Source organism: Mycena indigotica (genome assembly GCF_014461135.1).
Source record: "Mycena indigotica strain 171206Taipei chromosome Unknown Mind.scaff0017, whole genome shotgun sequence".
NCBI lineage: Eukaryota > Fungi > Basidiomycota > Agaricomycetes > Agaricales > Mycenaceae > Mycena > Mycena indigotica.
In genome coordinates, this window is record NW_023503016.1 from 15570 (window position 1) to 288639 (window position 273070).

The window sequence follows — 273070 nt, forward strand, 5'->3', positions numbered from 1 at the left end:
TGCCTCGCCTTTCTGAATCCTCCATTCTAATGTAATTACAATTAGTTACAACCGGAGGGCATTGCATACAAACATCCGAATCGTCTCAGCCAATGCCCATCTTTCCGCGCTGAGGACGTTTCAGACGAGGCGGCTTCAAGTCCCCGGTTGCGGTAGGGCGGTCGAACGGGTGCCAGTGGTGCGCGCGCCAAACGGGATAACTTTCGCGAGCTTGTCGAGGACCGCGAGTGGACCAAATAGGGCGGAGCGGGGCATTCGGGGAGAGTATGCAGGCCTGAGCAGGGCTCAAACGGTGAGACGCGGGACCCTGCGCAGACAGATCCGCCCATAGATCGTTCATAGATCGACTATGTGGTGAAAAGTCAGTGGAGCGGGGGTAGGAGGAGCGGGACAGACGCACCGGTGGGTACCGGTGGATAGAGTTGAGGGAGAGAAAGGAAGGATGCTGGGCTCGGGGAGACGACGGCCAAAGAACGGCATAAACGCCCGACTCCGGCCTCTTTTCCGGCCGGGCCCGGGGCTCGCCGGCGACATGGCCAGACACCCGCTTCCTACCTTACGTGCCGCGGACGCGTATCTAGGCGCATCTCGTTCAACCTCGGGCGCTGCATTCCTCGTCATCCACGAAGTAGCCCACTGTCGTCAGTCCCACCTCATAACCACGACCTTCTTCGCTCGCGGGCTTAATACTGGTCGCTTATTATTTCTCGGGCAGCGTTTTAGCTCGAGGGCGGCGCGGAAGAGGATGCTGGGAAAAGAGGGAGTGGGCTGGACAGATGTCGTTCCCGGAAAGCGATATGAACAGCGCAGACAAGGATTCGCTTGTCGATTGGCTCTGGAGAGGGGAAGGAGGTATGTAGCTTTTGTTTGTGTTGTTGCCGCAAGACAACCGGGTGCAAAACTACCAAGAACAGTTATGAGCAGCTGGCCAGCGACACGAAGAACACATGCACGATTAGAGCCGATGGCCACATCTGGTTGAGGCCGGCTTCTGCATCCTCCAGAACTCTTTGATTCCTCGGCTTCCGTGATTGCTCGTGTATTGTCCGTCATGAATTCGGACAGAGTGAAAGATATCGCAAGGCCACGCACCATGCTGCTGCTTCTCGATGACGCGGCACTCCTCCACACCCTTTGGCTTATTCGGTGTTGTGGCGGACCATGCAGGCGGTTGTCGTCCAACAGGAAGCTTCGGCAAGCCAGCAGAAGCACCTCTTGCTCCGGAATTTAGAGAATAAAGTGGTCTGGGGCCGTAGTAGGCACTGGAGGAGGGTTCCAGAAATATCTACGACGAGTAGATGCCAGAAAAGACAAGCAGCAAAAAGGCTTTAACGCACTAAAACGACTACCAACTCTTCACCCCACCGAGCCCCAAAGTGCCCTATATAGCCCAACGGTTATCGAGCGTCGAGAAGCCGTCGCCCCATCGCATACACCAGAAACGCTGCTAGTCTGGACGAAAAAGAAGTTAGCGGAACACCGTGTGGCCGGCTACAACGCACCAGAGCTCTCGGCGCGCGAGTTTATGACGAGCCCATGTGCTTGAGCGAAGCGAAGCGCGGGTTCTCAAGGCCGGGAAGGCGAGGCGGTCGCCCGTGGCGGAGGAGCGGAAGAAGAACCGATGCTTGTCACGTCGATCTTTCCTTCGTCTTGCCCACCACCACCAGTCATTCCTGGCCTTTTTCTTCTTGACCACCACCACGACGACCTGCTCCGACGTCACGCTTGCCCTCCGCCGAACCGCTCCATACACCAATGTCCCGGAAGATGAAGCTAGGACAGGTGGAATCGCTAGGGTGACGGACCATAGAAAGAGCTACAACGCAGAGCCGCTCACAGGCAACTGGTGCGCAAAGCGACTCCACCCTCTCGTCCTCCATATCTGACGGCCCACCTTCTTCTCTAGACCCACGCGAGCGCCTCGTTTCAAAGTCGGCTCATCCCGGGTCCCATTCTGGTCGAAGTACGGATGGTGCGCCAAACAACTGTCTTTGCTCGTTCTCCGCGGCTGATAGGGCCTTTCGTTAGATAGAAATCCCACCAGCACCACTCTCTGCTCCACGCTTAACTTTACCCACACACCCCAGCCCTGCCGTTTCCCCCAGCTCGGTCGCCACTGGCCAGCGAAAGCATCCACATTTGACGACATTTGCACCCAACCTCCCCGCCCTTCCTCCCGCCCCTCTTGTCTTTTGCCGCGAGCGACGACGACGCCGACCCGCCAGACTTCATGACCCGTTCGCCGCTTCACCCAGCTCCACCTACCGTTCCCCCCGCGAAAGCAGTCACTTGACGACATCCGCACCAAACTCCTCCCGCCTCTCATCCTTTTCCACATGCGACAACGCAGCGCATACCGCCGCTAAACCGCGTCTATGTCGTCTGCCGCCACATACTCTCCTCACACATCTTTCGTCAGCATGTGGCGCCATATCGGCGCCCTCGCTCCCTCTACACCTTACGAGTCCATTCAGCGCTCTATTCTCATCCCCGTCTCAACGCGCAACGTCAGCGCGAAGGCTTGGGGCTGAGTTGCGGAAGAGACGAATGCGCTCGACATCCATGCCAAGGAAGACGATTCCGACAATCCTGAAGCTAATCGCTGCTCCTGTGCCCACGAAACACGAAAACCCGCCTTAAGTCAACGCGGACGACTGGATTTCCTCGAAAGCCTGCTCTCGCGGCGGCCTATTTTCCCTCAGCCTGAGCATCTCCCGACTCCACTTCCCAGCCACACCACCGACCCCAAATCTCCCCTTCGCCACGCTCAAAGAGCCTATCGCTCTTCCTCTCACTCTATCTCCACCCCATCCCCCACCTCCCCCTTTACTCGCGCCAGCGCTCGCCATACCCCTTCGGCCACCCTTCCCAAAACGGCAAAGTCACGTGCGCCCTCCGCCGAAAACGCCTGCGAAGTATCTCGACGCGCGCGCGCCGTATGGCTCTATCGCGTGTATGCGGTGCTGCCCCGCGTCGACTGCCTTCTATATAATTGCTGTGGCCGGGCTATGCGCCGCGGATGGCGGTCGTTGGCGCGCTTTTCGTCGGGCTTCATTTGCATGGCGCGGAGGTGGATTTGGGGGCGGCGGCGGGGAATGGTGTGGGCGGGTGGTGTCTGGTCTGGTAGAGAGGAGAGTGGTTGTGTCGCGGGGGTGATGTGGAGCGCCGGAGGGGCGGAGATGCCTAAGTTCTCGCTCCGCGTTTGGCACTTGGAGGAAACGGGCTTCCGCGCAAGTCTGAGTCTTTGTCGTTATTCTGTGGCGGCGGAAGACTGCAGTGCTATCTGCTCTCCCGTTGCTCTTTCCAGCTCTCTTCCCCTTTCTTTTCGGCGCGCCCTGCGGCAACGAGTATATATCCGTTTCTCTTCCTCTCTCGAATATATCACAATGCATACCTACTTTAGTTGTCTGTCGCGTACGATACGAGAACATTATCATTTGGTACTGACAACTTGGATACATGACCTATAAACCTTTCGGGCATGTGTTCTCGCCGGCCATAAGCTCTGTCATCCACATATCCCGTTGCTCGATTCAGACCAGGATGTCCTGCCTCAGGCAATTGAAGACTGGGAGCCGTGTGCCAATTGTCTTTCGTTTCGCCTGGTCGCAACGGCGTTGGCAGGCGCGGCTTGAAATCGCACGACGGCGGGGGGCTTCTTGGGACGAAAACGAACAGCGAGCGTGCATGAACTTGAAGGCGCGCCGCGGCCAGTATTACGCTTGCCCTTTGCCCACACCTCCGACTTGGCATGGCATAGCCCGAAATTCTGAGCGACGACCCGCTTTCGAGCACATTCTGCAAGGCACATAATAAGTACTTCGCACTAACACGCTTCAGATACTTGCCTTGTACTTGCATTATCGAATCCTTGTAGTCGGCGGTCCGTTCTCTCCTTCGCGTGGCAGACGAGCGGGTACCAATATTGATGCGCATGTCGTCGCTCTTTTGGAACGGGACCAGACGCTGGCGGGGACATCAACGTCGAATCAGCAAGAATGCTTGGATATGGTCAGCTCCGTATATCTCTACTCGTTGAGATCGCTCACCTGTTCTCAGACCGTCTCTGCGCGGATTCACCACCCGCCCGCCTCCGATCCATCCAAACAAAAGATTTGTCGTCGATGGGCTTGCTTCGCATGTTTCCTTGTTCTAGTGAGGATAGCGAGAGTCCTCCCGGTCGACAAGCAGCTTCTCCTTGTTCGGAGGCTACGCTCGGCTTCATGCAATTGAAGCTTTGGAGCAGGTCAGGGTGCGGCCAACGTGTTGCGTGTTTTATTTTGTAGCAAAGGGAGACGACGATGGTGTATGTAGTACTAGTAAGCAAAGGCCGATAAGTACGATCTACGGGGCAGCACTCAGGCTCACCTGCACAGTGCCAAGTGACAACTTGAATACTTAGAGAACGGTATGACACTGGCAATGGACAAGGACCTTTTGAGGAACAGTTAGTGGGGAAGCTATACGAGCAGTATCCGGCTAACTGTCACCATTGACCAGTCGGCATATGCCCAAGAAAGAAAAAGCTGGCGCGCTCGCAGTATCCCAGCCAGTAACGACAGCGACAAACGACAACGACGCGCGTGAGCCATGAAAAGGGCGTTGGAGCCTGTGGCAGAGCCGAGGAGAGAGGCGGAACACGCCCGGCAAGCTTGAGAGAGCGCAGAGGCAGGCTCGCCGGGGGCGAAACGGGCAGGCGAGACGCGATAGCCATGGTGGTCGAGTCCAAAAGCAGCGTGGGAGAACGACCGGCGTGATCGGGCGTGTGACCCGGACCCGCCCAGAGCCCGCGCTAGAAGACACAGACGCTAGGACGTCGGCCACTTCTGTTCACGCATAAGCCACACTCGCATCTAGCTCAGGCCTCGCTACAATCGTCGCCCGAAAGCAGGGCACATTGTGTATCGCGGACCGCAAAAGCGCGGAGGAGGTCGGTATCGCGGTAGAGTACAGGCATTGCTATCGCATAGAGTCGGCGACAAATGAACACGAGGCCGTGCTGCCAGGTTGGCGGGCCACGGAGTGGGTACAAGGAAGGCCTCGTCCATGACTTTGAGGTGCAGGTCGTTGGGTAGGGTAAGGAAGCAGGTTGGAGAGGGTGACCGCGCGACATGGGCGGGTGGTGGTGGTTTTTGATAGAAGCACGCGTTGAGATAGGCAAAGGGATCAGGTAGAACATGTTATGCCGTCTTCGTCAATAGATATTGCATGGGACTTGATCTGGGATTAGAGAGATTGTCCACGACAGCGATGGGCACAGCGACACACCTTGTCTTATTCTCAAAATCATACTCCCTCTCAGAACGAATGTCGTGCGACCGAAGCCTTCTTTCACCACTTCTAGCGTTAATCGAATGCAAAGAGCATCTTTTCCACGTCAACAGCTGAATGGCCCAGTCAGCTAGCTAATGGACGCGGTAGATTATCGAGCTACGCACCCGCAGCTCAACGCGCCTTGTCTCTCGCTGGGCCGTGTCTTTTGGCGTTCGACCCTTGAGGATGAATTCGGTTCCTGCGCGTTGTCCAGCCGACCAGCGATGGGTCCAAGATTCTATTGTCGGTTCTCGGAGACGGTATAAAGGCCTTGGAGGAGACGAGAATTTCAGGCAGGCGGTGCGGAGGAGCATCCTCGGTTTGGCGAGCAGAAAGTGTCGCGTCGTTCCAGAAGCAAAAGGGAAGCGCGCTCGAGCTCAAAGCGCACGAGTGTAGAGTAGTTGCACCTGCGAGCATACGCATAAGCCCCGCTAGAAGAAAACGAAAAAGACAGCATCGCGCACCGTCTCCCTTCCCCCAGACGTGAAATCCCCTCTCCATTCGCCATCCGAAAGCTAATCCACGCGCGCATCCACCATTAGTCCCAGCAGCGCCGCCGTAGGTCTTCCAACAGCACATTGTAGTCAAACGCTGGACGCAACGGTGAGCAAAAGCAGAGAAGGAAGCTTCTCGAAAAACGCACCTCACAATTTGCTCACAACCCGCCAGTCAGTTTCCTTCCGCATAGCTTCATCGTCGTGAGGCCAACGGCGGCCGTGCGATAGCGCGCAGGGCGGATGTCAACGGCGGCGGGCATCGTCGATGGTGGTGGTAGAAAAGAGAGAAGGCGAGATCGGCCCGACGCCACGTCACACGTGATAGCGCCGATCTTTACTCTGCACCACGACGAGCCGCCGCCGCCGCCACCTAGTCCTCCCTCCTCGTACGCCCTGTCTCGCTGTGCGGGACAGGACTTCGCTCCTCGAGAAGATAAGCGCACTAATAGCCCCGCGTAAGTGCTCCGAGTCCGCTTAGACACTTTTGTGCTCAAGCCGTTTCTATCTACAGGACACCTTTCGATATATTTGCTGGCGTGCGGGATGAGCGCATAGATTGTCGTAAGAGAGTCGGGAAGGGGGGACACATGCATATGGACCACCAAAGGCGCGTCAAAGGCATTTTTGTCCCTCTCTTAAGTCGCTGACCTTCTTCCTCAGGCTCTTCAGCCCTGTTGACATGCTCTAACATCTCTCAGCCCTTGAATCCGACGACAATCCAGCCGAGCAGGCGGGTCGATGCCGCGGCAGGGCGAGAAGGTGTGTTATTTCAGTCTCTTCACGCCGGTTTCGTGATGCAACTTTTCCAGCCTTCCAGTCCCGACTCCCACTCCGCTGCTCTACGCGTCTCCGAGCACTTCTTGCTGCTGGCCTGCAAGCTGTTGGCACGGCTGTTGCACTGAGTCTGTCGAGCAGTGGCCAAGAGAAACAATGCCCTGCCGGGGGATTCGTTTCATCACACGCCTTCAAAGTTATCCCTCTCAAACGCCGTAGACGATTATAAATACGCAGACATGGGGCATGCACGAGGTGCGTACCCACGGAAACTGGTCTCTTCCCACTCTCATCGATGGCCCTCGTCAAAAAGTGCCCCGATACATGGACGGAGAATGGCGTACAATCCACCTTCGACATCACCTTCTCATCGACCTCTTCGCTCACGGGGACCACAGACGTATGCGGCTGGGGCTGGCGATTCGCCTGGGACTGCTCCGATGGACCAGTCACCGTCTACTTCGACCCGCACCTGATAGCGAATGCCAAGTACGGGCGGGTATCGTGCGCTCTCTCTACCACGGGGCTAAGAACAGAGATATACGATATTGGCACCTTTTCTGTCACGCTACCGCTTCTCCCCACCGAGCTACCTCCATCCACAGCTGGATGGCCCATCGGCAGATGTTCCCGGACCCATGTAAAAGCTCTGAGAAGGAAGTTCGACTCGGAGTCGTCTAGGTCGCGCCCATCTGAAACCCCTCCGGCTGTCTTAACCGTCACCATTTCCTTTGAAGCAGCACACGGCTTTGCTCCTCCCCAACCGCTCACCATCCGAACCCGCCTCCCGTTCTCCGAAGAGCCGCTCCCCGCCCGCATTCGCGCCTGCCTCGCCGACACAATCCACGGCGGAGAACTCATCGACGTCAAATTCTGGCTTTACTCCCGTGTGGCGACTGGATACGTGTATCATCCGCGCCCGCTCTACGGGAACCTCAAGCTTATGCGCGGAACATCGAAGCAGTTTGACCAAGGTAAGTCTGCGTGCTGCTTATATTCGACGCTGACCTGCTGCCGACAGATATCGACGACTTGCTTAGCGGTTTTGCAGAGTCGGGCCAGACGGACATCGCCACGGACAAGCCGCCCCAGGCTGCGTTCGAGGAGTACGACTACATGTCTGACAGCGACATGGATGAAGACGAGGCGATCGACGGGGATATGATTGTCGACGAAGAAGGTGGGTGGATACCCATTACGTCCTCTTCGCATGTCTCACCTCGTTCAGGCCCCGAAACGCCCGAGGCACAGTCCGCGGCAGGTCCCAGCACACAGATAATCCAGGCTGTAAACGACTCAGAAACTATTATTGGTCGTCGCGGCTACCGCATTGTGATCAAAGGCCACGCATATAATACGTGCGTGGCTCATCGCTGCCGTTTTATCTATCAAAACTGACCGCTTCTGAAAGGTGGAAGGCCTTGCTTTCCTACCTCTACACCGGCGACATCCACTTCTGCAAGATCAAGGCGGGTAAAGGTCATTCTCCCCCTGCCAAACGCGACGACGGTGCCCCAGAATGCTCCCCGAAATCCATGTATAAGCTCGCGGAAAAGGCGCGTTTTTGTTTCAACTTGCCCTCGAAGTCGCTGAAGTTTGAGCACTATGCAGCATGGCCTCGAGGACCTCAAAGCCCGCGCGCTCGAGTCGATCCGCTCTCAGATGTCGGCGGACACCATCGTACACGAGGCGTTCTCCAACTTCACGGCTATGTATGTCCAGCGTCCCTGATTGCTTATTCTAACGCGTCCGCGCAGGTTCGAAGAGGTCAAAGCCATGCAGGTCGGCTTCCTGCGCAAAAATCTACGTGACGCGGCGGTCCGTGAGGGCCTGACGGGCATGTTGCTCCATCTGTGTGACGGCCGCGGATCGTCTGCCTCCGCTGCCGTGCTGCAGGACGTTATTTACGGTCCGAACGGTGGGCTCTCCCTCGAATACGCGTAGCGTGGAGCGGGCGAAAGAGATTGGTGACAAGGAATGATGCAAAAGAGCGAGATAGAAAGAGATGAATGAAGTCCAATAGTAACTGGGCAAATGTGTTCAGCGCAAAATGTATACATCGCATAAGTAGACGACTCCCGCTAGCGATTGCCGCGACTATCTGTCCCCGCAGTCGGAAATGACCGCGCCAAATTTGTCGGTGGGTACGTGGGTACGTGGGTGTCGCTGCTGTTATTGCGACAGTGCAACCTTGCCGTCCTGCACTCGGTTCTTGCCAACTTCTTCTAGACGTCGACGTGGAGACTACGGCTTTCGACGCAGCAGAGCATATGCAGTTGCGGCAACAAACGCCGAGCATGACACGGGAGAGAACGAGGTCGGCATTTTTGCTGTTTTGACCAGCGAGATGGCGATGAGTGGCGCAAAGGACTAGAATTGGGCGAGAGGGGGTTATCGTGAAGGGAGGCGGCAGGTCAATAGTCTGCGCGGATCAACGTCTTCGATGCGTCTGTGTTGCGGGAAAGGAGGAAGAGGAATAGTGAGAGCGAATAAGACAGGCGTAAAGGACCCGCTGGAAGGTAAGATTTCTGGGATAGCATGCTAACAGGCGACACACTCTTTTCCAGCTTCGTGTCCCAGCTTCCTTTCTCCCTCCACGCTTTCCTTCCTTCCACATCGCCCCGTTCCAGTTCGCTGCAGTCTCTGCTTCGGATGGGATGGACCGTCAGCGTTAGCAAGTGCGATCCATACAAAGAGACTCCGACAGCGCCAATGAAGCCAACGAAACTTCAAGTTGGGGCCCCGGCGTCCGTGGAGTCGAGCACTTGAAAGGATAGCGGACCAACAGGGAGGCGGCGAGGCGTTCAGGCGACAGAGGGATTGGTATGGACATCGTGAAGCAGCTTGAATGCGCTAGGCTGTAATAAGCGTGAGCAAAAGCGCAGATGCCGGAAACACTCAAGACGCACCTCGGTCTTGCCCATGGAATCCCCTTCTTCAAGTTCACTGCCATCCCGAAGTCTATCTACCGGTCCCTACCTACTCTCCTTCACACGATTGCCGCAGAAGGTCATTCATTCAAGAGCAAACTAGTCCCGCGCGTAGCAGTCAGCGAAAGCGGCTAATAGTGAGGTTGTTGGGAAACGCTCCCGACGCCGAGCCGGTCGCAGGAGACATAGTTGCAAGAGGCATAGCGGGCTTGTGGGAGGCCGCCTCATCCGCGCAGCAACAGCCTGAAACGACAGTGCTTGGTAAGTTCTGCTTGTCGATAGCGTTGAAGAACATGGGTGTCGAGGACAATGGGGGTTGTAGCGAGACGAAGTGGTGGTACGGGAGAGATTCGAAAGGCGTATGAAAGTTCTCGAGCGAATCTGCAGACATATAGAGGTGAGTGAACGCGAGAAGGACAGATAACCCATTGACGCACGGGTCCACCCGCTGCCCCACCTCCCGCAACGGCTCGACACCATCTCCGCATCTCTTCCCCAGCTCTTTCCCTCCTCCGCTCCGCCACCACCGTAACCCATGCTCGTCCCTTGGAAAAGAATCGCGTTATCGAGGCGGGCGAAGACCGACACGTGGCGGCTTTCGCGCGTGACTGCCGGTGTCTTGAGGCTTAAGGATGCCGTCTCGAGCCTCTTTATGTCGATGACAAGGCGGCCGCACAGGTAGGGGGCCCGCGCTTTCCGGCTGGTCATGGTGTGGATGCAAGATCGGCAGGTCACATGCCCTCGGGCCGATCGCCGCTCCTCTCTTTTCGACCACGACATACGCTGTGCTTACTCTTTCGCGCTGGGGCTCCCGGCGGCACTCAGGCTTCGAATGCAGCTCGTCATGGGGACCCATCTATGGTGTGTCTCCCGAGTTTCTATCTGTGCTTCCGCTCAATGTCCCGCCCTAGTAGCGTCGCCCTGCTTTAAAACGACGGACCGCCGCAGTTTCTTAAGAGGAATGGGCATACTGCGACGTGTCGAGGCCCGTGCTCGGCGTGTTCGACGTCTGCAGGCTTCCCGGTGCGTTGGCGAGGCTGACTGCGTGGACCCGACTGCCAACTTTCCTGGGCTAGATGTTCTTAGCGCGCGATGACGCCTGCCTCCAGTGCTTGTAGGCAAAGGATACGAACCGAGATGGGCGGTAGCATAGGGGAAGATTGAGGAAAGATGGACCTGGTTCGCTAGGTGCGCGATAGTGTGCCTGTTTGTCGACTCCGTTTTCTGACTTTTGCCCTGTCAAGTTTCCGACTGTCGCTCGAGTTACTGCGGAACTACAAAGCCCAGGATTTCCTTCTGCGTTGTCTTTGAAGCTGGTTTCGTGTGCTCGTCAGCGACAACAGCGACAAGACAAATGACAGCCAGGCAAGCTGGCGGCGGAACCAGGCCCGGAAGCGGCGCGGGTGGAGGAAAGCCCTTGGAACGGGGCCGCGCTGTGCGTGCGCTTCCTCACTGTCAACAGTAGCCGGCTGATTCACGCATTCCAGGCGTGTCTCGTTTTCCTGAGGCGGAGAACTTGAAAGTTGAAGCAGGTCATCTTCGGTGCCGGTGCGTCTTTGGCCTACTGCGACGAGTATGGAGGGGCTGACTTTGTGGCTTCCGGGTGAAAAGAATGCAGGCGCGGAGGGGATCGCGTTGACCACCACGCCTGAAGTTTCAACACCATTGTCCCTTACCAGACACTCCTTCCGCGACTCTCTCTCGAATCAAAACTCCACGTCTCGGGGCCAGCTCAGGCTCTTCGTCGCCTAATCCTAAATGACTCTGAGGTTGCGCCGCAACACGAGGATGACTTTTGCGAGGAGTCTTTGCGGGCGGGAGGGTGGCGGCGCTGTCCTCTGCCACGACGATGAGGACAGTGTGTTGACGGAGGAGGAGAATGCTGGGCAACATGTGGCGCTCAAGGGCATTGGCTTCGCTGGAGATCTACACCTCCGACTTGCTGACAAGTTGCTGTCGCGAGTGTTACTGTGCGAGTGCGGCTCGCTGTCCTCCACTATCCATTCCTCATACTTCTCCTCACCCTAGTGCTGGTATTCGCTGTCTGGCCCAGAGGAGGGGTGTCATGCTTCTGGGACTGTTCAAGACGACCCAGTGGGAGAGCGTGTTGTGGTGCGCCCGGTCACTGGTGAATATGGACCCGGAAGTTGGAATGTATTGGCTAAGACGATATACTCGTTCTCGTCGAGGAATCGGCGCTTCGCGTACCGTCTGACGCTTGACGTGTGCGTATGGCGGCCCGGGGGGTCGGTAGCCTCACGACTGGAACTGGCGAGGCGCCGTCATCGAGCAGGCCTAGGCGGCGGAGGTCCGACTTGTGCGCGCCTCGGCGGACATGACAACAAGTAGTCGCGTCTAGTGGTTGCACGATGGTCTTTTAGTTTTATGGCAGCATGAGATACGGTTGGTATTTCTAATTAGAAGTGTAGGGAATGCATGGGGAAGAGCCGCAAAGTCACCAATGAGGGGACAGCATTTCAAGTCTCGTAGAAGCAGCAGCCTGACTCCACGAACGACTGGAGTAGCAAGATCTGCTGCTTAAAGAGATATGGGGAGACGAGAAGACGTCGTAGAAAGAGTATATCGGAGCGAGACCTCGCACATGGGCGTGGCCAAACGGCGTGGGCCTGCGCCAACGGGCGTGCACGCCCGTGATGGCGTGGGCGTGGCGTGGGCGGGCGTGGGACCCTCCGCGGAGGCTATGTCCCGTACTATGGCGGCGACCGCGACGCCTCGACGACCGTTATCACCTGTCCGCATCACCGTGGAGGCTTCAATCAAAACACATCAAAATGTGCTGATCGTCGTCAACCACGGTGCCAAGATGTCTTGGCCAAGCTGTCTCGGTGAGCTCAAGGGTGCGTTGGCCCCGCCAAGAGTTACTGGCCGCGGCCGTGGTCGATGCTGCACCCGCGCCCGCCCCTGCGCCAGCCTCCAGGCCGGACAGTGGCCGCCGCAGCTTACTCTCCCGCCCGGGCTATGGCTCGGTCTCTTTCCCGGCGCACCGGCGACACGTTCCCGCTGGTGCTCCTCGTCGTCGTCAGCTGCGCCATTGGCTTTCAAGTTCGACTCTGCGTCGGTCGCGGGTCGGGTCCGGCACGGTCCGGCCGGCGTATGGTCGGTGGCCACCAGCTCGCACGGTTCGTAGATCTCGCCGCCGATGTGATGGGAGGCCGGCGTCGGGCCGTAGTCGGATCATGTCACGTAGAGTCACAGATCATCATTCCATTAGCTAGCTACCACACGCGGCTCGACCCAGCTACCACATTGTGGTGACGAGAGCGGCATCCGAAGCCAAGAAGTATCAGCGGCAGAGCAGAGTAGAGAAGCTGGCAAACAGAAGAGAACGAGACGAAAAAGGAAGATACACGAAGTCATCACCGACACCCAGTTTAGATTGGGCAGCACAAGTCAGAGGACTTAGAATCCGCCGAGAAGAGACTCCAGACGAAGACTCAGAAACCGCGACAACAGCGCCTACCTCTTCAGCATCTCAGCAGTCTAGACAGACAACAATCACGCCACCCACATCACCGGCACCAATACCACAGAACACGAACACCACCATACAAACAACCCAGCAGAATACCATCAGCACGGCCACGATGTCAGAAGCTAATACAGTGCCCGCGTTCTACGGGGACGAAAGGGACGAGAAAAACAACGTCAATTCCGAGGAGTTCATACGGAAGTTCCGAATCCGAAGCAGAGATCTCAAAAGAGACACGGACAGCGAGCGACTAGACGCTGTAGGGGACCACTTTCCCCACACGCACGCCAGCGGCGAAATGGTGGACGGAACGACAGAAGAACAACCCCATTACGAAGTTCGTAGACTTTACAAAGGAATTCTTGGCGCAATTTCCAACGGATGAAGAAGCCGAACCAACCAAGCAGGAGTACCAAGAAAAGCTCGTCGGGCTGAAACTCACACTAAGCGAGTTGGGTGGAACAGTCGAGGTAGCGGGCCAAGACGTAGCAACGCACATCAAATACGCCCAAAAACTGCTGGAATTGGCAAGGAAAGCGGGTGTAGAAAAGACATCAAGCTACATATACCAAGTCCGGGATGCGATACCGGAACCGCTCCGGAAAAACCTGCCACGAGAGCCGAACAATTGGATCGACTTCACGAAAGCGATCAAGGACGTCGACAGAGCGAAGCTGCGAGAAGATGTAAAGGAGGCGAAGGAAAAGCAGCAGAAAGACAAGGATAGAGACGACAAAATAGCAGAACTCCAGAGAAGAGCAACGGCCCCAGCAACCCCAATATCCAAGATGGCGGCGAGACTGGTCACAACAAGCCTAAACACGCCAAGCAAGCCGGCGGGGGACATCTTCGGAGCAAGTGGAGGTGGGAAAGGAAACTTGTTCAACCCGAACCAGAGGGGTGACGCGCTATCGGAGGGGGGTTTACGCAAGCTAAAGGAGATGGTGGCGAAGATGAAGCCGCCCACGGACGATGAAAACGGAAGAAAGTACTACCAAACGTTGATCGAGCTGTGGAACCGGCAATACGGCGGCGAAAGGAGACCGGCCCTAGAAGAAATAGGGTATCCCCTTAGCCCGGGAACAGCAGAGCTCTGCTCAGGCGAGTGCTTCCAATGTGGGCAAGTGACCATCCCATCCCATCGAGCGAACGACGAGAATTGCAAGGCGGAACCGATACCGCGAAACGAGCGAGCCTTCAGAGCGATATGTAGCAGACACTTAGGACGAGTGCGATCGTCCGCCAGTCAAAACATTGCGGGGGTCAATTACTTGGAATATACCATCGAAGAGTTCAACAAAGCGCAAGAAAGGGAGGGTTTTGGCGGAGGGCTGGCTATGTGAAAGGCCAACAGTCAGCCCGGGAAACGCGGCCAAAGAAATGCCTCGGTCCCGTCGCCGTACCAATAACATGTATTCCAGCAAACAAACGAATCAACATTATTGACATGTACGGGACGGCAACGAAAGGGAAAGAAGGATGCGAACCATTTGAGCACGCAGCGCTACTAAGAGGTATACGGGGAGAAGTCAGAGTTAGAATGCTGTTCGACGGTGGAGCGTTAGTGGGGGCATTGGATAAGAGGATATGGGAGAACAACCGCCAACAACTAGGAGCAGGAGCCCCATCGAACACGGTGCTCAGGATGGCGAGCGGCCAGCTGATACCATCGGTGTGTAGGTGGTCGGGAATAGCAATCGTAGAAGGCGTGCGAGCACCCATATCGCTGGAGGTATTCGACAGCGGCGGAGGATGGGAAGTCTTGTTTGGGAAACCATTACAAGCACTATTCGGCGTGGTTCACGACTATCGAAAGGACACGATCGAAATAGAAGTCGAAGGGGCAACGGCGAGGCTGGAGAATCAAGCAGCAACGCGAAGGGTCAAGACGGCAAGGGTAGAGAGAAAAACAGAGCCGAACGAGGAGGAAAACAGGCAAGCAAGCGATAATATATTCAAAGTGGATAATGCACTACAGGTACAGGAAACAGATTCCGAAAGCGAAGAGGAGGAACCAGGAGAAATGGAGGAAATAGAGTGGATGGATTGGGAGGATGGAGAAGAAGGAGAGAGAACCGAAGGGGAAGAGGGAACAGAGGCAGAAATGGCAAGGAATATCGCAAGGGAGGCAATGGAAGCGCTAGGCATGAATGAGGAGGAAGACATAGCGGAAACGCAAGCGGTACACACCGTGGAACTCGACAAGAACAAGAACAACCCCAACCAACTCCAGGCCCCACCAAACGTCTTCACGCGCAAAACAGACCCGTTTAAGCCGGAACGGGTGGAGCGAATATTGAAAGCGGTTGAGATCGGCAAGGATGTAACGGAAGAGGAAAAAAGAGAGGTCGAGAAACTCGTCACAGAGTTTGCAGACATCTTCCGCGCTGGCCGTGAGCGAGGTGGAAGCGGTGGAAGGAGCAGAGTACGCGCCACACATACCAAAGGACCATCAGTTCAGCACAAAGATTCACCAAAAACCCTTATCGCAACCACAGGCGCAATACTTGAGGGAGCAAGTGAAGGTTCTGGAGGAAGCGGGCATAATCAGACCAATACATCCGAGGGACGTCAAGTGCGTCTCACCGATAAAATTGGCACAGAAGGAGCATGACGGAGGGGGCATGACAATGGAGGAACTCCAGCATACACTGAACGACGAATGCATCAAGGCGGGACTACCACCGGTTTACGATCTGCCACCAAGAACGGAGAAAACGGATCAAGAGCCCGAGGGCAAGAAACAGCCTAAATGGCGAATTTGCCAGAACTTCCACGAACTCAACGAACTACTCAAGGTGGTCCCAATGCCGCAGGGTGATATACGTGAGAAGCAGAGGCGATTATCGGGGCATAGGTACGTCTCAGTGTTTGACTTCGCATCAGGATTTTTCGCAGTGCAAATCGCGGAAGATGTACAGCCGTACATTGTGATGTTTGTACCGGGACAAGGCTACTACGCGTACATGCGCATGCCGTTCGGACTGACAGATGCCCCAACAGAATTCGCGCATATGGCGGCAACGAAGTTGTCAGACTTACTTGTCAAAAGGATAATGGAGCTATTCGTCGACGACAGTGGCTCGGCAGCCAACAGTTTCAACGAGATGATGGAAAAACTGAGGCTAATATTCACCAGGATACGCGAGGAGAAGTTGTCGCTATCAGCCGCCAAAACTAAACTGTTTATGACAGAGGCGATATTCGCGCGGGAGCGAGGGTAGGACCGAACGGAGTGTCGCCGGACCCAGCGAAACTTACGGCCATCGTGCGGTGGGAGAAGCCGGAGGATGCGGCCAACTTGAGCGCGTTCTTAGGACTAACTGGGTACTTCAGAGACCTAATCAAAAACTACGCTAAGTTGGAAAAACCGCTACGGGACTTATTGGCTAAAGTGAAGATACCGACAGGTGCCAGGAAACCAGTGTATCAAGCGGCAATGAAAGCCTTCAAACTCGCACCAGTCTGGACGGAACAACACACGAAGGCATTCATTAACCTGAAGGACACGCTATTGCGAGAGCCAGTCTTGCGAGCACCGAACTACGAGACGGTGGACGAACACCCGTTTATAGTCACAACGGATGGGAGTAAGGAGGCATTTGCGGGAATGCTATCACAGAGGATGGCAACAACGCTACCGGGTGGGAAGGAGGTGATAAGGCGACACCCGATAGCATTCGCATCAAAGAGGACCTCGTCATCTGAAGAGAGATATCAGCCACACCTTCTCGAATTCGCAGCGCTAAAATTTTCGCTAGATAAGTTCTCCGACATAATCTGGGGGCAACCAATCAAATTAGAAACGGATTGCCAGGCGTTGCGCGACATAATGGTCAACGAAAAGCTTAACGTCACTCACACGCGCTGGAGGGACGGCATCATGGGGTACAACATCGTTGGGGCGGAACACATCAAAGGGAAGAACAACGTCGTAGCCCGACGCGCTGTCAAGGGCGGACGAAGGAAAACCAAAAGGGAATGAGGACGGAAGCGAATGGACAGTGTCCCCGGACTGGGAAACGCGCTCCGGGATCATAAACGATGTCTTCACGGTGAGTGCTACAGATGGGAACTACCTGATAATGCCAGTACCAGAAGGGACGGCGGCGTTAAGGGAGCGATTCCGGAAGGAACCGGTATACCTGGAGGTAATCGACGCCATAATGGAGTTGGATCTCGGGACGAGCGAACGGGAGCGCAAGCGAGCAAGGCACCGCGCGTCGCAGTACTTCGTAGAGGAAGGAAAGCTTTGGAGGTTGGGTGGAGCAACGGGAGGCAGAGCAAGGCCAAAGCGGGAATGCATTACTAGGGAAGAGGCCAAGAGGGAGGCAGCGATGGCGCACGCAAAAGGGGGCCACTTCCATCGCGACCACATCAAAATCGTGCTCATGGATAAATTTCACAGCCCGAAGTTGGACGAATCGATTGTAGCCGCAATACGGGAATGTCCCGAATGCAAGAACTTTGGTCCAACCGCAATACACGCGCTGCTGAAGCCAATAGTCCGGCGGCACCCATTCGAACTCATTGCCGCGGATTACATGACACTCCCACTCAGCGCGGACGGATTCAAGACGACGGGCTTGTATATAGACGTGGCCTCTCAGCACGTATGGGGAGAGATCTACAAGGGGGCAGGAACAGGCGGAAACACGGTGGAAGTACTCGATAACCTGTTCAGGGACTACATGCCGGGCGGAGGCGTTGATGGTCGATAACGGGTCGCACTTCCGTTAACAAGGCAGTCAAGGCAACGTGCGATAAATGGGGGACACGATTCATACCAGTACCGAAGTACTCGCCTTGGGTCAACGGGTTAGTAGAGGGCACCAACAAACTACTTATCTTCGTGTTGGCCAGGCTATGCGCGCCGAAGTTGGGAGAGGACGGATGGAGGAACACAAGGGCAGAGGATCTGCCGGCGACATGGCCAAAGCATTTCAGGCAAGCGTTGCACATACTAAACCAAAGAATACTGCCGTCGATTAGATTCACCCCCAAGGAAATCCTGTTCGCGAGAGCGGTCAACACGGTCCCAACCCCCGAACTAGTGGCAACAACAAGGACCACGGAAGCGGAGATACACACCCACATGCAATACGCGGACCAGCAACGGCTGGATGCCTACGATAACAGGTTACAGCACGTGAATAAGCGCAAAGCGCTGTTCGACAAAGCAGTGATGAGGTCTAGAGCGGGAGAGGTAAATTTTGAGCCGGGTGACCTTGTGCAGGTGTACGACACAGCAAGAATGAAGACGCTGAGCGCGGACCGCAAGATCCAGGGACCGTGGAGCGACCCACACAGAATCAAAACACGAAGGGTCAATTCTTACGAGTTGGAGACGCTGGACGGCGTGGCGGCATCGGGACACTACAGCGCGAGAAGACTGCGGAGATTCACACCAAGGGAGGGAACGGAGCTGAAGACAGAACAACGCGAGTTCATGAAGAAACTAAGGAAGGAACAAGCGACACTAGGCTACAAACGAAACGAACAGGGTGGCGAAGGATAGAGAAGGCGAGATGGCCGAGCGTAAAAGGGTGGCGGACATAGAGGCCGAACTGAAACGCATAGAGGGAGCTCAGGCGTCGAGGACGCCGCCATTTTAAAAGGGGGCACCTGTGATGGGAGGCCGGCGTCGGGCCGTAGTCGGATCATGTCACGTAGAGTCACAGATCATCATTCCATTAGCTAGCTACCACACGCGGCTCGACCCAGCTACCACACCGACTGACGATGGTGTGGTGTGAAGCCTTTCAGCTCCTTTAAAACTCTGTAACAACTCGGTATATAGAAGCCCACGCCCGTTTGTCCGGTGTGCCAAGCGGGACAAACGGGCGTGCCAAGCCGACCAATGGGCGTGGCACGCCTGATGGACGGGCGTGGGCTTTGATCGTCAGCCAAACAAATCCCACGCCCACGCCCATCCACGCCCGTTGGCGCAGGCCCACGCCCATCGGGCACGCCCGAAAGTGACCTCTCTATAGGAGCAAACAATATTAGGGATAGTGGTACAGTACATCCGATTGGGTCCAAGCGAGGGGTATGGATTTCGGGAGCCTCCCAGGCTGTAGCAGGCCCGGGAGCATTTGCAGAAGCGTTTTTGTGGATGGCTCATGTCATTATCTCCCACCAGCTTGGCCGGGCTGGGAAAAGTGGTGTACGCGTGTCGATTCGGAAACAAGGGGATTCGCCGGGGCCCACCCAGTCATCGGGGGAAGGAATAGTAGATTATGTCGGGGGTGTCGGGATTAATGGCGGGATGACGGGTGCTTGGCAGCGCGTACTGGGTCAATCCAAAAAAACTACCGCCAGTTGGAGGCGGTGCACTTGCGCGTGCGGAGCTGGGTCAGCTCGTGCTATGATGCATCGTGAGCAGAGATATATAAGTTATGTGTGATGGCGCAAGAAACTAACTGTGGAGTCGGTGACTGAGACGCAGAGCCCCGACAGCTTTTCCTCGATGGCCGTCGAGGTCTGGCCAGCACTTGCCAAGGAAACTGCGTGGGACATCTGTAGCCCAGTCTGAAGTCGTTTATGAATGCCTGTTTCGGCTGTTAATGGTGGAGACTGACCATAAAGGCCCATGAAGCCGCCTCCATGTCTCGATCAAGGTCGCGGAGAGACGCCTGATTCTTGCGCAGGTGAATCAAGCTTCGAACGCGGCCTTGATCAGCGATGCGCTCGAGGCAGCGATGCAAGCGTTGGAGAACACTACAAATGAGACTTCGCACATGGGCGTGGCCAAACGGCGTGGGCCTGCGCCAACGGGCGTGCACGCCCGTGATGGCGTGGGCGTGGCGTGGGCGGGCGTGGGACACTTTCGGCGCCTTACTGGCACCGAGTGAGCTATTGCCATGGCTCAAATGCCTATTTAATAGGTTTCCATGGTCCGAATGCACGCTTCGACTGGGATTTACATCCATCAACCATGTTTGATCGTCGCCTTCCACAATGCCAAGACGTCTTGGCAAGCCATTCAACGCCTCTCCGCCACCTCCACGGCTTGTGCCAGCCTTGCATGAGTTACGGCGAGCATGGAACACCCACCATTTCTAGGGGCCCCGGTCAACCTTCCCATATCGGCGAGTCCGACGGCGACGGCCCGGAGCGTTAACCCGGGACCAGTCACGCCATGATCCGACGTTGAGCGCACGAACCGCAGAGCGCGAGCGCGGCCGTGGCTCACTCACTCGAGTTGGTCGTGCACTGCCGTCGTCCTCGGTGGACACCACTTGTTTGTACGTTAGTCTCGGCGCGCCGACCGGAGTGAAGGTGCTTCGCGGACCGGCCGGTGACCGGCAGTGTGGACGCGGCCTAAGTCAGCGTGAGTAGTGAGGATGGTCCGGGGATTCGGGGGACTCCAAAGGTCTAGGAATAAGGCATAAGAGTTGGGGACTTGGGGTTATATGCAAGCCCACGCCCGTTTGTCGGGCGTGCCAAGACGACAAACGGGCGTGCCAAGACGACCAATGGGCGTGGCACGCCTGATGGGCGGGCGTGGGCTTTGATCGTCAGCCAAATCCCACGCCCACGCCCATCCACGCCCGTTGGCGCAGGCCCACGCCCATCGGGCACGCCCGAAAGTGAGCTCTCCACTACAAATAAGTCGTTGTTAGGATCAACTAAAAAAAGTAAGCGTGATACTGACTCCTCGAAGCGCACGATATGTGCGATAACGGAATCCGAAAGCGGCGGCGGGCTCGGTCCGATGGAGCGATACATGGCATCGACCATCTCAGCGGCTTTGAACGCCAGCGCACGCGCCTGCAATCTACTTTCATTGGCGCGCTGGCTGAGTTGAGTGGTATGATGAGGCGAGTATACTTCTTTACTCACATCACTCAAATTCCACAGGCCAACAACGATTGCGAGGGAGCACTTGAGTGGTGGACAGCCCTCGACAGCGTCCTTCATTACCTCTAGAGAGGTATGAAAGTTGTCGATAGTTGCTGCCAGCGGGGATGACAGTTCGTCTAAAGAACGCGCCGACGCGCCAGCTGGCAGTCGACGGCGCCAGACCCTCATTGCGTTAGAGGAAGTCAGAGGAAAGGATGCCTCTACTTATACCGCTACTCCATCCATGAGGCGGTGGGCAGAGATCTGGTACAGGCTCCCATTCGTGGGTTGAGGCGCGATGTAGATGGCGTCCCGCTGCAAACAGCGTCAATCTCCGTCTCTGCACATTCGGGTTCAGCATCACCATCAAGAACTTGATCAAGAACTTGCCGACAAGTGCCACTGGCACGGTCGTGTGGGTACCCGCACTCAACGCGGCAATGAAGGCTGGGCATCGTCAGTCCGCTCAGAAGATAGCACGCAGAAAATAACGGAACGACATACCCTTCGCCGCTTCGTTCGTTGAACGGCAGATTGACAAACTCGGTCGATAGCTTGCGCCGTTTCGTGGCAATCCATAATACATAACCCGAAAATAGCTGACTTACAACAAGGAAGCGGATGGGGGAACCATGGACATTGGACAAGACTGTTGAGAGCAGCTTCTGCTGTTTTTGCATACAGATCGTCCTTGGGAAGCACTTGGATCCCACAGACCGTCAATACCATGATAGCTTTTGCCATCCTGGAAAATTGTTGGTGAGAATCATGATAGCAACCTTTGAAAACGACTCACTGGCGGATGTGCTCCAGGGGTTCACCTGGATCGCCGAGAAGATGGCGCAGGAGCCTGGCATGACACGCTGCGCCACGTGTAAGCTTTTCATTTAAGCCACGGAGTGCGGCCATACCGAGTTTCTCTCCTGCATCAACAATGAGCGGATGAGATAGGAGTTAGCAGCTATATCACACACTGTACTCGATGAATGCTAGGCAACTGTTAGCCGGTGGCCACAGACGGAAACATATCGCGCACCGAATGGATGAGTCGATGCCTCGAACCTATCGGAGTGGTCGATCGTTTCTCAAGAAGATCGATGTTGTCTTCGAGGGAAGAAAGAACGAAGACAGACATCCCAGTAACGTTCAAGTTGAGGTGGATGATATCGGCGCCTGCGGCGCGTTTGATATGAGAATAAGTTGTCTCCTCGGTAACATGCTCTCTGCGTTCCCGACTGAGCCGCCCAAACGCTTCCCATTCGAAGCTGGACGGCATATTGCCTAGGAGGAATGGTTTATGTGGCGCCAGATGCAAAGGAAGGAAGCCCCGCCTTCTCTGGCGGAGTAGCACACAGTAGTAGGCATTGGGCTGATCCCAGCCCTGGGCACGGGCACGGGCAAGGGTGCGGGTCCTGACATGGTTCGAGCCCACGAACGCGCACTCTGGCGGGAAGCGGTCATTCGTCACGGTCGGAAGAACGACCGAGTCGGAGGGAGGGCATACCGCCACAAATCGCGAGCGCATCAACGAGCGGTGTGGCGTGAGGGAAAGAAACTGTCGTTTGGGAGGAGGGAGATCGTGGCAAGAGAGGAGGAAGAGTATTTGACATTGGAGATGTAGTTCCTGTGGCCAATAAGACGTGCGTTATGCGCTTCATTGTACACAAGGGGAACATGTATGAGGACATGCGTGGCGCAAGCGACTACGCTTCGCAAGCTCTCGTCGGACGGCAGGTCGCGTATCGTTTGAGAGACCAGAGGGTCGATGAACATCGCCTTTTCGCAAGTCTTGTCAGGTTTTCGAACGAGTCTGCACCGAGAGAAAAGGTCAGTGAACGCGACAAGTGCCAGTGGAGATGGTCGTTGACGCACCATTTACCAGCTATTGCACATCGCGCCCCAGCTCAACGTGCCCTCTCTTCCGTGCCCTCTCTTCCCCTCCGTCACCCAGTATCACATTTGGTCCGCCAGCACCGACTTCCAACCTTGTCCTGTAAAACGTCGCGCCTGAGCAGCAGCGGCAGACCAGATGAATGGACACACGTGGCGACGTTCGCGCGTCCCAGCCAGAGACATGGGGCGTCAAGACGCCGTCGCAGGTGTCCCTATGTCGATTACAAGGCGGTCGAGCGAGCAGGGAGGAGCGATCTTGCGGCTCATCGTGGTGCGGAGTCAAGATCGGCGTGGTCACATGTCCTCGGGCCGATCACCGCTTCTCTTTTCTTCACCACGACGACCAGCATGCGACATACCTTTCTGTCACGCTGTGGCTTTACCGGCGCCGTTAGTGATAAGTTGCTTTGCTGCGTGAGGGCAGCAGAGCCACGCGACTCCGAGGCAAGGCTCATTACCGCGCACCCCCCTCCGCTAGCTATTCACCACTCTCGTCTTCTCCCGCCCCCCGCTGGAAGACATGCCCCGTTTGACTCCATGCCCCGTATGTTCCGGCTTGCTGCCTGCTCAGGCGTTGCTGACGCATTTTCGCAGCCCATTCTTGAAGACGGCTTGCCGCAAATGACAACTTGAAGAGTCGGAGGATATGGCTAGAGTCACAGAACCGGGAAGAAACTGTGTACAAGATGAAAAGCGGGGGAAAAGCGGTGTGTTACAGTACGCAAACCCTCGCCGACACAGTCTTACCTTCCAAACAGACATTACCTGCAAATGGCAACGGCGCCTTTTTTCATTCCCTCTGCAGCCGGCACTGGCGTCCTTCTTGCCTCTCGGACGCGCTCGCCTACGCCGTCCGTATCCGCGGGCTCACCGCCCGGCCTTTCGATTAGGTCGTCGCAAAGCAGCCTCCAGCCGACTCCTTTATGCCCCGCTCTGCTCTCCACCACCCACATCTCCCTTGAAGGTCACCACCAGCGACTACCACATGCCGGCGACACTCCCTCCCTCGCCTCCATCCCCATCCCCACCTCCCTCCATTCCCATCTCCCTTACCCGCACACGCCATCCTAACCGCCTTCTTGCCTCCTTCCCCAAATCGGCCAGGTCACGTGCCACGCCGGGCGTCCGGCCGGCGCCGACAGTCCTCCTCCATCCTCGACGAGCGCGACAGGTATCGCTCTGCCCAGCACATATCTTGTCCCAATCCGCGTCAACTTCTTTCCGCTTATATCTATAAGGCTTGGCCATCCGGGACAGTGGGCGGGAAGCCCGTCGTTGGCAGACATACTTCGGCGCGGCGCGGACGTTAGAAGACGGAGGGTGGCGTGCGCGCGTGCGGTGCAACCCTAGCGTATCGCGCAGGAAATTCAGGAGATTGAGGGTGTCCTGGTGGGTATTGGAAGAAGCTGCTGCAGCGAGGCGGCGGCGAGGCTTGCATGGTCGTCGTCGCCGGTCTTGTCCTTTCTACGACAGAGTCAAACGCCTGCACTCATTACTCTCCCTGACGACCGGTAGTACATGCCTGTGCTCTTTACGCACTTACTCTTCCTACTACTGCTTACCGAACTTTTGCTTTAGATCGCGTTCCGGATGCCTAAATATGTACGACACTTTATCTTTCCGAATCAAGAACAATTGAAATGGTTACAATCGACATATCGACAGCGCTTCAGCCTGCATATTCCTTCGCCTCGCCGACAGTACCTCGTCAGCATTTTGTAATCTCTGAGCCTCACAAGCAACATACTTTCCACCATGGCGCGTTCCCTCGTGCCCCCCGGGCTCGCGCAAGACAAATTTCGCCGCCCATCGACCTCTATTTTTGTCTTGATCATAAACTCATCAACGCGTTCTGCCCAAGCCTGTCAGGCGCTCAAGCGCCGGAACAGGCTGTGCGCCGCTGTGGGAAGCACTAACTTGGCTCTTTCTCCCACCACCGCGACTGAGATCTTATGTCTGTCGGAGGCAGCAACCGAGCTCACGGAGCATTGCAAGACACCGAGCGAGCTATTGCTGTTGCGTTCCCCAAATCTAAAGAGCCCGGCGCCGCAAGTTCCAGCAGCACCCTAACCGAAGACCAGTCCATGATTGGTTCGGTGGACCTCAGCAGCGCACGATACTTCATCTTCGGGACATGGACTACGGTCAGTCTCTACTGACTCTCCACCCTGTACCGGCACTGAGATACACCGTAGGAACACCTCCAAGCGAGCCGCCTCATCGGTAAATGGCGCTTCCCGGATGGCCCCGACTCCGCCGGCGGGATGCTGTACGTCTCGCCGGCGGACGCCCGGCACGGCGCCCGGCTGCAAAATCGGCTTGCACATGCGCTCGACGTCGGGAACGAGGTGTTGGCTATATTCCTGGACCGACAGTCACGAGAGCTCTACGGGTGTGCCAGGTGCGGTGGCTGCTTTTCCTCCCACGGCACCGACGAGGAAATGACGCTTGGATCTGACGCAAATCGGGCAGGATCACAGGTATCCATCCACACTTCTCTGTGGCTAGCGGGACTGTAACGGAGGCATGCAGCCATGGCCCAGGGCTCACCAGGGCGGCAACACAGATAGAAAAAGCATCCGCCGGCGGGCCTTCTCATGCGCCGGAGCTGCGCTGCTACACTGAACCATTTGATTCGGAGCAAAAGGCAAAGACACGGTGCGCACTTACAAGCCGTACGACATTCATGTCAATATCTGAGCACACACAGAGAGTTGATGAGCTTCGAGCCTCGGATAGTGCCGCGCTCCGCAAGCCCCACCGACCGCGTCGAAGAGCCCGCATGGTCGCCAATGACCATCATTCTGGACTTGGCGTGGATCACGACGCGGACTATGCCCGTGCGCAAAGTGCAGCAACTACACAGCCTGAGGTTCTGGGAGCACGACTCGGACCCGGGCCTGCACCTCCGGAAAGCGTACGACGGGCAACAGCTCCCGCCCGCTATTGGCGCGGCAGTGCTGGATGCATGGAGTCGCTATCGCGCCGCTGGGGAGCCAGACGAGGTGGAGGCTGTCGGCGTGCAAATGCCTTGGAGCGAGGCTAATGGTCTCAACACCAGTCCATGGGTTCTCCAGGCCTCGAACCTCCCGGGGGACGCAACACTGGATTTGATGCAGCGCCTTTTCATGTCCGAGCCCGGGCCGGGGGTGCGCTCCCTGACACTCCTGCCCACGGTGCCGCATTCCGCCCTGGTCTACTACAACTCCGAGGCGGAGATGCAAGCCGCCGCACGATATAATGGCGCTCGTTTGCGCCCAGAAGATGCGCAGTTGCAGAGGGGAATATTGGATGGAATAACAGTTCTTGTGGGCCGCATACTAGGATGTACATGGCGTAAATGAACAGGATGGCCTGGCAGAAACCCGGGACGAGGATCTCGCAAAATGCCAGCGGCGAGAGAGTGCCGCCAAGACAAGCCCGGAGCCGCTACCACCAGTGGCCTTCCCAACCTGTCAGTTCGTCGATACGAGACATTGTTGTCACAGAACACTATAACCTGAAGAAATGCCGACAGAAAAGAGTAGAGTAAGTAATACGATTCCGTGGGAGAAGGACCAGAAGACGCACCGCATCCACCGAAAGGTGCCGTTTCTTATTCTTCCCTTCCCCACCACCTTGCAAATAATGTTGTCGGCCTCGGGCACCAGCTGACGGCAGTAACAACGAGCAATCGTTTCTCGAGCGCCACTAGCTGAAGCATGAGCTGAGAGGCAAGCAGCGTAATGTATTCCCCCGCCGTCCGCCCGCAGGCCCTCCGGCGGTCCCGGGCCTCCGCCCGCCGCCCATGGTTGCCGCGCCAAGAACGCACACAATGAAATACACCGGCCATGAGAGTTCGGTAAGAAGACGTCATTGTTATCTTCCAGCATGAGGTGCGATGGCTTTCAGCACCCCGCGCCGCGTCCGGAGAGAATCATGCCGGCCCTTCGGCCGGCGCGGGCACGTGACTCGCAAATTCGGGACGGAGCCCGGGCAGACGACTTCAGCCGTGTATTTGAAGGGCTGCTGACGCAGACGGCGCTGAGGAAGTGGTGTAGAAATGAGGAGATGGAGGTGCTGAGCGAGCGATATCGGATTTGGGTGCTGACTCCGGCAAGTGCCAAGGAGAGAATATACATTCTCGAGTCGGTATACGAATTCGATGTCGGTCGGAGACCGGGAAACGGGGCCGGTGTGGAGCGTCCAAAGTAGATGGCTATGTCCTTGGGCTACAGAGGCTTTGGCAGTTTCCCGGCGGATGAGGAGCAGCAGCAAGTTGGCAGCAAGCTCCGCGACTGGTTCAAATACCCCTCCTCATATGAACGAGTGGGCGGGCATATGCGAGCCGCATTCGCATGGCGGCCCTACGATGGTAGTGGCGGTCACCAGCGTGGAGGAGATGGAAGGGCTGCCGATGCCGTCTGGCGGCGAGAGCTAGCAGCAGCAAAGTGAGAAGGAGTATAAGGGCGGGTAGGTACCGCGACACACCGTTATCCCGCTGTACTCTCACGTATTCCACCCCCACTGCGGGAATAAGGCCCCCCCGTTTATTACAAGCCACCATCTTGAAGACTGAGCGAGTGAGGTGTCAACGCCGTTAGTGAGAGGCAGGCGGGACTGACCAGGCTAGCCGGCAACTATGGTCTAGTCGTCCAGCGTGACGCTGCCAACGAATAGGGCGGCAAGAGGAGGGAGAGCCGCGTTCGTCAGCGGATGGTGGCTGTCGACCATGCGAGTAAGCACGACAACCGAATTGAAAAGTCAAGACCGATGACGCACTCTTATCCGAGCCCGCAGTCCCCATTCTGAGTGCTCCGCCTTCCGCACGATCCATTCTGACACTTTCTTCCCTCCCAACTCTGCGCCGCAAGCATACTCGTGCTGAGCGGGACAATCAGCAAAGCGGCGACACGAAGCGCGCCCAAAAGACGCACTTTGGGCCCGACAAGACATTCTTCGCAGCTTCAAGACGACACGTGCGCGTCCAGTGCCCAAGCGGGTAAGACGGGGGAGTCGATATCGTCGTGGTCGTGGTGGAAAAGAGAGAAGGAAGATCGGCCCGGCGAGCATGTGACCCGCCGACACCGATCTTGGCTCCGCACCACCACCAGCGCTCCTTCCTCGCGCAAGCGCAGCGGCTACTCCTGCGCTTCACCGCCTCGTCGACCATGCGGATGCACTCAACACAACGCCCGACTCCTCCAGCCTGCGATGGCCGCCCGCGAAAGGCGGCTTACCTTTGCCGTCTGTCTTCGTCTCAGAGGACGACCGTGAACGTGTTCTGGCGAGCCAGAAACGGTACTAGATGGCTAGAAGGGTGTGTAGGAACGCGCTGAGACGGCACGGAAGGTGGGGGCCGTGGGGTTGGGCACCGGTGCGTGTCTTCGTTTTCCTCTTCAAGTTTTTTCTCACTATCACCACGAATACAGAGTGTGTCGAGGGCTGGCTGGTCTCCGCTCCTACCCATCCTCAAGTCCACCAACGCGGCCATCCGCGCCGCCAGAAACCGCGTAATCGTCGTTGTGTCGGTTCTCCAGCTGGAGGAGACAGGCACAAAGTGCGTGATTTGGCTTGTCTTTCGTATCAGTGCTCACTCTCTGTCCACAGTTCGCCGACTATCACCCTTCTCCCGACCGCGCTTTGCTCGTCAAGTGGCTCGCGGCGTCTCACGCTGTTGGCCGGATGACCCTCTATAACGCAGGCTGGGTGGAGATGACGAGGAGCTAGTGGGGTAGCCACAAACAAAGGGAGACCCAAAAGTGTGTCATCCGGCTTCCTTTCGTGTTTGCGCTGACCCATATTGTAGCGCTTCCCGCCCGACATATCCCCTTCGTTCTGCCGACGCGCTCATTCCTCGTCTCTCTCAACCAATATGCACAACGAGGATCCATTCCAGGAGGAAAACGGAACGGCCTTGGGGGAAACGCGAGCTTTTAGTGAACGTAGTGCGTCCTCGTTACTCTCCTCTTCACCGTCACGTTGACGCTGCTTAGCACACTCCCAGTCAGTGTCACTCCCATCCGACACCCTTATTCGTTCTCAAACGGACCCCAGAGCCCTCGAAAACGATAACAATCTACCGCGCACACAGCTGCGCACCCCCACTACCCCCGTTCCTCCCTATCCACGGACCTCCACGTCGTTAGGATTCCTCACTATATCACGTGCGCGACCTCCATGTCGTTAGGATTCCTCAATGACCAAAGCAATGCCCAAACAAGCATGCCGCTCAGCAAGCATTGCTTCCTCCCTCGCTCTACCCCCTGCCTCCACCTCCGTCACATTGCCCGCGCTATTCACCACGCCCACGATCTCCGCCCCAAAAGCCAAGGTCACGTGCCGCTCGGCCGGCGAGGGTATTCGATGCTATCTTCAACGCCGTGCCATCTATCGCTTGGGCTAGCGCAGCCCCTGCTGGATAACGATAGTCTCTTGCGAACCCATCCAGACCGCCGCCGGATCTGAGGCGGAGGGCCGTCCTTGTCCCCTTTTCCTTCGACCTCATCAGTGCGGCGAGGGAGATGGTTTGTGGGAGGAGGCGCGGTGTTCGTGTGGGCGGTGTATTAATACGAGCATGGGCTATCTCTCGGGACAGTCTTCGAAGCCTATGCCTGCGGTACATCTCTCCTTGTCTACGAAACCAATGTGGGTGAGTCTGGGCCTTTGCGGGTCATAACTGACTTTCTTCAATTCTTTCGACAGGATTTACGATATCCCTCCTCCTAGCTCGCCTCAGGCCTTCCTCCGATTATGATAAGTTAGTCGCTCCTCAGCCTTTCGTTACGGTTACTCTGACCACACTTCAAATTGTATACAGACTTAAACGGGTGCCAGTGTTGGCCGTGATTCATCGGCGGGTTCTGGATATAGCGAGCGTGTTTTGTGTCGGAAGTATGGCCCAGTATTCGAGTCAAACTATTGATTTTCAATTAATCTACCAACTTAAAACGCAAGGATTGCCGTGTAACAGGCTCGAGAAGCTGCAAGCATATTATTCGTCACCCTCTGCCAGCAGTTTTCGGGACTCCCATATTTTCCGCGTTGGAAGACCATTCGGCATCCGAACCTCGACACCGAACGTCTTCTGCAGGTGCTGCAAGTCCTGCATGTCCTGGTCCGAAATGCCATACGGCGCGAACTCGACCCCAAGGCGCGCGAGCGTCAACTTCCCCCCTACACCATCGGAGCGCATATTCGCCGCGCGCATTGCAATTCCGTCCAGAAACGGCCGAATGTTGACTGGGGCCGGCGCAGAGGCGGGTACAACGAGGGTCAGCGACTCGAGGTTGGAGAGGATGCCCAGCTCGGCCAGGGTCGCGGCGCACCTCCGCCCCTCGTCGCTGCTCATGGAGAACGCCGTCACCGACAGACGTTCGACTGCATGCACGACATGTGAGTTGACAAGGGTAAAGAAAGCCTTGAAGCTGCCTGTTTCGACCAGCGAGAGGGAGGTGACGCGCGCAGCGGAGCGCTGGATGAAGGGGTCGATCGAGAGCCTGACGCTGTAATCATCGAGGTTCGACAGGTGGAGTGCGGTGAGGGCGGGCAAGAGAAGGTGGTCGAGGATGGGCGAGCTGCCGCCTGCTTCAGCCACCAGCGACAAGGTCGTCAGGTTGGGCATCAGGACTATGGCGAGTTTTGGTCCCGCCAGGCCTTCTCCATGGATTCTAGGGAGCGACAGCTCCTCTAACGCCGTCATCCTGCCAATGAGCTGGAGCACTGGACCAAGTTCAGCTGTACACCGGAGTACGAGCTTCCGCAACTGATGTGCAGGGAATGAAAGTGCCATGAAGCTCAAGCGAGGAATGCCGATGCATAGCTCTCTGAGAAGTGGCGCATGTATCGTCATGAAGCTTGGGAGTTCATCTGGAAACATGGAGCCCCAGACATTGAAGGACAAGCTGGTCAGACGTGGGAAGTCGATTTGTGAAACGTCTGGCTTGGTCGTCCAGGTTGACGGCCATTTCCCGCAGGACAAGGAGGCTTCCGTCCACTGAGAAGCAGAGTCGAACAGGCACTCCGGGAGCCTGAGATCGCGTGCGATGTTGTCTTCCGGAGTCGAAAACACGATGGGTAGTTTTTGTGCACGTCGCAAGAAGAGCTCGGAGAGACGATTGCGCTTGTCGCCATTGATGGAGTAGGAAATACGTCTCCACAGACGCGGGTCCGCGATGGCAGTGTGTCGCCATTGTTGACAAACGGCGGTAATTCGCACCAGCGTGCGATTAACAGCGAGGGCAGGCGAGGAGGACACCGCGGCTGCAAAGATATGGCATAGCACTTCGACGGGAAGAGTGTTTACTGGATAAGCGACGGTGGATAGGCGGTCTTGGATCACCTGGCGACGATCTTCCAGCTGTCGCAGTTGTGTTTTGAGGCGCTCGATGTCGTTCTCTACGCGTTCTGCCTCTTCTCTGAGATGAGAGATGGAAGCAGCATCGAGAGGAGAGTGGTGGCGACTCAGACGAGGACCACGGAGCAGCGCGAGAGCCTGAGCGACTTCCTGGTCGTAGTCATCCGACATAGAGAGGACTCCTAAGGAGGGTGATGCATTGAAGAAATTCGTTAATGGATAAACACATGCTAGGACATGACTTACGATCGAGAATCAAGGACCCTATTCCAGAACTGTTCGCGATGGATGCGATATAGTAGTAGCAACAGACTTGCGCTCCTAATGGTGGTGGTTATTGTCCAAGTGCCGTGATCTTCACGTCACGCCGCTGTGACGTGGCGTCGGGCCGATCTCCGCTTCTCTCCTTTCTACCACGACCAGCAACGAGGCCCACCCTGTGCGCCATAGCCCAGCCGCCGGCCGCGGTGCTGACGCGAAAGTAGATGAAGAAGGAAGCTGGCTGGCCCAGGCCCAGGCCCAGGTACCGAGGGAAGGTTCCCTCTCTTCTCGCGCTGACTGTCCCGTCCAGCATTTGGCTCTCGTGTGCTCTTCAGCAGTCGACTACGGCTCTGGTTGGATGGGTGGTGGATGGGCGCGGGGATGGGACTTCTGAGGGGGAATGAGGTCATGTTTGGGGGAAGGACGAAGGTGCGTGAATCAGGTTTTCTTCCGCTTCTCGCTGAGCTTACTCGTATGCTTGTCGGTGCAGCTGCTCGATATTCGCTCGCGGTGAGCGTGCTTCCCGACAAGGCTCGCCTCCGAATGTCTGCCAAAACCTTCACCTGTGAAGAGCCCCCAACCACGGCTGTTCCGGTGCGTCAAAAGGTGCCATCCCGTTCTGTTATGTGGTCACTAGCAGAGCCAGGCGCAATCTGTTACTCGGCATATTATCACGACCTTCTACACGCTCTCAATTGCCCACCACTCGTTAACCGCTCAGCCCTACGATATGAGCTTGTAAATTCGTTCCCACCGTGACCTGCCACTTCGACACCCACCGTCCCGCCGTCCCGCCGTCCTTAACGCCCGCATCACCACCCGAACGCCGAACCAAACTGTACGGAGCATGCAAGGCCTGCATTGGCTGGCAGCGGCAGCGTGCCAGCGAAGGAGGGTCAAGAGGTACACCCGCTTGCTCGCCGATTTGTGTGGTGGTGTGCTGACCAGCTTCGCAGTTTCCGTCAACGGTGCGGCAGCTGTCCATCTTGTCGAACTACACCAAGTCCTTCTCGGCTTGGAGCACACCCAGATGGGAGTGGGGACATACGAAGAGATAGTATGAGAGCGGGACAGCCCAGCAAGGTGTGCTATCCGTTCGATGCTCGTCGCTTGCGTTGTTGCTAATTGTGTTTACAGTCATTTGGGCTCTACGACTCGTCTCTTCTTCAAGTTCCACTCCTTTTCCACATGCCACGCTTAACCGCAGGCTCGTCAACTTCATCCTATTGCGTTCTCGTTTTGGAGATGGATCGCTCGCTGGGCCTCCTTCCGCTGGATATGGTTCTTAAACATTGCATTTCGTGGGCGGGTCTGTTGGTGGAGACTGAGCAGGAGCCAAATATCGGGCTGACGAGTGAGGGTGCGAACATTTCAGACTTCCCTTACTAACTCTGCTCGAGATCTCTCGTTTTACATCTTCGCTGTTCCTACTAATGATGAATATAATATCCTCTTTTCCGCATCCATCTTCTCCGCTGCTGCTCGTCTCCTCGGGATTCTGCCATTCCCATCTTTTCCCGTTTCCCATCCACCTCTTTGGCGCCATCTCCCCACATTGAGGGTCGTTCTGAGTCGGCACAATACATATGTGTTACATTACAGTTCTCCTCTCTCAACAGCAGCGCCACTTCAATCTCCCTCATTCACGCGAGGTCGATGACCACACCACCTCCACACATGCCCTTCGATGTTTCCCGCACGGTCGTCCGAGCGGCACCAGAAACAGTCATGTCGCTTCCCCGTGCTTCGGAGTTGCGCAGTCGCTAGCGAGCATGGTCAAGGAGGGGGCTCGATATCCGTCAAACGAGGCGGGGAACGCAGGCATATGTGCCTTCGGTTGTTGCGGGGTCGTTGACAAGAGAGAGATAACAAGCCATCTCTGCGAGAGTCGGCGGGACAATAGCATAGGTGTTCGCGTCCAGACTTGGCTCTCTAGAATGTCCTCCAACGCGAGATACCGTCCTGTTGGCAGGTCAGCCTCGCACGAACAAGCCCGCGATGATTGTGGTCAAGGCAAACGACGCGAGTTCGTTCGCCACAGCCTTCCGGTGAACAGCACCCAGTCGAAGCCAGATATAGCCTCGTTGACAAGTACCAGGTGGCCTTTCGCTAGCGAGACAATAAGCGGCGCAATGCGAGGCGAGAGGAAGTCGAAGCGGGAGAACGCCTGGAGCGTGCAGCAAGATGGACAGGGTATGAGGCAATCACTGCCGTCGAATTAGAATGTTCTTGCTTTTGTGGGCCGAACGAGAAGCTGTGAAGACAAGTTCAGCGCCTTGCATTGCGTCTTCGCAAAAGAGTACATACTTTCCGAGGTAGTTGTTCTGAATGACTGTTCCACAAAGAACAGCCCAATGTCGGCTTCTCCGTTGTCCATCGTCCTCATTTCAGTTGTCGAAAGGATCAGAGGATATGTCGTCATGGAAAACGTATGAGGTTTGGATAAGTCGGGGCGGAGCGCTGGCGGACAAAAGAGCCAGATATGTCCGTCAACACTGGCATGCGGCAGACGTAGACGCGCGAGATTGACGCCGCAATGGCAGCAGGGCGCGAATTCGTCTGCTCGACAACGTCAGCGAGATAGATACGCGCAAGATAAGCACACTTGCATCTTCACCACGGTGTGGTAAGAATTTAGCGTTTATTCTGATGCCGGTTCGTCTTGATTAGGCCGACGAGACAACAGTGTCGGCGTAGTTGAATGTTCGCTCAGGCTGTCCCGCCGACGTGCTATCAGCCTGTCAAGGCAATCTTGCGATTGGGGCTGGCCGAACGGGAACGCGAAGATAAGCCCAAAGAATGCTTCGTCGTTCGAGCACCCCCGACGTCTATGTCCATTCTCTCCCTCCGCCGATCTTGGCCATTGCGGACGCTGCCATAGCACTAGTGACAAGTGAAGATGTCGGGAGTCGCTGCTGGGGGTTCGACAATCTCGCGCTGGCGCGGGAGCAAGCGACAGGCGGCTTTATTGAGGCGGCGTGGTCGTTAAGAGAGAATGCCGTTTTGCCCGATCCGGCGCCGGGGGACACGTGACACCGGCGATAGAGCCCGACCGACCGCAGAACCAGGATATAGAGGTCGTAGCTGTCCGCCAAGGTCAGCGCATGGGCCCAGACCGTGCTGAAGCATGATACGGACGATGAACAGCCATAGTCAGGCGGTGAATGCTTGATTTCGAGCTCACAGAGGAGGGAAACGGCGCTGGCCGGCGCAGGCGACAGCAATGTCAGTGTCGATTAAGTGGAAAGCGCAATAGAAGTCGAGCTGGATGGATGGGCTTTCTTCCCAAAGCCCTCTCCCATCAGTCACGCAGCACAGCGTGCAGAAATCCCTCTTTCCTGGCTGCAGCAGCGGGGGGACTTATTGCGAGCGTGTTGCTGGCCCGCACGCCTACAGGCCACAGCAACTCGCCGAAAAGACTGGCCAAGATGGAAGAGGAGCGGGGCGGTGCGCCGCTTGTCGCCTTCTTTCCTCTCCAAGTCGCGTGTGAGTTGCGGAGCGCGGACTTGTTAACAGTGTTAGCTGTGTAAGTTAGTGTTCGAAAACACTCACAAAATGTCTCCAGAGAACTCTGTCCTTCGGCCCTCGCGCTCGACACGGGCCACAAGTTGCCCATGACAATGTCTTCCCCTCCACCACTCGTCCCAGGGGCCAGAACACTCGTTATCTTTCCGCAGCCGTTCCAGACGTGGGCTGTGTTTGAGCGGTGCTGAGAATGTGTTGATGAGTGTTCTCAGTTCTGTAGGTTCTGAAGCGGTGAAGCCAAGGCGCACTGTGTTTTTGGCAGCAAAAAAAACTTTTTCGCTCAGGCCTACGGGAAGGAACCGGGCTCCGAGTAATGACCGAGATAGCCGGAGACTGGTATGGGAGTGAGACGAGTGAGATTGCGTTATAGCTTGAAGCCTATGCGCCGCGCAAGTGTGGGACGGTTCGACAGCCTGAGCATAACGAGGAATGGTGCTTAGCGAGGCATAATAAGTAATGAATAAGCACAGAAGGAGACGATAACACACTATCTTCCTCGCAAACGGTTGCCCATTAGCCCTTCCCCATGACAGAGCCCCAGTAGGACATCGAGAACCAGGCCAACGCTGCGCGGGACGGTTAGCGACAGCGCACGGGAGAAACACGAAGGTGTTCACCAGCTGCACCTTCAATAGGCGCCGTACAGGCTACCTGGAAAGCCACAACCGCGCCGGGCAAGCGAGAGTGCACAAGGAGACTGCATGCTCGTCATCGTAGTGCAGAAGAGAGAAGCGGCGATCGGCCCGAGGCCATGTGACCTCGCCGATCTTTCCTCCGCACCACGATGAGCCGCAAACGGCGCGCGCTCCTCCCTTGCGCGGCCGCCCTGGAATCGACATGGCGACCCTTAAGACGACCGCTTGGTGCCTCAACCCGCTGAGAGGGATGTGCAGACCACGCCACGTGCGTCTTTTCTCTCACTCTTCACCCCCGCTCAAGCGCGACTCATTCCTCAGGACTACCTTGGACATTCGTGCTGGCGGACCGGAAGGGGCTTAGGATGGGCCGAAGGGAGTGGAAGAGTGCGTTGAGCTGGCGCGGAAGGCGGAATGGTTGACCAACAGTGCGTCAATGGCTATCTTACATTTTCGCATTCACTGACCACTATTGCGTGTGCAGACTCTGTCGAGAGCTGTTATATAGGATATTACAGACCAAAGAATGCCGCTGCTTGCACCTTCCTTACACCGGCTGACCCCCAACCCGCATGTGCCAGTGCTTGCTTCCAAGCTTTCTTGTGTCGACTTCTCCGAGGACGGCGGTAGTATCAGCTTACTCTGCTTACATACCCTCTCCACATGCACAACACAATCCCCTTTACCCCACAAACTACCGCCACATACTCCTCCATATTCGACAAGTTCACCAGTGCCGCCCCGGCCGCGCATTCACCAATTCTCCGGACTCGAAAACGCCGCTTTTGGCTTGAGGTTCGGGCGCTAACTAGTATTCAGGCAGTCGTACTTTCGCGGGCGGATATTCCTGCTGAAATTAAAGTTAGAAGGAGCACAGTATGGAGGGTGAACGAATGACGGCGCGATGGGATGGGTAGGTGGCCGGTCGTCTGGAGGCCCGCTTGTATGGGTTATGTGCCCACCCATCTGAAGGAAATGGAACAGGTCGAGCGATTGACTCAAAGTGCGTTAACCTTGTTCTCGTTCTTGTCTAATATTCTGAACGCGTACAGTGTTTCCGGCATTTCGAGCACCATTGCTGTCGACGAACCTATATGAGAGGGTGCAGATCAGAGAATGTGCCGAGGCTGCTGCATAGAATACTGTCATTGTGTTCGCATGCGGCGTCTGTTGTGCTGCCTGGAATGAAGCGTCGGACCAAAACGAAGGAACGATGATCTCTTGGTGATGGAGAGGCGCGTGACGATACGGTGACCGGGTATCTTCCCGACTCCTACGATGCACCCCCTAGCTGTCGCTCACACGCAAGAGCTCAGAAATCTCTCGGCCTCACACCGAGTGAGACTTCAGACCAACTCACTGACTACCGCTGATTGTTCTTAGGCCATTACACTTGCCGCTTGCGAACCCGGTTGCTCCGATTTCGACTATCGCCGGTTCGAAGGCATTTGGTCCAGGGCAGACAGTAAACTGCGTGACCTTCTGTTCCCCGTTTTCTTCGCCATACTGGATCCAACTCGAATCCCGTCAGCCGCCGAAATAGAGACTCTATCTCCCGTGGCAAAGTCCCAGATTCGGCATGTGCTCTGGACTTTTAGGCTCCTCTTCCTGCGCACCAGGGAGCTCCCCAGCGGGGTCTTTGACCTGTCCATTTTCGTGGTCGGCTGGGTGGACTTCCTGTACACCTTTCATGACTTCCTGTGGCTAACGGAAGGGCTTGTTGGTGTCAGTACAACGCTTCTACCGACCAAGACAGCGCTGTTAGTGTCGCTGGCACATTTCACCGGCCATTTGGAGGTCGCCAAATACAACTTCGACACAGAGCTTACACCGAAGGATGACAAAGGGCCATCCGAAAAGATGCAGGACATGCCTGGCTATTTCCGTCTCCTCGTACTAATATGGGAGTTCGTCGTAGGTCAACCTGGGCCGGAGCTGGATTCGAGCCTGTTAAATGACTTCATATTGATGCTCCCGCTGCAACTTGACCGCCCTCAGCTCAACGAGATCTTGGATGTGTGCGGGAATGGAATCCAAGGATTTATTGGGCTGATCCAAAGGCACCTCGCGGGGCAAAAATATTTCGCCGCCCTTGGGGTGGGCGGCTCGGAAGCGGCTGGTAGGCGGCTCTGCGGAAAATGAGTAGACAATATCTTTGTCATTACTTGACATGATAACGACATGCCTGCGCCGTTCGATAGCCCCCGACGAGCCCTTTCGAACGCGCTATCAAGCGGCTCGAATGGTGGCTTCGTCGTCGAGCAATGGTCTTAGACTTTTTGGGTGGGCGGCTCGGACGCGGCGGTAGGCGGCTTTTTGCCTGGTTTTCGCCGCCCTCTTTTTGCGGTGGGCGGCTCGTGGCAGTGCTGCGGCGGCTGTGGGCGGCTCTTGCACAATTGAGCGCGGCTCTTGTGTGACAGAGGGCGGCTCCCACCCAAACCAGGTGGGCGGCGATGAACACGGCCGCCCACCCCAGTAAGCGGCAGCTGCGGCCCCACTCTCTTCCATTGACCTCACTCCTCGTCACCACAAGGCCGTCGCCTTCGTCGCTGGCCACTTCTCCGGGTCGTGAACGCATGTTGCGTTGCCCGCGCCGTCGTCGTCGTCGCCATCAACGTTCGCCGGCGGCGTCGACAATGACACCGCGGGCCTCGTCCGCGTCTGACAGATGACTCGGATGAGTCATCACTGCATATGCATCTTACCTCCGCTCCACTCCACCACCATCCCGACATGCCCCCGGCCACGGCCCCCCCTGTGACTTCAAGAACCCAACATCGGTGCCCTCACACAAACCCAAAGCACATGGCCGCCCGCCGCTGCCTCACTGCGCAGCTTCAAGTTGGTACGCGGCTTGACGAGCGGCTCGGCTGCTCCCCGTGTAACTCGCCGGTCGAGGACGGACCCGCATTCTCAAGTTCAACCATCCCGGGCCACGAGCATCGCCGCGGCGCCGCTCACTCGCTCACGCAGCGTCGACTCCACCCTGTGCAGCCTGTTCACTGGCCATGAGGAGCCCATTGTCTTCTCAGGGTGAGTGGCGGTGCGCGGCGACTGGACATATGCTCCGGTGCGCGGCCCAGTGAGCGGCTCGGCAACTATACTTACTAAGTTGCACAGCAGTACTAGCGCCACGGGCACTGCGCCTGCACCGTCTTCCCAACAACGCCGCGCTCCTCTGGCAGCCTAGTACCCTCCATCATCGTTGACCCGGTCTCGGTGGCCCACCATCTTCCGCGGCGACTGTCGGATGACGACGACGCCGGCCCGGGTGCTCAAGTTGCACAACCTGCAGCTTGCCCGGCCTCCAGCACTACGAGTATGGCTTCCGCGCCGCGCCTTCAGCGCTACTCGGCTCTCTGCAGTGGTGAGCGTCTTATTCGCGGCTCGCGAAGCGGCTTTTTGGAGTGAGCGGCCGTGCACAGGCGGCGACAGTTTCTCGATGTCCCTCAGCCGCGACGACTAAGCTAACACGGAACCGCCCGCCGCCGCCGTAGCTTGGTGAGCGGCGCCTACTCGGTTGGGGACTCGGAGCGGCATAGCTATTCACACAGAATGCCTGGGTGTCGAGTATCGCCGCACATGCCAGGCTGATGTCTTCACAGGACTTGAGCAGCATATCCAACGACAACCCTGGTGCCCTCAAGTCGTGGAGCCCGCTGCCGGCCCGCCCGCAGTACTATGGCCGCCGCGCCGCGCTACCTTCATATCCAATTCCGCAGCAACTCGTCCTCACTTTTGGTAGGGCATCGTGGTTTCCAGAGCACCAGTGACCACCGCGCTCTTCACTGCGCTCGTCCCCACTGCTGGTTGGGCTACGGGCTGCTCAGGCTGCTCCTTCCACGGCGCTCCAACCAATGACCATCGTCTTTGGCCCACGACTCCTAGTTAGGCCAGCCGCGACGAAGGTGCCTGTGAACGTGAAGCTGGGACGGGATGGAACTGTGTATATGGATGATCAGTGGCTTGGTACGGGGGCGCGGTGAGCGGCGTGATGTCGTGTGCGGCGGTGTGCGTTGAGCAACGGTTGCTGTGCTCGCCGAATGCCCGGTTCACGGTAATGACACAGCATGTACCGGGGTCTGGCGGTCACGTCGATGACCTGAAATAGCAACTGTGAAACAAAGCCTACAGATTTTAAGAGAAAGGTCTTCGCTGTTGTGTAGGATCTATAAAACGCTATCTATCCTTCTAAAATTTTCAGATTAATAAAAAAAAAATTGGCCGCTCGCCCTTGCGCGGCTCGGTACAGCGGCGCCGCAGGAAGCCAGGGGCCACGAAAACGTGCAGTATTACACTGTAGCGTCATTGGGTACCCTACCCGCTCACAGGCATCCATGTTTAGCGCAGTTTGGATGTCCCGTAGTGATGGAGAGAGGTGGTGAAGACTTTGTGTTGGAGGGCAGCTAACACATTAATTTGTTGAATTCTCCAGCCTTACTGAGCATATTGCTTCAGGAAGAGGCATATATAACAATATTGTACATCAGTCATATCAATTCCTGGGCTACATACCAAGAGTAAACAATCCCTAAAAATATTATCATTACTTAGAATGGAAATAGCAGCGCAATGGCTACAAATTATGTGTTGGGGTCTTCACTACAGTGTACAGAACACTAAAGACTATGTAATGTAACAAAAATCCCCAAACCTTAAAATTGAGTACTTCGCCGCCCACCCCTGGGCGGCGCTCTGAGCGGCGCGTTGACATGGCCGCCGCGGCCCTGAAGCCAATGGCGACGACGCCAGCCGTCAGCGTGAGTGTTTGTCACGCAGATATATCATCGAGCGCCCAACCATGGCACCCACCGCCAACTTTCGGAGTCTTTGTGAAGTTGCTCGACGACGGTGGGCGGCGAAGTGCATGATTACGTCAGATCATGTACTTCGCCGCCCACCCCGCCGCCCACCCACTGGTGTGACTGCCGCGGCAGCGTGACAGAGGTGGGCGGCGATGGGGCTAGGTGACGCGGCGGTGGGCGGCTGGTGGGCGGCGGAGGGCGGCGAAATATATCTGCCCCACCTCGCGCTGATGGACTCTCTCCGATCCCAATCTCGACTGTACTTTTCCTACTGCTCTCGGCCACTCAAGCTGCTTCTCCTTGTCAGCGACCTATGCAGGAGTGCACGCCCTGACGGGCTCAAGCTCTTCGGGCAGGGCCTGACATCGCATCGTGCCTTCTTGAAGGAACTGCTGCACCTGCTTGCACACACGCTCGATCTTCTGCCGGACGCTTCTCGACCTGACCACCCAGGACACGGCTACTGGCGCTCCACCCTCCGATTCGCCATCTCTATCGTGTATATTATGGTTTCAACGAGTCGCCGCGCGCTGCGCAAGGCACTAAGGTGCAATATTCTCCCCCAAATTCTTCACACAGCACAGTTCCTGCCGGACGAACACCTTCTGGTTTGTCTGACCGACCTACTCAAAACGCAGCTGCCAAGCAACCTCTGCTACATATCAATTCTACCACTGGTCACCCACTCCATCAAGGCCATCGTCGGCACTCCTTTGGACAACACACCTGATTCAGGACTCAATGAACTTTGGGACAATTTCAAGGCAAATGCTGCTTACCTAGAAAGCATTTTCATTGCCTTTCAACACAAGCCTCTCTCTCGTCGACTGTCTGCCTGCGACAATCCACCTGTAGGCCCACTTTCCCGATCATGCACATGTACTTACCAGTTCCAAATAAAATATTCCAGTGCGGCCGCATAGACAATCGGGAAATCTTTCGCCGCTGCTCTTCCTGTCGTGTCCGGATCTACTGCTCCCTCGCCTGCCAGAAAAGTGACTGGCGCGAAGGTCAACACCGCAGTACATGCCCCGCGACCCAGGCCGAGTACACGCGTCACGGTGCGTAATTTCCTTCTTCTTTTTCCTTCAGTTGCATCTGATCTTGCTCCAGGCCTGCGGACTGCGTTTTCGCGGCGGCAGCTCTCCTTCTTCCGGATGATACTGCACAAGTTTTACATCGACCACTCCGTGGTCCTGCACTGCTACAGTGCCATGGAACGCTTGTCTGCTATCCAGCAGCAGGCCACCGCCGGCGCCGACCCGCGCCCTGTAATCACCACAACAGTCAGCTTTGTGTGGGGCAAGCCAGAGCTCGAAGATATGGTGATCAGCTCCGCACTTACTCCTGCCAACTACGCCGCACTCCGAGCGGCCGTTCCCAACGCAGACGACTGGGTCAACCGCGCGCGACGGAGTAATGGCCGTTTGGTTCTTCATATTGTCAAAATCACAAACAAGTACAGCTTGGTGTTTCCGCTCCACATGAACATGTCATTCCTGGAGGATGCGGTGCTGCGCCTGGCTCGCACGATATATGGGGCCGGGCCATCGGAGCCCAAGCCGGACAACATACTGGAGCTATCTCAGCGGTTTATGACCTCCAAATTTCCTCCAAACCTGTCTGTAATTCACTAGTCTGCAACTGTGTATTTCCCTACGACGAAAAAGTCCCGTTGATAAAGCTTTCCGAGGCCAAAATTTCCCGCTCCAATTACTTCGGCGTAAATCCTGGCCGCCCACAGGCATGTTATCCTCATTGCGCTCTCCGTTGAACGCTGGACAATGGAGCACCTCCAAGACAGATATGCCCACAGATTGTCCGTTAATACCGCGACTGCGACAATCTACGTGAAGGAAATTAGGATTTAGTACTGTAAAAGCTATTTACATTCACAAATAGGCTTACCTGCGCTGCGGGTATGATACCGCTCTGAGAACTCAGATCTCCTCGAAGACACATTGCCTTTGCAGCTTCCCCTCCCTATATCCGCGCCGAAATACCCCAACGGATCTGCGCTGTCGAGTCGGCGAGTCTCGTGGAGCGGCCTGGGCGTGCCAGTGCAAGGTGGGCCGGTAACGAAGTCAACGCGCATTGTCGTAAAATCGTAGTGCTTACACAGCTTCGGTGTATAAGGGCGTCATGCATCATTGACCTCTAGCACTGGCACACTGGCAGGATAGTCGCCATAGAAAACGAGAGCAGGGCTCAAGCATCAGACTGCGGCGCTAAGAGTACCATAACCCATCCATATACACCCCTCCACAACTACATCCCCTCCTTTCCGTGCCCCAGCAAATTTCCACCTTTGCGACCACGCCCACGCCGAAGTCCACTCGCACGCAAAAACGTGTCGAGCAGAGGCCTTCCACCCCACTAGCACGGGCCAAAAGAAATGGACACCATATATAGGTATCGTAGCAGCACGAGATCGGGTCGATAGCGCCACAGGATGCGCCATTAAAGAGTAGTATCGTGTCGTCAAATCGAGTGACGGGTCACGCGTGACGGCACGTGCCATGCCGGGAAAGGGAGAGGATGGCGGCGCGCTGGGCATACGGAGACAATATTGGATAATGGGTTGGAAGACCCGGCTGATTTAAAGGTCTTGCGGACATGGGGAGGCCGCCGACATGGAAGCTCGTCGAAGACACGACCGTGAAGCGCAAAGCAGCATATGATCTTGCGGCGGCGTTCCAATTCGAGCGGCAATGCAAACCAGGAGCTCCAGCATCTTCACGGACGAGAAAGCGAAGGTAAGACGTCGGTCGCAAGTGGTGCCATCGACATTGGAGAATTCGGGAAAGGACCACGTATTGGGTGAAGGAAACGGGTGGTACATGCTCGATAGGATTAAGGAGGTGTGCAGAGAGAGAAGGAACGGGGAATATAGCAGCTAGATGGATTGCGGAAAGCATTAGAAACATGTCCTATGTAGAAATGGTGCTCGACGCACGTTTTGAAGTCGTGCATATCCCGCGCGCCAGTCCTAGTCTTCCCATATCCTGTCTGCGGCATTCTCGACGAATGTGTGCGGAGGACCTCAAGCGAGTGTCTGCCAGGCCGACTCAGTAAATGCACAGAAAAAACTTGAGTAGTGGTTACATACCTTCAATGATGCCCTCCTCGTCCTGCGAGAGCAAAATGCCCTGGGAGGCTCTCGTTCGGCGCCACCCCAGACGCAGTCGCTCATACCAGCGATTGTAAGGGAAGACGATCTGGAAGGAAGGGGTCAGTGCAAAAGTACACGAAAAGTAGGACATACCCGCTTGTATAACTTATAGCTGCCTACGGTTCCGGTATGTGCTGTTCAGCGCTGAAGGAGAATCCTGCGATTCTCGTGTCCGTTTGCCCGTGAAGCTACACAAGACAAGTCAGCAACTCAAAGCGCCGAAAAGACGGGAGAGCGCACCTTCCTGCTAACCAGCCATAGCGGCGGCTTCTACCTCGTCAAGCCCTCGCTTCCCCGACGCACGCTCCTTGGCACGGTCGCACGGGCTGGGCCTCGGTCTCCCAATGGCTGGGACGATTCTCGAAGTCGGGCACAACGGCGGCCGCGGAGAGTGCTCGGCCCAAACCAGATGACTCGCGCGCTCGCCGATGAGGTGGCCCAGCGGAGGAGAAGCCGTTATGTGGGTCGTCGTGGTGGAGGGAGGAGAAGAAAATCCGAGATCACATGCTCACATGCTCGGACCGATCTTCCTTTCCTCTCCACCACGACCACTTCCCCCTCGCGCGCCAAACACCCTCGGGAGGCTATCCATGGCTTGTTTGTTTGCTAATAGCGAGGTGCGTGGCCGAGAGTAGTGCATCTTCTCGTGCTGACCTGCTTGCTCGTTCTTGCCCAGACGAATCCTGTCGCCGTTCTCGCTTCTCCCACCATACAGCCAACTGACTCGTTCTCAAGGCGCCTGATGCCTCTCGGTCCTGCGGTTTTTCAAGCCTGCCCCCGTACTTGTCGCCTGAACGAACACACAATCGAGGCGGAGTAGCCCGGTGCTCGACATTGCCGCATGCGGAGTAGTGCAGTGGAGAATGTTGGGGAGGCGGCGCAACGTTTGGGGGAGAAGCTGTCCCGCCTGGCGCCAGTATACCAGGTGCGTGAACTTAGACGCTTCTGCTTGATGTCGTCTCTGACATAGGCTCTTCGTCAGCACAGGGTATACTTGAGCAGGCCGTTGCCTGCTCGATGATGCTGAAATCGCATCCTCCAACGGCACTAGCGTATGCTCTCGCAACTTAAAGAGCTCAGCCGCGTCTGCAGTATGGGACGGTCATTTATCGGTGTCTATGGCGCGTATCTCCAGTTGCCGCTCAAAATCGGTCGCTTGGCACAAAACCACCAGTCTCATTCGCTTTTCCTGGACACGGGCCCATGTCAGCGTCAAGCTCTAGAGCGCATGTGAATCGACTTCGGCTGGCCCGATGGCTCTGTTTACTGGATGGATGAACTTTATAAGGTGCGATACATGCTTACTTCTTGTCCTTCTTCCGCTGTCTAAAGCTTCTTCTTGAAGACTTCTTCTAGAATCTAGCTCTCAAAACGGCCAAACAGGTTATCGCTTCCCCATCCGGTTGATATCCCAATCATTCGCCTCCCTCTCTTTTACGTCGACACCTGCGCCATCTAGTGCTGGTGCGAAGGCAGGAATGGCGGCTCTGCGGACTAACGATTCGAGGTTAAGTTGTGGGACAAGTCACGACATATCTGCATAACAGAAGCTCCGAGTTGCTCTCGTTCCCATGGGCCTCGCAATCTGGTGGTATATAACGCGGAGTGCCCTCTGACGCGTCTCCTCAAGCACGGGGAGGTCGCGCTCGAGACGCGGATCGCGGTGGTGGAGAAGAACCAAAGACGGAGATCACACGTCGGCCCCAGATCATCATCCTTCTTTTCCACAACGACAAACAACGACGGGAACCAACTCTTTCTCCTCACTCCCCCGGGCCATTGCGCGACAATACTTGTCCACGCCTGCGCACTCGGCCTCTGGCAGACATGCTTGCTGCTTACCGCTCTTGTCTGTCCCGCCAGCTGCCAAACCCTTCGCTGACGTGTTTTCGTAGACGGCATGGCTCTTGACTGCGGGGACCCGCCATGGCGAATGTGAATAGCTGTTGGGGTATCGAGTGCGAGAGTAAAACCTGGCTACAGGTGAGTCGCAGCACCTACCTGGACGTTGACGTGTCAGGTGAGTTGTGCCGCCCTCTTTTGCCCATCGTATCTGAGAGCGGAAGACCCTCGTCGGACATGTCTCTGTCGATAGAATCTGCGCGGTCAGCGAGGATAAGAGGCAGCGCGCGCGCATGGGCGGTGTATGTCAACGAGAATGGATAGCGGATTAGAATTTAGACAGCGAGCCGCGTTTGTCGTTCGGCAGAAGGCATATTGTGTGGGGTCTGTGGACCACGGCGCGTGAGTTTCTGCGCCCAGACCAATCGTTTCGCTCATATTTTTCAAGGGTTAGATATTCTTGCATGTGTTCATACCGCAGAACAAAGAGCGGCCCTTATATATGCAACAATATTGATCAACGAACTGCAATGAACTCGTCTGTCGTTAAATACCGTGTTACAAGCTGAGGGCGTCAAGTATTGCGCCGCTCTCCAGTACACAAAGTCTACTTGGATTCAAAATTCGCCACGTTAGCGTCAGACGGCTCCACAATAGGGCCCCGCTCGACCAGCGCCAACCGATACCGATACACCTCCAGGATGCCTTCCACCGTGAGAGGCCTATTCTTGCTGCGGCAATACGCCGTGCCCAGCGCGATGGTCTTGTCGACGTCTATAAGGCCCTGTCTTCAAGGGGTCAGAACGAGCTCGGCGCAAGCAGCCCAAAGAACTCACTCCTCTGCCTCGTCCCACCGCTTGTCCGTGCCGCGCACGCGCGAGCCAAACACCCTCAGCCGCTCCCACATGCCCTTCGCCAGCTTGTTGCGGTCCATCCCCGGCGTGATGAGATATCCGAGTAGCGCGGGGTTGAGCAAGGCTTGCTTTACTGCAGAGAGCGCGGGCGGCGAGCGCTCGTCGAGGTAGCGCAGCGCGATGCCGTGCGGGCGAAGGAAGGCGTTGAGGGTCTCCATAGGTTGCGTGTGAGATGTCGTCTGTCTTTAATTAGACCACCAGCAGCGGTAAACGGGGAGGAAGTCGTGAGGCGAATGTCCTCGGCATTGACAGCCGCCTTTCAAAGTCCCCCGTGCTCATCTTCCCATACCTTCACCAACCCAAGATCACCTCGTGACACCTCCTCCACACGCAATACCTCTGAAGTGACATGAAAGGAGCGCCGCAGAGGAAGCTTGTGTGCTTTTGGTTGTCGGAAGTAGGATTGGGGATGAGAAGCAAGGCCGGGGGAGCACATTGCAGTACACGGATGGACGGATTCCAGACTCCAATGAAGCAGAGGGTGTAAAGATAACAATGGTAGATTTTAACGATGAGTAGAATGGAGATGACGAGAACAGCAGAGGGCATGGAAATGGGTAACAGCAGAGCAGGTGGAGGGAGAATACGATATAGTATAGTATCGGTAGTGGGATTGGAAGCAATTGGAGCCTCATCTAAAACCGCTTCAAGGACGACGACATACTCACTTGATCAATCAGCGCCCCCTCCGCAACCAGCTCCCCTCCTTTCCGTGCCCCAGTAGATTTCCAGCTTCGCGACCACGCTCGCGATCAAGTCCACTCGCGAATGAAAATGCATCGGGCGGAGCCCTTACACCCCAGTACCATGGGCCAAAGTAGATAGACACCATGTGTGGGTATGGCGGCAGCCTTAGATCCAGTCGATAGAGCCGCAGGATGCGCCATTGAAGAGGAGTACAACAGTTTCGGGGATGGGATGGGAAGGTCCAGCGGGCGGTGGCGAGACAGCCGTCGAAGACACAACCGTGAACAACTTGAAGAGCAGGGGCTGGTCTCGCGGCCTCTCTCTCTCCTCGTCATTTCAAGGTAAAGCAAACGAGAAGCCCAACAGTTTTGTGGTCATGTTTGGCGGGCGAGACATTTGCGAGAGAAGGAAGAAGAAAAATGGATCTTGAATACGCGGAACATCGTCAGCCCCAGCGTGAAGAACACATTAGATAACGCACATTCCAAGCCCACGATTTTCTATATCCAAGGCCCCGCCCTCCCTTGCTCCGTGTTGGTGATCGCCTTGATCTGAAGGTAATTGCAGTCGAAAGTGGTGCCATGCAGAATTCGGGGAAAGGGCCACTGAGCGGGGGGTATTGGGTGAGGGGAGGGGGTGGTGCGTGCTCGATAGTTGCCTGGAAGTGTGTGTGTGGAGAATAAACGGGGAATGGAGCAGCTGGATGGATTGCGGAAAGTATTAGCAACGAGTCTCATGTAGAAATGGTGCTCGACGCACGTTTTAGGCACATGTATATCCCGCGCGGCAGCTCCCAGTGTTCCCACATCCTTGCTGCACGACTGCCAGGGCCACACATCGTTGCGGCATTGTGCGCTGCAGGCACCGGCCTTCCTCCTATCGTTTGCAAATGGCAACGGAAGCGGGGGACTGCAGCCAGTCGAAGGTTAATCGCAGCGAGCGAGAGCCTGGGGGGTATAAAATCGAAGGAGAGTCGATGGATGATGAAGCTTGGAGGAATACTAGTAGCTGCACGATTCGCAGCACGAAGTTAGTGACCACACAAATGACGCGCTTCATGAATAACGCACCTGTTTGCGCCCCCCCAATCCTTCTCTCTATGTCCTTCCACTCATTCTTCACCTGCTCCTCCATCGTCTGCGCCTTGATAGAGGATTTCCGTCTAGTCTAGCTGAAGTAAAGTAACAAGTCAGAAAAGTGGTCTTTGTGGCAGGAAAAGACAAGACGCACGCAGCAAACACAAACCGGATAGCATCGCATGACTCCCCCCGCCGTCCTGAGGCTTGGCATGGTCGAGCAGAGGCACATGAATAGAAGGTGGTCGTGCGGGGAAGAGAGTGTCACACATCATTATTTCTCTCTCAAACGTCAATGTGGCGATACTGCAAGCGCTCGACAGCCTTATACTTATACGGCGCCTCTCCCATGCTGGCTATCAAGACATGCTGTTCCTTCTCGCCACCGTCTTTGCCCACCTCCGCAGCACGAAAGATGAATGTAGCGACATAAACGACTGCCGCCGACTATTCGACATCATCTGGAGCTGCTTGGTTACTATCTTCCTGTGTATCTGGGTGTCTGTGCACCCCAATGTCCCGCCACCGACACCTGCGCGCCCTGGAAAGGGGGCCAGAGTATGGAACCGCGTGAAGTGGAGTCTGCTTGACGGCAATAGACCGTTACTGCACCGATTCAAGCTCATGGTCGTCGCTCTCATTGCGCCGGAGCTCATCATTGGACTGGCCGGGAAGCAGGCAATAATGGCCCATGCTTTTGCTCACGGTGCGTTACTCACGCGCGAAAGCGCATCAACTAACTGTTGGCAGAATACGACGTCTCTTTCACGCACGGGTTCTTCATTGTCATGGGCGGCTTCGTCGACGCCAATGGCCACCCCATCGTCACCAAAAAGCAAATTATGACTGGAAATGTACTGCGAGAAATCAAAGCGGTGCCCGAATCGGAAATCGAGGACAAAAGTAAGGGTGATGCCTTCTCGAAAGGCCTCGCATTTTGTCAAGGCCTCTGGTTTATCGCCCAATGCGTCGCACGGCGGGCCCAGCATCTTCCCCTCGCCGAGCTCGAAGTTGCGACGCTAGCATTTGCTACGATCAACGCTCTCACCTGGGCACTGTGGCTGCCGAAACCACTCGATGTGCGGACCCCGTTCAAGCTGTCTGTGACATCTGTCCCCGCCGGCGAGAGACGCTTATTCCCATATTCCCGTGGCGGCCCAACACCTTTCGAGCGATTTGAGCTGATATTCACAAATTTATACGCGCTGTACGAGTACGACCCTCTATCCAACGTGGCCGTGCCGACTTTCTGGTGTGCAGCCTACGAGGACTTTCAAATCTTCTCTACTGTGCTATCAATGGGCATGGCTGTATGCGCTCAACTTCTGTGTGGCTCGCTCTTTGGCGCAATCCACTGCATTGCGTGGGCCACGGCCTTCCCCTCCATCGCTGAGATGTGGCTGTGGCGCGCAGCAGCGCTCGTCCTTGTCGCGGCACCCCTCATTCTCATCTTTTATGCAGGCCTGGAAATTCAGACAACCCTCATCTCAGATGCTCATTGGCAGGTTGCACTCATTATAGTCGCCAGCACCTACTCGCTTGCTCGCATTATCCTCCTTGTTTTACCCTTATCCACCCTACGTTCCCTGCCTGCTGCAGCCTTCAGAGACGTTGATTGGAGTGTCTACATCCCTCACTTGTGAGCAGAGTAGAAATATATTCTGCAACAGAATACTGCCCAAATAAAATATTTCTCGGAGTTCCTGTCACTCATCCATGCTCTCGCGGCAGGCCCAGTTGCTATAGCGTCGAATTTGAAAGGTACTGCACGAGAGTCAGAATGGGCTCCAAAATCGCGACGGGAGTCCGGCAGGTAAACCAGCGACGCAAACAATTGGTAGGGGAAAATGGTAGTCAAAATGTAACCAGTCTCGGACTCCGACTTCGAAAAATGCATATCAGCTGCACCAGCAGCCTGCAGACACACGACTTCACCGAACCACACCATTTGCTCCCCAAATCGAGAATTGGAGCGGCAAGAGAACGGTGAATATCTTAACAGATGTGGTGCCGCTCATCGGACATAGAGCGAGGACAAGGGATGTGTATTGAAGCGACATTGTAACTATTGTGAATGTACCACCTGAGTGGATTGTTGTGGAGGTGGTAATGGATTTCGGCCCCAGCTTCAAATGGAGGAGGAACGTAATAGCGGTAAGGGATAGGTCGAGTTGCGGTGGATGAAAGGCCTAATGAGCCGGTGAGGAGACAAATAAGACGCATTTCACGCACCCGCTCAGCCCTTAGATTTGGCCCAATGCTTTTGAGAAAGCCTCGGACCCCCCTGCTCTCTGTTTACGACAAGATGAAGGCTGTGTATGCAGTCTGACGACTGAAGTTAGCATAGCAAATGAGACGAAGATGGAGAGAAACGCACCGTTGGCCACACATACGCGCTAACAGGAAGCATCCTCCGCTTCAGACCACACAGAGCTACCTCCCGCCATATTTCGACATTTTTCCCTCCTCGATTAGTCAAGCGACATTCTACGGGTAGACGCTCTGTCTCCCGTTACTGCGGTATTGCGTGGTCCATAGAGCGTAGAGAGTTGCTAAAGATGGTGTTGTGGCGAAGGGTAGCATGTTATTGGCCTCAGATGGATGGGGGACTGGTCTGCGAAACGTCGTCAGCAAGCAGGGACAGAGGAGAGGCTTGCGGACGCACCTTGGCCCCGTTGACCCATTTACCCGTCCACATCCTACCGTGAAACAGCTGCCGTACCGCATGGCTGCCGTCGAGCAAGAGTCTGGCAAGAAACAGGCGGTTAGTAGTAAAGTGAAAAAGGCAAAGGTGCTGACGTGCCTGGCCGCGGACGCTGTTACCCAGCGTGTCTTCCTTCTTCGCGTCAGCTACATCCAAAGCAGGACGTGCGTTGTTGAGCCAGCACGCTTCGCTGGCGCCTGTTGGAGGTAGAGGAAAGAGGGAAGAGAGAAGATCGTCATCTTCCGCGTCACACCGGAGTCCCAGCCGAAGATCTTGACTTTTACTTTCGTCTGCGACAACTGGCCCGAGCGCCGGTACATTCTTGGCTGTTGCCCATGGCTCTGGTGCCACCAGCCGTCGAACCTACTCCTCGCCAAAGACGCGTGAAATCCTCATGGTTGCCATCCCTGGTCCAGTGTCTATATGTCTTGTCAACGACTCAATGGCTCCGCAATGCTTTTCCTCTTGGCTCTCACATCTTCCGTGGTCGCGCCTCCCGCTTATTGCTCCCAGCTCGCGGAAGCACAACTTCCAGCGCTCCCTAACTGCAGCGACACGCGCACCCTCTTCGACATCATCCAAGGCTGCCTCACAACGTTGTTCGCCTGCGTGTGGGTGGCCGTCCATCCAAACATTCCACCTCCGCCACCCGCCGCGCTTCACGGACGACCTGGGCTCTGGGCTACAGTCAAATGGCACGTTCTGGATAACACTGGACCCCTGCAACGCCGTCTTACCCTCATGGCTGTCGCGCTCGTCGCCCCGGAGCTCATCTTTGGCTTTTGCGCTGCGGCAGCGCTTAATGGCCCATCATTTCGCAAAACGTGCGTGCAATTAATTACTCTTGTCTTTTTCTGCTGATAACTAGCTACAAACTTCTGCAGAGTATGATATCTCGCTCACTCACGGCTTCTTCATTGTCATGGGCGGTTTCGTCGACTCCACTGGGCATCCTATTGTCACCCACGCGCAGCTCAAATCGCCCTCTGTTCTCGCAGAAATCAAAGCCGTCTCACGCTCGACGATCGAAGACAAGAGCAAAGGCGACCTGTTTTCGAAAGGGATTGCGCTTTGCCAGGCGATATGGTTTGTTGCCCAATGCCTCTCCCGCCGCTCGGAACATATTGCGATCTCCCAACTCGAAATCTCCACACTCGCGTTTGCAGCGGTCACCGTATGCACTCGACTTGTTTGGTGGGGGAAGCCTCTTGGGGTTAAAGAGCCCGTCCGTCTCAGCACAGCGGCGCCTGTTGTACAGCCAAAATCACAGAATTTGGTTGCAGAAAACGTTGTACAACCACTCATTGCTCATCTCGAGGACTTGGGAAGGAATGCACTCGAAAATCCCCCGCCCCAGCAAAACTCAAACGTCAAAATTGAAAACGACGTCTTGAGTCATGTCCTGCACGCAATACTCGGTGGTCAGATTGACTACGACCCCAGCCTGTCGTACCACGTCCCCACATTCTGGTGTGCAGCGGACGACGAATGGCCGCTCAGTTATCAGGCCACATGCGCCATCCTCGAGTTGTTGTGCGGCTCTTTCTTTGGTGCGCTCCATTGTGCCGCCTGGTCGTCACAATTCCCTAGCACGGCCGAGCTCAAACTGTGGCGCCTGTCCGCCTTCTCAATTGCTGTCATCCCCGGCGTCCCCAGCATTGTTCTGCTGCTCATCATCCCGGTCAAGTTGAACTACGGGGACGCGCTCCCTAACTGGGTGAATGAAATCCTCGCAGTGTTCGCATTTCTCTCCATGCCCCCCTTTCTTGCCGGCATCCTCCTCTACTGCTTTGCCCGGATTTTGCTCCTGGTTCTGATGCTTACAACACTGCGCGCATTACCCACGTCTGCGTTTGCGCAGATTAATTGGGGCGTGTATATACCACATTTGTAGCATTGAACTTGACTCGGAAGAATACACACTGGCATAGACTGAAGAACTAGAGAGTGGCGGTCATATAGGCGCCCAAAGCCGGGGAGGAATCTGATTATCTGAATCAAGATTGGCGCGTGACACTTCTTCTTCCGCTCCCCCACCACGGCTAGCTACTTTGTCCTCCCGCCCTTTGCAACCCGTCCTTCCTCTCCCCCACACATCCGCCCTCGTCATACGCAAGCCCTCGGAACCATTTAGTGTGTTGGACAACCAGCAACACGATGGCTTACTGACTGCCCGCTTGTCCAGGCCAGCGGTCGCCTCCTGGCTCATGTGACGTGGCGCCAGTGCCACAAAAGTCGATAACGGGGTACTTCGAGAAGAATGGGGCCTGTACCATTGAGCGGGATGAGCAGATAATGGTCTTCTTGGTGCGTCAAAACACGACCTTTTCCTCCCCCATTCTTCGTCTGACGTGTTCTTGCCGCAGATGTCCCCCGCCACTCTCCTCTGCCGCCTCAACCCGCTCGACACCGCTCCCTCAGCTCGTTTCTGAGCGGCATATCGCTTCCTCGCCCCGCCAGCTGTTGGACGACAACGAATATCGACAACGGAGCCAGAGATATATGTAGCAGGACTCGGACTGAAAGCCCGTCGCAAGCTGACTGTATGGTGCGTGGCCTTCTTTCGCATTGGCCATACCACTCATGTCCGTTCTGTAGGAAGCGCGAGACATCCTTTCGTCACGCAAGTAGTCAAGACTCAAGTGGAATTGAGATGACGGCGTCAATCGTCCTCGCAGGTCCTTTCGTCTCGCCAGCAATATCTATGCTTCCAGGCAAGCCTAAGATACCAGCATCGGGACCGTATCAAGAACTGAAGGGTGTCAACGAGTGGCAAGGGTGCGAGCCAAGAATCGAATGGTGTCGATGCCGCCGATATGCCAGAGCGCATGAATGGCTGGGGTCGGAGGAAATGTCTGGACGGCGGCAGGTGTGTTATTCGTCCACATTCATGGTCGTCGTGCTCATTCTGGTAGCTCCCGCGCAATGCCGCCCCGACTCCGTCTTCATACATCGTTTCCTTTTGCGCCAAACTGTCTCCCGACTACGACCATACCGCCTCATCTTCGCTGTCGCAAACACGACTCCCCGCACGCCATCACCACTTCTTTCGCCCCGAATATTGCACCAACAACCTCTCGCTCGACTACATTTGCCCCCGACTTAAGAGAAGACAATCATCGTCAACGGGAGACACCGATAGCTCGCCCGCGTTATCCTCCGACATCTATACACCTCCCCAAGTGCCCTCCCTTCCTGTTCGAAGCCTCCGCGCATGCACCGCCGACACCAGCGACCCTTCTTCCGGATGTCACACTCGTCACGTCACACTCAGGCCCCGACTTTGCAGCGCTGCCCATGCCCCACATACGCGTATATCCAGTGTATCCGGTGGTGCAGTACCGCTATGTTGTGCCACTCAATTCTTTCCGGGCGACGATGTGCCCGGGAAGGCCCTCGTCGACACCGTTTTCTCCGACGTCGCTTCAAAGACTGTCAAAGTCTTTTTCGCCAGACCTGGGCAATACGCGGTGGATATTGTTGTGCGCGGGCACGCAATCTTCTGCCTTTCGATGTCGTGGGGAAGAATTCTGCCTCCCGCCATTCCTTGGGCCTTGCGTTGGCCCGGTCATCGTCACCCGCCTTGCAAAAGTTGCCAGCGGCCAAGGGCGTTCAGCCTGTTTGCCAATCAAGGATTGTGGGCGATATGACGGTATGCTTCTCGCGGTTTTGGAGAGTTGCAGCAGATGTCATGCTGGCGATGGCGTTGGATTGGCTAGCATGCTATGGCTGACATTGGCTGTTGGGCCGGTTTTTGCTACCTTCGATGCCGTTTGTGCTCTCAATACTTTCTGTCCTTTACTATGCGCTTTTGGTGTACCGACTGGCATGTATCTGAGCCGTATTCAGCTGCATATGTATGTAAGATTGCAACTCAGATTCCATTCCATACCCTGGGTCAAAAACCACTGCAATCAAACAAATCTCAGGACTAAGAAGAGTGGCCCGCGTAGATCCAAGTCCGCTGTCCACCAGCAGGAACACGAGCGCCCGGCGCCAGTTCCCTCTCCTCTACCGGAGGCGCACGCTCGCCCAGTTGAATCTAAAATCATTCCCATCAGTCAACTCTCGCAAGAACCACAACATAAAACACGCACCCAGCCGGCGCGGTCACGCAGCCCGTATTCTTCTTGCTGCTCGCCTGCTCGCCGTTCGCTCACCCGAATCAACATCGCCGCCGGTCGTTGACTCCGGATCCCTTCGGGCTGCGTTAGTGGCAAGCACTGTGCCGCCGCCGCATCACATGCCGAGCGAGATCATGATTCGTTTCCCCTTGCAACGACCGTGTTCGACACTGAATATAATATGAGGATTGCATGAACAATATGCGGGAGATAATCACCTACCCTACGGGCCTGCCGACAGAAGCCTTTGCTCTACACGTTCGCGACGATTCGAGGGTTGCTGGAGTGGAATTCCGTTCCCGTCGTTCACAAACTACTAAAGAAGCACCTCCAGTATGGGCGAAACATGTACAGCCCTGGTGTGTTCTGCAAAGCCAGGTTGTGTGGGCATAAGACGAGCGCCAGCGTGACGCGCTGTAAGTGGATGAACACGACTGAAGAACCGGGATTGAGCCTGAGGGCATGGGGGAATAGATGGAGCGTTGCTCGACCAACTTATCGTGGTTCTCTACGCATACTGTAAGCGTGAAACGACACTGTCGGAAAGAGTATTGCTGGGGGCTGTGATGCCAATAGAAAGGCAAGCAGTATCGCAAACAGCTTGACGAGCGGGAGTATATAGTATGTCGATTAAAACACGCAGGAAATGTGGAGCTAAAATAGATAAGTACAAGAGAGATGAAAGAGTGGTAAGCTTTACTCGCCTCGATATCTCGTCAAGCCACAATAAACTCCCTCCCTCCTACATAGTCCGGCGAGCGAAGATTGGTGCGCAGGTCTGAGCTGGTGTGTGATGCACTGCTTCACGGAGAAGCATTGACGCACATCCATGCTCTCAGGCCGCAGGCTTTCGCCAGATCGAAACACTGTCTGGCCAGTCAAGCGGGGCAAATCATTCTTCAAAGCACTTAGAACGCACGCTGTTCTCCCAGGATCCGCCGTCCCAGCGGCTTCCCGAGCCGTCCAAACGAGTTGGCGTCTCCGCTTGCCAGTCGTAGCGCAAATGTCTGCTGTCGTTGTCGAAGACGGGGATGCCGCAGCGGTCACGGTGTGGAAGGGTGAACGCGGGTGGCGATCGTGCCCGCGGAGCAGAGCTGTTACTAGCGAGGCAGGCTGGAAGGATATGCGTGAGCAGAGACTCCCAATTAGTATTGGCGCGCACCCATGCTCTCAGGCTGAAGATTTCCGTGACGGAACTGTTTGGCCAGTCAAGCAGGGAATAAACATCGAAGGCACTTGAAAGCACACGCTGCTCTCTCCCAGTGTCCGCCCCAGCGGCTTCCCAATCCCTCCACACGAGTTGGCGTCTGCGCTTGCCAGTCGTAGCGCGAATGACTGCTCTTGTAAATCTCGTTGTCGAAGACGGGGATGTCGCAGCGGTGTGGAAGGGTGAATGCGGGCGGCCATTGTGCCCGCGGGAAGTGAACAAGCTGGAAGCGTATGGGTGAGCAGAGACATTCAATGGGCAGCGCTCAGAATACACACTTCGACACCCAAGATTTCGCCTCTGCACTTGTGCCGTCACCCATGTCTCTCTCTCTCGGTACTCTAGAGTTGGCCTGCAGGCCTCTTTGGCGATGCGTGGATCGTGAAAGGCCGGCTCGTGGGCATTCTGAGCCACGGCATTGACCGAGGGTGGTGGAGATGAAGAGAGAGTGATGACGTGTGACACGCGACGATCTTCGTTGACAACAACTTCCACCAGACCGCAGAAAAGTCTCTTCCCGTTCTTGTTCTAATCTTGGGCAGCTCTGCACTTGGGTGCCTCGAGTCCTCCGTAAGTCATGTTCCAACCTTTGCTCTGTTCACCGCTTGACCGTCAAGATTGCTTCAGCTTTTTTGTCATGTCTGGCCGCGATCCTGTCCAGGCGCTCTCGTTCTTCCGTGCCCCTCGCCGACCAGAACCTCCTCTTGATGGTGCAATCATCTCTCAACTCAGAGACGAGGCAGAGCAGGTCAAAAAGACGATTCATAAACTGAAAACCCAGCTACAAATCCTCGAGGACCGTCTCGAAGCGCTCCAAGACGACCTATCTACTGTCGTCTACCCAATCAACACTCTCCCTGCCGAAATACTCTGCCACATCTTTGCGGCAGCAGTATCGTCTTCACATTCCCTCGACGTTAACCGCATGCTACTACGAATTACCGCTGTCTGCCAACGCTGGCGGCGGACTGCTGTCGCGGACCCGCACCTTTGGACGCGCACCTCCTACTCAATCAACGGGGGCAAGCGACACACTCTCTCCGAGCACTTCTTGCGGCGCGCACAAGGACTGCCGATTGCGTTCTCGATTCCCGAAGACAACGCGGACAACCTCCCTCGATGCATATTTGACTCTGCTTCTCAATGGGTGGAAGCATCCCTGTCCTGCATCAAGTGGCCTTTCAACTGGGCGGCTCCCGATTCAGACACGCCAAATGCACACCTCGACTTTCCGCTGCTGACCAAGTTCGTGTTTGATGTTTGGAGCATGATCGAAACCGGCGAGAACCCCGTATTCATGAATGCCCCCAGTCTCCGAGAGCTGTCCATCAGCATTCCCAGCCTGGTCTTGCCGCTTTCATTCCCCACCCATCAACTGCAAAAACTGACCATCCTTCGTCCAGCCACGTATACTGAAATCCTCACTCTCCTCACTTATCTGGAAGCGCTGGAGGAGCTGTCGCTCCCTTCACTCTTCGAAGAAGCAGACCTACCAGCCTCTAACTTACTCCTGCCCTGCTTGTCAACTTTGTCGCTGGTGGTCGACGACAGCACTTCCATTTTCGACCACCTCCTCTTGCCTGCCCTAACAACTCTCTGCCTCTCCGACCTCGATGATTTCATCATCGAGTCCTCTATCGACCCCGGTGTCCTGCGTTCCGCTGCGACTGTGACCTCGCTGTCTCTCCTCACGCCGACCAGCTACGCCGCCTTCCATGCTCTCCTCACCTCACACACGGTCCACCCAGTCAAACATCTGACCGTGACCGCATTTCCCATGAGCCGCGACGAGGAACAGAAGTGCTCCACGTCTCTGGCCGAGCTGAGCCTCCTCTCCAACCTCGAATCGTTCGCCCTCGTCATCCCCGCCTCCACGCCAGCCCCGGTCAACATCCGTCCGTTCCTGGACGGAATCGCCATGCGTGCAGCCGCGGCGGACATGTCTTCCGACCCTGTTCAGCGCAAACTGAAGCTCGCGCGCTTTGTCGTCGAGTTTGCGCCATGTGGTATTCCGGACGCGGACATCCGCGACTTGCAGCACCTGCAGAGAACGTTTGGCGTCGAAGTTGTGATGCCAAATGGCCATCCAACACGGAAATCCTGGGAGTGCAAGAAGCTGAAAGACTGGGGTGTTGACCAATAATATGCTTGAGTTGTTGTACAACATTAGATATATAAAGATGCTTCAATTCTTGGTCCATAAACAGAGAAAAATGTAGTGATAAAGGAAAAGAGACTAGCAAAAAACTTGGATAGAGTATCGTTGGATTGGTTCTAAACCGGTGGCACCAGACGTGAAGGCCGACGATGGTGAGACAGCATGCTCAAGCAGACATTCTCCATCATCTCCATAACCCCTGATCTTCATGATGGAACACCCTTTCGAGCCTGGATACTGCTATGCAGCGCGAAGCCTACATGCCCGTTGTTGTTTCCCAGAAGATGTGCTCGATAAAGACCCCCCGCTTTGACAGCGGAAGCCATAGCTGCTGTACCGGGAGAGATACATCGAGATCTTTGGCGTGTCGGTCGGCTGCCCAGAAAACGTGCTCGACGAAAGGCGCATCGGCAAACGTTGGAGAACGGACCCGCCGATGACGGTCAAAATGCGCCAGGGAAAAGATTAGACGTGAGGGGTATGATGTTTGGCAGAAGGAGACACTGCTTGTACACCTTAACGCAATGTTTTCGCCCTGCTGCAAGATGGTCTGTTGCGTGGCCGACTTGAGTGACCAGGCGGCAAAAAACGACATCTGCGCATGTCTGGCTTTGAAGACAGAGGAAGGGCATGAGGACGAGGGGGTATTGATTGAACTCGACGGGAAGCAGCCTGAGATACACTCGATTGAGCGTCGCAATCGTCGAGATGTATTGAGAGTAAATCGACGGCCTTCCGGCGGCGGAGGCCGGCGTGGCACGTGATCTGGCCGTTTTGGGAAGGATGGCCGAAAGCTGACGCGGATGGCGGAGGTGGCAAGCGCGGGCAATGGGGATGGAGGCGGAGGTGGAGGAGGTGAATAGGAAGAGGAGGAATGGGAGATTGGTGAGTTGCATGTTCGTTTGCTTGTTCGTTTGGCCTTGGATTCGAGTCATAATCGGCCAGGCAGTCATCCACCTCGAGGTCGGCGGGGAAGAGCAAATGCTTTACGCGGGTGCAGATGAGGGGAGTTTTGCATTTGTAGTTGGCATGGGTTCAGCGCTGAAAAGACTCCTCGCTTTCAGCCTTCCTTGTCCGCGACGACCCAATCTAACACCTATAGTGCCCGCTTATCCCCTCTAGTTAGAGGGGCAAGGGGGGGGGGGGTTCTCCCTCTAACTAGAGGGGTTTAACGCGATTGCCTATGCTTTCTTAAACTTCCTTGTGAGTGTTAGTGGACATCCTGCTCAGCGGAGGCCCAAGTCCTCAGAGGTTAGTGGACTCATCATGAGTGTTGGTGACACCACACTCGCAGCTATCTTCCTCAGCCATCAAACCTCTTTCCAGCTGTGATCCCGACACTACCCGACCCCCCGCCCACTGTCCCGATCTGATGGCGCATCAAAAGATCAAAGTTGTGCGCTTCATTTAGATAAGCCTAGATGTATCAATAAAAATTGAATATCTAAAATATTAAGGAAGATATAAGACTTTTGATCTAATGATCTGCGATCATAAAATCAAAATTGTAAAGAAGGTAATTCTAGCCAGTAATGTAAAGAAATCAAGTTGAAATTCATTCTCTCTAATAAAATATAGGCTTATGATGTATGTAATATGTTCACTGAAGTTAGTGGACAACATATGTATATAGATAGGTATATAGGAAGTTTCTGGACATATATCCATACTATAGGTTATTATGACTATTCATATACCATATTGAAGCCCTTTCATAATGATTTCATTGAGCAGTTATCTACTAACTTTTCTAGACACAGGCTACAAGTTGGTAGACAGATGTCATATATAGTAGTAGGTAGGGTAGGTTCATATATGCTACTAAATGATCCGGATATTAGATACTAAATTTAACGAGGTATAATGAGATTATAGATTCTATAATGCCTTTCCCTCTCTAAAATACCATAGAAATAGCTACTGCCACTACTATGAGTATGCTTTCTTGAGTCTATAACTAACTCTATCACGCAGGCACTATATGTAGTAGCAGTTCATGAGATGTAGCATATCATAATATCTTCACTGAAGGTGTCCACTAACTTCCTAGATACAGAAGTTAGTGGACACCCCGTCTATATTAATCAGTAGGTATAGGTTATGTACTCTACTAGATATCTTGGATATCATGTACAAGATGATATATGATGATGTACTATCCCCACTGTATCATAGTGGCCCAACTTGGCTAGTGTGTCCACTAACTTCCAGGGTACAGAAGTTAGTGGACACTCAACTCAGTATATTAATCAGTATGTACAGAGATACCCTAGCAGATACCTTGAATATCATGTACATGATGATATATGATGGTGTACTATCCCCACTGTATCATAGTAGCCCAACTTGGCTACTGTGTCCACTAACTTCCAGGGTACAGAAGTTAGTGGACACTCAGTATATTAATTGGTCTATACTGGGGTATGTACCTGGCCAGATACTTGGTGTATAGGATAGTATATGGTTGTGTACTACGCTACTGTATCATAGTATCCCAACTGGAGGTGTCTACTAACTTCCTAGGTATGGTGTCCACTAACTTCTATACCTAGGAAGTTAGTGGACACCTCAGTATATTAATTGGTGTGTGGAGGGGTGTGAACTTTACCACATACCTTGGTATACAATTGGTGTACAGGATGGTATATGGCTGTATACTACCCCACTGTATTATAGTATCCCAACTGGAGGTGTCCACTAACTTTAGTACCTAGTGTCCACTAACTTCCATACCCTAGAAGTTAGTGGACACCCAGTCTATATCAATTAGTATGTATAGGGTGTGTACTCTACCAAATATCTGGAATATGATGTACGGGATGATATATGGCGGTATACTCTCCCCACTGTATCATATGGCCCAACCCAGCTAGTGTGTCCACTAACTTCTATACCCCGGAAGTTAGTGGACACCGGCTGTATGCTTCAGGCTATATACATCTATTAAATCCTGTGAGTTTCTCCTGAGGATAAATATAGTATTGCTCACAATAACTTTTGAAAGTCAGTAGAACCAATTAGCAGTGCATAAATAATTCTGTAAAGCTCAAGATGTACTCTCAGGTTGGAAGTCCTAAGTGTATCATATACATCTAAGTCAATTGTGATTTTGTTGAGAAACCGGGCGCATGATTTTATTTGGAATTAGATTTGACCCAGTATTGCTCCTGTTATTGACCCATTGATGTGCAACGACATTTTTGTTAGTGGACACCAAACTATTATTGGTGCATAAATAATGGTCTTAGAGCTCATCTAAACTCTCAAAACAGATGTACTAGGTATACTACACACATCTATTTTGATTCTGACTTTGTCAAGAAAATAGATACATGATTTTACCTTGGTTCAGAACTTGAATTGCAAAGGCATATTGCGTTCACACTAATTTTCACATATCTCTCGGAATCGCTTACAAATTGATACACATCATCGGGCATGTATTCGAATCAATATGCTGCAAACCCCATACGATTTGACCTAGTATTGCTTCTGTTATTAACCAATTGATGTGCAACGACATTTTTGTTAGTGGACGCCAAACTATTATTGGTGCATAAATAATGGTCTTAGAGCTCATCTAAACTCTCAAAACAGATGTACTAGGTATACTACATACATCTATTTCGATTCTGACTTTGTCAAGAAAATAGATACATGATTTTACCTTGGTTCAGAACTTGAATTGTAAAGGCATATTGCGTTCACACTAATTTTCACATATCTCTCGGAATCGCTTACAAATTGATACACATCATCGGGCATGTATTCGAATCAATATGCTGCAAACCCCATACGATTTGACCTAGTATTGCTTCTGTTATTAACCAATTGATGTGCAACGACATTTTTGTTAGTGGACGCCAAACTATTATTGGTGCATAAATAATGGTCTTAGAGCTCATCTAAACTCTCAAAACAGATGTACTAGGTATACTACATACATCTATTTCGATTCTGACTTTGTCAAGAAAATAGATACATGATTTTACCTTGGTTCAGAACTTGAATTGTAAAGGCATATTGCGTTCACACTAATTTTCACATATCTCTCGGAATCGCTTACAAATTGATACACATCATCGGGCATGTATTCGAATCAATATGCTGCAAACCCCATATGATTTGACCCAGTATTGCTTTTGTTATTAACCAATTGATGTGCAACGACATTTTTGTTAGTGGACGCCAACCTATTGGCACATGAATAATGTCTCAGAGTCCATCTGAACTTCCAGAATAAGTATCTGGGGTATAGTACACATACACCCATGGATATACCACCAGGCCTATGTATTTTAAGGTATTATTGCTTCTGTTATTACACAATTAATATGCAATAACTTTTAGAGAGTTGGTAGACATTATCCAGGCTTAGAGGGTTTAACCGATTCTCTAGCCATATTGAAACAGGCAAGCACAATAACATAGTATGGTATATATTCCCTGGAAGAAACTCACAGGATTCCATAGATGCTCATAGCCTGTAGGATAGAGCTGTAGGTCAGAGTCAACTCATAGAATTTCAGGGTAGGTTCTGTCTGGGTCAGGGTCAGAATACATCAATGTCTAAACCTAGCCAAACCTGAACCCTTATATGGTCAACTGACTGGGTGTAATGTCTATTAACTCTGAGGAGAGATCCACTAACTTTGGTACCCAGAAGGTTAGTGGACATATTTCCAGTTGGGCCACCATAATACAGTGGCATAGTGTACCACTATATACTATCCCATACATGGTATCCAAGGTATTTGGTAGGGTACACCCCCCTCCTATACACACTGATTGATAGACTGGTGTCCACTAACTTCCGTACCCTGGAAGTTAGTGGACACAAGATACTGAAGTTAGTGGACATACTACTCAAGTTTTATGATACAGTAGGGTAGTGTACTATGATATACTATCCCATACATGATATTCAAGATATCTTGTAGGGTATACACCCTGTACATACTAATTAATATACTAGGTGTCCACTAACTTCTGGGGTATGTAAGTTAGTGGACACACTACTCAAGTTAGGCCATAGTGAGGTAGGACACTATCATAGGCTATCCTGTACATGATATCTAAGATATCTGGTAGGGTACATACCCTCTGTACACACTAATTAATATAGGCTGGTGTCCACTAACTTCCGTACCCTGGAAGTTAGTGGACACTAGGTACCAAGTTAGTGGACACACTACTCAAGTTAGACCACCATGATACAGTGGGGTAGTGTACTACTATATACTATCCCGTACATGATATCCAAGATATTTAGTAGGGTATACATCCTGTACATACCAATTAATATACTAGGTGTCCACTAACTTCCGGGGTATGGAAGTTAGTGGACACACTACTCAAGTTAGGTCATAGTAAGGTAGGACACCATCATAGGCTATCCTGTACATGATATCTAAGATATCTGGTAGGGTACATACCCTCTGTACACACTAATTAATATAGGCTGGTGTCCACTAACTTTTGTACCCTGGAAGTTAGTGGACACTAGATACCAAGTTAGTGGACACACTAGTCAAGTTAGACCACCATGATACGGTGGGGTAGTGTACCACTATATACTATTCCGTACATGATATCCAAGATATCTAGTAGGGTACACACCCTCATACACACTGATTGGTATAGACCGAATACAGAAGTTAGTGGACAGGGGCTTAGTAGACACCTCTGGTTGGGATAACATAATATACCACATATTGTGCACTACTACCACGTATTGTGCATATATGATAGAGTAAGTAGTTATGGACTCAGGAAAGTATACTTGTAGTTGTGGTGGTAGCTAGTTCTATAATGCCCTTTTATCCCCTCTCATTAGAGTGGAAGGGCATTATAGGATCTGTAACATCATTACCTCTTTAAATTTGGCATCTGGATCATGTGGTAGGGTATATAGACCTACCTACTACTATGGTATCTGTACATACTGACAAATATAGGTAAGATGTCCCTCTCGCTCTGCGCCTAGGACAGTTAGTAGATAACTGCTCAATGAAATCATTATGAAAGGGCTTCAATATGGTATATGAATAGTCATAATAACCTATAGTATGGATATATGTCCAGAAACTTCCTATATACCTATCTATATACATATGTTGTCCACTAACTTCAGTGAACATATTACATACATCATAAGCCTATATTTTATTAGAGAGAATGAATTTCAACTTGATTTCTTTACATTACTGGCTAGAATTACCTTCTTTACAATTTTGATTTTATGATCGCAGATCATTAGATCAAAAGTCTTATATCTTCCTTAATATTTTAGATATTCAATTTTTATTGATACATCTAGGCTTATCTAAATGAAGCGCACAACTTTGATCTTTTGATGCGCCATCAGATCGGGACAGTGGGCGGGGGGTCGGGTAGTGTCGGGATCACAGCTGGAAAGAGGTTTGATGGCTGAGGAAGATAGCTGCGAGTGTGGTGTCACCAACACTCATGATGAGTCCACTAACCTCTGAGGACTTGGGCCTCCGCTGAGCAGGATGTCCACTAACACTCACAAGGAAGTTTAAGAAAGCATAGGCAATCGCGTTAAACCCCTCTAGTTAGAGGGAGAACCCCCCCCCCCCTTGCCCCTCTAACTAGAGGGGATAAGCGGGCACTATAGGTGTGTGGAGAAGAGCCGATGCGTCTGGCGGAACGGTTGAGACGACACAGTATTTGTCGTGCCAGAGTTGCTGTGCTGGCTTTTCCGGAGAGCGAATGTAAGACGACGAAAAGCTTGAGCGAATCATAAGAGTACTGCGCGCCAAGAGTTAGGACAACGCACCAATCCTCAGGCTCTCAAGCATCTTGCCATATCTTCTCCTCGACCTCCTTCTTCTTCAGCCCTTCTCTCCGTGTACTATACTCTCCAGCAGCAGGATAGTTGTCATAACCTCCATTGGGGTCGTGTTTTTGAGCTGGAGAGAGGCTGGCTTGGTCGATGACATGGGAGTGCAGAGGAAAGAACGGATGGTGGTGATGTCACACCCAGATCCCGCTTCCGTTTCGCCAACGACAAAACACTGCTAACTCGTATCCTGTTAGGTTAGGCCCTAAGACAACGGCCGTTGCCTCTCACAACCTGAAGCTGGATGCCGCTGGATGGAGGAAGAGATGCCACAACGACAAGGCTGCCCATCATGCAGCATACCTCGACACTCCCTTCCGAACTCTGGCTGGAGATATTTAATCGCCTTCCCAGGGAGTCCCTACCCGCCATCTTCATGACCAATCGGACGTTTGCTGCGCTGGCACGACCCTTGCGCTTCTCCCACTTTAACTTCGTGCCGTATAAAACAGATCCTTTGCGGGGAAAACTTGAAATGCTGGAATACCACATACCGACCCCAGCCGAGCCAGAAAGGCTCGAGTTCTGGTGCTCCAAACATATCTCCCCCCTCGTTCGCTCCTGTCGGATCCGGCCTTGGCTACCATGGATGTTGCGCTTAGCCGACACGACAGACGACGACCGCAATGCCGCCTCCTGGCTAATGACAACCATCTTTTCCAAAATCGAGCGCTTCGAGCAGTTAGAGTCTCTCGAGCTCGTTGATTTACCGCTCACGGACCTCGAATTTCGGAAAATCTTCTGTTTACCCAGGCTCCGGACACTCCAGATCGAGCATATGTGCCAGTGGGGGCCATTACCAACTGAGACGGCGGTCTCCCGGGCCCTCCTGCTTGCTCAGCTCCGGAACTTCTCGTTAACCAGTAACTACAGCTATCCCAACGGCGGCGATGACCTTGTCCCATATCTACCATTGCTCAATCCCTCTACGCTTCGTCAACTGTCACTTCGCTGTACTTTACCTGCTGGGGACACGACCCTCGACTCCATCGCCACATTTCCTCAACTCACGCATCTCTCTATTACTGCCATGAATGATACTTGCTTCAGCGCTCTACTCCGCAAATGCCCGAACATCCAAGAACTCCACATTATTGGCGACGTGGACGCTGCTCAAGCTGCGGACGTGGTCAATGGGTTTGGGGCGACGCTGGCTTGTGTCAAAAAGCTCTCCACAGTGTCTCGTCATTTGATGGAGGCCTTTATTCGGCGCGCCACGCAGCTCCGCATTCTCTTGTGCAGATACTCGTACTCGCGGAGAACAGAGAGCGAACCATTCTTCTCCTTCATTTCATCACGCCGCCTTCAAAGTGCATCCTTATTACTTCTAGATGTGCATGTTGAGCACTTGAGCTCGTCCAGCCTGCGGGCCTCCAACTGCTCACAAACGCCTTTCCTGCTTTGAAGCATCTGGCATTACGTGCCATGCCACATATGGATGAAGTCACACCAGACGGACACAGTGTAGTATGTCGCCTTGTGTCCCCTTGCTGAGCAGAAACACTTGATCCACGCAGGCTATAGCTTATCTCGAAGAACTGGCCTCCATCCCTGCTACGCTTCTCACGCCGACGCTGCAGACCCTTTCCTTGACCTGGCTATCAAGTCGCCGTGGCTGTCTTCCTGGCCTCACCGTGCAAAAGCTTCGCACCATTCGCCAGTCCATCACGCAACGGTATCCGACACTCAACGTGCTTGGTGTTGACGCGGGCTCTTTTGCGCTCAGATGGGAGCGAAATCGGAATTGGGGTCGCCAGGAGGAATACGGCACAGATCAAGATGACGGTGAGTTGCCCCGCAAGTTATCTGTTCTCCGCGTCTAATGTTACTGGTGGTTGAAAAACTTGAAGGCCTACATCTTAGGCATATTCGTGATCGTCTCGACAATATGTGGGAGGATATTGAGGTGGCAGAAGAGTTGAAAGGCAGGGAAAGCACTTAACTTGCCAAAGGTATCATATGGCAGGTCAGTCTTCAATGGCGGTACGGCTCGGAGCAGTAGGAGTACTGCCAGTACTTATACCTATTGCGATGACGTGTGTTGGCACGAAAATATATAGCGAAGTACACGTCAGATTTCAAGATGAAGTACAGAGTAACAGAATAGTTTTGGGAACATTGACAGCGTGCCAGCTAGGGACGACTAACTCTATGATCTTTGCTTTGCTAGCCCCTTCTCAAGGGAATAAATTACCTTTGGACCAATGCCAAAGCCACTAAAAGCGATCAGGATACAAACGACTGCGAAGATTGGCTCTACTTACAGCACAAATCGCGCAATGAAAAGGTGCCACCATGTATTCAAGTTGGTGACCGCACTCCATATGCAAGTAAGTTGAAGTAACGAAACTTATTGCGCAGGTGAAGAAGATGGTTCGTTTGCGTCCAAGCGCCTTGTTTAATGGATCCGTTAGCCAACAGCTGATGAGGGCACAGCACAAGTAAGGCGCCGAGTTAACAAGGCCAACGAGCCATGAGTCGTGTTCTATAACAAGTGGTCAACGCGAGGAAGATGAAACAATAATGTCACCAACGACTGTTACTACCAATACCAAACTGTTGTGGGTAAAGTATCTGGACCACGAGTTAGATGTTTAGATTGAAATGCAAGCTAGCTGATACCTGAGCACCATTCTAAGAGGTTTGATGAGCCAGTGGCGCGGACATGAGAAGTACGACACGCACAATGACAGACTCGTCCATTCCTTGGACAGCTGCAGCGAGGGAAGACATAATGACCATCTAAAAGAACTGTCTTCAGCACTCTATAACCAAGCGAGGTGACGATAATTGTTGTTCACGTAGTACAGGCGCCAAGTTTGACTATACTTGTGGGCAGTTTCTCGCCGAATATGGTATTTGTCCTCTTCTTCGAGCATGTCTACGTTCTTAAATGCTAGGCAGATGGTTAGTGATGTTCACAGAGAAGCTATGACCACATGCCTTCCGGGTCCTGCGCAACCAACGCGCCTTTCCTCAGCTCGGGCAGTATGTCCTCCAGTCCCTGCTCCCCCGCAAACATCTCGACATCGCTGAGTAGTCGTTCTCGCGGTATCCCCCGAAGCGGATTGTCGAGTTTGCGGTTTGCAGACCTGTGAATGCGTTATGGACAATAAGAAACAACAGCGAGCGAAACATACGTGAGGGTTTGAAGGGATGGGTCTCCAGGTGAAGTTGTTGGGGAAGCGACAGTCTTCAGACGTGAGACTTCTTTTGCAGCTGCCATCGTGTACGAGAAGGAGTGTGGAGCTTGTACACCTTGAAGCGCCTTGTTTTATGGAGAGGCTCGCATTTCACCTGGGTCCGCGGGCCAACTCCACGATAAGAGTCAGCAGAAGGCGTTGCGGGTGGGGCTGCTATGGCTTGAAGAGTGACGAGAAAGTATCCGTGAGTGGCGGCATTTAGATTCAGACTCGATGTACTAGTACTGGTCAAGAATTTGGTTGACCGTCACACCTCCATCCGCTTGATCCCAACCTCCATCTGGGGCAGAAGTCATGAACTCCTCCATGCGATTATGTGGCCCCCCAGCCCACTCCACCTGCCACCAAATTAGAAGGCTGCAACAGTCGGCAGGTTACGCATCGCAACGCCACCGAGCGCCTAAGTAGTCGCCCAATCAAGGTACTATTTCTCTCTGTCAGGCCGACAGTGCTGATGAATTGCGGTCCCATTTAAACCAGCATACAGCACTTCTCTCCTCTTCTCGAATCGTCCCCAACGTCTAATCAAGCTTGAGAAAGCAATCGATGTCGTGCGCAATTTCTCCCACCTTCTTCCTGTTTTCTTACGCTTTTCAGACCTTCTTGGTGGGTCGACGAAGCTACGACAAGGGGCACATATACCTTGGTGTCGAGCTGCGTCTTCACGCTCGGCTTGTGTGTTTGGACGGCTATCCATCTCAACATTCCCGAGCCAGCGGCGGGGGCGCGCCAATTCATGCGAAAGATACTTTGGCTGGGTGTCGGTCTCATGGCGCCCGAGATCGTCACCTTCATCGCTTGGAACCAGTACTCCAGTGCCCAGCGTGTAGTCAATCAACTCGCTCGGTCGAAATGGAAGAAGAAGACCGTTTCGATATGGAGGTCTTTTCGAAAACTCGTTGGGCTGGGTGGACGGTCGGAGGTACCTGATGTGCGTCTTTTTCCTGTTTCTTGTATGTCCTTTATCGAAGTTTCAGGTCGAGATAAATGCCCCATTACCTCCGTTTGGCGCGGACTGGGAGCTCATCCACGGTTTCTACGTTGTTATGGGCGGCTACGCGATCGACTTCAACAAAGCTCGGTTTCTTCCCACCAAGTCAAGCGTCGTACCCTTACGCCCGATGGCCTGCTCTTCCTCGCCGAACGTGCTCCGGCAGTCATGACGCGAATATCAAAAGAAGACATCAAAGACAAAAGCAAGGCGGATGGGCTTGCGAAGCTACTTGTCGCTCTCCAAGCCGGCTGGTTCTGCTTGCAATGTATAGCGCGAGGCGCAAGACATCTCCCCATCTCCCTTCTCGAGATCACCACGGGCGCTCATGCTCTCTATACGCTTTTCACGTATCTGTTGTGGGCGAAGAAGCCGATGAACATCTCCGTCCCGACGATCCTTCCCGCCCCCACTATGCCTCCCAGCGACATCCCAAAGTTTCAGCAACTATGTGCCTACATGTACATGTGCAGTTCACTCAGCGGGAAATTGGCACTCAAGCACCCGAACAAGGCGGTCGCTTCGTATATGGCTCGCACCCCCGAATGCCAATGGGTTTCAGTCGAGCGGAATGCCGTTCTTTCCTCCGCTGTTCCTCCTGCCACACGTGACGGAAATGTCGTTCTCGGGCGAGGCTCTAGTGCCGATACGCTGCCCGGCACTGGGCTCCGCTTCATCAGGACAAACGACTACCGATTTGACATCACACGTCGTGTCCTGGACCGCAAACCGGGACTTCCGTCGGACAGCCTCTACCTTGCGCCGGAGGGTGTCCTCCGCTGGCGCCTTGCATGGGAGCTTGTCAAGACAGACACGACCCTTGACCTGAAACCCACCGAATTCTTTGTCCTCCGCTCCTCCAATGTGCCCACTTATGAGTCATGGGAGTACGCGTCTAAGAGGATGATTCTGGGCTTCACGGTCGCTGAAATATTCTACGGGCTCATCCACGCAGCTGGCTGGAATGCGACCTTTTCATCGTCGTGGATGCAGCTCTTTTGGCGGGTCGCATCGTGCTTTATCAGCGGTGGCGGCCTTTTGCTTGGTGGCGCATTTGCTTGGGCGGTGGGGGAGACGTCGTGGTACTCGGAGACCTTTTCTGCCGTTGTCGTGGTCGGGACTTTCGAGTTCGTCATCCGGATGTTTCTGCTGGTAGAAGCTGTTCTCAACGTTGGCGCCCTCCCGCGCGGCGTCTATCTCTTACCGAATTGGTCGGTGTTTATTCCGCATTGGGGTTAGATGTACTACTCATGGCTGTCTTTTTCTTACTAGTTTTATTGCTCTGTACCCTTATTCTACTGCTGTATTGTGGTGTAATTGTACCTCCATATTCAATTCTATCTTTCTAGTGGGTCAAAGCTACAACAGCGATTTATACTCGGTCTACAATCGTGCTTGCTGGTCATATCGGGAACGCCAAGCTCGCCTCCGTCAACACCTTCATTGCCTCGACCCGGAACGTGTCCTGCGAAACCCCCGTCTTATCTTTCGTCAGCAGCGCATCGTAGAACGTCATCAAATTGGGCGAGTCAGTCGAGTATTGCGGCCACGCAGGGACAGTGGGGCCGTTGGGGTCGAGGTCGGTCACGAAGTTGACGAGGTAGTCCGTAAGCTCGCCCGCGCCGAAGACGTTTGAAACGTCAGAGGTGTGGTACTGGCCAGACGTAGTAGTAAGCGAATAGCTCGATGGGAGCAAGTATGTGGAAACTTACCGAGCCAACAAATGGGATTGCCTTGTTGCGCTTGTTAACTGGATACCACACCGTAAGTTCGCAGTTTTATAGCAGGAGGGAAAGAACTGACGATAGCCCCACTGCTTCTGCTTGCCTGATAGCTGGGTTTGGAAGAACCGCCTCGGGGCATGGAAGACTGCGTCGCCTTGGAAAGCAGCTAATCGCTTGAACTGCGGGGTCAGCGCATGCAGGATGCCCGTGTCGAACGGCGAGCCCTTGGTGATGTCGCTCGGGTACGCGTTAGCGAGGGCAGCGATGGTGGAGTTTGGGGCAGTCGGTGCCCAGATCGTGGCGAGATAGTCGTTGAACGCGGCGTCAGATCTGAACAACAGGGTCAGAAGTTAGCTTGAAAACAAAAGACAGACGTTATGTTGAGCGTCGAGAGCGAGAAGACGGTGCCCTCATCATCGCAGTCCCCAGCAATGAAGGGAACCTTGGCAACCTGGCCCTTAAGAACAAGCTGCTGCGGGTTGTCGACGAGGAAGTCCCCGTCAACGCGAGGCAGCCATGCTAATACAAGCGACTAAACAGCTGGTCAGATACAGCAACCGGAAGCACAAAGAACTGACCTGATAATCGAGGAAAAACGGCGACGCATCCACCTGTTTCTTCAGCTGGTCATAGGGAATAGTCCGGAGACATGCGAGGGTATCGAATTCCCATTGGCATCCGACATTGGCCACAAGCTCATCATAGACTAGAAAACCATCAGCAAAGTGAGGACATGGTGTTTCTAAAACGCACATTTCTGGCCGCTGGCGTTGTCGATAGGCCCCACTGGAATCGGCGACCCGCTCTGCATATAGCCGGCGCGGAAAAGACCCTCGGTGTTCCCGCCGTTGGTGAGCATATGCAAGGCAACCGAAATGGCCCCCGCTGACTCGCCCCAGCTTTAAGGAGAGTCAATGTCTGTAGTCAAACTGGAGACCGAACGCACATGGTGACCTTCTTCGGATCGCCTCCAAAAGCGGAGATGTACTTCTGCATCCAGCGAAGCGCCTCCCGTTCTGCGCTGTGTCAGTTTGGGGGAGTGATTGAAGCAGACAACGCACGGTCTTGCAGTCCGAGGTTGCCCACGCCGGCCTCTTTGACCTCCTTCCCGCCCAAAAACCCGAATGCGGAGACGCGGTAGTTGATAGAGACATATATGATAGGCTTGTTCATCGCAATAGAGCGCTCGACGATGGGCGTGCCATCGTACCTGGCTGGGGTACCGAACTCGAAACCGCCAGCGAAAAGCCACTGGGAACACCTTGAGAAACCACATATGGTCGGGGAAAGAGCACGCACAAGAGCAACGGGAAGCTTCGAGTTCGGGTTGGCGTTGGCTGGCTTTATAATGTTGATAGTGAGGCCTAAGTGCTTTAGAATGAGATGAAAATCATGGTGAAAAGGACCACGTACAATCCTCAGAGTCGGGATACTTCCCCGAGTAATAGTCTCCCCACAGTTTGCTGATCAGCGCTTGCAGCGAGCCAGACACAACAGGGACTCGAGTAAACTGCTGGGGGCATGACGGCCCCATGAGAGAGGCATTAAAGGAGCCCGTGTATGGCGCAATAGGCGCAGGTTTCCTGAATCGCAAATCACCTACACTATGGCGTTGTCAGCTTGGTCAAAGAATAGCGAAAAAAACACACGGCGGCTGGGCAAATGGTATCCCAAAGAAGCTCTGTGTGTTGCTGGAAGCGACAGTCCCCGTAAACGTCGCGTTGTCGAGGGTAATGACCGGCACAGCCGCGAGTGCAGCCTGGATTTGAAGGAGGGCTAAAGCGCCGACAAAGAGGGCCCCGCAGGCCATGGCAGTGGAAAAGAGAGTGAGGCGCGGGTGTTATCGTGTTTCGTAGCGGGCAAAGCTTTCGAAGACGATCCACGCAAGAGATTCGCCATCGTCGCCGCAACCCTCATGTTCTGTCTGATGAGCGCGTGAATCGCAATCTGGAAGGTGATTTTCGTTGCCAGAAGCTGGTCTCTTCGCTCCTTATCATAGGTTATCATGCGGAAACATGTGGTGGATGTGGTGAGCGGCTATGGCCATGACATCGCTCCGAGATTCCGAGGGTTGACCAAAAACCACTTATCCTATGTAGAATGCTAGAATGCCGCGTTTCTTCAAGTCGGCGCTGTTGAAAGCCTTGAGTTGAATGAAGATGTCCAGGAGGAATATAGAACGACAAATACGTGGCCTCAGATAGGGCGTATGTCCTCCAAATGGCTGACAATTGTGCGTTTAGAGAGAGAGCAAGTCGAGGTCACGTGTTGATGGGCACGAAACAGACTCCGTACCCATTCATTGCACCCAAGTACTAGCTAACTGTCGACAGAAATACATTGTGTGTTGTTACATTGTGAGTGTGAGCAAGATGGATCCATCTAAATTCGTTTCCCGTCATCCATTAGCGGGGAAATTGGCGATGGGGGCGGACCCAAGCAGCAAATTGTGCCTTGCGTGGCAGGACGACTCCAAACAAAACCCGCCAATAAACCCAAGGATCGAAGAGAAAGAGTTTGCACGGTTATACAGTATAAATGGACGCATAATTAAGTGAGAGGACAGCCAGCAAGCGGAGGGGTAAGAAAGAACACTTGGCAATGCAACGCTGGCTGCGAAAACACTTGGTAACAAGGGGGAACAAAAAATGAAAGTATTGTAGGAAGGAACAAGAGTATAGTCAAAGCGCGAAGGGGAAGCGGAACTGGTGCGACCGGGGAAGGTGGTGCACTGTGGTAGATAGGACAATCGACCAGGGGGGGACAAAACGAACGACAACGGGACGTAAGAATCGAAGGCCATGGTCGTTTTGTTGTTGTCTGGTCCGTCCGTCTCGTCGGAAAGAATATGCGAGATCTCCTCCCCGTATCACCCGAAGCCAGGCTCAAGGTAAACGCGGGGCGAAGGTGAGTGTCGGATTTTATGAGTTGTGTGGACGGGAGGGCGTGCTTTGATTGTTCGGTATTGCAATTGTTCCATTCCAGTTTGCCGAGAGAGAGAGGAGATCGAGCCAGAAAAAAGAAACTTTGGGGGTATTTGGGTTAAAAGAGCGACTTGGGGTGAGTTTGTTTCGGTGGGCAAGACGACCATTTCGTCCGCCATTTAAGTTGATAAGTGCGGACGATTACGACGCAACCTCAGCCGCTCCATCCTCTTTGTGCTCTGCCTCCAACTCTGCGTGAGCAGCGGCAGCAGCAGCCTCAAAGTCGACCTCCCCCTCTGGCTCAATAGCACTGACAGGCTCGCCAGCCGCGGGGCCGGCACCACTAGCAGCGCGACGTCCTCCTCCTTGTGGCCCTGACCGCGGGGGATTGGCACAACGGTCTTTCCCATGGGCAATACGCAAATTGGCATATTCAGGGCGCGTCTTGATAGCGTCGATAGCCTTGATTGCGTTGGAAATGTTGGTGAAGTTGACGAACGCACAGTTCCTAGTCGAAATTAGCATTGAACATATCTAAGCTTTGCAACACTCACTTCTCCTTCAAAAAGTTGACGAGCTCAATGTCCCCAAACTCGCCAAAGTCTGCCTTCAAACGCTCCTCGTTGAAAACTTCGAAATCCTCCACGTTTCCAATATAAACGTTGCGCGTCGCACCAGCATGCACGGCAAGCGCCAATGTCGGCGGCAACGGGCCAGAGTTCTTGCCCCAACCAATCTTGAGGCGACGGTTGTTGAGCGTCAAACCCTGGTACGAAGAAACTTGGAAGAAAGTAAACGCTGCAGCTGGGTCGATGAATGTTATAAACTGGATACCATTAGACATCATATGACCGTCAGAGTGGAAGTAACTCACAGCAATATGCTTGTCCGCCATATAACGAATGCTCTGGAGAACACCACCGCGAATCGCATTGCAAAGGTCCTCCGTAGAAGTCTCGGGATGAATGTTTCCGAGATAGACAGTGCGATTGCCGGCAGCCATGCCCAGACCAGGAAGGCCAGCTGTGGAAATGGTAGTGAGCATAACATAACGACCGGAGAGAAAAGAGAGTGGATGGAATGGAATAACAGAGAGTTGAAAGTGAGGAGTACAGTAAAATGAACTGGAGAACAACCGGATCTATGTAAAGGAGATTATAAAGTAGCGTAGAATGATCCAAGAAAAAGTTCCGAAAAAAAGGGGGGGAAAGCAAAAGGTAATAAAATAGAGTATGTCGAATCAAAGGGGAAGTCCCGGATAAAACGAATAAAGGAATAGCGGAAGATGTAGACAGAAGAAACAGAAGGAATCGGAAGAAGACAAGAACCACATCCCGAAACTGGACAACGAAAATCAAGAGAAAAGAGGACTTACCCATACCACCCAGCATACCCAGTCCACCGGGGCTCATCGGGCTCATCATCCCACCCAACATACCCATGCCCATCATCGCACTGAGCGCATCTTGGCCAAACGGCGAGGGGTTGTAACCATACCCAGTAGCAGGCGACGCGAGTTGACCGTTGCCCTACAAGACACATCAGTATGGTCCACAAACGGTTAAACGTAAAATATACCGTTGGGATCTGTCCAGTCAGAATCGGGTTAGTCGACCCCGCACTTCCAGGATGCGCGCTGCTGGGTCCAGCAGTTGCAGGATTGCCACCAGTGAATGGATTGGCCCCTGCTCCCGCTCCGCCCGGATGGGCACTAGCCGGCTGGCTCGCATAGCCGTTCGCAAAGCTATTCGGGTTCGTCGTCGCAATCGGGCTGGCAAAGCTGTTCGGATTCATAGTCGCAATTGGGCTAGCAAACGCGCCAGCCGATTGGAGGAGCGATTGGGCCGCGGCAGCTTGGGCCTGGTGGGCGGCAGCTTGTTGGGACTTGGGAACATAAGCGCAGCGGTCTTTACCATAGTTAACGCGTTTTCCCGCCCATGCCGGATCCGTAGGAAGCGTATTGACGACCTTGGTGGCGATGCTGATACTGAGGAAGTGGACGAATCCGATATTCTTGTCGCGGACAATCTTGACTTGGTCGATGAGCCCAAACTTGCTCAACTCGTCGCGGAGCTGCTCCTCCGTCATGTTTTCGTCCAAACCACCGAGGTAGACGTTTCGCGAGGCACCGCTTTGGGCGATGGCTTGCATTACCTGGGCAGGCACCGGTGACGGTTTACCCCAGCCGATCTTGAGCTCCTGAGTGTGAAGGGTGAGCTTGCGGAGGGTGGCATCAGCGAAAAACGCTGCAGCAGTCGGGGCGTCGAGGAATGAGAGGAAGACGCAAGACTTTTCCGGAAGAACACGAATCGATTCAAGGGGTCCAAAGTGGACGAGGTTTAGAAGCTCGTCAACGGAGGCTGAAGGGGGCAAATTTCCGATGTAAACGGTGCGGCCTGGCGATGGGGAAGTGGCCGAAAGAAGGCCGGAGAGGGCAGCAGGGTTGTAGACTGCTTGAGCAGCCGGAATGTTGAGAGTGGGAAGACGCTGGGGCGAAAAACCGCCTGGACTTTGCTGCGAGGTCATAAGAAGGAGGGCAATACCAAAGGGATTGGCCACACACCTGCTGGAAGTTCTGTTGCGGGTAGGGGAACTGGCCCATCGCCAACATGTTGTAAGGGTTAAATTGGGCGTATGGCGAGCCAGCTATCGGACTCTGCTGGGCTTGTTGCTGTTGCGCGGCAGCTTGCTGCTGCTGTTGTTGTTGCTGCTGCTGCTGCTGGAAGGAAGCCAGAGAGTTGGGGCTCATTTGACCGCCATTCGTATTGGTGTTGATGGACAGCTGGGGCGGGGTAGAGTAGAGTGGGGCCTGCGACTGCTGGGCCTGGTTTCCGTATCCGTAGTTGGCATAGGCATCGCGGGGGGAGCCCGAAGTGGGTGACCAACGTGCTTTTTTCGAGTCAGGGCCGCCAGCAGGGTCCATCGAGCGCTGGGAGGAAGAAAGAGAGAAAGATCAATATTCCTCCTAGCAACTAGGATGATACTTGGCGAGACTGCCGAACGCACTTTCATCATGTCGATATCGAACGAATAGGGCGGGTAGGGCTGCGTTAACGCTGCCTGGGTGTCCTCCATGGGCGGGATTGGTACCAACAAGCAGAAAAGGCGTTGCGAAAAACGACCAGAAGTAGCGAGTGTGGTGCTTGGAAACCGATTAGCTACACTCTAGCGCCTTCCAGAGCACGTACGAAGGGAACAAATAACAAGGAACGAAAAATGGGGGGCAGACACGTCAAGGCGCAATAAGAAGAGGCCTCACAACCCGTGATGCTTGATGGCGCACGGACCGTAAGCGCTCCCTGTTTCCGTTCCGCTTGTCCTTGGCTAGTTTCCGAGCACACGCCTCTAGAGCATACTCTCTTTTTTTTTACAGTTGTTTTGCAGCTTACTCGCTCGACGCCGCCCAGCGCGCCACACCCGTCCATACTTATCATTGCCGGCATTCACGAGGCTGATGTTACGGTCGCCAAACAACTCTTCTCATAACCTTGGCAGCGACAAAACGCTGCGTGCTCTCGCAAGGCCGACGGCGACAACCTTCTTGTGCTCACCGACTGCCCCGTCTTGCACGCCTCTGAGGCTTATGCTTTGGAGCAGATTATTACTTCCCCTACCGGATAAACGTTTCATCCGGTTCCTTCAAGCTGCCTTTTCCATCGCAGGAAACTCTCCACGGTCGTCTTCTCTACGACGGGATGCCATGGCAAACTCTATTTGCGCGTTCCGGCTTGACCGGACTTCGCGGGAGGACGTGCAAGTACATCAAGTCCCCCGACTCGCTGTCCGTGCAAATCGGCAGCTACGACTGGAGTACTTATTCAGACAGACTCCAGAGCGGAGCTCTCAGTCAGATGCATGCTGCGACAACAGTTTCGAGTCAAGAATGGATAGTCGTGTTATGTTCATAGGCTCCCTTGACGACTTCAATTCGATACTTCAAGTACGAGTGCGTTTATGGTTCTCTTAATTCATAGAACCGCGAGAAGAGTAGCTGACGGTGAAGGTGAGTTCTTGTCGGAAGACTTTGCTTGCGTTTCTTCGCCTTGAGGCAATATTATTTGGAGTGTTACACGGTCAATTGCTAGTCATTTGAAGCCACCGGCATGCACCCAGGCCAGGGAATAAAAGTCCATCTAGCTCGAGCGGGTGGCCTCAAAGAGCTGCTCAGTCATTGCCGCAATGCAGAGTTAGTGCTGTCCAATATCCCAAGGATTGAAGGTCTTGACGCCGCTCGAAGACGCAAGTCCTGCTCGTTGTCATTGGCCATAGCTGTCGAAGAGGTCCTGTTGCAGGTAGCGTAATGTACAGCTTCTCGAGGCTCGTTGTTTGCGCGTTGGAAGTAACAACCTGAAGTTGTATGACGTGAGATAAAAACGAATATTCGGTCTCGTGACCCACGCTGTGGTTTCTCCTACCGCCCATCTCATTGCACGCGACGCGTTGATGCCGTTAGCGGAACTACCCCCAGACATCCTCCTCGCAATCCTCGCCCACGCCAACCTCAACGACGCCATACATCTACTCTCGGTAACTTTCGGAACTTGTCGGAAACTGCTGATAGCCAATCCGCCAGACCTGCTCACCCTTGTACGAGCTCTTGCGAGTGAAAGACTTCTGGCTCAAAGCGCTGCATCACCACCCGCCTCCATGCCCGCCTGGAGTTGTCCTGCTCGATCTTCCCGTAGACAGTTTGCGGCTATATGCCATCCGGGCCTTCAAACTCCACAGAAGCTGGAGTTCTCCGCGTCCACTACCCAATGATCTCCGTACAATCGCGATATCCTTCCCCAGGAACGACTTCTGTGTCATCCCTGGCACGCCCCTCCTCCTGGTGACTGACTACAAGACCATTACTTGTCGCAACACCCGAACGGGCAAGGCGCTTGCGTTCCTAGAACTTGTCGCGGACGAGGATAAATATACTGCTTATCTTCTCGGAAAGTCGCCTCCACTTCACACGTACCAACAGAGCCTAATCCCATTCTCGACAATATTGAAATCCACGTCAGAGCACTCTTATCGTGGAGCGGCAATCGTGTCTCTGGACTACACGGAGGATTGGAGGGCAACGCTTTCGCTCTCGGAGTCGCAGATATTTTCTTCAGGACCGCTCCCCCATCCACACTTTACTCCGGGAGGAGCGCCGATCGATGCAGCTCTTGACTCGGCTTATGTTTGCATTGTGTATCACCGCATGTCGACCCGCCTTCCTGTGCTCGTATACTGGAAACGAAATGAGCCGAAGGGAAAGCCCCACTTTGTCGAAATACCTCAGCAAGTGGGCCTGCTCCCCAGAGTTCTTATCCACAACGGCGCCTTCTACATTTCTGGCACAGACACCGAGGACATCGTTCATATATCTTCGGAAACAGGCACGATAGAGTACCTCTCGCATCCACCAGAACAACGGTCGACTTCCTTTGCGACGTCGGTAACAACCCAGCTGTTCAATCCAGACAGCGGTGTCGCGCGCATTGCGCTCACGAAAATGCGCTCACTATACTTTGACGGCACTTTCCGACTTGACAAGCCTGTCTTCTACGAGCCAAACGCCTCCCACCCAGGCACCCGCGTCTCACGTGTCTGGCCGGGAACTAGTGGGCGGACCGCTGTGATTCAGTGTTGCTCGCCAACTGGAATCATGGGCATGCTGCATTGGCGGCTCGAGCTAGTGCGGTACCACCCGGAGGAGTCGAAGCTGACCATCCACGCGCTCTCGTTGGACTCGGCGTTGGGATTGCCCCGGAATAGCATTCACATTAGGCCACATCCTATCGAGCTGTTGATTGACGACATTGGTGGAGTAATTTATGTTGTGCGGACAGCGCAGGAGGGTGTTTTTGTGCTCGATTATGGGGCCTGATGAGTTTCGGGAGGGGATGATTATAGATCTATCGCTGTAGAGTACTACATACTTACGCTTTCTTAGAGTTCAATTCTTCCACAAATACTAGTATACTGACCTGAAAGTGAAAACCTTTCAAGGCTAGAAAGACAATAGGCTCTCGTACGAAGAGTCATATTGCTGGATGCTTTCAAAAACTGTTGAAAACAGTGGAGCAGATGCGGAAGGCTGTGAATTTCTGGGAGCAAAAGAAAGCCACGGTGGAGCTCCAGCAAGCATAGAAAATGAAATCAGCTGTAGTCGAGTTGAATGTGTTCCCTTCTGAGGCCTTCTTAGATGGTTAATAGGTAGTCGTGAAGGCATATGAATTTGAGAAGGGAAAGCAGTGGCAAGAGGGAAACACAACAGGTTTTCGGCGCCTTGATGCGATCATAATCAAGCCTACCTTTTCCCCAAACCACCATGTCGAGAACCAATCTTACGACTCTCGGTTCAACTATCTCCCCGCCAGTTACGGAAACTTCCTCGTCATAGTCTACGCCATAGGCATCCCAGCGTCTCCACCTTTGGCTGACTTATATCGTGGAGACCGACCGTGACCTTATGAGATCATTGGATTCCCACTGAAACCTCCAAGCGCCAACCAAAGAGCATAAGACAAGAACTCCACCGGCCCGCAACTCCCAAGCCCCTCCTCACACACAAATGTCCACCGCCAAGGTCAACGAAAAGGCGCATGTCGAGCATCATGATCACGGCCAATCGCCCACCGCCTCTCCGACAACCTCACGCGCCGACCCGTCGCTAGAAAACCTCACGTACATCTCCTTCACCTGAGTTGACCTTCATATCGCTCACTCCCTTGTGACAGTGCCGCAAACAGGAAACTCGACAATCCGCTGCGAGGGATTCCACGAGAACGACTGCTCAGCGATGTAGAGCTATTTGCGGAGGAGAAGGGCTTGAAGGACATCCTTCTGGAGCTCAGAAAAGGCGCGTTAGTTGCCCAAGATCCGGCGGGTATGTCATCGACAAACTTCAGGCTGGCTTTTACTAATTCAATCGTCCACCTAGCATTCGAAAGCGTCGACCTCCTCGAAGAAAACGACAAATACCACATCCGGCGTGAGACGACTCATAGATATAGTCAAACTTGGAGCCTCTACTACGTGCGTGAACGCTTGCTTGGCCAATTACCGACTAATGGTGGCCAGATGGTTGTAATGTCTTCGCTCGCAGCAGCTGTGCAGGGAATGGACGAGTCTGTCATTGTGCGTCCCATCCTTGATTGCTTTTCTGCACAATTCTGACCACATCATTTAGAATGGTGCACAAGTAGGCGACTAACTTACTGTGGACGAACCAGTCTTCATATCCGCACAGATTATCTACCCAGAACAGTTTGGTATCGGTGGCACGAGTCGTGCGTCAAGTTCTGTCTTGTCTTTTCTCGTAGACTCAAGACTTGTTACAGAACGCGATTCTTGGCTAGTTGGCCTTGTTAATTCCGCCCCTTATCTCTGCTGCGCCCTCATCGGCTGTTGGATAACGGACCCTATGAACGAGGCATTAGGACGCAAGAAAACGATCTTCGTTACCTGTCTGATCAGTTTCCTCACTTGCATCTGGAGCGCGTTCACGAACACATGGTGGCATCTTTTCATCGCGCGGTTCTTCCTGTATGTCAATCTATTCAACCCTGTCCTCGTCTTATGCTTCTGCTAGTGGTTTCGGAATTGGTCCAAAGGTACCTCAATTTGTGCTCAAAGCTGACTGTGTTCCTTATAATCATTTAGTCTGCGACCGTCCCCATCTACAGCGCAGAATGCGCCCCTGCTTCGATTCGAGGTTCCCTTGTCATGATGTGGCAAATGTGGACAGGTAAGTTTTTAGCCCCTTCTCTAGTTAACCGCAACTTATGATCCTTGCAGCGTTCGGTATCATGATTGGCGACTTAATCGACGTCGCATTCTACTTCGTTCCCGACCACCCACACGTTACCGGCCTCAAGTGGCGCCTCATGCTCGGCTCCGCTGGAATCCCAGCCCTTATCGTTTGCTGCCAAGTAATGTTCGCCCCCGAAAGCCCTCGTTGGTTGATTGGTCGGGGTCGTTATCGCGAAGCCTACAACGAGCTCGCCCGGTTGCGCTTTAGCCCTGTCCAGGCCGCACGCGACCTGTACTACATCCACGTCACCCTCGAGGCAGAGAAGGAGATCGCGCGGGGACGGAACAGGCTTGTTGAGATGTTCACTGTCCCCCGGAACCGCAACGCGACTGTGGCAAGCTTCATCGTCATGTTTGGCCAGCAGTTCTGTGGTGTTAATGTTATTGCCTATTATTCGAGCACGGTCTTCTTCCAATCTGGATTCTCGCGCGTCTCGTCCCTCCTTTCCTCGTTCGGCTTTGGCCTGATCAACTTCGTATTTGCGCTCCCGGCTGTTTTCACCATCGATACCTTTGGGCGACGCAACTTGTTGTTGTTCACCTTCCCGTGGATGGCGGTCTGTCTCCTCATCACGGGCTTCTCGTTCTGGAGCACCAATCCGAAAGGACTCGTCGCGGGAGTGTCGTTGGGCATCTACCTTTTCGGAATCGCGTATTCCCCGGGCGAGGGACCTGTGCCGTTCACCTATTCTGCTGAAGCGTATGTGATGTCTGGAAGTGATTAATCTTTGACTTATCGCTCTTGCAACAGGTTCCCGTTGTACATCCGTGAGCTCGGCATGAGCTTTGCGACCGCGACAACTTGGTTCTTCAACTTCGTCCTCGCTATCACCTTCCCATCGCTGCTCAATGCGTTCAAGCCTCAAGGCGCGTTTGGCTTTTTATGCAGCTTGGTGCTGGTTCGTGGAGTCATTTAACCTGCTACTACTTTCACTAACCATATTACAGCGTGCTCTGGGTGCTTGTCCTGCTTTTCGTGCGCGAGACCAAAGGGAGAACGCTTGAAGAATTGGATCACGTCTTCTCAGTCCCAATGAGAACTCATGCGGCATATGGCCTGCGGCAGGTGCCGTATGGCTTCAAGAAGTTCATTTTGCGGCGGAAGAATGTCAAGCCTGTCAGGCTGTACATCGATGAGGACGAGGGTGAAGTAGGGGAGACGGTGGGCAAGCAGGAGATTGGGAATGTGGATTTGGGTGGGCGGACGAAGGGCGAAAGTGGTCTAGGGGATGTCGAGAAGCGGCAGATGAAGGAAGATCAAGCATGAGCGTGAAGAGAAGAATTGTACGATACCTCTGTACTAATACCTGTTATATATTCATTTGTTTCCTGTCTTCACAAGCTTAACTCAAATTTGCGTGAGGGAAGAGGGCGGCTATTCAAGTTAAGTAATAGGCGGGCAAATGAAAGCAAATAGAGGGTTCAAATCAATCTATAAAACCTGTGAGGCTTCAACTAAAAGTGGGGGACGTAGATGCTCCAATTGATATCCGTAAATGCAGCGGGAGGGAGAAGACGCAGGGTTGCTAATGATAAAACTAACACAATACCTCGTGCAATTGAATAAATGCCAATGATGACCAGACGCAGATGCGTGGCCCATCGACCACCAGGAATTGACAAGACGATAAAGACAATGGGCAAGACGGTGAGCATCAGCGCCGAACTACGCCATAACCACATCTCCACGATGGAGGGAAAAAATGCTCCCCATGCGGTCAAATGGATGCCACCAATCAGTATGGCGCATGCGAACTGAGCGAAGATAGTGGAAAAAGACGACCAGCGAGGGAGTTTGTCAAAGTCAGACTCCGCGAGGCCCCAGAATGCCGGGACAGACGTGTTCGCAAAGGGGTCGTACTCGTGCCGGTTGTATGAATTCGAGAACAAAAAACCAAACCGCTCGATGCGGGTCAGGCCGGCAGGATAGGGGTTTCCAACATGATGAGAACGAGATTTTGTTTTCACTAAAAGCTTGAGAGGGCCTCGCACATCGAGAGGCTTTTGCAGCCAGAGTATCCAGGTTATCGCGCTGATTGTTGTGAATGCAAGCGTAGCAACCTCCAGCTCAGTGAGAGGCAGATGTTGTGCTCGGCGTGCGATGCATTGGGCCATGAACCACAATCCTTGGCAAAGCGCAATTCCTTTCGATAAGAGGTCCCCTTTGCTCTTGTCTTCAATGTCCGACTTGTGGACTGCCCGAATTTCCTCGGTAACGCCATTCCTTCGCAGTTGCCGTTGCGTGACAACGGGATGGCCGTCGCCGTCCACGAATCCGCCCATGACGATGAAGAATCCATGTGTTAGAGATAAACCGTAACCTTGAAGTTGACCAGATCAGCAGCAACAATATTAAGACACTAACATGAAGCCTCTACCTTGAGCCTGAGACAAGAATCGCGCCATCTGGAGCTGTCTTGCCGCAAACCCGAGGATGAACTCAGGGGCAATGAGGGCCACCGTCATGAGCTTCAGTCGTTGCAGAAACGGTCGATTACCGTCGACCAGCCACCACTTTAGGAATCGCAAGCCAGTTCCATCCGGCGGCTCCGGGCATGGAGGAGGTATGTTCGGGTGCACAGAGACCCATATGCATAAGAAAATGGTGACAAGACAGCCCCAGACGATGTCGAATAGACGCCGACAGTCGTTTATGTCATTGCATTCGCTGTGGTTCGAGCGAGCGTAGGTCGAGGTGAAGGCGAGGAGAAACAGCATTTGACATGGCTAGACACCAGCGCTAATTCTGTCGGCGTGAGAGATACGAGTAGTTATTTTTGTGAGGTGATCACTGTGAGAGGTGGATTCGAAAGCGTGACGCGCCTCTCTCTTTTGTCCTCTCATGTCAACTTCCAGCAAGTCGACACTGCACCAACTCCGAACTAGTGGCTCAATCTGGGGATCCCACGCATCGTTCACAGCTTCACTCTGAGACACGGCTCATCATAGGCAGCAGCAGACGACGACCATGTCAGACTTCCTTTCGAGCTGTTGGCCAACTGCGGGTTTTAAGTTCCTTGCGCAACGAAAGATGGAAGGGGGCTGGGACGCGAGTGGCCAAAAACGTGCGTTGTTCGTGTTTGGCCATCCGCATTTGTGCTGAAAGGATTGTAGATTGCCGACAACGCTTGCCTCGGTTTCCACACCTCTCTCCTGGTCTCCACATGCGACATCACCCACTCGTTCCAAAGCCATATGCACGAACGACCAGTGGCCGTAGATTCTGACAAGCACTCAACGAAGCGTTTTGAAGTTGTCCGTCCTGGTTATTATCGGTTAACGAGCGAGTGGGAGAACTTCAGTTTGGGTTTTGCTAACCGGGAAACCGGTCGGTGTGCTTGCGGCGAGCGGGAGAAGGAAAGGCTCTGCTGTGGGCCGCGAAGGGCTGGGCTATAGGTGCGTGGCTGACGCCTGTGTCCAGACACATTTTGACTTTGCTGGTTCCAGACTCTCCCGCGCAATGCCCTCCCGCACCCCTTCCTCCCCTTTGGCGATTGGCGTAGGAGGAGAACTGTATCAAGCGCTCAAGCTCTGGGTGCCGTGCTTTGCCGTCTATATGCACTCGTTTGCTTACTCGGTGATATGAGTGCTTTTTCCTGGGTAAACGGCAGATTGTTCCCCGTCCCAACCGGATGTCGGCCGCAGACGCGAGAATAAATTGTGTTATCTACCATCCACCAACGCTGCACAACTTAAGCGTCGACCTTAAGCTAGCGGGGTGTTTGCTCTTCCGGGCATGTTACTTACGACTGGATGACCACCAACCGCTGAAACAAGCACCACATAGTACTCCTCTCCACCTTTCCTTCAACTCCGAGTCCGCCTCCGCCTCCGCTCCCCGTACACCCGCGCCATCCACCACGTCTACGACCTCTGTCCCAAAAGGCACGGTCACGTGATGCTGACCGAGAGAAAACGCCTTCAAAATATCTTGGACGACGCGACATCTATCGCTCCGGCAAGAGTATCTCCTACGGAAACACATCAAGGTCCGCCCGTACTCCTTTGGATGCTGCAACTAGGGCGGAAGGCATTCGTTTTGGCGCGTTTTTATCAAAGCCATTTGGGCGGCTAGCGAGGAAGTTGGCAGAAGGAGGCGCGGCGTTTCCCTGGGCGATGGACATATGCGAAGATGGGCGTTGAACTGGTGGTTTTGTGTGGTGCGACTTCGTTGGGCACGAGCAACATAAAACAGTGTCGGCCATGGCAGGCAAGTGCGCGTTCTGGTCGTTATGCTGTTGGCACTAAATAATCTCCTTCAGGTCGCTTCGAGAATGCTCCTGGTCTCCATTTGCCTCCTTGCATGTATACCCATAACAATGGTTTTTTACATCCACAAGGACGATGACTAAGTATCTCTCACCCCGGCTTATTCGTGGCAGAAGTCTGTCATTGAAGCTGTGCTTGCGGCCTATCGGTGATCATCATGATAGCAGTACGAGTACTGCTGCTCCACAGCTATACTTTGCTCAAGAACTCTTCGCTCCTCCACCACCCCCTTCACCTTGCCTCGAATGTTGTCCAGCGAGGTCAACCTGCCCGGCCGGCCACAGTCCAACTTGGAACCGGCCGCAGCTGTGCCTGAAGTCAACGCCGCGAATGTCCCCAAGCCTGCACGATTCTTTGTTTTCGGGAGTAGGGTACGCCTATCTTTGCAGCCCAGAAACGCCTATAATCCTTACCATCGGGTACAGAATGACGTTGACGTTGACACCAGCCAAGCAAAAAACAGCTGGATCTTGCCGCGCGATACCAATACCTACGTTATACATGAACTAGGCGGAACGCTGCTCGCGACTACCGACGTGTTCATCCTATTCTGTCAGTCTACTACCGGGGAGCTGTATGGGTCTGCCAGGTAGGTCTACGTTTTGGCCGTCATTCAGTAGTTCACGAATTGCACTCTAGAGTGACAGGGTTCTGTGGCCCGGGAAGGTCCACTGCAAACGAATCCACAGCACACAGAAGTCGCTACAATCACTGTTTCTCAGCGTCCAATGCAGTTTTCAATGCTCGAGCCTTGACGGCACCAGTCTCTATCGGCACAAACATCCAACCTTCAAGTGCCGGTGTTTCGCATGCACCGGAGTTGCGGATGGATGCTAGACCTAGCCCAGTAGCACTAGAGAGCTACCAGCCCAGTTCCTTCCTGAATGCCAGCTTCGGCGCTCAGCCATATGTCAGTGAAGATTGCGTCGGACCTTTGAGACGCGCCCATAGTCCGACAGATCGCATCGAGGAACCATTGTGGACGACTACTAGCAGAAGCACCACGGTCAGCCTCGAGTTTGAATGGGTTACCAAGCAGCAAATGCCGTTTCACGAAACACACCGCCTGTGCAGCCCGCGGGCGCAAACCCTTCTTTGGCTCTGCCTGCAGCAATCCGAGCACGGGACTGAACTCGGGGCCGCCATCGGCGCGGCGTTGCTCGACATATGGCACCAGTATATAGAAGAAACGAGCAAGGCCGCGCCGGATCAGTTTCTGAGCGGGAATACCTGGGCCATGCGGGTGCTCCACATCCCTGTAGACGCAACTCTCACCGAGCTTCAACGGCTTTTCATGCCGCCGTCATTTCCCGGTGCAAGCGGCATTGGCAACTTGAACGCCATATCCATCTCTTTCCTGCCTGCTGCAGCACCCATATACTGGAATACTGGCTCTGCGCTTGTGCATTACAGCTCCCAGTTTGCGATGCAAACAGCCTGCGAGCAATTCAACGGCTCTCGCTTGCGTCCGGGAGACTCGTTCTGTCCGCTGCTTTCATGCTTGCCAGATCATCCAGTAGTATAAAGTCCACTGCCAGTGTGTTCTTGGTCTACGGCATGTCACACCTCATATGCATGGATTGCCAGTGCCATGTCCTTCATTCTCTTGGGCTCGGAAAGCTGGGCACTGTGGGCGGGGAGAAACGTGCTACGGGATTCCTGGAGTACCTATGAATAATATACTTACTCTCGCAGTAGTATTCAGAGAAACGAGATAACGGAGCGTGACAAAAAGATGAAGGACTTCGAGCGCAGTATGAGTGGATGCATGCGGTGAAAACAAGTAGCGAGAGATAAAGGGTTCATGCAATGGTTTGCAGGGGTACTAGTAAAGAGAAGAAGCAACAAGAGCAGGGAGAGCACGGATTGTTTCACTTGCCGCGGCTCTCGAAAGATATACCGTCCATGCGACCGGGCCCCTCACAACACGCTATCCATCCACTGGCCACGCACCTCCAAAGCACCTCCCCCAGCGCCGACGAAACCCTCCCTAACGACGTGCTTCCAGGCCAGGATAGCCCAGCCAAAAAGGAATAGGCAGGGTAAAGTCGACGGGCAGCAGAACAGGGTACATTCGATTGAGTGTCGCAGTTGTCAAGATGTGTTTGTTCGGCGGTGCGGCGGGGAGGCCGGCGGAGCACGTGATCTCGCCGGCCGAGGAGGGGAACGCAGAGATAGTGGAGGTGGAGGCGGAGCAGAAGATTTGGTGATTGCGGCCTCCTGTGGTCGGTTGGTTTTCGGTAGACGACAGAGATTTGACCATAACCTGGGTAGTCGTCCGGCTCGCCGGAGGTCAACAGGGAAGAGTGAGTGCTTAACGCGGGCGCGGATGACTTCTTGCTTTCAGCCTCGCGACTTTCCAGATAAGCCAGAGTGCTCTCGAGCGGGATGGAGTAACGCACCTCGTAAACTTGAGGCGCGAGTACGACCAAGGCAACGCCGATCGCGGAGGTACGGAAGTGTTGGTAGTCTGGTGTTGGGGACGTCAGAAGCGCCTGCGAGCATTAGGGTAATGCTACACACCTCTCTCGCCGACTGCAATTTCTCGTGCATGCAAGCTCTCCAGTAGGGCCCTGCCGCCTCTGATTTACAGCAAACTTGAACGATCTTCAGGCATTGGCTGCGAAGATGTGTCAGCTTAAGCTAGAGTGTATGACAAGCAGACATACCGGGGCAGTTCTTCTCCTTCCTAAGGTCTTCCTGAGCGCTTTCAATAGCGAGTATTGTCAGATAACTGTGAATGACGGCAGACGCGTCGAAGGTAAGCATTCCGTCTGAGTTGTTGTTACTGGTGTCGATAGATAGTCGCAGGACACTGGCCGGTGTATCGAGGAACGAAGGCGGGGGGTGTAGTAGTGGAACCAAATATCTGGATAAGAGAGTGAGAGGAGGGCGGAAATGCAGCGGGAAACGGCGCACCTCCAAACCAGCCTCTTCTGGTTCCAAGACCTCACCACCGCCCCATCGTGTCGTCCTTCAATCGTTCGCCAGCTCGAACATTCGCTTGCCGCAGCGCATGGGTGATTATGGAGGTCGCGAGGAACGGGTGTTCACTTGAAGTTGGCGTGGATGCATATGGTGGCAAGACTCAAGAGTGGAATCATGTGACGATCCTTCTTTGGCCAGAGCTGCGACAGCGACAATACCAACCCACCAATTTACCGCCTCGACAAGGACGGGGGTACTGTCCTTTCACTTCTATGGCCTCCATATGGTCTCACATTTCCCAGAACCGCAAATCGAATGCTTAACGCGCGCTACCAGGGTGCCGCTGAGGCCACCGCGTTTCTTCATGGACTGCGTCGACTCACACTCGAACTTCTTGATCCTCCTACCAAGTCTAAGCTCAGAGAAGAGGCGGAGCAGCTCAAACAAGCTATTGGCGAGCTGAAGACAAAGCTGGCAAGCCTTGAAGACCGTCTCGACGCGATCCAGCTCGATCTATCCTGCCTTGTTTACCCCATAAACACGCTCCCCAATGAAATCCTTTGCAACATATTTGCAGCAGCCGTGTCCTCCTCGCTTCAAACTCGTGTCGAAGCCAACCGTATTCGCTTGGAGATTACTGCCGTTTGTCGCCATTGGCGCAGCATCGCAATTGCAGACCCACGCTTGTGGACACAGACATACTACGGGGTCAAGCCTGGCTCGGAGCCTTGCCTAGTGCAGGACAGAATATTCGAGCGCTTTCTGCCACGCGTACGCGACCTACCAATCAAATACACCGTGGACCTGCAAAGACAGCGCTGGCTTCCTCGCCGTGCATTTAATTCTGTTGCGCAGTGGCAGGAAGCCTCGCTGACAAGCAGGTATTGGCCCGACTGCTGGGATGGTAATCCTGCACCCAATGGAAGCACCATTTGTCCTCGCCTCACGAAACTTACTGTCAATGTGGAGGATCCAGTAATTAAGCCAAGCCATTTGGTTATGGAGGCTCCCCATCTCCGCGACCTGTCTATCAATGTTATCAGCGGCTTACTCTCTCACCTCCTGTTTCCCACCCATCAATTGAAAATATTGACCCTTCTTGAACCCCCTGCCGAGTATGCTCAGCTTCTCCTCCTGCTCACGCAACTGTCGGGCTTGGAAGAGCTCTCGATATCCATGACATCACCATTCGAGGAGGAATTCATCGACGACGAGGACTGGAGCTCGAAGCCGCCCGTACGATTGCCCCGCTTGTCAAATTTGTCGCTTGGCACCGGCGAGTGCTTCTTCTTGAAATTTCTCGACTTGCCTGCGCTGACAACACTACATCTTTCGCGCTTCGATGAAGAGAGTGCACAGCTTCTGGGCCCCTCCGTTATCCGATCGTCTGCGAGCATAACCTCTCTGTTCTTAGAGCCAACGAGCTACGCCGCCTACTGCACCGCCATATCTTCCGTCGTCGATTCTGTCAAACACCTGACTGTAACTTTATTCGACATGAATACTCACGAAGCCAAAGAATGCTCTGCGGATCTCGCGCGCCTCGGTTACCTCCCTAACCTCGAGTCGATGACCTTCGTTACAGACAAGGGGCATGGCGGCGGCAACGTGAAGCCGTTCCTCGAGGGAATTGCCATGAGAATTGCAAACGCGCTGTTTGGCGGTGCCGCGCATGAGATAAAGCTCACTGGTCTTGTTCTCGACTCGCGCGTGCCCGGGATGATTCCGGCGGAGGACATGCGCAGCCTGGTCTACTTGCAAAAGAGTTTGAGGTCGATGCAAGCAAAGTAGAGTCATAGAAATAATTGAGCATGGGCCTGAGGCTGCAATTGATGTTGAACATTCTTCTGGTTTTCGATGACTACTGATCCTCCACGGGTGCTTGAGAGAAGCGGCTAGCGCAGCCCAAATCATACAAGTCAGTCGTTTGGGTCTCAGCTAGCACGCTTTTCCGGAAACCATTCTGTACTTCGTCTTGGAATCTATTGTGTACTTTGCTACTAGGCTACCTACATACTTATTTTTGTGCTACCGACATCATCCAGTACTTACTCCGAGCGAACCGCCATTGAAGACCCACCTGCTACATAGTATTATTACCTTCAAGTTAAGTGCTTTCCTCGCTTTTCAACTCTTCCGCCTCAATATCCTCCCACATATTGTTGAGACGATCACGAATATGCCTAAGATGCATGTCTTTTTCAACCACCAGTAATATTAGACGCGGAGAACATACAACTTGCGAGGCAACTCACCGTCATCTTGATCTATGCCGTATTCCTCCTGGAGACCCCAAATCTGATTTCGCTCCCATCTGAACACGAAAGAGCCGGCATCGACACCAAGGGCGTTGAGTGTCGGATATCGCTGCGTGATGGATTGCAGAGTGGCGCGAAGATTTTCCACGGTGAGGCCAGGAACTTGAAGATGGCCGCGGCGACTGGATGGCCAGGTAAGGAAAAGGGTCTGCAGTGTCGGCGTAAGCGTGGCGGGGATAGAGGCAAGTTCTTCAAGATAGACTACAGCCTACGTGGATTTAGTGTTTCTGCTCAGGAGGGGGGACACAAGGCGACATACTACACTGTGTCCGTCTGGTGTTGTTTCATCCATATGTGGCATGGCACGTAATGCCAGATGCTTCAAAGCGGGAAAGGAGTTCATGAGCAGTTGGAAGCCGTCAGGCCGGACGAGCCCGACATGCACATCAAGAAGCGATAAGGATGCACTTTGAAGGCGGTGCGATAGAATGAAGGAGAAAAATGGTTCCCTCTCTGTTCTCCAAGAGTACGAGTAGTTGCACAAGAGGATGCGAAGCTGCGTGGCGCGCCGAATAAAGGCCTCCATCAATTGACGAGACACTGTGGAGAGCTTTTTGACACAAGCCAGCGTCGCCCCAAACCCATTGACCACGTCCGCAGCTTGAGCAGCATCCACGTCGCCAATAACGTGGAGTTCTTGGATGTTCGAACATTTGCGCAGTAAAGCGCTGAAGCAAGTATCATTCTTGGCAGCAATCGAGAGATGCGTGATTTGAGGAAATGTGGCGATGGAGTCGAGGGTCGTGTCCCCAGCGGGCAATGTACAGCAAAGTGTCAGTCGACGGAGCGTGGAGGGATTGAGCAATGGTAGATATGGGGCAAGGTCATCGCCGCCGTTGGGATAGCTGTAGTCACTGGTTAACGAGAAGTTCCGGAGTTGAGCAAGCGGGAGGGCTTGGGAGACCGCCGCCTCACTTGGTAATGGCCCCGAAATATGCTCGATCTGGAGGGTCCGGAGACTGGGTAAACAGTAGAAGATTTTCCGGAATTCAGGGTCTGTGAGCGGTGCATCAACGAGCTCGAGGGACTCCAGCCGCTCGAACCACTCGATTTTTGACAAGAAAGTCGTCAGCAGGCCGAAGGCGGCATTGGAGTTGTCTTCTGTGGCGTTGTTCAAGCGCATTGGGAATGGTAGCCAAGGCCGGATTGGACAGGAGCGGACGAGTGGTGCAATGCGCTCGGAGCACCAGAACTCGAGCCTTTCTGGCTCGGCTGGGGTCGGTATGTGGTATTCCAGCAACGACGATGTAAACGGCATGAAGTTAAAGTGGGAGAAGCGCAACGGTCGCGCTAGCACAGAAAAGGTACGATTGGTCATAAAGATGGACGGAATGGACTCTAGAGGGAGCCGATTGAATATCTCCAGCCAGATTTCGGAAGGGAGCATGGAGAGATGCTGCGTAATGGGCGTCGATTGTGGGTGATTGACCCTTCCTCCATCCGGCGGCATCCAGCTTCCAGTTCTGAAGGGACAATGGCTGTTTGAGAAGGGCGTATCCCAGCAGCACACAAGTTAGCAGTGTTTTGTCGTTGGCGAAACGAGAGCAGGATCTGGTGTGACATCACCACCATCCGTTCTTTCCCTGCACTCTCATGTCGTCGACCAAGCCGGCCTCCCTCCAGCTCAAAACGCGCCTACGATGGAGTTGAAGAGAAGTAACCTGCTGCTGGAAAGCATAGTTCCCGCAGAGAAGGGTTGAAGAAGGAGGAGTAGAAGACATGGCGAGTTGCTTGAGGGGATTGGTGCGTTGTCCCAGCTCTTTCGGCGCTCAGTACTCTGATTACTCACTCGAGCTTCCCATCGTCTTCCCTTCGCCCTCCGGATAAGCCCGCGCAGCAACTTTGGCACAACGATTATCAAGAGTTCCGTGTCCTGCTAAGCGCGTAGGCTCTTCTCCACAACGAGCATGCCGCATACATAACTGTTCTCGCTCATCGCCACCGCCACTGGTGGAAAGGTCCTCCAAGAGGCTTGTTTTGCCTGCTCTCGCCGACCATCTCGCCGCGGCTGTAACGGTCAGGAAATGCCGGATGGACTACGAGTACAAAGTGGCAATAAGCGTTCCTCTTCTTCTTCATTCCTCCTATTCGTGCTGACCCGCTACATAGAAAGCCGACTTAAAACAGCTCCAGCGAAAGTTTACGACTCTTGCCCAATGCCCGCGCCTTCTTCTCTCTGAACTGTTGCACCCCATGCTCATCGCTATCGCTCAATCTGGTGTGTCTGTTCCACTCTTTCCTTTGACCTTGCTGACTGGCTCAGGCTTTCGCAGCTCACCTTTGGAAACGGCGGTTTGGGTGGTTTGAAGTGGGGTTATAGACAAATACTACAAGTGCGTAACGGCACTTTCGCAGATGGAGTCTAAAGTGTTTGTGCCAGGCAATCCACGACAACGACTTCAAATGATTTGAAGGTCCACAGTGGACTATGTCAATATGGACAAGCGCTAATTTGGCGTGTGGGGCTCATTTTCATGTGCCGCTGCTTTATACCCGCCCACTTGTCTGCAAAGACAGGTACTTTTCGACTTGGCGCACGCAACTAGACCGTCTGGACATCCCCTCATCCACGACCAAACAGCCCCACAAATTCCTCCTCGCTAACTTCTCCAAATTCCTCCACCCTCCACCTCCCGGGACTATTTACTACTTGTCAGGCTCCGTCCCAAGATACCAAGTCACGTGCCGCGTGCCTTCCACGGGCTTCGAAAATTCTCGACAAATGCGACAGATGTCGCTCGAGCAAGTGTATCCCTTGATGAACCACACCAATTTACTTCGACACAATTCTTTTGGTGGATGTACGCGAGCCAGAAGGCCGTCGTTGGGCGTGTTCCTGTCGGGATCATTGTGGAGTAAGGAGGCTGTCGTTGCTTGAAGCGCTATGCCACGCTGGCGGCGCATAGAACGAGGATGGACCATGGACTGGTGGTCCTTTGAGGCCACCGTCAAAGACTACGAGCGCGAAATTCTTCATCTCGCTAGTGCTTTGCCTTGAGTGAGTCGCAATCTTTTTTTTTGCTGCCCTATTCACGATGATTGATTCGATCTAGGATCTTACTCTTGCCGTGATCGTTTCATTCACTCTGTACTCTAGGATGGTACTTTTATTTGCCCTCTTTCGTTTGTCTCTTGTACTGATATTTTGCTACAATACCAGCCATTCTCGTTGTCTTACTTGATGTTACTGCTGTTCTGCTTGCACGCTTTCGTTCGTCCGTTGTACATATTACACCTTGCTTGTGTGAGTACTAGTAATCTGCGGATAGTGAGAGCATTACATCGAAAGACTCTGTAGACATAATGCAATTGAACTACGAGCTCCATGCGCTCCTTGTCGGACATCCGCCAGGCACGGAAATCTGGATAGCGGTGCTCTTTTGAAGTCGCTTCAAGGCGCGCAAGTGTTCGAGAGTTGCTCCATCATGCGGCGTGAATTCAACAACCAGTTCGGTGAGCTTCATTTCCCCCTCCTCCGCGCTGTCGAAATTAGCGGCCCGGCGGGCGAGTCCGTCGACAAACGGGTCAATGTGTGCCGGGCCGGAAGGCACGACGAGGGTGAATTTTCCGAGGTTGGGAAGATTGCGGGTGCGGGAAAGCATATCCGTGCAGGTGTTCCGTGTGTTGTGGCCCATTTCTATCGCCGGCGCTGTACACTTCAGGTGTGTCACTGAGGTGAACTTTTCCCCGTGGTGGTACAGCAGGAAGCCGAAGCCAGCGTAGTCCGGCGGGGAAACTACAAGTGTGGTTATTCGTGCAGGAGAGTCGCGGAGAAAGGGGTGCAATTGCTCGCCGACATCGGTGCAATCGAAGTCGCCTAGGTGCAGCGTCGTCAAGGCGGGAGAGACGAGACTCTGGAGGATGACACAGCTCTCCATGCCCAGCAGCGATAGCGATGACAAGTGTGGCATGCGAATGGGAAAATCGCGGGCGTCCACGGGATCGGAGATTTCGCCAAGCACGAGCTCCTCCAGCGCGACGAGGGGCAGAAGCATGAACGCGATTTCCTCATGGGTTGCTGTCCCGGTGATCGTCAGCTTGCGCAGCTGGTGGGCCGGAAGTGTAAGTTGTCTGACCAAGTTTGGGATGCTAATCGACAGCTCGCGGAGATGAGGTACGTCGAGCACCAAGGGGAGACCGGATTCGAGCACAGAACTCCCAATATTGAGTGTCAGTCTGGTCAAATGTGGACAGTCGACAGGCGACAGCGCGGGCCAGTGTGTGGTCGCAAGAAATGCTTCGCGCCACTGGGAAGCTGAATCAAATAGGCAGGGAGGGAGGCTACTCCAATTGTCTTCTCCCCCGCTAGAGAAATCGATCAGTAGCCCTCGCGCACGGCGTAAGAAGCGTTCAAAAAGCAAATCACGCTTGTCGAGTCCGTCGATGGAGTAGGATAGCTTGGTCCACAAGCGTGGGTCCGCAATTGCAACACTATGCCATCGCCTACAAACTGCGGTAATCTGCAGCAGCGTGAAATTAACATCGCCACGCGGAGAGGCGGACACAGCCGCTGTAAATATCTGGCTGAGCAGTTCAGGCGGGAGCGTGTTGATTGGGTAGACGACAGTGGAGAGCGTGTCCTGGATCACCTCGAGCCGATCTTCTAGTTTTGATAGTTGCATTTGAAGCTCTGCGATGGTCTTCTTCACTTGTTCTGCTTCATCGCGGAGAGAACTTCGAGTCGAATCCAGGGGCTCATTGCGTTGCCGAGATCCAGCAAGAAACGAAAGCGCAGCGGAGGCTTTGGCGTAGCAGTATCCATACATAAATACTTAAGACGTCTCGCAGTGGTGACAATCGCAGAGCAAAGGTGCCTTGTGTACTAGTATTAGCACTGTTAGTACAATTTGGAACCTAAGTAAAAACGCAGTTACTTCTGCAGACAGAGGCGCAGAGGAGAGCTCCAACACGTCCTTCGATGTATTTCGGGAGCCAAAAGGATGGCGGCGAGATGTCTCGTCTTCCACAGGCGTTGTTGTAGTCAAGACTCAAGAATGTCACACATCACACTCTTTCGTCTTGACCATACCACCAACCGTGTTGGGCGTTCGTCGCACGCTCTCCCTTCCCTGCTTATGGGTGGCTCCAACGAACTCCAAATATTCTACGCAAAGAGGAGCGCTGGAAACGCGCAGCGGCTTGGCGCCTGTCGGTGACGATAGAGTCACTGAAGCGAGGTGTGTATTCCTTCTGGTCTACTTCAGCGTTTCTCGCTCTTATCTTACTGCTATTCAGCTTTTCTGTGCGGCTCTTTGCCGTGCACTCGCCCGCTGCTTCTTGATATCATCATACGTTTACCACTTCAAGCGATTTTGACCCCCAGGGGATTCAAGCCCCCATTGGAGAACGTCGACGGTCCGATAACTGAGCTAGGGTAACACTCGTGCGATGAATCGAATTCCGGAAGAGAAATGAGCAAGCCGTTGGAGATTAAAGGAATTGCCAAGCAAGGAATGGCATAGAAATTAGAATGTGCGCTATCCTGCTTACCTTTGTGTTTGCGCTGACCATTCGCTCGTTTGCAGCTTGTCCTCCCTCTTTGCCCACAAAGTCCAAGAACAAAACCTAAGCAAGACCTGGAGATGCGGTGCGTAAACTTAGATGCGCTCCTTATTTACCCTGGCGCTGACTAGTGTGTGCAGCTAATGGCCTCGTTCTGCTGGTCATGTCGGACCGTGAGCCCACTCTTTTGGAGCGTCAGACAGCAAGGCGATGGCAGAAGGGAACACACACAAAGATCAAATGGGAGGGAATGCGGGTTATCTGATGTTTTATCTGTGTTCGTGCTCAAGTTAGTCTGCAGCCTTTCGCTTTCATTCCTTTCCAATCATTCATTCCTTTCCAATCAGTCCGCCCGCAGAATGTCAAACGGAAACCCTTTCCATTGTCGAACTAATCCGAGTGCCCTTGCATTCCGCACGTATGATTTGGCCTGAGAAGAACAGGGAGGTATTTTGTGGGCTGGATAGAGTAAGTCGCTCGATACTCAGGCGTCTTTTTATTAATCGACCAGTATTTAGGCCCATGAATCTCTGTAGTATGTGGTGAATCACACGTGTTTTGAGCTCGATTATACGCTGTCTGAGTGTGTAAAGTGTCTTCTGCTTCTTTCATGTCCCCCTCAACGGCATTCAAACCTACTTTCTCCGTCTCCATTTTCTCTGCCCTTTTCAGACGTTTTTCCTCCCAAATAAGCGCTCTGTGTGTGCCGCAGGCCAACGACCTACCAGTCGCTCCCCCACAACACTCTGTGAAGCATTGTTGGGTCAGGCTCCCGCACAGTAATACCATAGATCTTAGCATAAATGAGAGGACAATTGGCACCCTGAACCCGGTTTTTGCTCCGCTGCGACGTTGCCCAATTTGACTCTTGGATTGGGGGAGGTGCATTATGATCATAGGTGAGGAATATACACGCTCCAATTGATATCTACGAAGGCTGCGATGGGCAGAGAGCGCAGAGTCGTAAATGGCAGAACGAGTAGGATACCTCGCGCAACCGAATAAAAGAGGATCATAGAGACCGCGAATATGTCCAAAGCTGTAGGCCATGACGCGCTGAGAGGAATGAAGTACACCCGCTCGGGGATCATTCCGACAACGAGGAAGATAATGGGCAGTCCTGTGATCACCAAAGCAGACGCGCGCCACAGCCACATTTCGACCATAGAGGGGAACACCAGCGCCCATGCGGCGCAATGAATGCCACCAAACACAGACCCAAGCAGGAACTGGATTACCACAGCCGTGGCGGTTTGGTTGGAGAAGTGATCTTCAAATGATTCGGCTGCACACCAGAATGTTGGCACTGAAGAGTTCGAGAAAGGATCGTAGTCGTCAGCGACAAAGATACCAGTCAACATGCAGCCGAATCGGATAAGCCACGTGGTCCCGAAGGGGTAGGGTCTGTCCCCAACATGGCCCTGGGGTTTTGTCTGCACTGTGAGTCCGATTGGGCTCTGAACGTCGAGTGGCTTCCAAAGCCAGAGCAGCCACGTCAATGCATTGACTGTGGAGAATGCCAGCGTCGCAACTTCAAGCTCGGTCAGTGGAAGACTCTGGGCTCTTCGTGCGATGCATTGCACAATGAACCAGCTTGCTTGGCAAAGAGTGATGGTTTTCGACAACAGGTCCCCTTTGCTCTTCTCCTCAATCTTCTCCACGTCGATGGCTCGAATTCCTTCCACCACATTTGCCACTGAGAGCTGGCTTCTGGTAACGATGGGATGGCCGTCGGCATCAGAGAAGCCGCCCATAACGAGGAAAAACCCGTGAGTAAGCGACATGTCGTATTCTGGCGGTGAAGTCACCGTCTAACACACACAAAAGACATTTGAATGCTGCAAACTCACCTCGAGAAAAGAGACGCGCGATGATGAGCTGCTTTGCCGCGAAGCCGACAATGAGCTCTGGCGCAACGAGGGCCACGGCCATCAGCTTTAGTCGCTGCGACAATGTGCGATTACATTCAGCGAGCCACCACGCTGCTCTGTCTCGGAGGCTAGCAGTCGCGGAGGGTCGTTTGGCGCTTGGAGGGGGGCACGTTTGGGTGGACGGAGACCCAGATGCACAAGAAGATGGTGGCGAGGCAGCCCCAGACGATGTCGAAAAGCAGGCGACAGTTGTGGATGTCGTTGCATTCGTTGGGTTGAGCCATTGCGCGGGTCGCGGTCAGCGCCAGAGGAAACAGCATCTGCGGACAGTCGGCTGGCAGTTCTGCCTCAGATAGACGCTCCGGCGCGGAGGCATTGACATGTTGCGGGAGGAATGCAAAGGTGAAAGGCCCGGGTGTGACACTTTCTCTTCCGCACTACGACAGTACGACTTGACCTCAAGGCAACCACAAGCATTATAGACCCATACTACCGACTGCGCCTCAGACTTGTGCATCCGTTGCTTACTCTGCGCGGCTCTTTCTCCGCATAAGCAAAGACTGGTTCACTTGTCCTCCCACACTCTAGGCCATCCATTTTCCCCTGCTCACCTGACCCGATAGCGTCCCGACTTCAATGGAGTAAATTGAGGTGTCGACAAAGAACGAGTGGGTCGTTGGAGACCGGAAAGGATAGCCAACGAGGGACCGGCAGAGAATGTTCGTTATCCTGCTTACCCTCGTGCTTGTGCTGATTAGTCGCTTGCCGCATTTGCAGCTTGACCTCGCCGAAAAAGTAGGAGAACGAAACCTGAGCAACACATGGAGATGCGGTGCGTAGATGTGCTCCCTATTTGCCCTGGCACTGACGAGCTATAGCCTCCCGCGTTATGCTGGCGATGCGAGACTGAAGAGTCAAGACCCATTCTTTAATGGTTCCACCTATGACCATTAATGCTCGAAAGCAGGAGCGTCACGCAACGTGGTAGTGGGAGAAGGCAGGGGCATAAAGATTACTTAAATGGGAGGGAATGTGCGTTATTCGGGGCTTGGTTTGTGCTTGTGCTAACCAGGCTTGCAGCGCTTCATCTGATTTTCTCGGTTCGTGTACCGCAACGAACACGCCCTCGGACACCTACAAGAGCTCATGCCCTCAGGCTTTCCATTGGTGCCTGAAAACTGAGAGCAGTCATGATCAAAACAACGCATGTTTACGATGTGATACTTCTTATACTGATATCTGAGGCTGTTGTAGACTCATTACATCGTAGCTGTCCATATGACTGGGATGGTACTTTACTACTTATCAATCCTGGGCGAAGACTACATCGATGTCGTCGACATAAGCTTAGCGCTTAAATCTGCGTTGGGTTGGTTTCCGATCGCGAGTCCCCATTGAAGATGCACCTGTTTCTCCCTTGTTCAATCCCTTGCGTCGTAGCCTACCACGAGTCCACACCACGCATTCATGTCTATTGTACAGTTCCTGGCAACTAATACTGATAGTAATACAGTGATCCGAGAGTTTGGAATCGAAAACTTCAAGTTGAAGGTAAATCCGAAACAAAGTGTGCAATCCAGCTCCTCGCGCAGCTTCTTCAACATTTCTACGCACTCCCGCGGCGCGTTGGCGCCGTTCTTCTCTGCCCAATTGAGGAAAGCACGGAGGTCTGGGCCGAAGCTGAGCAACCTGGCTAGCCACTCTTGGCTGCCCAAAAGACACCGGCATCGTGCGACCGGGGCATTGGCATAACGCGGCGGGCAGCTGTGCTCGCGCAACTCCTGCGCTAGACGTTGAGCACAAGTAGTTAGCGAGAAGTGGCCATCGCGCAGTCTGCGCTCGTGGGTGGCGTCGAGACCGTCAGCGTTGAATCTTATGGGGGTTAATAGCGTATCCGCGGGCTGGGTCTTGATGAGCTTGCAGAGGGTGACATAGTAGACCTCCCCCAGCAGCCGTTGAAAGTCATTGGACTCCGCCATTTCGACTGCCCGGGGCAGCGAAATGGTGTCGTCTGCCACGTAGTCGACTAGTGTTGCCTCGAGGCGGCGCTCGAGTTGTTTCTGAACGCCAAATTCGTTGAAGAGCTGGATACCTTGAAGGAAGCGGAGTAGTTTGACGCAAAGCTGTGGCGGGAACTGGTCGTGTGGGAGAGCGTCGGCGGGCTTTTTTGGAGGGATGCCCAAGGAGAATGTGGTGCATGATTTCGGGAGTCCAGCTGACCCTGTTCTGGATTTGGTGGGTGTGGGCGAATTTGTATGCTTGCATGAATGTCTCGAGATCCGCAGGGGTTCGCTTGTTATCGCATTTGCGTCTGTGACCAAGTTGTCAACTGGGAACACTGCCACACTGGCAGAGAGTGACGGCGACTTACTTGTCATACTCCAATTCCAGAAATGCGTCCAGCCCGCAGGCGTCTTCGGGACTCAGTACAAGCGGGCTATCCTCTGTCGCTGGTTCATTCAATCTCCTCGAAAAAGTCGTTGTTTCGTAATCAGGAGCGAGTATGTGTTGGGGTACCTATAACGAATTCAAGCCACCAGTCTGACCTGAAAGAGCGAGACCGACTTCGTAGACCATGGACCCGACACGGAGCACGATGTTCTTCTCACCAAAGAACCGCGGGTGGCGCTCAGTGCGCTCTGCAAAAACAGTTGGTGAACCAGTAATGGCATGAGTGGGCTCGGAGACTCACCGCGACAGCTCCAGAAAGGGCGGCGCCACGAGCCCCAGCCATGTTGACCCGTGCGTGGCCGAGGAGCGTAGCGCATCGACTCCAAATCCCCGCCTTCATCTTCAAGAAGTTCCTCGCGCTTGCGTTTGACGCCCCCATTGACAGCAGGTGGAGTCGTGTTAACCAGACTCACCTACACTACCCCAATACTACAGCTAGTTAGCTGTTGCCAAGGGGGTCATGGTAATGGCTAACTAGCCTTTAGCGAGTACGATCTACAACACCTGTCGTGCACCATCAGCTTCCTTCTCAGAAAGGCAAGTCCGTGATGCATCTCTTTTAGACCCCAAGTGTCGAGCGCCAGAGCTGCATAAGTGATTGGGCGTCAGGTGAAATCAGTTGCGTCAGTAGTCTGATGCGTCAGGGAATCTGCTGTTTTGCGTAAGTGATCGTTAGGTAGATCAGTGATACACGACACATGAAGAATGCGTGACAGCTCATCTGAAGCACTCATGAACGCTCCCACCGATCAAGATCTTCTCCACTTATACTCTGATATCTGGGAGGATGTCTACGAAAACAGGACACACAATGTTTTAAAGTCACCATCTGTTTGGTTCAAGGTTTCAAAGGGGCCGCAGGCGGGGGTCTATACCTCGTTGTGCGCTATTGTTGCTTTACTCTCTCTTGTTACTGATACTATCTATTCAAGTGAGGAGGCCTTGGCTGCTTGGGGATCTCAGACAAGCATTCCCTTTTCATGTGACCACTACACTGCTATCTCTGAGGTGGCACAGGCAATCTTTAGAGAGAAGCACCCTGGTCCTATCCCTCCCCCTCTGCTCGAGCTCATGGCCATCAAAGGATCAGCTCCACCCAGAGTCTACCCTTTGCCTCAACCCACACTTAGTGGAACAACAACCCCACCTGCATCCCCCCAGGCTGGCACCAGGCAACTAGCACCCACAGTCAAGGAACATTTGCCTGTTGCAGAGCCAATCCATCCAGCTTCTCTCTGGGTGGTTTCAGGCAAGAATGAGGTGCGCATCCTCAATGATAGGTCAGTGTGTCCCCTTAATCTGCAGACATATCATTGACTAAGAACAAGGAACCTTGCACAGTGTGCTGCATATGATCTCAAGCTTGCAGGCCTTTTCACTGGTTTTTCTGAGGCAAGCTCACTTGATGATGCTCTTGCTTTCTTGAAGGACCAAGTCTTATCTATTTCTCAAAATGTACGGACAAGGTCTGGGAATCCATGGGGTGGCCATGGTCAAGGGTGGGGTGAATATTAGGGATGGGTAGAACATGAAATTCTTGTCAATATTTACAATCACTGATGCATCAGCATTTCTTGGTGTCAGTGATATCAAGCGCGTCAGAGATTTCATATGAATCAGGGATTTTATCAAGTTGGCTGACATCCATGTCAGATGTCAAATCTCATGATCATCAAGCTTGTCATCTCACCACCATGCCAGTGAACTTCTCCAATACACTATCCAGTGCCTCTCGTAACTTCAATGGTCAAGAGCGGGCACCAAGAAAAGGGGGAGGGAAGAGACACAAGCGAGATGGAGGGCTGTCAACTGTTCTCCCCCCAATCCAATCAATCACCCAGATTGCTGAGAACAGTCGCAAAGCACAAGAGCGGGCCAAAGCAGCAGAAGAGGCAGCATATGCAGGTGTGGTAATAGTACTTCCTTCAAGGATACTGCTGAAATACCCTCCTCTCAGCACAGGCCCAGAGAGATTATGAGGAAGCATGTCGTAGTGGTGCTTTCTCAGATGATGATGAGGATCCGGATGCTGGTCCTAGCTTTGACCAGATTGAATTTGCGATGGATCAAATCATGGAGGATGAGGCTCGTCAGAGAGAGGCACAGCAAGAAGAGGGGCGCAGGTTGATGGACGATATGATGAGCACTCTAAGGTATGTCATGTTACTGATGCGTCAGCGTATCACTGATGTGTGTATCACTGACACGTGTGATACTGACACGTTGATGGTATACACTGATGTGGCATATATCGCTGACGCGTCGGTCAACCAGTACACTGAATACTGTTACTAGGAGCTCAGAAACCCGAGACCGCAGTGATCGAATCCAAAGGCTGGTTGATGGCTTCCGGCGCGAAAGAAATCGCATGACAGATGCCTATTTGGATTGGAGGGCTGATCCTGCATGTGCTAAGGCCCCATGGGAGCAACAATGGACCTCAATTGGTGGTTCTGCAACCACACAAGTTCATGTAGTGGACCTCTTTGGTATGTCCTGATCAAGGTCCCATTCATTCTCTCTCACGTTTCTTTTAAGGAACACGGATGGCTCATCTCAAAGTCCCAAGCATTGGAATGACTCTGGCTGCATGCTACGTGCGGATGGGTCTCTTTCCCTGTACAGTTCAAACCATCAACACTGTTGTCACAGTTCGTGCCCTTGAAATGTATCGCTCTCTTTCCCTTCGCTGCCCACGTCTTGGAATCCAGGCATTCTGTCGGGCCTTATGTGACATGCACGCGGTCCACTGCAACTCCAACTTCCCTGCTCTCTTTCGCGCTGCCTTCGATGCATATCTTGATATTCGGGCTGCTGCTGATACCCGTGCTGCTGCTGCGCTTGGCCGTGATGCTCCCAATTGGCGTATTCAGAACACTTGCCCTTCATGCCAATACTGTCTCCAAGGAGAGACACCACTAGATCCTGAAATCGAGTGTACACTTGATGGCAACAATAGTCTCAAGCGTTTCAATACAGGCATACGACAGGAGCGGCTTGATGACCGTAAAGCACCAGGGGATTATTTCCTTGATCGAGCTGAGGTTGACCGGTAGGCAAAGGAAAACATTGATGCTCTGAAAGCTGCCTATGAGGATGAATTACGCAATGCAGACTATCAACCAGGCCAAGAACCACACTGCCCTGACGAGCACTGGAAGAATATGCAGGAAAATATCACTGCCTTGGCGCAACAGGCTTACGAGGAGACTGGAGTGATGCCCTGTCTCTGTCGGCACAATTTCGGCTTCAAGTTGGTTGATATGGTTCGGAGTGGCGAAATGTAAGTTCAAATGGTCCTGATGTGTCAGTGGTTCCTGACGCGTCGGAACTCACTGACGCCACCGCCGCGTCAGACCGTAGCTCAGATGCGTCAGTGAACTCCGATGCGTCAGGCATTAGCTACGGCATCAGTGATATGGTCTTTCTGATGCATGTGTTTGTAGGTTCAAATACGGCTTTGCTATTGTGAACCACATGGCCAGGACTCTGAACCGGTCAATTGCTTTTGGCTATGATATTGGGTGCACCTTTGGTAAAGCAGTCAGGGCTCATCCTGTTCTTGGGCCTCTGGCGCACACACAACGACTACAGTTCTTGGTTGGCTCCTTCCATGGGACTGGTCACTCACGCATCTGTCAATGCCTCAATCTTCCAAGGTATCGATCTGGGGTTGGTCTGGAATTCTTTGAAGGATGTGAGGCTTGGTTTTCCAAGTCCAATAACCTTGTTTCAACCACTCGCACTGCTACTCGCTTCCACCGTCAGCAGACTATTGCACAGTATGTAGAACATGCCAACAAAAGGGATGCCTATGGCGGCCTCTGTATGTTCCTTTCTATCTTTAAAGTCAAGTGCTTTTTGCTGATATGTATTATCCTAGCCAAGCTGTTAGTAACTAAGTACAAGGACGCGGTGTCAATCCTGGCACAAGAACCTGTACTTGGGCGTCTTCTTGTTCAACTTGGAATACCAAGAGAGGAGCTTGATAACTGGATCCAGGCTGAGCATACATTCCTAGCTGGCCTTCAAAAGGAGCTACCAGTAGAGACCACAAAGATGGAGTACTATCATGCATTACTCAAACTAGCATCTACTCAGTATGTCTTACTCCTATTAGTGACTGGAATTGTAGACTGACAGTTTTGCAAGGGCGGTGTGGGACAGAGTCAAAGCAGATAGCCCAGACACTATCATTGAAGCAGGCGACTATAATCAATCTGTTTCAATCACACAACGCCTCGAAACCCAGCGTCGGCATGCCAAGGAGAAGAATGACCGAGCTCTTGATGAGGTTCAGCGATTGGAGCGTGTTCTGGGGACAGAGCGGTGGAATCCAGAGAGTGAGGAGTACAAGGAGGCTGCAGAACTGGTCAGGCTCCGTCAGTACCATAAGGCTCTGGATACCCTGGAGAGTGATGTAGTGGCACACCACTTTGAGGTTGCCCGAATGCATCTACCTGGCACTGGTAAGTCCTAGCTAATGCGTCAGCGACTTCTATTGTGTCAGTGACAGAGATAACTCGTCAGTCCATTACTGACGTTGGCCACATTACTGATGCACTTCTTATCTGTCACTGATACGATAGGAGTCGCTGACGTGCCAGTGATCGTCAGTCAATTAACTCTTCCTCAGGTTATAGCCTGCGACAGCATGTCCATAAGGCTGTCCAGCGCCGCTCAAAAACAATTTCGACACATTTAGCTCAGTATAATGCTGCTGCAGTTGCCCTGTCTCCCCCGCGCCCAACCTTCACGGATAACGACTTGACCAATATGAGCTTTGTTGCCGACTTTGATCTCCTACGTGATGGTCGTGTTGATATCCGAGAACAGCCCTGGTCGCAACCAGGTGGGCCAGCTCGCCAGGCTATGGACTTGCACTTCAAGCTCAAGCGTGCCCATGAAGAGATAACCCGCTTGCACTATGAGGTTCAGCGTCTCTGGACTTGGATGGATGATGAAAGCCATTTCCTCAAAGCCTACGAGAACCATCTCAGAAATATTGATCACAATCCTGGACTTGCATTCCATATCTACCTCCAGCGTGCTGATAGGGAGCGCTTTGATGATATGCATCACAGGAACCTCCTGTTACTATTGGATTTAGGTGCACCTCACTGGATTGTGCAACCAGGGATCAGTGTTGATCAAAGCAGGCTTGAGGCTCCTGTCAGTCGGCCAGCAGGTGCAGCTCCCCTACACACAACTGAGCATGGGTATGATTCTACTGTCTATAACCAGTATGGCCTCACACAGGAAGTTGTGTTGACTGCTGCAGGTGCAGCTGAAGCTGATGCTCAAGAGGGAGAAGAGATTGAGGAGGATGAAGATACTATTGGGGAAGTAATAGCTGCAGCGTTAGTTGCAGTAGACACTTAGAGTAGTAAGTAAATGACAACAGGAATGAACTTGTTCATGTCAGTCATACTAACGTCAGTTATACTGAGCCCGCGTCAGTATAACTGAGCCCATGTCAGTATAACTGAGCCCACATCAGTTATACTGAGCTCACGTCAGTCATATTAGCCCGCATCAGTATAACTGGAGCCCGCGTCAGTATAACTGAGCCCACATCAGTTATACTGAGCTCACGTCAGTCATATTAGCCCGCGTCAGTATAACTGAGCCCACGTCAGTATAACTGAGCCCACATCAGTTATACTGAGCTCACGTCAGTCATATTAGCCCGCGTCAGTATAACTGAGCCCACATCAGTTATACTGAGCTCACGTCAGTCATATTAGCCCGCGTCAGTATAACTGAGCCCGCGTCAGTATAACTGAGCCCACATCAGTTATACTGAGCCCACGTCAGTCATACTCACCTCAGTGATACTCTGATCAGTCATACTGATCCACGTCAGTCATACTCAGTAATACTTAGCTCACATCAGTTATACCAGTCATACTGACCCTCATCAGTAATTTACGCCTATACTGATCCCACATCAGTCAACTCATTTAGTTGGATAATACAAGTACATGATTCTTCGTGCCAGTGACATCTGATGTGCAGTGAATGCCCTACCTGACAGAGTAGCTGGTGGGTAGCTGCTATTCTGTTGCCATAATTTATCCCACTCTTCCATTAGACGCCTCACCTCATCTCGTGCAATGTCCTGAGCTCTTTTCCAACTTTCTTCTCTGAGCTGACATGCCCATGAGTCTCTCCACTGGTGGTCACGACGGAGTAGACATCCTGAGACAAGATCATGCAGTTCATCGGGTGCATAACCACATTCCGAGGTGCCTCCCTGACTTCCAAAGGGAAGTGAAAGCCAGTGTGTGAAATCTTGCTCCACCTCCAGAGTGAAATCATTCTCCAGAAGAAAAGCTGATTTGAAGTTGTAGGAGACATCTCCCAGCTCTGGTTCCGAACCAAATTCCATCACAATAGCAGGTATTTTCACACGTGACAGCCAGGACTTGCGGACCTTCCGTCGGCTGCGTGCTGCATTAGCCTCCTGCCGAACTTGTCGTCCACTGCAGGCATGGTCAACATTGTTTTCTTTGAGCAGCATGGGTGGTGCTTACCGGGCACTTGCGTTGTACTTTTGCCTGCTTGCATGCTGAGATGCCAAACGTGCATCAAGCGTGGCATGTTTGGGAGGCATTGTGGTCTCTGTGGTTAAGCCACGTAGGCACACGTGGCCACTTCATTACCGACTGATGCCAATTGCATCACTGACGTGATAGGATTGACCTAACTTGTATCTATCCGTGGTTGCGAACGTCAGTGATTTTTGCATCAGACATATGTCAGTGAATATCAGTTGAGCCAATCAGTCATATACACGTCAGGTATATGTCAGTGACATCTACTGAAAATTGTTTTATTCTTGATTGAGGGCACCAATTTGCTTTCTGCATGCACTGAGCACTTAAGACTACTATCCAAAGCTTGTAATGTGTCACAGAAATGTTATGCTGCTTTTATGTGTGCAAAGATTCACTCAATGACAAAGGAGCCTGAAACGGCAATTGGATTTTGCTCGTTTGCACGACACTAAAACTGTGCTGAAATTTAACCTTCCCTGGTAATAAAGGGAACACATTATTGTATTTCGGGCAGGCCTCCATAATACTTCTAAGGCCTTACAAAGTGCTTAATACAAGGTTAAGAGAGTGCAATGTGCATCCTATAGTGATGCGATGGATACTACAACAAGCTGCTATAATTTTTTTCTTCTCAGAGCAATGAAAATGTCATGTCCATCACTGGGCAGTCAATGCCAATCCAGATACCCACAAACAAACCCACAGCACTGGTGTATGCAATACCAGTAGCATCATCACTGTGATGCGACGTTTCAAGTCGGTGATAATCACTGAATCACCCCACAAGCACTGACGTCTTGTGTCTGACTATCACTGACCTGTCCTGACAAACACTGCTACTGACGCAAACCCTCCTGATGCGTGAGTGTATGTTAGATCTTTGCTGACTTTTGTCGGACCACATCACCATGCCACGTGTTCGGTAGAACGTGGTTTTTTTTCTGCTTCTCATGCCATGGCCAACCCAGCCATGCAAGCTCAAACATCTTCTCACCCCCAGGCGGCCTCCAATCAAGTACATCACCGTGCAGGGCCGGGGGGTAATGGAGCCACATTCCAGGCTGCACTTCAGAAACTCAAACAAAAAATCCTCGTGCAAGTGGAAGAGGTTGTAGATGAGTTTCCTGCAGCAAGGGCAGAGGTTCGAGCCTTTGCCTTTAGTGCTGTGCCCAAGGAGCGTAGAGCCAATCTCCGAAATGCCATGATGCATAGTTTAGCATCAGAGCTGAGGGAACGAGGTATGTGTTTAGTTATTGCTCCACTATTAATGGTGACTTATGGTTGTTAGGTGATAACCCTACCCAGGCTGCCCTCAATGCAGAATTTGCACGGAGGACTGATCCGGAAACCGGTCGCTGGCGAAACTATAAGGAGTGGAGTCCAGCAAGAAAGAATTAGTATCTGAAAGGTCTCCGAAAACACAGGGAGGATAAAAATATCCCCCGCAAGTCCAAGAAAAAGCTGCAAGACGGAAATCATCGTACAATTGTGGACCTGGCGTACAAAATGGAGTCACTGGTGAGTTGACCGCAGTTGGGATTGCAGAAGTGATGGATCTGTCGCATCAGTTACTACTGACGCATCCACTCAACATCAGTGTTCAATCCGCATCAGTGACTACTGATGCGGATTAGTCACTGATGCGGATTGAGTGAACGCCTCAGTAGTAACTGATGCGACAGTGTTCTTCGGCATCAGTTATCCCTGACACGATCATTGTTGCTTGTTTTTCATCTATATTGGCTAATTTTCGACCCAGGCCACCAAGCTATATGTGAAGACTGGCACGCCATCAGTAACCATCATCCCTAATCTCACCATGAACAAGACTGGCACCTCAACTACCATAACTACTGGTGGCCTGCAGGAATTCTATGCTATGAAGGATACGGGGTACCTCGCCAAACTCCCTAGTCACACTATTGAGGAGGAAGCGGACAGGATGTCCATGTTTCTCAGGAACGACAACCCTATTGCCCCCATCACAAGTCTTGCTAAGCTCCGGACACAGTGTCATTCGTTGATGAAGAGGTCTTTGCGTGAGTGCTCAATGTTCCGGGGAATATGACTTATGATTATATAGAGGCTGCTTTGCCCACCCTCAGCAATGTGCCAAAGCTCCACTACAATGACGAGAACCTTGATGCATACTATGCCAGGTATAATGTTCGGTTCATCCGTCCAGTGGATTTCCGCTTTAATGGTAATGCCACATCAAACTTTGATCTTCCCTTAGCAAGACGCCTTTATTCCCTGCTTCGGGGGAGGGAGGTTTACTTTGAGTCAATGGATCCAGAGCATGGTCTGGTAGACCCTGACCTGTTGGGTAATGTAGGCAGAAAGGGGGCAAGAAAGGGCAAGTCAAGGGAGACAGGCTCCTCAGTGATCACAACAGAGCGACATATGCCACAACAAAGGTCCCTGATGTATCAGCAAATGGTGTGTGGCAATTACTGGTGCATCCGTCACTAATTTTCCCAGCAATACCCAGGCCAAGCATCACCGACACGTCAGGCACACACACATCAGGAATTACCAGAGCGTCGGTCACTGACGCTGTTCTACCCAGGCCAACCATCACCCGATGCGTCAGGCACCCATGCAATTCTACCCAACACACCCAAATCAGGAATCACCAGAACGTCGGTCACTGACGCCGTTCTACCCAGGCCAACCATCACCGATGCGTCAGGCACCCATGCAATTCTACCCAACACACCCAAATCAGGAATCACCAGAACGTCGCTCACTGACGCCGTTCTACCAACCATCACCAATGCATCAGACACCCACGCAATTCTACCCAAATCACTACCCAGGCCACCCATCACCGACACATCAGCTATCGGGACGGTTTGATGCAATTCAAGGCTCTTTGGGCTATCACACCCCATACCAGTAGAGTGTAGACAGCTATGCAAGCAAGCATAGAATGATATTTCCTAGAACTAAAATATAAGTTTGCATTTTCCTTATATTTGCTGCTTCAGATTCAGCGTCACATTCACTGACCCTAGTTGAGCAAAGATCAGTAACCTGCTCACATGCATCAGGGATAGCCAGCATTTCATTTTGTTAGAGAATACAAAAAATAGCAAGCAGACATGATATATATAGTCCAAGGCACAAAGCAAAACTCACTTCAGCGACCAGTCAAAGGCAGCAAGATACCAGCATCCAAAAGTATTAAGAAGCCCCGTGTTATCAGCAATGGTGTACCAGCCTTGGTCAGTGCCATCTAGCTCTGGGATGGAGTTGATAATGACCTCATCCTCAAAAAATCCCCAGTCTCGACCAAAGCGGTGCCAGTAACGATTTGTCAGCTCCTCGGGAGGGTCACAGAAAAGAACCATGTTGAGGCGGGTGCCTATGGGAAGACGACCATCTTTTTGGCGCTTAGTGTTAGGTGGCAGTATCACGCCGAAGTTCTTCCACCTAACCTGACACATCAGTGATAAGTCGGTGCACCAATATAGACCTACTCGTCAGCAGTGTGCTCCATCTCCTCGACGCTTGGAGCCCTAGTCGCTTTGGTCGTGTAAATTTGGCAAGCTCCCTTGGGCACCAGTACTTTCTTGGTCTCTTTGGGGGAAGGTTCTGGAGCCTTCAGCGCGGTCTTCTTTTTCTTTTTGTGAGCATTGGACTTCTCGGAAACCTTGGGAACGTCGGGTTCCTTTGCCAACATAGGTTCATCCCAGTCACTTGCACGATATGGAACCTCCAGTTGGCCACCCAGAATATCTGCGCCATTAGGGTAGAGGGTTCCGTCAGCTGCAGCAAATGCGACCCAGCCATGCTTGTCCGCCAAACGGATAAAAAGGCCGCTCGCAGTAACAGCCAACTCCTGGCCATGCTCTGACCAAGTGTGGCGATATGGGTCGACGCAGGGGAGCTGGTATGGTACGGTGTAAACCAGCCGGGGGGGCGGCGACGGTGGCATTGCGCTGTCAGCAATGATATTCCTGTGCTTGTCACGACTATCCCTGACGCGTCAGGAATCACTGATATTAGAATGCCGAAATGCGCACCTTGGTCCCGCCTTCTGCTTCCCCCGACTCTTCGATGAAGTTGCCACCGGCGCATCATCCTGGTCGCTGAATAACCATCAGTAGATTGAAAGAGGGACGTGGAACAATTACTCTTCAGAGTCAATGATTGCTTTCGACTTGTACTTGCTGATTGGCTCAGGAGCACGCACAGCATCCTCCTCTTCGACACTGTTAGCTTTCGCTGCAGCCCGGCGCTTCATCACTTCTGGATGCTTCGCAATCTCCTGATGGGAAGGCATCTTGGCATGCGGCCCCTCCTTTGCCTTGATCGCCGCCAGCAGCTGCGACCGAACAAGTCCAGCCCCGACTTTTTTCCCATCTATATAGGTCGCAATGCCATAGGAATTTGCAAGGTAACCCATGTTGCGGCCGCGCTGTGAGTATTCCCTGTTGGCGGCTTTCGTCTTGACTGGATGGTTTTGACGGTACCGCTTTGCAGCCTCGTTGTGTCTGGCTTTTGCGTCCTGAAGCGAATCGCCTCTAGTCGGCTCCTCTTTGACCTCTGGTTCATCTTCTTCACTGTCGAAATTTACGTCGTTGCCCTTGGGCCTATGATCCATTAATCAGCGGATAATAAAGGGACGCATCAGGGAGTTCACCCTGATGTGTCGGCGATAGACTGACGCACCAGTAGTCGCGTCCCTTGACCTTCCATTCTTCAAACTCTTCATACGGCACATAGTCGTTGGGATATAGGTCCTCGTAGTCCCAGTCGTCGATATTCCGCCAGACCCGCTGTTGCGGATGCCAGTACGTGTTGTTGGAGTCGACGTAGACCCAAGATTCCTCATCCCATGTTGCTCGCAGCCACGGCCGCCCGCCCTCGATTGCAATTGAACGACCTTGCGGGAGTAGAGCTTGCAGCTCCTCGTCTCCTTGAGAGTATGGCACATAATCGTCACTGTAAAGCGGGTTGTCATCCCCACGGGCCCAGTCAAGCCAGCATCGACGCTGAGGGTGCCAGTATTGTTGCTGAGCATTGACATAGACACGATAGGCAAAGTTCCACACACCACTCTCCCATGGGCTGCCTCCCTCAACGTCGAGCGAACGACCTTGTGGAAGCCCTGCGGTGTGTTCGTTCGGGCCGTTCTCTTGCTCATCCTGGTGCTCATCCTCCTCACTGTCTCCTTCCTTCTGCCGCGGGGTGGGAGGCTTGTACTCCGAACCGGAGGAGCCACTCTCAGAGCGACTGCTTTTTTCATCTTCCGAACCAGAGCCACCACTCTCAGAGTTGCTGCTTTCGTCATCTGACGAATCGGAGGTAGCATGCACAGAGGAAGAGTCGCTGCTTTTGCCATCCAGCGTGGTGTTGAGATGAGGGCGATGAGCTACGCCAGTGATGGGAATGGGCATATGAAGCCGGGAGGTCACGTCAGCCATCGCATCAGGGCCCGCGTCAGGAATCGCGTCAGGGTTCGCGCGTCAGGGTGTGCGTCAGGGTTCGTGTCAGGGTTGATTGCACCGATATCAGTGTCGGCGGGGTTAGTGGCATGATGGATTGCCAGAATGGTGTTGGGGGACAACGGGTCTTTGCGATGTGGTTGAAGAAAGCGTCGACGGCTTCACGGTCAGGCTGGAAGGGGCAATAGTGCCAGCCAAGCCCATGTTTATGGTGTGTGCGTCCGCTTCCGCATCCACAGGAGTCACCGCGGCAGCTTTTTCGACAACGGAATCCACCCCACCGTCCACATCCACATCCATCGATATCACGTCGGCGGGGTTTTCGACAACGGGAGGCGCGTCGTCGGGAGGTGCAACGATGAGAGGGCTTTCGACAGGAGGTGCGGCGACGTCAGCGTTGTGAGGAGGCGCGTCGTCGGCAGGCGCGTGGTCAGCAGGCGCGTCATCAGCAGGCGCGTCGTCAGCAGGCGTGTCGTTGTTTGGGCCTTCGACGGAAGGCGCGACAATGTCGGTTGGAAGGTCACTGAGTTCGCTGAGTGGACTGTTGTTGTCGTCCGGCGGGGAAGCCTCTTCGTCGGCCTTGGTTGCTTTGGCGACGCGAGGTTTTTTGGGTTTGCTACTTGATGAGGCAGTAGCCCTGCGACTGAAGTCAGCCAAGTTACTTAGCAGATGGGATATACAACGCACGAAGCCTTGCGTTTTTTTCTAAGTGTTGATTAGAAATGGCGCACCAGTGATGACAAGTGCTTACGCAGTCTTGGGTTTTGCATCGGTCTGCGCAACAGCCTTTGCCCTTTCCCTTGTATTGTAGCGAGGGGGGGCTGGAGGATCGGAGTCGGAGGCCTTAGTGGCAGCCGGAGCCTTTGACTGCGAGCGGAGGGTTGAGGCGGGCATCGTGATGCGATGGAAAGAGAAAAACGAGATTCGTCACACACCCTGATGTGACTCATCCCTCATCACCGACGCGTTGTGTATACTGACGTGGCTCAATTATCCTGACGCGGCTTAATTTACCTGACGCTCGACTGACGCTTGGCCCTGACGTGCGCGTCTTGACTTCACCTCCAGGTGCATCACGCCTTACCTTTCTTAGAAGGAAGCTGATGGTGCACGACAGGTGCTGAAGATCATGCTCGCTAAAGGCTAGTTAGCCATTACCACGACCCCCTTGGCAACAGCTAACTAGCTGTAGTATTGGGGTAGTGTAGGTGACCAGACTACTTGTGTTGGATGCGCAATCTAAAAGTGCCACAGGATGATGTCTGAACGGATGCAGCAAAGTCGTTGACAGTGGACACGTACACCGCCAACGGGTTTCCAGCTGTGTCATAGCTGGAAAACTCCCGGTGGATACATCTGATGCCCAGCTGGTTCCCGGATCGGCGCCACATGGTTACCATGTTTGGTCGCAAATGGATCCACTCTGGGTCCAGAGTGTCTGGAAACCAGCTGGACATCCAGGGAAACACCATATGGTATATTTGGTACAAGCCACCCAATGGTTCCAATTTTATTAGCTGAATGCAAATGAACAAAAAAATAGATATTATTGAAGGGTACATATGTACAGGGCTGCTCTAATACTACCACACTCATCATACAGTGCTTGCAATGCTTCCTCCACTCTGCATCCCCGTCGTCGAAGTTAGGCGCGAGGCCAACATAGTCGACGCTGCAGCGGCACTAGCCATCGGCACTAGCCATAAGATCGGCGCGGGGTAGGCGGAGGCCAGTCGGAAGGATGAGCCTTGAGGCGGCGGCAGGGCAGGCGGGAACATGTTGGGATCAGCTGGCCATAGGGGGTGGTTTGGTTACTGGACTTGGGGAGGTGACGCCGGTGCCACAGCTGGGCCTGTTGGGGGATGAGTGGGTGGTTGCAGGCAGTGAACAAACGAACAAACAAGGGTCAGCGCTGGCGGGCTGGATATTGCACATTAGCAGGGTTGTGCTGCGCCGGAACCCGAGCTTGAGGAGTCGGGCCCGCGCTGGGGGGACGCTGGCGCTGGCGTTGCGGAGGGACGACACGGGCGGGCTGACAGTGTGGATGGGAAGGAAGGGTGAGCGAGGGAGAAATGGAAACGTGTCAGTGGTCGGTCGCCGTTTGCATGGTATTTGTAGCGCCCAGGGGGTGCGTAGGATGGTGGAGTTTGGGGGAGATTTGGCTGAGAACTTCGGCAGGCGCCAGAGCCGCTCAGCACAGCGCTGAAGGGAGTAGTCAGCATCGTAGACCACTGTATCGGGTGTGCCAAACCATTGGGCGGCCAAGCGTGGTCGTGCCGTTCGTAGCTGTGCATCGGTGGCCTGGGCCGCACTTGGCGGACGCGTAGGTCAGGGAGGCGCGCAGAGGCGGTCAGCACAGCTCTGCAAGGAGTAATCGGCATCATAGACGACTGTAGGAGAGCCAAACCGTTGAGCGGGCAGTGCCGTTCGTCGTTGCCGTTGCCGCGCATCTTGAACGGGGCACGCTTGGGTGGCCTGGGCCGCACTTAGCAGATGCATGGGTCAGGGAGGCGTGCAGAGGCGGGAGACACATGCCTTCGGTCAGGGCACCCGAACTCCACCCTGGCTGTGTGAGGCGCTCACTCTGGAGGAGTGTGACGACCGTGAAAATTTTCCTTGCCTGAATTAGAAACCGGATCAAATCCCATGGCGTTGGGCGCTCGATCGTTGATCACAAGAAGTGTTCAGTTATTGAGCGGTCAGCGCAAGTTCAGTGCTGGATGCCGGCCCTAAAGAATATCATGTTTTATGGGTATTGTGTTTGGGATTGATTTATTTCTTGTCTGTATTGATGTTTTTGTTGGCATATAGATTGAAAAATCTATGAACTACTAGAAATGGCAAATTTGGTCAATCTTCTACAGATTTCAAAGTAGTAATAATAATAAAAAATTATGTGGGAGAAGGGCTAGGATGTAGACAATCATGTCATCTGGATTCCAGCTGGAATTTCCAGCTGAGGAGAACTGCTGGAATTCAGCTGGAAACCACCTGGACCCAGATGTTGAGTTATGTGGAAACCAGCTGGAATGTCCAGCTGATTGACAGCTGTGGACACTTTGGTGGTGTACCAAATCGAGCATCTTTGGTGCTTTGAATCCTTTTCTTGACATCCTCCGTGGTGTGGAGCGATGTACAAGCCGCTTGACGAGAGGCCATGGGGGACGAAGCTGAAGAAGCAAAGCATCTAAGTTCGCGATGCTTCAAATATGAATTGTTTGTTGCTCTCAGAAACACAGCTGAAAGACGCGTTTCACATGATACCGGGGCAACAAAGACCTTATGCAGCCAAAGAGCCTGCAAGGCAGCTGCACAAAGGAGGCCAGTTCGTGGAGAATGGGAGTGGCGACAAAGAAGGAAGCTAAGAAGAGACAAATGATCTGCGCGCGCACGTGACCCGGCAATGAGACTGTTACCGAACCGCTACTTATTGGGACTGGAGAAAGGCAACTTCGACTCCGAGTAAGATGTGCAAGTCACAGGAGATGCAGTAGTCTCCAACCATTTACATGATATATTTGAAGCAGATACTTAGATACTAGTGGTACTTTGTTTAACTCAATTGTGGTCAGTGTGCTCACAAATGAGGGATATAGACACTCCAGTTGACATCCATGAATACTGCAGCCGGGAGAGAGCGCAGGGTCAAAAGCGGTAAAACGAGCAGGACCGCCCGGGCAAGAGAATATGTTGTGACAATTGCGATATAGGCGAGGATAATGCTAACATCAGTACCAGCCTGCTGGTTGATGTGGTCCACTGCTTGTGCCAAGAGCACGAAGACAATGGGCAGGAGAGTTATCACCAGTGCCGAGACTCTCCATAGCCACATCTCGATGACAGAGGGAAATAATGACGCCCATGCCGCACAGTGAATGGCACCGAACAAGGTCCCACAGAGGTACTGGGCAAGGTAGCCTGTGTAGGCCAGCGAGTTCGGCAGCCGCTCATAGTCCGAGGAAATTGCACACCAGAATGTTGGGACAGCCGAGTTTGATAGCGCGTCGTATTCGTTATCGTTGTAAAGATTGGTCACCACGCGGTTCGATCGTTCGAGCCATGTCAGACCGGCGGGGTATCGTAGACCGACAAGATAATCTGACGGTGTTGTCTGCACCGAGAGCTTGATTGGATTCCTAACATCAAGAGGCTTCCCGAGCCAGAGCAGCCACGTCAAGGCGTTGAGTGTCGCAAATGCAAGTGTGGCAACTTCGAGCTCCGTGAGAGGCAGCTTTTGAGCCCTTCGTGCAAGGCATGTCGCGATGAACCAGATGCCCTGAAGAAGCGCAATTCCTTTAGAGAAGACATCTCCCTTGCTTCTCTCCGCCAGATCAGATTCGTCAATTGCTCGTATTTCTTGCAGCACATTTTCAGTGGCGAGTTGATAGTTCGTCACAATTGGATGGCCGTCAGCGTCCACGAAGCCGCCCATGACAATGAAAAATCCGTGAATCAGAGGCAAATTGTGCTCTGTGAACGGTTATGTATCAATCACACACCAAACTGGTTTCGTACGTTGGGAGAAAAACTGCGCCATCAAGAGCTGTCTTCCCGCAAAGCCAACGATGATTTCAGGCGCAATAAGGGCCGTGACCATAAGCTTGACTCTGTGGAGAAGCGGTGCATTGCTCTCAATCAGCCGCCATTTCGCCAAATGCCAGATCCCAGCGCCGGTTGCTGGTTGTTTAGGCCGTGGGGGAGGCAGGTTTGGGTGAACGGACACCCAGATGCAGAGGAATATCGTAGCAAGACTGCCCCAGACAATGTCGAAAAGACGGCGGCAGTTGTCGATGTCTTTGCACTCATTTGCAGAGCCGCGCGGGTCGTTTGCACCGAGTGCAAGAGGAAACAGCATCTTGGGCTGTGTTGGACTCGTAATTTACTGGTAGGCGCTGTAGACGCGCCGCAGACAGGAATACAGTTCATGTGTTGGAGGAGAGATGGAACTATAAGGTGTAAATTATGAGGGTTCGTTTGTACAAAAAATAATTTGCGCGCGCGCACATGATTTCCACGCGCGCACATCATCTTTTGTCCCATTTTGCACTACAATTGGAAAACCAGCCCAAACTGACCATTAACTCGTCGAAAGGGCTCTACTTTGGCCATAGCATGCGGTCTCAGTGCGGTTTCCAAGCTTGCCCCCAAGCTTTAATAGACGGTGCACGGCCATCGGCTATGTCGGACAGTCCTCCTGGTACGTCATCGGCCGGGCCAAATTGATCCGACTTTCAAGTGCGTTCAGCAAAAGGACCACCTTCAGACAAGAAAGTATACTGATTTAGGCTTCCAAAGATGGCAAGAGTACTGAGTAAGTATGTCTATATTTTTCTGCTCAGCGCTAACCTCATCTGTAGTCTCATTTAAATTTATCAATATTTAATGGGGGGTGTGACATTTTTATTTCACATCGGCCCTTCTCCTCCGGCCACATCACACTCGACGGCGGACGCTGCCTGCAGCTGCAGCTGAGGCCGTTCGCTTGGGCCCTGGGGGCCGTTTGCTTGGGCCCTAACGGCCACGAGCCATGACGACCACGACCTTACACCCGATCCTAGACCACTGGCACCCACCTACCTCCCTCTTGCGCTGCCTCCCAGCGGGCAGCAATGGACTGGGCAGTCTTATTATAGAGTTATGTACTTGTGTAACTTACCAAATTTTGACCAAATTTCTGTGCGCGCGCGGAAATCATGTGCGCGCGCGGAAATTATTTTTTGTACAAACGAACCCTCATAGTAAATTGCGTGTCACCGTGACACTTTTCTCTCATCTGCCCCCATGTCCACTGAGTGGCACTCACCGCCTTGCTCATAATGCACACTCACAGCGCCACAAGGCTATTCCTCTATCTTCGCACTGGCCAACAAATGCCAGTGGGGCTTCCCAAGGAATAGCTATGATGCCGGTCCATGGCGCCTATTTAATCCGTCGGAAGCTGGTTGGGCGACATAGGAAGGTGTGTTATTGCATTCAGCATTTGCTTTGTGCTGATTGGAGCTAGTACATAGTGCAAGGGTCCATATGCATATGCGGCGACTCTTACCGCCGCATCTCGCAACTTTGACTCCTCCACATTCCGGAGCTGTATTACGTGCCAGATTTTTTCCCGATGCGGGGCTCAGTCCAACACTTCAGCGGAGAACATAGCAACTCCGACCTACGTTCACCAACACGCTCACAAGCGGGGTGGCCTGATGTATATCGGAGCAAGCATTGAAGCAAATAATCAACGGAAGTGGGGCTCAAGAAGAGTGCGTGATTCGTGGCTTGTATTCATCCTTCTGCTGACCTTGGATTATGAATAGTGCCTTGAGCGACATCCAAATTTCCCAAAATGCCCTCGACTCCGTACACGATATGGTGGACCTTAAGGCGTTGCTGCGAAATGCCCTGGCCTAAACTAGCCGAGGTATGTTACGCATCCTGCAGGCGCGTTGTTTTCGTCCACTTGCTCCCAGTCGTTGTAGTCTTGCTAAGACAGAGTTATAGGTTGGACGAGCTGAAATGCCAGAAGCCCTGAAAACACTTCAGCGTGCTCTTGAACGAGTTAGTGCAACTCCCGCCTCCCCAATCCTACCACCGGCTCCTCCTCCCTATACCGCGCGTGGCACCACCGTCGAGCGTTCTGGCACTTTGGACAGCTCTGATTGCAACAGCAGCGGTAGTGCTGGATACGGAACGGGACGCGACACGCTTGATAGGGAGTTTATCGAGGGAGGAATAGACGCTTTGAGGCGGATGAGTAAAGGTGGACCAATGTTACCCAGTTGGACCATTACTCGGTGAGGACATTTTTTGTCCTTGTTTTCTGTCATTATCCCAACTATTATGGATAGCTATGAAGCCGACCGCGATATTAAGATTGGCATTGGTTTCTTCAGCGATGTGTAAGGGCCTGGCCCGGCAAGGACTATTGCAATCAAGTGTCTTGTTGAGAGTAGAAGGCAAAGCGCAAATTAATATTACTATGGATCACATTGGTTGCGAATGAGACAAGAACGAAGGTTAAGATGCAATGTCCGTGTGTAAGTGGTGAAAGAAAGTAAGTAATCACGGTAACGGTAGTCTTGTCCAATCCGCTGAAGGGCTTGTCCGTTCCTCAACGGTCGACATCGTATCCGACCGGCCCGGGGGCTGGAGCGGGTGGGTGGATTTAGGCTGGACACCCGGCGGCGCGTGGGAGTAGCTCTCGTCGTTTTCCCCGCTGAAGGCATATCCATAGGCCGACTGCTGGCTCTGACGGTGGTTGGAGGCGGAAGAGTAGACGGAGGAGACAGTGGATGCAGTCGAGTTGCGCGGATTGGCGCTCGCGTTGGCATTGGTGGTTTCCGAGCCAGGATTCGGTGTTGGGGGGACGACACCAATGGCGGGGAGGGGAGCGGGGTCGACATGCGCGTATCGCGCCTCCTGCCAAGCTTGGTCTGCGCCAAACCCAGCAATGTTGGGAGTTGTTGTCGAGTTGGTTGCCGAATGTCCCCGCACGGTATAATGCGGTGCCTTGCTGCTATAATTAGCCGCCAGGGCGCTCGTTGGCTGGCCAGCCCAGCCTGCCGCCGAATTCGGTGTCCCTGGTGTGCCTGGCACGAGCGGGGAGCTGGTGCTGGGCCGGGGCCAGCCACGTGGCGAGTCTGTCTTGCCCTCCTCCTCGTCGGTGTAATTAGACCGTTCTTGCATCAGGAATTGGCTGACATCACGTTTTCGGCGACGGCGGCGAACAAATAACAGGATAAGGGCGCCAAGAAGGATAACCCCGCCGACTGAGCCGACTACAGCGCCAATTAAGACACGATTGTTGTTGTTGGAAGAGGTCGCTTCGATCGAGGATGATGTGGGGGAAGAAATGGCAGGAATCTGTTAGACGGTAAAGAGGTGCAAGCATAGAGACTCAGATGACCCACCGAAGTGTCGCTGGTTAGAGCAGGAGAAGGCGAGCGGGAAGATGGTGTCGTTGTTGACGAGACACGGGAAGAAGACGGTGACAAGCTGCTTATACTGGAGGCATGTGATGAAGATGGCGAGAGAGAAGAGCTGCGTGGGGCGGAAGATGAGGGGGGTGGCTGGGTCGGTGACGGTGTGGATGAGGATGGTCTATGAGAAAGTAAAATCAAAACGTGGCCCAGGCGCTGAACGAATAACGCACGGATGGGAGCTCAAAGACGGTCCTCCAGCCGATGCACTCGACGCAGGTGGCACAGAAGATGAAGAAGTCTATGGCCAGAGTGATGAGCGTATTTATGACACTATTTGCGGACCGAGCGCACCATAATAAAAAGAGGTCGTCAGAATCTGGAGCGCAAGGCGCTACGATCGCGGGGGGAAAGGGGGGTGGACGCTGTCCCCCTCGCGCTTTTCTGGTCGGGGGTCCGGGGCAGAGTTCGCGAGGCACTGCCCACGACTATATATGAGCCTCAGATTAGCGCGTGGGTTATTGATCATGTCGACGTCGTTCTCGGCTGCAATCAGCTCATCACCACGTCGCACATGTAAATTTGGCTGCATCTCAGTTCCTGGACCTGGCTGGCGGGGTAGATTGCCCAACTACTATCCCCGAAGCTTGCAAGAGGCCAAGCTGACCCATGGTCCCGCCTTTACCCCCGGCCCGCGGCAAGGCCGTCCACTTCAATCGGGAACGGTGATTGACGTCGGTGTTTCAGCCGTCACCAAGAGAACAACGCAAGATTCCGTCTGAGCGGGACAGAGTTGAAGATTAGATGCACTGAAAGTCGGATCTAGGACGGTTATAAGTATCTAAGCTATCATTTGGAGTCAGGAGTCGATGGAGGGTGTTGTATACGCCGAATCAGACCCAGAAACGCTCCCTCGGAGAACACAGAACCATTCGCCCCGCTGAGCTGCGAGTTCTCATGGATCGGAAGAGAGCGCACATAAGGGACATAGGGTGGGGGTTAGATTTGAAGGGCCAAAACTCACACTCACTACGATCAAGTGACTCTGACGAAGCTAAATTGTACCCCTTGTCATCGGCAATTCCAAGTCACTGTTTCTCTAGTGGGCAGTAAGTTGTTTAGATACGGCCCGTAGGGAGAACATTACACGCCAGGAGGCATAGTCGAGGCATAACGTGGTTTGCGCGAGATGAAAAGCAGTATGTACATCCACTGAGAATGGTGTACCATGACTGCTCAAGGTACAAGTCATTCTAAGCTTCAGGTGGTTATCCAATCGCTCTACGAGTTGTCCGATCGCAGGAGATGGATGCAGCGAAGCGGGAATGACGAGCTTTCAAGGCGAATAATACACATGCAAGTGGATGCAAAATGGAAGGGGAAAGCGGGGGCCAATGTCGAGGAAAACGGGGTCTATTGACAAGCAACATAAGTACTCCAAGGTGGTGAGGTAGATTTTGGTACAGGTGTAGATTCTCGTCAAAAAACGATATCCTATCGAGGAATTATTCGGCGGATGAATGGACTCGTTTCGTGCACTCACCAGCATGACAAAGTGTTCCGTCGGTCTGCAGGGCATATTACCCAGTAGTTCCGGCTGACACAATTCCCCAAACGCCTCTCACTTTTGCTCTTCAATCCATCGCAAACGACTTTCCCAAGAGACCGTGGTGATAATGGGCCTAGAGCGTAAGCCACGATGAGGCGACTTCAGCAACGTGATTTCCACTTGCAATGATGACTCTGGTTGGGCGGTAGATTGAGGCGGTAGACAGTGGATTGACTCTGATTGAGAAAGCCAGTGACCATCGCCGACACTAAATAAGAACTGACTCATGAGGGTTGTGCATGAAGAAAGAGTCGCGTACGATGTATGGAAGCTCTAAGGGTTCAACCACCAGTTTTGAGCTGGCAGAATATCAAGTGGCTGAAAGCTGACATGGGAGGCAAAGGAGAAGTTTGTCACGCATGTCAATCTCACATGTCAGTCTCTAGTACGGCCATCGACGCCAGTGGCGACTACAGCATTCGCGATTGGTTCGCGGTGAGATACTTAGACATGGCAAATGCTGTTTCTTCTCGCTCTCACCTCTTTGCACTCTCGTTCCGCCCAAAACCAATGCAACGACATAAACGATTGTCGGCGTCTATTCGACATCGTCTGGGGCTGTCTTGTCACCATCTTCTTGTGCATCTGGGTCTCGGTGCACCCCAACATACCTCCCCCATGTCCTGAGGCCCCGAAAGGGATTGGCTTGGGCTTCTGGCACTGGTGGCTGATTGGGAGCAACCGACCATTCTTGCAGCGACTGAAGCTGATGACGGTGGCGCTAATTGCTCCTGAGATGATTCTGGGGTTCGCAGCAAGACAGTTCCAGATGGCGCATTACTTGTCCCAAGGTGCTTTCTGCTCTCAAGTGTCTTGTACCAGTTGCTAATTAAGCCGAAGATCACGGTGTCTCTCTAACACACGGATTCTTCATCGTAATGGGCGGCTTCGTGGATGCTGACGGCCATCCAATCGTCACACAAAAGCAACTGCGAGTCGATAGCGTTGTCGGGCAAATATGTGCGGTTGACAAGTCCGACATCGAAGACAAGAGTAAAGGCGATCTCTTCTCGAAAGCAATCGCGCTTTGCCAAGGGCTTTGGTTTATCGCACAATGCATCGCTCGGCGAGCCCAGAGTCTTCCCCTTACCGAGCTGGAGGTCGCGACACTTGCGTTCACAGCCATTAACGCAATGACCTGGCTGCTCTGGCTTAGAAAGCCTTTGGATGTGCGAAACCCAATCAAACTTTCAGCTCATACCACCCCTTCAAATCATGTCCTTAGCGACCCATATCCCGCCGACCTGAGCGGTCTCGAGCGGTTTGGTTTCCTGCTGGTAAACACATACCAACAGGATGAATACGACCCATTCTCCAGCCAGTTTGTGCCGACATTCTGGTGTACGGCATACAACGACCGTGACGAGCTCCCCGTCCTGTCATCGTTCATAACTCTCGGTGGCCAATTTTTTTGTGGCGCTATCTTTGGTGCTATTCACTTTGCCGCGTGGGGGGCGCCGTTTCCCTCTGTCGTCGAGATGTGGCTGTGGCGCATCGGAACGCTGGTACTCGTTGCCCTACCCATCCTATTCTTGCTCTTGGTTATCGGCATCACTATACTCCCCTCTGCCCAAGGTAAATCCCCAGCCTTGGTTATCGTTATTTTCTACTCGATGGCACGATGCATCCTCTTGGTTTTGCCGTTGTCCACTCTGCGTTCCCTCCCCCTCGCCGCGTTCGCTGATGTTAATTGGAGTGTTTATATACCTCACTTATAGTACGACCAATCAAGTTGCATGTACATATGTCCTACTTAACAAGTTACCAAAACTCGCAAAGTTTGATAAGCTGAACCACTGCTATCGACAGCAGAAACAGCTTATGGCAGTTGTAGAGCTCGCGCGGAGTTGATGAATCTGCGGACGGCGTCAATTAGCGCATGGTCTGGTTGAGGAAGCAGACGAACGGGAAGAGTTCCTGGATATCACGTTGTGGGACGACCAGAGAGTAGCATTCGAAAATGTGATCGTCAAATTTGTGAGGTCAGTCGAGAAGTGTGGGTAGGTTTCGAACAGGTGACGGCGTTGCGAGACGGGTACCAGCATAAGCAACGCAGTCTTCCACTTCTCCCGCTCCCACTTTCCAGCCACCCATTCTGTTCGTTGGCTACTCCGCAACCTGACCGTTCTGTCATCGCATTGCTGTGTCTCGTGTGTAGTTTCCTGCTCGCGATATGCGGAATTCCACTCGATTGACGATGGGCCGACGCTTTGATCCAAGGGTAAGCAGGAGGACCAATGCAAGCCACGAATCACGCACTTATATGGAGCCCCCACTTCCGTTGATTATTTGCTTCCTCAGAGACGCGCCAGTCCACCCCGCTTGTGAGCGTGTCGGTGACCGTAGGTTGACCAGAGTTGACGTTTAGAGGGGAAATTGTCATATTCTCCATTGAAGAAGTGTTGGACTGAGGCGGCTCCGCGTCGGAAAGAAAGGGTTGCACACAGATATTATACGGAGGGCCAAGCATTCCGCCAGCAGATTGATTGCGTCTGCGAGCCTGGTGGTCGGATGAGAATTGACATGAGAGGAAAGGAGAGTGGTCGCGTCACAAAATCTCTCTCCGATAACTGGTACTGCCCCGACTCTCACGCAGACAGCATTAGTACTTCTCCAGACATGGCAAATGCTGTTCCTTCTCGCCGTCACCTCGACCTACGCTCGCTCTAACCACAGCGAATGCAACGACATAAACAACTGTCGGCGCCTATTCGACATCGTCTGGGGCTGCCTTGTTACGCTCTCCTTGTGCATTTGGGTCTCTGTGCACCCGAACGTGCCTCCTCCATGCCCTGGGCCACCGAAAGGGAATGGCTTGCGGTACCTGAGGTGGTGGCTGGTCGACAGCAATCGGCAATTCTTCCAGCGACTGAAGCTCATGAGTGTGGCTCTCATTGCGCCCGAACTCATTCTGGGTTTTGCGGGACGACAGCTGCAGATGGCTCATTTCCTGTCTCACCGTATATAACTTTTCTGTCTTGTACTCCAGTTGCTAATCGACTGCAGAACATGGCGTATCGCTGACACACGCGTTTTTCATCGTCATGGGCGGCTTTGTGGATGCTGACGGCCATCCAATCGTCACGCAACAGCAGCTCAAAATCCAGGATGTCATTAAGGAAATCCATAGAGTTCCCAAGTTGGACATTCAAGACAAGAGCAAAGGCGATTTCTTCTCGAAAGGAATCGCACTTTGTCAAGGACTCTGGTTTATCACGCAATGCATCGCTCGGCGAGCGCAACATCTTCCCCTTACCGAGCTCGAAGTCGTGACCCTCGCATTTGCAACAATCAACGCAATGACCTGGCTCTTGTGGCTCAGAAAGCCTCTCGATGTGCGGAGCCCCATCACGCTTTCTGTCCACACAACTCCTCCTAATCATGTTGGAAGTCGCCCCTATCCTGGCCATATGACGCGGGTGAAGCGATTTGCTTTTTTGTTCGCCAACTCATACAGCCAGGCGGAGTATGATCCTTTGTCGGCGACATCTGTCCCGACTTTCTGGTGCACTACCTACACTGATTACAACACTCTCCCCGGCTGGTCAGAGTCTACTATTACTATTTTCGGCCAATTCGCCTGCGGCACGCTTTTTGGCGGGATCCACTTTGCGGCATGGGGCGCGCCGTTTCCCTCTGTCGTCGAGAGGTGGTTGTGGCGCAGCTCGACGCTCGCGCTCGTCATCCTGCCTGTCCTTTTTTGCGTCCTGATGATGATCATCGGTGCGCTGGACTTGCCTCCTCAACGAATCAAATATCCGACCTTGGCTGTCATCGGCGGCCTTTACTCGATTTCAAGGGGTATCCTCTTGGTGCTGCCATTGACCACCCTACGGTCTCTTCCTTCGTCTGCTTTTGCGGATGTCAATTGGAGTGTTTACATTCCTCACTTATAACTTTCCTGACTTGCATTATGTCGCATATTCTAGTATACTATCACCATGGTAGCTTGACCGGCACGAAAACGCGTGTCTATAGCGCCAATATTCCCCTTTTGCATAGACTTATCTCGGTCGACGTGCGGTTCATTCCGTCCTCCAATAACTTCCTCGTTGTCTTGAATCCGAGCCGCATCCGGTTTCCTTCAAAAACCCGTCTCAACAGCCCCGCGCACTCGATAAACGAGCACTTACCAGATGAAAAGTCCAAACCAAACAGCTTCCATCTCCCCTGCATCCGTACTCCTCCCGCAATCGAGCTCGGCAGACATCCATATGTAAAGACCGTCGCTGGAACGTGGCTCGGGTTTGGGCAGCAACGCGAAAGCCATGGCGTTGAAGGCGAGTGTGGGGCGTGAGTCGGAGGGATGGGATGTTTGTTATGTGAGAGATAGAACAGAGAAAGATGAACGCAGCACGCACCTGAGATTGTTTCCGCCCATTGCGCGCAAGCCAAGCGCTGTTGTTGTTGACAGCAAGTCCGCCGGCTGCACGTGATCGCCGACAACCTTCTCTCCCGACGGCCATGGCAAAATGGCAATAATTAGAAGAAACGACCGACTACGACGACAGGCCGGCTAAGATTTAACGAGGAGACACTACAGCAACCTATACTGGATCAATTCCGGCCGCACTGGCCTTTGAACGGGCCGAAACTCGAAAATCTAAGTACTGAGACCTCTCGCCTACTTCTGCCGCTCAAATCGCCAACCCTTCTCATTGACAGCGTCTCCTGCTGCTCTTGCGCTAGTAACCGCCCGCCAACGACGACATGGACGACCAGAAGACAAAAACTGGGCGCACAGACCCGTTCTTGCCAACTACCCGCCAAACGGCGGTCTTGGCGACGATTCCTGCGGCCCTCGCTGCCCAATTTGCTCCAGAACGACCTCATTGCGAAAGCTGGGGGGCGGGACAGCGACAGCCGCTCCCCTGCTTTCCCCAAGCTTCTACCTCCGCTCGCGAGCCGCCAGAACGCGAAAACTCGGCGCGCAGACCCCGCCGGCCAAACGGCGGCCTTGGCAACGATTCTCGCTGCCCAACGACTTCATTAGCAAGAACTGGAGGCGGGACAGCCGCTGCCCCTCCCCTGCTTCTCTCAAGCCAGAAACCGCCCGCGGACGACGTTGTCAATGCCCAGAAGGCGCAAAACTCGGCGCGCAGACCCCGCCTTGCCAACTACCCGCCAAACGGCGGTCTTGGGGCCGATTCTCGCGGTCCTCGTTGCCCAATGCGCTCCAGAACGAGTTCATTGGCAAGAACCACGATCGCCGCCAACAGTCTCGCGCTCGGAGCAGCGAGCGCGGCCCCGCCAACGCTGAGCTTTACAGCCATAAGCCCAATACTCCCCGCAACAACACTGTCTCCGCCCCGGCCCAACTTGGCAACAACTCCGCCCTCGTCGTCCAAGTCGCTGAAGGAGGCATGATAAGCAAGAGTTTGCGGTCAAGACAGCAACGAGACCGACCTGCTCATCGTACCGAGCGGACCCATGACGAACTTGAAGAGCGGAACAACGTTGACCTAGCGCGGCTGTCCGAGACAGCGCTGGCAAGTTGTTTTGGGAGGGTTGTGGCCGTGCTTTGCGCAGACCGGAATGATTTCCAGAGTGTTGTCGTTGTTGCGAAACTAGCGCGAAACGGCCGATAGCGAACAGGAGAGGGTCTTGGTCGTCGTTCTGCGCGGGCTGCTCAACTGTAAGTGGTACTTATTTGAAGTCGCAGAACGTAAGGCTCACCGTTGTTACGGCAAGCAAGACCTGGCGGTCAAGACATCAACAAGGCATACCTAGTCGGCAACCTGCTGCTCGTTGCTGCCCCGCCAACACCGAGCGGTCCATCGGCGGAAAAACCGTGACCTCGGACGGTCGTCCCAGACAGCGCCGGTGAGTGGTTTGACATCGTTCTCGCCGTTCTTTGCGCTATGTGCAGGATTTGTCGTTGTTGCTGAAGACGGGGTTGTCCAATGGCAACGACAACGCTGGTCAGAGCGAAAGCGTCGTGGTCGTCGTCCGTCACGAACTTCTGCAATGTAAGTGGTAGTTAAAGTGGTATAACTAAATGCTTACCGTTGTTGCAGATGTCGCTGCCTTGAGATCCAACGGCAGTACTGCGACTGCAACGAGGTAAGCCAACGGCTGCGGGAAGGAACGGACAACGAGCTCACAGTGTGACAGAGGGCGGGATCTACTCCTGTAATCACGCGGTCGTCGTTGAAGACGCGGACCAACCTGTACCTCACCGCCAACCCAAGCTGAGGACATCGAGGAAGGCAGCAACAGAACCGCTTGTGGTCGTCTGTCGCGATCTACTCAGGTTCTAAAGCCATGCAAAGCTCGTGGTCGTCGGCTGTCACGATCTGCTTGACGGTGAGGGACATTTGAAGTGCAATGATCTCATAATCTCACTTTTATTGCAGACTGCTTCTGCCACGGGTTCCGGAGAGAACAGCGACGACAAGAAACTTGGAGAACGGGTACCACGACTGCCGCGCAGTAAGTCTAAGCTTGCAAGAAGAGAGCGACGACTCACTCGCTGTAGACTCTTGGATAACACTGTCGAAGACGCGGACGGCGAGGTCGCCGTTGTTGGTGCCCGACTCAAGGCGGTGGTCGACACGGGAGTTGGTGAGAGATGAGGACGGGCATTGTTGTTGTTGCTGGGCGGGCGAGGTCGGGGATGCCGGTTATTTGGAGAGCGTGATCGAATAGGTAGCGGTCACCTGGAATAGGGTAAGCATGATGAATGCATCAATCACGATGGGACATACCAGGGCGGCACCAACAGCAATGTTGAGCTTGACATCGGTCGCGACGACGAGCACAGTGGAAGTGGTCAGAAGGGTGCAGTTGCGGACACAGATGAGAGGCAAAAGTGAGTAAGAGAGGAAAAGAGGAAGAAGGGGGAATGATGGGAATGGCGGATTTGGGCTGGGTTTTATACCCAGAGCGCCACGCAAGCGGGCTCCGAGACGTGTGGGAAGATTCCCACCGGAAGCACGGATCGCGCAAGGCTGGACCGGGCGAATTCGCCACTGTCGGAATACGCGATAAACACTTGGAAATGAAATTTCCGAGTATTTGTGTCCATCCTGGGTCATTGTGCTGGGTGGTGCAGCACTCAAACTCATGGTAAAGCCCCATGTTGAAGTTTCTGCAAGTTGCAGCGGTAGATAACACGCTGAAATACTCAAGAAATGCAAAATATCGTCTGGGGGTGAAAACGAAAAATACGGACCATCCGTAAAGCGGAGCGCCCATCTTCGACGCGAGTGACAGACGGGATGATGGTACCGTAAGATATGGCCTAGAACAGGCCGTAATCCCCTGAGCTTACCGCTGAGCATGCAGGAAGCGCGGAAGAGGTATCCCACAGATACGGCGAACTTACCACAATTGAGGGGGATATGAGGGCGGGGAGCCGCAGAGGACATATACCACGTGATATGTGTCAGTTTTCAAGGAGATCGGCCGGCGCCCCGGCTCAGAATCCCAGGAATCAGCGAAACAACACACCTGATGAAATCATATATTTTGGGTCCTCTGTCGCCTCAGGTGAGAGTACGAGTCAGCAGAGAGCTTACGTAAGCACGTCATCCTGAAATTTGAGCCCAATCGGAGCATATTTAGCTATAGAACGGTGATTCAATCGTGAATTTCCATTTTTGGCCGCAGGCGGAAGTATGCAATAAGGTCACGTGACCGCTCGGCGGAGCGCAGGTTTGAAGTTTTAACTTGAGTTTTGAGTGTGAGTCATGCATGGAATGTCATTAAACTTCAGTTTATCACAGCTTTGGATTGATTCAACAAAATTTAACTTCATCTTCATCTGAAATTCCGGGTTCAAAGCATTTCCAGCCTATCAGCTGGTCACGTGACTGCTCCTGGCATATGAATGCTTTCATCATAATGTCAACTGGTGCCTGCAATATTTTCTACTGATTTCCATTGCCATTCTTTCTACAAAACATTATTTATATTAGACGTACTCTTGGACATCTTGCTCAACTTCCATATAGGAAGGGTAACCAGCAATGTCCTTCCATCATTTTTCCTTGACCTTTCTAAGAATGGTTTGGAAATTTTTCCATCACTGATGAGTACTTGACCATGTTTCATAAACCTCTTTATGGCATCCTTTTGATTCTCCTTGTCAATAATTTGTTTTTGAATATCACAAGTAACAAATTGAACTTTTTATGCATGTTATGGGATAAGCTACTTTATCTTGTGATACCATCAAAATCTGTCTACTGAGCCATTATGATTCGCGCTGACTAAGCAATTTATTTCATTTTTACCCACTTTCTATTTTTCTTAAAAAATGCTAGGAGATTGATAAATCTTCATCTTGACTCTCACAATAGGCCAAATCATTGATCAAGCTGTGGAGCTGGATTAGAATATTTTATTGCCTTTTTATATACTTTTTATTGCAACCTAAACCATAGTCAATCTAAGAATCTAGCCTAAATATTGAGCTACATCAACACCACTCTTGAGTTTATAGGCTATCAGGTCTGATTTAGTTTTAGGCACTTTTTATTTTGCCTGCGATGAGGTCATGTGACCAACTCGGATCCAAGCATTTTCTTGCTTTCTCATTGATTTTACCCACTTTTTATTATGCTTATTCCTTGCCAAGAATACATCTGTTGACAAAGATTTTTATTTTATTTTTACCCACTTTTTATTTGGCTTATTCCTGGCCAAACCCTAGTTTGGCATATACTTCTGACCGTATCTACTTTGGGACTAAATCCAATTCTGGCTGGGTTCTTAGCCCGTTTTGGCTGATAACACCCTATAAATCTGCTGTCAAATCCCCATGTCAATTTTTCAAAGGATAGCAATTTGGTATAGAGGAAAGTTTTTATTTGATTTTTATCCACTTTTTATTGGGACTGCTGATATATATCCAAAAGTACTTATCCAATTTTGTTAAACTCATTTTTCTTTTGCCTGAAATGTAAAGAGCTCAAACACCCAATAAATATTTTGATTTCATTTTTAGTGACTTTTTATTGGGCTTATACTGTACTATTTTGATCATTTCGTCACCCCGCAGGTGCGTGACATGCACAATGAAGCCTACCCCATTAGGGAATTTTGCTGCTGGAAAATTGCTATTTATAGCTGAATTTTGCGCAATTAAAAACTTGTGTGACTGATGAAGAATTTTCGTTGGACTGGGTCCTGTGTGACACGTGACTGACAAACTGTTTAAAATAGTACAATATTGGTTCAGACCTAAATCCTCATTGAGACATGTTTTATTTGATTTTTACCCACTTTTTATTGGCTTATTCCTTACCAAGCCCTGATTTGGCATAACAGACTGAGTTATGTTTACGCAATGCTTAATCAACTATTATCAAGACCATCATTGCAGAGTGATGGCAAGCTAAACTTTGGTTTAGGATCAATATTTTCTCTAAATCTGATGTTTACCTTTCCCCAGTTTCAGTTAGGACAAAGATTAGTTTTGACTAACAGAAGTCATTAACAGTATTGATGTTTCTGGACAAGTTCAGTCTTGATCCCACTTTTTATTGAACTACTTGTTGACTATGTCTAGTTTTGGCTAACATCGATTGTTAGCTGACATGCTCAAACTTTTGTTCCAAATCCAATTCCATCCAGATGCACCTCATAATTTGCACCAATTTTATCTTGTTTTATTTGTTTGCAAATTAACATTTCAGGAAGTGTTGAGTTGTAATTCTCACTTGTTTTGAAAAACACAGTAATCAAAGCCAGAGTCGAACACAAGACTGCGCTTGGGAAAATGAACGGTTGAACGCAACAACGGGAAGCACAGGTCCAGGCCTGGCCATAACATAACATATTTCGAGGTCCGATCAAGGGAGGTGACGCCAAGTGGTCACACCCAACCGCTCTTTTCTCTTTCCCCCCATGATTGAAGGTGAGCCGACGAGCGGCGTTGCACAAACTGAGGACTTGCGACCTTATACAAGATTTCGTAGCTATATATCGGCTGGTGGAAGCGCAGAAAAGTACAGAGTAGAATTTCAATATTATCTGAATTTATACTATCAATATTAGACAGCAGGTACTTGTTCACTTTCTAAAGCTTTCCGGATGTTTTAGGGACCAGCAAGCAGCTACAAATTCAATATTCCGGGCTCATGATTTCTAGTTTTCCTCCTGCTTCTCATCTTTAAGTTTATCGACAAAAAAGGGCCGGCCCGGCACATCCAGTTTGACGTGAGAGCATCAGCGTTACGCATGGGTGACCATCAGTGCCATTCTCGACGGTGCATTAGCACAAACCTAAATCAGTTTGTGAATGTCATGGTGGTCGTCGTTATACTGGTGAGTGCTCTTGCGCTGTGTGGTAGCTGTTGTCTGACCAGTCCCCCAGACAATGCCTCAACTCCCCCTACCCCCCTACCCCCTTCCGCCCCGACTCTCACTTTTTTTTTTGTCACTGTCGGTCCACTGCCTTCGGGAGGGGAAACCCTGGCCCGACATTGAAGGAACTGCAGAATGGGGTTGTGTACCTGGGGCACGCGTCGGAAATCGCTAATTAACGCGATTTTGGGTACATCTCATATTTCTTCCTGCCAAAAGTACTGTAAAAAGAGTAAAATCCAAATTAAAAGTAAAAACACGTGACCGCGTGGACTTGGGCGTGGAGCCGGGGGCGGAGGTGGAGCCGAGGCCGGCCGGGGCGGAGGTGCTGCGGTGGAGCAGACGCGACGTGGCGTGGCCCGAAGCCGGGGCCGAGGCCGAGGTGTGACCTGCGCACAGGAGCCGCGGTCGATGAGAATTGACATGAGGGCGTCACACTTCCGATAACTGCCCCGACTCTCACGCAAACAGCATTAGCACTCCGCCAGACATGGCAAATGCTGTTCCTTCTCGCCGTCACCTCGACCTACGCTCGCTCGAACCACAGCGAATGCAACGACATAAACGACTGTCGGCGTCTATTCGACATCGTCTGGGGCTGTCTTGTTACACTCTCCTTGTGCATTTGGGTCTCTGTGCACCCGAACGTGCCTCCTCTATGCCCTGAGCCACCGAAAGGGAATGGCTTGCGGTTCCTGAGATGGTGGCTGGTCGACAGCAATCGGCATATCTTCCAGCGACTGAAGCTCATGACTGTGGCTCTCATTGCGCCCGAACTCATTCTGGGTTTTGCGGGACGACAGCTGCAGATGGCTCATTTCCTGTCTCACCGTATAGAACTCTTCTGTCTTGTACTCTAGTTGCTAATCGACTGCAGAACATGGTGTATCGCTGACACACGCGTTTTTCATCGTCATGGGCGGCTTTGTGGATGCGGACGGCCATCCAATCGTTACGCAACAGCAGCTCAAAATCCAGGATGTCGTTAAGGAAATCCATAGAGTTCCCAAGTTGGACATTCAAGACAAGAGCAAAGGCGATTTCTTCTCGAAAGGAATCGCACTTTGTCAAGGACTCTGGTTTATCACACAATGCATCGCTCGGCGAGCGCAACATCTTCCCCTTACCGAGCTCGAAGTCGTGACCCTCGCATTTGCAACAATCAACGCAATGACCTGGCTCTTGTGGCTCAGAAAGCCTCTCGATGTGCGGAGCCCCATCACGCTTTCTGTCCACACAACTCCTCCTAATCATGTTGGAAGTCGCCCCTATCCTGGCCATATGACGCGGGTGAAGCGATTTGCTTTTTTGTTCGCCAACTCATACAGCCAGGCGGAGTATGATCCTTTGTCGGCGACATCTGTCCCGACTTTCTGGTGCACTACCTACACTGATTACAACACTCTCCCCGGCTGGTCAGAGTCTACTATTACTATTTTCGGCCAATTCGCCTGCGGCACGCTGTTTGGCGGGATCCACTTTGCGGCATGGGGCGCGCCGTTTCCCTCTGTCGTCGAGAGGTGGTTGTGGCGCAGCTCGACGCTCGCGCTCGTCATCCTGCCTGTCTTTTTTTGCGTCCTGATGATGATCATCGGTGCGCTGGACTTGCCTCCTCAACGAATCAAATATCCGACCTTGGCTGTCATCGGCGGCCTTTACTCGATTTCAAGGGGTATCCTCTTGGTGCTACCATTGACCACCCTACGGTCTCTGCCTTCGTCTGCTTTTGCGGATGTCAATTGGAGCGTTTACATTCCTCACTTATAACTTAAAAATAAAGCCCGGTTCGCATATTCTAGTATAATACACCATGGTAGCTTGACCAAACTGGTCAAAACCAAAATTTTGTAATCGTCTCAAGCTTGCTTTGTTTCCCATACCAAATTGCCACGTGATGATTTTTTTTGCACCGCCTTCAAATTGGCACTTGCTTTTGACTGTCATGGCGATCTTCCCCGCCGAGCTCTGGGAGATTGTCTTCGACCTTCTGCTAACAGACAATACGCTCTTGACTCTCGCAGCCGTTTGCCGACAATTTAATACGCGCTGCATTGAGCTCTTCCTTCACCACCGGGGCGTCTCTCTTGACGCTATCCTCAGCGCGAATCCCGCTTCTCTCGACTCTGACAGCCTCACCGCACTAGCCATCTACGCTCCACAAGAGGATCTCCCCTTCAAAATGCTCACATGCGTCGCACTCGACTCGTACGACTGCCCCCGGCTGATCGTGTGTCTAGACAACATCATTCGTCGGTCGCCCAAGCTACACGTGCTATCCCTCTCGTTTTCGGTCGACCTGTTTGGGCTCCCTGCTCACGAGAGCCAGGCTGCCTTGGCACAGCTCTGCGGGCTCATTTCACGTTTCGCCAATCGCGGCAAGAGTACTACTAGTAGGAAAGCCGACCCGGTGTTCATCCTGACGCCAGACACCATGTTTACCTGCTCGGTGAGAGACGTTGCCGACTGGAAACTCCACAACTGGGAGTTCAACCCACCTCAACCGCGGAGAAAACTGTGGTTTGAGAAACAAAAGGCAGAGAACTTGAAGCGGTCGACAGCACCAGCCGGCACGACAACGCGTGTCTATAGCGGAGGCATCGCCAATATTCCCGTTTTGCATAGACTTATCTCAGTCGACGTGCGGTTCATTCCCTCATCCAATAACTTCCTCGTTGTCTTGAACCCGAGCCGCATCCGGTTTCTCTCCCTCAATCCGCATGCGGTAGACATCGCATCGGAGCAGTGCATCCAAGCAGTGCTCGACCACGCGCTGCTCCCCGAGTTTCGCTTTTTGTACCTCCTTACCGTGGTCGGACTAGGTCCGACACAGCTGCATCGCTTTCTGACGAACCATCCAAGCACCTGTCGCATCACCTACAGCATGAGGGTTGCCACTGCTTCGAAGTCTGGACCAAAATCTATATTCGGGCCCCCAATGCGCCATCCATCGCTCCAGCATCTAGCATTGCACATTCCCGACCACCCCGACCCGCAGGGTCATTCGCTCATTGCGGGTCTGGTGGACAGCCCCTACTTAAACACATTGGACATCTCATTCCTGTCATATACCCCCAACCCCGCCGTTCAGACAGACAACATCCTCGGTGCTTTGGAGTGTCTGTCCACGAGCCAGCGGCAAAACATACAGCTAATCATGTTCATACACGGCCCACGCGACTTCTCGATATTCCAGAAGGCAGCGCGCTACACCACCCGGGCCGGTGCATTGTCAGAATTGAGCTGTGCCTGGGCAAACGAGCCGCGTGGGCTCCAGTTGGCACAGCGGCTGGATTGTGTGGCAAAGATGGAGGTGACCGTGCTCTCCGCGCCAATCGGTCGTAGGCTGCTGAGATGGTGCAGCCTTCTCCCCATGCTCCAGCAGATCAAGTTCAGGTTGATGATCAAGTATTTGCGCGGGGTCTCAAAGCGGAACCGGCTGACGGGACAAGAAATGGGGACCGCGAGAGAGCAGTTTCTGGCTGAGGCAATGGAGGCGTTGCCGCATGTGGCCACGGTGCTTTGTGAAGTCACTTAGTCAATTCTTTGCAGTTGGGAGTACTAGTAGTAGTTTTGCATTACAGTAGTTACTCTATGGGCAACGAGAGAGGCAATGGCGAGTAATATTAGTCTGGTAACAGTCTCGTTACCGGGTCACGTGCGCACAGATCAGTTGCCTCTTCTCAGCTTCCTTCTTTGTCGCCACTCCCATTCTCCACGAACTGGCCTCCTTTGTGCAGCTGCCTTGCAGGCTCTTTGGCTGCATAAGGTCTTTGTTGCCCTGGCATCATGTGAAACGCGTCTTTCAGCTGTGTTTCTGAAAGGCGGCAACAAACAGTTAATATTTGAAGCCTCGCTAACCTCGATGGTTTACTTCTTCAACTTCGTCTTCCATGGCCTCTCGTCAAGCGGCTTATACATCGCTCCACACCGTGGAGGATGTCAAGAAAAGAGTTGAAAGCACCAGAGATGCTCGATTTCAAGTTGGTACGTGTCCACTGTCAACGAGTTTGCTGCATCCGTTCAGACATCATCCTCTGGTACTTTTAGATTGCGCATCCAACACAAGTAGTCTGGTCAACATGATTCCACCTGCTGTCAATGGGGGCGTCAAACGCAAGCGCGAGGAACTTGAAGATGAAAGCGGGGGTTCGGAGTTGGTGCGCTACGCTCCTCGGCCACGCACGGGTCAACATGGCTGGGGCTCGTGGCGTCCTTCAAGGTTCTGGAGCTGTCGCGGTGAGTCTCCGAGCCCACTCATGCCATTACCAGTGGTTTACCAACTGTTTTTTGCAGAGCGCACTGAGCCGCCGCAGCGCCACCCGCGGTTCTTTGGTGAGAAGAACATCGTGATCCGTGTCGGGTCCATGGTGTACGAAGTCGGTCTCTCTCTTTCAGGTCAGACTGGTGGAGGCTTGAATTCGTTATAGGTACCCCAACACATACTCGCTCCTGATTACGAAACAACGACTTTTTCGCGGCGATTGAATGAACCAGCGACGGAGGATAGCCCGCTTGTACTGAGTCCCGAAGACGCCTGCGGGCTGGACGCATTTCTGGAATTGGAGTATGACAAGTAAGTCGCCGTCACTCTCTGCCAGTGTGGCAGTGTTCCCAGTTGACAACTTGGTCACAGACGCAAATGCGATAACAAGCGAACCCCTGCGGATCTCGAGACATTCATGCAAGCATACAAATTCGCCCACGCCCACCAAATCCAGAACAGGGTCAGCTGGACCCTCGAAATCATGCACCACATTCTCCTTGGGCATGCCTCCAAAAAAGCCCGCCGACGCTCTCCCACACGACCAGTTCCCGCCACAGCTTTGCGTCAAACTACTCCGCTTCCTTCAAGGTATCCAGCTCTTCAACGAATTTGGCGTTCAGAAACAACTCGAGCGCCGCCTCGAGGCAACACTAGTCGACTACGTGGCAGACGATACCATTCTGCTGCCTCAGGCAGTTGAAATAGCCGAGTCCAATGGCTTTCGGCGGCTGCTGGGGGAGGTCTACTATGTCACCCTCTGCAAGCTCACCAAGACCCAGCCCGCGGATACGATCTTAACACCCATAAGATTCAACACCAACGGTCTAGACGCCATTGACGAGCGCAGGCTACGCAATGGCCACTTCTCGCTGACTGCTTGTGGTCAGCGCGTGGCGCAAGAGTTGCGCGAGCATAGCTGCCCGCCGCGTTATGCCAATGCCCCGGTCGCACGGTGCCGCTGTCTTTTGGGCGGCCAAGAGTGGCTGGCCGCGTTGCTCAGCTCCGGCCCGGACCTCCGTGCTTTCCTCGATTGGGCGGAGAGGAACGGCGCCAACGCGCCGCGGGAGTGCGTAGAAATGTTGACGAAGTTGCGCGAGGAGCTGGATTGCACACTGACCGACCACTTTATCGTGTCGTAGCTTTTGTCTGAGTATAAGATTTTTTAGTATTATTATTATAATGCCAGTGGCCACTGGCCGTCAAGGAAATACCGGCCCCTGGGCTTGTGAATGACACGCATGCTCTCGTCAACTTCCGGTGCAGACGTCCAGCTGACCCTCTGGGCACTATCTGTACCCGCACTCCACGTGAAATTTGGGCCAGACCTACTCCAGCTCACGCCTCCTTCGTTGAATTTTATCTTCTCGAGCGAGGGAACACGACAAGCGACTGTCTCGACATATGAGAGCTCCAATGCCAGCTCGCTGAGCGTGTGTAGTGGGCGTGCTGATTGAGTGGGCGGACTCTTGGGTCGGAGCGTGTGTGGGAGGAGCCATTCCGGTATTTCGCGCCAGGCATAGTCATACCATCCGTCGGGAAAGCGATGAAAATGCAAGGTATGCAACTTGGAGAGCCGACTGAGATGTTTTGCACTGAGAACCTCGAGGCCAGACTGGAATACGATCAACAAGTGATACTACCAACCAGTTAAAAGACGAACTTTCGATGGTCCGCCTTGATGGTAGAGAAGTTCTAGTGCCTCCAAATGCGGGAGCCGAGTGGCGATGTACTCAGCGAGAGAAGCAGCATCGTCCCAGGATATAAGAGTGAGAGCGAATTTTTTGAGGGATGGAGAATGGCCATAAAACACGACTTTGTCAACAACTTCAAAACCGTCCTTGCGGGTTAGAAGAGTCCCCTGGACAGCAACGGTGACCAGTCCCGGGCCAAGGGTCGTGGCCGGCAACAAATGGAAAATAACTTGACGCGGCGCAACGAGTGCCTGGAGTCGAAGAAGAGGGACTGAATCGTCTATGTCGTACATGTTGTTGAAAGAATAGGTAGTAAATTCAATGTCTCTAGCTAATTTACAGGTGCTGTATTTATACTACTAGAGGGAGTCATAGAAGGAGTCAGAAAAAGTATGAGTCAAGTACAAATGAGTCGGCGCGCATCAGCGCAGTGAGTCGGTGTGGCGGTGACTCGGGCTGACTCGAGTTTGCCGCTGAGTTGGTCATTTCAACACTCCCCCTCAAACTCGGGTCCGTCCGAGTTCGGGTTGATGTGCGCAGAGGTGAACTTGCCTCCGTTAGAGGCTTCGATTGCGACGAAGGATGAGCCGGGCTTGGCGTAGGTGCGGGTGCGTGGGCCGAGTATGATATTGTCAGTTGTAATGTCGGCGCTAATGTGTTTCGGCGGGACGTGTGGTGGCGGGGTCTGTTCCGGGCTTGGAACGCGGGATGAGAGTGGTGTTAGTGCACTTGGCGCCGCAGAGACAGGCGGTTTAGCCGGAGTGCGGGGTGGGACTGTTGGCTGTCGTTTGGCAGGTGTAAACGGTGGGGTCATTTGCTCCCCCTTGCTCGGCAGAGGGTCTTTCGCTGGGGCAGGGCCATGCCAATAGTCGTCGTCGTCGTCGTTGCTGGGGACTGGGGAGGCCGGAGAAACGTTGCCAAGGGCGTATACGTCTCCCACGTTGCGGCAGTGCGCCAAGCGCTGTCCATCTTTGGAGATGATGACGTCGAGAGAGCCGGAAGGGAAGTCGATGGTGTAGCCTCCGCGGTTGAGGCGTCCGAGAGAGATGATGTTGTGGGGTGCTGCAGGAACATAGAGTACGTTGAGTAGCTTCACTGTGTTTGTCGTTGAGCCTAGTGTGAATTGGAGTCGGACCGTGCCTTCTCCGGGCGCTGCGAGTTTGCCGATGCCGGTGACATGATGATTGTCAAGGGCCGTGAATGTATGGAACAAGGATTTGTCGTTGGTGATGTGTGTGCTAGCGCAGCTGTCGAGCAGCCAGGATTGGCGCGTAAGCCGTGGTTGTGTCTCGTGAGCCATGAATACGATGTCGGATGTCCGGGCCAAATTGGCCGTGTCTGATGTGCCGGAGCTCTGGCCACCATTCCGCGCTCGATAGCGCATGGTGCGAGCATAGTTGTCCTCCTTTTGTTGTTCCGTGTAGGTGATTCCATTTTGCGCATCACGGCACTGGTCGCGTCGGTGTCCGGGCCGACCGCAGTTCCAGCATCCGTCTTGGCGGGTCTGAGTGCCGCCTCCCGAGCTGTGTCGCGCAGGCAACGCCGTGGTAGTATCCATGTCGGCGTCCGGCTTAGCTCCGGGTCGTCCAGCTTGTTGTAGTATTCGGCCAATGATATCTTCTGAGTCGGTGATTGTCGTGAGGTCAATGCCGTTTACCCAGTTGTCCCATGACGTGGGAAGAGACGTGAGAATGATGATCGCGAATTCGGCCTCGGTCATGTCGGTGCCGTATCGGACCAGTTCGGTACGAGTCGATGTGAGCGTGCGGATGTGTTCTTCAATGTTTTCACCCTCGGCGCACGAGGTGTGATAGAGCTGTCGACGGAGACGAATGACAGAGATGGCTCCCTTGGGCCGGTAAATTGACTCGAGCTTCCGCCACGCGGCAATCCCCAGAGTCATCGTGTTGATGTAAGCCATCGGCTTGTCGCCGACGCGCTGTCTAAGCACGGACAGTACCTTCCGCTGCTTCTTCTCCCATGCCGCTTTCGCCTTCTGCTCATCTGCCGTAGGTGCGTCGTCTTTTGCAGCCTTTGGCGGTTCAGTCTGATCACCTGTCAAGTACTCTTCCAGGTCATGCTCGGTCAACAGGTCGAGAATCTTAACGCGCCAAGTGGAGTACCCAGCTTGGTCTTCGAGGGCTTTGATGGTGTTACGCGGGTAGGTGGTCAATTCGGACATGATGTGGGCAAGTTGGTGTGATGGGGATCGAGTGTGACAAGTTCGCGCGATGGGTAGAAGTCTTTGGGTGGATTAGTTCAGGCCGGGGCCCATAACCTGTTGAAAGAATAGGTAGTAAATTCAATGTCTCTAGCTAATTTACAGGTGCTGTATTTATACTACTAGAGGGAGTCATAGAAGGAGTCAGAAAAAGTATGAGTCAAGTACAAATGAGTCGGCGCGCATCAGCGCAGTGAGTCGGTGTGGCGGTGACTCGGGCTGACTCGAGTTTGCCGCTGAGTTGGTCATTTCAACACATGTGATACTCGTTGTGTGGCTCATAGTAGAGACTGGGAAGAATGATAGTGAGGGTCTCGAGCTTTGACAGCCCAAAGTAATGGAGTGCAGAGCAATAATAGTCGCTGAATTCTTCCCATACACCGACTCCCATTGTGAGATGTTGGGGACTGCATGCTCGGGGGACATGAACAAGTTCGTTGCGGTATTCATGAACGCCACGGTCAATCGAGAGGGACAGAACATCCGGAAAGAGGTGCGGAAAATATGGAGAGTACTTGTAATGTTGGTATGATGTCAAATATGTCAGTGCAAGGGTCTTCAGTGGTGGAGGCGACGATAGGCAATTTGGAGGCGCAGGGACGACGCATTGACGAAGATTGAGGAAACAAAGTTGAGGCAACGCAACCAGCATACGGAAGAAAGAATCGGGAAGAGCAACGCCGGAAACAACGAGTCGAGAAAGACCACCGTGGAAAATCGTGATGTCCTGGAACACATCTATGTACCCTTGTCAGTGATATGACTTGAGCTTTACTGATGAGACGCACTTGAGGTATAATCCCCACGCGTTTCTGGCGTAAAATCCAGCATTAAGGAGCGCATGCGACAGCGCTTTTCAGGAAAGCAACGCCAGAATGTCGACAGATGTCGCCATGCGGCCTCTGGGCTTCGCCATACGACATGGCGAATTAGAGCATCCACACTTGTTGCGTGGAAGTTGCGAGAGGTACGAGATACTGCTGCAAGCGTCTTGACATCCTCCGCGAAATCGAAGATCATCATCCAAAGCTCGTTCGGGAAGTGTGGCCTGCCAATGAGGCCAGATGTCGACAGCATCTCTACCAGCGACGTGTTGGTCCAATGACTTTCGAGCGAGTGACCCTAAGTACTTATGAAACGGAGGAGTCACACAGCCTTGAGAATTATGATGGCTGAGTCATAGACGGCGCATCGGGCCGGACCACACGAATTCCTACACCAATCGGGCGATCGGATCGAGAACGTTAGAAGTTTAGGGAACAACGGCGTTGATGGCGTTGATCGCGTCGGGTTATAAGTGTGTAATTAATTTTTATTGTAGAAAAAAATCAGAGCTTGTAAAATTTCGGGGTATTTCTTGGTGTTGCTAAATTCTTGACTGACTTAATGAATGAGGAGAGGGTTCTGCCAAGCTCTGCGTCCTCATTTTAGCATCAACATCAGCGTCAACGTCAGCGTCAGCGTCAGCGTCAGCGCGTCAGCGTCAGCATCGGCGTCGGCGTCAGCGTCGGCGTCAGCGTCAGCATCTGCGTCAGCATCTGCGTCAGCGTCAGCATCTGCGTCAGCATCTGCGTCAGCGTCAGCATCTGTGTCAGCAATGTTCTCACGTCAGATTGCACTTTTGCGTCAGACAATGGTCATATAAAACATCTAATTCTCCTGCAATCATGTACCAACAACTTCCCATGCGCTATAATCCAGTTGTCCTTCACCAGCTTATCTCTCATCTTCCTATTGTCGCATATGGGCTGCTTGCCTCTGCTACCTGGGTTGTGAACCAGAGTCTCTCAACCCCCAAGGTGTGTTTGTAGTCTTCCTTTTGGTTTTGGCACCTGCTGACTTACTACAGCTCTTCCTCCTTGAAACTTGCTCAGAGGAATACAATCTTGATAAGAAGATTCTGCGCGTGACTTCGGTGCGTCATTATTTCACACTTCAGCGTTCTGTTTGCTTACCTTTCTTTGTCTTGTGCGCCAGTCTCGCGCTATTTTCGCAAGGGGGGACACCTCCTGCAGCGCCAGAACGACGTCGACCAATCGACCCAGAACGACCCAACTCTCCACATCAACGGCGGTTGATCCCATGTGACGGCGCCGTGACAGGTGACGTAGGCACAGTGTCACATCACTGTGACACTGTGATGGCCTGGTTGCTGCAATGATCTAGCGTCAGCGTTCATGTCAGAGATCTAGGTCCACTGAATTGCAACGCAAACGCCGCGTCCGTTGACGCGTCAGCGTCAGTGTCACACCCGCGTCAGCCAGGCTGAGAAGTGCAACGCAAACGCCGCGTCCATTCGTCAGTGTCACCCCCGCGTCAGCCAATGTGATCCCATCAACTCGGCCAACCATGCCGATGGGAAACAGAACCCTTGAACGCGGGCGGGACTCCAATGGCACCCACATCCAACTTATAAGCAGAATGGTCACCAGGGGAAAGGAGGGAGGCTATGGCGCTGCAGGAGGTGTCCCCCCTTGCGAAAATAGCGCGAGACTGGCGCACAAGACAAAGAAAGGTAAGCAAACAGAACGCTGAAGTGTGAAATAATGACGCACCGAAGTCACGCGCAGAATCTTCTTATCAAGATTGTATTCCTCTGAGCAAGTTTCAAGGAGGAAGAGCTGTAGTAAGTCAGCAGGTGCCAAAACCAAAAGGAAGACTACAAACACACCTTGGGGGTTGAGAGACTCTGGTTCACAACCCAGGTAGCAGAGGCAAGCAGCCCATATGCGACAATAGGAAGATGAGAGATAAGCTGGTGAAGGACAACTGGATTATAGCGCATGGGAAGTTGTTGGTACATGATTGCAGGAGAATTAGATGTTTTATATGACCATTGTCTGACGCAAAAGTGCAATCTGACGTGAGAACATTGCTGACACAGATGCTGACGCTGACGCAGATGCTGACGCAGATGCTGACGCTGACGCAGATGCTGACGCAGATGCTGACGCTGACGCCCGACGCTGACGCCGACGCCGATGCTGACGCTGCGCGCTGACGCTGACGCTGACGCTGACGTTGACGCTGATGTTGATGCTAAAATGAGGACGCAGAGCTTGGCAGAACCCTCTCCTCATTCATTAAGTCAGTCAAGAATTTAGCAACACCAAGAAATACCCCGAAATTTTACAAGCTCTGATTTTTTTCTACAATAAAAATTAATTACACACTTATAACCCGACGCGATCAACGCCATCAACGCCGTTGTTCCCTAAACTTCTAACGTTCTCGATCGACCAGGTCGCACGCCTTTTTTTGACAGCTTCCCCATTCGTCGACGATTGGTCGAGGTCGTCAAAAGGGTTGGAATACACTTAGAATACACTCACGATCAAGATTTGCAAGTTCAATTCATATTCCCTCAGGCAAACAAAACACCCCACTCGCCACTTTCTCTGACGTTATTGCTATTTTCAAAAATGATGGCATTTCAAATAAAAAAAAAAAAATCTCATACATACTCAGTCTCCCATGTCCTACAGCAACACATACTATTTCTTGTGCCGTCACTCAAGACTGTATCAATAATGCTGCAGCCAACATTCCAGACCCATTGCAAACTTGATGATCTCATGACGAGAGACTAGAGTCGTCGCCTAGTTGGGAAAGCATCTGGGGCCCGGGGGAGATTCAATAGGCGTCGGTGCCAGTGTCAATATGTCTGAACCCTCCTGGTCCCTACGGTTTTGTTTGTAGGGAGTATATATGCATAGTAGTAAGTAAGAGTTGGAGTAGTAGCCAGCGGCAAGGGACACGAAACATGACACTTTTCCAATTATGAGCCTAACCATCACACAAGATATATTTTTTCAGAATGCCATCATTTTTGAAAATAGCAATAAGCTTTATCATTGAAGATTTCAGTTCGCGGCTAATTAAATCCTCCTATTTTCCCCCCGACTGCACTCAGACTCGCTCGTGTGGCAACATCTCGTTTCAAATGTCTCCATCCAACCGAGTACCGTCCTCCTGCCATGCCCGGGACACAATCTTGACCCTCTTCATCCCGGGCCGCGTCGTCCACAAGTGGTGGTCGCGGACCCAGCTCTGACGACAAAGCGTGAGCGTCTGCAATGTTGGGAGCGCCCTCTCGAGCCGGAGGAGCACAAGATGCTGGACCGACTCGGAGAGCGCGATTTCATGACCAAAAGACACTTTGAACGTCTTCAACCCCACCGGTAGCTCCAATCTGGGCGACAGCAAATGACGCAGAGCAAGTTCTGTCTGAGCAGACTGAGCCGAAGGTCAAAAAACAGACATCATCGAAGAAGATAAAAGGTCACCGGGAGCGGCAGATCGAGCAAAGCAGATGTGAGTGTGGGCGGAGGTTGTTCTAGACCGCGGGAATCTAAGAAAGACCTCAGTATGCCGCTCGGAGAATGTCTGTAAAACAGACCGTATCGATGACCTGGCAGTTCTGTGGCTGGCAATTTCGCTTCGGCCCGGGTGGTAACTTGCTTTTGTTTCTCTGCAGAAACACAATCTTCATCCTCATCCTCCGTGAGATCTACGACCAACATATATGACTCCGGCTCCTCGATGTGAATGGACAACGACTGAAGCCCCGGAAAACGTTGACCTATCTCCGTAAGCACGTTTTCTGTCTCTTGCGGAGGAATGTGGTGGTGAAGCGTGAGGTTTTCGATTGAGCCAGACTTGATGTTGTCCAGCACCTGCCTAACCTCGTCCCACCCTTCGATTCCCGGATACGGATCAACGACCAAATCGCGGATGGGACGATCAGGGACAATAGCATTGACCAACGGGAGCGGGGCTATGAGCGAGCGCAAACTCGGAATGGTAGACTTGGGAAAGGTGTCCGGATAGTGAATGATCTGGGGAGCTTCACCAGTGAAGACGAGTTCCAGCGAGGCGAGGTTCGGGCATAGGGCGAGGAAGGACGACAAAATGGGCAATATATTGTAGATGAGGTCGAGTTGCAGCCTGGTGAGCTGGAGGAGGGGAGTAGAGTCGACAACGAAGGCCAGGAGAAGCGGGTAGACATGATGGGAATAAGGCGTCTCCAATTCCACCAGCGTTTCTGGGGCAGCGATCCGCAATTGGTCAGCTTCACAGGTTTCTCCTCCGTTCCGCGGCCAAACCAACACCACACGCAAATGCTTGAGCTTCAACGGAGGTCCGGGATTCTCCTCCACGTGAGACGACGAGAATGTCAGGTCTTCAAGGCTCGCAAGAGCTTGCAAGGCGTCCCAGACGATTTCATCAAAGTCGAATGCGAGTAAAGTGAGTTTGGTCGTCCGACTGAACGCGCCCAACGAGCCCAGAAAAACGTCCAAGAAGTTCAACCAGGCAAAGGTAAGTTTGACGGAGTCGAGCAAGTCCTCTGATTTAGCTATCCGCACCCGGCTGAAATGCCACGACCGAACTGCCGATACATACGGGCTGGCCACAAACCCTTCGAATAGCGACAGTCTACGCTCCACGTCTTCCGCGAGCTTCTCCAATGAGCTCCCATTATTCCTAAGCGCCTCATCCGTAGGAGGGTGTCGATGCATCCGCCGAAAACGCAAGGGTTGGCAAATGACTGCGAAAGCACGGCAAGTAAGGCAGAGGCGCATGAGTTCTGGCGTGGTGCAGAGGCTCCAGCAGTTGAGCCATATTTCGGATGGTACGGCGGTCAGGTAGTCGCGCTGGATCAACATTGTTAATGTGGTTGGCTGTCAAGCAAGTGCGGTTGTCACACTCTGATCACGTGACAGGTCGTCTTTCGCGCTATCAATGTCTGAAAAGTTTCACAACAGCCTTCACGCCTGATCATTGGTAAAGAGGGAAATGCATTTGAGAATAGACAATCAAGAAAGGGTACCCAGTACTACGCACAAATATCAAGGTCAAGACACAGAACTTAGAACTTGAAGGACTGTGGACAAAGAAACAGCCTGTTTCTTTGTGCACTAGCAATCGACAAGAAATGGAACAAGCAAGAAGCAGTACAAGGGTGCGCGAAACGGGATTGTGGTAAGATGGATTGGATCTGTAGCTATGTGGTGGTAAGAGGGTGGGAGGTACTTATCTATGATCTGACTGCTTGGAAAATTCATCTCAAGCGAGCATGGTCAGTCCTCAAGCTTCAAGTCAATCTAATCTCAACTGTTTCCATATCAATCCAATGATTACGGATCTTGATTCTTTGCTTTTTGAGCTCTGTAGCTAGATTTACATGTCAAGTACTAATGTGTGTGTGTGTGTGTCAAGTCCATCTCCGCGGTTCCGTCAGTACAAATGGATGAGTAAGTAAGCAGTCCGAATAATCTACAAGGTCACAATGACGTGGGCTCCAAAACATCCGGCTTGAATCTCAGCCTCGCGACAAGGACAGTCTCCCATGGTCCACCTGCCTGGGAGACTTTGCTCGCAGAAACCGGCGTGCCATGGATCGGCTCGTTGTAGGAAGGTCCCCCCTGTTCAAGCTCCGAATCGGTCGTGAATGTCCCCCAGGGCTGGGCGCCTTTGGGCGAAGAGTACACATTGAAGTGCGCTTGCCCATCAGGGTGGTTGTGGCTCACAAACAGGCCGTAGTCTGGTGTGTCCAGGGTCCCAATGACTACATCGAGCAAGTTATCAGTTGAAGAAACAAGCGTTGAAGCGAGATCACCAACCGAGATATACGTCCTCCTTCTGAATTTGGTGCAAGCTCCCATACTGCTTCATGATCGAGTCGATGTTGGCCCGGAACCACTTCTTCGGCGCATCCAAGCTCTCCATGTACTTGTAAACAGTCGTTTCCGTGCACAAATACGCGACTTTGTGGCCGGAACGGAGCGGGAAGGAGTATCGTCGACTGACGTTTTGTCTGCAGTGTGATTAAGTAAGCCGTCGACTTTTTTTCGGAGACGAGGAACGCACGTGACACCACCGTCTTTCGCGATCTTACTCCCACCGGAGAACGTTAACAGGCCCGCAATCGCATCAAGCCCCCGTTGTGCCGCTGTCCGTTTGTCTTGTCGCTGGTTTCCCGTGGAGACTCTGCCATAGCCATATACTGACGGTAAAGTGTAACCGCCAGTGTTGGCCGATCCGTTGGCGGTAGTCGACCTCTCGGGGTAGAAGCAGTTGAACAGCGTAACAAAGTTCCCGCTGGGCTTGTGCAGGAAACCAACAGCACCCAGAGCGATTGGAGTTGGATGCCAAAGTGCGAGAGTTACTGGTTTAACTATCAGACAGGGAGTGAAGGAGACAAACCACGTACATGACGGGTGGAATTCGTGCACCAGCAGCATCCTATACCTTCTCTCGTTCCGTATTTCTATCACGTGTTCGTCCATCGGGACAGGCGACTCGTACCCGCTTTGGCTCAATAGCAAGTCACGGAGGTCGTCTGCTGACGAGCTTTTTGTACTTGGCGTGAATAATGAAGACGCGCTCGACGCTGTCGCCGAGAAGACAACTGGCTCTGGAACATCTGTGCCAGAGGAGGAGACAGTATCTTCGTGATGGGCGACCATCTCTGGAGAATGAGAATGCGACAGGCCAGTGTGGTAAGACGACATTGAGGAAGGTTCCGGGGATGTCGATGATACTTGCGACGGGAATGGAACTGGCACATCCATCGCTACAAACAGCGTAAATATGAGAGAGTGAAAATGAATCTAACTTACGCGGAGTCTTGGGCAGCGGCACCGGATGCATATCAGGCGACGGTCTTGAGCTGACCTCCTCAATTTCATGCCAATCAGGGCGATTTGGAGACACTGGTGGCGAGATGAAGTCGTCTGCAAAGCCAGCAAAGGGCAGCTCGGCATCTCGTCGAAGTTGCTTCATCTCTTTCACGATGGTGGAAAACCGTGGGCGGACAGAAGGGTCTTCCGCCCAGCAGAGTCGCAAGATTCGTTCAAGGGCAGGACTTGTATACCGCGAAGCCGGAATCTGCGGCCGTGTTTTGTCGTCTGGAAGCAATTAGTATGAAGCTATGGTACAAGGGGAAGCGCACGAAGAACGAAGTTCCTAACAGCGTCATCCCCCATAAGCGGCCAAGGCAATCGACCCATGAGTAGGATCTCGATGCAGCAAATGGAATAGGAGTACACATCCATTGCAGGAGTAAGCTCATCGGAGCCGAGCATCAGCTCAGGCGCTTGCCATCGAAGAGTACCATCTGAGAAAGGTTCGGTCAGAAAAAGAAATCAGGAATGTGAGAAAACATACGAGGAGGAGCTGTCCCACTGATACGGAATGCTTCGGACTTCATCTCGCTCTGACCGAAGTCACATACGAGACAGTGAATCCGGTCGTCGACGAGTACATTGGCCGTCTATATCAAGTTAACACAGAACAAAAAAAGAGTCAAGTGAATGAGACAGACCTTGAGATCACCATGTAAAACTCCCTTTCCATGAAGGTACTCCATTCCCTTGGCGATTTCATGCATGAACCTTAACAGATCGCTTTCCCTTCCGTCCCTAACCTCGTCGCCCTGTTGCGCGACCCGCCTCAAGAATGTACTGAGGCTTCCAAACCGCATATAGGGGCACACAAAGAACCACGGTCCGTCTCCGCTTGCCCCACTGGCGCCGTAAAGCTCGAGCACATTCGGATGCTTGAGCTCTTTCCAGATATTGACTTCGCGTAAGAACAAGTCCCGTGGAGTACTCTCGACGAGACACTTGATTGCAACAGTCATGCCGCGCCAGGTGCCCTTGTACACGTCGCTGAAGAAACCAATGCCGATCTTGACATCGCGGTCGACTTCATAGCTATGCACAGTGAGAATAATGACAAAAAAACAATAACAAAAATGTCCTCACCGAGTAATGGTCCAACTGGGTAACATTGGTCCACCTTTGCTCATCCGTCTCAAAGCGTCTATTCCTCCCTCGATAAACTCCCTATCAAGCGTGTCGCGGCCCGTTCCGTATCCAGCACTACCGCTGCTGCTGCTATCAGAGCTGTCCAAAGTGCCAGAACGCTCGACAGTTGCGCCACGAGCGGTATAGGGAGGAGGAGCCGGTGGTAGGATTGGGGAGGCTGGAACTGCACTAACGCGTTCAAGGGCGCGTTGCAGTGTCTTCAGGGCTTCGGGCATTTCAGCTCGTCCAACCTATGGCTTTGTCTGAGCAAAACTACAAGGAAGTGGACAAAAACAACACACCTGCAGGATGCGTAACATCTCCACATCGCTACTTTGAGCCAAGGCATCTCGTAGCAGCGCCCGCAGGTCTGCCATATCGTGCACGGAGTCGAGGGTATTTTGGGAGATTTGGATGTCGCGCAAGGCAGGAAGGAGGTCCCGATGGTCAAGAGGCAGGTCTGCCGTGCTAGGACGAGGCGTAAGCTGATTCTGCTCGATACTGATCCCGAGAGCATTTCCTTGCTGAGCCCGAGTAATAGCGTCAATGAGAGCACGATTCTCCGCTTCCCGGCGGGCCTCTTGGCCAACTACCTGCTTGTATGTGCGAATTTGAACGCTAATCTAGGGAGCAGCTCAATGAAGTCAAGGAGGAGGATTGAACAGGCACGCACGGAGAACATCGACAATGCATCCGTTAGCGATGTATCACAACTAGAGATAGCACGAGCGGTTTCCTCTCGCTTCAGGTACCGCTTTAAAAACGGACGATGGGCTTGTTTTAGGAGGAGGTCCCGAACTTGGGTGAAAGTTCTAAATGGAGTTCAGAGTCAGTTTGGCAACATGCAGAAGAACCCACTCGACAAGCTTTTGCAAAGGTTCTTGCATGTCCGCCTCTACTCGGTTCCCCATACTCCGTACCTCTTGCACGACGGACATGAGCAGGTTGGCTGACCGCTCTACCAATCGCAGGCAAGCAAGACGATTCATCTGAAGTGGTGTTTCGGGAATGTGATGACGGAGAGTGAGATACGCACATCGACTTTCTCGACGGTGTCCCAAATATTGAGTAATAAAGAGGCTGCCACTTCCAAACCTGGAATGGGCACAAATTCCAGGACTTCGGCACCCACTTCAAGCAGGTCGTGAGTTATTAGCAACGCAGTTGGAAGTAGTTCTCGCAACGCTTGACTGACGCGCTAAGAAAGCATCAGTAAAAGGACATGATAGTGCGGGAAACGCACCTCTCGAGTATGTTCCCAGCCCTCTGTCTGCTCTTTTGGGACCGTCTGCTTCCGTTTCAGCGGTGCCGCAAACAGCGAGTGATGGTCGTCATCCCATTCATCTGAAGCATTTGCCCTTGCTTGACCCGCTCTACCCGTTCCAGCTGCTTCCCGTATGACTGCTTTCGGAATTGTGGGTGCAATCTTCGGGCTCTGAGTCGGCGACGCGTCAGGCGATGTTGGCTCGCGCCATGGTCGTTCCTTCCGTATATTCCGGCCCCACCAAGTTGATGGCGGAGCATTAGGTGGTGTTTGTGGGTGCTCGAGCAGCTCGCTGGCCACGAGTCGATCGTGTGGTTGTGGAGAGCGTGAACGGGAGCGGGAAGTGGAGGTTGGCGATTCTGGGGGTAGATCTAAGCGTGATCTTGAGCCAGTTGGTGAGGCAACTTCAAGCGCCATTCCGAAGCTGGTTGTACTGGTCCCAGGTGAGGCCGTCCTCGGGGTCTGGGCCGGTCCCCCACGCAATGGCGATGGGGAAGTGGACCGATGACTGGCGCCAAGTGAGGCAGAATGGCCTCTTGGTCGCCCCGTTGTCGGTGGTGAGGGTAATTGGGGCGGCCGACTTGATGAAGGAAGGGAATTTGCTGGGGAACGAGTCGGATTGAGTGGAGAGGATATTTTGGGTGCTTTGGAAGGTGTAGTTGCCGTTGGAGTCGTTGAACCACTCGTCGTAGTCGAGTCTGATTCAGACATGTCGTTAACGCGTCTTTAAAAGGTCGTTTCGCAGGGAATGGAAGAGGTGGAAGTCAGAGAATGAAAGGAATAAGGGTAAGGAATGAAGGAAGAGGGCAAGATGGAAGCCGGTGTGAGTAACCGACAGATGGGGATAATCTCCACGCGTTTGATGCTCCTTCGCTCTCCACTCGTTGTCTTGTTGCTTTTCGAGTTTCTTGGCTTGTTAGTCGTTGTGAGCGATGAGGAAAGCAACGGAGATGACGGTGGGGTATAAGTACTCTGACGTGGCTTTTACACCTGTCGGACCATGCTTCCCGAGCCTTCTTCCGCAACAACAACCACCCTATTCCGGTTCCGCCCCAGTTGCCCCCGCGGATTCATTTTCGGCTGTCTGCGCAAACCCTCGGAGCCTGCTTTTGCTAGATTATTAGAGGCGGTCAAACTCGACCAAAATCGAAGCTCTGCAAATGAACCGAAATGCAGCTTGTGCTGTACAAGCTGTGAAAATCACCTGTCCTCCTCAACGTCTGTGTGTGGAGTCCAGCTTCCACGTATCTTCAGCGCCACTGAACGTGCAGTAAAAGCTATTTACAGCGTCAAACGTCTGGAGTCTGTCTAGGAAAGCTCTGTACAGTGTGGAGTCAAGAATCGGAACCAATAAAAGCGGACAGGATTGCACAGTTACTCCTCCCCCCGGGGCCGGGCCTATATCACAGGCTGAGCAAAACCGTAACTTTTGTCTTCGTCTGTAAGCCACCTGGTATCAAGAGGCTAATGCTTCTCAGAGGCTCGTTTTGAGTTGTCCTCTTCCACCAAATTTATCTGATTATGCCTTGTTATCGTCCACTAGCTTGCCTCCCGCTATCTAATATCGCTTAGATAGTTTCGGGCTCCTAGCTGCGACTGGCAACCATTTGCGGCAGAACCGCTCAGCGTCACCGATACCGCTAAGCAACAAGACAATAGCGCTTCCGCATCCTCCAGCTGCCGCCTCAGGGCCAACTCTCCCGGGCTGCGGTAGAGGTCTAACCGCGGTCCGGAGTCCGCGCTGGATGGCGACCATAGCTCTTGCATGGTGTGAGAAGCGGCGAAGCAACGAACGGTAAACGGCTTGAAATCTTTGGATTGATGTACTAATGACTTGAGTAGTACATTTCAAAATCAGTTATTAGTGGTAATATCGATACGGTCGATGATTTATCCTTATACTCTCGTCAACCTCTGGCGCAGACGTCCAGCTGACCCTCTGGGGCATTCCTGTACCTGCATACCACGAGGAGTTCGGGCCACACTTGCTCCAGCTGTATGTTTGGGTGAATCTTATGTTTGCGAGCGTGGGCACACAACGATCCATCATTTCGACATCGGAGAGCTCTGAAGCTAGCCGGCCGAGAAAATGCAGAGCAGTGGGTGGCCTCAGGCTGTGGCGACGTGAGAGGAGAGTGCGCCATGTCGGGACCTCGCGCCAGGCATGGTCGTAAGATAATCGATAGAAATGGAATGTCTGTAATAATAATGTAGCTTGAAGAGTCGACTGAGATGTTTCTCGCCGAAATTTCTAACCAACCCTAGCGAGAGAATTGGGGCCATAAAGAAGGAGGTCGTGTGGGTGACTGATGCTCACCTGCAACTTGCTGACGGCGGAACAAAATGCTTCCTCTTACGCGGTCGAGTGGAGCTCACGGAGGAAGGGAAACTTGACCTTGTTATCCGGCGTCGAAGGCACTATCTTACACAGGTTACGATCCCAGCACATCGAAAAGCGCTGACTCGATTGCTGCTGACGAATCATAGCTTAAGCGTGGAGGTTTTGAGATACCCTCAACCGGTACCACGCGAGAGGCGCCTATGCCGCATGTGCAAGAGTAGTGTGGAAGACGAAATGCACGTTTTGTACGAGTGTGAGGCTGGCGAGGATTTAGTCCGGAGGAGGGAGTCCGGAGCAGTACCTCCATGAGCTGTTCAGCATGGAGCCGCTCCTACGTTCAAGTTGGCCCTTCCTGCACTGCTCTTACACAGACTTTTTCAGGCAGACACTGGCATCCCGGAAGGCGGTCAACTCATTGGCTCAGTTTGTTCACGAGGCGATGGAAATTGTCATGGCAGAGTGTCGATATTACGATTAGCAGATGTTATACTTAAAATTCCCCTCATCTTGGGTTGCTCCGCGCGACGGCTGCTGGAAGGAGTAGGCTGCTCACAACGGATACTACTGGGATGGGGTCGTAGCATATCATGTGGGGCACAGGTATGTAGATACGACATCATGGGCTCTTACGTAGGAGTACTGTGAATATACTTGTCTTGTCTTGTCTTGTCTTGTCAGGGTTATGACTCATGGAACAAAGAAATATGGAGTCTTGCCGCTGTTTAACCTCGAGTCAAAACCTGTTGCTGACCCTTTCGCTTATTCATCGTTGGCGACGGCGGGTCGGATTGGAACATATCCTGGAGCTCGTTCACCATAGCCTCCACCGTATTCGTGTAGTAGTCAAGACTGGGACGAAGTTGATCGACCTCGCAAGGCATTTCGGCGCGAAATTCGGGCTTCTGGTAAACAAGCGATTTGAGAACTCTGGATGAATAATGAGGTCATTCGAGAGAGAGAGGAGAGAAACGCATACCCTGGGTAGTTCTTTTGCGCCCACTCGCTGGAATCAGTCATAAACTTACACATATCAAGTCCCCTCTGACGACATTCCGCCCGTTCCGCTGGAGAAAGATCGTGGCAGAACAGACGGTGAGCGAGAGCCTCGGTGTGCGGGTGAAGCCAAGGAGTCTCTGGGTAGTACTCGCAGAAACGGGCAATCATGTCGGCTGGGCGGGGTGGGTGGCAAGTCCATAATTCATACATGTGCTGTTTCAACCATTGTCAGCGAGCGAAAAAACGAAAATAAACCGGGTCACGCACGTAGGTAGCAAATTGATGATATAGCTCGAGGTATATTGACCTCAAATTTTCATCCCGCTCCCCATGGCCACGCAACTGCTGCTCCTCCTCGTCTGTCAATCTCGTTCGTGTTGGGCTGGTGTCTTTGTACTTCAAATGGAGCTTCAATGCCTCGTTCGCCTTCTCCAATGCAATCTTGCGATAGAACTCGGCGCTTGTGAGTAGATCAAGAAGGTCGGGAATGCTGTCTATCGGCGGGGGGACACGACCAACGAAGATATTGTTGATTGCAAAAAGAATGATATCAAGTGGCGGGGCGCGCGTAGTGAACAGCTTGTTGGGGTGCTCGAGGATGTGAGCGCGTATGTAAGCTTGAAGCAAGGGTTCTCAAACAGAGTGAAGGATGGTACGAAGACGGACCGGAGATGGTGGCATTGGCGACGGGGCTGTTGAAGCCTGTCGCTCTAATGTGCGCTCGCAGCTGTTCGAGGTCAGACTCCATGATTCATTGCCAGAAGCAAGCCGTGTTTGGCAGGTCACTTTCCGGATTGGGAACCGTGACTTCAACGCAGCCATATTCAAAGGAAATCCAATTGATTCAAAGAGCGCATATTTGTAAGAACAGGCTAGCGATACAATCGTCCAAAAGCAATTTCCCCCGCAACGACTCCGAGAATTACACTGATGATGAATGCCGCGTTGAATGTCCTGCCAAGGTAGTCAGTATAAGCAGGAAGGAAGGCACCGCAGCGTACATCACGACAAGCATCAACAGATAGTGCAAGGTCACTTGAAGACCCGCAAGGAAACCGCGTCCGAGTTCGTGTGAAAGGATAAAGGGAGTAGGACTAGAAGACTGTTCTCCGTCAGCGGGTTTGCCATCGAAAACATAGTTCTGAAGAAGACGCTGGGACCTAGATACACGACTTGAGTCAAATTGGTGCGGAGCAGACAAGAAAACTCACCGAACGACTCGTGCTTTGGCGAAACGACGGGAAATAGCCAAAATCCAGCGTTCTCCAACGGCAATGAGGAACAGGATGAGACAAGCACCAAAGATGGCGCCTGCAGAGGAGGGTGCGATTGTCTTGAAGAGGAGGGCGTCGCCGCCGCCAAAATGAAGGTAAGCCTTCATCATCATCATGTCGCCCATGCTGGTGCCGTTCGAGGACGGAGAATGGGTCATGTTCATTGAGCCCATATCCATGTTGTGCAGCAAGAAAGTGGAACTATTGGTTGTGGACCAAGGGAGAGATCCTGACTTGCGCGTTTTCTGGTTCTGTGACACGGCTATGAGACCCGAAAGAGCGGTATATCGTCCCCGTCTTCTGGGCAAGTGGAATTTGTTAACTTGAAAGCAACGGCGGCGAACGTTGTTGGCCGGGAAGGCCAAGACACATAGCCCTGCGACAACGAAACAGACAAATTAGACTAAATCGAGTTCGTTGGAAATGCGCGACGTCGGAGATCAAGGGGTAAGGTAATGTGGCGACGATGGGAGGCGATAAGGGAGACGAGCTGGGTCGCTTGGAAGGGAGGGCATTTTGTACTAGCGAGTGAGTTGAGGTCTTGAAAAGCGCTTCTATGTTTGGCGGGAATGACAAACTTTGAGGGTATTTCAGTGGAGACATACATGATGGCTAGGGAGACGCACCACAAAAGAGGGATTGGCCTAAGTTGGGACGAACTGGGTTGCTAGGTGAGCTTTGCTAAGTGAGCTTTGCTAAGTGAGCTTTGCGCGAGTTTGAGGTCCATGCTTCTTGGAACAGTGAAGGAGGGATGCTACGAGGAAGCGTTTAGGTTTGCAAAGAGGGCGGAGATTGGTATGGGGGAAACAGAAACGAAATCAAGGCAGATCCAGCCTTTTATAGCTTTTGATTTGTGACGCGGGTCATGAGCCATTTGTGCGTTGCGCTTGAATGCTATTGGCTGATTCATTGATCCGCGTTGGTGAGCGAGGTATACTGCTCTTGCTTGGCTTACATATATCAAGGAGAGATTGCAGAGGCTCGAGAGTCGAAAAACGAGAACTGCCATCATCGCTGGAGTTGAGACTCAGACAGGAATCCAGCCAGGTGGATTACGCTATTTTTGATGGACCAATAGCATTCAAGCGCAACGCACAAATCACTCATTGCCATCGGCCGATCAATTACCCAACCTGCTCTTGAACCTGACCTCCATCTCGACCAGGTTTTTGCCCGCCTCATTAGATAAAGATGGTCCCTCACCTCCCCTTTGTCTATACTCTCCCGCACTGGGTGCGCCATACGCGTTTATGTGTCATCTGTTGCATCTGACCCAGCTTGCAGTACCACATGGACCTTGTTCAAAACATTGACCACGAAAACCTCGCCGACCTCTATTTACGCGTCCTACTCACCACCCTTTACACTGACACCCTCCCTCCATCTCATGCCGACTCTCCTACCTTGCAGCTCGTCGTTGATCATGCGAGCCAGCTCGTTTCTTCATTATCTTGACTCGGTTCGCCCGCCACGACCTCCCTCGTCCTGACCCGGAGTTCCCCTTCTCCCATTGATTCTCCCATCACTGCGACCCTGGAAACCGTCGCCGCGGCCATCGATAACAGTCTTGGCCTCCGAATTCCATGATTTTGGAGGGTGAATACCTGATGATCGGTTGTTTGTAGGATTAATGTGGACAAATGGCGGCCGTGCCTAGACAGCCTCCAATCGGCAACTGTTTGTTTTCAGGCCCTTTCAAGCTTCCGCAGGCTTGTTTCTCGTCCACCACCACGACCGACCAACGACCGACTGACCATGTATTGGATCGACAAACCCATCGTTTGGCACATGTCCCGTGTGCCTGCTGGCTACGACTTCGATGCTATGACGGAGTACGAGCGCGGAATACTCTTCACCAAATGGCGTAGTGTATGACCTTTTCCACCAGCTGTTCTCACTATTCTCATCTCCCTCTTTCAGTGGTGGTCAGCGGATTTGGACTATGCCCAAACCACCGTTATCTTCTTCTGTACCGCCATACTTGCATCGGCCCTCCTAAATGTTCTGGGCTGGGTTCGTGCTCACGACTTGAGGTCGGTTAACCATCTTGGTATGCAACTCCAAACCCATTGACTGTTTGATAGCGTCGGCGGTCCCCGCGTCACTCTTTGGAACAAAACGACGGCATTATTGCGCTACACCACTTCCCGCCAATTTTATTTCAGACCCACCAATTGGTATACTCCGCCGCTTGCTGCGGTCATTGGCGTTTCTGCGTTGGCTATCTTTACCCTCGGTATGGGTTTTCGACTTCTTTTCTCCCATAGCGCTAAGCCTCCTTCAGCCTTGACCCTCGCTGTTCGACCGTACTACTGGCCCAATCATGCAATGGGAATGAGTCCACCAATAGCCACTCGCTCTGGGTGGATTTCCTTAGCTATAATGCCATTTATGATGTGCGTTAACTGACATTACCGTATTCATCCTAAACCGTTTGCCAGCGCCTTCTCGACCAAGATAAACTTTGTTACCATATTGACGGGCACATCTCATGAAAAACTGCAAGTTTTCCATCGCTGGGCAGCCTTCTTCATGTGTTCGTTTCCTGCCACGTTTTTCGATAAAAAGACTAATTACTTCCAGATATCACTTCCCTCGTCCACACTTTCCCCTTCATCGTCAATATGATCAAAATGGGCATGATGGAAGCCATGTGGAAAGAGACTTCGTTATACTGGACCGGCGTTGCTGCGCTCGTTCCGCAAACGTGGCTCATTGCCATGTCATGGGGTCCTATTCGCAGTCGCTACTACGAGTTCTTCAAGAAGATGCATTTTATGTCTGTCCCGCGAACTTTTCCTCGATGTTTGTTCTTACCTATCTGCAGCGCTGCCGGATTCTTCATGGCAGCACTATTTTGTCATGTCGACTGGATCTTCACATCATGGTGGGTTACTTTTCTGCCCTTCGAACAACTCTGAAGATGTTCCAGGCATTATTTCTACGCGACCGCCGCTATATACACGCTCGCATGGCTAATCCGCGTCATCCGCACCCTTTATCGTACTGGTTTGGGATTGCGGGCAACAATTGAAGACGCCGGCCCTGATCTGATCCGTATAAGCATTACTGCTGGCAGATTCAAATGGTACCCTGGCCAGCACGTCTTCATTCGCATCCTGGGGCTCAATGTCCATACCTTCACATCGCATCCATTCACAATTGCCTCGGTTGCTGCTGCCGACAAAGCTGATTCCAACGTCGAGTTGGTATTGCGTTCGAGAGGAGGACTGACGCGGGCTCTCCAGCGACGCGTTGCTGGAAAGGCGGGCTGGTCTACTCGCGTTGTACTTGATGGACCATACGGTGGTCTGCACTCGCCGCGAACGTTGGAGAAATACGAGCGGGTTGTGTTTCTTGGTGGCGGAACCGGGGCGACCTTTACTCTTCCGATTTTTGCGGACTTGATAGACAAGCTCAAGTCGGCTCCTGCAGTCAAACAAATCGATTTCGTGGTCGCCGTCCCTGATGTTGGTGTGTTTTTTTTTTGTACTGAGCGGGATTATGACTTAGTCCCCTCGATTAGACAACTTTGCGTGGATGCAGTCCCAAGTTGCTTCCCTTGCCAACGGAGGGACTGCGGAGACGACTGTGAACGTCCGTGTGCATTACACTCGAACTGAGTCGGACAAGGATGTCAAGGACAGCGAATCGGAGGTCGTAGAAGCTTCCGCGGGTCTTGTTTCCCTCTACGGACGGCCTATTACTGGAGAAATTGTTCGCGAGGCTCATGCGAATGCAAGTAGCGTGGCGGTTATCGGTAAATACTTCTTTTCAAGTTAATCCCCCTTTCTAACGACTAATTCTGTGCAGCCTGTGGCCCCGATAGTTTCCTATATGACACCCGTAATGCTGTTGCTGACTGCGAGCTCGACATCGCCGATGGGTTTGGCGTGTGTAAGGACTTGTTCCTGCATACTGAAAACTACAGGTGAGGGTTGTTTTCTCCGTGTTCAGCACATTATTGAGCCGTTTTCCAGCTGGTGACCTGAAACCATTTCAAACCTGAAGATGAATTGTCTTACCCTTTGCGTTATGTAGTGTACGAATAACGACCCACGATTCTACGACTAGTACATACCATATGGCTTTGGCTTTGCAGAGTTTGAATCTGGTTTGCGCGACCAAGACTTTTTAGAAGTGGATGGGTTGATAAGAGTTGTTCATATGGAGTTGCTGTTTTGGACTTGTGATTGAAAATCAGATACTGATCGTGAGTGGGTCTCGAGACACTTTTCTTCTTACTGCCACTAGCAACAGCATACCTACTCAGGTTCACGATTGCGAATGACCTCCTCGGTTCAATCACACTCATCCGACCCCTCTGCTACTTGATAAGCCCATACATTGATTCCTCGAAAGCCTTCACGAAAATTCCTTCAAGTTGCCCAAGCGATGCAGCATCCATGCGGTTCGAAATACGCGGCTGTGGACGATATATCCGTCGGTGGCAACGCCATTAGGCAATCAAGCAAGGCGAGGCAATGAACGCCTTCCTTCTGTCAAGCGCAAGTCGGTGGCCCTGATGAATTGCAGTCAAATTTAGACATATTGCAGCGCTTCTCTTCTTTGCTTTCCCCCCACACTCTCGCGCTAAGGCTGAAGACTTCAAGCCTCCATGGCGTGCGTGGTCAACTCCAACCATATAATTCTGCTGACCTTCAATTGGAACAGACCCTCCTGGTGGGTTGACGAGGCGAATACGCGGGGGGACATACGGACTGGTCTCGAGCTGTATCTTCACCCTTGGGTTGTGTGTTTGGACCGCGATCCATCTCAACATTCCTGAGCCTGGGGCCGGAGCACGACAATTCATGCGCAAGATCCTTTGGCTGGGAATGGGATTGATGGCCCCTGAAGTCGTCACTTTCATCGCCTGGAACCAATACTCGAGTGCCAAACGCATCGTCAGCGAGCTTTCTTCGTCAGAATGGGAGAAAACAGCGGTATCGACCTGGAGGTCACTGCAAAAATACGTTGGGTTGAGTGGTCCTGCATATGAGTCCGTTCGACTGGATGATGTGCGTTATAGTGATCTGAATATCCCTCTCCATGTCCTTATTGACTGTCTAGGTTGACGTAGATGCATCATTGCCTCCATTCGGAGCAGATTGGGACCTCATTCACGGCTTCTACGTTGTCATGGGCGGCTATGCAATTGACCTGAACGGAAAATCTTCAAATCGATTTCTTCCACCTCAAGTCAAACGCCTTACTCTTACACCGGACGGACTGCTATTTCTTGCCAAACGAGCCCCAGAACTGATGCCCCGGATCTCCGAAGAGGACATCGAGGACAAGAGCAAAGCGGATGGGCTGGCCAAACTGCTGGTAGCCTTCCAGGCAGGCTGGTTCTGTCTTCAATGCATATCGCGAGGTGCAAAACACCTCCCGATCAGCCTCCTTGAAATCACGACTGGCGCCCACGCGCTCTATACGCTTTTCACGTATCTTTTGTGGGCAAAGAAACCGATGAATATTTCGGTCCCGACTACCCTTCCTCCTGTCACCGACAATCCCAAGCTTCGGCAGCTATGCGCGTATATGTACATGTGTAGCTCCGTCAGCGGGAAGATGACTTCAAGAGACGCCAGTAACTTGAAGCCTGTAGCGTCATATATGGGACGAACTGCTGAATGTCAATGGATATCAGTAGAACGTGAAGGTTATCAACCCTTACCGCCAACGATGACCGACCGCTCCTCGAAAACTTCGCTGAAACGGGAAAACGTTACGCTGGGGTATGGGGCTGGAACCCTACCTGGAACTGGCCTCCGGTTTATGACCACCACCAAGATTCAATTCGACAACGATCGGCGTTTAGTCACGTTGGCAAAGCGAAAACCTGGGTTGCCTATCGCCAGCATTGAACTGCAACCGGAGGACGTCGTGCGCTGGAGGCTTGCCTGGGACCTCATATCCTCCGATTCCACACTCGAATTCACAGCAACCGAGTACCTGGTGCTCCGTTCGTCTAATGTTCCCACCTACGACTCTTGGGAATACGCGACGAAGCGAATGATTTTCGGCTTCACCGTCGCAGAGGTGCTCTACGGGCTCATTCACGCTTCAGGCTGGAATGCAACATTCTCCTCCCCGTGGATGCAGCACTTTTGGCAAGTGGCCTCGTGCATAATCAGTGGTGGCGGCCTGTTGCTGGGTGGCGCATTTGCCTGGGCGGCAGGCGAATCGTCCTGGTACTCGGAAACTTTCTCCGCCATCGTTGTCGTCGGAACTTTCGAGTTCTTCATCCGGATGTTCTTGCTGGTGGAGGCTGTCTTGAATGTCGGGTCTCTTCCGCGGGGTGTTTATGACTTGCCAGACTCGTCTATTTTCGTTCCACACTGGGCTTGAAACAAGGGACTTTGGTTACTGTAGAACACTGTTTTAAAAGGATTTGAATGGCATGTATCACTAGTAGTAGTCTTTTTTTGGGCGTTGGAAACAGGCAAACTTTCGTGCGACTAGGATGACAAATCACGATGATGATGCGCGCTTGTTTCCTCTGACTCTTTCTTGCCCGCGCTAAAAGCCGCCGCAGTATAAAAGGCTTTGCAAACCCACCAACGGGCGCTTGGCCAGCATGGCTTCCCTCGTAACACGGCTTCTGGGTAGTTTGCACACGGCAAATCCCCCTTCAAAGCCCGGGCATGTCGCGTCGTCCGTTGGGTTGTTTTCAGCACTGGGCGAGTTCGTTGGTAGTGCCAACGCCCTCTTTCACGCGTATGGCGGGTCCAGCATCAAGCTGCTGATGCTCGGCTCCGTAATTGAGACTGGCAGGAGGATATTTCGTTGGTTCATAACGCGCTTTAGCATTGGTGCGTTTGTAAACCCGCTCTCAATGACTCAGGAAATGATTCTTCCTGTTTAGAATATTGCACGACCATTAGACTCAACAGCGGGGACCCGGCATACGAATGGGTGGTCCTGTTGTTGACCCAAGAGAACGTTTGGCGCCGGTCGCGTGAATTTGTCGTTACCGCTAACAATTCGCGTCGCAAATGGGCTGTACGGGCTACCACCAAAGAAGAAGGGTCCAAGATCAATGCAGAGTATGTTCCAACATACCAAAGACCGCAGCTCTTTCGATGGAGGGGATACTGGGTGGAAATCCAGCGCTTAGGAAACGTAAACGCTGTCGAAACACCCGCTGGGCCCTATGGAGGCCAAGGGACGAGTATGTCTGTGACGTGGGTGCTTGTGCTCTCTAAATGGATACTACTTATTTCGTCTTCTAGTATCTACACGCTTGACATGAATGTTCTCTCCGACTTTGTCGAAGATGCATACGACCGCTACGTCCAGGTCAATCGACCTCATGTCGTCGTGCATATGATAGACTCAGTACACTCCGCCCAGCCACTTATCTATTCTCACTCATTTTCGTCACAGAACTTTGGTCCAAATCAGCTTTGGACGAGTGTCAAGCACAAGATGAAGCGGCCGCTAAGCTCGATTATTCTGCCAACCGGGGTAGTCGATTCCATCGTGGAAGATGCAAAGGAGTTCATTAACACCGAAAACTGGTATGCGGAGGCAGGAATTCCTCATCGAAGAGGCTACTTGTTGTATGGGCCGCCAGGAACGGGAAAAAGTGAGCATTGTGTTCTTCCATGACCCAACATTGAGCTCCTTAATCAGCTTCAACGATATACGCTCTTGCTGGAGCGCTGAACCTCGAGATATATGTTCTCTCACTGTCGTCTCGCTTGTGAGTTGTTGCTGCCGTATTAGGCTTTTGCTTGACCCACTTTTTTGTTAGTGTCGATGATGCATATCTGCAGCGAGCAGCTAGCGCCATTCCCAAACACGGCATTTTTGTTATCGAAGACATTGATTGCGCCTTTCCCTCCCGAGATGACGATGATGACATGGACGATGCTGCCTACACTGCTTTCATGCACAACACAAATCCCCACCGGTCTGTGCGTGGAATGGCGCGCATGGCAGTCCCAGCTGCTCGTACTGCGGTGACTCTTTCCGGTCTCCTCAACGTTATCGACGGTGTCGGCTCGGAAGAGGGGAAACTGTTCTTTGCGACCACCAACCACATCGAGCGCCTTGACCCGGCACTGTTGCGTCCCGGAAGGATTGACGTCAAGCTCCAATACGAGTATGCTACGAGAGACCAGGCGGAGGCATTGTTCACGCGGTTCTTCCCAGAACGACGATTCCCGCAGTTTACTGCCAACGGTGTACATCAAGATGAGCCACGAGCATCACCGCCTCCAGCGTATTTCCGCCAACCGCTTACGGCCGACCTTCCTGACCCGGATTTGGACTCTCAGCCATTGACTCTGCCTTTCCTCGCCAACGTTTTTGCGTCGCGTATTCCGCCTGGCGAGTTCACGACCGCAGAACTGCAGGGCTATCTCCAAGGCTTCAAAACGGCGCCGGTGAATGCCGTCCGAGGAGCCCTTGCCTGGGTCGAACGAGAACGGACGGAACGCGATGAGAGAATGCGGGAGAGGGAGCAACGGCGGATAAAAGTGAAGGAGCGGAGAGCTGCAATGGCGAATGCGGCGCCGGGCCTTACGGTCTCTTACACCCAGCCACCGGCCTCCGCGACAAGAATCATACCCGGCAGCTCTGTCGTTGTTAACGGTGGGCCTGCGGTGCCTATGGTAGTTCCTGGTGTCGCAACGCCACCTACCGCGCCTGTCGTCACGGTGCCGCAAATTCCAGAGACGCCAGCTCACACTAATGGGATGAATGGATATCATGGTGTTGATGGGGAGAAGTCGCCCCCTACCAAGCCACCCGTCGAAAACAACTGAACCAAAAAAGTATTCATTTCGTATTGCTATCTATTCAATCTGTATTGCTAGAAACATATCTGCAACCTAACCCTATGATATTGTTTTACCTTTCATTCTTGCCTAGTCATTGTGAATTAGTGGTCGTCTGGCCTTAGTTTGGCCTGAAAGCCATGGATTTTTGCCCAGCTTTCCTAAGATCTCTGGCTTGGCTTTGAGCCAAATGCTGTGGTTTTTTGGGATGCCAAAGCCAGCCAAACACTTATTGTGAGATTTGTGGATAACAACCCTTTCCTTGTGATTCACTATACTATTGACTTTTCAGTGATAACTTCTTGAACTGTGGAGAATACGCATGCCCGCCTCAACTTTTGGTAAGGAAGTCCACTGGTCATTCAATTATTTCATAGAGTAGCATGGTTGCTCCGTCTGCTATTGCAGTCAATTTCGCTTCATGCCCCACTATGGCTGTCATGTACATGACAGTATTCGACGGTGTATATCTAGCATGAAAACTGTGGGGTCTTTACTGAGCCATTGTCAATACTTAAGCTTCGAATTCGATGAGTGACAGATTCGCTGGGATGGAAATGGAGTGAAATCACGATTTGTCATCAGACGCAACTCTTTCTCGACTAATCTATGTCTCAACCCGGTGGCAAAACTCTGGAAACATTCGAGGTCATCGGTCAAGGCCACACAATGCATTGTGCATGTTGTCTCCACCGCCACCTGCACCAATTGTTTCCCCGTGATGTCATGATTCATTTATTGCTCTTGCCTCCAACCACGATTCGACACCGGCGCCATGGTCACCACACGCGGGCAGGCGCAGAGGATTGAGCAGGACGAGGCGACAGCGCGTATACACGCGGCCGCTGATTTGCCAGACAACCTCTCCCGATTACCCGCGCCGCAAAACTCGAGTCTGAAGCCACCAGCATCATCGGACGACGAAGACAACAGGAAAGACGATGGCCCACCAGCGAAGAAAGTCAAGATAGAGGCGCCAAACGGTGAAATAGAAGCGCTGGATGCGACCCAAGTGCGGCAAACAGGTGAGTCAGATGTGGTATGGTATTAGCTGGCTGGCTAACCCAACGATCAGGGGCTACTGAACGCGGCTATGTGTACTTCTTCTTCCGTCCCCGAGTCGAAACATTCCAGCCTTCCTCTGTCGACGATGTCAAGAATGTACACATGCTGCTTGTCCCTCGACCGCCCAAGTTCAGTGTCACAACCACGAAGTCAACGAAGCGGACGAAAGCCGTTGTAGTGGACGAAATGGACGTGCTTGAACGAGGAGAGGACGCTGTACCCGCTCCACAAGACTCTGGGCCAAAGGCAAAGCATTACCGTCTGATTACCCTCGGAAAGAAGGCTCTTCCCGATCCTGACGGGAACGCCAGGCGAGGCAAGCGGAAGGAAACATTCTGGGCACGGGTCACGGCTGTGGGAGATGATCTAGACGAGTTGGAGGAAGGATTGGGCGAGAAGACATACGAAACCAAAACCAGAGGTCGAGTTCATTCGAATATACTACTGTCTTGAAGCTCATTTGCAGTAGGAACACGACACGATCCCCCAGCCCGTCTTGTTGCACGCGGGTGCTATGCGCTTGTCACCAACGAGGCTACGAAACCGTCAGACGAGAAGGCATACCTTGGTTATACCATTTCGCACCCATCGCCCGAGGAACTTGCTTCAGGGGAGCTACACGTTCAAAACGAGCTCAACATCCGACCTGAAGGGGCATTCCTCCTGCAAGCAAAGAACCCATCCGTTGATACGCCAGGTCCGGAGTTGCCGGAAGACATCATGAAAGATGTGTTTGGCCGGGGACGCAGGGGACGAGCGTCGCAAGGACTGAAGTTCGCGCCAAGTGTGCAACCGAGGGTCCTCGATTACCCGGGTCTTGAGCTGCTACTAATAGCAGTTGGCCATTTGGAGGAGAAGCTAGGTGACGGCCGTGGACAAGGTGGGTCTGTTCTCGAGCAATCCAGTATCGATACTGAAAAGCAATCAATGTCAGCAATGAAGCGGGTCGCGGAGGAGGAGGAAGATCTAGGTGTCCTAGACATCTTCCATGAGCTTTGGGCCACCTCTGAGCCAGACATCCCTTCGGTGCTCAATGGAGAGTGGATTTGAATTCCACATACTGTCATACATAGTATACCCTGTGAGCAGGATGTAGGATAGGATGGCCTGTAGAATAATGCCCATATTGTCTGAGGAGTCAGTTCAATGAACCTGTTGTAGACTAAGATACCCATTTGCCAATGCTCCTCCCTACCTGCATGACTTGCACGCCTATATAAGTGGTCTCCATCTGTCTGTACAGCCATTTATGCCTACTGTGCTGAACAGTGTGGTGTCGCAGGAGGTTCAGAAGCTTGAAGTTGTGAAGAAGGGAGGTGCATTGGAATTCTTGTAATTTCTATGCAAAAGAGACTAACCAAGTTGGAAATCCCGTGTGTTTTGCCACCGGGCCATGGCAAGAAAACCTGGCAAAATAGTTAAACCACATAGGGTAGAACATCAAATTTCTGCCTCGAATCTATGTGCTAGATGCACGAGGACTCTATGTAGAGAGAGATCAATGTACATGTATTATGGTAGCTCCCAGGCTCTTGAGGGCCTACATATGTGGCTACTTAGTACATTTCACTTGTTCTTTTATCCTGCAGTCTACCTTGGGATGGATTTGAATTCCTTATATTAGTCTAGCTACGTAGTGATCATACATACAGCTATAGGTACAGATGCTCGCACAACAAAACCAATGAATCAACCAGCGACAGCGTAATTAGCATTCGAATAGCTAGGGTGGGAATAGTGATTGGGCAACGGAGGGTTCGGGGGTCCGTCTAGCGTGGTCATGAACTCCTCGATGCTGGAGATGTATTTCCCCCACTGGTCCCAACTGCAAGAGGAATGAGCAAGTAGCGGCATGGTAGTGAAACACGCACTCGTAGCCGGCAGTCGGAGCGCCGTGCAATAGTTCTAGTCCCTCCGCCGGAAGGCCCGGATTACTAAGCAGGCTACTGTCGCGATGGTGTTGGTGTTGGTGTTGGGGCATGTGCTGCATGTGGTCTAACAACATGGTTAGTAAACTTGTTCAAAGAGGAACACACAACCCACGTTGAGGCTGCTCCATATATGTCGGTGGAGACCACATTTGTTGTTGTTGCTGCTGCTGCTGCACGCCCATGTCATACGCATTCGTCTGTTGTTGCTTCCCCCACAGGTTCTCCGTCACCGTGACATCCCAATCCACTTGGAACGGCTCGTACAGCGGCATACGACCAAGATCGTGGCTGGACACGGGTAACGAGAAGTCGCCGAATTGGGGTGCCTCTTGATCAGACGAGTATTCGGTGTTGTAGTGTATCGGGTGTCCCGGAAGGGTCATGTGGACTTCGTTGGGGGTGGTGATGCTGTCTGCAGCGCTGCTAGCTGGCGAGTTGGAGTTGCTGACTTCGTGTTGTCGTTCACCGTCCACGTCCACATCGCGGATGCGCTTGAGAGGATTGGGGGCGTAGGCATAGACATCCATATTGGCGGCACTCATGAGCTCGTTGATGATGTCACTGAAGTCATAGTCAGTAAATACCCTCAGGAGGTGTAAAAAGATGCACTGTTGTCGGCCAGCTACCTGCCATCTGGAAGAACTGAGAACCGATTTCAAACAAAAAACGACAACGAACCTTGTCTCATAAACCCTGAAAACCCGTAAGCAGATGTCGATGTCCTGCAGGCACTTCTTCGGGTCCACGTTTAGGCCAACTTTCCTCCCACCCCAGACGTTGAGAAGGAGGATGATGCCGGCATCGAAAACAGCATTCTGACGGAATGGGTCAGCTGAGTATGAGCACGCAATTGCAAAGACAGAAGATGCGACAGACCAATACATGCGGGTTACACAGTAAACCCCTGCGGGAAGCGACGTCCATGACGTGACTACACGCTCGAGCTGAGCTGGCGCAGATCGCCAGGGAAGGATAGTTCTACGAACCATTAGTCTGCCGTCCATTAAGTCAAAAGAAAAACGACAGACGTATGCCAAAGAGTTGGTGATTTGCGACTCGCGCCATTCAGGATCGGCGCAATTTGCTCCTGGGGCTATAATGAAGATACGGTGGACTTGGATCTGGACTATGATATACGGGTTAGTCTGGGGCGAGGGGAGGAAGAAAAGCTCACCATGATAGTAGGCAGCGTAGAGAACAGCGCTTTGGGTAGCAAACACTGGGTCTTCGTTATTCGGGTCCCACCGAACTGCAAATTGAATCAGTGGGAAAGGCTGTGAAGCGACTAATACATACGGTGGTCGGGGATCTTGTCAGCCCAATCGTTCAGAGCCGAGCTATACAAACAGAATGAGCCTGAAAGCACCAATCAAAAGTAAGGACACCCACTCAACGCTGGCAACAGCATCTTGCACCCATTCTTTGCTTTTGTCCTTCAGGTTGACCAGATACTGGCGAACAAGTGATTAGTTGGAGCAGAGATAGAAAGCAGGTCAACGCACGATAGTTTCTTGCGCCATACCCAGAATTTCCATCAACTTCAGATACGCGACCATGTAGGATGAACTTGATGGCCGCCCTGCTGGTTGCTTGAACGCTAATTCAGGGTCGTCGGTTTCCCAATATTCGTCGTCACAATCAGCAGGATAGTCCAGGTCATAGCTGTCGCCGGTCAGTGAGAAGCAAAACGAAATCGGTTTGAGCGCACTCGTAAGACCGAGTCGCCCGCGGACGTCCAACAAACGAGCTGACAAGAGTATCAATGCAAAGCAGCATCCCTATCTGCCAGTCAACAAACGAAAAACGGGTAGAGAGAAGGACACACAAAACACTCGTTTCCATTGTTCAGCCAATACGGGGTCGTTCTCGTATCGGCCTTTGCGATGAACCCCAACCTCTTGGGCATACCTTATGCCGGCGCCACCGAGACCCCAGCACATATCCGGTGTCGAACCGCCTTGGATGTAAATAACGCATAACTAAACAGCGTTAGTGGTGTTTGGGATAGACAGCCGGAATGGACATACGCAAAGCGTTTGCGCTTGGTGTAAAGAGATGGAATGGAGGGAGGACTTTTGATAGGGCTTAATCTGCTTGTAGTATTGCCATCCAGAACTCAGTCGTGTATTCGTTCCGGGAAGAATGACTCGAGGATCATCAGAGAATTTGGAGGCGACAGCGCAGACGCCGAGAACGGTCTCGCCAAAGTGGTGATCAGTGAAATGAAGACCGGCAGCGAGAAGGCGCTCGAAGGTCGGTCTATGGAGGAGGGTGATGATGACATTGACGCGGGTGAAGAAGATTCTGACGAGACTTTCGAGCAAGTCGGGTTCCGGGAAATGATGGGTCTTGGGAGGGTCTTCTTGAAGCAAATGTTCGTGCTCCCACTGTAAGATCGAGTCAGACTATTCAATGTGGTGGAGTATAGACAAAAACGCACAGGACTGAGCCAAAACTCTTCACGCTTCTTCGGGGCAGCCGTGGTCGCCGGCTCCACCAGATTCTCCCGAATGTCGATGGCGGTGTTAATAAGCTCGAAATGGCTCGACTTCCCATAATAGCGAGTAGCGTCGGAGTCGAGTCGGAAGCGGTCGAAACGCTCTGAAAGGAGTCCATCTACATAGAGCTCGTCCGTTTCCTCCTTGATGTGAAGCTGTGGTGGAGAGCTAGCATGGCTTGGTGGACTACTTCTGTGACTTTGGGATGAAGGAGAACTGCTTCTACGGTCTGAAAGCTGGTTTTCCAAACCCCTGGCATAGCGCGCAACGTCGAGAAGGACGCGGCGAACATCATCGTCTTTAATGTAACTTGTTGCTTGGACCACAATTGCTGCGACGTGTTCTTGGGCAGTCTTGCTAGAACTCGGGGTGGACGCTTCGGAGGAGGGGGGCTGGGAAACATTAACCTAGGTCGTGGGAGGTGTGTTTGCTCACCTGGCTTGTGGGACTGTCTGCAGGACTTTCTTTCTGAAGTGACATCAGAGGTCATCGAGCTAATACGACTACCACGCACCTTGGAGGGTCCTGCCTTTGACGAGTCGTGTGTACACTCTAAATTGAAAGATATGCAGTTGGAGCATCGATTTCCGGGCATCTGGGAGCTATCGCCTGAGTTCCGTCAGCTGAAATTACGGGTGAAAACCGGACTCGACCGACATCGTACTTTGGCGCTTTGTCAGTGGGAAGTCGATCAAGAGAACGGGAGACCCACTTTTTCGTTGCTTGCAGAAGTTACAGGAGCCCCTCAAGCGTCTTCGCTTGGATCCTGGAACCGGTATGTCGCTCATCGTTGTCGGCCGAGGGTAAGGAAAAGATGATGACTGTGGCGGCCACAGCCGCTGATTTCCTGATCGACATGCATCATCACGTGATAACAAAACAACTCCCCGCGACACTCTTTGGTGCCAGGACGAACTCGGGGGCTGGATATATTTCGTATACTGTCAGGCTTCACTTGCATTACGCCAGGAACTGTCATCCGTATCAGACTCCCAAGCCACGCATCGATCGTCTTGTCAAACTTCGAGTTCTTGCGCAGCTTCTGGTAACACTTCCACTGTACAGTACTAGCGTGGTACTGGCGTGTGCCCTCCTCAAGATTTATCTCACCAAAACAAGTCCTGCATTATGGGTACCTACGTCGACGATCTAAAACTCAGCGATGTCAACTTATCACTAGAGATAACTACCTGAGTAGTCTACCTCCGGAAGTCCCTCGAATAACTTCATCTTGATTGGCTAGAGAGTCGTCGGCTGGCAACTGGGTCATAATGCTGGGCCCATGATAAAACAATGCGTTATGCCAGTCCGTTCAGCTCTCCTTCGATATTCTGGCCGTATAGACGGTGCTATATGGATACTTAAGCACTGGCAGCGTCGACCAGCGATAAGCTCTTTTCGACTTTCAGTTATACGAGGGGCTAAACCCGGCCAGCTGCATATTCGTTGGTCGCCTCATGCAAGATAAACTGCCAGTCTTCGGTACCCAGATGGGACCATATGAGCTTGTTAAAGGTCCAGTGAGTGCCAAACGGCGAGCGTGAAACTGCTTAATGTATTCATCTGCGGTATATATTATTTCAGAGCTGCATACCGAGGGGCTGAGAGCTTGTTGGACAACGACTTCACAGATGGCGGTAGGACCGAATTTCTGAATACTTACAGTAGATATTATTATTATTATTAAATAAGGCATATGGTCCCTAGATAACTTATAGTAGTCAGTCACAACTTGAGCACTCATACTTATCCCTCAAGTCTACAAGGTAACTGCTGAGACCCAAGCAAATCAATGTCCGCGTTCGGCTCGTCGTGCTCTCTTTTTTAGAAATCCAACAGACGACTTGAAGGAACAGGTACAGTAGATCCTGTTGTGACACACACACGTCACTAGGACACTTCCGTCCTTCTCTCTCCTCATCGCCTAACCGTGCATGCTCAAATCGTGCTCTCAGTTACGCCCTTGGATTCTCCGAAATTCACAAACATCATATAGCCCGAGAATCTCCGGGGCTATACATGTCAACTCGCGTCGTTACACTAGCCAACCACCTCAACCGCGAAAACGCAAAAAAGGGAGGAACAGGAACCCTTGGAGTAAAATTCTCTGGCACGCGCCGGGGGTTATAGACTTTGTCACTCCGAAGGTGATTCCCGAGCTGCATATCCACAAAATCGAGGATAAGGCCATGTTTGATCCAAAATGGTGGGTTGACCAGTTCCGCGAATTTGGGCCAGTGCGGAGTGTAATATCGGTCAAGCTCAAGTAAGTGCGTATGTCCTAGCCAGTGTCTGACGCGAGCTTACGCCACGCGAACCAGGAAGTTCGTAATCGTCGCTTTCCTCGACAAACGAGATGCAACCGCCGCCCTCGAGGCCATGAAAGCGCAAACCGACGGCCCTTTTGCGAAGTTAAACAAGCGGCTAGAGCCTAAAATCCCGACTCAAGCACAGATCTCGCGAATTAAGGACCAGACGATGCTGAGCCTTCGCGGTCTTCACGATTCAGAGGGTGTGCCCAGTCAAGCTTATCTTGCGTGTGTGGTGACCGGTATGTTCCCGCATTTCGTATAGAAAGTAACTCAAGGGAGTATTCCAATAGTGGGTCTGGCTTCCTTAAACCCAACGGCAGCATTGTTTCGCACACGACCCATATTAGCCTCTCAGGATACAACTCTTCAAACGAGAGATGATTCTAGCCGGTGATGATTTGGAAGGCGCAGTCAGTCTGCTGTTTGTGTGGACTACATCGCCCATATACTGTTGTATTTGCTTCGTATTAGCGTAAAGCACGACATCCAGAATAAATTACACCAAATTTAGCAATCGAGGGGCTGTGCCACACCTAAAACTTTGCTTCTCTCCACCATGGCTGCGACGCTTGTTTGAGACCTTCACTCCTTCCGTTCCCTGCCTACAAAACCAAAACTTTCTCCACTTCTTATGCCTTCAATTCTCAAACACCCCACGAAATGCTCGACCACTACTACACGCCGCGAGACCCCCTCCCCGCGGCGGACGGCCTTCTGACCAACTATGTTTCTCCTGCGGGAGTCGGAATTGGGGCCGGAGAGAAGCCCAAGCCCCTCCCTCCGCGAACGGTGGTAGACTTGACGAGTCTCAACTTGGACCAAATCCCCTTTTCTTTCGACTGCGACTCTGACGATGAGGACCAGAGTGGGAGTGACGATGGATATGTTTCGACCTTGTTAAGGCTGCAGAAGTCGTTGCCCATTGTTTCGGTCCCGCGTAAGATTGCTGGAGCTCGTCGCGTGGCTAGGGCAGTGTCGTCGCCTGCTGTGCCGACTACAATGTCAATGGAGGTGGAATCGGACACAACGGGAGCGAGAGAGGCAAATACGGCACCAGAGGGTGAAATCTTTCAAAGTATCACCGCCATTCCTGGGCTGGAAACGATGAGTTTCGAGGTATGCTTTCCACCAGACTTCCAAAACAAACACTGACTGCGTTTTTGTAGGAGCTTCGCCTTGAAACCTATCTTCAGTCCCTGATCGCAACCGGCTCAGCTCGACCACAACCAGCCTTTACCCCGGCAATGGTCATTCCTCCCGCTTTCAGTCCTCAGTTCTGTGAATGGGATCCAGATTCTGCAAGCAACGACGTTGAAATGGTATGTGGTCGTGTGCCACCACTATTGGCTACTAATCAGTTTTCCAGGATGCACCCAGCGCTGCTTCTCCCTTAACCTCATCTCCACCCTCGGTTTCCCGCTCTGCCTCGTTTCCTGTTACCGCTGGCAATGTGACGTGGCTCTGACCCCGTCGGCGGCAAACACGAGTCAGATATGCCCTATACTTACATGACAGGCAATCTCTTCTTCCTATTCTTACCCTATGCATCCATGCCCCCTCTTACCATCACATAGCTAAAGATCACATCCATCTTCCCACAATCCCGTTTCGCGCACCCTTCCCTTGTATTGCTTCTTGCTTGTTCCATTTCTTGTCGATTGCTGTTTCCTTTTCCTTCTGTGTCTTTACCTTGACATTTGTGTGTAGTACTGTGTACCCTTTCTTGATCGTCTAGTCTCAAATGCATTCCCCTTCTTACTCATGATCAGGCGTGAAGGCCAGTGTAAACTTTTCAGACACACTTCTAGTTACGGAGGTCAAATTATATTGATTGAATTGATATGCAAATGGTTGGCCGGTCAGATTAGACTAAGTTAAAGCTTGAGGATTGTTTGTTTGTAATACGGATTGACCATGCTCGCTTGAGATGAATTTTCCAAGCAGTCAGACACGAAAATGTCACACAGGCTACAGTATAGGGGCACACTTCCATATTTGGAGCTTGATCGTCAGATTGTCACAAGATTTTACATAATCAACAAACAAACTTTTCCTCTTGCCTCCTCGAACCTCTTGCCTCTGCGTCTGCCCTGCAGAAGCAGCTGGAGCATGTTGGGAGTATCCAAAAGGCCTGTAAAGCGACTCCTATTTGCGCTTCCGAAACCTGTGCTCCCCAGTATCACGAACCAAAGTCCACCTGAACCCTACTCTTGTGAGTTTTATCGCCTCAGCTCCTCCAGAAAATTCACCATCTTAGATGACACGCTTAGACTCTCCAACCTTCCGACCAATGTGGCAACTGCGGACATTGAGCGAGTCATTCCTGATCATTTGCGGAAGGAAATAAAGTTCACTCCTTTCAGCCCATATGCGGTGCGTGTCTGCGTTCTCTTTAGTAGCTTATGCGCTGACACTTCCCAGTCTGTCACTTTTGTCAACAGGACCTACGCCGCTGCCTTCGCTCGGAAAGCAAACCGCGCTGAACCAGTGTTTATCAACGGCCAACGAATCAGGGTGTCTCGACAGCCGCAGACTATTCCGAGCAGGACTCTTTATATTGAAGAACTAGGGCCGGAGATGTCGCGTCGTCTTATAGCTGACTTCTCTGTGTTTGGGGAGATCATTAAACTGGTGGTCAACAAGGACAGGTGCGTAACTCGTATGCTGGTTCGCAAACTTACATGTTCACTAAAGCCTTGGCCTATAAAGAGCACACGCCCATGTCACCTTCCGACGCATTGCTGAAGCAACCGCAGCATTAGAGGCCCTTCGCAAGCGACCAGAATACGCTGATCATCGTCTGCAATATACAGACCTTTTCTCGTTTCGCCACCGCTCCGCTTCTGAGCGTCAAATCTTCGTCAAGGGCCCGCAAGATGCACTACTACTCCAAGAAACCTTCCTCCAGTTCGGAGAGATTGAATCTATCAATCCCCTGCCGAATGGGTACGTGTGTCGCAAGCCAGTGCTACTCTTCCTCATCCTTGTTCTAGAGTGTTTGGTTTTGTCAGGTTTACAACGTTGGAAGCCGCATTGAAAGCTTCAGCTAGCCAGTCCCGGGTGTACAAGCTCACGGGCCTCTCTATTGGTCCCATTCTGACCGCCCACGGACCGCTCTTGTCCAACGTCTTGGTACTGGGGAACATCACACCGACCACCTACAAGCACCTCATTGCTGATTTCACACTGTTGCACGGAATGGAGAGTCATGAACGGAAAGGGTGCGTGCTATGCCGATCAGTGTACCATTCTTATATTCCACTCAGTCCCAACGTGTGGCTGCGATTTGACGACGTCATTGGCGCGCATACCTCTATGCATGTTCTAAAGTGCAGGAAGCAATATCGGGAAGTGTCAATTCAACACCTCTTTCTCTCTGAGATGAAAAACAACACTATCTTATAGTAATTACTGTGAATGTGGCCAGTGTACCGTGACAGAATCCGAAAGAATTGACGCAGTACCTATTTGCTAGAGAAAAACAAGCGCTTTCACGCAGAATCCATAGGTAGAGTTTTCTCAGCTCTGCTGCTCTGGACAAGCATGCAACCGGAAAGACCTGATAACTTGGTCTTGGAAACTTGAATCCAATAGCCTATTTGTGCCTTGAACAATGTTGTCCATAGTACATGCTAACGGCAGCTCCGAGTACTTAGAAAGAAGAGAAGCTACCTATCAAACAACCATTGGCGCAAAATTAAACAAATACCGATCGGTTGTGCAGATCCCGATGGTCACGTGAGTAAGTCTTCTCTCTCTGTCGTTGTCAAGTCATATTATTTCCCCTACATCCCTAGACCGGCAGTCTATTTAGACCATCTTATGGCTCAGCCTACACCCAATTCAATTCATTGGGATTTTAGCTTGGACAGCGGGTGCAATACCCCGTGATGCGTCGGCACAATGACTGATGCCGCACTTGCAAGTCTCCATCTTTCCTTCACACTCTCGCCTCCCGCTCTCCAGCGAGATGTGGCGGCTGCCGCTCCTGCTCTTGCGACTTGGATTTCCGCTCATTACGGCCGCCCTGACGAACATCACAATCGACGACGGAAACCTCGACTACTTCTCTTGGTTTGAAGACCCGGCTATCTCCCCCGCTCCGCTCCACCCATGGGCAGCCAGCTCACCTGGAAATCGATGTGACTACTGCTCCGCCCAACCTCCAGCCACCGATATCTTCAATCAGACGTGGCATGATGGGTCGAACAACAGTGCAGGCTCGCTCACATTCCAAGGTGTGCCACACGTTCAGCTGTCTAGGGTCACTCAATCGTCTCTTTTAGGCTCTGCTGTCTACATCTATGGCATTGACCTTGCGAATCCCGCCAACGTATCGTTCTCGTTCGACGGACAACCAGCAGGGTTCCATCTTTACACTGGGGCAGAGGGATTTGTTTTCAAATCGCTCTTCTTTTCGCGGTCGGGTCTGTCTTCCAGCGGAAACCATACTGTTGAGTGGGTGCTTCGCACCAGCAAAACCAATGGTACAACCGCGTTGTTTGACTATGCCATGATTACCGTGGATGCTGCGTGCGTCGTTATTGCTCGTTTGGCAATCGGTTACTCACCTATTTCAGCACTTCCTCGTCAAACACTCCTCCAGGGTCAACCTCTTCACCATCTTCTAAGAAGTCGTCCAACACCGGAGCAATAGCCGGTGGTGTAATCGGTGGACTCGTGGGGTTCGCGGCTGTGGTGGTGGTGTTGTTCGTGTTGCTGAGAAAGAGGAAAAACAGGCCAGATTATCGAGAGAAGCCGAGATCAAGGAATGAACGCACTACGTCAAGACACATCGAGCCGTTCAACAATCATGCTGAACCCGCCGAATCGGTGGCCACAAGTAGTCCTCAAGAAAGCAAGACATGTCAGTTGTCGTTTTCTCTAATTTCATGGCCTAACGTGTTTTCTCCAGACGACGTAGCGTGGGCAACTCCTGCGCTCTCTGCCCCGTCACTTCCCGCGACAACTGCCGCCATAGACGTTGCCTCGGCCTCGATCCAGGCAACCGACTCCGCATCAACGGTGACAACCACCACTCGTGAACGCCAGCTTGAAGCACGACTAGCTGCCCTGGAGGCACAAGTTCTGCAGGCCGAACCACCGCCGTATATTCCTTCATCTAGGGAGGAAGCGGACCGATAGTCAATGTACTGGGTAATCTTGTGTAATTTCGTAGATATGTGAATCACGGTTTCAGATGACGACACTGGCCGTGATCGGATTGTGACAATCACGTGACTCTCCTAATCTCGAACTCCAATCTGGGGAAACTTTATGCGCTATGTGCCGCCCGTATAATCCAAAATCCGTCATCTCTGCCACATTCCATGTTCATATAGCCCAACGAGCTTCCTCGGTCAATCCCAGAAAGCAATTCATCTGTGCTCTACCTCGCCCCAGCTGCTTTTGCTAGCCGACTCGCTCAAAATGTTAAGCCTTCCATTCGAGTCGCGACCCAGAAGTTGGGGAACTCGAGAGGCGAGCCCACGAACAGACATGCCTTTGTAACATTGCGACGCCTCGCCGACGCCACCACGGCAATAAGTAAACACTCAGAGAACCACAGCTTTTGCTTGAAATACTTACAAGCATGTCGACTCTCTAGATGCTTGACGCCTGCGGAATTATGTGAGTGGCTAGCTCCTCTTGAACATTTCTCATATTTCACTCAAGTACTAGTACTGGTCGTATGCCCTGAAGATGGTCTGAGAATGTCGAATCTGAGACCTTTCTCAGGCTCCCCGTAATTTCCCGCAAGACCGTGACATTGACATTGTCGCGGTCAGCGTCGTAAAAACTGCTCTACCAAGACATCCACTTCCCAAGAGTCATCCACGACGTCGACTTCTGCTGAGACAGTCTTGGGATATTCCGCTTTCCTTACATTCCGTGGAGCGCACTCGGATAATCAGTGCGGCGATGAAGTCATCGAGTCTCAGCATTCTCTGGCGGGTGTGAACGACTTGTCTTGGTTTCTGCTGGTATAAAATGAGGCTAGAGACTATCCGATCTACAACCCGCCGCCACCGTCATGATGCACCGCTCGAGTCTACTGCTTCTCGTCGCCTCTGCAACCTCTGGCGTTTCCGCACTGACGTGAGTTCTCCCCCTGGTCCTGTAAACCAAGCTATCCCGGTTTATGATATCTGTAGCCTGTCCAAATCATGCGAAACCGGTCTTTTAAGGATCGCGACGGATCCCGCCAACACATGCTTGGGCCTCACCCGACTGATCCCCGCCGTTGTCCAGCCCAACATCAGCATCGTTTCGTCCGTCGATCGCTGGCTGGAGTCCACGTGTCTTCAGCCCAAATGCACTAATGAGACGCTCGCAAATCTCGTCAGCAGCGTGCGCCCTCAAACTTGTTATCGGTTTCTTTCTTACTGATGCTTGTGGTTTGGTAGTTCATCTCTGCTTGCGCGAGCGACTTCAGCATCCCCAACCCGCCTTCCAATGCGACCATCGCCGCGATCCAAAGCAAAGCGCAGGCGTACTACCCGGGACTGCGAGACATTGCCTGTCTCACTGAGTACGCCTCATCTTTCAACCAAGTCTAAAACTAATCCCACATTCGTCTCACCAGCTCCGGGGTCAACTGTGTCACTCAGACACTCACCAATGCCCAAAACCTGCTGGGCAATCCCATCGCGCTCAACAACGCCAGCACAGTCATCTTCTCTGGCCTCGCCACAGGGACGTTCACCGCCAACATCACCTGCACCAACTGCACCAAGGCGGCCTACAACATCGTCCAGCAAGATGCGCCGGTCCTGGGCAGCTCGAGGCTTGTCCAAACATTCGCCGCGACCTGCCCGGCTTCGTTCAAAGACGGGGAAACGCCTGTCAGTATCGTGGAGAGTGCGAAACCAGACGCCTCTGCCGGTATGTTGGCCGTGAGGAGGCCATCTGGGGCGTTAACGGCGGGTATGTTGCTTGGAGTTGCGGCACTTGTGGTGTTATTGTAAATCAGCCATGTATTGGGTGTGACGCGGTATTCGACATTCGTAGTTGCTCTTTCTTGTTTAGTCGTGTTGTACCATTTGTAGCATTTGGCCTCCATTTCACCCAATGCAAATTTCCGTAACAAGTCCCGATTCGTGCTCTCCGCCATTGTCTTCAACCCATCGAACAATAGCTTCCCATCCTCATTGCAGTTCTGCCATATATCCAAGACCTTATCCACAATAGATATTGGCAACCGGCGCGCGCAAGGCCAGCCTATACGAGCCAACGAAGCCTGGTATATACCCCTATGTCATTTCTACCGGGGTAAACGACATAATCTCCTCGTATAAAAGCTCCTTGAGCTGGTCGCGACTGATATCGTCTTTGTGCACTGTAAAGGGACGTCAACAAAAGAAGGGGGTAAACGTGCCAAGGTCCTCACGGTCAAACTCGAAGAACTCGGGATCGAGGGGTGGGGCGATGGGCTCGTCTTCAGGGTCATGATATGCCTCGAGGTAGGGATGCGCTAGTGCTTCTTCGGCGGTGATGCGCTTCTTCGGGTCGAAGGTCTAAGAAGGATTAATTCCGGCCCTTGCGGAAAAACTTGGAGAACGCACTAATGTTTTCGCAAGGAAATCAAGCGCCAGCGGTGTGGCATTGGGGAATAATTGTGCGAATGGACGCCGCTTCCTGAACGGAAGGGCTCGAATGTAGTCGCGAGAGCGTCGCGTGCTGATGGCGTAAAACTCATCAAGAGTAGGGGTCCCGAGGACATCCAGGATCAGTGTTAGCTGGTGGTGGTAGTCGCGGCCGGGGGAAGAGAGGTTTGCCGGAGAGCATCTCCGCGAGAATACAGCCGACCGACCACACATCGATCGCCTGTGGTAGCAGTTAGCTTCTTGGTTAACGGCAGACTTGTCAGCAAAAAAACCTTGGTATATTGCTTGAATGTAAGCATGATTTCCGGGGCCCGGTACCAACGCGTGGCGACGTATTCGGTCATGAAGCCGGTTTCGGTCCCAGATGGCTCAGCAGTCTTGACGGACCGGGCAAGGCCAAAGTCGGCAACTTTCAGGTCGCAGTTGGCATTGAGGAGGAGGTTAGAGGGTTTGAGATCGCGGTGAATGACATCGGCAGAATGGAGTGCCTTCAGGGCACGAAGGGTTTGGTATACAAAATACTGGGCATGGTCGTCAGATAGGTCTTGAGTACGGATAACGCGGTGCATGTCGGTTTCCATGAGCTCTTGGACAACTGCGAAACAGCTTTGACCACTGTCAACAACGGGGAAAGGGCAACTCCCTACGCACGATAAACTTCTTTGAACTGCTCAATAGACGCGGGCTTGATGATGTCCATGATGGATATAATCTGGAGAAGTCGGGGTCAGGAAAGGCAACCAGATTAGGATGACAACGCACATTTTCGCTAACCCCCGCCTCGGACAAGAATTTGAGCAGCTTGAGCTCGCGGAGGGTACGCAGACAGAACAGCGTGTGCTCGAAAGGGGCAATCTTCTTTATCGCGACCTTGCGACCGCTTGGGCGGTGGAGAGCAGAACACACAATGCCATATGCGCCTTCTCCAACAACATCGAGGACTTGGTATTGGGTGCCGACATTGAAGCGGACCTTTCTGGGCGCTGGGGCAGCAGAGGATGACTTCTTAGCTTCAGGCATGGAGGGAGAGAACAAGAGAGTTGACCGTGACGGTGTCAATAAAAGGATCAAGGATAGATGGCCGACCCTGGTTACCCTCATCGACGCATGAAACGACGTCAGGCTAAAACGTTTCGCGACTTGATTTTCAAGTCCGTGACCCCCTGAAGAGAGCATCTTCGGACGTAGTTCAGAACTTCCTTGCCTAAGTATATAAACTTGAACGGCATTTGTTAGCGTTGACTGATAGTTGTTGCAAGTTGTCGCATTTCAATGGAGGAAGTCGAGTTATGTCCAAGTTAATCTTGTGGGGCACTATTCATGAAGGAGTGGTTACCTACTCTGTTTTACATTTGTCTTTGCCCATATCCACACACCAGACCAGGGTACCAAAGGAGGTCAAAAGATGAAACTCTAGCTCTTCGTCGAGCTCGAACTCAGCGGCGCACTCCCAATAACATTATACGTCTTGGCATTCCGATGCATTGGCGGCGGTGCTCCAGGAGGTCTAAACCCAGTCAGTCAGCAACCGATTCAATCCAAGGGCAACAACACACCCATCCGCCGAGTCAAAATGCGTCCCTCGTTTCGGGTCTGCCCTCCGCTTCTCAATCGCCTTCTTCACCTTCCGCTCAGGCCGCACAACAATAATCGGCACAGGCGAATGCGTAAGACAGTACTTGCTCACGCTCCCAATACCCCCCTTCCCCATCATCGCCATCGTTTGCCAAGCGCGTTTGCCCCGGGTCCCGACCACAACACTGTCTGGACGGTACAACGCAATAAGTCGGTCAAGAGTGTCCGTTATCCGGCCAGGTATGAATTCCAAGATGAGCGAGAGCTGGTAAACGGTTCCAATGGACACACATATAAGCACGCAAACGCACCTTTCTTTCTGGGTCATACTCCACGCTCTTCTCTTGGATCTGAAGCATTAGCTGTCTCGCCTCCTCCCGGACCGAGTTGTGGTCTTTCTCAAACGCATCTTCATCAACACCCCTGCACACGATTAACTCATCACCGTCTTGCACGAGGCCCTCCAACGACCAGTCAAGTGCCTCCCGTCCGCTCTCGTCTGGCCCAGCAGCACATAGAAAGACTCTTGTGTTCCGTGTGTGGGCATAGCCCTCTGACTTTACCCGCAGGGTGAACGAAAACATGGACGCGACAGGGTTTTCAAACGTGTCGAACGACACTTTCTGCGTGTATCCTGGCGTGTGTGGAGGGAGCGGCAGGCCAGCAGCAGGGTTGGGCGATGGTGGAATAACGGTGGTCGTCGGGCTTTGGCCTTGGGCAAGCACGGGGGAGATTTGGCCGGGTGAAGACGGCCGGGAGGTTACAGATGGCGTCGAAGTCGTGTGTTTCATTGCCGAGCGCAGCGTTGGTACATTTCCGCTCGATTCTCGATGGGCAAAAGAGGGCGGCGTTTCCGACATGATGATGAAAGTGAGAGGTAAAAGGGGGAGGTCACGAGATCAAAATAATGCGTGTCTGGTGGAGAGAACAGAACATCTGTCTGCTTTCTGGGTTGACCTGGTATCCCCAATCCAGGACTACATGTAATGATGAGTTCTTGCTTTTCCTTAGAGCAGAACTGGATTTAAGATTTACTCAGAGAACAGCATTTCCTGCTCATTTGACCCTAAACACAAACCAACTGTTCTGTTATTATGAGTACGAAGTCCATTACACGACCGTAAAGTTGCCCGAAGTACCCACAAACGGCGTAATCTTCCCTCCAATCGCTGCCTTCGAGTCACCATAGTACACTATCCGATAAAGTCCATCTGTAGTCCCATTCTCTATCGTCCACGCAATGGTAACCGTGCTTGTCCCCAAGATCTAGAGCAAATCAGCAGCAGAAGTAGAAAGACAACAGCGAAAATTGCATACTGTACTGTCCCGCACCCACTGTAACGTCGTGCTCGGATGTGAATCCGACTTAAGCATCGTCCATTTGTCTCCCAAAAGGCGCTCAACAGCGAGAAACGTTCCTTCCAGCCTCAAGTTGTTCTGTCTCCGTCTGAGGCACACAATCGCAACAAGGCAGGCCACATACCCTCGGGTTTGCACCAACAAACTTGACCTCCACCCGCTCGCCTGCTGCGTAAGTAGAGTTCGCCTTCACATCCTTCACCGCCTGCCCAAAATGCTTCCCAATCGGTGGCTCGTCAAACTTGACACCCGTCTTCAGCGAAATCGCTTTCGACACCTGTTCTTCTGGTGCTGGATCGGACGGAGGCGCTTTTCCGCGAGCATCGTCCGCGAGGTAAGGCACCAACTGCGTGTATCGGTCAAGATAGGCGTCCAGGGTGTCTATGAGTGGTATTACAACACGAACAGGAGGACAAAAAGGAATACTAACGAGGTCCATAAAGTGTTGAGGCACCTTCATATCGTTGGACCGCATATTCTTCTGGTGTTGTGATGTAATGCGAGTATGTGTTGGCCGGGCCAGCAACAACAACATGCGCATCTTCTCCGACAATGCCTCCTGAGATGAGTTTGGCGCGGATGGCTTCCCTAATCGCTCGTCGAATCGAGAATAGACCAGCAAAGCGAACAGCTCACCGCATGCGACGACCAGCCATAGTTGTTAATTCGCCTGGGTGAGATAATGAGAACTTATGACACCAAAGCAACGGCGTCTTCACCAGGAATAACGAGAATCACTGCGAGACCTTGAGTCGATAGTTCGTTGCACTAGAAAAGCAGTTTACCCAAGTTTCCGATTCTCAGAATTTGCACATCGACTGTGCTTGGTGACCACTCATATGGTTCATGCGCATATCCGACATTGAGCAGGATGGGTTTAGGGAATTGACAGGCGATTTGCTCTTTGGGAGGAGCTGGGGTTACAAACCGTTTCACGACTTCCCAAAACGGGTTCCTGAGTCGAATGAGCGCATGAAACGAGATGAAGAAAAACCTACTGAGAAGTTTTATTATCGCCCTGGATAAAGTCGAATGCCCCTGGTCCGTCACTGTTATAAAAAAAGTTGATGCGAGAAAAAAAAAAGAGAAGTGAAAAGACAAACGTAGTCCCACCAGCAAACGAATAGCCTGAAGCATATCAACACAGCATATAAACGAAGTAAGAGGATTACCCATCGCAGCTGGACATGTCCTCACACTCGTGCCATTTGGCAGCACAAATTCGTGCTTTGACATATCCACATAAGCGTGTGCGCTCCGAACAGCACCTTTCACGGGTGTCATCGCTTGACCTGAGCCATAAAAAACCTGTTTGACGCCGTCTGCTTGACGCCTGCCAATCTCCAGACTGCTGGCAAACCCAAAAGGGTCGTTAGTGAACAAAGGGCCACGACCATGGCAGTCCTGAGCAGCACCCCCACACGTGGACGAGTTGGCAACGCACGGGAGGCCGTCGTAGGGTTTGCCAGGAGATTCACAAAATGCTCCCAGAGTATTGGGACTTGTGTCACCCACCGCTCCCTGCACAAAACCAGCAACATATGTGGTATTTCCCGGCATGGAGTTGGGTTCGATAGTAGCTGCAAGGTCGTTAGCGCAATGATAGGGAATGAAATGAGGCACTTGCATTCGTACAAGTATGCAGCAATACCCTTGTTGTCCCCATTTACTAATGTGTTGTTCTGCCGGTTGTTGAGGATAATTACTGAGAGGGGAGGATAGACGTACTTCATAAACGCTTGTCCCATGAACCGCAAAGAAGCTTAAAAATCCCCTACCATCCGCACTTCCTGTAGCATCTTCGAACCGTAAGACACTCATATTCCACTCTTGATCTCCGTTCTCGCCACCATTCTGTTGATAACGAGCCCGCTCAGCAGACGGGTTTGCGAGGTAGGCCGTAGGGGAGCGATTTCTGGACCCTTGCTCAACGCGGCCAGTCCCAACGGAAAGTGAGCCAGGAGTAAGTGATGCGTGAGCACGTCGTGTAGCAAGAACTGAGCCTTGTACAATAGCCGAGAAGGATTGGTTGGAGAGTCCGAGTGCGGTAAGTTGCGGAAGGAGGTCTTGGGATATAATGAGCCCAACTGGAAGTTGCAAAAGAAAACACACACTTTCTAGATAGCCTCCAACGCCGCTATGCTGGTGAGTACCCACGAAGGCAACATTCCCCGCATTATATGTGTCGTTTCCAAATTCTTCCGCCAGAGCACTGAGAAGCGCTCGCCGGACACCAGTGTCCCCCATCCCAATGTCGGCATTCAATAAAAGCACGCGTTCGCCATCAGGTTCTGCGACGATAAAGGCACGGACTCGTTGCCGCATGTAGAGGCCCGTGCCGACTTGCGAGAGCACTGCATAGCCCATGAGATTCTCCTTCAAATGACATTGGGATACAAATATGGAAAGGAATGGTAAGAGTACTCACCTCCACCGTCGGTCCTGTAATGTCGGCGACACCCAAACCAAGCAGGTAGTTGCTTCCACTTGGAGCCCAACCAAAGAAGCTGGTTGGAAGTAAAAGATAGAGCAAGCGCGTAGAGAGGGCATGGAGGGAGTCGAAGGGGGAAACAACGAAGGGGGAGATGAACGGGATGTGCATGGCGAGCTTAGCGGACGCTGGGGGTATATATGGAAGGTAACTGTTCGACTGCTTGAAGCATGCAGATGCTGGACCAGAAGAAGATGGATTGGGTTGGCTGTCACAATCACGACGTAACACAGATACTTCAAAACAATTATAGCTGCCTTCAAGACCACCAATAGCTGGGAAACACAAGCTGCCTTGATAATGCAGCTACAGTTGTTTTTATAGTACAACCTTAGACAGTCTGACAAGCTAGCTATAGCCCTGCAAGCTAGCAGTCTCTATGTCAATGGAGTCTGTAGAGAGTTGATACTTAGTATGATAGTGGATGTCCAGTAACGAGCTGATTATACCCTGGCAGGTTGCTCCTATATGTGGATAAATATTTAATAATTAACTTAATGAGTTTCTAAACCCAGAGTTGCAAGCAAAGCCTGAACCCTCGGGCGGTGATACTCGACATCCAACTCCTCCTCACCAGCTCTAGGTGGAATCTGGTTCAGAATGCCCCTTAGACCATCTTCCATCTTCGAATCCTTGCATCGCAAAGGGAAGAAACGAATGCACTTCATTCCCTCTTCTGGCTCGGCCGATGGACACGCCATGGTCAGCACGTGCAGTCGCAGCCGGCCATGGCTCCGTCGGACGCAGGCAGCCTCCTCCGTAAGCAGGTATCCGTGGCCTGCGGACTCGGAGTTAGAGCCAAGCAGCTCGATCCTGACTTTGATTTGGCCCGGCGCTTGAGCAATGTCGAACCAAACCGCTAAGAGAGGCGATGGCGAGAGGTTTTGCCGGGGGCCGCGGGCGTTGAAGAGCAGGCGGAGGTAGCGTAGTGCGATTGTCTCCCGCAATTGCTGATATCGGCGGTTGATGAGATAGCGGATGAACGACCAGTCGCGGGGCACGGCATGTGCATAGTCGTCTGTCAATGCTGTGTCGGGCTAGCGAAGTTGAAGAGACAAGGTGACTTACGTTCAACCCGACTGCTGAAGGATTCGCACTTGTTGCGATGGTTTCCTTCCCGCCAATCTACCTTTTGGCATGCTCGCGAGCAATAGTAGACTACAAGACAGCCCGCGCAGCGCCTGAGGGACGTTTTATGCGTGATTAAACCACACTAGCATTGTTTGAGAGTGGTTCATGGAGACGGCCAGACGGACCTGAACGTTGTCGCATCCACGTTGGCTGGTAAGATCGTCATTTTCGTATTCGTTCAGGAGCACCAGCCGCTCTTGAATCAGAGCCGTGAGCTCGCTCCAAGGCTTCACAAGCTCTGTGTTGGCGAGCGGCTTTATCCTGGACAACGCCTTTGGCAGTCTGATCAGGACAGAGCGATACAATGTCGCTCGTGGCAAGTCTTCTGTCAGGACTTGTCGGATAAGGGCATCTTTTTTCAAGTTGTTGCCCCCCATCTTTGCGTAGTCAAACAGCAGCTTCAGAACGCCCCCGCGGATGGCTTGCGCGATGCGTTGCTGGAAACTAGCGCGGTACTCGAACGTGGCCACGAGAAGTCGGAAAACTTCGTCCACCAGAAACTGGAAAGGGGATGGGATGGCAGGGGTATTCACCAGCGCGGAGAACGCGGTCGTGAGAGCCGCAGCGTATCCTTCTTCATAGAGAGCATCACGAAGGTCGGTTTCGCGAGGGAGTAGCCAAGAAAGCGTAACCATTGAATAGATGAGCTGGCAATCGTCGTGTGACAAGGGATTTTTTGGGCCCCTCCCGGCAGAGCCGCGCAGGATGTGTCCAACCATTGTCGTGGCCAAATCAGACCAACTCCCGCCTGTTCCAAACCCCAGTTCATTAAGCCGTCTGCGGGACCGGGAGTGGTCTCGCTGTTCGCCCAGGCGCTCCATAAGGACAATCATGGAAATATGATATAGTCCAAGATCGTCTTTCAGGCGTAGTAAACGAGACCACACACGCCCAACGACCACAAGAACCTTGGGAGCAAAGTCGTCCGAGACAAGGCGAGCAAGACCTGGCTCTTCTGGATGTTCCTCGATCCGCTGCCAGACCCGGTTGAAAAGATTCATCGCAATGGAAAAAATCTGGTCAACAGGTTGCATCGGCGGGTCCTCGTACATGACAGGAAATGGGAGACCCATCGAATAAAACTCATCGAAAAACTGCGTCCAGGCCCATACACGCTGCCATATATCTGAGAATGCGCCGGAAGGGAGGATGTCGCCGTTCATGAGCACTTCGAGGCAGCGGAATGTCCAGGCGACACGCCGTAAGACGGTAGCAACCCATTCGGGGTCAAGAGTATCGAGTTGTGTGCGAATAAGCGGGATTTCTTTGGGGTCTAGCGTGCTGTAGAAGGCCGGAGACACGCCGCGGAGAGCGTATTGAGTCCATTCCATCTCATCGTCGCAAACTATCGAGACAAGTGTGTCGAGCTCGTCCATGTTGCCACGGGCCGCCTCTATTGCAGTCGTCTATGGCTTTGTCAGAATGCGAGGTTGATATTGCTAGATATGTACTCGTAGCGGTTCGCCAAGCTCGAGCATGACGGAGATTTCGAGTGAAGGATGCATGGTGGTAAGCGGCAAAGAAAACAGGAGAATGATGGATCTTCATGATGCTTATGGCAGCGCGTATGATGAGTTCCATCGAGGCGAGGCTTGGGAGGGCTTTCATTTCCAACTGGCTTTCCTCACGTTGTTTGGGCTGAGCGTTGAGCCGCCATGAGGACCCCTGATAATAGGTTACCATGTCGAGTCACAAGTTCGGACAAATTTGGTCCAAAATTTGTGAGCGTATGTGTCGGCTTCGGACAAATTTGATGGCTGAAGCCGAAAGTGACAGTCACTTTCGGACAAAGCTTGGTCGATGTGCAGAAGCTTGGGTTCAAATTCAGACTGTGACATGAAAGCTTAAGTAGCACATCGGTAGCCATGGTTGCATTGCAATAATCACTGTATTGTACCCGTACACAACATTCTAAACAACTTTCATGCAGACAGCGCCAGAGGTTATCGATGACCCAGAAGACGAGACAAGGGAAGATGTAAAATGCTCGACGACGATCGGGAGGCGATAACAAGGGTCACAGTAAGTCTGAGTAAGGTCAACCGCGGGGTTGGTAAGAATTTGGATGCTGAGGAGGATGACGGAGTTGCTGAGTAGTCACGACGGTCGACATGTATCATTTGTTTCTTTGCAACGATTTTTTGGCGATTTTCCCCGAGGTCGAAGGCGATTTCGGACATTTCTGAACCTTCTATGGGCAAAGGGGGGCAAATTCGGACAGCATTTTGGATTTGGGGCCGAAAAAAGATTCGGACAAAATCATGGAAATGGCTGATTTTGTGACTCGACATGGGAACCTATTATCAGGGGTCCTCCGCCATGCCGATGAAAGTCAGACACGTGATGTTGATGGCTGGCTTACGCAGCCTCGATCCGATTCGGCATCTTGCAACTTGACTCCAAACTTCCACCACATTCCACGAGAGTCGCCGCCGCGACATCCATGAACCTGTGTGCTATCGATTCAGTCGTCCAAAACATGCGCCTTCACCATTAACGGCGATCATGCAACTCTTCAAATTCCCATTCTGCCCCGACAGCAACTCTTCAAATTCCCATTCTGCCCCGACACGGTGTTGGTTCTGGCGCCTCCGAGTCAGACCCCAAAGAAAGTGCACGTTTCTGAGATCGACCGGCTGGGAAGCTTGAGTTACAGTGCCTAGCTGTGAAAAGTGCGCAGTTGCTGTTGACTTCGACCAATGCAAGGCGGACTAGTGCGCTCTCCGTTGTTGCCCATTACATTTTTGAAGCGCTGGTGTGTTTCGGCTGGCCGCGCGTTCAAGTTCATCGCGGTGGGTGCCCGCCTCCGATTCATTCCCTCCCCCGTAGCTGAGCCTGACCGATGCCGCAGTCAATGAATTACGGGCATACCTCCAATGTTTCAATTTTTCAAACCTCACACCTTCCCGAGCCTGAGCAAATCGCTGCACAGTCATTCGAACACCTTTACCAAGACTGTCCGAGCGTGTCGGCCCTGCGCGCGACGTGTCCGATGTCTTCAAAACATGTTGCTGCTGTCGAGGAGTCCTTACTCCGCTCGATTCGGGCCCGTGTCGGAAGGCGGTGACCGGGCTTGGACCGAGCATTGCTCAGCCAGGCACATTGCACGCGTCCCGAGTTAACCCGAGACGGAAGCAACACGGAACCGGGTCACCCGGGCCGCATAATCTCAGATCTGTTTTCCGTCAAGTTTTTTTCCAAACTTGCTCGACGACTTGTTCTTCGTGTCTCAAGATACTAATTGCTCATGCTGAGGATTGCTATGTCTATCTGCATTACATCTTTTCTAGCCTTTGCTATTTACACTGCCACAGCAAAATTTTTATCAAACTTCCACAACCTGTCAATGTCAACTGCCAAAAATATCCAGACGCCGATCATGCCTCCATGTGGTTCCGCTCCAAGCAAAAACTTTCTATAGCCTCTGCAGCTTCTGTGCGCCACACGGAGGATCCAAGACTCCGAGAGAGACGATCCTTTTACGACTTACCTCGCTTTTTTCCGGGTCATGGTAGATGCGGTTCCAAGCAACGGTGAACTTCCCCGCCACTTGGCGCTCTATCGGGTTTCCGCATCTAATCATAGAACCTGAAAAGAAAAAATGAATAAAAATAACCTGATCGTGTTTTCACTCCCCGCCTTTTACTCTGGCACGGCCCGGGGGTATAAGGTTGGAACACATCCGGATCCCCGCGTTCCTCCCAAGTGTTGAGAGTCGAGCAGCGGAGAGAACAGGGGATGAGATAAGTATTGGGGCTTTCAGCCCAGTATTTATACTACAGTGAATGTATCTAGAAAGTTCTGTAACTATCTAAAGGTATTGCTAACTGCTGACTGAGCCACATCCAAGGCGCACAATGCTGGCGCTTCGCGACAAGTTGAAGCAGCGCCATAGCTCAAAGACGGGCGCCTGACCGCCCGACAAGTTATCTAATCACTATAAGTATCAACTTTGCCCACCTTAGCAAAGCACTGAAATCGTATACTCTCCGAGGCGGCGATCCCTCGCCTTGAAACCGGGAATTACACTCGAGTCTGCTCCAGCGTCAATCCCCACATACCTATTTACATAAGCCAACCCCCGGCAAAATCCCGGCCTACAAACATTGGGAACCTGGATAAGAATCCCGAATGATCCACACACACCTGCATCCGCGCCGCTCGGAAATCCTGCATTCACACTGGCAGAACAGTTGAATTACGACGCCGCCGGATCGCTGGAAGACTGTTCAACTTATTATTGAGGGGCGGTGATAGACAGCGTTGGCTCCGTCGAGCGATCGCGACAGCTCCTGCCAACGTTACTAGGAAGGCCAGGAACCGAGATTACAACTTACAGTAGAGGTGCCTAGTGGTCCAGCATCGAGCCCTGATTGGCGTTTCCCTGGGAAAGACGTGCGGGATGAAAGGCAATTTTGGCAACTGGCTCAAAGCCGGGCCTTGATGTGGTACCTGCCGAGTAATGGCGCGCTATTTTCGGGCAAATGCCAAATTGCTGTTGCCTTTCCGGCTCAGCTGAGGGTGGGGTTAGCGGATGCGCAAAGAGTGGTAACTGGTTGTTCCTCACTTTATGCCAGTGTCCACCACGCGAATCGCGTGGAGCGCCACGAATGGAGGTAAAGTCTTACTGATGAATATTCGGAGCGGCTCAAGTCCGCGTCGGCCCGCCTGCGACAATGTATTGCGCTTGGCGTAGTTGGACCGGTAATCCAACTTAAACGGCTGGAGGCCAATCCCGGGCGTCTATCTGGTATCTAATCATTATTTCACCTTCCGAAGTTTCCGGAGACTGGCCGTTCAACGGTCACCAGTCAAACGCAGACGCTCGTGCCTGATTTATGATACGCTATGACTCGACGATGCGTGCGCGACCACGGCTTGCATTGGATGGGTGGTAGTACAGTTCCTCGATTGCTGAAGCGATAGAGGAACAAGTGAATTAGACAACAGACATGTTGCCTGAATAGGACACGTAGCGTTGAGCGAGGAAGAAGCCTGTCAGATTGGCGCCGCCGACTTCGTTGAATCCGAGTATATACGAGTTTGGTGGGAGTGGGACTCGCGCCAGTCCCACTCCCAGTGCTGTTTGACAGCGGTTAAGCCGATTTGGTGGGACTTGTCCCATCAGAGTGGGACTCGATGCACATCATCTTTCTGATGTGTCATGCGTGGATCATTGGGTTGCGGCGCCGGCCGCGACGGCCGGGGGTTTTCCACCCCGGACCCCCGACCAGGGCGTTGCCCTGGACCCACCCTGCCGGGGGCATCCGCTCGCCGCGGAGGCTCGCTGCGCGACGCCGGCTAAGGGCCTGCTCGGTGTCACCGGGATCGATCCCGTAGCCAATCTGGCAACGGGCTCGGCTAGCCCTAGCCAGTCTCGGTATGGTATCCATGCCATCAACAGGCATGACAACGGGGCCGGAGGTTGGCAGAGATGCGTCAAATAAGATTAGTCATGTATTTAAGGTAGATCAAAAGACATATCTCGTCCTCCCCTCCTCGTTTCGACGCGTTTTTTGACTGGGAATCGGCGCCATGCCCTCCGGCCCTTCCCGTGACGCGTCCAGAGCCTTCCGTGACGCATCCAATGCCTCGCAACAGGCTATACTTGCCCAACAGAGAGCACAAAAGAAGAAAGCACTAGCACAGCGTCAACGGCACATTGCGCTGGTGTCGCTTGTGTGTATGGTTGCAGCATTCACTGTCTCTTTTGGCATGAATCTCACTGATCCCATCCCTCTCAACACCTCTGCTCTTACTGGTCAGGTCTGGGTGGATGAGCTCCTTGTTGGCAGTGATATCCGGTTCTATCGCCAGCTAGGGATGGCCAAGCACGTCTTCCTTCGACTATTATTCGAACTCCAAATGCATTCCGGGCTAACCAATTCGAAGCATGTCACGGCCACGGAGAAGCTTGCAACATTCCTTTACTTCGCCCGGATCGGCTGCAGCTCACGTGTCCTCCAGGAGCGTTTTCAAAGGAGTGGGGAAACTATCAGCAAATCCATCCATACCATCCTTAACTGCTTGACTGGGTCTTTCTACACAAAGCATATCCATCTGCCACCAAATAACACTCCACCAGAAGTCAAAGCGACACGGAAATTCTACCCATACTTCCGTGAATGCCGTGGCGCAATCGACGGCTCGCACTTCTCTGCCTGGGTACCTGCTACCGCAATGCCACGGTATCGTAATCGCAAGGGGTTTATCGGGCAGAATATTCTGGCAGCCTGCAATTTTGCTCTGATTTTTGTCTATGTGCTTACAGGCTGGGAAGGGAGTGCATCAGACTCGCACATCTTCAATTATGCGCGAGCATGATTTTGCTGTTCCACTGGGCAAGTTCTACCTTGCAGATGCTGGGTTTCCGCTCTGCGACGTTTTGATGACCCCATACCGGAATATCCGATACCACCTCAAGGAATGGGGCAATGTCAACCAGCGCCCTCGGAACTACAAGGAGCTATTCAATCTACGTCATGCTCAGCTTCGGAACGCAGTCGAGCGGATATTTGGTATTCTCAAACGTCGCTGGAATATCTTTACGGGTGGTGCTCCAGAGTACTCGGTCGAGACACAGGCTCAACTAATCTCAGCCATCTGTGCACTTCATAATTTTATTCGGGTCTACGATGGTGAAGATGATGGTTTGGAGCCCAACGACACCAATGAAACCCCAAGTATCTCATCCATCACCACCCCGACACGGCGAGAAAGCTCCTTGCAAGATCTTATCGCTAATCCAGCAGAGCCTATTTCAGCTGAGGAGCTAGGGTGGTCAATCAGCCCAGAGGAACGTGCTCGAGCATCAGCCCGGCGTGACGCGATTGCGCAGAATATGTGGGCAGATTACAAGGCATATATGCTTACAAAAGGTATCCAAATTCAAGAGGTCGCTCCCGAGGAATAGATAGTGCTATATTGACAACACAAGTACTCTACGGTGCGAACAATGTACTCTCAATAAGGCCTTGGACAAATTTAGTACGTAGGGCCTTTGTTTTCGGTGCAATGTACAGCTGCGCAGCCTTTGAATTGTTCATGAACAGCTTCATTGCCTCGACACTCTCATTATCCGACAACTCGTCATCCTCCTCCATCACCTGCACAGCCCTAGCCAAGATCTCGGGGCTCCCCTTCACCTTCAGAGCTCCTGCAATCTCGAGCATGGCAGAAGCCATGCTATTTGTGGCATCAGCATTGCGCGCTCGCGACTTTCGGCCAGGCTTCTGCGGTGATGACGAAGCTGCTCGCTTGCGGCTTGATGCTGGCTCGGTAAATGGAGAGGATGGGGTGGCGTCGTTGTAGGCAGGCATGCGAATAGGCGGCGCGGGTGTATGTGGAACTGTTTGGGAGGGGGAGGATGGTGTGCCGGGCGCAGATGGGTTGTTTGAACCTGCATCGGTGCCTGTACTGGTGCTAGGGATGACGGGGTCATTTGTCGATGGAGTTGGGGTGGTGCCTGCATGAAACGCGCCTTCGCCGGTGGCTACGATGCCATCGACAAGGAACATGATGTCGTCGTAGAGGGGGAATGGTTTTTTTGCCATTTTGTGGCCCAGGCATTTTTCTAGAAAGGAATTAGCGTACACACAAGGCTGAAGAAACAGCCACGCACCTTATTCACGATATAATCCGTCCACACATCATCCGTCGCCGTAACAGTCTTGAGACCATCGTCCCACCCGAATCCCGACGCGCCGCGCAGCTTTCGAGCTTCGTTGAACAGTGCCTTGAGCCCCCCGTAGTGGTCTTGGCACTTGGCGGCTGTCTTGGTGGCGCCAGGAGATGCGGCGAGGGCCGCTGCGCAGATTGGCCACACCTGTGGTTTCCAGCCGCTGTCTGTCTGAAAGGCAGCCTTGTTCGTGCGGAGGGTATTGATGAGTGTCGCGTCATCGGCGTCCCGCCACGAGCAGCGCTCCTTCCGCTGCTTGGTCGAAGGCTCAGTCATGGAGGTAAGAAGAAAAGAGGGGAGGATTGGCCTTGATCCGCGCTCAGCGTGACGAGACAGATGGCTGGCAACGTACCTCCGAACGCCCATCTGGCTACGGAATCACAGGCATCTGCGTGTGTTGCCATCTGGGTTGATTGTGAGTGTGTCCGGGATCGATCCCGGTGACACCGAGCAGGCCCTAAGTCTCTCTCCTGATCTGGCATCAGCCGGCCTTGGAGACGATCACAGCAACCAGCCATGAATCCCACTTTGATAGCTGGAGTCCCACAGATTGGAAGGGAGTGGGACTGGCACGAGTCCCACTCCCACCATTCTCGTGTACCCTCGTTGAATCCTAAAGGAGGAAATGCCGGCGCATGAAGCCGCAACTAGATTGAAAGCCGGGCGGTACCGGTATGATTTTCTACTTATCTTATCTGATTTTATGTGTTGAAGAAAACCAAATCCAACCATAAGCTTGAGCTCATGCTCGACAGAAAGCTGTAGAGTATGTGAGATCCGCAAGGTTAATTTTGACTTGGTGCTGTGAACATCGGATTGACTGCGGACAAGGCTTTTCACAAGGCAGTCGCCACGTCTTGCTTCGTGTTCTTCGCAGAGGGTGCATCGTTTCCTGGACAAAGACGAACGGAAACGGAAGCAAGTAAACCATGACGACAAGAAGTCCAAGACCTAAACTCCGCACCTGTGCTTGTCCCTCCTCTTCTAACCCCACCATGTTCCAAGCTACATGGCAGAATATGGTGTTGCTCCTTCTATGTTGCCTTTCTACTCACTCTGTGTTCAGTTTCATCGAGTCAAACTCGGACCGGCTAAATAGTTACCTTAATTCTCCATATATTGCCCGTGTCTTGCTGCCTCTTGCGGCGAGGACCGCGTTTTCCCGCATATATGGGTACGCAGCAGGAAAAGGCGGTGCAGATAATTTGAGGAGCGAGGCCATATACGTTTTCGGGTATACTCCAATAAGCCTTGTGTAGTGTTCGCCACTTCGGATGATGGAGGCTGGAGCCCTCAACCGTCGACGTCATGAACGACAATCCCTGTCTGTAAGCAAGTCTAGTGAAGCTGCTAAGTACTGACGAAGACTACGGCAAGCCACGGTCTCGGTAATCCGGCATCGAGTTGAGCCTCGAATTGCTCGATGTCGGGAACAGATTCGGAAACGCATGACAGACCGCCGCTTACACAAACTGTGATGTGTGACAGCACAGCATATCGCGTTGGTCCGCCCGATTCGCCCTTTGCTTTTGGCTTCCATGCATCTAGATTGCGGCCGAACATAGACGTGGACTCCCAAATGATTCACCGACCCTCTATAAAAGCAATGCCAACTTTTCGACATCCCCTTTCAGAAACTCCCTTCCAAACTGGATTCGGTTACTAGCCAGATGATTGCAGACGCGACACTCTCGCAAGCTGGAGCCCGCTCCGTAGCTTCGAGACCTCTCAAGCGTGGTAGGGCTTGCATGAACTGTCGGTGCGTTGATTCTGACTCGTTCATCCCAGGTGTTGACTACTTTCACATAGCTTCCTCAAAATCGTGCGTGGTCATCTCTTTTGCTCTCTCGACGTTACTAACTATGACCCCAGAAGTGCGATGGTGTAAAACCTGTCTGTGGGCCGTGTCGGAAGCACCCGAAAGACGACGAATGCGAATATAACGATGGGCCCACACGTTCCCGGACTAAAGCTCTGGAGGACATGGTCCAGCGACTAGAAGCAAGACTCCATGAACTAGAGCATCCAGAAGAGACTACTCCAAGCGTGACTCTATACGACCCCTACTCTTCGTTACCACCCCCACCTCCTCCAGGTCGTCTAACGATCCCACAACTCACATTGCTGGATTCTGGTCATCGGTCTCTTCCCGGAACTCCATTTCGCTCTCTGCTTCCTCGATTGCAAACACCCGTAGGCAGTCAGTCGTCTCCAGAATCGCATCTGGCCCCACTCTCGCCTCCTTCCACGACAGCAAGCACACCCCCGCTGTCACTATTTGGCAGTCATGGCCACGGACCCAGCCCTAGCCCCCTGGGTATCTTTGACTCGCGCGCTGTCGCGGTGGCCACACCCGACTCTAGTGTGGCGTCAAGTCTAGATCTCCTCGACGTAAGTTTTCCCTTCCGATCCTTTCCGAACGTTACTAATATTGGCCTAATGTTGTTTCAGCCTCAACTATGCGAAAGATTGTATGCAAACACACTTTCCCCGTCGATCCTTATTCTGATTTTCGTCTTTTTAGATTACATGCATTTCTTCCCTATGCTTCCCAGTTCGGCTTCTTTCTTGACCTGGAACCTCGAAGATTTATGCTACGCTCTCAGCAATACCCACCCACGAGCCCCAATTCAGCCCCTGCCCTCGCGATAACTCTTGGGAAAAGTTCCCCAGCTCTTTTGTACACGCTTTGTACCTTTGGTGCCCATCTTTCTCCTTCAAGAGATCGGGCCACCGAAGAGCGTTTCCTATTTCGTGCGCTACAGGCATGTGCTACCTCGACCGCCGATTCAAACCCCCAGTGGCTGGTGCATATCATCCAGGCAGAGGTCTTATTGGCGTACTACTTTTGGCGTACGGGATCGTTACTTCGGGCTCGCGTCCATTTTGCCGCCGCCCATGCATTCGTTTCCGGCTCAGGATTACACAAGCCCCGTGAAGACGCACCAATCCTTGCTATCTCAATCGAACATAGGCACGAGAGTCGACCTCGCAGTCCATATCATTCACCGCCGACAACGGAACGACGTCTGCTACCCCCAACCGACCCCATTGATGCTGGCGAGCGGATACGAGCTGTCTGGGTTGTTTCAGGCTTACAGCAAATGCTATCAGTGGCGCTGGACTCCCCGTCAGAAGACCTCGATGTTCAGGTTCCGTGGCCCCGAGAAATTGAAGAGTATCGTTCTGACTGGGCGGAAGGGATCAGGGGGAAGAGCACGATGAAACTTTACCTTGCCGGCCAAGAAACGCCGCAGCCCAATGAGTCGATGAATGCGATGCTCTCAAAGGCTCAGCTTCTCCTCCATCGTGTCGCCTCGCTCCAAGCACAGGCGTTCAAATCCACGGGTGTCGGACAACAGGCTCAAGCTGTTGTTGCTACTTTCCAGAGCCTCAGTGCGCTTGTGGAGGCGCTTCGCACACAGCTTCCATTGCGGTATTCTTCAAGCAATGTTTCCAGCCGGCGCTCGTCATATTCGCCGTCTCATTCTTCGGGCTCGTCTGAGGAGACATATCCCCAGGGCCGAACACACTCCCCGACATATCGACAGCAATTGCAACAGCTGTCAGCTCCTGCGGCGTATTCGCAGTCGATGAGAACGCAAACGCACTCGCCGAGTTATGCCTCCGAGTATCAGCCCTCCCAACTTAGCTCCCCTGACTACCATAACGTCCCCATGCCCCTTTCGTCCGATCCGGCCACAGATGTTGACTCGCGTGTCACTCTCGCTCATGACCTCCTCGACGGCGCTACTCTCCGGCTACATGACATCTTTGTGTACATGTACGGCGCCAATGTCGACCCCAGCGCCAACACCCAAGCGATCAGAACGGCGATGGGCTTGCTGCGCCATGCCGCGACTGCCTCGGCCCGCCCTGTGAGCCCAATCGTTGGTATCGTTTGGAATCTCGCTATCACAACGTTGGCGGACGAGCTGAAGCGTTTGCGGCAGCAACAGCAGGGGTGGTCGACGTCTGACGGGGAGTATGAGAAGGAGCTTCGCGGATGGCTGCAGGAGGGTCTGTTGGCTCTGGAAGCAGCAGCGAGAGACAGCGCCGTGATGCGGAGAGAGTTGGGTCGGGCAAGGGAGGTCGTAGCTGCCAGCGGGAGTGCTCTTTGAAACTTCGCGCGTCAAACATTTGTTACGGCGGCCCACAAGCTGGGCAATCGCGTCCGGAATCGGTGGGGATGCCATATCTTGGGCATCTAATGCAACTCACCACGCAGATACCACGCAATGAATCACCCGTATGGTGTATATTCCTTACTGGCTTCTCTTGGATATATACGACTTGAACACTGTTGTACATATATTTGTAAGTTTAAACACCCTCAGTACATGTACATACCTACTTATCCCACTCTGTAATTGGTACTAGTAAAGCTCCTATGTTCTTGGTCCTTCTATTTTCCTTCGGCTTTGTAAATCATGGCCTTGATGAGGATTAGATTTGGTGTTTTGAGGTCATTAGAGTGTTTGATATTATGGTTTGGATTAATAACTTTGGTCTGCAGTTACTACTAGTAGTTTGTGGTTTGGACAGAGTTGTCCATTTACTCCTAGGAATCGGAATAAAACCGAAAGATTCAAGATAATAATGATCAGAGTCCAATTTAAATTGTCATTTTGACTATGGAGTCCAAGTCCTAGTCACAGTTCAGGGACAGGTAATACAAGTCTGGTTCTATCTGGGTATTTTGGCAAGTCAAATTTATATTGTATAGTGATTGCCAAATATGATTATATCATTCTGGAGACATAATATATTATAATCATATTATACTCAGGGGCCCAACATAATAATATATTTGTAGTATAGTATGAACATATACAGAGGTAAAATACTGTACCATTTCATTCAATGCTGTGGCCTGTGACATTTTGGCAGAACTTTAGAATTCGGCCGGCCACGCTGCAGAGGCCGAATTTTGTGTGACATCCTACCTTATAGTGCTGGCCAGAATTATATTATGTTTGATTAATTATTAAATATATTCAGAATATTATGAATATATTATGCCCTTGGTGGAGCACTTGAATATGATTATGTTTAAATATATTATATGATGACTATACTATATTATAGTCACAGAATATTCAACTGTAGTAAGATGGATGATCACTGCTATTTTCTCAGTGCATGTAGTCAGTTATAGTATGATCTTAGTCTGAGTTAGCCCTACTTCTGATAAATGTCACATATTATCTATCATATATGGTGATTCATACTCCTAGTAGGAACAAGGGTCAGGAGTGATCACTTTGGGTTGACCCTATTAAATGTAGTATAGAACCCCTGATCAAGTATCTACTGGTCAACCTAATACTAGTGGCAATACCCTGATTGTATTTTGAGAGTCCTATGTATCCAAGGCTGGGATTAGAGAGGCCCAAAAGGAATTTGCCCTGACAATCCAGCATGTATCTTATGTATTTTTTTTTTTCTAGCAGCATATATGCATACTAGATTATAGTTGAATATATTTATAACATATTCATATTTTGCAGCTGAATATGATTATACTATACTACAAATATATTATTGTGTTGGAGCTCTGAATATAATATGATTATAATATATTATGCCCATAACATGATATAATCATATTTGGCCAGCACTACTACCTTATATAGTAGGAAATTTTTGAGGCAGATTGGGACTAAAAAATTCTGTTATGACCTGTGACAGGCAGAAATATTTTGCCCAAAAAAGTCAACGTGACTGTGAAGAATTAAATGAAATAGTACAGTACTTTAACTCCATCTTTGGACCTATAAGAATATTTAAAATGCGATTAGGGGCATTGTTGGTGGTATCAGGCTGGCTCATCTAGACTGACCAGGGTTTATATATTACTATAGGGCAGTGACCTATAGTGATCCTATAATGCCTTGTATGTTGTTTCTGTACTTGATGGAATCACTGTATATAACAGAGACATTATCAGGGGAACCCCCACTTCGGCCTCCTCCGGACTGCCCAAGCGCATCCGAGGCGCATCTGACCACCGCCCCCTCGGACGCTCCGACCTACCCTGACCCTCGTCCTTGGCCTCCTTCGCCCCGCACAATCACTGATCCGTCAAGACCCTCCCAACAATCACCTTGGGACAGAGCCTGCAATGCCGCTCAGGCCTTCTGCGCTCTACGTCAGCAGCTACGGACGACCAGTATATAGTTGGCACCCTAGCAGGCGGACCCTTAGAGTTTCTTCTCTTTGGATCCTCCCCTGCTAGGTCGGTCCCTCCGTGTATTTCCGTAGCTTTTATTCACGCTTTGGATCTTGCCCTACTAGGCTTTCGTCGGAGTCTCCAGGGTTGCCCTTACAGACAGGCAGAAATATTTTGCCCAAAAAAGTCAATGTGACTGTGAAGAATTAAATGAAATAGTATAGTACTTTAACTCCATCTTTGGACCTATAAGAATATTTAAAATGCAATTAGGGGCATTGTTGCTGGTATCAGGCTGGCCTATCTAGACTGACCAGGGTTTATATACTACTATAGGGCAGTGACCTATAGTGATCCTATAATGCCTTGTAAGTTGTTTCTGTACTTAATGGAATCACTATATATAACAGAGACATTTACTAGAAGTATATATAAATCAGACTAAGAGGACAGGCATATATACGAGAAAATAGTCATAGTTGGCATTATAATCTACCTTAGCATATTTGAATATTCTGTGAAAATAATATCGGATAGTCAAAATATGATATAATATATTCAAAAATAGTCATAATCAAGTGATCAATCAAATCCATAATTGTATTTTAACTACCATGAATACATTCAACATTATTATGAGAAGGTTGCTGTCAAAGCAATTGTACTCAAATTGAGGCCCCAGATATTCACCTCCTAACCCTTGATTTGTGTGAAAATCAGCTTCATTGATTCTTATAAACAAGTCCTCCTTAGGGGAGTCCTCTTTCAATGATTTAATACTTGACAAGAGATGTATGTAGATTGACCCTAGTATACTGTCCTATTTTGATCAACTGTCCTTGTTATACACTGCATTGGCTGAAAAAGTCCTTATGAAAAATCATCATAAATCAAAAGAATTTTTTGTTTGGTCCCAAATTTTTATTATTATTGAAAAAGAGTGCCAGAAACTTAATTGGAATGGGAGAGGAATTTTGTGTGTGTGATAGATGTCTGTATTTTCTTCAACACAATCTAGTTCTTGAATATATATATATATATATTATATGTACATCATTCTGTCCTGTCTGTGAAAAGTGGTTCATATGGATGGCTAGTTCAAGTTCAAATTTGTGTGCACAAGTAGCTGTGTATGTGAGTGCATGAGTGAGTGAGTGAGTGCCAGTGTAATCTGTATACTACAGTACTAATAGTAACTTATGTAGTATATATGCAACTGCATACCAATGCTTAGGCTTAATCTTTAAAAAGTCCCATAAGAATATTGTGTTATAAATGTTCAAAGCACTGCACTAGTATATCATCACCATAAAGTACACTGGCGCTCCTGTGTGATCGTCTCAGTATCACTAGAGTCTTCAAGGCTTGCCTCCGCCTCAGCAGTATCCCTTTTCCACTCTTGCAACTGGCGCATCCGAGCCGTGAACCTTCCTGGCATACACCGGCCCTCAAAATCCGCCGCTTGGTCAATGATCTTGCGCCGTACTATTTCGTGGCGCAGCTTGAACAGATGCAGGACATATGTGATCTGGTCTTCCGGAACCCACAAGCCGGCCCGCGCGGTCCGCATCCGCGCATCGTGATTCACTATCTGCGCTGGCGTCTGTCCCGCCGCACGCATTGCTGCGTGGAACACAGCGCACATCTGCGTGAACTCGGTGATGTCGGCGCCGAACGAGAGGGCGCCCGTTGTCGGATCAACCAGCCGAATACCGCCGAAGCTGCCGAGGTGGGCAGCATGCGCACGTGCCTCCTCCTCCGATGGTGGGCTTATAGTGACACCGCGTTCAGCGCGGAGGGCGTTGATGGCGAGGTAGAAGGTAGTTGCGAACCAGCGCTGCATGTGCCTGAGCCGTCCAAGGCCGCTGGCCGCGGCGAGCTCTTCAATAACGACAGCAAGGATAGCGCAGTCCAGCATTGTCACGTGGATGTGCGCGGGGTGTGCCAATGTAAGCTCGTTTCCTGACCTTCGCACGGTCCAGTGCGTCCACTGCGAGCAGAGCGGGTTGATTGCCCGGAGAAGGCGCGTGAGGCGGGTCGGCGGCGGGTTTGGGGCGACACGGAACCAGTGAAAATGGTCATCTGCGCTGCCAGTGACTTGCACTTCAGTTCGACTGCCAAATAAACTTGAACATCAGTAGTTACCTCCTAGATATTGTTTCCAAGCACGCACCCGCTTGTTCCGGGGAGATGCTGGTGGAAGAGCAACGCTGTCCGCCTATCGACTGCTTGCACAGTCATGCCCGTCCCATCACCGTAGTAGTGGAACTCGAGCATAATCGCCTCGTCGGCCGTCTTGCGCTCCTCTACCACGTGGCTAACGCGCGTGACAAAGCAGCGTTCCAAATCCTCCAGCCGCTCAACCTGCTTCTTATCGCGACCGCTGACGGTCTGCAGCGTGTCCAGCCACTCCGCGACAGACATGGCCATGTTGCTCCTCGTAAGCAGGCCGGGGATAGTCCGCGTCGGGCGTGGCGGCATTGACATTCAAGTCCATCCCTCAGGACCGCCTTGCTGGCTATTATATATCGTTGGCGGGCAGGCGCTAGCCTTATCGCGGCATTTAATGAAGGTATGACTCGGAGTCGAGTACACCGCGATATGGCTTGAATGGGTCGGCCACTGTCGCGGAGTATGAAATCCCTGGAAAAATGAGCAACGTGGTACACACCGCCTTCGTTGGCAGTGGACAAAAGCGCTACTAGTATGGTGCACGTGTTCCTTTACATCACAATGGCATCCACCAGGGGTCTCCCGAAGACAACAGCGGAGGTGAGTGCGGATAGACAACGCATTGTGGGTGTGTGTGACATTTGTGACTGGATGCACGTGCCTGCTTATCAACTTCCCTCTCACTCGGTCTGCCAATGAACGCGCCGCCCTCATCCGCCGTTGCCCCCAACTGGCCTCCTGGCCGAAATGCGTCAACAACTGCAATCTTATCCAAAGTCGCTGCCCAGGCGACGCTATAGAGAACAAAAACGTTAACTTGAAACAGTGGGTGAGTGCCGCTGCAGTGCTTATGACGAGATCTTACAAGTGACTCATACTCTAAGTCGGGAAACGTCGCCACAAGCAACCACGCGTTTAAACATGGTCAGCACGCGGATGGAACTTGAGGAAACACCGGCAGACAGCGAGGAAGGTCCGGTTCTCTCAGTCTATCGATTGGCCCCAGTCTGAGATTGCTAGTCAACAAAGCTTACCATCATTAAGCCACTGGCTCTGAGTCTTTCAAACAACAGCTACATCCGCTATATTCGTGATGTAAGTCAACGCGCCGTGCGATTCTGCCTTGCCTTGTTGACGCAATCCCACTCCAGATGCGGTGCTTCATATCGATATCCGACTCAGATTCGGCAGCGAGCTTCCCAAGTCTAGCGCACTGGCATGCATATAGCTTTGCCGCTACTGGTAGGTTCACTTCAAGTTCTTTCGTCATACATATCTTATTAATGACAACCTCCATTAAATTGACGCCCACTTTACACTATATAACCTGAACTAAGTGCTAGCGTTGCACTAGTACTGACTGCCATGTGCTTACTTCTGCCAGTCCCACTGTTCCTGAAGCTCGCATACTTGAATATTCTCATGGCGCTTTCTGGCTTTGGCCGCCCGCCACCACTCAAACTGTACAAGCCGCCGCCGACGCGGAGCATCCCGGGGCTATTCAACCCATACGATGACAGCTCCGTCTCGATCACGCAGTGGTTAGAGATGCTGCAGACCGTGGGTCGGATCTACTACAATCGTAACCCTGGGCCGAAGTTGGCGCTCAACAAGCCCGACGAGTGGCTGCACAACTTGCAGCACTGTTTTGTCACGCGTGTCGGGCACATGGTGCAGGAGCCAACCGACCGTTATGAGGAGGACGTGGTGCTAGACTTCCACTACTGCGATGGGACAACCGCCGGGAAAGTCAAGCCAAACGACAAGCGCACGGCGATTCTTCAAGTTTGGCCCGACCAATTCCAAATGGACTGGATTTCCTTGTTTGAGTGAGTCGCAATTGTCACCAGTATCTCTTCTGAATTCGCTCTGACAACCACTGCCGTTACTAGTACCGAAGTCAGAGTGATGATCTCTGCAGTCCTGCCAAGCGGCTGCTCCTGGAGCTCGCGGCCCGTCGACACCCGCATGTCTCGGCTGCAGGCCCTCAACCCATTCCGTTCAAACACCGAGGGTATGTGCTGGACCGTGCGCTCTATGCAGAATGGGCTCGCGTCAGCATCGGACCGACATCCCCCACATATGCACGTGACGATGCTCGACTGTGCTGTGCTTGCCGTGACGATTCAGGACCTGGCCGCGGCGAGCGGCATCAAGCGTCTCAAGCACATGAACGTCTGGTTTGCGACCACGTTTTACTTGGCATTCCGGGCGCTCTGTGCCGACCGCGGCGTCGCCGTGCCTCTGCCGTCGGAAGCAGAGGCACGTGACCATGCGGAGCGCCTCGGGCGCTTCCGCGGCATCCGGCTCGTTGACCCGGCGACAGGCAGCCTTTTTTTCGGCGCCGACGAGGCTGAGTTCGCCGAGATATGCCAGCCGCCCGAAAATAATAAGGGGACGCCGGAACGGCTCGCAGAATACCAATCTCGCTACACTCAGATGAAGACTGCGCAGCCCCTCATGCCGGATGACCAGATTGCCCAGATACTCGCGTTGTTCAAGGAGAAGCTGGTGGGTGTGGAGAATGCGATCGTTCGTGGCATGGTTGATTCTCACAGACTGAGTAGACCGTAGTACTAGCAACACTTTTGTTCAATGTGAACTTTCTCTGTTCAACCACCTTCATTTATTCTCTGCAAACTGGAACGTCACCCTCTCCTCTGCCTCGAGAACCATGAACTCCATGGAGCCCGAAAACCAGCCCGCGCCTTGGGTGCCGACAATCCTTGCAGTCTCAGCTGCTTGTTCCGGGTTTATCTTCACCTGCGAGCCATTGTCAACATCGCCCGGAATAAACAGCCCAGGGCCACTCACCGTCTTCCCGCCGTCTGCAGCGGCTGCCGTGTCTGCCAATAGCTGCACTTGACAGGCGCGCTCGAGGGCAATATAGAAGGCCACTGTGCCTTCGATAGATGCAGTGCCAACGAGTAGACCGTGGTTCTGGAGGATGGCGGCCTTCTTGTTGCCAAGTGCTTCGACTATAGCGGCGCCTTCCTGCTCATCGAGCACGATTCCGTTGTACTGTGTGTATAAGGCGTGGTCCTGGATGGCTCAGTGAGAGAAGAGTTTTCGAGGCGGAGTAGAACTGACCCCATAGAACGCACACGCATCCTGCGAAATGGGGTCCAGCGTCTTGCCGAGGGCACTAAATGCCTTGCCATAGGGTGAGTGCGAATGGGCAGCGCATAGCACGTCGGGCCGAGCGCCGTGAATGGCAGAGTGGATCATGAACGCGGCGGTGTTAAGCACTCGGAAGCGGGTGCCCCACAGTGAGGCATGGCCCGTCTCCGCATCTTGGATCTCGCCACTGTGAGAGACGAGGAGAAGGTCGGCGGGCTGAATCAGCTTGAAGTGCAAGCCAAATGGATTCACCCAGAAACAGTCAGTTCGAATGGGGTCGCGCACGGTAATGTGTCCCGCTGGCCCCTCATCAAACCCGCGGTTGCCTGTCCGCTCAGTTTATGCACTCCGGAAAGTCGCAATCACCCACCGAATATGCGGAGGGCCTGTGCCAACCGAAACTTGACGAATTCCCGCTCCTCCGTCTTGCTCGTAAAGGTCGGTGGCCCGTGAATGTGGCCACGAAATGCTTTAGCGCTGGGCGAGTCGGGGCGTGTGCCCATCATCGCGAGCGAGTTGGCGCTTGGAGTCGACATCTGCCAGTGGTGGACGAGAAGAGGGGTGAGCCGAGAAGCTTTATATTGGAGAGATCCTCCACTGATCGGCAGATCATCCCATCTTCATGTTGTCGGCAACGGCGTGGTCCGAGCCGAGTGTGGAGGAGACTTCAAGTTTCCAGTCAAGTGCTTCTTTTTTCGTGTCGTGACTGACCCGCTCAACGACGAGCGGAAGGACTTTCGGAAGATGACAGAGACATGATCAGTCATTGTCGACTGTCGGATCACCGGGCCGGGGTCACCAAGTTATGCCCTACATACTAACCGACCCATCTTCAAGTTGGCTGCTGGCAATGCCAGAAAATATACAAAAAACAGCCTTAATTCACTTGACAATCTATTCAATTTTGCTGAGCCCCCGCCAATTCAGCAACAGAGTCGCACCGGCCAGTTTCCTCTCCGCTCTGCAATTCCAGGAAGCTCCCGCTAGCGTTGGGCTCTGGGCCCTCTTGGAGGATCATCCGCTCCTTGTCGCTTACGCTAAATGGCTTCCAGAACGGCGATCTGGCTAGTTTATGTGTGTTGGGATCCAGGGCTCGGACAAACGACAACCAGTACGCGATCAGCTCCGACGCAAATGCGGTTTCAATGGGGGTCTGGGGAGTGAATTGGCGAGTGCCGTTGACGCTGTGACAGAAGAGGCTCGTGAATGATTGTACATTATGACGGGGAGCATACTTACCCAGTATTGACACCCAGGAACATCATCCAATTCTCTGCTGCATGAGACACGGCGGGGCTCCCACTTGTTGGGTTGGGCTGGTTATATCTATACGTCCATACTTTCGCTTTCCCGCGCTGTGATACGGCGCTTGCGATGACATGCCTGGCGCATTTTAGCTCTGACTCGCCTGTGGCGGCCTGGAATTGCAGTGCAGTCGAGTCGGCAAACTGCGAGACGGGATATGCCTGTGAACTGCCATTCAACAGTAAATTAAACTGGAAGCAATTAGTATACCGCAACGAGTTTGTTGGCATCGTCGTTCGACATGGAAGGGAAGAAAGACTTCAACGCATCGGGAATGCTGCTGCCCCCAGACAGCGTCTCGTTTGTCGTCGCACCGACGATGATAGGCACATCTGAGAAGCCTCGTCCTGCCCCAAAGGTGTTCGTTGGGAAGTCAGAGAAGGTTTTGCCATCAAGGACGGGTTGGAAGAGTTTGTACCCGGTGCTAATGTTTCAATTAGCAATCAAGGGGTTGTGCCGGAGGAAATAATCACAGGGTCGAAGAGCCAGCGGTGGCATCTTGAGCTCGTGCCAACGCACTTACACTTGCCTGGCGAAGGCATTTCATTTGTTCTGTTGTTGACCCGGGTCCACATCCTGCTTGTGATGCAAACAAGTTAAATTGGGCCTTTAGAATTTAAACTGCTATGAAACACAATAATGCTCGTTTTACTCACCACACGTTGCTCCGGTCGTGCCAATGGGGTGCGATACACGCTCTGCGCGATGACTCCTCTGAATAGATTCTTCCCCTTGTCCGAATTGGCGACCATATGTAGCTCAACAGAGCTCCCACCAGCACTCTCGCCGTTAATTGTTACCTTTGTCGCGTCTCCGCCAAACTTGCTGATATGTTTTTGCACCCACTTCAGCGCCAATACTTGGTCCTGGAATCCGGCATTGTGGTCACCCAGCGCAGGGTCCGCGGAAAATTCGGGATGGGAGAGGAAGCCGAATGCGTCAAGACGGTAGTACACAGACACGATCACGACGTTAGGCGACTGGTGGATCCAGTGGTCAAACGGCCAGTTGGCAGGGTTGCCGAAGAAATACCCGCCGCCGTGGATGTATACCAGCACGGGGACTAATGCCGAGCGGTGAGAAGCGAGAAGGAAGATGGTCAATACGCACGATTATCCCCTGCTTTAGCTCCAGCAGGCGCATATATGTTGACCTTAAGACAGTCTTCGGACCCGGCACCGCCCGCATCCCCGCCTTTACGAAGAGTCAGTAACTTCAGGTTCAACAATGATGACACTTGCCTCCCGTCGAGCCCTGGACGCAGAAATCAGGATATTGTGTTGCATCAATAACCCTCCCCTTGGCCTCAATTGCCAGACGAGCCGTATTAAGCGGTAGGGGTGCTCTAAATCGGAGGTTGTCCAGCGGAGGCTCCGCATACGGCAGCCCAAGGAAGGCAACAGTGTTTGGGAAGGAAAGATTCCCCAGGTAGCGGGCATAGCCTAGGTCGACTATATTCGTCTTGGCGAGGTCGCTGGCGGAGGAAGACAATGAAAAGGGGAGAAGAAGGAGCGCAAGCTGTGCAAAAGTTGTCATCGTCATGTTGACTAGTGGTACGATGGTTTCAAGTGTGGAGTTCAAGTTGACGACGTCAAAAGACAAGTCGGGATGGGGCCACATCTTTTCTTCTTGAACTTCTTTTATACGCTGAGCAATCTACTCGCTCGATTTCGGGGCCTATGACGGACAAGAAGAAGCGCGGCGGCCAGCGTGCATCACGTTGGCGCGTCACGGGTACACCTTATGTGACGTGATATCGAGACTTTGCGTGAGATTCTCCGAGTTGAGAACGGCCCATTCGGGCCGAATGGGCCGTTCGAATGATTCGGCTGATGGTTGACTGATGTTTGCGAACAATTGCTTAGACTGCCAGGCAAGCTGGAACCTGGAGCGACTTTCAAGTGGATGAGTACTTGAAATGATTTTTTAACGTAGCAGATAAGGTTTTTCACTTACTATCAAGGGCGTGAAATCACATTCTGCAACACAGATGGTTGACTTAGACCTGAACTCTCGAGGCGGAGAAAGAGACCTGCCGACCCATTTTCCCTGTTCTTCATCTACATGTGGTGAGATGGCCGACCTTGGCTGACATATGTGTCCAAGTCGTACTTACAAGTCGGCGTTCCGTACATTGGCAGAGACTCGCTATTGGTATCGCTGCCAGCGTAAGGAGCAAGACTAGATGTATGATGCTTAGATCAGTGGTGACAGTCGCAGCCGTGAGCAGTAGCCCCTGCACACATCAGCTCAGGCGGATTATAGACTAAACACGAACCATTCAAGAAGAACTTGAAGTTTGCTTCAACTTGAAGTTGCATGATGACAATGACGCGAAGGCTGCGGAAGTTGTCAGGCTAAAGCTGTTGGCATTCCGGTGTAGCCAAGATACAGTGCCTTCTTCCCGCTCTATCATGTCTCGACGCTGAGAAGGTGTGCATATAATCATTGTCGCTTGTCATCATGATTCCCGTCCTCGTAGTAAAAGTGTTCTTTCTAAGCTTCTGGAAAGGACATCAAGCCCAAGGCAGAACCCGCGAAAGTGACAATACCTCATGGTGGGAGACTGTGGTTTGGATTGCCCAACTGCTAGTGGAAGAACTTCAACAAGAAACATTGGGCATAACGACCTGTGACATCATTCCTTCTTTTGGACCTCCATCTCCACGCTGCATGGAATGAGCTCAAGCACCAATGTAGAGGTTTCTCCTCCATCCCTCGACAAAGGGAAACGTCGAGCCCAAGATACAGAGCCCACAGAACGAACACCTCTACTCAACTCCCAATCCTCCTCCGTTTTACTTGACTCCCATGACCCACCACCTGCCGTTGCAAGACGGCGGCTTCGGTCAAAACTAACAACCGTCTTCCTCGTCTCTCTTGTTATTACAACACTCGGGGCCATTGGGGTCGGCATTTTAGCTTGGACATACGCCTCACGGGCTTCCCACATCTCCACAGACGACATTCTCACCGAGGGACTCGTCTTTCGCGGGCCAGACCGAGTCGACGTGCTCAGCATCTCCCCACAGGGTGGAATAGCACTCAGAGTTGGCGGGCGACTGGGCTTTGATGCTGGAGCTGTCCTAGGCGTGTCTGCGGAATCGGACGACACATTGTTTGGCGATATTTGGAAAGCAGTGGGTCGCTGGGGTATTCGTCGACTCAACAGAGTGGCCGTAAATATGAGCACTATTGCTCTGGTTGCAGGACACGTTGTGCTTGCGACCGTGGAACCATCTCCCGTCGTCATTCCTCTCACAGCCAGTCCACCAAGCGATTCCAGTTGGCTCACACCAATATCGATGCCGTTGCTTATTCGGCCGACCACAAATACGACTGCCTTGATCGAATTCGTTCGGGAGTCGTGGCGGGATGGCTGGGCGGTAGTGAGAGCGGATGTGTCAAATGTCGATGTTCGTGGCGGTTTTTTTGGGGAGGGAAATTGGCGGGCGTGGCTGCACAAGCAGCTTTCGGACGTGAAGACGCAGGTGCGAATCGAAAGTACGTCGACTTCTTCTGCACCTTAATTATTCCACTCATTTTTCCAGTTCCACCAATCCCTGGCCTACCTCATGGTCCTCTTCCTCGTCTTTCGGATCTCATTACGCTTCAATACTTCTCATTACATTCTACCGAACGAGCCACGCTAGAGCTTAATGCCTTGGCAACTGTCCCCAATCCCGCACCACCTTCCTTCAATCTGACTTCACCGTCACTCCCATTCACAATCGCATTACCTTCCAACATCTCGATGACAGGAGCTCCCATCGCGTCTGTTTCGACTCTACCCTTCACGCTCACACATCCGAATATCTCCCTCGCTATTCAAGGCAATGTTCTGCCTCTCTCGACACAAGCAACACCACTACTTTCAACATTCTTGTCGCGTTATCTTTCTCGCCAAAACAACCCCATCCTCGTCTCCACGCCCCTCATTGAAGGTCTCTCCATTGACCTCGAATTTCCGGCGCCGAATCCTCCGCCACAGGTCCTGCGAAATGTTACCATACACGACATGTCTATCAAGCCATCCGGGACTGTAGTCACTGCCAGCGGCACTGTCGATGCGCGAATCGTGTTGCCAAAGGGAATGGACCTGAAGCTGCATGTAGGCAGAGTGTTCGCAGATGTGTTGGTTTTTGATGGAGAGGTACCTGACGGAGCCGAGTTTCCCTCTTCTCTGGGCGAGCCAGACGAAGATGACGAACATCCCCTCCCGCCAGCACCGCCGTTACCAAGCCCGCTACCCCCTCATGCATTCGCGCGCATCCGGCCGGAGGAATGGCTGCCTTCGCAGAGCGGGCCTGTGGAGTTATCAGACTCGGGTTCTCTCTACGCTATCTCTGCCCACCTTGTGGATGTCCCGCTAGAAGTGCTACCCGGAAGGCAGAAGGAGTTCAGCGGGTTTGTCTCCAAGGTGGTGTTTGGCTCGGGGGACGGCGCGACAGCGGGGATATTGGGTGTCGGTGCGGTGGGGGTTGAAGTTGCGGGACTGGAACTGCAAGCGTCGCGTGCTGCTCAGGCGCGGGAGATGGAGTTGACGGGCCTACCGTTCCGGGGAAGTGTGCTGGTGGGGAAGAAGGCTATGCGCCGGGGCGGGCTATTGGGCTTGGATGTAGGGCTGGGGGATGCGGTGAATAAGTCAGAGGAAGAGCTTGGGAAGGTGAGGGAGGAAGTGAAGAAGGCTGTAAGGAGGTTGCTTGGGAAATGGACATGACCTGTTTGTTGTTTGCTTGTATGGCTTTTTTAGCATGACACAATGTGAGTGTGTATTGTAGGGCTCAAAGTAATGTCTATTGATATCAGCTAAGCTCTAATTTAACTTGGAAATGTAGCTTGAGCTTTCAAGTGTATTAAACCAAGCGCAAGGTAGTCCTTTCACCCAAATGCAATATTGGTCTTCAACCAATTTGAATACCTGAATGTTCCACGATTAGGAATCTTCATTGAATCTTCATCCTTCAGTATATTATCAATCCAAAAAGATCCAAAACGTTTCAAGATCACGTCCGGCCACCGCGTCTTAGTAGTTATTGTCCTTGCTGCGGTATATAAGTAAATGCAGAAACAAAAAAAATCAAGATCACGTCACAGAGACCCGTGACGCGCCAACGTGATCCATGCTCGATGGGTTGCTTCTGGCTACCGCGCGCTTCTCCTTCGTCATAGACCCTGAAATCAACCTCCAGAGTCGGCCACTTCGGGTCGCGTGCAGATTGCCTGGAATATAAGAAGAAGAAGCTCATGCGGCCCCATCTCCTCCATCCAAGTCCGACGTTGTCGACCTCCAAGACTTAAACCTTACCCTCAAAGTGTTCGAATAAGTGGTCAACATGAAGTTGTCGACTACTGCGCGGCTAGCGCTCCTCCTGCTCCCCTTCTCGCCGTCCTCTGCCAGCGACCTTAATGTTGTCGACCTGGGCTATGCGAGCTACCTCGGGAACCTCTCCTTCCCAAACACCGTTGCTTATCTTGGACTGCCCTATGCGGAGCCCCCGCTGGCAAACCTTCGATTCAGAGCACCTTTACCCCTCAACACGACGCGTGTGACGAGCGAGACGAATGGGAGCATTGTCGATGCTACTCGCTATCCAGACTTTTGCGTCCAAGGCGCATCGGGAGGCAAGAGTCACCGATGTCAACCCTGAATCTACTGAATCTTAGCAAAGGGGGTGTGGGTGGTGCGGGCTCAGAAGACTGTCTCAAGGTCAATATATACGCGCCAGTGGACGCAAAAGCAGGGGATAACCGTGCGTCTCCCTCGTATCCTTGCACCAGTGCCTTGGCTCATGCTTACCAGTGCCTGTTTTGGTATATATTCATGGCGGTGGGTATGTCTTTGGAAACCCCGCCAATTGGCCATTCGACCACTGGATTCACCAGTCCCCTAATGTGATCATCGTATCGGTCTACTACCGCCTCGACGCATTCGGCTTCCTCTCCCATCCCGAACTATCTGCTGACGCGACACTCGGTGATCTCAATGCCGGGTTCCAAGACCAAGTATTGGCGCTCGAATGGGTGCAACAACACATCAGCAAGTTTGGCGGAGACGCAGCAAAGGTGACGATCAATGGTGAAAGCGCGGGCGGGAGTTCTGTCGAGCTGCATATGGTCGCCAATTCGGACAAGGGGAAGAATCTTTTCAGAGGAGTCATCGCGCAGAGCGTGTACCGCACCCCATTGGCACGACCGGAGCAACGTGTGGTGAGTACAATGAAAGCGGCGATTTCCACAGCTGACTATTTTGTAAGGCCCAATTCAACTCGTTTGCCTCGCAAGCCGGATGTGGAGCCGGTGCGATAAAAGATCAAATGGAGTGTCTTCGTCAAGCCAGTGTAAGTGCATTAGCACGAGCTCAAGACGCCACTGCTGGCTCTTCGGCCCTGTGAGCATTTTCTTTGGCGCAACCCCTCGATTGCTGATTGAAACATTACTTAGCACTGGCTACAAATCATTCCAACCTGTCCTCGATGGCAAAATCTTCACTGACTTCCCAACGAACACCTTTGTGGCAGGACGAGGCTTCGCAGATGTACCCATTATCGTTGGTGCGACAACAAACGAGACGCTGTCTGGGGGCAGCAGCATTCCCGATGCATTGAAGTCTTTCTTCCCTTCCATGTCTAACGACGATGCCAACGGACTTGTTGCAGTGTGTATTTTGGCTCATTCTACCTGTTTCCTTCACCCAACGGCCGCCACAGGAATATCCCGTCGCACAATTTTCCAACTCGACTGCGTTGCAGTTCCAAGCCGCCACGGGCGAGTCAGAGCTGAAATGTGCCAGGCATATCATCGCAAGTGCGGTGTCACAGTGTGGGAAGGCGACAGCATGGACGTATAGATACAACCAGGCCAACCCGACCAGCGGAAGCCCCGCAGTGGCCCACGCAGCGGAAAATTGGATGATGTTTCTGGGCGTAAATACTGGGTGGGCATACTCTTCTTCAAAATCCGTAACCGCTCATGCTCATCCTTCCACAGCGTCAACGGCACACGCCAGTTCACCCCCCAGACTCCGACCGAGATCGCCTTTGCGTCGGAGCTGATCGCGTACTGGCTGTCGTTCGTGCGGGATCTGAATCCAAACACCCATAAACTCGCCAGATCACCGTTCTGGAAGTCGTTTAGCGGAAGCGACAAACAGCGGATGGTGCTCCAAGAGAGTCCGGATTCCAACACGAGTGGGAGCTTCCTGGAGGTGCAGGATGGGGACGAGACTAGGCGGTGTGACTATGTCGCTGGATTGGCGGGCGTACAGCAAAATTAAGCGGGAGTCGAAGTGGACAAACTTTGTTGATACTGGTGGATTCACACCAGCAAGACGGGCTAACTATTCAGATCCCTATTGTCCTTGGTCAAATTAAGATAGTTTACATGTCCATCCAATATTTCCCGTGTGGATCAAACCCCCCTCATTTTTTCGGTGCAAACTGGACTGCTAACACCACCGCGAGGATGATGACAATGATCAGCACGATGAAGAAACAGATCCAACGCTTCTTGCGCAGTCGGCGTGCGATGTCCACTGATATGCCCACCTGCTTTGCGCTGTCAAAGACCACATTAGCGAGACAACACTTGATAGCAGCAAAAAAACTCACCCTTCCTCCGCGTGTTCTTCCGCCTTTTGCGCGTTGTCCTCAATGGCGACGAGTGTCTCGTTCTGTTGGTCGACAAGAACTGCCATCTGAGGAGGTTTTAGCCAATGATGCTTCCGAAAGAAGAGTAAACAATCACATCATTGAAGAGCTGCGCTAGCTGGGCTAGCGTCTCCTCCATCTTCCGCAAATCTTGGGCACGAGCTTGGACCTCGTTATAGGCTGATCGAGCATGAGCGTAGTCTGCATTCGAGGTCAACTAATTTTTGTCAGATGACTATCGCAGTGGGGAACTGAACAACACACAGCTTGCATGAACACCTGGCTTCCCTCTCCACTCGAAATTGCCTGGGTAATCTGCTCCTGTGTCGCGTCGGGCTTGACTAGAAGAAGTAGTTGAGAAAAATGATAAGCAGAAGCATATAAGCCACACCAATACGGATTTGCCGCTCAATTCTCGTCCGTGACCGCGCCCTATGCTCTTGCTCGACCTTCTGGTATGCCTGAACCGCCTCAACAAACTTCTGGCGGACAAATGTGGCCCGATTTTGGCGCATCTCCTTCTCCTGCCGCCGTAGCGCGGGATTGCTGTTGACCGCCTCCTGCAGCCTCCTTATTCGCTCTTTCAACACCGTGCTACGTTGCAAGGTGGCAGCGACAAGCGCGTCGAGCTCCGTGGCGGGGCCCGTACTGTCCCCAATGGCGTCCAAAGCACGTACATTGAGCGTGCCAATACGGGAAATGTCGCCGGAAAAGTCGTTAATGGCGTTCTGGATCGAGGCAGCCTGCAAAACTTCAGTATTGGCCAACATGGGTGAAGTGAAGAAAACGCGCCTCTTCCAGAAAGCCAGTCATTGTCTCTAGTCCTTCCTTCTCTGAGAGTGTCGACATTTCGACAGGTTGACCCGCGGCCGAGGAGGGGGAGCTCTGTCCAGCCGCCAGCTTTTGAGCCTATCACACAGTAAATAGCGACCAACGCCTGCAAAAAGGCGCACTTACCTTGTAGGCAGCCATCCGGTCTTGCATCATGGTCGTCAAAGTGGCTCAGAAGGCAAACAAATGGATGAGGGCAGGAAGAAAGATGCACCGCAGCCACTGCGCACGGTGGACATGGGCATCCGAGTGGTTCGGGTGATTATGCTCACGTTATGAAGTCACTGACGTCACGCTGACTAATCGGCATCGCTTTTGTTTTTCCTCTTCGATTCTTGAAGACAAGCTCAGAACTACTCACCGCTCCATAATGCGACACCCGATAGATCTGGGGAAGCGCTTGATTTCTTGTTCGAGCAGTCTTGCAAGTCTGAAGCGGCTCAGGCGAGCAAAAACTTCAAAGTTGTCTCCCTCAAAAATGCGGCTCTGAAATACATTTTCTTTGCAAAACTCAAGATTAAAGCCCTCTCGTCATTGTGTGCATGTACCTTCAAGTCTACGAAATAACGATCGAACTCAGGCTGTCCGTCTCGTATGGTGCGAGCTGGGTCAATCAAAGTGTTCGCCTACTTGGTTTTCAATAGCCGACGCATTGTGCAACCACGGTAACAAAGCACGAAACGACCAGTGTATTAGGCCGGGTATAAGTAGCGATGCGTGTTTGGCAATCGTCAAGCCTCAATCCCCACTCTCTTTCCTACTTCCCATTTCCAACTGGCTTGGATCATCAAAAAACCAGTCTCTGCTCATTTCCAATTAACAATGCCTCGAGTTAACGAACAAGATCACCGCCGTGTCATCCTTTTCGGACGCAACAGTGAGGGGGTAAGTGGGAGCCCATCTGCAAACGCCAATCTCAAACCATTCGTCTAGCCTGTAATCCTCTCCAATCCAGCTCCATACTCCCGTGCCATCGTTGATCATACTACCCGTCAGGCCGTTGTGCCCGGTATTCTCGCGCCAGCGGCAGTGCTCGCCCCGATTGCCCAACGTCAAGCGGCTTCATGGCAAACACGCCAGCCTGAGTGCAAATCACTCGTGACGATCCAGCTGCCCGCGCTCCCCGCGAACCGGGGCCCAGTCACGACTCTGAAACAGAACATGCAGAGCTATATGGTGGAGCCCAAAAAATCCGTCGGCTCACGCAGAAAAGTTGATCGCAACTCATTCGTCGCGGTAAGCCTGCCGCGCTATCGTTTGTTGATTTACGTTGGCTGACTTGACTGAAGATCAGTAGCATCTTGTCCCCCCAATCTGACTTAGCTCAGCCCTCAGATTGGTGGCATCGCGCACGCACGCACGACCGCGGAATGCTCTTTGTTCCTGATATCTCTGACGCAGTCGGACTGCTGGAGAGTCTCCGTGTATTTCGTGTGCCAATCACTGTCCCCTTCGCTCCAGCGCGCGGGCCAGGACAGGTCGGGGTGGCAGTCACACAGCTTCTCGGCCCCAATGTCAGCGCCGCGTGCCTTCAGTTTGCGGATGAGTCAATTGCCACGCGATTGCCCGGAAACCTACGCGAAGACTCGGATCGGCGCCATGGACTGTCGCGCTTGATTATCGAGGTCAGTATTCGTTTGCTCACGGCGTATGTGACTGAATCTTATCTTACAGTGGCCTGGCTATGACACGTTCACGCAGCCTATGCTCCTTTGCGACAGTGGACCGGGAAGCTACCTCTCTCGGCTCGTGCTCGCGCGGCAGATCGCCGAGCATGTCAAAGTGTTTGTGGTGGCTGCACAAAACTACGACTATGATTACAACTGCGCATACCACCGGGAGTCTTCACGGACCGTCCCACCGCTGACCCTCGCTCCCACTCCTCATGACCCCTACTCCGCAACGAACCGATTTTCCAGCCCAAAAGGCCGTGTGCGTCTCGATCAGCTCAGGCTTTTGGAGGCCGTCAGCTTTGATGGCGTGGATTGGTACATTCGCATGGCGATTGTTCCGCCGGCCTTCAACGACCAAGTTTAGATGCACCTTAATTCTTCTTCTTCGTCTAGTATACGTCTCATATCGATAGGGTTTATGTATCCTCCAATACTTATTCACTACTACTAATAGAAGTATTCCGATCTCACCTAGGCCTAGCACCTGCTATCGATTAGGTCTACTATTCTGAGGCCCTCAGTCTAAGAACATGTTTGGTGTTATATTCTCTACTACGTCGTATCTTTATTCTCCTTAACTGATACTGAAAGTATTGGCGAGCACTGCAATGCAAGCAGGTAATCTTGTGGCGTGACAGGTTGTGACGAAAGCCAACTTTACACAAATACTGACCTCTGTTACCATACACTTGTACTCGCTATTGTCTGGTGTGGTTTCGGGGGATTTTGGGCCTAAGCACGAGACCCCGGCGACCTAGCCCACGATACCTGAGGTCATGGGAACGTAACATCAGAAAAGACATCAAAAGAAGTTGATATTGCAAAAGAAGCCTCGAAAACCCTCCCATTTCACACAAGCCTTCTAGCCTTTGCTCCTCAGGTGTACCCCAGCAAGATTTACCTGATGAATCGGTCACGGGGGCTGTGCATAACCTGTTTTATCGTGAATTCTCCATCAAATGTGACATTTGTTGATCACGGCGCTTATCCTCGTACTTCTGCAAATCACCTCGCATCGTATGGCGCCTTCTTGCGACCGTTGCAACGGCACATGGTGTAGTTGGTTATCACGCTCGCTTAGCTCAGCTTTAGTCCAGGATATCACTTGTCACACCATGTTGACAGCCATGTGACATTAGAGACCACAGGTAATTCCACCGGCGCATGGTGTAGTTGGTTTATCACGCCCGCTTAGCATCGGGGCTCTCTTGGAGGCGCCCTTGTCGCTGCGGGAGGTGTTGGGTTCAATTCCCAATGCGTCCACTTTTTTCCCGTACGTCTTCGCGTCATTCACGCCACGTCCCCGCGATCGTGTCACCCAGCGCGCCCACTCCTGACGTCCTGACGCGCCTCAATCCCGTCCCTGACCCAACGCGAGTCTCGCAGCGGTACGGCCAAGCGTACGCATCAACAACCGATCCGCGCCTCCGCACCCGCGTCACGTCGCCGCGCGACGCCGTCGATCGTTCACATGACTCGCGCAATACGGAATATCGAGTCACATGCAACAGCGTCGAAAGACGCATCGATCGTTCCGCACGTCATCAGTTACAACTCTCTTTCAAACCACCACCATGCCCACCGCCGACAACACCACCCCGCCCTTTGACTTGAAAAGTAGGATCACAAGCCGCCCAGAGCCTTTCAAGAGTATGTCATTCCACTCACTCTCCAAGCATACTCACGGACAACAGTCAGCCCGTACTGTCTGCGGCGTCATAACTACATGGCAGAAGGACTCTTCTACGAAGAACGCCTCAATCTCTTGCGTGGACCTCCTTCTGTGCGTGTTCAACCAACTTTTTATTTACATTGGCGCTGAACAGCAGTCAGCACCCTCAGCCCGAGCCACGTAGAAGCAAATAAATTAGACGCGTTCTGTACTGTAATCACATCATTCCACGTGACACCGCCCTTTTCCTGTTGACACCACACGTCCCTGCGTTGCTGGCTCTGCAAAGCTCTCCGCGGGACGTGCGTCCTGGGTCGCCGCGTCCTGCGCGCATGTCCCGCCACGCCGCCGCCGCCGACAAAGGACGCGTGTGTCGGACGTCCACGCACGCGGCGCCGGGACGCGAACGCGGACACGGCGCAGAGGTGGAGGAGGAGGAGGAGGACGCCGGCGCGGCCCCCCCACGCACGCGCGCACGCCGCCGTACGACACATGTACGCACGCACGCACGCGCACACCGCCGCCGCCGACGACGACGCCGACGCCCACGTCACACCCCCGACGCCGCCACTATAAAAAGGGCGCCCACCCCCCATGTCACGCCCGTCGCTTCTTTCCCTCCTTCCACCACCATGCCTCTGGCAAAGCGGGCGAGAAGGAGTGACGAGGAAGTCTACGACCAACGAATCGCTGATGCCCGACAAGATCCTGCGCGTCTTCAAGCGTTGACAAGACCACTTGCTGGGACGGTACACAATCGCAAGCTCTCTCCCGCGGGCGAGTACATTCACGAACGCGTCGCCAAATTGTGGAAACTCTTTCTTCAAAAACGCATTAGTGGGCCAGAGGGTTGGGCGCAGGAGATTGTCCAAGGGTCGGCAATCCCTACTGACGGTGCGTGTCACTTGTTGTCCCAAATCTTTTCTAATCCTACTAGACATATTCAAGGAATTTATTCGGTTCCTCAGCGTCGTCATCGTTGGCCGACTGGCCGAGTTCGCAACCAAGAAGACGATCAAGAGCTATCTGTACATTTTCTTCGCTCTGTGGAAACGCAAAACATTCGAGTTGTTGCCCAAAATCTTGCGCACCAAAGCCATTGACTTCATCTCCCATCCCGAATTCACCTCGGCCATCCGACTCTCAACCGCTGCTCGCGCCAAAGAGCATGGCGACGTAATCGACCTTGTCATCATTCTCAAAGCCCTCTTCACCGACACAACCTGCTGTCGAACACACCGCTTCCGCCTGATGATGATGTATCAGCTGGTGATCATCGCGCTGTCCTCCGAAAGACCCGGCGCCCTCGTTGAATCCGCTCAATACCGCGGCACTAATCAAGCTTTGCTATGGCGTGACCACGCATTCTGGTTGATTCCAAATCCTGCCAGAGAGGATCGCCCGCTCCTTGGTCTCCTCGTCACCTGTCGACTTCTCAAAGGTTTCCGCGAAAACGACAGCGTCAACAAGCATTTCTTCATCCTGCAAGAGCCCGACTCTCATCGCATGGTCGACGGCCTCATGTACGCTCTCACGCTCGCTTTGGCCGACAATATCTTTCAAGATGTATCCTCCATTGAAGAAATACTTCGACCCAAGGTATTCCCCACACGAGCGATCCAATTGCGAATACGACACGACAAACTTGACCTGCCCGTTCTGCGCAAGGAGATGATCATTGATGGCAAGTGGTCCGTGGACCACACATTCGCTGTCCCCTACTCTTGGGTGGCAGGTCGCCTCAAGCGTATCACTTTGCGAGCTGGTTTCCAAAGTTAGGCTTGTTTCGTGTCGCTTACCTGTGACTGACTGGATTTGGGCAGCAAATGTCACTTTTTACAGCTTTAGACGCGGGACGGCTAATCGAATAGACGCTGAGGTCTCTGAGGAAGAGCGACGAATGCTGATGGGTCATGCATCTGGTTCCGACCAATTCTTTGTCCGTCTTTTTTTCTTTCTCCTTCCTCTTTGTTTTTCATCTATGATTAGTCTTCCTATAAATCTCGAATCTCGACTGTGGACCTCGGCAACGTGCTCGTGGGGCGTAACGAGGTTGACGATGGGCATGTCCTGATAATGAAGGTAAAACACATGCACGTTCCCTCCTCCCTCTCCACATATTCATTCACCTGCAGACTGTTACTGGACTGGCACGCGGATTGGATCCGAAGGCCCCACTGAAACTTACCGCCGCCGAGTCCACAGCATTAGAGTCGGAGCCCGAGCTCGTCGAGCTTCGTGCCAAGAAGCAAGCGGTAAACGCATTTGAATGCTTGTTCTTGTCGCTCTTTCTGATGGCGTTCTTCCAGGCCCTTGACCTGGCGGCTGAAGAACGCAAAAAGCTTGCGCAAATAGACGACGATGACGAAGATGAGCACCAACGACAGTCAAATGTCGTGGCCGACGCCCTCCAAGTGGCAAGAGTGCATGGCCGGAAGCACCATGCGTTGGTATCCACCGAGACTGAACTCCGCTTGACTGAAAAGCGTCGTCTTTTTTTCGAAGAGGCGCCGTTCCGGGAGCTCAACGGAATTGTGGGTTCTCAGTGCCCCATCTCTCTTTACTCATCCTCGCACGCAGGATGTTCCTCAACGACCACCAATGGCCGCTATCCCCACCAACACACCGAGCAAACGAATAGCCGGCCACGTCGCAGTAACCTCCGGAAAAGAGAACGTGATCGGACTCCGTCGTCGCTTGCCTCGCCTTGGGTCCGCCATCGATGAAGTTTTGGCCATCATCACCAACTTCATCGTGGATAACGACGACCAGGCTACTCATCTCGTCGAGTCCGTCAATGGCTTGCTCAGCCTTCCTGCACAACCCTCCCCACTTTGTTATCCTGGCGAGGGACCGACTCCAGAAGGCCATTGTCCATTTTGCGACATTGAGATTTCGTACGTCAAGTTGCTCTCTCTCGAACCTTTCCCATTGTTTTTTTTTAGCTCTAAAACCCATGCCTTTGATGGCGCAAATATGGCCACGCATATTCACAAGTGCATGCTCAACGACGTTCAACTCAAAGCGACTCAACAGCTTAGCGTGGACTTTATCCCGCAAAGCTGCCGATGGAAGCCGTGTCGCCAAAGAGAAACGATCTGGACCTCTCGAGACGATTTTGCTAGGCATGTCTTTGGTCATGTCCAAACTGCCAAGAATGCTGGGTGGTCCAGCGGCGGCAAGGCTCTCTGTCGCTGGCTCGAGGACGACAGTGACGTCGAGATTTGCGGGGAAACTGAGTGCGATGAGGAACACTTTGGCTGCGTTCATGGGCTCAATGTCTGGCCCAAGGTGCGCGTCGTCTATGACGTCATCACGTCTGAAACGTCAGTCGCGCTTTTTTTCCCCTTGTCGCTCTTCTTGCTTCTGACCTCCACCACCAGCTTTGTCGATCTCGACGGCAATGGCGATGAATACCGTGACCAGTGCCTTGAGCACTACGCTCGTTTGTTTGAGCCGTTTGCAACACGTGGCGACATCGAAGTTGACTTCAGTACACCGGGAGTGACGTTCACCGACGAGGCGACCAACTGCATAACCTTCGATAATGGGGAAGGTTTGGGAGGCGAGAGGCCAGAGTTTCATGGCCATATCGAGCTCCTTGTCGCCCTATCCCCCTGCTTCTGCCCCTTCTGCGTGTTCGATGGGGACATGGATATCGTAAAGAGAATGGCTCAGTGAGTGACTTTTATCTAGTCGCCCCCTCCCCTCTCGTTGACGCCATTTCAAAGATTCATTACCAACAACGCCTTTCAACTCCACCTCCACCTCCATCTCGCCCACGTTGTCGCAATGAAACAGCCCAGGACATGTCCAGTTCCTTCTTGCGGTCCAACGATGTTTGATGCTTTCGACCTACTCACACATATGGTCGTATTCCATCGCGTTCCGATCTGCGGGTCTACGAAACATATCCGACGCCGCCAGCTTCGACTTCCGAAGCGCGAGGATATGCTGACCCCGATGGAAGAGGACGACGAAGAGGTTGGGGCAGAGAACCAACAAGAGTCGCAGAAGCCGGCGAGGAAGCGCTCGAGGATGGTGATTTATGACTCGTCTGACGACGAAGAACCCGAACAAACAACCGCGCCTGTCTTTGACCAGCAAGAGGGCACAAGTGCGGCTGCTGGCAAGCGCAAGCGCGATGACGAGGATGACTACGAAAATGAGGAGGATGAAGAAGAAGAACAAGTGCGCCCCCGTAGGAAGCACGTGAAGCGCACAAACCGCGCCGCCGACAAAACCCACTACTGCACCGCCCACCGCCTCCAATTCGTTGATATCCGCAACCACATCCCAGCCTGTTGCACGTCAACGACTTTCCGTATCCGAGACAAGGATGTGTCGAGGACAAAATGGGGGCCGACTGTCGTCCTCGCCGACTGGCTCCGGACAGCGCCATCGGAGATTGTACGTCCCCTTATTCTTGCTGCTACCCTACACTGACCTGTCTTGTGTAGCTTGTGGAACCTACCGAAGCTCAAGGCGCGCGCAAGCAGTCGGTTAGCGTCAAGAGTACCAAGGAACTCCGCAAATACAAGTGTGATGGGTGCAAGCGCGAGTATGCCTCGATCGCCGACCACTTCAAGAAGATTCGCTCAGACAAGTCTAAGTGCAGCAAGCGTAGGTTCCGGAAACGGCAAGCAGATGGGAAATTCGGAGCGGTGAGTATTCTGGCTGCGTCGAGCTCGACGTAGGATAGCGATACCTTTTACTTCCCTCATCGTGGACACCCTTACTCACTACCCTACAACTCGGTTACCTACTCTACTTACTCCCTCTACTTGTTGTACCATACGCGATACATTACCACCGTGTTATTCAAACGAGCTCGTTTGCCACCCCTATTGGTATTTAGCAGCGATAGTTTGGAATTTGCGCCTTCAGCGTCGATTCCGGCTGTCTAGGCAACTGCGAGAGGTGTTGGGTTCAATTCCCAATGTGTCCATTTTGCTGCGCTTCGGTGCACTTGGAAAGTGCCTTTTTGAATCCGGCCCACCGATCCCTTGTATCGACTATGCGCCAGCTACTTGTTCTACTTAAATTCAATATTCCTGCGTGACTTGTCACGACTCACCTGTTACTACCGTACATATTCAATTCCAACGGTTACTACTTCCTCGTCACTGCTCAGCTCCCTGGCAGGCTGGCAAGCTGCCCATGAGTAACAGCATTTAATCTTTACAGCCGGTCTACAACGTCCACTTATTGGTTTTAAATCACGTTTGTCACGGCCCTTCTGCCTGCTTGTTCAGAGTACTTATGCTGGGAGGGGAGTGTGTTTAAATTTGTTGATAGTACATATACAAAAGTCAATGCTGGCTCGTCACCCTCAACGGTGTCAAGGAACTCCCTGAGCCAGTCCTCCATTGATCTACCAACTCCCGCACCAAATCTTCGGCTTTTCTCTTGCGCAGCCCCCACAGGGCTTTCCATATCGACTCGCATGTGTCGTCGATAAACAGCTGGACATCGGAATGGACCTGTGCTGCTGTTTCCGAAGCTTGGTATTGTTCCAATGCTTGCTTGATATCCGCATTGGTCAATGCCTTTGGTCGACCGATGTTTGGCCGCAGCGCACTGTGGAAGATACGGTCCAGGAGCAGAGTGAGATGAATTATGGATTCAAGGAAAATGCGGACTGTTTCTGGGCTATCCTGTTGTTGGTTGGTGAGACTTGAGTTGAAATCAATACTCACAGCCGCCTTCTTAGTTGTAGGACGACATGACCAATCCAGATAAATGCGGCGAAGGTAGCGGCAATGCGGCCCATATTCGCAGAGACGAGAATCCCGGCGATGAGAGTGAGCACGAGTTGCCACCTGTCGAGCATGTCGCTATCCGAGTCGGCGATTGTAAGTTCGAGTCAGTTCAAAGCATATATTATGTTGCTCTCACATTCCTAAGGCCTTGTTGTCTGAACCATCTATCACCGGTAGACCGGCTATCTGGCGAATTGCGGAAACAAAGATAGGAGAGTCGCGTAGCTGAACGCGGTCAGCTGTCACATTCCAACCCAGGTATGTTCTTACTACGTGGGGATCTTCCAGGTTCCATCCCCGTGTTAGTTGTCTGTGCGATTTGTCCAGAATTGTGCTTAATCTATTCCAAAGAATGACACTGAATAACGCGTCGTAATACACTGCCGGCGCTTCTTCATCTCGGAGGACACGACTTGAGCTGCACGAACCTGTCATTCCTGTTCTATATGCATGATATGAGTGCGCGGCTCTCGTACTGCATCTAAAATGACTTTACCGGATCGAATTCTCCAATTTCATGTGAACGCTCGCCAACTGCTCCGGCATTCCTGTCATATTCCATGAGATCTTGTCCACATACTCTTCTGCAAGCTGATGCGTCGTTTGGAGAAGAGAATCAACGTCTCGCTGCGATTGCTGAGACAAGTTTTCTTCGTTTAAACCTGATCAAGGTGAACAGTCATTCATGGTACTGGGAGTGCGGTTTCCAAGCTTGCATGCACTCACCAGAAAGGCGGAAAAATGGCACCTCCGGGCTGGCTCGAAGGAGAACATTGGCACAACTGTGTTGGTATAGATTGAGAGCCTTTTGGAAGGTCAAGCGCTCCATTTCATGTTCCGACAAATTTTCCGGCAAACTGCCAGTGATTTGCTCGTCCTGCAGATCAACAAGATTGTCAAACTGGGTGAAAAAAACTATGCGTGGTACTTGGAATGGTAAGTGCTTTCAGATTCAACGAGGACTCTCAGTGCCTGACCTCGCAGTGGTGTCGGCTTGCCTACGAAGTCAAGCTCGACTGAATCAAGGGCGTCACTGTGAGGATCCACGTAGGGTATCTGAGCACAGAGCCTAAAGTGATGGTTAAGACACACTCTTGGAGACAAAACTTGTGGAACGTACCAGATTGCGTGGACTTGATGTTCGAGCGGTCCCGATTTCAATGCCGACACTAATGTTTCCACTTCATCAAGACCACTCGTCTGCCCTGCTCTTTGCATGTAAGGAATTTCATGCAGCACAAGCCGTGGCTGTCGCATGGATTTGACTCCCGCAGGAATAGTACCCCAACTCTCTGGTGAAGGGATCGTTGTTACCTGGTGTGGGTGTTCAATAGTAAAACAGAGTGCGGATTGGCAGAACTCGAGACTTACCTCGTAATCCACACCCAACACATGCGTTATGAGCGACGACTTTCCCACTTTGTCCTGTACTGCGCTTTGGAAATCCCATGCGCTATTTTGAGCATGCTTACCGCCCCGACCACAAGAATGTGCAAGCTGAGCAAGCGCAGTCAAGCCCAAGGCTGACATGATAGCTTTAGACGCACTATGGACATGACGTTTGAGTATCGTGCAGCGTGGTCGAGTTTTCGCGCTCCGCGGGAGCGGCTTCAAGTTCTGCCACTGGCAGTGGGGGTTGGGTCATAGCGGCGGAGGTGAAGATGTAGATCGCATGTCCACAAAGTGCTGCACAGTAAACATGAGGCGGATTCGTCATCCCTATTTCAGGTCAACAGGCAACGAATCATCATGATTGAGAAAAATTCAAGTTGGCACCTTCAAAAGCCCGAGCGTGTTAACCAGCTTGAAACAGCGCTAGCGATGTAGTCCGGAGTTCATGGGATCAATGAGCCCATTGCAGCGGCATGAGGAGGGCTCCCGTGCGCCCATTTCGGCGGTATATCAGGAACTTCAGGTCTGCGCTGAGTGACTTCGTGTGAGAGTCGTCAACCAACCCTTCATCCCGATTTAGACAGATGTCAAAACTTTCTCACGTCGATCACCTTGACCTCAGCGGTCATCATGTTCTGAGGCGCTGTATTCTTTGCTCCAGACGACACTCAATACGCGATTCATGGACCAGAATCCTTCACAGGTCCCCCCCGTCGCGGCGGTTGCAGGTTTTAATCAGCAATCATCCACAGATGCAATTTCTCGAGGGGAAAAACGCTATATTCTCGTCACAGGAAGGGTCGGCGCGGATAAGACTGCTCTGCTGCGTAAACTATGTGGAGTCTCATATGAGGTATTTCTGGTTCTGAATCTTACTATACTCACACCTGACCTCCGTCGCAGGTCCGTCTTTCACATTTCTGGTTGTGCCCACCGACGCTAGCTAGCCCACCGAAAAGGAATACGAAATACCGCGCTCCGCACTCATACTACATGACTCTGCAGGATTCAACGGATGGAGCGACCCTAACTTTGGGGTAGTGCAGACTTTGCTCAAGCAGCGAGCCAAGACCACGAGCTTCTCTGAACGGATTCATGCTATTTGGTGAGTAAAGCCTCTCCAATCACTTTGTATTGAAATGCTTTCAGGTATTGCATACGCACCGACACTCACCTTTATTTGTCGTCGGCTGATCAGCGGTTTTTCAATGAGGGGGTTGCGGGCGATGGTCAGCAAAAGGCTTTTCGTTCTTCCATATGTTAATTAACTCACTCTGTAGCCCCGGTTATCGTCATCTTCACCAAATATCACGGTCTGGTAACAATGGCTTTCGGGGAGCTCCGCAAAACGTTGGGGCGAGTGGAATCCAAAGCAAAGAGATTTGAGAGAGCGGACGTTTTGCTTCAAGATCGATATATTCAACCGCTGAAAGCCATGGCACATCCACCTCTTCACTTTGTTCGAATTGGAGGTACCTTCCCGTTCCTCCGTATCGCAATGTGCTTACACATTGCGATTGTAGATCTCTCTGACGAAAAGACATCATGCGAAGAGCTTCTGCAAACGATGCAACAGCTTTTGTCCAGCGATGCAATGAAGCCAATCCTATTTTCTGTGCGTCAAACCAACATAGACGCCTGCATCGCAGCGGCAGTCGAGGAGTGAGTGGCATCAAATCCAGGTCGCGCTGTATGCTGTTTAATCGACGATACAGTTGCCTCGGCTCGCAACACGTGCAAGATATAGCAGGCATGTTCTTGTGCTTGTCGCAGTGCTTCAACCCCCCTAATTTACCTACAGGCCTATTGGCGATGGTATTGCCGCATTTTCCTCATGTCTGGGTACGACTCTACTGTATTGCGAGAAAGTGGCGATTAAACTCACTATGCGGCACAGAGAGTTAGTGCTATCTTCCTTGACTTGCATATCACGCTTATCTCACCTGTAGGATGAGGTGAGCCCTTCCCCTTACCCCTTACTACAGGCGGACGTTGACTGCGGCTTAGCAAGTGAGTTGCATTTTCATCGGTCCAATTTTCTAACGTGAATTAGTATGTGGGTCGGCCTTCGGTCTCACTCGGTGGTCTAGTCGTTGACTTGTGCAGGAGGTGAGTAGCGCTTCTCATGAAGCCGCTTGTTTAGTCCGTCACAGGGACCAGTTAACCACGGACCAGATGTCGCACAGCCAGTCAGTATTGCAATTTTCGTCGTGTCGCAACTGTTTACCCTTCATTAGCACGACAATCTGGTGCGCATCCTTTTATCCCGGCTGATTCTGACGATGGACGGTGTTGGGTATGACCAGCTGGTTTGCCGCTGTCCCGCGATCACGATGTCCCGGCGCTGATACCCCTCTGGCAGACGAAAACTATCCGCCAATGTGCCTCCATACTCTCACACGAGTTCACCGACGTAGTGCGCTTGCCCTGCCGTTACAACAATCATATCACTGACAACTGTTAGACTGTTTGGACCAACACGAAACGCGCCGAAGTGGTTGCTGGCAAGGAAATCCATCAAATTAATTCCTGTGCGTCCTAATCTGCCCGTAGCGGCCTGCATCTGCATCGAGCAGACCTCGATGGACACACGCGCCCCTGTTGGCGACTTCCCTGCTGCGTTCGGTCGGGCGGTCGACGCGTATTTCGCCGCGGAAGCGACCGTCCGTCAGGCTGTCAACAAGGAGATCACCAAGTTCGCGCCGCAGGACTATCGGCGCGAGGCCCGCGTCGACGGCCCGGTTTATCCGACACACACGCAGAGGGCGACGCTGAAACTCGTGGAGATAATAACGTCGAATCGCCTACGTATGTTCCAACTTGTTTCCCTCGTTGTACTATTCACGGACGGGTTTCCTTTTCAGGACTGGCGACTCCGGGTCCAAATCCGGGTCGTTGACGGCGTGAATACCGTTAGACCGCGCAGCAGGATTGTATATCATTGTTAATGTAGCCTGAAGAATCGGATTTTAGGATTTGCAGTGTACCTTTCCTTTATCACGTGATGCTTAGCTGTCCAATATTCCCAACGGCCATCTCAACTTGATCTCAACCTTGTCTCCACCGCTCATTCACCGCGTTCCGCTCAAGTCTACTTGACCTAACCCAGAGCGATCCAGCCCACCCCTCCACTCTTTCGAGGCCCGAACGACAGGTATCATATCATACCTATCATGTCCACGGCGCCGACTCTGCCCCGACGTTGAGCAAGACCAAGCAAGACGTTTTCGGCGGCCCGTCAATACCGAGAAACGACGGTGCCTTTCAAATTCCTTCCTCGGCAGTGTCGGCACAATGGCCGTGAATGCATGCATGCATGCCCGCTGTCAACAACGACATGCCTGCGCAAGCCTATCGGGCGGAGAAGCTGATCCCGAGAGAGCGTGCTGCCAGCGCGACGCCTGCGCTAAGAATACCAGACGCCGCGATATGGGGCCAGGGGTACATAAGGCGGAAGGTGGCGTACCTGGAAAGCCAACAAGTCTCTCGCAGCGACTCGCATTCGAAACACAGCTTGAAGCTCAAGAGTCAACCATGCCTGGCAAGGTGCTCGCTCGGCGGGCGGTGCCAAAGAGTGGGAAAGGCGGTGCGCGGTCGCGCGATGTCAGGCTTTCCTCTTTCTTGTCTGCTTTTGCTTAGAACGCTTGCAGGACCAAGAGAAGGACCGCGAGGATGTGATCAACGCAATATTCGGGGACGACGGCGATGACGACGAGCCTGTGGGTAAGCCCAAGAAGGGAAAGGGCAAGGGCGGACGCCGCGAAGCAGAGCCTGCAGAGGACGATGACTCGTGCAACGACGGTGACGAGGCGCAAGAGTCCTCCGAGTGTGTGTCAGATCACGATCGCCCCGCACCGAAGAAGGGAAAGGGGAAAGGCAAGAAGGCGCCGGAAAGCGACTGCGCCTCTGAAGATGCAGAGGAGCCGGTGGACTCAGAGGAAGACGACGACGATGACGACAGCTGCAATGAGGACGAAGACGACGACGAGACGGCAAAGCCTGCAAAGAAAGGGAAGGGAAAGGGCCACGCGGTGAAAGGTATGGGCAACTTATGTCTTGGTAAGCCGGTTTGCTGAGTTTGATGGCAGATTTCATGGCAGATTCCGCCTCGGACTCGTGTGGGGACGATGACGAAGAGCAAGATGAAGACGGCATTGACGACGACGAGGACCGTATTCAAGTTCGCCCGCCGCGGCGCGGGGATGTCATCGTAGACGATGAGGAGGATGGTATGAGTCTTTTGCGAGGACCTACTTCTACAAGTGTGCTAACATTTCCCCTCCAGACTCTTGCGACGACGACAACGAAGATGATGCTGACCGCATCCGCCCACCGCGTCGCGGAGACGTTATCGTTGACGGCGAAGACGAGGAAGAAGGCACGACTTCAATTTTTCTGACTTGGTTTTTCTGACCACCCTTTTCAGACGACTCGTGTGAAGATGACGATGACGACGAGGCTGATCCCGACCGCATCCGCCCGCCACGCCGCGGGGACGTTATCGTCGACGGAGACGAAGACGAGGAGGATGACGGCAAGTATTTGTTCTGCGAATCATACTGCTGACTAATGATATTTCCAGACTCTCGCAAAGACGAAGACGAGGAGGCCGATGTCGCTCCCGCCCGCATCCGCCCTCCACGGCGCGGCGATGTCGTTCTCGACGGAGAAGACGACGAAGGTATGGCCTCTTTGGACACACTAAAGTACTCGATCTTCATGAAATGCCAGACGACTCGTGTGGCGAGGACGGAGACGGAGACGAGCCAGAGCTCGCAGAGACCCGCGACAAACACGTCCGTCGCGGAGACCGGCTGCCGGGCCGGCGCGGCGATGTGAAAGTGCCGCCGGGCCGGAGGGGGGACGTCAAGTTACCCCCCGGTCGACGGGGGGATGTCAAGATCCTACCTGGACGGCGGGGCGACGTCACGATCCCGCGCGCGCGGCGCGGAGATGTCATTGTGGACCCGCCACCGCCGCGCCGGGGGGACATCGTTCTGGGGGCAAACAACATGGGGAAGGGCAGCAAGAAGAAGAAGAAGAAGAAGGAATGCTGATGCAGTGTATATATATTGGTTTTTTTGAACTTGTGATGAGTAGTAGTAGTGTCAGAGATTATAATTTATCTTGTACAGCAGCAGTATTGACTCCTGAGCACACCAAAAACATTTTCTGTATGCACTTCACTTGTACCTGTCTTCCTTCAGAGCACCAAGTGCTAGCCAATCATCATGTGAAAAAATACAATCTGATGATCATAGTACATGCATTTGTGTAGATAACATAATCACACATGCAGTGGCATTCATAATGCTTTTATTACAATATACAATAAATTATCCAGTATACTATACAAAAAGACTGGGGGAGGGAGTGCCAGAGGCTAGGAGCAGCGCCTGGCCTGCAAGGAACATACGATCGTCCCCTCTGTGGCCAGGACCGGCGCGAGGAGGAGCAGGAGGGCCCAGGGTGGCTGACCACCCCCCAGCCACCGTCCACGGCAGGCTCGCCGCCCGCGTATACAAGATACAGTAGTGTACACCCTACGCTGTCACCTATGTACTGCTTCTGAACAGCCCGATTCGATCTGAAGACTGACACCGACGTTGACAAGGAACTGCTTTGATAGGCCCCGACGAGTCACGACCCGTCTGTCCTGTTTCGGGCATGTGTGCTCAGGAGGAGCCTGGCACGGCCTAATCTGAGGCCTGACAGAGAGTATTTCAAGCACCTCACTGGGCCATTTCCGCCGTGAAGAAGTTGGATATATCGAAATGCAGATCATGTTGTGTTGTTCGAACACTGGTTGCTGCGCAGACCATAGCCCCTGTGTGTATATATAAGCTGTTGTATAGCCTATTATAGACCTGTTCTCTTCCATCTCCCACCCCCAAGTGCTGTCCCAAGCGAGTGTGCCCGAGCTGTCTCTCTTTCCAACAAGATCAACTTTTTTGAAACTTAAAATAAATAATTTTTTCTGAGAGATTTTTTATTATTACTTTTCTCTAAAAAAAAAATTTAGGTCTGTTACTTAATGATTGCTAAGGAAAACATCAGGTTATATACGAAGAAAAAACTAAGACAGACAATAATTTTACGTTTTTGCAGGTGGTTTTTGCTATGAAAAAATTCGCAAAAGCATTCAAGGTGTTTTTGTCATGGATAAGACCTGGCTCGTCCTCTCCAGCACTGGTGCTGAGCTACTGAGGTACACCATAAATAAATAGTAAAAAAAAAACTAAACTTCAATGGAAGTTATATTATATACACTTGCCTTATAAGGAAAGCTTGAGAAAGCCATGCCATAGAAACCATACAACATATCTAGTTATGGATAGTACATACATATCTATATAGGATAGCCTTAGGGTCCACTATAAGTAGTTGGTGCGCATAACATCAAGCTATCATTCGCGTGTCATAACGCGCTTGTCACATCACATATCTCTGTCTTCGACTTTCACTCTCATGAAACGTCTGGCATCTATCGATACCATCGCTCCTGAAACTCTCGCAGCTATATTCCGTGTTCTTGCGTCACAAGACGAACAATGGAGCGAACTCCGACTGAAAAAGGGCCCGCTGGCGCTCTGTGCGGTCTCCTCCTCCTGGCGGACCGTCGCCTCTCGAATACCAGAGCTCTGGGACCGTCTTTTCATCAATTTCACCGACTCGGACGAGCCACGCAAGAAGACTACACGGTTCTCCTACAAAAAAGAGCAGCACGAAATCCAAATATCACCCGATTGCATCGCTATCACAAAGCTCTCCATTGCGCGACTCTGGATAGAGCGGGCTGGCACCCGACCAGTCTCTTTGTCCTTCAAAAGCACACTAGAGTTCCCCTCTATCGAATTCCGCAACGAGATTGACGATTTCTATACGGAATTCACCCCCCCGCGTCATCTCTCTCTCCTTCGACTGGCCGCGGGAGCACGACCTGAACTTTCTCATCAACTCTCCCATCGTCTACCCCGCTCTGGAAGAGCTTGTTGTTCAATGTCCTCCGGAGGATTTCGCCTGGATATCGATGGGGGACATCGAGACAGACGTCGAAGTGATTTTCCCAGCTCTAAAACGGCTATATGTGACCGCACCGCTGGGGTCGACGGCCAACACTACACTGCAGCGCGTGCTGTTGACGAAGGAGACGTGGCAGCAGCTGACACATCTCAGGCTTGAGCGCTCTGCCGGAACATTTACCGAGCTCTGCGAAACTGTGGCGCTATGCACTTTGCTCGTCGAGTGCCATGTGGGCTGCACTTCGTCAGACGCGCCGAAATCGACAAAGAGCAAGACGACGTTGGCCGAATTGCAGCATCTCGTGCTAGAGCTTTCCAGTGGCCCGCGCTTCGCGACCTTCTTCGACCTGTTCCAGATGCCCAACCTGACCACTGTCTCGCTCGGGTACACCCGCGGCATTCAGGCCACCGCGCTTGTCCAACCATTGACGAAAATCTTTGCGCTTCTCCCTTCCACCTTGACCCGTCTGGCGCTTTCCATTCCCTGCCCCGCTGCACCCCTTCTCGCACTCCTCGACCGTGCAACTGGAATAACAGACTTACGCGTCTGCTTCGACGAGACGCTGTTCCAAGAATTCGTCATCCAGCCCGCCCTTCGATCGCTCTGGGTATTCCTCCCAAAAGATGCCAAGAAGCGGCGCATACCCTCGCCTGCCCTTCCTGCGTTGGACATAGTTGTCGCCGCCCTACGACAGTCCCACGAGGCGCAATTGGACACACTAATCCTACGCGACCTTCCATGGATGCGTGACTCGACAGAGACGATGTTGAGGCAACGCGTTGACGAGATTCGGGGGGCGGTTATCAAAGGACTGAACAGTATCGCATACCAGTCTGGAATCGCAGAGGCTTCATTCCCGAGGATGATGTTTGAGGTAATCCCAAACACAGGTATTCTCAAGCACCAAATGATAGTAAAAGCGCCATAAATTTTCAATGGACATGTCAATGTGTTTCAACACCCAACTCGCCAACCAAACGCTTCACTCGGTCACGGTAAGCCTCCTTGTCAAACTCCTGGTTCCCTCTTCGGGGAGGTATTTCGTCCAGGATCTCCTGAAGCCCCTCCTCCAGCCTCGCATTCTCGCATTTCAGCGGCAGCAGTTGTAATACCCCTGTGTTCGTGAAATGCAAGCGCATCCGACCGCGCGAGCGAAGGATACGCTGGATGTCCGGTACTGAGGTCGTTTCCGCGCCGGGTGGCAGGCCGAGATGGATCTCAATCTTGACTTTGCCCGGCTCCTTGACGAGGTTGAAGAGAAGGCATATTGGCGGCCAGGGAGTGAGTGTAGGCTGCTCGCCGCGGGCAATATAGAGCAGACGCAAAGCGCTGAGGATGATTGTCTCCCGTAGCGTGTAGTAGCGGCTGTTGATCACGGCGTGAAGAAATAAATTATCCTTCCGCCCCGTCAGCCCTGCGGGATCCTGTTCTACACCATCGGTCAGATTAACGGCCCCCAGTATTGCAAAAGTTACTTGCGAGTTCTGCGATTGACATCGAGACGCCTCTTGTCGATATACTTGCAGTTTTGGCGGTGTCCCGTTCGCCAGTCCACTCTTTGGCACGCCTTGGAGCAATATAGTGTTATACTGCAACCGGAACACCGTTTGAACCGAGCCTTCTCCATAATGCGACAGCACTTGGTAGTATGGTGAGTGCTGCATTGCAGTAAATATGACAACGTACCGCGGTGTTTTCGCATGAGCGCAAACCTGAAAGCATACCGTCACGGAAATTTTGGAGGATATCAAGCCTTTGCTTCGCTAGATCGACGAAACACACCCAAGCTTCCTTTAGGTCAGCATCCAACAGGTATGCATCCGGCTGGAGTTGGAGGACGATGGTCATGGGTTGCGAAAGATTTGCCACCACAAGATAGAACAATGTGGCTGGCTGTAACTCCCACCGTATGAAATGCAGCAGTCCGGCACGTCGATCAGCGTCATTACTGTATAGACGTGCATAATGCAGCATTGTTTGGAGAAGGCCAGCCCGGAGAGCGTGAACAAGGCATTTGGGCTTGAGCGAAGCATCTTGCGCAACATTCAAGAACTTTGCGATGGTTTGGAAGACGGCGTGAGGTAGAAAGTGAAAATCAGTGGCTGTGGGACTGTGGACTACCGCAGCGAAGGCTTGGACGAGAGCTGGAATCACTCGCCGGTGGTACATGGCCCAGCGAACGTCCAGTGTCTTGGGACAGTGATGCAGCAGTTGAATCATAGCGTAAACGTTGTGACAGTCGTCCACAGAAATGGGGTTATCAGCGCCCCGTCCTCGAGAAGCATAGTCAAGATGCCCAGCAATCAGAGAAGATAGATCATCCCAACTCCCTCCGACACCCTCAATCAAATCGACTGTTCTGGACGGTTTCGTGGTGTTCGACACTTGATCCATCTCCAAAATCCGCGCCACAGCGTTAATACCCGGTTTGATTCGCAGAGAAAACATTCTCCGCCATGCTCGTCCAACGACGCTGAAAATGGCTGGGGTAGTGACATCAGAGAGGAGGTCCCACCGGTTCTCCCGCTTGATTCGATCCCAAACTCCCGACATGATATGCAATGAGGTGAAGTATGCATCGTCGGTGCTGGTAATTGGGTCCGCGATGGCTTGGTGGGTCCGAGCACCTGCAAGCGGCAATGATTCATGTAGTTCGTCGATGAGCTCTATCCACGCCCAGATACGCTCCCAACATTGCTTGAATGCCTCGAAAGGGATTTTCATGTCCCATATTATTATGCCAAAGCCCCGGAATCCTGCCGACACTCGCCGCATGAGGAGGGAAACATGTTCTGATTTCAGGTTGAGATTGTTCAAGCTAGGGGCTCGGAGCGAGGGTATTTCGGCGGTATCCATGGCTTGGAAAAATACTGGCGCAGTCAGGCGGATATTTTCCTCACTCATTTTCCCCGGGAGAAGTCGAGACGCAAGCGATTCCAGGTCAACGAGCGAGCCATGTACAGCAGCTAAAGCAAGTTTCTGAACAGAAATAGTATGAGGGATGATTTTAAAACTGCAAGCACCCCACCTTCTCATACAGTGGAAGACTCCGACCTTCAAGATTTGACGGGTTGAGGAAGGTATGCATGTCGAGGAAAGTTTTGGTTGGTCTTCAGGAGTGAGTGACCGTGACGTCACATTTCGCGTTGCCAACGTTCAACACTGAGAAGTCGATTCCCCAGAGGTGGATACTTGCAAGATACTTGAACACGTCGGTTTCTGGTGGTCAAGCTTTGGTCCAGTCTGATGGTGAGTTTCGTGCCGATCTTGACATCTGCCATGCTGAAACTTTTTCCCACTACTAGTAGCGCGCCGAAAATACTAGTACCAAATCCAATCCATCCTGCCTCCCATGGGCTGGAATCTGGCGGTATGGGCCATCGTCGTGGGCTGCAGCTTCTCCTTCGCTAGCACCACCTCAACGAATCTTACCATCGACGACACTAACCTCGCACGCATACTTTACTTGGAACGAGCCACCCACCTTGCCCGAGCATCCAAACTGGGCCGCGGTATCGCCCGGTCATTCATGCGGGTACTGCTCTGCACAGCCGCCAGCCACGGCGCCAGTCATATACAACGGGACGTGGCATGACGGAGCGGTGAATGCAGCAGGGTCGATTACGTTCCGAGGCCAGTTCTTGGAGGTCTAGTAGAGCGAAACTCATCTTTCCTGCAGGCTCTGCTATATACCTCTTCGGAATCGACATTTTCAATCCAGCAAACATCACATTCACGCTCGACGGGAAAGAAGCCGGGTTCCATTACTATGAGGGAACGGACGCTTATCGGTACAACGCGCCATTTTACTCCGCTTCAGGGCTATCTACGACAACAGACCACACCCTTGGATGGACCCTTCGAGCAGGAAAACAGAACTCGCTTGCTGCGCTCATCGACTATGCGGTGGTTACAATAGAGAGGTATGTGTTCATGAGCTTCTCTTTCTTCAGGCTACTGACTGGTCTTTACAGACGTTTTTAAAATAGTTGGCCACGGCCCGATTTTTCGTCACACATCAAAATTTGCACAAAATTTGTGTCCGAGATTGTGGAGGCTCGTTCTCACTCAAAACTAATAAAATCTAGTATATTCGGACATATCCCGCTCCGCCACCAAGGGTGAGCCCGGATGGCGGTTCTTAACTGGAGCCAGTTTAATCGAGTTTATTCAATTTGTAGTTCGTGACCAAGACATTAAAAAATTAATTCATTAAGACGTCAGACTTCATTTCAGCCAGCCAGCGCAGTGAAAATTCGCTGGGGCTTTGGACACGGAAGCACCTGCGCAAGCGGCTTCATCAAGTAACTAAACCCAGCGCGTGAACCAGGAGCTTTTGCTCCATTTGCTCTCGTTGCAGCGAATGCCGTTTCCTGAACACCACCGAATACCAACTTATGGGCGTTCAGAGCAGAGTTGTACGTATCGCTACCGCCATTCGCGTTTGCAGTCATAAGCAGTGGCGAAGAATATGTGTTGTCTTCGTTGAGATGGAAGATCAGGTCGCCAACCAAGTGGGGGACGGCATAGGCAATCATGGAGTCGCGCGCTGAGGCGGGACGGGTGGAGGATGGGAAGCTCAGTGTTGGCGAGGGCGGTGGTGGTAACGGTTTTCCGGTCAACAAACCGAGGTCCTGCGGTTCCGGATCGGGGTTGCGAACTTGGAGGGAACGAGGGCGAGAGCGAGACTGCTTTGAACTCGTGCGCGAAGACCCGTGTCGCTTTTGATTGGGGAAATCAAGCAATTTCAGGGTTGACTTGACGGAGACGTCGTCAACGAGAGACAATCCCACAACGCTTGTGTTCTCTCTTTGCTTCCCCTTCTCTTCAGCACTGTATCGTGTAGACTCCGTCTTCGGCTCTGACTCCTCGTCCACAGTCTCAAGCAGATGTGAATTGGTACCAGGGGTTAACTGGCCCGCCTCGTTAGTATTCACTCGTTCCGTGAACTGGGGCGCCGGCTTGCGATAGGTCGAGCGAGTGCGGGACAAAGAGAAGGCGGAAAGCGGACTCGGAAGATTGCTGGATGGGACATTTTGTGGCGTATGAGGTGGGGTTATTAGACTCGAAGTTCGGCCCGGGGTTTTCAGCTCCTGCAGCTGAGGTGGTTCAGGGAGACGACTTTCAACCGTTGGCGACGGAGAGGAACTATGTGAAGGCAGCTCTAAGGTCGAGTTCCGCTGGAATTGTCTGTTCCAAGAAGCAATCGAATGGCGTGGATGACGTTCTATGACAAAGGCTGAAGCACATTTTGAGTGTCCAGCTCAAAGGTACATATCGTGAACAACTCACGCGGTTCGGTTCCCGATTCACCTCCGGCTCTAAGGCTCGAAGTTAGTCCAGTTCGAAACGATGACGCAAGCCGACTAACCCCATGTCATTAAGCCAATTAAGTAGGCGTTGTCCATGCAGTCGTTCTTCCGGGTTGACCTTGCACAACTATATATAAGAGTATTGAGCACAGGGAACATCATGGGACCACGGAAGCCCAACCTTCAGAATCAAATCAGTCGTGGCTTGAGGAATCGCAACCAACTCCTTTAGAATCCGGGAAATGGCGAAGGGGTCGCGGAGGATAGCATAGCAGTCTGACTGTGCCTCACGCAAGCTTGGAGTCTGTGCGGCAGCAGATGGGTCTTCATTCGTAAGAAACGAGACCCAGGATTCCAATAACTCGTCGCTGAAATCCACAACGAGATCGAGAAGTGTCATGCCCAAGGACCAGTAGTCAGAGCGATAATCAAACTTCAGCTCTGGGACGCCGGGGGTTGGATATAGTTCCGGTGGAATGAAACCAAGTGTCCCAACAAGTATGGTGCGGGAATCAATGCATTCGGTAGTCGATGGACTCGAATGAAAGGTCGTGTTGTAGTCGGCGATGATGCAGTGCCCATTCTTGTCTGTGCACACGTTGAAGCCCACAGTTTTTTTTTTTTCGATATTGCGAAATATAACTCACCTATGAGAATGTTGCCAGGTTTCAAGTCGCGATGCACGATATTGAGATCGTGGAGGTGAATTAGCCCTTGCGTCTGGTGCTGATTAGGTAACCAGTCGGAGGAAGGGCCTATCGACTTACGATTTCTGCGGCTAGAGTCGCATATAGTGAGTCCCACAAGGCTTCTGGAGGCAAAATGCCAGAAGACCACTCCAAACAGCACGGATGATACTCCTGCACAAAACAATTAGCGGGGAACGAGTGGGCGATAAAATTTGTACCGTGATTATGGCCACCTGTCGCCCGAGACTTCGCACAGAGTCGAAATCGATATCTTCAACGAAGGACAGCAACCTAGGGTGTGGTTTCTCCTTGATTTTATAGAGCGTGCGTATCTCTGCAGTTATACCGTCGAAGCGGGTTGATTTGTCGCGGTAGTATTTGACGGCAAGGATTCGAGGGGGATGGATGTTGTTCTTTTGGAAGGCCCATATGGTGCAATCTTCGACCTGGTCGAGAAGTGAGTATTCATCCTCCGGAACGCCCTCCCGCATAAGCTTGGTGGGCGGTGGGCGCGGAGCTTCGGGTTGCTGGTCGGGATAAGGAAACGGCACGAGGACTGGTGGAATGTCGGGAGGGTGATGGTACATTAAGTTGGCCTGCACCGGGACGTTTGCGATTCGATGGAATTTACCCAGCAGTTGCTTCACCCGCGGACATAGACCACCACCACCACCACGCTCGACTTCAACTGCTGCAGATGACGGTATGAAATGGCTCTCCTCAAGTCTTGGGATTGGTTGCGGCTTGACTGGGGCTTTTGAGCCCAGACGTCGCGGACGACTTATCGTCCTTTCCCGGACTGGAATTGCTAATAGTGGCGGAAGGTATGTCGATGTCATGAAGGGAAGTGGGAGATAGGTGTGGAGAAAGCAATCGATATGCGAGCTTTTTCATGGTGGAGAACAAAGCAAGCAGCGACGGCGTTCGCTTGAAAAGTACAATAACGCTGGCGGAGACAACAAAAACGTCTCTTGTGTGGCCACAGCGCCTGACAACCGCGGTGATGTCTGTAGGGCCATAGCGAAGGGCGAAGAACAAGGACAAGAAAAGTTGATGCTGATCCCATCAATGGGTTACTTGCACATCGCGTCGTCCACAAGAGATTCCTCACCAATGTTCGATATATGTAGCTACAGGTTCTGCGTATAGACTACAATATATAGTGCCGGAAAGGATAATTCTTAGCCTGGTGTTTGAAGTGATAAGAGCGGTGAATCTGAAGACGCTGTCACACTCATGTGACTGTGACTGTGCGATCTCAAATCTTCTCCCCTCCTTCAAATTCAGGCTCAAGATTAATTGCTGTGTGCCCGGCCACAGTGCCGGCGACAGGCCTTCATCTCACCGCGACGGTGGATGAGGTGCTATCCTTACGACGAATATGCGCGAGCATCTTCGGACTCGGATTCTCGCACCGAATGAATTATGACTCATGCTTCGAGGAATTACTTATTTACGCACCTTCGTTGAAAGTTCCTTCCTGTCACCACCGTCTTCACGAAGACTCCAATGGTCGCTAACCCAATCACACCACTACCAAAGCTACAACTGGCAATTGCAGTTCTGATCCAGGCCGCTGAAGGTCTTTCTGCGTCCGTTGAGCTACTTTTCTCGGAGATTCTGTTGACTCCGCATTCCAGGACGGTCATCTTCCCATTCATACCCCAGTTTGTCCGCGATACTGGTATTACAGGTGGAGATGAGCGTAAAACGGGGTATTGGGCTGGGATATTGGTCTGTCGACTCTCTCTTGCTCGACGGTCTGATGAATTTCATCCCAGGAGTCCATCTTTTTCATCGCGGAATTCTTTTCCGTGTATGGCTGGTCTGTCGCATCAGATATGGTAGGCCGTCGCCCTATTCTGCTCCTTGGACCTCTCGGTCTGTCTATTTCCCTGTTTGGATTCGGGCTTTCGCGGACATTCTGGGGACTGCTTTTCTGGAGATGTGCCCAGGGTGTGTTCAACGGCAACATCGGTAAGAGATTTCGATGAACGCGACGCTTCCAATCCAACCTTTTTCTCAAGGTGTTGTCAAAACAGTCATGGCAGAGGTAAATGAGGCTTCCTTTTCCCCTTACAGGCTCTGATTTGTTTCGTAGTTCTCGGATAGAAGTAATTTGGCACACGCGATGTCATTTATTCCTGTCGCATGGAGTTCTGGAACTACCATCGGGTGAGTATTACCACTCTCCGCTACTCCTTTGCCAAAATGTTTGTAGCCCAATTCTCGGTGGTGTCCTATCTGATCCGGCTTCCCACTTCCCCGCGCTTGGAGACCTGTTTCCGCTTCTCAAGACTCATCGTTACTTCTTACCCTGTGCTGCCGTGGCGCTGATTTGTTTCTCCATCTTTGTTCTGGGCTGGGTCGGATTGCGCGAGGCAAGTCTTGCCGTTGTTAATGTTGCCCGCATATTTTCAATCAGGAGAGAAACAGACTTCACCAATCATTCTGGCCCGTCGCAGTCGTGCCATTTCGAATGCAAACTTGATGCCCTCGCCGGAAACAGGTCTGCTGGCGGACTCGCCAGAGACGGGATATGGTACTTCCAGCGACACCACCGTGACGTCCTCTGAGGCGGAAGATGAGCGCATTCCTGCCCTTCGAGAACTTTTGGTTCCACGGTTATTAATCCCCCTTCTCAACTACGGGTTCTTCTGCTTTTGTCAAACGGCATATCAAGGTATACGACCCAATCTTTCTGGTTTTCGTGCTGAAGGGCCCCAGTCCTCCTCCCATTAATGTTTTCAACCTCGATCCCTCTCGGAGGGCTTGGCTTTACGCCCTACCAAATCGGCGTCGTTCGTGGCATTTGGGGGCTCTGCAACACGTTCTTCCAACTCGTTCTCTCAGCGCGTATCATCAACTTCCTCGGCCCGCGCGTCGCCTACATCTTTGCGTTCGCCAATTTCGCGTTGTGCATCGGCACATACCCGCTGATGAGCTACTTTGCCCTACAAGCAGGGCAAGTTGACGGGTGGGTTTGGACGCTGATCGTCGTCCAAGGCATCGCCAATATCTGCATTTCAATGTCGTATGGCGAGTGGTTTTAATTCTAGTCTCGTCACCTAATTATATTCCAGTCACGGTCCAAATGTATATTGTCACCTCCTCCCCTCGCCCCGCCGCATTGTCATCTACGAACTCAATCGCTCAAATGGTATCGACAATTCTGCGCGGGCTCGCACCGTTTCTTGCCTCTGCCCTCTTCGCATTCTCTCTCGAACAAGGCTCGCAGCTCGTATATATCGTGCTGCTGGGAACCGTTGCTCTTGGTGTCTACACGTCGTTCTGGCTGCCAGAAGAACTGAAGGTTTGATAGAGGTTTCATATTCCGACAAATAAACCACAAAATTCATCTATTACACCGCATTGCCCGCCTGAGCCACTAGACTGAGCAGATTAACTAGCACGTCGTTGAAATCCTTCAAATTCTGCTGCTCGGCCTCAGCAGTGGCTACTGCTGGACTCGCACTGGGGTGGCTTGAAGTCGGGATTGCAAGTGCTTTATGGCTCGATGACGCAGCCTTAGAGGAACTGTGGAAGGTCGAACTTGCTTTGGAGCTCGTTTTAGAGCTCGTTTTGCTGGATGGTTTCGGGGTCATGTGTGTGGCAATCGAGGAGGCTTTCGCCGTGCTTTTTTGGTTCTCGTCCGAGTTATCGTCAACAAAAGACCAGTCAGCATTAATCACCCCGACATTAAGGTCATTCTGCACACCGCCCACAAAGTGGCCGAATAAGCTCTGTGATAAATCCAAACCCCATTCAGGGCAGCCCATACACTGCGGACATCAGTAAGTTCATCATAGAGTTGCCGCCGCCTCTTGCGGGTTTCCCACACCTCGTCGACAATCTTTGCGTTTGCTGTTTTACCCTGGTATGATATTGAGATCTCCTTGCCGCAGTACTGTCCGTTGTTGTAGTTGAGGTGCGAAATTGCGACAATCTGCCAAAGGGTCAGCAATTACAACTTGGACCTGGAGCACTAGGATCGCGCACATATTGCTGGTCGTTGTTCCACTCCCCACACGCGCCTCTGGAGGTTTGGTCACCGTTAGGTTGCGCGCATGTCATGCACATACAGGCCCGCGTAATAGTTGGTCATCCGAATGCCGGTATGCTGGGCTCGGGGCAGGAGATGTGTCGCCAGCACGAATGGCGAAAATACGAAGAAATTGAAAACGAGGGTGAGTTGGAGCATGGTGCAAGTTAAAGGAGTGTGGGTAGTAGGCATGAATATTGTGAAGGATGGTGTAAAGTTGTTATATAAGGCATGCGCGGGAGACGAACAACTCAACAAGGGGAGGAAAACACGGCGTCAATCTTTGCCCCGGGCCCATCATTTTGCTCATAGCCTGATAGATTGGTGCACTACCGGGAGCCAATCCAGTACTTATTCATGCATTTATGCCCTATGCGCTCCATTCCGAGTCGTCCTATTATATGCACACTTCTGATCATGCAGCTCAGTTCCAAAACCGGGATAGCCTCGAATTCTCTGACCACAATCATTTGTGCTCATTGTTCCCCAACACATCAAAAGCCAATGCCGGTAGCCACCAAGGAATTCCTGAAACAAATTGGATGCCAACCCGTTTCACAAACGCCTCGCACTGCTCCGACATCGGTTGACGCAAATACGGCCCGGGCAACGCCTCCTCTCGTAGCAACACCACATTACTCGGCAGTAAGACAGACATTTCGATTGAGCTGCTCAGCCAGTGCGTGAAGCGCGACCCCCTCATTCGGTCGCTGGCCTCTCTGGAAAGCGACAATATGCTGATCTGGATGTATTTCGGCATCTGGCCCGAGCGAAGAAACATCGAGAAAAATCAAGTCGACTGGTCTTCGACTGGGTCCAAGTCACGGTAGTCACACATATTGTCACTCCTGTCACATTCAGCCGTTCATCTCGTACCTCAAAAATCAAATCCCTTGTTCATATCTGTTGTTCTGGACATAGCGACTTCGGACCCACACTAGCAACGATGTGTTGCTATTCTCCATCATTGTCACCTTGTGTTGGCCTTGTCTTTATTGTTGTGCCATGTCTGGTTGCGTCGGAGGCTCCAGCCTTTGTTTCCGGGCCTATATATATGCGTACAATACGAAGTATTGACACCAACCACTCACAATATGCTCGCTCGTCTCATGAAGAAGCTTCGAAGAATCATTGGGAAGGGTCAAACTCGTCCTCAGGCTGGGACAGCAATTGACTCGATAGAACCTGATGCCGAGTTACTACAAGCTAATGTCGCACAGCCTCAGAACACAGTTACTCCTGCAGAGTGCAAACCTGAAGCCCAGCCAACACAGACAGATGAGGGGATAGAATCCCCTTATCTGCCAGTGGATTCAGAGATCGATGCAATCACTCCTGATGTTGCATCAACATATTCTGTATCTCATAGTGGGCTCATGTCGCATGTCAGTGGAGACGCATGTCCATAACCGGACATGCGTCCGCACCCGCGTTTGATGCGCGAAATTCCGATGATGTCCGTAGTTACCCGCGTGTCACCGTCAATCCGAGTAGTTACCGCCAATCTAACCGATCCCGGATGATCATTTATCGATCTCCGAGGCTGTCGCGTTGCCTTTGCATGCTGCAAACGGCGTTTCTGCTGTGAATTGACTTTGCCTCTGCCCACCATGGCCCCAGATCGAAATTCTGCAACCCGGGGCACTCATGGAGGAGCAAGAGCTCGCTCTGGGCGCCCATCAAAGCCAACAAACTCCAATACAGATCAAATTGCAGCATTCTTTCTGCCCCGCAGGAACCAACCAGCCAGTACCAGCTACAAACTTTCACACATTCTACTCAGCTTCCAATCCTGAAGCTCAAGTGGTACCTGCTGAACATGCAGATATTACAGGTGCATTATTGTAATTTATACTAATGATTTCAACTTATAACTTCTTCAGTTTCTCCTCAAGATTTTGCCACATTACAACAGGAATTCACTTTTATCTCTGAAAATGATGAGTATGGTGATATTGCTAGAGGGGATGTGCAAGTAGAGGAGAGTCTAGTAGATGATTTGCCAGGTTTTGAACCACAGGAAAATTTGACAGGAGAAGAAGAAGAGGCTTCAGCCTCTAGACTAGAATCCTCAACAGCTAGATACTTGAAGGCTTTTAAGGAACGAGTAGTACAGGAGATCCAGACACATGGGAAACCTAAATGTTATGCCCATGGAGATCTGTATGATCGTGCACCCAATCCAGTCTTTTCACTGCAGGAAAATTTTGTCCAAACAGCAGATACAGGGTCACTGTGTGACAGTCTATATGCTAGGGATATCTGTGTGTGGCTACCATATCTACTTCCAGGTGCACCAGAAAAGTTCAAATGTCATAACTGTGGTGAATCATTGACCCGAAATGGTATTATTTTGAAATTAAATATATATCTATTAATTTAATAAAATATATTCAGGTTTTAATGACAATCCTATTGCACGCCGAGTCCGATCAATGCCAAATGATTTCTTTTTATTCACAAATCGATTCATTTGTGATAACCGGCGTGAGGGTAATAAAGGATGTGGTCGCACTATGCAGGGAACTGATCCCATCATTTTGTCACAACTTCCACGTTTTACACAGCTAGCCTTTCCAGGTAGATCATCATCATCAATTTCTGATCTGTATAATATTTACTATTTATAGCCTATATCACAGCAAGGGGTGCTATCTCCAAGACAATGATGTGGCAAATGCGCAACACGTTTGCAACACGATTTGGCCCAGCTCCATTTTCAGATTTAGTTTCTGAAATTCAAACACGATATCATGCAGAATGTGAACTGATGTATTTAGATGCCGCAAAATTCTATCATCAGAAACAGGTCAAAGCATTCTCAGAATTTGCAGACAAACTTGGCTGGGCTGGATCACCTCCAGGAGTTTCATTCCTCAAAGGATGTTTTACAGACTTTATGGCAGCTCATCGGATATATATTGAACGTGATACTGCAACTCTTCCTTTGACATATGCCAAGGCTGATCATACATTTGATGTCAGTATTTATTATTATTTCCTTCTAAAAACAATATTAACTTCTTCAAACTTTTAGGTTACAAAATATATGGGAGGTGTGAAGCATGAACATATCTTCACATCAGCCTATACTGTGATCAATGAATTTGAGCAAACTAGAGGTCATGCTCTGACAATGACAAAATCTCTATCCTTTGTCAAAGAGATGTGGACAGGAATACTTGATGGTTTGAAGGCAGTGAATCTTCCCTCAACTCAATTCATCTATGTTGATGCTCCTCTGGGTGGGTGTTTGGGGATATAAACAGATAATAAATTCACTGACTTTTATATTCTAGCTGAAAGAGCATTCCATGAGGACTTGAATGAAACTCTGAGATCACATGTTGAACCTGTGACAGAATGGACTGATCTACCAGCTTTTGCTAGAGCTTTAGATATTCCAGTTCAATTTTCAGCAGACTCTATGGGGATTGAAAGTCTTGCAAATGACATTCTAAGCAAGTTCAATCTATCAGCACCCAGTGAAAATCTTCATCTACTTGCACTCAGAGTCAAATTCTCATATACTCAAGAGAAGAAACACAAGGTTCACTTTATTCAAATGCGTACCAAGTTTGGAATTTTCCTCTTTGATGTATAAGCATTTTCTTTTTTCAATGAGATATTTCTGAATTAAACTAGATGTCACTTCTTAACAAGCCAAGCCATCTCTTGCCTTCTCTTAGGGCAATTTTAACCAATCCTGCTATTATCAAATTTGGGTTTTCTATTCAGGAGTCACTGGAAATTCTTTCAGAAGTCTTTGAACTACAAGAGCTAGCTCAGGCATTGAAAGGCCATAACCCCTCTTATCTCAATATTGGGGCCTATGCTAAACTTAAGGGTGTGGTTACAGATCCCACAGTCTCCCTTCATACTTTATGTGGAGCTGTACTAAAAAAGTCAATTTCAAACCAGGATATAGACTTACAGGCTGCTCTGGCTGATGTAGCTGATGCTCATTATCGTGAGATTGATTGTCAGTGGCAAATTTGTGCTACACTATATCCTATGTCTTCTATTGGCCTTCCTCTGTCTGCCCAGCAGGTTCAACTTCATGGACAGCCTGTGACTCTAGTGCAGGGGTGCAAGCCTGTTGCTGAAGGCTATATTGTCAGGAATTCTCAAGGCTATTTAGTGACTCCAATAGATAATATAGGAGGAACCAAGAAAATCAACATCACACTAACTCGGTCACAAATCAAAGTCACAAAGGTTTATCTTAGATATTGAAATATATATTAAATTTCTCAAATATTTCAGATTCTTGCCCCAGGCTCACTTCAGGCATTGCATAAGCAGTCCTTAGAATGGTTAAAAGCACAAGGCCAAGATGATATTGTTGTTACTACATCTCAACTCCGCTCTAGAAGTGAAAGCAATATATTCAGAACTTCATCTGCTAATTATAATATGGGAACTCCAGCAACAGAGCCTACATATGATACAGATGATATATTCACTCCTAATCCAGGCCTTATTTTTGAATATTGGGAGCCAGCTCAGGAAGATGTTGATCTAGGTGGATTTGATGATGATGATGATGATGATGATGATGATGATTCAGAATCTGTATGTAGTTTGTCTTTCTGCATACCTTACTGATTTTAGGTTGTGTAGACCACTAGTGCTATATCAAATGATGGATCTCAATCAAATCCTAATATGCAAGGTTTCTTTCAATGGCATTTTAATGAGGTATTTTTTCCCTCATAATATGCATATTAATTCTTATCATTAATAATAAATGCAGAATACATCAGCATCTACTCTTCTAGCTGAGCTTCATCGCACTGTAGATTTTCTTAAAAATGCAGGTAACACTTTACCCTCCCGAATCCTTGATGATGCTTTCCACTATATGGATCGTCTGATTCGCCTGCTATCTAAAAAGCATCCTGTTTTTAGACCCTTCTGCCATGACTTTAGAGAAGCTATTTTTATCAGAGACAAATCTGATGTAACAGCTGTCAAAGCAGTGCTTGATGCCAAAGGCATTAACTGGGATTATGCAAAACGTGCAATGGGTCGAGCACTAAATAGACGTATCCGTCACTATATCCCTTTACGAGAGATCCTATTACAGCGTCTCAAACTGCTATTTGAAGCCTATTGTTCATTTACAGGAGAACCATTGTTTTCAAAGGATGCTCTAGATATGATCAAGCGACTTATTGAGACAGTTCGTCTTGGATATCTTTCTGATCCGCATGGACGAATTCTCTATTTTGTGATTGGACGTGATCGTGATGGACTTCTGATCTATCGTACAATTCGTGGCACAAATTCAGTTGAAGGCGGGTTCCATATGGCAATCCGCAGAGTGTTTGGATCACGTGCATCTCCTGAGCTTGCTGAAAGTTTGCTCATAAATTGGATTGGCCGCCGTAATTTGCGTGTAAGCATATTTTTATTTATGATTTACAAATCTCATGATAAATATTATATAGATTGGCTATCAAAATCGCACTGGTAAAAAATTCTCCAGTCACTTTGATATTTGGGTCCGTGATGAGATAGTTGAACTTGCAGTTGAAGTTGGTTGCAAGCCCTCATTTCCAATACCTCGTGTCCTTTCCACACGAATTGCTACCTCAGAAACTCTAGGCATTATTCCTATCTCTACATCACTTGCACAGACACTAGGCATCACTACACTGCCCCGTCCTTCTATAACAGGCTTGCCTCATTATCGGGACACTCCCACACATGCGTTGACTCGACTTTCCACAAAATCTACCAACAGATATTCATACTTGCAACTCCGTCAATTGGTGCTTTATCCAGTACTCCCAGTGCATACTCATAAGGAATATACCACATTCAAAGAATACATTGGCCTGCCTGCCTTTCGGAAGGGTGGAGCTGCCCATGCAGTACATGAAATGTATAAGGATATTGACTTTGATAAACTGGCAAGAACATGGAATGCTCTGGTTGATGGACAGTCTTCAGCTCAGAAAGACTCCAACAAACGCCTATATTACAAGTTGCCCCAACATCTTGAAGCACATCATAAAAAAACTCTGCTATGGGCTGTAGAGCGTTCAACCCTTGCAGAAGGGTCAAACTTCAATGCTAGAAAAAAGTTCTTAGAATTGATCAACTCAGATTTCAATGTTGTAATTGGCCCTCCTGCAATACCACTTCCAGGAGTAGATGGTGAAATTGATCTGAGTATAGGAAGTATGTGATCATTTCTCTATTAAAATATCTACTAATGCAATCTATACAGCCATTTATGATGAAACTGCTTTTGACAGAATGTCTTCTTTGGCAAAATCTTCAGATCAACAGATTCTTGCTTTTACTCCTGATGAGGATATGAGTTCAGGTCCTCTTCCCAATTTACAGGTCCATCCTTTGTCTGGCCCTACTTTGGAAATATCAGCTCCAACAATGGAGACTGTGTTACCACCTGCTACTATCCAACCAAATATGGCAGGTGCAAAATCTAAACGGACATTCTACCAGACAATCATACCTGGAGCACAGGTACCAACAACAGCAACAGGAAGAGCCCCACTTAGATGTGCTGTCTGTGTCTACTCATATTGTGCAGTAAGGTTTCAATGTCCTGGAAAGGGTGGACGGCGCTATTGCCGCTGTCCAGGACATAAGCAACCACCCAAAGGAGATGTCAGAATATCTGAAGAAATGATTGAAAGGTATCTGGCACTACATGGTGCTCCAAGCAGTCAGTAATAATATTATGATATGATTGTATATGGTTTACAGAATAAAATTTAAGCTATCAAAGTTTGTGTGAGCATATTTTCTTTTGCTCTGAATTGGCATTTTATCTCTAAAATTATAAGTCATTTTAAGTTATGTGTAGATATATTTTACTATTAGCTCCATTTTTTTGCATGCAGAGTAATGGTTTATATGGACTAATAAGCATGCTAAGCTTATGTTGCTATTTCTTTTGCTGTCATTTGGAGAACCAGATGTCCTAGATATATCAAAACTTATAAAAGATATGCACAAGTCCAGTTTGAACCGCTGAGATAAGCAAGCAGACTTGGGATTTGCCTTTTGTGCCTGACTTGTCTCAGGAATGCACTCGGTATCACTGCAGCTAGTGGACGGTGAAGGGCCACATCAAAGCGCCCGAACGCCGGGCGGCGCCGGGTCTGCGCTGGCACCAAACTGCAGGGGCGGGGACAGCCCGGAGGCGCGGCCGGCGCCGCGTGGTTGGGCTGATTGATGGAATCTGTCAGCCGGTGACGTTCGCACTTGGCTCGGTCGTATCTCCGACCCGACCCGACCGGATTCGATGGGCCATCAGGCCCAGAAGCCAACTTGAAAAACGATTGGCTGCAACGCATGTCCTTATGAGGAGTTTCCTCCGAAAGGACATGCGTTGCGGTTGCGTCATGGCCATCGCCGCCCGTCCCGATTTGGACACCCGTAACCGACCAAGATCGCGTTCGAACACGCGCTGTCGTCGCAATAGCGGCTTCAAACTTGATGGAATGGCAGTAGGTAAGTACATGAATCATGCTACAATCTCCCCTCTTTTTTTCCTCTTTTTTCTTCTTTTTTTTGCTCCGTCTCCACAGACATACGACATGGGCCTCATAGTGTCGTGGAGCCTCCATCAACCCCTCCCTCCTCAAAGAGGGTCCGCTTGATGGAACAAATTCAACCTCTGCACAATCCTACACTGGACCAGGCTGACACCACTCTGGTTGTTGACACGACCTCTTCCTTTATTCCAATTCCAGAAGGCTTGGCTGAGCCAGAATGTACATATGTTTACTATTTTCCCATACCACCACCAGGCTGACTCCATTTTAGGGCCACCATCTCATTTGAATGAGCCTAGACAACAACTCCAAGAGCTCTCACATGATACTAACTATATCAATCCAGTCAACAGACTCGGAAATGAATTTGAAGTGCCAACAAATACATTTCTGCCTACAACTTTGCTAGCTACTGGCAGTAGGAGTGAAACACTCACACTCTCAGTGCTAAAACATCTTCTGCATGACCCTAATGACAAGCACTACCAGCCTCTATGCCGACCCAAAAGAGGTGTTTCTATTTGGAAAAAATTAGGCTCACATCAAGACTGGATTGTAATCAAATGCTACGAGCCTCCTGCACTCAATGAAACATCTATGATGACTGAAATAGAAGTTTTAAACCGTCTCAAGTTCAACCGCCAGAAAAATCTCTTAATGCTCATATCTGATTTTCACAACAATCCAATGGTTGCAGGCCCCACTTTGGATATGACTTTGATTATGATGGTGAGTAGTAGCAATATCAATCAACAGCCTACCTATCCCAATACAGGACTATCATCCCTTTACTCTTAGAAAAATGTGTGGTGTAAAGCCTCTAGATGGACTCTATGAACCCCTCTATGGAACAGTTGCCACTGAATTGGTATGCCTGTTATGTTCTATAAGAATTATGTCTCATATTGCTTCTAATAGCTAGCTGGCCTTCGGCACCTTCACCAAGCAGGGATAATACACAGAAATTTGAAACCAAACAGTATCTTAATATGTACTTGAACTTTTTCTTCTTGTCCGAGTATGCTTAACTACCCTCAATAGCTCGGCAAGGCCATTGTGTTATTGGAGACTATAATTGCTGTGTCATTGTTAATCATGGCTCTCCTTCTTGCTATGGTGATCTGGTAATTGCAGACAGCAATATTGGCACAGTACCATATATGGCTCCTGAGTCAGTGGATTCTAAAGAAGACTCTAAGGCAATTATCAGTTATGCTTCAGACTACTGGTCTCTTGGCATGACTCTTTTTGATCTTGTGTATGACTTACATGACTTACTGTTGCCAAATCAAATCGCAACTCTTGGTCAGCCTGAAAGTTTCTGGAATATACTTAGGTATAGACTTGATATACCAGAGTCTTTCAAACATCTACTCCTGCAGGTATGTTATAAATAGAGCATGAGATCATCATTAATGCTCATTCTAGCTATGTCATTATAATCCTCTACAGCGTATTATGGGACCTGAGCTTGACATGATATTAGCAAGAATGAAGTTTGTCAATACTTAACTTCTTAAGTCTTGCTACTGACTACCGTTCTCTATAGTGGTGGCTCTACAAACCAAAACCCTCGTATGTGTCTTTGTCACCTGATTTAGTAACAAATAATAAATAATTACAGCATTTAAAATTCTTGCTATCTCAATGACTTCTCAGGAACTAAGTCTCACCTGGAACCAAGAGAGCCTCTTGCATGCTTTTAGGCTTTCTTCATCTGCCAACTTGGTTATTGAACAGGATGGCTTCCAGGTGAATTGCTTTGCACCACTTGTCTTTGGACCACACTATGTTGGCCAGATGTGTGTGGTATATCAGAATGGTATTGGGTATATTGGCCAGGTTAGTAGACAGGTCCAACCTGGGACAATAGCAAGGCCACCTCCCACACAATTTAACATCCAGGAACAAAGGCTAAACTATAATAATGTTCATCTACAATCTCCAGCTATCTATGCCAATCAGCCAATCCTACCATCTCAAACAACACAATGGCCTCCAAGTCACAGGAGCCATGTATTAATGCCTAGCTTACTAGATCAACTCAAAACCCCAGGAGCACCTCTGCAGGCTTCCATACCACTTCCTGCTTCTAATATACAGGCACAATCTCAAATGATGCCATGGTCCTCAGTATCAGGCAATCAGGCATCAACATCAATGGGAAGCTATCAATTGCCAACAGAAGCATCTATATATGCTCCCAGACCATATTATGGACACAAGCCAAGCCTAATCCAGGAGTAAACCCTCCAGTATTCAGATTAGATACCTTATATGTTTTACTTGCTGTGATGGAATCTATTTATATCAGAGCTATGATGCAATTCACCTAGTCACCACTAATTTTGAACAAGTAATATTATTCCCTGGGAATTACCTTGATTTCTTATCCCTCTAGCCAAAATGAAGCTTTTAGCAAACTGAATATTTGCTCTAGAGGATTTGTGAAAACTCTCAGAACTGAAGGACTTGTATAATTTTGGTTGACTCTTTCCACCATTTATTATATAATCATAGGATTTTTTTTTTTTTTAGTAATTTTAAGACCCCCATGGCTCTCTAGATAGCTGTTTCTACATGAGGTTAGCTGCAAGATAACACTAATTGACTATTACTCTGTCTAAAAAACACCCAAAATTTCCATTATTTCACCACATCTCATGTCTATCCTCTGGTTCTACCATGCTTACATAATGCACAAAATTGGAGGTGACTAAGTGAATTGTATCATAGACTTTACTTAGATACACTGGTAGTTACAGATTCTCTGGTGACTTGGACACCTGTTAATCTCGATTATCTCTTCTAATTAGAATGGATACTCAAGTGTGTGGTGTCCATTCTGATTTGAAGAGATGTTTTAAAACTCCCTATACTGTAATAAAGAGGGCTATAAACTGTAATATTTCTGAGATCTTAGGCTCCAAGTCATTTCTTGTGTTATTGCATAAGGTTAGTATTGTTAGGGGAACCCCCACCTTGGCATCTGTCCATCACATCTGGGCATCAGACACCTGTCCATCAATTACCTATGTGATGCCCAAGCGACCGTCATTTTGTCCACCGATAGGAATCAACATAGGTAATGCATCAGGATCTGCAAGAAGATCCTTCTGGGACCTGGCATGTGACATGGCACAGGCATATTGTATGGAGTAACAATCATTCTTGGCACATCAAGAGCGCAGTATATAGTATAGTTGGCTACCTGGCAGGTGGACCCTCAGAGTTTCTTCTCTTTGGATCCTCCCCTGCCAGACCTTGATCTCAGGCCTCTGGGGTTGCCCTTACAAGTATGATATTTGAGACTTATTGCCGAACCTAAGGTTTGGCTCTATATAACAAGGTTGCCATCAGCACTACCACATTCGGAGTGGCAGTGCAGAATTATTCCCTTTTTTGGCTGCATCACATGATGGCTGGATCATCCGGTAAGGTTCGGCATCTGCCGTTTGCAGCCTTATCCCGTCTCATATAATACCAAGGTTGTTGAGACTCTATTCCAGCTAAGTGTGGAGTGAGCCATCCCAGCGCTGCATAAGCAAGATCATGTCATCACCCCCACAGCATCACACACATCAAACACATTCACACACATGACAGCAACACGACGCAGCCTACTAACTCATCTGGCGCAGCCCTGGAACTCAGTCTGACTTGCCCTCAGACTCATTTCATTTTATTTCTAGTATAAAAAGGCCTGTATTCTATAGTTCAATAAGTTTTTAGCCCTTTGTGTTTATGATCTAAGTTCTGCCATTTATCCCTGATATGTCTGCCTGGTCCAGAGCCCTCACCATTGCTCTTGCACTGTCCCCCATCACCTGTGCCATTACATTACTTACACCCAATACTACTTATACCCTTACATCCTGCCCTCCAAGTCCTAGGTATGTACTGACTCTTGCATTTTACATTAGTTATCGGACACTGGGAGCAGTCTTGCTGACCATTTATGGTTTAGATAGTCTTACAGTGGGTGCAAACCCAACAGCAGTTTGCCAAAGGGAGGCCCAACAAGAGTGGAAAGGCAAACAAAGGTTTTTTTGTTTGAGATAAAGCAAAAAAATCTTCTTTTAAACTTCCGTTGGACCCCCCTTCTCTCACTGCCATTGGCTTTGCCATGAGTCTTATATTAGCAACATAATCCTGTCTGTTACAGTTGAGTTCCTCATATAAAATCACCCCATGTGGAATATCCTCAATATGGAATGAGTTTTGGCCTTCCACAGCCTTGGGAGAAGTAAGTATTCCACAATTTATGTTCTGGAATATGGAACACCTGTTTAGCCCACAACACACTGTACATTATCAGTGGCAACGACGCAGGTTGCCACTGATAAGCCCCAGCGTTATCAGCAATTCCCCAAGTGGCGAATAAGTGTTGGTGAAGGGGGTGAATAATTGTGAAGTCCAAGGCAAATTTTCGCTAAGTCCAGCATGTAGGGGTGAATAAAGGTGAACAATACGACATAGGCTATCAGAACCAAGTCCACTATGTGACATGTGACATATGACAGAGTGTCCTAAGAAGGAACTTTTGGTCAATAACCACTATTCGGTACCTGTGCCGTGCTGTTATATACCGTAATATGGAGTAATAAGCATGACAGCTTTCCAAAAAAGGAAATTTTCACCATTTGACGGTACAATCATCAGACTATGTCACAGATTGTCACAAGAACAAAGTTGCATATGTTGACTATATGAACAACTTTCATTCAGTAACCTATAGTGGCAGCTGAATAGTTGTGGCAGTACTAGCCAATCATTTGCTGATGTAAAACTGATGAGCCTCTATCTTTGGATGGAAATACATAATTTAAGTACTGTCAGGAAGGCATAATTTAAGTACTGTCAGGAAGGTTTCAAAGAGTATTATCAATGAAATGATATAATCACTGTAGTTGCTATTTCATCATATGAAAGAGAATATCTGGTACTCCAACATTATAAGGAAGATGACTTATATAGCCAGAGACTCCAAGCTAAGGCTCTAGTGTGTCCATCCCTAATCCCAAGTCAATATAATCCTAATTATGCAGTGTATTTACTCATCAGTGGTATTTGATTTCCATCAACCCTGAAAGATAACCATGGATCTCTAGCTAGCCTGGGTGGATAAAGTTGGGAAGGAGTTTATTTGAAAGGTATATCATCCTACTATTAGTCTGCCCAGTTAGCCATCTCATCTGGTGCCATCACATCAACCTATTAACTACCAAGCATGATTGAATACTGAGTTACAGAGTATTTTACTGATATCTTGGGATCCCATGCATGGGACTTCATGATCCAAGTTGATATAGTACCATAGCATGGTCCACCACACACCTACCCATTCCCAACCATACAGCAAGTATTAGAGTTGGTCAATTACTGAAGCCCTTTAGTGCTATGTAACCTAGGATGGTGATATGCTGGTGATGAGGGGGCACCACTTTCTAGAAGGTGGATTATACTCCTACTAGTCCATATATTCAGGTTATCCAGATTCACAAAGGCTATACCATGGTAAACCCACCATGTTTAGCATAGATAACACTGATAATGGTACTGTGAGAGATCCAGATTAGTTGTGAGGCTGATTCAAGTGCTGGACAGGTTTATTTAACAGTCTATACAACCCTACATTCAAGTCTTAGATCATACTTGAAATTAGTTTCTAACCAGTTGTAAGAGCGAAGGCACTCTCTTTTACTCTACCTACTCTCTCTTCAGCTACGTTCTGTAACACATGCCAGAACCACAACTAATTACAGTACATAGTTCTAGTAGATATCCAAATATACTCATATGCACACCTCACTGTCCAATACTCAGTCTATAGACCTCACTATTTATGTAAACCAGTTTTGCACCAAACCTGTAGTTGAATGTCTGCCCCAATTCATCATTCAAGAACATACAGTCATCAATCAGAGTATGTGGGTACCTGGATATACGACTACACTTGACATATTTTGATCCGTAATCAACAAATAGATCATGGCTGTATTGTCAATATGATGTGTAATAGCAGTCATGTGTATAAATGAGAATTACATGAGATTACATAGATAAAACATTATGAGAGGCATAATATCTCTTGGGGGTAACCCTCTGTATGCTTCCTACCTTTATCTCATGGGAGACTCCTTGCCTTCAAGTGAGATATTAGGAGATTGGCATAACACACAATATGCTATATGCATAGGCATACAGAATGTCTAAAAATATATATACCTCTCCAAGCTATTATAGGGATCCATCAAACTATAAAACAACTTGGATTATGATTATCCATGCATTCCTTACCCAGATATCCAGCTATCATTATGCTTGATCAAATTTGAGATAGAAAAACTACCAAAAAGTGGTATAACGGTCTATTTCAAAGGTATGACACTAGGGTCATATCAGACTATATAAAGGCAATATGACCACCTGCCTACTAATGAAACAATAATCTGAATTCATCGAGAACTGGTGGAGATATGGCTAGATCAAAATGTCTGATAGATAATCATTAGCTACCATGGATATCCTGATAATATTTTATTGATAGGAACATTGACCCCACCATTCAGATATCCCTAGTAGTACTTCAATCAGCTCTGTAGCCTGTTTAGTTATAGAGATAGAGGGTTATCAGTTATATCTCAGCTGGTGATTGACTAGTCCAGACACTACCATTGAGCTGTCACTATAGGTTACTTAATGAACGTTGTCTGTGTAGACAAAATATACAACTTTGGTTTGTGACTATCTGTGACATTCTCTGATGACTGCACTGTCCAATAGCAAAAATTCCTTTTTTGGAAATTTGTCATGTATCACTCTATGTTGCAGTAAGTATACAACCATATCACATAGTCACTAAAACTACCAGCTCTACTATCTGTTGACAAAAGTTCCTTTCTGGGATGTTGTGTCACATGTCACATAGTGTGACTCTGGGAGACTTGGTGAAAATGTATTATTCACCTTTATTCACCCCTACATGCTGGACTTAGCAGCGAAAAGTCATGCTGGACTTAGCGAAAATTTGCCTTGGACTTCACAATTATTCACCCCCTTCACCAACAATTATTCGCCACTTGGGGAATTGCTGATAACGCTGGTGCTTATCAGTGGCAACCTGCGTCGTTGCCACTGATAATGTACAGTGTGTTGTGGGCTAAACAGGTGCACCACAGCTGTGGATAACTGTCCACATCTTTCTGAAAAGACAGGGTATATGGGGTGAGCCCGAGTGCACCAGCCCAGATAGTCACGGAGGTCTGGGGGGTCGTTCGAGGACGTGATGCCATTGTTGATCAGGGGGTCAAGTCCATGGCAGTACTTGGTCACCTTAACCAACGCATCTTCGAATCCGGCGAGATCCATTAGGTCCTCGAAGTCGTCGGTGTATCCGTAGACGTCCCGCATTCCCACATGATAACCCGCGCTCTCCAACTTGGCGAGCACAAGGTCTTGCTCGTTCTCCTCAACGAACCAAAGGCGAAACTCGGAGAGGAATAGGTTCCACCGAGGGAAGGGGAAAGGGGTTTTGCTCCCATTACGCTCTGCCCACTGCTGAGCAGGTCCCTCCGCCATATAGGACATGGCGTAGCGGACGGGCTTTTCTTTGCTCGGCTCTCCGTTGACCACGAAGGCCTCCGGGGCAAGCCGGGCGTAAGTCTTGACTGCGTATAGGAAGGCGCGGCCATGTTTGCGATCTCCATTAACCGCAAAGGGGGGGTTTGGTTGTAAGACCAGTTTTGAGGCGACAGTAATGTCACCAAATAACGCATCCGTGTCGGGGGCATTGTAAACCCGTTGCACACTCTTTACCTCCCTATGTCACAGTAGTTACTTCTTCCTCCTGTACCCTCAGCATCTCCAGAATATAGCATAGTCTCATTGACTTGGCTGCTGGTCCCTCAGTGTTTCCCAATTGGCCATTGGGTTTCCACTTTTTTTTCAATCACAACTACGCTATCTACTCTACTTCAGCCATATGGCATCAGAACAACGACATCCTCGGCCTCGCCACACGCTCAACAGCTCAGCCCCGCTTCTCCCGCCCTTGGAGTCCTCTCGCCGTCGCCGGACACCGTCGGCCGAACCGGCGAGCTTCGCGGAGCCCGGGCACGTGGACGATGCCACGCTGTCGTCGCGGCCTTCTTTTCGCTCCCACCACCTAGACGACCCTGCTGCTGGCGCGTCAGGCCACCCCGCTACGTCTCGCCACCTCGTCTCGCCACCCGACCCTCTTCTCGCGTCCCCTGCAACGCCCACATCGCCCCCCTCTTGTCCGCTGCTTCCCGCGCTGTCCACGGACGCGTCAGACCTGTCGTCCAGCCGCCGACCCGCTATCTCGCGTTTTCAGCCCGCTCGTGACGGGCCACCGCACCTGGAGAACACGCATATAGCGTCCTCAGAGACCCTTGGCGCGTTAAACGACCATCGCTCGCGTGCCCGGCCGACTTCTTGCTCGCCTACGCGGTCGCCGTCCCGCTCGTCTTCATTTGCTCGTGTCCCCCATTCCCTCTCACGCTCCCACTCGAACTCGAGTCCCCACTTCCACTCCCGTCCTCTTTCTCGTTCCCACTCCCGCTCCCCTTCTCCTCGACGTCCCACGAAACCTGTTCGCTCGAAGCACGCAATGACGAAGCTGGAATGCCCCAAGCTTGTCGACAAACCGGATGCCCAGTCAATCGAACTCTGGCTCGGCGCGTGTGAAGATGTCTTTGAACACCACGAGGATATGAACGATGGCGACGCGCTCCGTGATCGCGTGAAGGTGCGGATGGCTGGTATGAAACTGGAGGACAAATCTGCGAAAGTGTGGTGGGGCAACAACCGCGAAACGTTGAAAGCGGGGACGTGGGCAGTTTTCAAAACTAAGCTCAAGGAGCGTTTTGTTCAAAGCAACTGGCGCATTTTCGCACTTGGCAACTTCTACGACATACATCAAGGCCGTTCATCGTTCACTGACTTCGTTGCGCGTCTCGAGACCGCTTCTGACACCCTCGCAACGGCTGGTCCGGCGTATTCCGTCGACAGCGCAACTCTCAAGAAGCACCTCCTCTTCCATGCCCACCCTACCCTTCGTCTCCGCACATGTGGCTCTCCCAGTTTCCAATTTGCCTCCATGACGGTGGAGCAGCTGGTGGCCGAAATGACGGTGATCTGGGAGATCATGGTGAAGGAGAATGTGGTGAAGGTTGTCGACTTTTCCGCTGCTGCCTCGCTCTCTACTTCGGTGACGCCAATTGCTCCCGCTGTTCCTGCCGCTGCCCCGCCCACTTCTTCTGCCTCTGTTCCGAATGCCGTTCTACCGAGATTGACACCTGCGGAGAAGGACGCACTGAAGGCTGCGGGTGGCTGTTACCGTTGCCGTCGCTCGCCAGCGAGCCAGGGCTGGGTCAACCACCAGTCGCACAACTGTCCGGGAGACCCCGCCAATGGCATTCCTGCTCGCCACAGCGTCTTTGCGGTCCTTCCGCACCTGGAGTCTGATGATAATAATGGGTTGTGGGACGACTACGACAGCCCGAGTGATGTTGGTACAGACGACTCTGACCTTGCTTATCGTTGACCGCCCTGCATCTCTCTGCCGTCCCTGCTGTCAGCTATCATTTTGGGTATCTTACACCGACTTTAATTCCCTTCTTCTTTCGGGCCCCCCGTTCCCTCTCATCTCTGGCGCGAAGGCGATCCTGCTTGTGGGCAAGTGTTCGAGGATGCGTGTCATCGAGTTTGGACAATATTGTCGCTGGTGCTGATGGACACTTGTTGGTTCTTCGTCATTTCTTTTGGACTTGATAGAATGTTTTAGAGGTGGGGAGGGTGTAAACCCGTTGCACACTCTTTACCTCCCTATGTCACAGTAGTTACTTCTTCCTCCTGTACCCTCAGCATCTCCAGAATATAGCATAGTCTCATTGACTTGGCTGCTGGTCCCTCAGTGTTTCCCAATTGGCCATTGGGTTTCCAGGCATTCAGAGATGCCAAAGGCGGTTCAGGAGCTGCCAAAGGTGGTGCGGCAGCGGAAGCCTGGGAAGCAAGGTAGGTGAGGATGTTGGTGAGGTTGTCTAGTTTCGCCTCAAGTGTGTCCATGCGCATGTCAGTGTCTGAAGCAGCTCCGGTAGACATAGCGGGCGTAAAGACGACAAGAGCAGAGGAGGAGGGGTCAAGTGGCAGGGGCGGTGACGAGGGGGGTATGGACTCGTACTCCGAGCCTGAGTCAGCGCCGAACCTGGCAATCTTGACCGGTTAATCCCATAGAGAGTTTCTTCTGCTGTAAGGGCAACCCTGGAGACTCCAACGAAAGCCTAGCAGGGGAGGACCCAAAGCGTGAATAAAAGCTACGGAAATACACGGAGGGACCGACCTAGCAGGGGAGGATCCAAAGAGAAGAAACTCTAAGGGTCCGCCTGCTAGGGGGCCAACGATATACTGGTCGTCTGTAACTGCGACGTAGAGCGCTGCACCCCATATACCCTGTCTTTCAGGAAAGATGTGGATAATTGTCCACAGCTGTAATGCAAAAGATGTGGACAGTTGTCCAGAAGTCACAGACCTAGAAAGTAAATGTTAAATTAAAGAGCCAAATTGATAGATATGACTAAGCTAATACCATATATGGCAATAGAAATCACCTTTTCTTCAGGCCGATGATTCATATTATAGTTTGGAACAGTCTGTAATACAGGGCAAGGGAATTGATATAATTACATGTCACATTGATGTAACACCATCCAATCATCAAAACAATTGATCTCCATCAAAAATGGTTCCACATTGCAAATAATATATAAAAGACAATGATCTCATCACCAACAGGGCCCTCCAAGCCCCTCAAATAATTAATTAGTCCTTTTAAAAAGGTGACAACCGTGACCTAGGGGCAGTTATCCACATCTTTCACATTACACTCATGGACAATTGTCCACATCTTTCGTGTAGAAGTAGCTATACCAGCTGAGCGCAGAAGGCCTGAGTGGCATCACAGGCTCTGTCCCAAGGTGATTGTTGGGAGGGTCTTGACGGATCGGTGATTGTGCGGGCAAAGGAGGCTGTGGACGATGGTCGGGGTGGGTCGGAGTGTCCGAGGGGGCGCCGGTCGGATGTGCCTCGGTGTCAGGGGAACCTCTCTTTCGGCCCGGAGACGCGCCCGATTCCGGTCCGACTCCGGTTCCGACTCCGGTCCGGCCCTCCATCTCGCCCGCACAATCACCGATCCGTCAACGCCCTCCCGACGGTCGCCCTGGGACCTCGCCTGCGACGCCGCCCAAGCCTTCTGTGCCCGACAGCGGCAGCTACGGACAAGCAGTATATAGTCAGCTACCTAGCAGGCGGACCCTTAGAGTTTCTTCTCTTTGGATCCTCCCCTGCTAGGTCGGTCCCTCCGTGTATTTCCGTAGCTTTTATTCACGCTTTGGCAATAGGTGTTGGTCCACAGAAATATGTCTGATTTCATCAGGATTTGATTTTTCCACTATAAAATTCACATACCTCAACTTTATTCTTGAGCTGCACATCACTTCCAGGCAGATATTGGCCACTCTGAATTGCTTTACAAATTTGACCATAAATAGACATCCAATCTGGACGGCCAAAAAGAGTTCGTGTCCGAAGAAGGGTGAATGGATCAAATTCTGCTCCAACATCATTGACAGTGATATTCCACAGCATGTCCTCTAGTAGATAACTTAATATAAAAACACAAGTGTCTGAATAAAGGAGTATACCATTGATTTTCTGTGTGAGATAGATATTGATGTGAAGAAAATTTGCTATTAGTGATCTAATTAAACCTTGAATACAAAAGATCACTGTAAGGGCAACCCCGGAGGCCTGAGATCAAGGTCCTAGCAGGGGAGGATCCAAAGCGTGAACATTGGTAAGCGAATACAAATGAAGCTGACCTAGCAGGGGAGGATCCAAAGAGAAGAAACTCTGAGGGTCCGCCTGCTAGGTAGCTGACTATATACTGCTTGTCCGTAGCTGCCGCTGTCGGGCACAGAAGGCTTGGGCGGCGTCGCAGGCGAGGTCCCAGGGCGACCGTCGGGAGGGCGTTGACGGATCGGTGATTGTGTGGGCGAGATGGAGGGCCGGACCGGAGTCGGAACCGGAATCGGACTGGAATCGGGCGCGTCTCCGGGCCGAAAGGGAGGTTCCCCTGACATCACCCCCCCTTTGAATGCCGCGTCCCGACGCATAGACTGGAACGGAATCGAGTCGAAGGTCGCGGAGGCGATGTGTCGTGGCTTGCCAGGGTACTTACGATAGAACTCCGCAAATTTCTCCGGGGCGAAGACGCGGTCGAAGCGGACCCATTGGTCGTGCGATGCGTCGTAGCCTTTCCATCTGACGAAGTAGTTCAGCCGTTTATACCTCACCCTTGCGTCCAGGATTTCCTCTACTTCCCACTCCGGGACTCCGTCCTTGAGGTCCGGAGGGGCTGGTCGTAGCCGGGGCGTCCGTCGAAGGGGTCGTCCTGGGCGAGCTCGAGCTTGACGACGGGGAAGACCGGGTGGAGCTTCGAGTAGCGCGGAGGGAGGTCGAGCTTGTAGGCACCTTTGCTGATCTCCGCGACTATCTTGAACGGTCCGAGGCGGCGATGGGAGAACTTTTCCGAGGGGCGAGTCGTCCTGATGTCAGAGGCATCCAGCCAAACACGGTCGCCAACCTTAAACTCCGGAGACGGAGTCCGTCTCCGGTCGTAGTAGTGCTTGTACTCCTCTTTGGCCTTAGTGAGCGGCCTTGGCTTCAGCAATACCAGTGGCGATCCGGTCGCGGAACTCGTTCACTGACTCCATGGCGGAACGGACTCCGGGTTCGAAGCCCATGCGGGAGCCGTCCCGTGTCCGTCATGAAGGGGACCTGCTGCGTGGAGGAGTGAACATGGTTGTTGTAGGCGAACTCCGCGGCCGGAATCAGCTCATCCCAGTCGTCCTGTTGGTAGTTGGTGAAGATCCGCAAGTACTGCTCCAGCTCCTGGTTGACGCGCTCTGTCTGACCGTCTGTCTGCGGGTGGTACGCGGTGGACGTGGCGGGCTTGATGCCGATTAGACGCCAAAGTTCTCGGGTGAAGTCCGCGATGAACTGCGAGCCGCGGTCGGAGACGTACTTCTCCGGAGTCCCATGGTGCCGCCAGACATTCCGGTAGTAGAGGCGGGCTGCCCCTACTGCATCGACCGTTGTATGACACTCCGAGAAGTGGGCGCGCTTTCCGAGGGTGTCAACGACGACCATGATCGCGTCGTACCCATGGGCTTCGGGAAGCTCTATGATGAAGTCGACGGAGACGGTATGCCAGCGTCCGGGGCGTTTCCGTGGGGTTCAGTTCTCCGTGGGGCAGTCTCCGGAGTGCCTTGGTGCGACAGCACAAGTCACAGGTCGCAACATACCGGCCGATATGGCGAGACATCTGAGGCCACCAGTAGTTCCGGGAGACCAACTCCAGGGTCTTGAAACGACCTGCGTGTCCGGCGACTCGGGTGTCATGGCAGAGCTCGATGATGCGTCTCCGGAGGTCCTTGTCCTTTGGTACTAATACACTTAGAAAATGTGCAGTAGAGCAGATCAATGATCAATCAAACTCTAACCAAATCAAATCCTAACTTTTGTGTGTGTGTGTGTGTGTTCGGGGGTTCGAGTTGCAGGAAACAACTAACCAAATTCAGAGATGTTCAGGGATTGCACTAGAATTTAACTTAATTAGTGCTTTCAACAGATCAGATGGTTTGTGATTTAGAACACAAAAGAAGGAGCAATATGGCTCAACCTCTCAAATGTTCTGGATGAACAAGAGAATGTATTTGCACTTGACACAAAACACAAACTCAAACAAGTTATAAAACCTGTTTTTAGTAGCGCAATTCAAATAGCTTCCTTGCTTCCTTGCTTCCTTGCAACCTGCAATAAACCTGCACTTGCACCTGCAATAAACCTGTGACTTGCTTCCTAGCTGCCTAGTTGTGACACTAGCTGCCTAGCTGCCTTGCTTCCTTGCCAAATAAAGTAAGAGATGGGGTGTAATTCCCTGGAATTCGATGTTTAGCTACTACATTTGAGCTCCTTATATACTACTCAGAAAAATAACTAATGATGTGACAATTAAACTAATGATGTGACCGAGAAGCGCCATTAGCACTGCTTTGAGTCACATTGAGTCATTTGGAGTCAGAGAGGCTGTGCCTTCAGAAGCAAGGTCCTGAGAAGTAAAACCCTATTTAGGTCTAGTACACACAGCCTTGAGAAGCATTCTCAAGCATAGCCCCGGTGTCAAACCAGTACTATGGTAACCTTCCCACACTAGTTCCGATGTTTTGACAGCTTGTCACATGATCAGAAAGCGCTGCAAAGCACTACAAACTTGGTCTTTTATGCAACTATTTAAATAATAGTGGTTGTGAGTGTCATTGTGTGTTGTACATTGAAAATCAAGAAAATCCATAGATTTGAGACATTTCAGGCATAGTCAATTTCCATGCTTGTCAGTACGACGATCTTTCCTCGGAAATGGAGAAGACCGCCGGAGACGGCCCACTCGTCAGAACGTGAGGAGCGGGGGCCTTGAGCTTGACCTTGAACCTTAAGAAGTTGCCAGGCCGCTAGTGCGACGGGCTCCTCTAGGTCTGGCTCACCGGAGAGGGCATCACGGATGTCGCGGAGGAGTTCAGAGCCGGGACCGGAAACGGAAACGCCCTCGAGTGCGCGGACGTGGAAGAGTTCAGGCCGCAGAAGGGACGACATCGGAGTTGTCGGAATCGACTCCGTGGTCGGGTCTCCGGGAGAGGGCGTCAGGCCGACCCATATCGCGGCCAGGCTTGTGGTGCAGCGTGAAATCGAACCGGGAGAGGTACAGGGACCACCGGGCCTGTCTCCGGTTGAGGTGCTGCGTCTTCCTGAAGTACTCCAAGTTCTTATGGTCAGTCCAAATCTCGACAGGTGCGCGGCGCCCTCGAGGAAGTGTCTATACTCCTCGAGTGCGCGGATGATCGCAAGCATCTCCTTGTCGTGGATTTCGTGAGTTGCGCTGGACATCATTTAAGCTTTTGGAATAGAATGCTACAGGGTGCCACTTCCCGTCCGGGGCGGATTGTGAAAGAACCGCCCCCGTCGCATAATCAGAGCTGTCCGCCTTGAGTCGGAAAGGCCGTGCGTCGTCCGGAATCGCCAGGACCGGTCCGAGGTGACCGCGTCCTTGATCGCTTGGAACGGGAGGCCTCCGCGTCGCCCCAAGTCCATTGCTGGTCCTTCTTGGTGAGCACAAAAAGAGGGTGCGCAAGGGTCGAGAAGTCCCGAATGAACCTGCGGTAGAAGTTAGCGAACCCAAGGAACTGCTGAATGTCCTTCTTGTTTTCCGGAGTCGGCCAAGCGGAGACGCCTGCGACTTTGACGGGGTCCATTTCGACGTGGTTGTGGGAGATGATGACTCCGAGGTACTCGATTGACGATTTTTCAAAGTCGCACTTCTCCGCTCGAAGGTACAACTTGTGCTCCCAGAGTCACCGTAAGACCTCCTGGACAATCTGCCGGTGTTTCCGGAGGTCGGAATGGGCGATCAGGATGTCGTCAAGGTAGATCATGACATCTCCGGAGAGGATGAGGTCCTGGAAAATGTCATTCATCATCGTTTGGAACGTCAGGGAGAGTTTGTCAGGCCGAAATACATCACCAAGGGCTCGAACAGGCCTCGGTTAGTCCGGAAAGCCGCTTTCCACTCGTCACCTTCCTTGATCCGGACGTTGTTGAAGCCCCAACGGACGTCGAGTTTGGTGAAGTAACGAGCGCCTTTGAGCCGGTTGATGAGGTCATTGATCAGCGGAAGGGGGTACCGGTTTTTGACAGTCATCGCGTTGAGAGCACGGTAGTCCTGGACGAAGCGGAGTCCGCCGTCCTTCTTCTTGACGAAGAAGACCGGAGACGCCATCGGAGACTTGGAGGGGCGAATCCGGCCCGTCGAAAGCCCTTCCTCGATGAACGCGTCGAGCTCGCGTTGCTCGAGGGGCGAGATGGGGTACACCTTGCAGTTGGTGGGCTTAGCGTCGGGGACAAGCTCAATGGCGTGATCCCAGGCTCTCCGCTCCGGTAGCGTGTCGAAGGACTCCTTGTTGAAGACGTCCTGGAACTCCTTAGCCCAGTCCGGGATCTCGGAGGGCGGTGGGGCGGTATCTCCTCTGAGGGACGGAACGAGGTGTAGAAGATGCGGTCACCATCTTCGAGCTGGTCATCTTCGTCATCCGAGTCCGAGTCCGGCGTCAGATCAGGCAGGTCGGAATCGAGACCGGAATCGGAATCATCTCCGTCCTCAGGGCCAGAGAGGTCCATAGTGCAAACCGAGGGGAACGGGCCGGAGCGGAGACGCTTCTGAAGCGACCGGAGTCGCCGCAGCTCGGTCCGTTCGACGCGCTCTTCCTCACGGCAGGTCGAGCAATTGCGGGGGCACCGTGTCATCTTGACCTCCTTGGTTTCCCAATTGATCTCTGGGTTATGTTTCCGCAACCAGGAATACCCCAGGATGAGGTCTTGCTTGCCAAGATGGGTGATGGCCAGTTGAACTCGTTCGGCATGGCCCTTGTAGCGCAGGACCAAGTCCGCGATCTGTTTGATGGAGCCAGCGTCATTGGGGGTGCCATCGACATTGAAAACCGGAATCGGCTGATCGAGGGTGCGGACCGGAATGCCATTCCGAGCAACATAGTTCTTAGGGTTGAGCACGGGTCAGGGTCAACCCGCAGGGGTTTCAGGGTAGGGTCTGTCAGGGTCAGGGTCAGGGTACACCAATTTCTGAACCCGGCCAAACCCGGACCCTTTCAGGGTCAACCCGGAGGGTCCAATAAGCTGTTGTGATTTAACAATTCCCTATCTAAACATGATTTTTGTGAGTTTTTAAGAGACACAAAAAATTACATGTCACTTAAGTCACTCATGTGACATGTGACATATAAGTAAACTGTATTAACTATGCTTAAAATCTTGAGGAATAGGCTACATATGCCATATCTGAGCCAATATCATATAGTAAAATGTATGTTATGTTGAAATTATTGTCCCAAATACATCTTCTGCTTGCATGTCTATAACCCGTGGGTCAACCCGGACCCGGTTGGACCCGTACCCGAAAGGGTCAGGGTTAGTCAGGGTCAGGGTCAGGGTCAGCCTTCTGAGACCCGGACCCGGACCCGTGCTCAACCCTAACAATTCCAGCAACCCAATGTAGTAGTAGTTCTTCCAATACAAATGTCGGTATTCGTGTTCGCGTGCGTATTCGGGGGTTCCAGTCAAAGTATATGACTGTGGCAACCCAGGGGATATTCGATAGGGATGTGTTTAAATGGTTGTTTAACGTTAAAGACTTGTCCGCACAGCAGCAAGGGTCGTGGGAACGAGTAGGTACATGTATATAATTGTCGCAATAGAGTCTCGGTCCGACGGTGATAGCGCTCCGTTGATTGGCAGACGGCGTCTATCAGTGATCGTATTCAAATGCCCGCGGGCCGTGTTCCGTTCCGTTCCGTTTCCGTTTCGTTAAGTCCTTACCCTTTGGTAATCAGACTGGAGTGCAATCCCTCTAAGATTCACTGTCCATCTAGGTACATGGAGCGCCTAATTTATAGCTTTTCCCCCCGTCACTTGTCACGGTGCTGCGGTCACTCCGCAGCGCCCTCGTCGCTACCACTGCCCCACGTCGCTGGCGACGTTGCCCCGTCTCCCTGCCAGCTTACCTGAGGCTTAGTTAGCCGCTGAGTAAGGCTTAGCAAGCCTTACTCATCGCGCTGGCTTGCCTTTTGCCCTCGTGCTGCGCCCTGCTGCGCTTGACTCGTCGCCGACCACCACCCGCCGTGGCGCCCGCCGCGTCACCTGCGACGCCGCCCAAGCCTTCTGTGCCCGACAGCGGCAGCTACGGACAAGCAGTATATAGTCAGCTCCCTAGCAGGTGGACCCTTAGAGTTTCTTCTCTTTGGATCCTCCCCTGCTAGACCTTGATCTCAGGCCTCCGGGGTTGCCCTTACAGTCAATCTCTATAAAGTCACCCCTGGATGCAGATTTTTCAGTCTTTTCAGAGCCTTTCATGGCAGCTGAGATCATAGCAGCCACAATAGATGGACCAACTCCAAGCCTTGTGCCCAGACTCTGAGTCCAATCTCCAACTTGTCTAATATGGACAGAGACATATGGATCCTTTGGAGCAGATGTGATAGTGAACTAGTTGTGAATGAGATAAGTATAGCACAAGAGCATTACAATTTAGCATACTGGATGCCATTGGAAATGAGAAATTTCAGGAATTTGAATGAAAAGCCATTGCCCAGCTGTATACTTGAAACTGGGCTTCACAATCCGAAGTTCCATAGCACCTATAGTTGATACACAATAATCAATATCCAATTGTGTATATGTCTCATCCTTACCACTTGGATGCACAAGCACTTTGGATAAACGGGTTGACCTTCGGGCTCGGAATTCTCGAAAGGCACGTTCACCAAAGTATAAAACCCCTGGCCATATAGTAAAGCGCCAGCTAAGATAGCCAAGACCTATAATGCTGCATAAGGGAAAGCCATAAACAGGACATCACTTGCAATGTTCTTGATAATACACATCAGCCAAAACTTGGTTAAATAATCAAGACTCATACTAGTGGAATAAAAGGGAAACATCTAGTTTAACAGTTAGTTCAGGATATCTTACAACCATTGAAAGCATACAGGAATATAATCAGGATCTGGGATATCCCTGACAAAGCATCCAGTTGCATGTGCTATGTGTAAGATGAATCAGTATGAAAATAGTCTAAACTAAAGACCACAAACTGTAAAGGCCTAGTCCAATTTCAGAAAATGTTTGTCAGGGAAGTAAACCATACCTATCATGAAAAAGAAAGCCAGATGGTGTGTATACCTTTCGATAAGTAAGATAAATGTTTTGAAAATATTGAAGCAGTGAACTTGAATTGGCAAAAGACTAACCAAAAAGCCTCAAAGCATTGGTTGCGAACTCTATTTTGAGCCGTTGTATACATGAGGAGCATGATTAGCATCATGAAATGACCCGTAATCCCGCCCGGTTGTGTGTAGTGGATCTCGAGCGCAAGCTGCTTTCGGACTTGCGTTAGCTCGACGTTGATAAACTAGAACCACGTGAGGTTCCAGCAATATTCTGAAATGATTACCCGACATTGACGTAGTGAGCAGTGCAGTGGACAGCTGTCCAAAAGGCCATCGAGTACGCGACTTGGACGATGAAACCAAATGTTCTCGTCGGCGGGGAACAGCCATGTTAACTTGGGACGCACGACCTTGATGATGTTACGCAGCATGGGAATCAAAATTAGTCCGCCGTCGAAGGCAAGAACCAGACCAGCCCCACGAGACGTCTATACAGAGAACTTAAGGGCATTGAGGGCGGCGAGTTTCGCGTTCGTTTGCTGTCGATTGTATGAGCCGCGGCGACTCCGAGCGAGACATCATGATCAGGGAAGTGCAAAGTGCTCATGCCTGAGAATGCCACCCGTATGCAAAGAAGAAAAAGTGGAGGCCGTAGAAAATTACGTTGAAAACAAGTCTTCGGCTGCTGAAGAATTCTCGTTTGAACCAACTAGTATGGCCCATGCTGTATCGAATAGTTTATGGTGCAGATGCAAGTTGTTTGGGCCAGCCACTGGCAGACGAGCAGCTTGAAGGAGTGGAAGGGGAAATATGAGGAGATGCTTGACGACGACGAGTGTAGACTATTTCTAAGCCTTTGCAGCCTAATGGCAGTGAGTTCAATCTACCTCGAGTCGTACGATTCGCGACCGTCGACATTCAGCGCTGGATCTTGACACCAAATTACTAGTAGCAACAATGTTTCCTGCCAGTCAGATCGGAACTTGAAGCTCACCGCCCCGCATTTCTGAACGTCTATCTTGAGTGTGATTTCCATTGGACGATAGATAGGCTGCCATGCAAGGACTCGGAAACCCGCAAGACTCGTAGTAGCAGTGTTGAAGTGACCTAAATCCCAATTTTCCAAGAGGTACTGGTCCCATCGAACAAAATTTGTAAGCTGTTCAACCTGCCATGCACTCCGGAGTTTACCGTGATTTTGCCTCCCAAAAGTTGATTCAAAAAGGACTAATTTTTGTGCAAAAAATATTTTTACACAAAACAAATAGTTTCCGCAAAGGGAAATTTTGATACAAACTGGTTAAAGTGGTTTCCCTTTGCAGAAACCATTTGTTTCCTGTAAAAATGATTTTTGTGCAAAAAGTAGTACTTTTTGTATCAACTTTTAGGAGGAAAAATCACACTAAACTCCGGAGTGATGGAGGTCAGAAACAAGTGACGGGAAGAAGGCTTGTCACCTGAGCGCGCGACGGCTGTCAATGATTGAGCTGCAAATACATGAATGAAGAAAGCAAAGGCGACTAGAATCTAACTCGGACCGCGTTACATTAGTACCTAAATTGACCTATATTTACAACATATGAGCGTTCATCAACCCCTTCGCAACACCTCCTAAAATACCTCCACAAAATTGCTTGGGAAGATGTGTTTACCGTACGATCTCCTCGACTCATCCAACAACTCGCCACTCCACCATCCGTCCTCAGGTGTGCTCGTGACAGCGATAATATCACCCTCCTGGAAATCAAATTCCTCCTCGATAGTCGCCGTGTACGGGAACAACGCTTTCACTAGTAATAAGCTTGTCAGGCGGGAAAGCGGAAAGAGCGAAAAACACGCACCATAAAACAAGATCGCCTTGCCATCAGAAGTATGTTGCTGCGACCCAGGCGACGGTGACGGTGAGCGCCGTTGCTGCTGGAAATGGGAGGGATGTTGCAGTTGTTGCTGCCCTTGATGCTGAGGCACGCGGACTAACTGCTGTGACGTTTGTTGCGCTCGAGGGATCTGTTGCTGTTGTTGAGGCTGGATCGTCGACTGCCAACCGTTGGGGCCTGTTGACATCGTCCGTTGAGGAGATGCGTGATGTCCGTTTAGCGAACCACTTCCATAAGGTTGTTGATGCTGATACGGCGCTTGCTGTTGCTGCTGTTGTGCATGATGATAAGATTGAGGTGAGTAACTCGACTGGGGCGGGGCATGTTGTTGCGACTGGTATCCCGTATGTTGATATGGAACAGCGCCAGTTTGTAATGGTGGAGGGGGTGGAACAGCCACGCCACCTGGGCCCATATAGCTTAACCTTCTCTGAGGTTGTTGTTGTTGTTGTTGGGCTTGGGCGGGATTATAGGGAACAATCTGTGACTGTTGCGGGGGCATTGATTGTCGATGTTGCTGGGGAGGAGGTTGGTAGCGCTGTGCCATCTCGTCATGCATAACCCTTCCACTTGAATCCAGCGCAATACCGACATTGTTAGGACTCGGTGATCGGTTGATTAGTTGGCTTGGTGGAGGAGGTGCTATAAAGCCTTGGCTTTGGCTTTGTCGTGGGTTGTGTTGCATATTTGAAGACGGTCCAGGACTATGGCCTCTATTCATTCCCATCGGTGATGGACTGGGTCCCCTTGTCATCGCAAAACCTTGACTTTGCGGACTAGGGCCACGACTTGGTGGTCTCGCAAGCACCATTTGCCCTTGCCCCGGAGCAGGACTCGGTCCCCGTGACATTGACATTTGCGGTACAGGACTTGTGCTGCGGGAATGTGCGCCAACCCCAGCGAAGCCCTGACTAGGCGGTCGTGACAACGCAGCGCCATGTTGTTGTTGCTGGTTAATCGAGCTCTGGCTGGGGTTATACGAATGGGATATCGAGTTTGGCTGGTCGCCAACATAACTTCCCCTCCGACTGACCATCTTCCGCTCACCCGGTAAGCTTTGCTGATAGTCCGTCAACACGTCTGCAACCATATCCGCACCCGGCGGAGGACCAGAAGCAGGTCGCATGAAAGCAACAGTAATTTGTTGCTGTTGTTGTGGCGCAGCTGGAGACGACGGCCGTGAAGCAAATGGGTGGCTACCCACAACCATCTCGGCCGAATGCCGGTAATCGCGATTTGGAGAAGGCGAAGGTGAACGCCGCGGTTGCTGTTGCTGCGGTTGTCGATATTGACTCTGGCTTTGATTGCTGCCAACAGCTACAATGGCTCCTGGCGCAACCGAGGACGGTCGAGTGTTTGACTGCGGTTGCCCATTCGACGAGGTATCAATTGCCCCTCGTCTTGTGCTCTTCCTCCGCACGGTCGTCGCAGCCATCTGCAAATCTTCCATTTGTTTTGCGAATGGATCGACTGTCCCGGAACTTGGTGGAGAGGAAGACATTTTGCTACTGCTTGGACCGGCTCTGGGGTCTTTGGACAAATCGACTTTGTATGATGTGTCTCCGACCTTGATGAATGTCTCTGCCGTCGCTTCAATTGGCGCTGTTTCGGGTGGAGGAACACGATGAGATGATGGCTTTGAAGTAGCGCTCGTGCTTGTGGGACGCCTAGAGAGATCCAGAGCCATTGATGTTGGTCTTCTCGACAAACTCGAAGGCTCAGGCAATGCTACCGTCGAACTTGAGGGCATTGGCGAAAAACTACCCATGGCTTGTTGTGGCTGAGGTTGTTGTGGTATAATCTTCTGG

General features: G+C 51.9%; 62 protein-coding genes across 62 annotated transcripts in view; 30 read left to right on the top strand and 32 right to left on the bottom strand.

The window, feature by feature from the left end:
- Positions 1-6879: 6879 nt before the first annotated feature.
- On the top strand, positions 6880-8528 carry MIND_01374200 (uncharacterized protein; the record flags this gene model as incomplete). Its single annotated transcript, XM_037370162.1, has 6 exons — positions 6880-7558; positions 7606-7764; positions 7813-7942; positions 7996-8140; positions 8196-8296; positions 8342-8528. The coding sequence occupies 6 exons, from the start codon at positions 6880-6882 to the stop codon at positions 8526-8528; spliced, it is 1401 nt and encodes a 466-aa protein (XP_037213163.1).
- Positions 8529-9632: 1104 nt separating this feature from the next.
- Positions 9633-10234, bottom strand: MIND_01374300 (uncharacterized protein; the record flags this gene model as incomplete). Its single annotated transcript, XM_037370163.1, has 2 exons — positions 9952-10234; positions 9633-9895 (listed from the first exon to the last, which is right to left on the bottom strand). The coding sequence occupies exons 1-2, from the start codon at positions 10220-10222 to the stop codon at positions 9633-9635; spliced, it is 534 nt and encodes a 177-aa protein (XP_037213164.1). The 5' UTR covers positions 10223-10234.
- Positions 10235-20608: 10374 nt separating this feature from the next.
- MIND_01374400 (uncharacterized protein) lies at positions 20609-21038 on the bottom strand (the record flags this gene model as incomplete). Its single annotated transcript, XM_037370164.1, has 3 exons — positions 20609-20635; positions 20676-20801; positions 20850-21038. 3 exons carry the CDS (start codon positions 21036-21038, stop codon positions 20609-20611), a joined length of 342 nt encoding a protein of 113 aa, XP_037213165.1.
- Positions 21039-21568: 530 nt separating this feature from the next.
- MIND_01374500 (uncharacterized protein) lies at positions 21569-22374 on the bottom strand (the record flags this gene model as incomplete). Its single annotated transcript, XM_037370165.1, has 5 exons — positions 21569-21594; positions 21646-21712; positions 21761-21772; positions 21824-21838; positions 21886-22374. 5 exons carry the CDS (start codon positions 22372-22374, stop codon positions 21569-21571), a joined length of 609 nt encoding a protein of 202 aa, XP_037213166.1.
- A 9811-nt stretch (positions 22375-32185) lies between these two features.
- Positions 32186-33105, top strand: MIND_01374600 (uncharacterized protein; the record flags this gene model as incomplete). Its single annotated transcript, XM_037370166.1, has 5 exons — positions 32186-32241; positions 32295-32421; positions 32476-32692; positions 32739-32899; positions 32941-33105. 5 exons carry the CDS (start codon positions 32186-32188, stop codon positions 33103-33105), a joined length of 726 nt encoding a protein of 241 aa, XP_037213167.1.
- A 1061-nt stretch (positions 33106-34166) lies between these two features.
- Positions 34167-35377, bottom strand: MIND_01374700 (uncharacterized protein; the record flags this gene model as incomplete). Its single annotated transcript, XM_037370167.1, has 6 exons — positions 34167-34422; positions 34477-34539; positions 34759-34843; positions 34891-35047; positions 35112-35298; positions 35352-35377. The coding sequence occupies 6 exons, from the start codon at positions 35375-35377 to the stop codon at positions 34167-34169; spliced, it is 774 nt and encodes a 257-aa protein (XP_037213168.1).
- Positions 35378-45924: 10547 nt separating this feature from the next.
- On the bottom strand, positions 45925-46389 carry MIND_01374800 (uncharacterized protein; the record flags this gene model as incomplete). Its single annotated transcript, XM_037370168.1, has 2 exons — positions 45925-46105; positions 46154-46389. The coding sequence occupies 2 exons, from the start codon at positions 46387-46389 to the stop codon at positions 45925-45927; spliced, it is 417 nt and encodes a 138-aa protein (XP_037213169.1).
- Positions 46390-47292: 903 nt separating this feature from the next.
- MIND_01374900 (uncharacterized protein) lies at positions 47293-48052 on the bottom strand (the record flags this gene model as incomplete). Its single annotated transcript, XM_037370169.1, has 4 exons — positions 47293-47343; positions 47400-47617; positions 47678-47926; positions 47989-48052. 4 exons carry the CDS (start codon positions 48050-48052, stop codon positions 47293-47295), a joined length of 582 nt encoding a protein of 193 aa, XP_037213170.1.
- Positions 48053-48360: 308 nt separating this feature from the next.
- Positions 48361-49637, top strand: MIND_01375000 (uncharacterized protein; the record flags this gene model as incomplete). Its single annotated transcript, XM_037370170.1, has 2 exons — positions 48361-48700; positions 48745-49637. The coding sequence occupies 2 exons, from the start codon at positions 48361-48363 to the stop codon at positions 49635-49637; spliced, it is 1233 nt and encodes a 410-aa protein (XP_037213171.1).
- A 1455-nt stretch (positions 49638-51092) lies between these two features.
- On the top strand, positions 51093-54559 carry MIND_01375100 (uncharacterized protein; the record flags this gene model as incomplete). The annotated part of the gene is made up of 9 exons (XM_037370171.1): positions 51093-51522; positions 51583-52543; positions 52701-52831; positions 52884-53005; positions 53065-53122; positions 53159-53246; positions 53297-53476; positions 53522-53567; positions 53614-54559. The coding sequence occupies 9 exons, from the start codon at positions 51093-51095 to the stop codon at positions 54346-54348; spliced, it is 2751 nt and encodes a 916-aa protein (XP_037213172.1). The 3' UTR covers positions 54349-54559.
- Positions 54560-55625: 1066 nt separating this feature from the next.
- On the bottom strand, positions 55626-56458 carry MIND_01375200 (uncharacterized protein; the record flags this gene model as incomplete). Its single annotated transcript, XM_037370172.1, has 3 exons — positions 56308-56458; positions 55742-56252; positions 55626-55688 (listed from the first exon to the last, which is right to left on the bottom strand). Exons 1-3 carry the CDS (start codon positions 56349-56351, stop codon positions 55626-55628), a joined length of 618 nt encoding a protein of 205 aa, XP_037213173.1. The 5' UTR covers positions 56352-56458.
- A 9962-nt stretch (positions 56459-66420) lies between these two features.
- Positions 66421-66994, top strand: MIND_01375300 (uncharacterized protein; the record flags this gene model as incomplete). Its single annotated transcript, XM_037370173.1, has 3 exons — positions 66421-66519; positions 66570-66837; positions 66903-66994. Exons 1-3 carry the CDS (start codon positions 66478-66480, stop codon positions 66992-66994), a joined length of 402 nt encoding a protein of 133 aa, XP_037213174.1. The 5' UTR covers positions 66421-66477.
- Positions 66995-67229: 235 nt separating this feature from the next.
- On the bottom strand, positions 67230-67949 carry MIND_01375400 (MFS domain-containing protein; the record flags this gene model as incomplete). The annotated part of the gene is made up of 6 exons (XM_037370174.1): positions 67854-67949; positions 67738-67794; positions 67675-67686; positions 67587-67626; positions 67317-67537; positions 67230-67268 (listed from the first exon to the last, which is right to left on the bottom strand). Exons 1-6 carry the CDS (start codon positions 67929-67931, stop codon positions 67230-67232), a joined length of 447 nt encoding a protein of 148 aa, XP_037213175.1. The 5' UTR covers positions 67932-67949.
- An 852-nt stretch (positions 67950-68801) lies between these two features.
- MIND_01375500 (uncharacterized protein) lies at positions 68802-70485 on the top strand (the record flags this gene model as incomplete). The annotated part of the gene is made up of 4 exons (XM_037370175.1): positions 68802-68806; positions 68853-69186; positions 69233-69287; positions 69353-70485. 4 exons carry the CDS (start codon positions 68802-68804, stop codon positions 70483-70485), a joined length of 1527 nt encoding a protein of 508 aa, XP_037213176.1.
- A 163-nt stretch (positions 70486-70648) lies between these two features.
- Positions 70649-72780, bottom strand: MIND_01375600 (Carboxylic ester hydrolase; the record flags this gene model as incomplete). The annotated part of the gene is made up of 11 exons (XM_037370176.1): positions 70649-70900; positions 70959-70996; positions 71050-71300; positions 71345-71502; positions 71549-71676; positions 71724-71869; positions 71917-71986; positions 72032-72221; positions 72270-72334; positions 72384-72574; positions 72620-72780. 11 exons carry the CDS (start codon positions 72778-72780, stop codon positions 70649-70651), a joined length of 1650 nt encoding a protein of 549 aa, XP_037213177.1.
- Positions 72781-74095: 1315 nt separating this feature from the next.
- Positions 74096-77328, bottom strand: MIND_01375700 (uncharacterized protein; the record flags this gene model as incomplete). The annotated part of the gene is made up of 10 exons (XM_037370177.1): positions 74096-74402; positions 74449-74720; positions 74769-74917; positions 75270-75423; positions 75473-76408; positions 76458-76823; positions 76901-76939; positions 76989-77036; positions 77083-77193; positions 77251-77328. The coding sequence occupies 10 exons, from the start codon at positions 77326-77328 to the stop codon at positions 74096-74098; spliced, it is 2460 nt and encodes an 819-aa protein (XP_037213178.1).
- A 964-nt stretch (positions 77329-78292) lies between these two features.
- Positions 78293-79757, top strand: MIND_01375800 (F-box domain-containing protein; the record flags this gene model as incomplete). Its single annotated transcript, XM_037370178.1, has 2 exons — positions 78293-78421; positions 78468-79757. Exons 1-2 carry the CDS (start codon positions 78338-78340, stop codon positions 79755-79757), a joined length of 1374 nt encoding a protein of 457 aa, XP_037213179.1. The 5' UTR covers positions 78293-78337.
- Positions 79758-80444: 687 nt separating this feature from the next.
- Positions 80445-82952, top strand: MIND_01375900 (MFS domain-containing protein; the record flags this gene model as incomplete). The annotated part of the gene is made up of 13 exons (XM_037370179.1): positions 80445-80557; positions 80611-80759; positions 80814-80908; positions 80954-81010; positions 81063-81074; positions 81123-81162; positions 81214-81418; positions 81465-81486; positions 81536-81620; positions 81671-82385; positions 82437-82584; positions 82634-82661; positions 82714-82952. The coding sequence occupies 13 exons, from the start codon at positions 80445-80447 to the stop codon at positions 82950-82952; spliced, it is 1908 nt and encodes a 635-aa protein (XP_037213180.1).
- A 188-nt stretch (positions 82953-83140) lies between these two features.
- Positions 83141-84403, bottom strand: MIND_01376000 (uncharacterized protein; the record flags this gene model as incomplete). The annotated part of the gene is made up of 2 exons (XM_037370180.1): positions 83141-84006; positions 84064-84403. The coding sequence occupies 2 exons, from the start codon at positions 84401-84403 to the stop codon at positions 83141-83143; spliced, it is 1206 nt and encodes a 401-aa protein (XP_037213181.1).
- Positions 84404-86163: 1760 nt separating this feature from the next.
- On the top strand, positions 86164-87479 carry MIND_01376100 (uncharacterized protein; the record flags this gene model as incomplete). The annotated part of the gene is made up of 3 exons (XM_037370181.1): positions 86164-86325; positions 86380-86543; positions 86594-87479. The coding sequence occupies exons 1-3, from the start codon at positions 86200-86202 to the stop codon at positions 87477-87479; spliced, it is 1176 nt and encodes a 391-aa protein (XP_037213182.1). The 5' UTR covers positions 86164-86199.
- Positions 87480-87944: 465 nt separating this feature from the next.
- Positions 87945-88507, bottom strand: MIND_01376200 (uncharacterized protein; the record flags this gene model as incomplete). Its single annotated transcript, XM_037370182.1, has 4 exons — positions 87945-88174; positions 88221-88309; positions 88357-88424; positions 88478-88507. The coding sequence occupies 4 exons, from the start codon at positions 88505-88507 to the stop codon at positions 87945-87947; spliced, it is 417 nt and encodes a 138-aa protein (XP_037213183.1).
- Positions 88508-89115: 608 nt separating this feature from the next.
- MIND_01376300 (F-box domain-containing protein) lies at positions 89116-90673 on the top strand (the record flags this gene model as incomplete). The annotated part of the gene is made up of 1 exon (XM_037370183.1): positions 89116-90673. The coding sequence occupies exon 1, from the start codon at positions 89198-89200 to the stop codon at positions 90671-90673; it is 1476 nt and encodes a 491-aa protein (XP_037213184.1). The 5' UTR covers positions 89116-89197.
- Positions 90674-90989: 316 nt separating this feature from the next.
- On the bottom strand, positions 90990-92650 carry MIND_01376400 (uncharacterized protein; the record flags this gene model as incomplete). Its single annotated transcript, XM_037370184.1, has 3 exons — positions 90990-91065; positions 91119-91408; positions 91460-92650. The coding sequence occupies 3 exons, from the start codon at positions 92648-92650 to the stop codon at positions 90990-90992; spliced, it is 1557 nt and encodes a 518-aa protein (XP_037213185.1).
- A 1864-nt stretch (positions 92651-94514) lies between these two features.
- On the bottom strand, positions 94515-95966 carry MIND_01376500 (F-box domain-containing protein; the record flags this gene model as incomplete). Its single annotated transcript, XM_037370185.1, has 1 exon — positions 94515-95966. One exon carries the CDS (start codon positions 95964-95966, stop codon positions 94515-94517), a length of 1452 nt encoding a protein of 483 aa, XP_037213186.1.
- A 1629-nt stretch (positions 95967-97595) lies between these two features.
- On the bottom strand, positions 97596-98857 carry MIND_01376600 (uncharacterized protein; the record flags this gene model as incomplete). The annotated part of the gene is made up of 3 exons (XM_037370186.1): positions 97596-98494; positions 98553-98728; positions 98772-98857. 3 exons carry the CDS (start codon positions 98855-98857, stop codon positions 97596-97598), a joined length of 1161 nt encoding a protein of 386 aa, XP_037213187.1.
- Positions 98858-120090: 21233 nt separating this feature from the next.
- On the bottom strand, positions 120091-121304 carry MIND_01376800 (uncharacterized protein; the record flags this gene model as incomplete). The annotated part of the gene is made up of 4 exons (XM_037370187.1): positions 120091-120891; positions 120939-121128; positions 121181-121248; positions 121302-121304. 4 exons carry the CDS (start codon positions 121302-121304, stop codon positions 120091-120093), a joined length of 1062 nt encoding a protein of 353 aa, XP_037213188.1.
- A 1709-nt stretch (positions 121305-123013) lies between these two features.
- MIND_01376900 (uncharacterized protein) lies at positions 123014-124274 on the top strand (the record flags this gene model as incomplete). Its single annotated transcript, XM_037370188.1, has 2 exons — positions 123014-123347; positions 123397-124274. The coding sequence occupies 2 exons, from the start codon at positions 123014-123016 to the stop codon at positions 124272-124274; spliced, it is 1212 nt and encodes a 403-aa protein (XP_037213189.1).
- Positions 124275-125182: 908 nt separating this feature from the next.
- Positions 125183-126452, top strand: MIND_01377000 (uncharacterized protein; the record flags this gene model as incomplete). The annotated part of the gene is made up of 2 exons (XM_037370189.1): positions 125183-125516; positions 125563-126452. 2 exons carry the CDS (start codon positions 125183-125185, stop codon positions 126450-126452), a joined length of 1224 nt encoding a protein of 407 aa, XP_037213190.1.
- Positions 126453-133325: 6873 nt separating this feature from the next.
- MIND_01377100 (uncharacterized protein) lies at positions 133326-134634 on the top strand (the record flags this gene model as incomplete). Its single annotated transcript, XM_037370190.1, has 2 exons — positions 133326-133698; positions 133745-134634. The coding sequence occupies exons 1-2, from the start codon at positions 133365-133367 to the stop codon at positions 134632-134634; spliced, it is 1224 nt and encodes a 407-aa protein (XP_037213191.1). The 5' UTR covers positions 133326-133364.
- Positions 134635-134809: 175 nt separating this feature from the next.
- On the top strand, positions 134810-136402 carry MIND_01377200 (uncharacterized protein; the record flags this gene model as incomplete). The annotated part of the gene is made up of 1 exon (XM_037370191.1): positions 134810-136402. The coding sequence occupies one exon, from the start codon at positions 134810-134812 to the stop codon at positions 136400-136402; it is 1593 nt and encodes a 530-aa protein (XP_037213192.1).
- A 355-nt stretch (positions 136403-136757) lies between these two features.
- Positions 136758-138270, top strand: MIND_01377300 (uncharacterized protein; the record flags this gene model as incomplete). Its single annotated transcript, XM_037370192.1, has 6 exons — positions 136758-136851; positions 136915-137103; positions 137161-137243; positions 137295-137440; positions 137501-137591; positions 137650-138270. The coding sequence occupies 6 exons, from the start codon at positions 136758-136760 to the stop codon at positions 138268-138270; spliced, it is 1224 nt and encodes a 407-aa protein (XP_037213193.1).
- A 6712-nt stretch (positions 138271-144982) lies between these two features.
- Positions 144983-146709, bottom strand: MIND_01377400 (uncharacterized protein; the record flags this gene model as incomplete). The annotated part of the gene is made up of 3 exons (XM_037370193.1): positions 144983-145279; positions 145330-145394; positions 145443-146709. The coding sequence occupies 3 exons, from the start codon at positions 146707-146709 to the stop codon at positions 144983-144985; spliced, it is 1629 nt and encodes a 542-aa protein (XP_037213194.1).
- Positions 146710-147327: 618 nt separating this feature from the next.
- On the bottom strand, positions 147328-151828 carry MIND_01377500 (Protein kinase domain-containing protein; the record flags this gene model as incomplete). Its single annotated transcript, XM_037370194.1, has 14 exons — positions 147328-147611; positions 147667-147860; positions 147914-148211; positions 148257-148619; positions 148666-148953; positions 148998-149162; positions 149213-149318; positions 149370-149760; positions 149812-150104; positions 150156-150476; positions 150527-150665; positions 150712-150842; positions 150890-151051; positions 151097-151828. The coding sequence occupies 14 exons, from the start codon at positions 151826-151828 to the stop codon at positions 147328-147330; spliced, it is 3867 nt and encodes a 1288-aa protein (XP_037213195.1).
- Positions 151829-154180: 2352 nt separating this feature from the next.
- Positions 154181-155202, bottom strand: MIND_01377600 (uncharacterized protein; the record flags this gene model as incomplete). Its single annotated transcript, XM_037370195.1, has 4 exons — positions 154181-154385; positions 154435-154667; positions 154722-155071; positions 155121-155202. The coding sequence occupies 4 exons, from the start codon at positions 155200-155202 to the stop codon at positions 154181-154183; spliced, it is 870 nt and encodes a 289-aa protein (XP_037213196.1).
- A 124-nt stretch (positions 155203-155326) lies between these two features.
- On the bottom strand, positions 155327-155907 carry MIND_01377700 (uncharacterized protein; the record flags this gene model as incomplete). Its single annotated transcript, XM_037370196.1, has 3 exons — positions 155327-155408; positions 155456-155614; positions 155666-155907. 3 exons carry the CDS (start codon positions 155905-155907, stop codon positions 155327-155329), a joined length of 483 nt encoding a protein of 160 aa, XP_037213197.1.
- Positions 155908-157483: 1576 nt separating this feature from the next.
- Positions 157484-159715, top strand: MIND_01377800 (Ferric-chelate reductase; the record flags this gene model as incomplete). Its single annotated transcript, XM_037370197.1, has 11 exons — positions 157484-157597; positions 157649-157761; positions 157813-157964; positions 158013-158124; positions 158170-158264; positions 158312-158507; positions 158556-158615; positions 158661-159202; positions 159255-159488; positions 159542-159659; positions 159709-159715. The coding sequence occupies 11 exons, from the start codon at positions 157484-157486 to the stop codon at positions 159713-159715; spliced, it is 1743 nt and encodes a 580-aa protein (XP_037213198.1).
- Positions 159716-162311: 2596 nt separating this feature from the next.
- On the top strand, positions 162312-164505 carry MIND_01377900 (uncharacterized protein; the record flags this gene model as incomplete). The annotated part of the gene is made up of 6 exons (XM_037370198.1): positions 162312-162546; positions 162600-162918; positions 162967-163072; positions 163121-163322; positions 163370-163439; positions 163491-164505. The coding sequence occupies 6 exons, from the start codon at positions 162312-162314 to the stop codon at positions 164503-164505; spliced, it is 1947 nt and encodes a 648-aa protein (XP_037213199.1).
- A 787-nt stretch (positions 164506-165292) lies between these two features.
- MIND_01378000 (uncharacterized protein) lies at positions 165293-166632 on the top strand (the record flags this gene model as incomplete). Its single annotated transcript, XM_037370199.1, has 3 exons — positions 165293-165542; positions 165593-166003; positions 166052-166632. 3 exons carry the CDS (start codon positions 165293-165295, stop codon positions 166630-166632), a joined length of 1242 nt encoding a protein of 413 aa, XP_037213200.1.
- A 639-nt stretch (positions 166633-167271) lies between these two features.
- On the bottom strand, positions 167272-170799 carry MIND_01378100 (Fungal-trans domain-containing protein; the record flags this gene model as incomplete). The annotated part of the gene is made up of 18 exons (XM_037370200.1): positions 167272-167407; positions 167454-167577; positions 167626-168074; positions 168123-168146; positions 168192-168328; positions 168390-168491; positions 168542-168639; positions 168688-168762; positions 168810-168850; positions 168903-168964; positions 169016-169175; positions 169222-169291; positions 169339-169492; positions 169541-169900; positions 169954-170403; positions 170447-170479; positions 170526-170620; positions 170676-170799. The coding sequence occupies 18 exons, from the start codon at positions 170797-170799 to the stop codon at positions 167272-167274; spliced, it is 2694 nt and encodes an 897-aa protein (XP_037213201.1).
- Positions 170800-171945: 1146 nt separating this feature from the next.
- MIND_01378200 (uncharacterized protein) lies at positions 171946-172717 on the top strand (the record flags this gene model as incomplete). Its single annotated transcript, XM_037370201.1, has 3 exons — positions 171946-172277; positions 172333-172562; positions 172614-172717. 3 exons carry the CDS (start codon positions 171946-171948, stop codon positions 172715-172717), a joined length of 666 nt encoding a protein of 221 aa, XP_037213202.1.
- A 266-nt stretch (positions 172718-172983) lies between these two features.
- Positions 172984-173788, top strand: MIND_01378300 (uncharacterized protein; the record flags this gene model as incomplete). Its single annotated transcript, XM_037370202.1, has 3 exons — positions 172984-173439; positions 173490-173642; positions 173690-173788. 3 exons carry the CDS (start codon positions 172984-172986, stop codon positions 173786-173788), a joined length of 708 nt encoding a protein of 235 aa, XP_037213203.1.
- A 584-nt stretch (positions 173789-174372) lies between these two features.
- Positions 174373-175728, top strand: MIND_01378400 (uncharacterized protein; the record flags this gene model as incomplete). The annotated part of the gene is made up of 6 exons (XM_037370203.1): positions 174373-174535; positions 174581-174696; positions 174745-174971; positions 175033-175269; positions 175317-175544; positions 175590-175728. The coding sequence occupies exons 1-6, from the start codon at positions 174433-174435 to the stop codon at positions 175726-175728; spliced, it is 1050 nt and encodes a 349-aa protein (XP_037213204.1). The 5' UTR covers positions 174373-174432.
- Positions 175729-176233: 505 nt separating this feature from the next.
- On the top strand, positions 176234-177468 carry MIND_01378500 (uncharacterized protein; the record flags this gene model as incomplete). Its single annotated transcript, XM_037370204.1, has 5 exons — positions 176234-176561; positions 176610-176856; positions 176904-177008; positions 177063-177190; positions 177239-177468. 5 exons carry the CDS (start codon positions 176234-176236, stop codon positions 177466-177468), a joined length of 1038 nt encoding a protein of 345 aa, XP_037213205.1.
- An 889-nt stretch (positions 177469-178357) lies between these two features.
- On the top strand, positions 178358-179291 carry MIND_01378600 (uncharacterized protein; the record flags this gene model as incomplete). Its single annotated transcript, XM_037370205.1, has 4 exons — positions 178358-178422; positions 178479-178674; positions 178731-178855; positions 178910-179291. The coding sequence occupies 4 exons, from the start codon at positions 178358-178360 to the stop codon at positions 179289-179291; spliced, it is 768 nt and encodes a 255-aa protein (XP_037213206.1).
- Positions 179292-179576: 285 nt separating this feature from the next.
- Positions 179577-180950, bottom strand: MIND_01378700 (Mitogen-activated protein kinase; the record flags this gene model as incomplete). Its single annotated transcript, XM_037370206.1, has 6 exons — positions 179577-179662; positions 179714-179840; positions 179889-180150; positions 180180-180525; positions 180582-180642; positions 180693-180950. The coding sequence occupies 6 exons, from the start codon at positions 180948-180950 to the stop codon at positions 179577-179579; spliced, it is 1140 nt and encodes a 379-aa protein (XP_037213207.1).
- A 393-nt stretch (positions 180951-181343) lies between these two features.
- Positions 181344-182380, bottom strand: MIND_01378800 (Usp domain-containing protein; the record flags this gene model as incomplete). The annotated part of the gene is made up of 3 exons (XM_037370207.1): positions 181817-182380; positions 181487-181770; positions 181344-181437 (listed from the first exon to the last, which is right to left on the bottom strand). The coding sequence occupies exons 1-3, from the start codon at positions 182363-182365 to the stop codon at positions 181344-181346; spliced, it is 927 nt and encodes a 308-aa protein (XP_037213208.1). The 5' UTR covers positions 182366-182380.
- Positions 182381-182615: 235 nt separating this feature from the next.
- MIND_01378900 (uncharacterized protein) lies at positions 182616-185559 on the bottom strand (the record flags this gene model as incomplete). Its single annotated transcript, XM_037370208.1, has 12 exons — positions 185293-185559; positions 184979-185240; positions 184037-184930; positions 183968-183992; positions 183863-183913; positions 183650-183819; positions 183584-183601; positions 183501-183534; positions 183295-183452; positions 182989-183245; positions 182823-182942; positions 182616-182771 (listed from the first exon to the last, which is right to left on the bottom strand). The coding sequence occupies exons 1-12, from the start codon at positions 185464-185466 to the stop codon at positions 182616-182618; spliced, it is 2319 nt and encodes a 772-aa protein (XP_037213209.1). The 5' UTR covers positions 185467-185559.
- A 290-nt stretch (positions 185560-185849) lies between these two features.
- MIND_01379000 (MYND-type domain-containing protein) lies at positions 185850-187991 on the bottom strand (the record flags this gene model as incomplete). Its single annotated transcript, XM_037370209.1, has 4 exons — positions 185850-186373; positions 186424-186568; positions 186612-187892; positions 187938-187991. 4 exons carry the CDS (start codon positions 187989-187991, stop codon positions 185850-185852), a joined length of 2004 nt encoding a protein of 667 aa, XP_037213210.1.
- A 7843-nt stretch (positions 187992-195834) lies between these two features.
- On the top strand, positions 195835-198285 carry MIND_01379100 (uncharacterized protein; the record flags this gene model as incomplete). Its single annotated transcript, XM_037370210.1, has 5 exons — positions 195835-195923; positions 195974-195986; positions 196037-196555; positions 196616-196635; positions 196689-198285. 5 exons carry the CDS (start codon positions 195835-195837, stop codon positions 198283-198285), a joined length of 2238 nt encoding a protein of 745 aa, XP_037213211.1.
- Positions 198286-203659: 5374 nt separating this feature from the next.
- On the top strand, positions 203660-205082 carry MIND_01379200 (uncharacterized protein; the record flags this gene model as incomplete). The annotated part of the gene is made up of 3 exons (XM_037370211.1): positions 203660-203750; positions 203893-204337; positions 204401-205082. 3 exons carry the CDS (start codon positions 203660-203662, stop codon positions 205080-205082), a joined length of 1218 nt encoding a protein of 405 aa, XP_037213212.1.
- A 48-nt stretch (positions 205083-205130) lies between these two features.
- MIND_01379300 (Aldolase-II domain-containing protein) lies at positions 205131-206164 on the bottom strand (the record flags this gene model as incomplete). The annotated part of the gene is made up of 4 exons (XM_037370212.1): positions 205131-205271; positions 205323-205550; positions 205599-205954; positions 205999-206164. The coding sequence occupies 4 exons, from the start codon at positions 206162-206164 to the stop codon at positions 205131-205133; spliced, it is 891 nt and encodes a 296-aa protein (XP_037213213.1).
- Positions 206165-206526: 362 nt separating this feature from the next.
- MIND_01379400 (Aldolase-II domain-containing protein) lies at positions 206527-208553 on the bottom strand (the record flags this gene model as incomplete). Its single annotated transcript, XM_037370213.1, has 7 exons — positions 206527-206812; positions 206868-207094; positions 207144-207357; positions 207407-207540; positions 207590-207996; positions 208044-208127; positions 208169-208553. 7 exons carry the CDS (start codon positions 208551-208553, stop codon positions 206527-206529), a joined length of 1737 nt encoding a protein of 578 aa, XP_037213214.1.
- Positions 208554-209581: 1028 nt separating this feature from the next.
- Positions 209582-211653, top strand: MIND_01379500 (uncharacterized protein; the record flags this gene model as incomplete). Its single annotated transcript, XM_037370214.1, has 2 exons — positions 209582-210437; positions 210485-211653. Exons 1-2 carry the CDS (start codon positions 209612-209614, stop codon positions 211651-211653), a joined length of 1995 nt encoding a protein of 664 aa, XP_037213215.1. The 5' UTR covers positions 209582-209611.
- Positions 211654-212269: 616 nt separating this feature from the next.
- Positions 212270-214209, top strand: MIND_01379600 (Aldolase-II domain-containing protein; the record flags this gene model as incomplete). The annotated part of the gene is made up of 7 exons (XM_037370215.1): positions 212270-212564; positions 212606-212686; positions 212737-213143; positions 213191-213324; positions 213378-213591; positions 213644-213870; positions 213924-214209. 7 exons carry the CDS (start codon positions 212270-212272, stop codon positions 214207-214209), a joined length of 1644 nt encoding a protein of 547 aa, XP_037213216.1.
- A 145-nt stretch (positions 214210-214354) lies between these two features.
- On the bottom strand, positions 214355-215569 carry MIND_01379700 (Syntaxin-like protein; the record flags this gene model as incomplete). The annotated part of the gene is made up of 7 exons (XM_037370216.1): positions 214355-214490; positions 214544-214629; positions 214680-214799; positions 214847-214923; positions 214974-215325; positions 215375-215491; positions 215540-215569. 7 exons carry the CDS (start codon positions 215567-215569, stop codon positions 214355-214357), a joined length of 918 nt encoding a protein of 305 aa, XP_037213217.1.
- Positions 215570-219090: 3521 nt separating this feature from the next.
- On the top strand, positions 219091-223455 carry MIND_01379800 (uncharacterized protein; the record flags this gene model as incomplete). The annotated part of the gene is made up of 11 exons (XM_037370217.1): positions 219091-219652; positions 219696-220532; positions 220582-220697; positions 220748-220840; positions 220894-221013; positions 221068-221292; positions 221339-221655; positions 221704-222084; positions 222142-222435; positions 222490-223168; positions 223219-223455. The coding sequence occupies 11 exons, from the start codon at positions 219091-219093 to the stop codon at positions 223453-223455; spliced, it is 3861 nt and encodes a 1286-aa protein (XP_037213218.1).
- A 615-nt stretch (positions 223456-224070) lies between these two features.
- MIND_01379900 (uncharacterized protein) lies at positions 224071-226237 on the bottom strand (the record flags this gene model as incomplete). Its single annotated transcript, XM_037370218.1, has 11 exons — positions 224071-224410; positions 224458-224595; positions 224657-224745; positions 224791-224962; positions 225017-225182; positions 225247-225447; positions 225498-225589; positions 225641-225834; positions 225892-225945; positions 225993-226017; positions 226068-226237. The coding sequence occupies 11 exons, from the start codon at positions 226235-226237 to the stop codon at positions 224071-224073; spliced, it is 1641 nt and encodes a 546-aa protein (XP_037213219.1).
- Positions 226238-236541: 10304 nt separating this feature from the next.
- MIND_01380000 (uncharacterized protein) lies at positions 236542-236919 on the top strand (the record flags this gene model as incomplete). The annotated part of the gene is made up of 2 exons (XM_037370219.1): positions 236542-236858; positions 236910-236919. 2 exons carry the CDS (start codon positions 236542-236544, stop codon positions 236917-236919), a joined length of 327 nt encoding a protein of 108 aa, XP_037213220.1.
- Positions 236920-237167: 248 nt separating this feature from the next.
- Positions 237168-239775, bottom strand: MIND_01380100 (Protein kinase C delta type; the record flags this gene model as incomplete). The annotated part of the gene is made up of 7 exons (XM_037370220.1): positions 237168-238174; positions 238228-238256; positions 238307-238374; positions 238429-238835; positions 238895-238967; positions 239015-239107; positions 239155-239775. The coding sequence occupies 7 exons, from the start codon at positions 239773-239775 to the stop codon at positions 237168-237170; spliced, it is 2298 nt and encodes a 765-aa protein (XP_037213221.1).
- Positions 239776-240445: 670 nt separating this feature from the next.
- Positions 240446-242255, top strand: MIND_01380200 (uncharacterized protein; the record flags this gene model as incomplete). Its single annotated transcript, XM_037370221.1, has 9 exons — positions 240446-240528; positions 240577-240670; positions 240718-240913; positions 240964-240989; positions 241038-241111; positions 241158-241317; positions 241373-241619; positions 241664-241975; positions 242020-242255. 9 exons carry the CDS (start codon positions 240446-240448, stop codon positions 242253-242255), a joined length of 1428 nt encoding a protein of 475 aa, XP_037213222.1.
- Positions 242256-242298: 43 nt separating this feature from the next.
- MIND_01380300 (uncharacterized protein) lies at positions 242299-243170 on the bottom strand (the record flags this gene model as incomplete). The annotated part of the gene is made up of 4 exons (XM_037370222.1): positions 242299-242718; positions 242778-242882; positions 242936-242972; positions 243019-243170. The coding sequence occupies 4 exons, from the start codon at positions 243168-243170 to the stop codon at positions 242299-242301; spliced, it is 714 nt and encodes a 237-aa protein (XP_037213223.1).
- A 27826-nt stretch (positions 243171-270996) lies between these two features.
- The window catches only part of MIND_01380500 (uncharacterized protein), a gene marked incomplete at both ends in the record, with an annotated part of 3365 nt that continues 1291 nt past the window's right edge, over positions 270997-273070 (bottom strand). The window contains 2 exons of the mRNA XM_037370223.1: positions 270997-271175; positions 271227-273070. The exon at positions 271227-273070 is cut by the window's right edge and continues 344 nt beyond it. Of these exons, the coding sequence (XP_037213224.1) occupies positions 270997-271175; positions 271227-273070 (2023 nt within the window). The remainder of the gene's footprint in view (positions 271176-271226) is intronic.